The sequence below is a fragment of the Mobula birostris genome, chromosome 9 (assembly GCF_030028105.1).
Source record: "Mobula birostris isolate sMobBir1 chromosome 9, sMobBir1.hap1, whole genome shotgun sequence".
NCBI lineage: Eukaryota > Metazoa > Chordata > Chondrichthyes > Myliobatiformes > Myliobatidae > Mobula > Mobula birostris.
This window is the reverse complement of record NC_092378.1, coordinates 127,923,340-128,211,697: the sequence shown is the minus strand read 5'-3', so window position 1 is coordinate 128,211,697 and position 288,358 is coordinate 127,923,340. Positions and strand designations below refer to the sequence as shown.

Here is a 288,358-nt window from a genome sequence, read left to right as displayed (position 1 = left end):
GCCCTGCTCCCCCAGCAGAGCACACAGCTTTTCCATTCCAATTGACAAAATGCATTTCAATACTCAATTAAGTGGCATGATCTACTATGCTCAAGGCTATCCAGCTCTAGTCTAGTTTCAAGTCCTGAGGTGAAACACTACGCCCTGAGCTTCACATTAGATTTGGACCTCATCTCCCAGGATTTGGACTTTGCTCCAACCCACTTCCACCCCTACTATCGTCCTCACTTGAACATTTTGAGGAATGTGCCAGAGATTTTCAATAACTAATTGAAATACCATTAGATGAATGTGCAAGATTGATTGCAAGCTTCCCCCTCACTTTCTGATCATTATGTCACATTTTCTCAATTCTCTCTGAAATGATATTCAATACCATTTCCCCCAGATGAAGTTATGCTACGATTTCTAATATACTATACCTTCTGGGCAGTTGCCAATATTCCATCTCGTCCCTCCAGTTGTAACCAATAGCTCTTTCCATCAACAATGTGAATGTAAGGAGACTGGTGGGACACTCTGCACTCGACTGAATGAGGCCAGTTTGAATGACTCTCAAGAATCCTGATAGCGAACAGAACAAAGTTTGACTGGCATCCCATTCTTTGACCAAGGATAACTTTCATTCACTTCACCAGAGGCCATAATTTGTGCCGTCTTCAAAATACACTATGGTTAATTGCTCAGGCTACTCTGACAGCACCTGCCAAACCCTGAATATCCACCGCCAAGAAGGGCAGGGCAACAGGAGCATGGGGACACTACCACCTTCAGGTTCCTCTCCAGGTAACAAGTTATCCTGATCTGGAAATATTTCACTAGGCTTTCATTATCACTGTGTCCAAATTCTGGAACCTCAACTCAGCAGCACTGTGGGACTACCTTCCCTCTAGGAAATGAAGTGATTTCCACTATCACTTTAACACAGTGATGAGGAGGAATTCCTGTAGCCTGATAGCTGTGGAGGCCAAGTCATTGGATATATTTAAAGTGGAGGTTGGTAGGTTCTTGATTAGTAAAGGCTTCAAAAGTTATGGGGAGAAGGCAGGAGAATTGGGTTGAGAGGGTTAATAAATCAGCCATGATTGAATGGTGGAGTGGACTTGATGGGCCAAATGGCCTTATTCTGCTCCTATGTCTCATGGTTTTATGGTCTTATCGGTTTCGCAAAGGCAAATCAGGACAGGACTTGTCAGCAATGCCCAGACCCAAACATTTAATAAGTAATAAAAATACATTCTGTTTTGACCTTGTGCTTTAAAATCTCGAATTCAGTGAAAGCTCTAAGGGACAGCCGTGACCTGCAACTTAACAAAACAGAAAGTGTGTATAAGAAAATGATGAGACAGTGAAAAGCAAAGTCACTGAGGATCGGATGGGAATGAGAGAAATAAGATTCAGGGGAAAAAGAGCAAAAAAAAATAGAAAATGTTAAATCAAAGATAAAGTGACAAACACGTAAGAGGAATGACAGGTACAATAAACAATTACAGCAAAAAAAATTAAATTCTCTCAAATTCCTTGGGAGACCAACTAGATTTACATTAATGGCAGATGCTACAGTTATAATTCAATAGAAACTTCAATTTTACCATTGTTCTTATAAATCTGTTGAGCAATAAAAGGGTATTTTATGTTATCCTGCTGAATTGAATTGGTCGAACTGCAATGGTTGCCAAGTAACAAGAATTTGCATTTATATAACTCTGCTGATAGAGAAGCACCTCACAGCACTTCAGAAGGGAAGCTGAAGAAGTATAGGAGTTCACAGAAAGTGAGAACTGAGGAGCGGTTAATAGGGATTTTTAAGAGGTGTTCAAAGATTGGACAAGAGATAAAAATACAATGTTTACAAGATAACTTCTGAGAGGTTAATTGAATTTAGAACTTAATGTCATAAATGTATTTATATCTTCATTTCACTTTTTATGCTTTGAAGCTTTTGAGAAAATTGAAATGAAACTTTGATATATTTTGCTGCACTTTGGTATCTCACAGAGATGGCTTAATTAACAAGGTACAACAATAAACAAAAAGGTTCATCGCGGTGTCTTTTTCAGTACTATTTTACTCCCAATCCTGGTAACTATTCTCTATGGAAATCACTTTAGATTTCTGTATTCATCCACAATATTCCACTCTGTGCAGACACAGGCCCCATTTTCAAATCCTTTTTATTTGTCATGGCCAAGTGATGTATAGAGCACAAGTTCACAACTTTCAATACTAGAATCAGAATTACGTCGGAATACATTAACATATAATGGAAGTTAATGCTAATTTCAGAATCAGAATCACATTTAATATCACTGGCATGTGTCATGAAATTTGTTAACTTTACAGCAGCAGTACAATGAAATACAAGACAAATAAATATAGAGAAAAAACTGAGTTACATTAAGTATGTGTGCGTGTGTATATATGTATATATATATATACATTTAATGTAACTCAGTTTTATATATATATAAATTAGTTAAGTGCAAAATAACAGAAAGCAAGAAGTAGGGAATTAGTGTTCATGGGTTCAATGTCCATTTAGAAATTGTATGACAGAGGGGAAGAAGCTGTTCCTGAATCACCGAGTGTGTGCCTTCAGGCTTCTGTACCTCCTTCCTGACAGTAACAATGAGAAGAGGGCATGTCCTGGGTGGTGGGGTTCCTTAATGATGGATACCGCCTTCCTAAGGCACCACTCCTTGAAGATGTCTTGGATACTATGGAGGCTGGTACCCATGATGGAACTGACTAATTTTAGAAGTTTCTGCAACTTATTTCGATCTTGTGCAGTAGCCCCACCACCTGCCCCATACCAGACAGTGATGCAGCCTGTCAGGGTGCTCTCCACGGTACATTTGTAGAAGCGCTCAAGTGTTTTAGTTGACAAATCAAATCTGCTCAAACTCCCAATGAAATATATCAGCCAGCTTGCCTTTGCTATAGCTGCATCAATCTGTTGCAACCAGGTTAGGTCCTCAGAGGTATTGACACCCAGGAACCTGAAATTGCTCACATTCTCCACTTCTGATCCCTCTATGAAGATTGTTTTTTGCTCCCTCCTCTTTCCCTTCCTGAATTTAGTATATAGAATTAATATTCGGGTCAAAAGAACTTCAGATTCAGATTCATTTACTGATCACATGTACACCGAAATGCATCATTTGCATTAACAGCTGACACAACCTAAGCATGTGCTGGGGGCAGCCCACAAGTGTCATCACACATTCCAATACCAACTTCCTCAAAGTCTGAATTTTTTTATATTATAAATTAAGTGATGCAGGTTACAACATAAATGGAATGAAACTGCTGAAATATTATTTGTGGGTGAGAAGTTTAGTGAATCTTTGTGTGTCTTCAGAGGCAGATGTACAACCCCTCATTGACTCAAGCTATTTTCCTCACATTTATTATTACCCCTCAACCATCAGGCTCATGAACCAGAGAGGATAACTTCACTCAACTTCACTCATCCTATCTCTGAACTGTTCCCACTCAACTCGACTCACTTTCAAGGACGCTTCATCTCATGTTCTCTAAACTTATTGCTTATTCATTATTATTATTATTGTTTTTTTTCAACTCAAGCTGGTAAAACCTGAGGTATAGGCATAGACAAGCACACTCATTTTTCATTTGCTAGGGACTTCTGGATTATTCTAGTGGAGTTTTGTATTGTAGCTTTCTGGAGATTTATTAATATATTGTTGTGTAGGCTTAATTGTTTAAAGCTATTGCATATTAGTGACTTTACATATGACTGGTGTTTTTCACTTACTAATTTCTGTATCTTATGTGTGTTTGGAATGGTTATATAAGTTGTTCTTGCTTGTTTATCCTGTAACCTTATATCCGAACAATTATTCTTATTTGTCCTATCTGTAATAACGGGTCAGTCGTAGTATAATTTCTAGGACTCTGACTCTAAAACATGCTCAGGCTTATACTTATAGTAAGGTATGGTGTCTTTTACGAGTTGTTTTATTATTATTATTATTTCTTTTTTCTCTTTCTTTTTGTTTTTGCACAGTTTGTTGTTTCTTTTTACATTGGTTGCTGTCTGCCCTGTTGGGTATGGTCTTTCATAGATTCTATTGTCTTTCTTGTTTTTACTGTAATTATCTTTAAGAAAATTAATCTCAGGGTTGTATATAGTGGCATATATATACTTTGATAATATATAGAAACAAAGAAAACCTACAGCACAATACAGGCCCTTCAGCCCACAAAGCTGTGCCGAACATGTTCTTACCTTAGAAATTACCTAGGGTTACCCATAGCCCTCTATTTTTCTAAGCTCCATGTACCTATACAGGAGTCTCTTAAACAACCCTATCGCATCCGCCTCCACCACTGTCGCCAGCAGCCCATTCCATGTACTCACCACTCTCTGCATAAAAAACCTACCCCTGACATCTCCTCTGTACTTACTTCCAAGCACCTTAAAACTGTGCCCTCTCGTGCCAGCCATTTCAGCCCTGGGAAAAAGCTTCTGACTATCCATACATATATTTTGAACTTTTGAACATCCTGGCCAACATGAGATTGCAATTTAATTCCATTATGGTTTATCTTGCTGCGCATATATCACTCTTCTATATAATGAATACACAAGTTCACACAGTGATTATCATTCATAAGGAATTTATTAGTTATAAAGAATCTGCATATTGTGACTTTGTAAAAGGACTTACAGAATTTCAAGCTTCAAAAGAGGATGCTGTCCAAGTTGCATGCCATCTTGGACAATGTCTCCCATCCACTACATAATGGACTGGTTGGGCACAGGAGTACATTCAGCCAGAGACTCATTCCACCGAGATGCAACACAGAGCGTCATAGGAAGTCACTCCTGCCTGTGGCCACCAAACTTTACAACTCCTCCCTTGGAGGGTCAGACACCCTGAGCCAATAGGCTGGTCCTGGACTTATTTCCTGGCATAATTTACATATTACTATTTAATTATTTATGGTTTTATCACTATTTAATTATTTAAGATGCAACTGTAACGAAAACCAATTTCCCTCGGGATCAATAAAGTATGACTATGACTATGACTATGACTATTTTCCCTTCTCCTTTTATTCTCTAAACAAAGTATATAAACAAACTCTGCTCCAACATAGTGACATAGGGAAACATGTCCAAGCAAGCAGAGATTCAGTTTCCTTTGATTTGGCACTGCCAAATATCGTCTACAGCTCTATACGCTGCTTCTCACAGATGATTGGCTGTCAGGAGTTTGTACACTATTTCGAATGCATGTGCTAATCAACACACGGAGGCTGTATGAACAACAAGAAAAACATTTTCTACAAACACTCCAATCATTAAAATTATCTATATTGCAATTTATGGCACATTCCAGTAATTATGTAAACATCTATTTGATATTCAGAGCAAAGTTATTAAAGCTTGACATTCCAAATATGATCCCTCAAATTCAAAAGCCTGGTTTATTAGAAGGAGAAATATGATTTCTCCTTCCGGTAAATAAATTTCAACCCCCCTCCCCACACACACACACACACACCTCTATTCCCCACTCTGATCTTTTATCTCTTCTTATGTGCCTATTACTTCCCTCTGAATCCCCTTCTCTTTCCCTTTCTCCTGTGCTCCACTCTCTCTCCTATCAGATTCTTTCCTCTCGGCTGGTGGGTGACCTTTCTCACCCATGTGGCTTCACCAATCACCTTCCAGCTAGCTTCCTTCCCCTGCCCCCAACCCTTTTATTCTGGAATCTTATCCCTTCCTTCTCAATCCTGATGAAGAGTCTCGGCCCGAAACATCAACTATCTATTTATTTCCATAGCTGCTGCCTGACCTTCTAAGTTCCTCCAGCATTTTGTGTGTGTTGCTGATATTCCATATCCCTCTTTCTTTGCCCAGCGCAATGTGCTGTACTTGTCCAGAGTTTGGCAAAATGGTTCATTCATATGGTCTGGCTGAAATCTTGCCACCATATAGAGAACACAGACTTGAAATATCTGTAAGATTAGGTCAGAATGGAAACTTTGGTGCCTGTTAGTTTATCATGCTAAATAATTCCAAAATGAAGCAGAAGAAAATTTAGAGTATTTTCCAGGAAACTTTCCAAGGATTTAGATGGAAGTTCCAACAAGCAGGTACTTTTATCCATAAGATTTTATCCAGCAGGTTCTTGACGTTATAAAATCTAGATCTCACCTCATCAACAAGCTTCAAAACCTGGGACTCTTTACCTCCCTGTGCAATTGGATCTTTGACTTCCTCATCAACAGACCACAGTCACTGCAGATCAGAAGCAGCATCTCCTCCTCACTGACAATCAACACAGTTGCACCTCAAGGTTGCATGCTTAGCCTGCTGTTCTACTAGCTCTACACTCATAACTGGGTAGCTAGGCACAGCTCTAATGTAATTTATAAACCTGCCCATGACAACAGCTGTTGGCAGAATCTCAGATGATGATGAAGAGTTGTACAAGAGTGAGATAGATCAGCTGGTTGAGTGGTGTCACAATAACCTTGCACTCAGCATCACTAAGATCAAAGAATTGATTGTGGACTTCAGGAAGAGAAAGTCAGGAAAACACACACCAGTCCTCATCGAGGACTCAGCAGTGGAAAGGTTGAGCAGCTTCAAGTTCTGAAGCATCAACATCTCAGAAGATCTGTACTGAGCCCAACATATTGATGCACTTACAAAGAAGGCAGCTATATTTCATAAGGAGTTTGAGCAGATTTGTTATGAATATCAAAGACTCTAGCAAATTTCTACAGAGGCACCATGAAGAGCATTCTGACTGGTTGCATCACTGTCTGGTATGGAGGTACCAATTCATGAGATTAGAAAAAATTGCAGAGGGTCAGCCAGCCCCATCGTGGGCATGAGCTTCCCCACTTTTGAATACATCTTCAAAAGGCAATGCCTCAAGAAGGTGGCATCCATCATTAAGGATCTTCACCAGCCAGGACATATCCTCTTCATATTACTATCAGCAGGGAGGAGGGACAGGAGCCTGAAGACACACACTCATCATTTTAGGAACAGTTTCTTCCCCTTGCCATCATATTTCTGAACAGTCCACGAAACCACGAACACTATTTTGCTCCCTTTTTGCACTATTTTTTGTTTGATGTTTTATTATCTTTCAGCAATTTTGTATGTCTTGCACTGTACCGCTGTCGCAAAACAACCAATTTCAGAGTATAATAAAAACCATTCTGATTGATCCAGAGGCTAGTACACAATATGACTTAGCCAGTGACTCTGCTTCCTCTCAGCCAAAGACCCGAGTTTAATGCTGACCTCAGATGTTGTCAATATGGATTTTATATGTTCTCCATATCGATTTTTATACATTTTCCATATGGATTTTAAATGTTCTCCCTCTGACCGTTTGGGTTTTGCCCAGGTGCTCAAGTTTCCACCCACATCTCAAAGTGGCGCAGGTTGGTAGGTTAAATTCCAGGGGGGTAGTAATGAGAACGTGGGGTGAATAATATGATGGAATTAAGGAAGGAATAGTGTACAGGCGACCCCCATGTAGTAGGAGGATTGTGAGTAAGTCCAGACTGTGATTTTCTGTAATGCAAACTGCCTTTACCCATTGCATTCCATTTCTTAAGAAGTGCTTGCATGGCACTGGGATATTTTCCTCTCATATTAAGCCATTTTATTGACAATATCAAAGTGACCCATCATTGTTATATAATAACTGTGCCAATTGCTAGGGTCAGGGGATGGACACAGCTCCTGCAGAAAAAAACCCAATACATTTGTAAGCGTGACAAAGGGGAGTCTTGACTGTGATCAACATGGAGTGACTAAAAGTAAATATTGACAAAAATTGATTTTATTTTTGTACTTACTTCTTCCCCACGTAAACTCAATAAAAACAAATTTTACTCTGCATCTCAAAATTTTGTGTAGCAATTTGCAAACTCCGTAAGAGTGAATTCCCTGGAATGTGAGGGTCATCTTTAAATGGGTGCTTGCTGGTCAGTGTGGACTCAGACATGCTTCCATGCTATAGTGCTCTATCACCCTATGAAGTGACCAGGATATTCTGCTGGGGGAGCTGGAGCTCATGGATTACCCTTATCCTAGAATGAATGTGCTTCCTGAGATTATGGGGTGGATTCTTTTTGATCTTCTCCAAGGCAAAATGCAGTGGGATCTTCAATCGTGGGGTAAAAGCACAAACACTGTCTGTCAGTTTGCAAGTTTTCATAAACATGGTGTAGAGCAGCATCTAGTGGTGAATTCTGTCCTCTACACACTCTAACTATTGGGCTTGACATTTCTTCTGTTCAACTTTAAATGTTTAATTTTCTGCACTATCTGGTGATTTTAGACATCTGTTTATCTAAAATTGCTAAGAAATCTACACCACAAAATAACGGACAAAGTCTACTCTTCCTTTGACACAATGATATTAGGATTCATAAAATGAATTGAGCAACACACATGAAGTGAGAAGCTGGAAAGTGATGGGTCAAAGAACCAAAAGGCTGAAGAAATAATTTGACCAAACAGTGGACCATGGGAGAAAGAGAAAGAGGTGATGGAAGCACGTGCAGAATCTCTTGCATTTAGAGAATGACTTTTTCCCTTCCCCATTGTCCGAAATCTCTTCTTTGAGGGCATATTATGTTCATCCACCAGAAATCCTGCACAAATTTTACCAATAGAGCTTCCATCTCTCTAGTTACAAATAAGAGATCCCAGCAATTGCCTTGACTTATAAAGAAATGTTATACCAGAAATTAACCTTGGAATTGTCTGCTGTTCCTTCATAAAGTTATTTAAGGGGCAAGCTTCGTAACTTCAGGATACGCCAATGTGTTTTACAAAGTATTTTTCAAAACTGCTATTATAGCACAAGCAAACATTTTTCCGATCTCTCAGAAGCATTCGGTAGTAGATTTGTAGTGGAAATGAGGATGAAGAAGATGATATGACATATGTGGATAGAATGACTCTGGATAAAGTAGTAGTACAGATAATACATGAATCATGGAGCACTATAGCACAGAAACAGGCCCTTCAGCCCATCTAGTCCATGCTCCATGCCAAATTGCTATTCTCCCTAATCCCATCAACCCACACCTGGACCATAGCACTCCATATCCCTCCCATCCATACACTTATACAAATTTCTCTTAAGTATTGCATTCAATCTTGCATTTACCACTTCCGCTGTATGCTCATTCCACATTTGTATCACTGTCTGAGTGAAGTTCCCCCTCAGGTTCCTCTTAAATATTTCACTTTTCACCCTTCACCTGTGACCTCTAATTCCAGTCTCACCAAACCTCAGTGGAAAGAGCCTGTTTGTATTTGCCTTACCTTTAGCCCTCATAATTTTGTATACCTCTATCAAATCTCCCCTCATTCTCCCACCCCCAAGAAAATAAAGTCCTAGCATATTCAATCTTTCCTTATAACTCAGGTCCTCTAGTCCTGTCGACATCCTTGTAATTTTCTCTGTACTCTTTCAAACTTATTGATATCTTTCTTGTAAATAGGTAACCAGAACTGTACAAAATACTCCAAATTAGACCTACTAACATCACTAACTTCAACATAACCTCCCAACTCTTGTGCTCAATACTCTGATTTATGAAGGCCAATGTGTCATCAGCTTTCTTTAAGACTCTGTCTGCCTGTGACACCACATTCAAGGAATTATGGAAGTATTTCCAGATGCCCTTGTTCTCCCACACTCCTCAGTGCCCTACCGTTCTCTGTGTAATCCCTACCCTAGTTTGTCCTCCCAAAGTGCAACACCTCACTATTGCCTGAATTAAATTTCATCTGCCATTTTTCCAGATGGTCCAGAAATCACTGCAAGCTTCGGTAGCCTTCCTCACCTCCTCACTGTCACTATGCCCCAGTCTTGGTGTCATCTGCAATTCTTCTGACCATGTTTAGTGTATTGTCATGACAAACAATAACAGAGCCAGCACTGATCTCTTCAGCACAACACTAATCACAGGCTTCCAGTCAGAGTGACAATCATCTGCTACCACTCTGGTTTCTCCTGCTAAGCCAATGTGTATCCAATGTCCTACTTCAGCTTGAGTACAAGCTACTGGATCTTCTGGACCAGCCTCCTGCAAGAGGTTGTTCTCAAAATTGAAAAGATACTGGGTTTTTCTTGCATTCATGCTAGAAAGCTGATGAGATTCATTTGGGATATAGGAATGAATGTGAGAAGGAAGTTAGTCATAGTTTTATAGGACACCCTGCTCATCCAAATCATCAAGGACCAGTAATCCAGTAACCAACTGGCTCTGTAAATATTGGCATAATCGGCACTAATTCAGTGCACCCCACCTGAGATATTTGTCATCCATTTCCACCATCCACCCACTAAGCCATCCAAAACTTTTTTACTTTTGCAATTCTGATCAAAGTTTTTGACTTCAAATGTTAATTTGATTTCTCTTTCCAAAAACACAGACTGAATTTCAGCATTTTTCTTTTTATTTTAGATTTCCAGAAGCTTTGATTATGTTACTATAGAATGGATCAGTGCATATTTTATATGACTTTGGTTATTCAAGGAGTGCAACCTTGGATTTATAATAAGTTGCATCAGCTTTAACAGCACTTTGAGAAAGTAACAGTAGATTTGCGTCAGTGAACTGGGCCATGCTCGAGGACTTATTAGAGGATCTGAATAAGTATACCACACTTGTCAGGATTTTATAAAATCACTTGTGAACGAGTGTGTTCCTGCAAAATCATTTAGCGTCTTCACCAACCAGAAGCCCTGGATGAACCAAGAGATCCGCAATCTGCTGAGGGCCAGATCAGTGGCATTCAGGTCCAACGACCAAATAAGGTACAAGAGATCCAGGTATGGCCTCCAGAAAGCCACCTCACATGCAAAGTGGTAATTCCGGACCAAACTGGAATCACAGCAGGATGCTTGACAGCCGTGGCAGGGCTTAAATGCTATCACCTTTTACCAAGTAAAACCAAGCAACATTTATGATAACAAGGTTTCACTCCCAGATGAGCTCAAAGCCTTTTATGTTGGCTTTGACCGACAAAATATAGAGGCACTTTCACAACCTCCCACGTTTCCCAACAATCCTCTGATTTCAGTCTTATGAGGCCAACGTGAGACCATCCTTCAGGATAATGAACCCACGGAAAGCATATGGCTCAGACAGAGTGCCTAGGTGAATAAGGAAGGACTATGCTGTTCAACTGACTGAAGTGTTCACTGATGTCTTTAACCTCTCGCTTCAGCAGTCTGAGGTACCCACCTGCTTCCAGCAGGCCTCAATTATACTAGTGCCCACGAAGAACATGGTAACCTACCTCAATAACTATCATCCAGTGACACTTACATCCACTGTGATGAAGTGCTTTGAGAGGTTGGTGATGAAACATATTAACTCTGTCATGTGTGACGCCAAGCAGAGCTACCAGACGGATGATGCTAATCAGAGAGATAACAGAAGACAATGGAGAAACATTCAAAATGCTAATAAGAGGGAAGAGAGAGATTAATGAGAAAGAAACACAGTTCAGATATTGACAGACCGTTTGCTTTGAACCTGAACTGTTTGAAGTTTGATGGACAGGTGATACCTCAGCAGGGGGATAAAAAGAGCAGGTTTGCTAAGGCACGACATGCCATGAGACCCTCGAAAGAGCAGTGAGCCCTCACAAGTTGGTGGGAGTTTGGAGGACTGGTTTGCGGGAATCGGCCAGAGGCTCACAGGGTGTAAAGGTACGATCAGTGGGAACCTGGGGTGTGTGTCCGCCCTTGCCTGGGTGCCGGGTTCACCGCGAAAAAAAGATCGTATCCAGGACGGAGGGGTCACAGTCAGTGACCACAGCGGGATCAGAAGACATCAAAAGTTCTGCCTGAAACCAACTACATCTCTCACTCACTCTCTCTCTCTCTCTCTCTCTCTATCCAACGGTACAACAACAGCTGACCCTCTCCACCTCTAATCCTCTGATGAGGGCTGGTTCATGGCTCCTGAAGTCAATAATCAGCTCTTTGGTCTTGCTGACATCGCATAAAAAATCGATCTTCAGACGATCTGTCTTGGATCCAGCATGTAAGTGCCACTACAAAGAAAGCACAGCAGTGCCTTTCATGCAAAGTTTGTGACGATTCATCATATCATCTAAAACTTGGACAAATTTCTATAGATGCATGATGAAGAATATATTGACTAGTTGCATCAAGGCCTGGTATGGAAACACCAATGTCCTTGAACAGAAAAGCCCACAAAAATAGTGAATACAGCCCAGTCCATCATGGGTATTGCCCTCCCCACCAAACAACACATCTACAAGGTGTGGCGTCACAGGAAAGCAGCATCCATTATCAAGACCATGCTATCTCCTCACTGTTGCCATCAGCAAAGAGGTACAGGAGCCTCAGGACCCACATCACCAGGTTCAGGAACAACTATAGCCCTGCAACCATTAAGCTCTTTAACCAGAGGGGATAACTTCACTCACCCCAACTCTGATAGAAACATAGAAACATAGAAAATAGGTGCAGGAGTAGGCCATTCGGCCCTTCGAGCCTGCACCGCCATTTATTATGATCATGGTTGATCATCCAACTCAGAACCCCGCCCCAGCCTTCCCTCCATACCCCCTGACCCCCGTAGCCACAAGGGCCATATCTAACTCCCTCTTAAGTATAGCCAATGAACTGGCCTCAACTGTTTCCTGTGGCAGAGAATTCCACAGATTCACCACTCTCTGTGTGAAGAAGTTTTTCCTAATCTCGGTCCTAAAAGGCTTCCCCTCTATCCTCAAACTGTGGCCCCTCGTTCTGGACTTCCCCAACATCGGGAACAATCTTCCTGCATCTAGCCTGTCCAATCTCTTTAGGATCTTATACATTTCAATCAGATCCCCCCTCAATCTTCTAAATTCCAACGAGTACAAGCCCAGTTCATCCAGTCTTTCTTCATATGAAAGTCCTGCCATCCCAGGAATCAACCTGGTGAACCTTCTTTGTACTCCCTCTATGGCAAGGATGTCTTTCCTCAGATTAGGGGACCAAAACTGCACACAATACTCCAGGTGTGGTCTCACCAAGGCCTTGTACAACTGCAGTAGTACCTCCCTGCTCCTGTACTCGAATCCTCTCACTATAAATGCCAGCATACCATTCGCCTTTTTCATCGCCTGCTGTACCTGCATGCCCACTTTCAATGACTGGTGTATAATGACACCCAGGTCTCGTTGCACCTCCCCTTTTCCTAATCGGCCACCATTCAGATAATAATCTGTTTTCCTATTTTTGCCACCAAAGTGGATAACTTCACATTTATCCACATTAAATTGCATCTGCCATGAATTTGCCCACTCACCCAACCTATCCAAGTCACCCTGCATCCTCTTAGCATCCTCCTCACAGCTAACACTGCCACCTAGCTTCGTGTCATCCGCAAACTTGGAGATGCTGCATTTAATTCCCTCATCCAAGTCATTAATATATATTGTAAACAACTGGGGTCCCAGCACTGAGCCTTGCAGTACCCCACTAGTCACCGCCTGCGATTCTGAAAAGGTCCCGTTTATTCCCACTCTTTGCTTCCTGTCTGCTAACCAATTCTCCACCCACATCAATACCTTACCCCCAATACTGTGTGCTTTAAGTTTGCACACTAATCTCCTGTGTGGGACCTGGTCAAAAGCCTTTTGAAAATCCAAATATACCACATCCACTGGTTCTCCCCGATCCACCCTACTAGTGACATCCTCAAAAAATTCTATGAGATTCGTCAGACATGATTTTCCTTTCACAAATCCATGCTGACTTTGTCCGATCATTTCACCATTTTCCAAATGTGCTGTTATCACATCTTTGATAACTGACTCCAGCAGTTTCCCCACCACCGACGTTATGCTAACCGGTCTATAATTCCCCGGTTTCTCTCTCCCTCCTTTTTTAAAAAGTGGAGTTACATTAACCACCCTTCAATCCTCAGGAACTAGTCCAGAATCTAACGAGTTTTGAAAAATTATCACTAATGCATCCACTATTTCTTGGGCTACTTCCTTAAGCACTCTAGGATGCAGACCATCTGGCCCTGGGGATTTATCTGCCTTCAATCCCTTCAATTTACCTAACACCACTTCCCTACTAACATGTATTTCGCTCAGTTCCTCCATCTCACTGGACCCTCTGTCCCCTACTATTTCTGGAAGATTATTTATGTCCTCCTTAGTGAAGACAGAACCAAAGTAATTATTCAATTGGTCTGCCATGTCCTTGCTCCCCATAATCAATTCACCTGTTTCTGTCTGCAGGGGACCTACATTTGTCTTTACCAGTCTTTTCCTTTTTACATATCTATAAAAGCTTTTACAGTCCGTTTTTATGTTCCCTGCCAGTTTTCTCTCATAATCTTTTTTCCCCTTCCTAATTAAGCCCTTTGTCCTCCTCTGCTGAACTCTGAATTTCTCCCAGTCCTCAGGTGAGCCACTTTCTCTGGCTAATTTGTATGCTTCTTCTTTGGAATTGATACTATCCCTAATTTCTCTTGTCAGCCATGGGTGCACTACCTTCCTTGATTTATTCTTTTGCCAAATTGGAATGAACAATTGTTGTAGTTCATCCATGCAACCTTTAAATGCTTGCCATTGCATGTCCACCGTCAATCCTTTAAGTGTCATTTGCCAGTCTATCTTAGCTAATTCACGTCTCATGCCTTCAAAGTTACCCCTCTTTAAGTTCAGAACCTTTGTTTCTGAATTAACTATGTCACTCTCCATCTTAATGAAGAATTCCACCATATTATGGTCACTCTTACCCAAGGGGCCTCTCACAAGATTGCTAATTAACCTTTCCTCATTGCTCAAAACCCAGTCCAGAATAGCCTGCTCTCTAGTTGGTTCCTCGACATGTTGGTTCAAAAAACCATCCCACATACATTCCAAGAAATCCTCTTCCTCAGCACCTTTACCAATTTGGTTCACCCAATCTACATGTAGATTGAAGTCACCCATTATAACTGCTGTTCCTTTATTGCACACATTTCTAATTTCCTGTTTAATACCATCTCTGACCTCACTACTACTGTTAGGTGGCCTGTACACAACTCCCACCAGCGTCTTCTGCCCCTTAGTGTTACGCAGCTCTACCCATATCGATTCCACATCTTCCCGGCTTATGTCCTTCCTTTCTATTGCGTTAATCTCTTCTTTAACCAGCAACGCCACCCCACCTCCCCTTCCTTCATGTCTATCCCTCCTGAATATTGAATATCCCTGAACGTTGAGCTCCCATCCCTGGCCACCCTGGAGCCATGTCTCTGTGATCCCAACTATATCATAATCATTAATAACAATCTGCACTTTCAATTCATCCACCTTATTACGAATGCTCCTTGCATTGACACACAAAGCCTTCAGGCCCTCTTTTACAACTCTCTTAGCCCTTATACAATTATGCTGAAAATGATGTATTCCCATAACCTATGATTCCCATAACTTATGATGTATTCCCATAACCTATGGACTCACTTTCAAGGACTCTTCATCTCATATTCTCAATATTTATTGCTCATTTATTTATTATTATTTTGGGTTTTTTTCCTTGTTGTATTTGCACAGTTGTTGTCTTTTGCACATTAAGTTATTTGTCCATCTTTTGTGCGGCTTTTCAAAGATTCTGCGGTGTTTCTCTGTACTTACTGTGAATGCCTGCAAGGAAATGGATCTCGAGGTTGTATATGCTGACATATATGTACTCTGATAATAAATTTACTTGGAACTTTGATTGATAAAGGGAGGGAACAGTTTAAATGAATCTTCATATTGGATAATATCACAAGAGGCGAGGGTAGTAAGGACCCAAATGGTGGAATATCCGAGACTATAATCAAGGCATGATTTTGAGACTGAGACAAGAACAGGCTTCTTGATGAGATGCTAGATGAGAACTTGATGAGACAGAAATCCTAAACATAATTGCAGACTGAACTGAAGTTGAGCTGGTGATTCAGCCCCAAACCTGAGTTCAGGTGCTCTTTAATTATCTAAATCTTGGTGTCAAAACATGGCCACTAATTAGCAGAGTGGGCCAGAATCTTTATAGGGACCGCGCCAACTATCCATACTCCTACAATCAGAGCATCTAAACCATGGCTGGTGCAGTGTGCATACCACAACAGATAAGGAAAGCAATTGTCTTTTTTGTTCAGTACAATTCATCAGTTGTCTATCTAATCAGTTCAAAATCAATTATTTTCATGCAGAGGATAGATCAGAATTATGTATCTCTATGACCATTTATGCTAATCTTATGAAGATCATGTCAGCAACCAGCCCCACCAGAAAACTGACCCAGTTCAATAATTACCAAGGCAAGTTTGCACTGAAAGCCTTGAAGGGGGCTTTTAAACTAACCCAGCCCCATTGCGACATGTTTGGTCCATGGCCTCTTCTACTGTTATGATGTGACCACTTTCAGAATGGATGAGCAACACCTCATATTCCTCCTGGGGTAGCCTGTAACCTGACAGCATGAACATTGATTTCCTGTAATATCTCCCCTTTCCCATTCCTATTCCCCATTCTGACTCCCCTCTTACCCCTTTGCCTCTTTAAACCTGCCTATTGCCTCCCTCGGGTCCTTCTCCTCCTTCCCTTTCTCCCATGGTCCACTCCCTTTTTCTTAACCCTTTACCTTTCCCTCTTATCATCCCCCAGCTCCTCACTTCATTCCCCCTCCTACCTTCCTGCTCACCTGGTTTCACCTATTACCTATCATCTGCTAAGCTTCTAACCTTCCCCCCCCCCCATTCTGGCTTCCTCCTACACCACCCCCCCGCTTCCCTTCCAGTCCTGATGAAGGGTCTCAGCCCAAAATGAAATTCATAATGCAGTATTCAAGACAATATTTTTGGAAAGTTTACTTTCATTAAAGCATTCACTCTTAGGATGTAGACATTGATGGCAATTATCATCTCCTAACTGACACACTTAAAAGTCAACCACACTAATGAACCAGCTGGATTTTTACAACAATCACGACGCTTCACAGTGGCTTTTATTGCAAATATAACTAGTCTCTTTTAGTTGCAAGTTTATTTGCTGACAGTCCCATGGGAAGATAGCTTGGAAGAGGCCTTTGAAAGGAAGCTCTCCAAGTACGCAGGACTGGTCAGCAACTGTCAGCAGGCTGGATGGAGAGCGAGGTGTCTCCCAGTGGAGGTTGGTTGTAGGGGATTCATAGCCCATTCTTTAGTTAGAGCCTTCAGCATTTTGGGCATCGAGAGAGAGAGGAAGAGGAGAGCCGTCCGCAGTACCACCGATGAGGCAGAGAGGGCCTCAAGATGGCTGTGGCTCAAAAGAGGGGAGCCATAAATAGCTAGCCAACTGGACACAAGCTGGAGTCTGATCAGCCCCAGCTGGGTCACCTGGAGGAGGGTGTATGATGTTAAAAGACCTGAAACACCCGATGATTCCAGGAACATCACTGAAGATGTGTCCAGAAGCATCAATAGATGTATGTACACAGTAATTACTTGAATTTGACTGCCCTGGCTGCTATAGTGGACTGAACTTGCATGTCTTGTTTAATGGCCACGAACACTAGCTGTTAGCCCACTGCCTGTACCACAATGCCAGCACGTCAGAGAAGGGATGCCCATGAGTTGCAAGGAGAACCAATTATGACTTGAAAAAGAACAGAGAAAAAGAAATTAATTTCATTGGATTAAAATTAAGTGAAGCTCTGTAGTTAGATTTACAACCATGAGAGATTTCAAAAGATCAAATCAGGAAAAATGTTACTTTAACTAGTGAATGGGCAACAGCTGAACATATGTTTAAACTGCTATCAATGGCATAAAACAAGATTAACAGAACTTTAATACCTGATAAGAAACAACACTAGAAATAAAATCCATCACAAGTTTAAAATGAAAAAGGGTAGAAAGTATGCAGGTGAAGGACAAAGTTAGAACTTTACTAAGATACTCTGGTTTCTGAATCAGAACATCCTTGCTACAAGAACCATTCAGAAAATGAAGAAAAAACAAAATAGTCCAATAGTGCAGTGCACCGAAAATATTTCACTCTCAGAGGTGTCATCTTTCGAATGAGGCACGAACAAGAGGTTCTATCTGCCCTCTCATTAGTGGTGCAAGTTGTACAATGACAACTATTGTAATATTATATTCAGAGCTCTGACCAATATGTGATCAATTGCTAAAATAGATTATCAGGACATGATCGGTTGCTCTCTGTAAATTTACTGCCTCATTTTCCACATTACAATGGTGGTTGTTATAATGGCTACAGAAGAATCTACTTTTGCATTTCAGGGCAGCCTTAAGTCATGAAATGTGCTATATAATTCAACATTTTCTTTTTCCCCAAAATCACTAAAAAACTAATTATTGAAAGGAAGCAACAAATATTTTTCCTGATTTCCTCTTTAATAGTCACTTGTAGTTCTGAAAGTCTTCAGGACTCTACCTTCACATAAAGGGTCTATCAGTGAGTTTGTCAAGGCACTGTATATTAATATCTGCCATGGAGGTTTCCTAAATGACCATTTAACCTTTCAAAACCTGCTTTACTTAACAGTATATAAAATCAAACTTAGTCTAGATAAGGTCTTTTTAAAAGGTCTTTTCCCCAGGGTAGGGGAATCTATAACTAGAGAACATAGATTTAAGGCAAGAGGGGCAAGATTTAAAAGCAGCCAAAAGGAAAATTTTCTCTACACAAAGGCCGTTACACTGTTGGCATTTGGGGCAGCAATGAAGGTCCTCCATCTGTCTGTCCATCCCATCACACACATACAGTACATAGAGGGGTTCTTCATTGCTATTTTGGTAACAATTTTTTGACCAATCAAGGTTATTAGACCTGAAGTAAACCTCTGAACCTGGAGGACAGGTGGATCACTCTTAGTATGGCCTCAACCCTTTGACCTGTTTGACCCCAGCAAGAGCCAAAGCACAGGGCCCTGACTCCAGCCAACATAGCTCTCTGGGTCATTAAGGCACACAAGCCTCCAAACCCCACAACAGGTTGTGGTCCGCTTGGAGCACAGAGGATAGATCTAGCTTCCACTGGAGGCTATAGGTGGGCGGAATTATGTTGTTTAAAAGACATTTAGACATGTGTATGGATGGTAATGATTAAGAGGTATATGGGACAAACACAGACAAATGGGACTAGCATTGATATACTTACTTGTTAGCACAGACTAGTTGAGTTTAAGACCTCGTTTCCATTCTGTACAACTCCTTTACTCTAATTGGATAAAGGGTGACAACGATGGCATTAGAAACTCCTTAACAGAAGGATCAACGTTATATTGTATTTGTGAAATGGATAATCAAGTGGCAATGCAAAAGAAATGACATAACAGCTGCAAAATGGAGATAAGTGTCCTTTGCACAACTCCAAAAAAGACTGCTTAGTTGAAATCTTTTTTAACCCAAAATCCGGTAGCTTTGGACTGCCTTCATTTGACCTATTGAAAAATTCAACTTAGGTCATCAAGACTTCTATATAGTTATAGGAAGATACAGTGGAAACAGGAACTTCAGCCACCAAATCCGCAATGACCAACCACCCATTTTACACCAATCCTATATTAATCTCATTTTTGGTATTTGTTTGCCCTATTATGTTTCTTCTATCATTTCTATCATTGTATCATTTCTTAATGCATGTATGCATTTCTAAATGACAATAAAAGAGGACTGAGTGTTCTCATAATCTAATTGTAAAGCTTCCCCAAGAGGCAACAATAGTATAAAATCTCCAGTTGAGATCTTCACAAAAGGACACCACCATAACCATGAACATGCAAAGTCTTACCGGAATCTATGACCTTAAATACAATGCCATTTGCTTTGATAATGCAGGAAGCATGTTTACGTTAGGTTTTTAAAACTTATTTTTCAGGAGCTAGGCATCACATGCCAAGGCTGGCATTTACTACACATCCCCAAGTGCCTCAAACCTCCTCACTGAACACAGTCCTTCTGATGAGATACGTTCATAGTGCTGCTGGATTTAGCCAAATGAAGATGAAGGATCAATGAAATATTTCCACATCAGTAGCTACTTAAGGGGAAACCTGCATGATCCTTGTGCCCCTATCCTTCTTGTTGGTAGAGACGATGGACTTGAGAGATAGAGGGCGCATACTATAGCCATCACATACTGCCAGTAATAGAAGGAATAGATGTTTAAACAGGGCAATGGGAGTGCCAATGAAGCAGTCTTTGTCCGGAATGAATGGCATAAAGTTTCTTGGGTCATTGGGACTGCACTCATCCAGGCAAGTGGAGAGTTCTTAATTTGCACATTTGGGTTGGTGGACAAGTTTTGAGGCATAACAAAGTGTGTCATTCACAGCAGTATATCCTACATTAAACAGCTGTATCATTAGCAGTTATTAGCCACTCATCGGACTAAACTTGAGTGTTGTTTGGCTTTTGCTGCATGAAGTCAGGCAGGCACTGAGTGCTTCTTCTACTCAGGAGATGCAAGTAGAATTGAACATTGAGCTCAGCTAGGTCATTGATGAAGCAACTGACAATGGCTGGGACAAGCATACTGCCCAGAACATCCACGATGATGACATGGGATGATTTATCTACAATAACCACCTTCCTTTGACCAATGTCTGACTCTAGCCAGTTCAAGAGTATTTTCTTCAATGCTCGTTAAGTTCCAGTAGGCTTCCTTAAAGCAATAATCAAATGGCCACTTGGCTTCAAAGGCGGTGACATACCTCCAGAATTCAGCTCCTTTTTTTCATCTTGAGACCTTGGGACTGACGTTGCAATGAAGACTAAAGCAAAAAATCAAAGTGGACAGCTTCAAGCAGGTCACTGGTGAATAAGTACTGTTTCACAACACTATAGATGATATCTTCCATCACTTTGTAGATTATTTAAAATATTAAATAGGCAACAGATTGGTGGACTGGATTTGTCTTGTTTGGGAAAAGGACATACAAGAATAACGGTGGGGTGGGTGGTATTAAAATTAAAGTTAGGATAGCAAGGAGGAGCATTTAAGATCAAGAAAACATTTATAAATATTTATAAATATTTGAGATCAAGAGGGTAACCAGATAAAGAGCAGGTCACATCAAGGACCAGAATAACCATCTGTGCATAGAGCTAGAGGACATTGGCAAGGTCTTAAATTAATACTTCTCATCTGCATTCATGGAGAAGGCTACTGGGTAAATTGAAGAATTCACGAGAAGGTAGGTAGTGGGATACTAGAACTACATTATTAAAAAGATTTTCCAAGACTTATTGATGTATTCTGGACTGCCATGAGAGGCAAAGGAGGAGAATGCTAGGATACTGAGACAATTGCTGGCAAAAGACAGGAGGAATGTGATACATTCATTCAAGAACAATACGTCAAGTAATTTATAGGCTTGAGAGTTTAACATACAAACAAATAGATGAGTAGCAGCAGTGAGCTACTCAGCCCCTCAAACCCACTACATTTTAATGGTTTTGTCAAGTTCTCAAACCCTTGTTGTCAGATACCTATCTGTGCCTTGTATTCAAAGATTCTGATACCACATTTTGGGTTCCAAAGACCCTCAACTCTCTTAGGACATATTTCACATCTACATTAAATGGGAGATACCTCATTTGTAAATCTATGACAACTGGTTTCGGATTATCTTGCAAAAGGAAATGTATTTTCCACATCGCCATATTTCTTGTAAACTTAAATTAAGTCAACTCTTCTAAAATTGCAGATACTGGCCTAGTCTGATCAATTTTTTTCCTCATAACTACACCAGCTACTCAAAGTATAGCTTAGTAAACCTCCTAAACCACTTCCATTGAATTAACCTCCATCTGTTATGGGTTATGGGCTGACTGCATGGAGGGTTATGGGCTGAGTGCAGGTCGGTGGGACTAGGTGAGAGTAAGAGTTCGGCACGGACTAGAAGGGCTGAGATGGCCTGTTTCCGCGCTGTAACTGTTATATGGTTGTATCTATAAATAGGGAGACTGATATTGTATACAGTTCTCCAGCTGAGGTCTCATTAATGCCCTGTGTAATTAAGTGGGAATCTCCCTACTTTTGTATTCAATTCCTGTTGAAATAAATAACAATATTAGCTTAATCCTAGATTGCTCTGCACATACTCTGACAGTAGTTTGATTATGAACCAATGACTGACAGAAGGATAAGGAGATAAAAAGGTTTTTGCTCTCTTGAATGGAATAAAATCTGCCACATGATATTTATAAAAATACAAGTAATACCTAGAGGTGTTTTTATTAAAAAGTTTAAATTTGGAGGTCAAGCAATGTTTTGCTTTGAAAACACACACAATGCTGAAGGAACTCAGCAGATCATGCGTCTATGGAGAGGAATAAAGAGTCAATGTGTCAGGCTGATATCCTTCTTCAGGGATAGTTACCTTGTTCTCAGCTACCACCCTGTGAGCTTATGCAATCAACATATTCTCTGTAGCTTCTGCTACAGTCAATAGGATTCCACCACCAGGCACATTTTCCCCTCCCCACTTTCCTTTGCTTTCTGCAGGAATCACTCTCTCCATTACTCACTTGATCATTTTTTTTACAAAAGTATAAAAGTTTGTTTACAACACATATACTAAGGTACAGACAGTCAATATTTATAAGACGGTAAGTAGACTCAATGTAAAATATGGTTACTACCGTCTATAAAATATTCAATACCCCGGGGGGGGGGGGGGGGGGGCCACGGCTCAGGGAAATCCCCCAATGTGCCCATCGTGACGGCGTGCTCCCGCTCCAAGGACAGCCGGGCACGGACGTATCCTCGGAGAAGAGGCAGGTAGTCGGCCCAGGGAGCGCCCTCCACTTTCCGCCACCTAGACCTGTGAATGAATGTCCATCTTGGCCAAGCCCACCAGAACTGCCTCACTCCCCGCCCCCTTCCGTACTGGGTGCCTGTATATGAGAAGCGTGGGACGAAAGTGCAGCCAGAACCTCAACAGCAGCTCTCTGCGGAACTCAAAGAGCGGCTGCCACCTCTGTGACTGTGTAGAGACATTCACAGAATGGACAGGTGGTGTTAGGGTGTCGGTGAACCTGCTCAGGAACCTTTCGTACGGTACTGCCGATGCAACACCTTCCATCCCAGGTTCCCAATGTACAGGGGAGATACAGGCACCCCTGCGTAAAGATGCTTCCACTGGGGACCTCCTCGGCTGCCAAGGTGAGTCCGGTCGGCAGACGAAGGCAAGGAAGTGAAAGGTGTGCAAGAGCAGCCCGTGCAAGAAACGCTACGGAGCGTCACGGAAGGAATCCATTCCAGGCGGCTCACGTTGTGCGGGACCCTCTCCCGCATGGACTCCCGAGGCCTGGATTCGACAAGCACATCGGGTGGTGGTGCAGCCGGAACCCCTCCACTACCCCGCGCCCTCCCGACACCCACCGTAATAGGATCGTTACCGGACAGCATCGTCCGACGGCGCGGGAGCACCCTGCCCGGATGATGCCAGACCCCGTACCCTCCACAGTTCCCGGTAGGAGCCGGGTAGATCCCCTCAGAGCGGCGCAGCTGGCGCCGTCCGCCGGGACTCGTGTGCCCTCCTGCTGGCAGCGTCCCCGACGGAGAAAGCGCGTCGCCAGCGCATGCCATCCCGGAGGGTGGTCACTACAGGTATCTCCGCAGGTCCTGAAGAAGACCACCAGCCTCTTCTGGGTCCTGGATACGAACTCCGTGGGTGGGACCAATGCAGTCAACCGGTACCACACCATGGAGGCGACCAGCTGATTGATAACTAAAGCCCTTCCCTGGTACGAGATCGCACGAATGAGGCCCGGGCAGAGATCGTCGTCTCCAAATCCCGCCAGTTCGCGGGCCAGGCTTCCTCCGTCGAGCTCATGTAGACCCCTAAGCAGTCACTTGATTGCTCGTTCATTCTGCCCGCCAGCCTGCACTCCCAGGAGGCATTTATCCCTGCAATTATGTTATATGTACACCTACCCCTTGCCACCATCTAAGGCCCTAAATAGCTCTTCCAGATGTGGCAGTCCTTTACATGTCAATACATTGGTGTCATTTATTGCATCCAGTGCTGTCAGTGCAGTCTGTGATGAAACATGATGCTGATTGGCCCACAAAATATAAGAGCAGAAGCAGGCCATTCATCCCATCAAGTCCACTCCACCATTCAGTCAAGGCTGACCCACCTGGGAGATTGCTTTGTCAAGCACTTTTGCCCTATCTGCCATAAAAACAACACGATTTCTCATTTTAGCTCATTTCCTGTTCCACACTATCATGTCCAACCATGACTGCCTCTATACAGCCAATTTCAGGCTAGAGGCAAATTACAGAAATAGCAGATATTTCACCTTGGTAGTTTCCAACCTAATAACATGAACATCAAATTCTCGAACTTCTGGTAACCAATCCCCTCTTTTCCCTTCTTCCATCCATCTCTATCCTGGTTTTGTCAGGGGTGGAGGGAGGGAACCATACAGAAAACAGAAGATATGCAGGTGCGGGCTGTATCTATGGTAGTTTGGGGGGGGGGTAGGGAGCTCAGTTTTCTGAAAGGATATCTTGAGTGTTAAGTCTCAAGAGAACAAGTGTGCTGGAGAGAGAAACTGAGAAGAAGGAATTGCATCCTTACTATAGACACCGTGGGAATTGGTGGAGTTGAGTAAATGTTGAGTTAGTAAGTTTGTAGGTATCAATGGATAATTTGCAGTACTGTGCAAAAGTCTTAGGCACATATAAAAAATTCTGTAAAGCAAAGATGTTCTCAAAAATAACGAATTGAGAGGTATCTAAATATCAAAAATGTACTATAAAAAGCTGCACAGTAAAAAGAAATAAATTAAATCAATATTTGATTTGACCACTCTTTGCCTTTAAAACTGCATCAATTCTCATAGGTACACTGTTGTGCCATTTTGTAAGAAAATCAGCTGGTTTCAAGCATCTTGGAGAAGTTGCCACACTTCTTCTGCAGAATTGTCTCATTTGCTTCTGTCTCTCCAGGTAATCCCAGAGAGCCTCAATGATGTCAAGATCAGTGCTCTTTGGAGGCCATACCATTTGTTGTGAAACTCCTTGTTCTTTTCACTACCAGAACATGGAGGAACCAACGAACACTCCATATCTCCCAATCATCCTTTGGTCTCAGTATCTGAAGGTGACATGTGGGCTGCCTTCATGAAGGTGAATCCAAGGAAAGCATCCGGTCCGGACGGAGTACCCAGCTGAGTACTGAAGACCAGTGCTGACTAACTGGCTGGTGTGTGCATGGATATCTTCAACCTCTCACCTCAGCAGTGTGTGGTACTCACCTGCTTCAATCATATCAGTGCCCAAGTAGAGTGTGGTAACTTGCCTCAATGACTAGCGTTCAGTAGCACTTACATCCACAGTGATGAAGTGTTTTGAGAGGCGTGTGTTGAAACATATCAGGTCCTGTCTGAGTGATGACTTGCATCTGCTCCAATTTGCCTACTGGAGCAACAGGTCCACAGCAAATGCCATCTCATCGGCTCTTCACACAACCCTGGAACATCTGGACAGCAAAGATGCATACATCAGGATGCTCTTTATCAAATAACAGCTCAGTGTTTAATACCATCATCCTCTCAAAACTAATCAGTAAACTCCAAGACTTGGGCCAGAATACACCCTTGTGAAATTGGATCCTGGATTTCCTCACTTGCATATCCCAGTCAGTTCAGACTGACAAAAACATCTCCTCCACAATCTCCATCAGCAAAGGTTCACCACAGGGCAGTGTCCTCATCCCCCAGCCCTTCTCACTTTACACCTTTGAATGTGTGGCTCAGCACAGCTCCAACACCATATTCAAGTTTGCCGATGACATCACTATTGTGGGCCGTATCACAGGTGGTGATGAATCAGCATACAGGAGGTAAATTGAAAAATTGGCTTTTTTTTTTCTTTTCCAATATTTTTAATTGATTTCTATATAGAAGAATACAGAGTTCAAGAGAATACATATTATAAAACAAAGAAAAAATATAATAATACCAGATACAGTATATTGAATCACATTAACAAACTCCTTACTCTATAAATGAGATAACTTATCCTTTGTCATATAAGCCCTATGAACCACTTTAAATTGTAGGAGGGAATAACGAGCACATAACGATGAAGTATTAACCAATTTAAAAATCTCATTCCAAATTTCTTCAGAAATTGAGGTCTGTAAATCTTGTTCCCAAAGATTTTTAATTTTGTTTAAAGAATCATTTCTCATTCCCAACAACATATCATAAGTATCAGATATTAAACCATTATAGAATGATTTCATATTAAGAATTTCATCTAATATGTTCTTATCAGGACTATTAGGAAATGTATATAATTGAGATCGCAGAAATCTCTAATTTGTAAGTACCGAAAAAAATGGGTTTTTGGTAAACTATATTTAGTTAACAATTGTTCAAACGAAGAAAGACTTCCTCCCGGAAACATGTAATGCCCAATCTTTCCCATTGTTTAAAAACTACATCAATCATTGAAGGCTTTAAATTTTTTTTTGAATGGGACTAGAAGGAGAATCTCAATAAACTAAGGTGTTTTCTAAATTGTATCCAAATCCTCAAAGTATGTTTGACTACCACATTTTCAGTTATCTTACTTAAGGATAAAGGAAGTGAAGATCCCAAACGGGAGATAATAGAAAATTTATTAACCGAGTTAGCTTCTAAAGAAACCCACCCGGGACAGTCCTCGTGATTAATATAGTATAACCAAAACGTGAGATTCCATATATTAACTGCCCAGTAATAAAACCTAAAATTTGGTAAAGCTAAACCTCCATTCTTTTTAACTTTCTGGAACATTATCAAATCGGTCGCCCCTTTCGTTATCATTGATTGGCCAAATTAATTCTATTAAAATAAATGTTTTTCCTAAATTTACATACCTCTTTCAGGCATTCCCCGTTTTTATTCCTAAATCCTTTTTTGACTCTCTGGACTCTATCTTATCCTCCGACATATGGAAAAATAAATGTCCTCGATTGTAAAATTGGCTGGGTGGTATTTTAACAACAACCTCTGTCACTCAATGTCAGCAAGACCAAGTAACTGATTGTAGACTTCAGGAGAGGGAAACCAGAGGTCCATGAGCCAGTAATCATCAGAGGATCAGAGATGGAGAGGGTCAGTAACTTAAGTTCCTGAATGTCACTGTCTCGGAGGACCAGTCCTGAACCCATCATATAATTGTAATTACAAAGAAAGCACAACAGCATCTCTACTACTTTATGAGTCTGCAGAGATTCGGCATGACATCAAAAACCCCGACAAGCCTCAATAGATGTAGTGGAAAATGTATTAACTGGCTACATTACAGTCTGGTATGGGAACATCAATGCCTTTCAATGGAAAATCCTACAGAAGGTAGTGGATTTGGCCCAGTACATCACAGATAAAGCCCTCCCAACCAATGAACACATCTACGTGAAACACTGTTGTAGGAAACCAGTATCCATCATCAAAGATCCTCACAACCCAGGTCATGCTCTTTTCTCACTACAACCATCAAGTAGAAGGTACAAGTGCCTCAGGACTTGCACCACCAGGTTCAAGAGTAGCTACTACCCTTCAACCATCAGGCTCTTGAACAAAAGATGATTCTATTAAGATGTTCCCACAACCGATAATCTCACTTTAAAGGACTCTTTATCTTGTTTCATGCTTTCGCTATTTATTGTTATTTATTTGTAGTTGCATTTCAAGTTTGTTGTCTTCTATGTTCTTGCTCTTTCATTGATCCTGTTTACAGTTACTATTCTATAGATTTGCCCACTGGAAAAAGAATCTCAGGGTTGTAGCAGATGACATGTATGTACTTTGATGATAAATTTTATTTTGAACTTTGAAGATAGTTCTTTGTTCTTTTCACTGAAGATACTTCTTTATGACCTTGGCAGTTTGTTTGGGGTCATTGTCCTGCTGCAGAATGAATTTGGAGTCAATCAGATGCCCCCCTGATGGTATTGAGTAATAGATAAGATGGTTGAACTTCTCAGTATTGAGGATTCCCATTAATGCTGACTAGGTCACCAACTCTGTTAGCTCACCAGCCTCAAACCTGCAGGGAACCTCCACCATGCTTTACTGTTGGGCTGCACTCATGCATGCAGTGCTCTCCAGTTCTTCTCCTGTTTGATCCAAAAATTTCAAATTTTGACTCATCAGTCTAGAGCACATGCTGCCATTGTTCAGCACCCCATTCCTCATGTTTCTGTGCATAGGTGGCTTTGTTTCCAAATCGGAAGAACAACTTTTTAAGCAACTCTTCCATGAAGATCACTTCTGACATCTCCAGAATGTAGAGGAGTGTACTTGGGTTCTAGTGGTTTCTGAGAGTTCAGAGCTGATATCAATGCTGGGGACTTCTTCCAATTTAGAAGGGACACCAGTTTGATGTATCTCTCACCTGCTGCATTCAGTTTCCATGGCCGACCATTGTGTTTTTGGTCCTCAATCTTGCCTGTTGCCTTGTGCCTCTTCAAAGAGCTTGGACAGGACATCTTGAAACACCTGTCTGCTGCAAACTTTCTGCTTAAAGAGAGCTTGCTCATGTAGGATGACCACCTTGTGTCTTGTTGCTGTGCTCACTCTTGCCATGGTGTAAGAATTGATGATTTGAAGCTTAGCTGTCATATCTGCCAAACACTCACCTTTTAGTTGTTCTTCACCCAACTTGATTCCTGCTACACCCATTTCTGTTAGTTATCAGCCTAGTCCATTCAACATTATATCATTGATCATTTATACCTTTTATCTTTATTTATGTTTTATATACCTACAAGGTAATCAAGTTTTTATTTGAAAGTGGTCTATTATTAATGTTACTTTCTTCAACAAAAGAAATTTTTTTCTGTAATTTAATTTTTTGGAAAATGAATGTTTGGACATATGACACAAATGCAGAAGACAAAAATAAGTATCTGAAAAACAAATTTTTTTAAAAATCGAGGGTGCCTAAAACTATCTTCCAAAATGGAGATCATGGAAAGAGTGTTGTTAAGAGATGGACCACATGAATGTGGAAGTTTGCAGCAAAGTTGATGAAATTAACAAGCTCCACAGGGGTGTAGGAAGCAGCACCAATTTGGTCATTAACATGGCAGAGAATGAACTGGAAAACATTGTCAGTATAGGTTTGGAACATGGAATTTACTCCATGCAGTCCACATGGCTTTGAACGTTGGTGGTCATCTCCAATGAATCCTTGAGTTTTTCCAATTTGTACTAAAGGGATAGATGAAAGTAGGGCCGTGGATGGTATCTATATGGACTTTAGTAAGGCCTTAAGACAAGGTTCCATATGGCAGGCTGATCAGGAAGGCTGTCACAAGGGAGCTAGTGAGATTGACTCCAATAAATAGAAGCAGAGGGTAATGGTTGAAAGTCCATTCAACAACTGAAGATCCACGACTAAAGGGTTGCCCCAGGTGTCAGTGCTGGGACTTCAGTTATTCCTTATTTTTGCAAATAGCTATTACAGCCTGGGGTATCAGAGTTCAGACTTCAATTTCAGTGTCCTCTGTAGTTTATACATCCTTTCTGTTGAGTGTGTGGTTTTCGAAGTGTTCTGGTTTCCTCCCACAGTCCAAAGACATACTGATTAGTAGGTTAAATGGCCATTGCAAGTTGTCTTGTGATTAAGCTAGTGTTAAATAGGTGGGTTGCTGGGCGATGCAGCCATTGGGCCAGAAGGGCCTGTTCTGTGCTGTCTCAAGTAAATACACGTGGCATGATTAGCAAGTTTAAATTACTAAATTAGGGGATCTTGATGATAGTGAAGCAGGTTGCAATGAATTGCAGAGATCGTGATCATCTAGGTAAATAGGTTGAGGAACAGAAAGTGGATTTCAACTTAGATGTATGAGATGATGCATTTTTGACAAACTGGGATAGGATTTACAGTGAATGGCAGAGCACTGAAGAGTGTTGTTGCAGACGGCCCTGTGAGTACAAGTGCATGGTTCACCAAAAGAGGCCACCCAATTAGGCAGTATGGTAAAGACAGCATTTAGCATGTTGGCCTCCAGTTAGGGCATCAACTTTAAGAGTAAGGAGAATTTGATCACCCTGGATCTTTGTTCCTGAAGCTGATGAGAATAAGGTGACCTCTTAGGAGTTCATGAGTTAGTCTTTTCCACAGGGCTGAGGAGTCCAACACTAAAGGGCACAAATGCAAGTTAAGAGGCAAGAGATTTAAGAGGTCCAAGAGACAACTTTTGTTACAGCTGGAATGAGCTAGCAGGGTAAGTGGTTGGGGTAGGTACAACAGCAACACTGAAGGGGCATTTGAATTGATACATGGAGGGGAAGGGCTTGGAGCGTTATGGGCAGAACATAGCAACAAACAAGGAGGATGCTGTCGTTAGCATGGACTATTTGAGCTGAAAAACCTTTTTCCATGCTGTATTACTCTACATAGCCAACAAAAGGCATAACTCCAAGACTCATGGCTACATGTTTGGTTTGGAAAGCGCAAACAGCCAAAAGACCAGTTATGAGGCTGAGCATGAGTTCTTCCAGATTAAGTGCACAGGGATTGAATACCCATGGTGAAAATGAGGCTGATGGGACCAGTAAACTGGAAGTTTTTGTAGTGCAGAACATGCTAAACGTCAGTTATAGGTGGGGAACCGAACCAAGTGGTACAAGATGAGTTGAGATGTACACAATTTGCCCGCATTCCATCCACAAAAACACTTATTCTTACCTACCAACCCATGAGCTGACACATCCTAACATATTCTCAGCAACTTGAAGTCTTCTTCTACCACCACACCTCTCCCTCCCCTCAAGAATCACTCGTGTTTCTCTTGTCCATTCATCTCTCCCCAGTCGTCCATCCCTGCAACCACACTTGGCATTATACTTGTGCTTAACATTAAGCTAATGTTACTTATTTCACAGGGATTGAGTACAAAAGTAGACAAGATTATAACTCAGTTACATAACTGGAGAACTGTGTACAATATCAGTCTCCTACTTATGGATGAAAGCTAATTCAATTGAAGAGGTTTAGGTTTACTAAGCTACATAGAGTAGCTGGTGTAGTTGAGGAAACCTGTATCTGCAATCTTAGAAGCACTGATTAATTGAAGCCTACAAGACCCAGAGTGATGTGGAAAAGGTATTTCCGCTTGCAAGAGGATTTGAAACAAGTCTTGGAAAATTATCCATTAACCCATGAAGATGCTTTTTAATAATATACTCTAGTATCCCAGTAACAATCTTCCTGTCGATTCTTCAATGTGCCCAGTACTATTCTCTTTCAATGCAGATGAGAAGTATTCATTTAAGACCTTATCAAAGTCCTTTAGTATTTCTATTTTCTACTTGTGCCTCGGAAGCATTTTGGTATGTTATCTTTTTAATCTTCACTGTCCAACTTTCTGGCTGCTTTGCAGAGTAGGGTGATTGTTATATCACAGGGCAAAATGTAGTAATGGTTCTAGTGTGCTTAACAGGTGGAGATTACAAAAGCCCTCACCCACAATAATCCTAAATCCTAGATAGCTGTGGCAAATTCCCTGCTTGGATAGTTATTAAGTTTTTAAGAAATCTAGGTCAAAGGTTAATCTCTTGAAGGAATGCTCAAGTGGAGTGATTGGAAAAAGCGGGGAGGGGGTGCCCGACAGAATTGGAGCACTTTATGGTAAGGGGCTCATTTATTCACAAGATTATTGGTCTTCGAGAAGCAAGTTGATCACTACTGTCAACGGAATGTAAGCCCATAAACAGAAGAAACACAATATAAGCCCAGAACAGATGAAATTCACTCTAACTTCAGATTTGGTAAAACAGGCAAAGTCACAGCAATGTGTTCAAATTTATACACAAAATCTGCACGAGGAATTCACTTGTTTAAAAATTTTATTGCAGGCTGGTCTCACATTTTAGAAAAAGAATCCTAAAATTTTTCCTCCTGTGTGTTTTCGTTTGGCCTCTTCATGGTCCATGATGCCAGCTGAGGTTGTGAGAACGAGGTACCTATAATTAAAAAAAAGCTTTTATTTCCTGATGGCAAACTTCAGGCTTCAACTGATATTCCATAATGCAATAGAAAACAAACTTATGCCACTGTCCCTGGAGATAAGAATGTTAAGACTGGTCAGAGTTTATACATACCTAAGATTCTATGCAATAATGCTCAAGATAGTGGAATCAGCATTATAATCTTTACTCATTTGAAGGCTAGACGTTTGGCATTTTTATTGAAAAATTAGCCATGAATCCTTCTCCAAATAAATGAAAAAAGTGTCAGTGACAAAAAAGCAACTTCAACTCCAGAAAAACCAATTTCACAATTCAGAGACGCAAAAAAAACTGAGACATTACATAAGCATAGCAACCTTGTCTCTTAACTGCCTTACACTACTTTTCTGGTTCCAACTCATACTTGCAATCGATCTTTCAAGAGTCTCACAATGTTTTCAACAGAGGAGGCTGATATTTAGCACTTCAATTATATGCCAGCTCTGAACAAAAGCAATCCAGTTTATCCAAATCCCCCACAGCATTGCAATTTTTCCCCAAATACTCATGATTCTTTTAATCTCTACAATTACTCTCCACTATGCTAGCTTGAAGTATAGCCCAGATCCTAATCACCACCTACATCATAAAATAAGCCTCACTACTGACATTTGCAATATTCTCTGATCCATGAACCTAGGTTTGCCTCCAATCATAGTTTCAAATCTCAGGTCTCCTCCTTATCTTATGTTCCAGTAACAATTCTAACTACTCCATTCAACTACCTCTCACTCATCTCTGGAACAATTCTGGTAAACTTCTTCCTTCTTCCAACCGACCGTTCTTATTCTTCCACGCCTTTTTATACCTCCCAGAATACTGAAGGTATTCTTAAACCTCTAGCATCTCCTACCACATCCAACAATTTATGCACATATCCCCCAGACCAGTTTGCATGCACATTTAGAATCATGTCAAGTCATTTACTACATTTATCTCCAAATAATTGAAACGTTTTTCCTACACTTTTCAAATGTGCTAACCACCAACCTACCACTACTCTACTCCCATTTTCAGATAACTAGTCTCAAGTATTTTACTTGCTCTACAAGTTGCAATGATAAATAAATGATTTTCTTATTTAATACTAACCCATGCTTATTGTTCACCAGGAAAATTAAACTTTGCTTGTGTGTACAGAAATTTTGGTCCTTGATGGACTTCAGCGAGTCCAAATATTTAGAAAACTTAATAAAAAGCAGTACAAGAATAAACCAACTGTAGATACAGGTGCCCATCCCAAACCATAGCTGACATGGTGCAACAGGAAATTTCAAAACATAATTATTACACAAGACAAAAAAGTGCAGCTAGAAGAGAGTCAGGGTTTTTTAAAAAACGGAACAAGTGGATACAGAGGTTTTAACAGGAGGGTAGAGAAGCCAGCTAAACAAATCATACATTACTGAAAAATTTCTCAAATACTCATGATCAAAAACTGTGCATGTCATGCAATACAATTACGAAAAGAAATAAAGTTGGCTATTAAAGTAGTGAAATCTGCACTATCTGCAGGAACGTTAAGCAGTTCCCCACACAATGAACAGCCCTACCATTTACACAAACCAAACTCAAAATTAGCATATTAGCCCAAACACAGCAGTTCAAAAACCCTGAAAAACAGAAAACCCAACAATGCCAAAAGATACAGTACATCATCTGATGAATTATGCTATCCTTTTTACATCCACTGCTTATACCTCCGCATGCAATGTACATTCTCTTAGCAAGTCTTATAAAAGTTAGTTTCCTTCCTCATATAAAAGTTGAAAGGATTCTGGTTAATCGGACAATCACTTATTTAGGACAACTTCTAATGAACAAAAACTATTCAATAATAACTAGTGTCAATAACGTGCACTTGTGGGGTTGTTAGACACTATGCTGCACTTAGAGTGAAGTTTTCAAATAGTGTCAATTGTCTGTTTGTGTTCAGAGTAGTGACTTTTGTCACTGATAATTGGTGACAAATAACCAGCAAGACAAATCAGAACCGCTTCGTTCACTGCAGTTTCAAGCATTCAGGCAAACAGCCAGGAGTGAAATTGAAATTATTTCACTACTTCATCAAGTTAGGAATTTGAAAGTATTAACAATCATCTTGAGTTTTACAATGAAATTAGAGGATGCCATTGTCAATAGCATTGTACGAAGGCAGTCCATTATCTGCACTAAGTGTCTGCACTGATTTTGTACATTTTCAGACAAAAGAACATGGCAATGTACAATTCCTCCATTGATAACCATTTGGAAACAATATAGTTCTATTTAACTGTAGTATATTGGTAGCATTCTAATTTGTTCTCTAATTCATTTAAATACATTTGTTACTCAGTTAAAATTACTTTGTATGTTTTTATACCTTTTTACTACTTCCATGAAACTTGGGCTAATTGCGACAACTGCTGGAGTCAAAATGTATGTACTGGTCTCAATGTATCCTAATTATCCAGAATCTACTGTAGTTGGGTGCTGATAAGATTTTTTGCACTGCTATTTGCACATTAGTGTGGAGAAGGCTAATGCAAGACCTCATTCAAGATAGCAAATTAGCACATTCTTAGACCTGTAACATATCCCTCAGGTGTTTAGGCAATGGTTAGGATACAGAGGAATGAATAGGAAAAATGCATCAAGGGATAGAATTTCCTTCATAATATTAGAAAAAAATTTGTTGATACTGTGATAAACCCTCAGCTTTGTGACCCAAGTTCCCAATTTAAATTAAAATGTTACTATCGCAAAATTAACAAGTTTTAACATACACTTCCTGTGTCCAGCAAACTGATTTACAATAATTTCATTGACATTGGTGAATCCAGGTTTGGATTTTCATCTTCCATTTAGCAGTAGCATAGCAATCTATTCCCAAATTTGATCAACCAAGATCAAATTTTATAATGATGACACAAAGATTCCAAATATAGATGAGTGCAATTGTAGTCAACATACGCACTATATTTATGTCCCCAAATTTGAAGAAACGAAGAGCTCGAAATAATCAACAGGCCAAACTACCCCAAATACTTCCAATATTCTAGTTATACGTTGCAGGGAGGGGAGGGAACATTGACTCAGACCATGAGAGGCCTGTGCCGGGCATTTTCATGCCTTACGAGGCGCAGATTGGAAGTCTGTGTGGGGCGCTCCTCGCACAGACTAGAGCAATGTGTGATTAAGTGCCTTGCTCAAGGGCACAAACACGCTGCCACAGTTGAAGCTCGAACTAGTGACCTTGAGATTACTAGATGTAACGCCTTAACCACTTGGCCACATGCCCAACAACGATACGTTGCAAATACTCTTTAAATTAATAGAAAGATGTGTTTCATTCCAATATGCTTAAAACGCTGTAGCAAGGGTCAAGTTCTTCATTAAACAGTGCAAGTCTCGTAACTGAAGTAGTTAGTGGCTCCCTTCTTGAAGAGTGGCGTGACATTTACAATTTTCCATTCCTCACCGAGACAATGAAATGCATCAATGTTGCCTTCATTTCAGGCTATATTCTATGATGAGATCTATACAGCTAGGTTGCAGGCTGACAGTTCTCAATTTCACAATGACTCCAGGTGATCCCGTTCACTTCATTATTCAAGAGCAACTTAAGCATACTAGAACCATTACTACATTTTGCCCTGTGATATAACAATCACCATACTCTACAAAGCAGCCAAAAAGTTGGACAGTAAACATAATACAAAGCTGTCTCTTAAAAAGAAAACAGATAACAAAATGCTTCTGAGGCACTATTAGAAAACAGAGATACTAAAACTGGGTACCAAAACCTGTGAGGTTAAGATTGTTCTTGAAAATGAACAGTAAGAACCTCTTAAAGGGGAAACTACCGATGGCAGGAAAGATGCATCATCCAAAGGATGCAAAATACGGTGCCTTATAAAAGTATTCAGCCCTCAACCCTTTGTTCACATACGTATTACAATCAGGGATTTTGATCAACTGAGAATTTTTATTTGTGAATCACATGCTCCCTCCCCCCACAGTAGAACCCAAAAATAGGGAAAATTATAAAATATTATAAAATAAAAAATTCAAAACCTGAAATGTCAGCAGTTCAAAAGTATTCACCCCACCCCTTCCGCTCAGTACTTAGTTGAGCCACCTCTTGCTGCTATTACAGCCAGTAGACTTTTTGGATAAGTCTCTATGAGCTTTGTTCACAACGTGATGGAGCAAGATTTGCCCATTCCACCCTGTAAAATTGCTCAAGCTGTGCCAGGTTGGTCAGGGAGTGACAGTGGAGAGTGAGGTCTTACCAGAGATGTTTGATTGGGTTAAGGTCAGGGCTGACTGGGCCACTCAAGGACAACAATTTTCTTCATTTGAAATTTGCTTTGGGTCATTGCCCTGCTGAAGCTTCCTCCCTAGTTTAAGCTTTCTGGCAGAGGCTAGAAGGGTTTTATCGAGGATCTGCTGTATTTAGCAGCATTTATCTTCCCATGAATCCTGACCAGACTTCCAGTCTCTGCAGCTGAAAAGCATCCCCAAAGGATGTTTCTACCTCCAACCACATTTTACAGGAGGGATGGTGTGAATTGGCTGATGCACAATATTAAGATTTACGACACACATACCATTAAGTGTTGAGAACCACTTTAGTCTCATCTGACCACAAGACCTTCTTCCACATCTTTACGGTATCTTCTAAGTGACTCTTCACAGGCAAGGATATGCTTATTTTAAAGCCAGGGCTTCCTCCTTGCCATTCTTCCATAAATACCCCTTTTGTGCAAAGCCTTAGATTGCAGAAGCATGATCTCCAGATGCAGCCACTGACTTCTGCAGCTCACTCAGTCACGGTTGGTATCAAAGTAGCCATTCTTCTCTTGCGACTAAGTTTAGAGGGTTGGCCTGACCCAGGCAGTGTGGCTGTGATTTCATTTTTCACATGGACTGCACGGAGTTCCAAGGCACGTTCAGTGCCTTTGAGCTGGCTTTGTACCCCTCTGCGGATCCGTGCTTCTCTATCATTTCCCTGACTTGTCTTCATTTTAGTTTTGTCTGTTAAAAATCTACCATTCTGTTGTACCTTACAGAGGGGGTACTTACTTTATTGAATTCATCAAAAACTGGCAATTCTCCAGTTTTTTACATCAACAAATTCGGTGAATTGGTAAGATAATGGCATAATACACCTGAGGAAAGTTTGCACAATAATTACAAAGGGGATTAATACTTCTTCAGCTTCACAATTTTGGTTTTTAATTTTTAGTAACTCGTTGACAGGTTTTGGAATTTTCCTTCTGACTCAACACAATACACAATGTTTTGCAGATTAGCTCAAAAACCCTACTCCAGCGTATTTTACATTTAGAAAATAAGACAGTAAAATGTGAAAATAGTTGTGGAGGCTGAATACTTTTTCAAGGCACCATTGTTTGGCTCAATGACCAAAACAAGACTAGAGTAAAAAGCAAATACAAGTCATAAAGCACAAGGCAGTCACATTGAATAGGATTATAAACATATAAGCTCTTACCCAAACTGACGGGAAGGCAGAAGACTATTCTGCCACCTTTCCAGCTCCTTTACTTGAACATCAAATCTAGGGCTGATGACACCACACTATTTGAAACAAAGTAAGTCAAGATATGCATAACGTATTGGGTATTATTCACTAACCTACATAAAACAGTTAACACACAAACACAAAGTGCCACAAAACAACATGTCAGTGATAATAAACCTGACTCTGAAAACTCTTGCCAAAACATCTATCAGGTAAACTTACAAACTAATGACAGTGAAAAAATATATTGTTTATAAAATAAACGCACAAATTCAACATACAAAATATATACTTCAAAGACCACCAGTGAAAAGTGATAACATATTTGCAACAGTAACAATGAAATAACTGACACTCAGATGGCAAGAGCATTTTTATGAAAAAGACAATGCTAAAAATGTTTAAAACTATGACACTGCAAAAAATAAAACCTGAAGAAACATTTGAAAGAACCTAAAGTACTGATCTGTAAGATCAAAAAATTGTACTGTTCATAGGAGCCTATATCACACAAATCTGAGTTTTACCTTGTTCAGTCTCCCTGTGAGATTAACAACAATTTTTCCACCCCTGTGATCATCGATAATTTCAAATTCTCCAATGTAGCCTGCAAATATGAAGTCATAACGGATTAGAATAGCCACTTGTTGATTTATAAATGTTTCACATGAATTCCCATAGCAACAGATCTTAATTTTGATGGTCTTTGAGTCAGAAAACAACCAAATAGACGTACGCGCTTAGCAATAAACAAAAATGTTTTAGAAATCTTTGGCACAGGCAACACCCACGAAGAGAAAAATGTTTGTGTCTCAGGTGCAGAGTCAGAGATAAGAAACAAAACTCTTTAACCTACGAAGAGAGTCCACAATGAATGACACCAATACTTCCTTGCCCCACATATCCCATTCCAACCCAGATCCTACCACTGAACTTCACAACAGTGGCAAGTTAACCTGACAATCTGCATATTTTTGGATAGAAAATACACTTTCAGAAGGATTATGCAAACTCAAGACAGGTCAAGACTGACATCACTGACACAAAGACATCAAGCTCTACTAGTTGTGCCATTGCGCTTTTAAAAGCTCTCTCAAATTCAGGATGCCAAAGTTAACCTGCAAGGCACAAACAATGCAAGCTAGAAAACTGTTTTGCTAAATAACAGGTCTGCTTACGCCTTCCTTAAACTGTTGCAATAGTCATACAACATGGAAACAGGCCCTTTGGCCAACTCTGTTCCAGGTGCGTGAGCCCCATCTGCCTGCACTTAGCCCCATAGCCATCCACAGCCTGCCTACATATCCATCCATCCATCTACATATCTAAATAGCTTTTAAACATTGTTAACGTGCCTACACAAACACCGTTTACGGCAGCACGTTGCAAATATGCACCACCCTTTACATTAACAAGCTGCCCCAGTTACATAGGTATCTGTGAGATCTGGAGCACTGTACATGGTACTGGGTTCCTCAAGGGAAATGTTAATGAATCGGAAGCTGCTCAGGGTATGCTTACTAAATTATACCCAGAAAAGGTGAACATTCAGAGGAATGGTTGGACAGAACATAGACAGTACAGCACAGAAACAGACCCTTCAGCCTATGATGTTGTGCCAACTTGTTACATACATCTGTTAGGGTGCATTCTTCAGATACTTTATAAGATAACCGTAGTCTTCAGCCAGGAGCGGATATCATCAGGTGGTTCCCAACCTTCACAGAGTGTTTCAACCCTTAACCACAACTCTCTCCAGTTGGTGGGCCGGCAGTGGTGGCCAAATCACTGCCCATCTGCTCCTGGCTTCCAGCTCCCCTCCTCTCGCCTACTCCAAATCCAACAAGAGGCTCATTCTGCCTCTTCCCCCATCCTACAAACTGCTTGTTTTTCGCTCCTTTCGTCCAGGCCCAGATCTGACAACAACCGCCATGCTGGTTTGGCTGGGAAATGTCTGCAGCTGATCTCTACAGGGAACAACCATGCCTGCCATCCCTTGTCTTTACACTCCTGCACTAAGGGCTGGTACTTCAAGGCCTTTCTCTCATGGGCCTCCTCCCATGGAACAGTCAGCTCAACCAGAATTATTTTCTTGTCTTTGGTTGACCACAGTACAATGTCCAGGCGTAGGGTTGTGTGCACCACATCTGGGAACTGCAAGTAACTAAATGCCTAACTAACCACTACTGCTACTCAATGTTCATATCCCTCCATTCTCTGCATTCATGTCTATTTTATTTGTCTCATGTACATTGTAACAGTGAAATTAAAATATCTTTATTGTCATTGCATAGTACAATTTGTCATGCACCAATACAGTGAAAATGAGTTTGCAACTCATACTCAATGCTATAAAACAAATAAGATAAACAAACAATAAATTAAATCAAGTAACCAGCTAGTACAGCAATGTCCAGCAGTACAAAAGGGCAACTCAGATGCATGACAGCCATAAAACCAGTATTAAGGTGGCAATATAACAAACTTATGGATGCTGCTTGATCAGTTGGTTCAGAGCAATTATAGCTCTGGGGAAAAAGCTATTTTTCAGTCTGGAAGTGCGGGCATAGAAAATCTTATTAAGTCTGCCAGATGGAAGAAGTTCAAACAGATGATTGCATGAGTGTGTATTGTCCTTACAGATGCCCAAAGCTTTCCTTAGGCAGCGAGAGCTGTAGGTGTCCTCCATGGCTGGAAGCTGTCCCGATGATGTTCTGTGCGCTAGAGACGACCCGCTGAAGTGCTTTCCTATCAGCTGCTGTGCAATTGAGATACCACACAGAGATGCAGTATGTTAAGATGCTCTCTATGGTGCAGCGGTAAAAGGTCACCAGCATCTGTTCAGGTAGACCAGCTTTCTTCAGCGTCCTGAGGAAAAACAAGTGTTGCTGTGCTTTCTTAACTATTGTAGTGGTATTAGTGGACCATGTAAGGTCTCCTGAGATATGTATTCCCTGAAACTGGACACTCTCTCCACTATGTCTCCATTAACGTAGACTGGAGCATACTTGTCATCCCGTGACTTTCCAGAATTGATTAATTAGCTCCGTAGTCTTTTCTGTATTAAGAGACAGGTTGTTCTCTGAACACCAGCTCACTAAGTTCTGTACCTCCGTGCTGTATGCTGATTCATCTCTGTTGGAGATCAACCCCATCACTGTTGTGAAATGCATCATTTTGCCCCAACAACCAGAGTCCAAAATCTCACTACGTTATCCGTACCGACACAGCATGCTGATTACTCACTACCCTAAACCCGTATGTCTGGAATGCAGGGGAAACCGGAGCACCCGGGAGAAACCTGTACAATCACAGGGAGAATTGAACGCTTTGACCTTCCAACTGCTGGCACTGCAAAGCATACACTAACCACTACGTTACTGTACCACCCTATCAAAGAATCTGTTGAGCACTATTATATTTGGCTCCACCACTACCTCTGGCAGCACATTCTAGGTACCCACTACTCCCATGGGGCTATTTGGTTACAAATTCCAAGATCTGGGCCGAGTGATAAAGGACTAACAAGACACTTCCAATCAAGATGATTTGCAATTGGGAAGGGCATCTGAGGTGTCTAAAGATGTTCAGATAAGCGTAACATTGGGAAGGGCATCTGAGATATCTAAAGATGTTCAGATAAGCGTAACATTGCCCACGTCCTTGACAGCACAGGAAAGGTCACTAATGTGAGTATCGTTTCCCTCCAGACGGTGCTCGACTTGCTATGTACTCCTAACATTTAGTTTTGGTTTCAGATTTCCAACATTGTTTGCCATGAGTAAAACAATGCTAAACCTTTTCGAAGCAGGTGATCAAACCAATCTTGTGAGCAGCTCAGCTTTTCTTGCATCAAAAATGTACATGAACAGGCAAACTAAGTTTTTAATACAATAGTCCAAAGTAATCCTCACCATGCTTCATCATTACAGTCAGGAACCTCACAATCACTTTGGAGCATGGCCGGATGAGAACCTGGCGTTTTCCACGTTTCTCTGCATTGTTGATGCTTGTAAGGGCATCGGCAAGAACGTTCATGCGCACCATAATGCCTGGAAGAGAAAGTAATATAGCAATGATCTGTGTAAGCAGAGGCACTGAGCACAGTCTGATCCACCAGCCCACCAGATACAAGCTGACCATCAATACCACCCACCTACACCAATCCAATTTAACAACATTTAGTTCACAGCCATCAAAGATTGTGATTCCAGTTCTTGCCCAGTCAATTAAATATAATTAGAGTACCTGTTCCCACTATCCTTTAAGCAATCATTTCAGATAGCAATCACCCTCAGTAAAAAAGGTATTTTCCTCATCTCAACTCCAAACTTGTCCCTTAACGTCATCTTGTCTTCTAAATTTACATACCTCTGCTGTTAATAAACCTTTTATATTTTTACTTCATCTACACATCTCAATTTTGTAAACACTTATGAAAAACAGGCCCAGCCTACCCAATCAAAATGCTAATTCCCAGACCTTATCTTGGTGAACCCCCTGTACTACTCTGACTGGACCACACTTATGAATATGTGCATGATTCTGGTTACCACACAACAGGAGGGATTTAGTAGCAATAGAGAAAGTGCTGAAGAGTTTTAATAGGATGGAGCTTGAAATGGAGGAGTGCAGTTATAAGGAGAGATTGCAAAGACTGGGTTTAATCTCACTAAAATATAGGAGGCTAAGGGGTGAGCTTATAGAAGTTTACAAAGTTACGGGGGGCATGGATGATAGCCTACCAGAAAATCTATACCCCCTCCCTCCCCGGGCAGGGTATTCAAAAACAAGAGGGTACAAGATAAGGTGAGAGGGGAGAAAATTAAAGATCTGAGGACAATACTTGGAAAGAGCTGCTTCATATTCAATGCTACAGGTAATGGAAGCATTTACTCTACATGCACACTTCACCAGAACTGCAACCTTCAGAATTTGATTTGTTCTCCACAGTCTATATGCTCTGAACAATCTGACAATTCATGGGGGTAAAAGAGTTTAGGACATACAGCACATTACTTTGCACACATTAGAAATTCAATTCCGCTTGCCATTGCTCTGCCCATCTTACCACCTGATCAAAGTCCTCCTAGAACCCAAGGCAACCTACTCCACAAGCTTAATATCCACACTTCATACACATTCAAACCCAAACATAAACAAACAGCAAGGGCCACATCACAAGCGTTATTTTCCACTCAAAAATGACACTCCAGCATCACCTTCTTCCTGTTACCAAGTGAACCTCGGATGCAATTTGCCCCAGATCTCATAAAATGCAAAGTTTGAGACCAATTTCACATGCGGTCCTTTAGCAAACGTGGACTAAATCAACTACACCAAACGCATCAATGTGTTGCCTCTGGGGCAGATATTCCCAGTACATAAAACCAACAGTGGCGCGTAGAATTAGGGCGGGCAATGCTGACCAAGAAGTGGTTAAGAACCAAGGTGTACGAGGGACACCAACTGCAGCTAATGTGTCAATACTAACTTGCAACTCCCCAAAAAATACTAATGAGACCCAACGCCGCCACCAAGCTAGGGCCCAGGCGTTACCCCTCCTCTCCTTCCTCCCCACCCATCCACCACCACGTCATTCGATCACCGCGAAACCCAATTCCCACCCTACCCCTTCACTCTCTACAGCTGCGACTCTGAACACTTCTCTTTGCCGATTCCCAGGCGCTGCCCCTTTTCCCAATTAACCGCATGAGGACATTTCCAGACACCGGGGGGGGGGGTGCAATGGTCCAGCACAAATTAACAACGATGGCGTGCGTACCTCAGGCTAATGATCCTACAGAATGAAGCACTGCTTCACCTATTTGATCTCAGTTAAAAAAGTGAAACTCGATGCCTTAAAATCAGGCCGATATAAAACGGATTGCAAATAGCCCGCTACTTCAGGCATCTTACCGGTTCGTCAATATGGCGGAAAGAGGAGGAAGGGGGGGAAGCGTGGTGCATTATGGGACATTTCTAGCTTTCGCTCATTCCCCACGCGCCACGTGACCCAAACCATCCAGGCTGAGTAATCAACCCCTGCATCGACATTCCCAGTCTATCTTCTGCTATTAAACGTACCTGGTAACCTAGCAACAGCTTGCGGCTTGAGACTCGAAGATTCCTGGGCAGCCCTGCCTCATCTCTGGTTCGTGTTCAACCCATCTGTTAACGTTTTAAGGCACGGAAACAGGTAATGCAAACTTGGTCTCAATGCGTGTAGAATAAATGCGGAGACTCGTTGTTTGAATCTCTTCCGCAGGGCAAGTTGACAGATGGCATCTCGAATAATCATTTCGTTTGAAAAGTAGTTATTAAAATAAACGGGAATTGCGCTAGTTTTAATTTGTTTCAGTACTTTCCGACTAACATACCTCTCTAAGAGTGATGCACTGCACAAATTCTTTCCCAGGACCCTTTCAAGTTTCACAGACAAAATGCTGGAGGAACTAAGGAGGCCAGGAAGCATCTATGGGAAAGAGTAAACACTCGACGTTTCGAGTTGAAACCCTACATCGAGTCCTGATGAAGGGTCTCGGCCGGAAACGTCTAATGTACTCTTTTCCATAGATGCTGCCTGGCCTGCTGAGTTCCTCCAGCATGTTATGTGTGTTGCTTGGATTTCCAGCATCTGCACATTTTCTCTTGTTTATCATTGGTCCCTTTCAAGTCTGATTAATCCAATTTATATGCAGATTAAAATCACCACATAATTGCACATCGCTTCTTGTATGCCTTTGACATGTCCTCATTTATGCACTGTCCTATTGAGAGGTAATATTTGGGACCTTTAGACTACTCCCACCAGTGTCTTCATTCCCATGCTATTTTCTTACTTCCACACAAACCAATTCCACATCACTGTGGATACTAATCACATACTAATAACGCTCATCCACCTTCTTTACCTGTTTTCCTATTCTAATGGAATATTGAATAATCTGGAATATTAAATTCTCAGTCCCAGTTACCCTGTTACTCTTCAAGATCAAATTCATTTTGAGCTATTTCTACTTTTAGCTCAATTATCTTGTTACAAATATGACATGCATTCAATTAAAGAGCTTTAAGTTTGAGCTTTTAATTTTTTGTTTTCTATGCCACATTCTTATATTTTTGTCCCTTATATTTATGATTATGAAGACACGCAGTCCTCTTTTATTAACATTTGGTAATGCATGCATTAAGAAATGGTGCATTATTTTCTCCGGTGTGATATGACAAAACACAGGACAGACCGAAATTGAAAAAACTGACAAAACCACATAATTATAACATATAGTTACAACAGTGCAACAATACCATAACTTGATGAAGAAGTCCATGAGCACAGTAAAGTTCAAAGTTTCTCGAATGTCGACATCTCACGCAGATGGGAGAAGGAAGAAAAACTCTCCCTGCCCTGCCGACCACAATTCGACTCTGAGTCATCCGAAAACTTCGAGCTCTGATCAGCTCCCCGACACCGAGTACTGAGCGCCATCTCTGTCCGAACGATTCGACCTCCTTCTCGGTCGCCAAAAGCAGGCAAGGCCAGGAATTTTGAGGCCTATCCTCCGAAGGATTCCCGACCACACAGTAACGACAGCAGCGAACAGGCGTTTCAGAAATTTCTCCAGATGTTCCTCTGTGCTTTCACGTCCATTCTCCATCAAATCAGAATTGTCCATGGCCCCTATTTTTACAGATACGATATCATTTTTCACCGGAGGGCTGCGCACTCGCAGGCGCGCCGCCATCTTCTCCTCCCGCCTTTATTGTCCAGTCTGGTTACATTTTTGATTTTTGTCTTACCTGTACTATCCTGTGCCATTACCTTAAGTTTTTTTTCCTATTTATTAAATTTCCTATCACTAGTACATGCCCCTTGCCCCTTGCCCCCTGCCCCCATGACCCTTTTTATGCATTTTGCAAGGGCACTGTTCCTAGTACTGAATCGCTGGTACTGTGTCAAAAGATCACATACTTATGAACCATCAAAAGACCTGAGCACTCAGTCTAGACGGACAGTTTGGTTCAGTACTCAAGAAGGTGCTATGAATTAGTCTTAAAGGCAGAGGCTCATTCTTGCCCCTCAGGTCTCTGCACAAGACCACGTGATACTATTTGAAATAAAATCCAATATTCACCCAAAGATCAACAACTAAAACAAATGTCAATTACCTAGTCATCATCGCCTTACTGTTTGTCAGAATTTATTGTGCACACTTTGGCTGTCTCTTACCTGCTTTACCACAGTAACTGCATTTCTGAATGCTCATTAAGAAGTTCTTTGGGAAAATTCAAAGTTTGAAAGGTGCTATGCAATTGGAAATCTTGATGGCTGAGGTACAATTAAATTGCATGAATTGCAAAAAGAACAGACAATATGACAAACTAGATGCAACATTAATAAGTGTTAAGTTCCGTCCTCCGGTACTCTTGCCTTGCTTGGACAGGGAATTACATGCTATAATAATCAATAGGGGCTTTTGCTCCGAGGGATTCAACCGTGCTGCGTCCATTTGAAGAGGATAGACCAAGCTCTGATCCTCCTCACTGGGGTTAGGCATAGGATTAACACTCCTGTCTGGTAAAATACAGACTTATTGTGGAAACAATAGCAGACAAATGAACCGTTACTGAATGTGATGGCCCGGAATCAAAGGTCCGGATGAACTTCCTGTGTTGAAAACCTAAATAAGGCCACTGCATGAAGAATGATATGCTCAACACCAAGACAAATAACATAATTGATTTTTAGAATATATGGACAACATACAAAACAGAGGAGCTAGCTCAGGACACAAAAGTTTCTGCATCTTGGGTGACAGCAAAAACAGATGGATGGGGTCAGGAAAATTAACAACAGCCTTGGGAGCAACTGCTGAATACCTGATAACATGGTGGACAGCACCACAGGGTGTTTCCATCTTTTGAGGTAAGAAATAGACATTCCCTAAATGAATGGAAGCCCACCAGCAACAGCCTGAGTGAGAAACAGAGCACCATCATCCTGATTCAGAACAATGCTCTTACAAGTGATGATGGTGATGATGAAGCAAAGGAAAATTTCTACCTGGCAAAGTTGGAGGGAGTATCATGCTGCGACCTTAAAATTGTTACTGGATACCAGATACCCATCGCTAAGAAGGATAATTCAAATGACGAGAGTAGTAGAAGGACATTGTAATAGCACCATGAATGTAAATGAAGTATAAAATCTTTCACCCAAACATTATCTAAACATGGTGAAATTCACAATAGACAATAGGTGCAGGAGTAGGCCACTCGGCCCTTTGAGCCAGCACCGCCATTCACTGTGATCATGGCTGATCATCCACAATCAGTATCCAGTTCCTGCCTTATCCCCATAACCATTGATTCCGCTATCTTTAAGAGATCTATCCATCTCTTTCTTGAAAGCATCCAGAGACATGGCCTCCACAACCTTTGGGGCAGAGCATTCCATATATCCACCACTCTCTGGGTGAAAAAGATTTTCCTCAACTCCGTTCTAAATGGCCTACCGCTTATTCTTAAACTGTGGTCTCTGGTTCTGTACTCACCCATCAGCGAGAACGTGCTTCCTGCCTCCAGTGTATCCAATCCCTTAATAATCTTATATGTTTCAATAAGATCCCCTCTCAGCCTTCTAAGTTCCAGAGTATACAAGCCCAGTCGTTCCAATCTTTCAACATATGACCGTCCCGCCATCCCGGGAATTAACCTTGTGAACCTACACTGCACTCCCTCAATAGCAAGAATGTCCTTCCTCAAATTTGGAGACCAAAACTGCACACAGTACTCCAGGTGTGGTCTCACCAGGGCCCTGTACAACTGCAGAAGGACCTCTTTGCTCTTATACTCAATTCCCCTTGTTATGAAGGCCAGCATGCCATTAGTTTCTTCACTTCCTGCTGTGCTTGCATGCTTGCTTTCAGTGACTGATGTACAAGAACACCTAGATCTCATTGTACTTCCCTTTTTCCTAACGACTCCATTTAGATAATAATCTGCCTTCCTGTTCTTACCACCAAAGTGGATAACCTCACATTTATCCACATTAAACTGCATCTGCCATGCATCTGCCCACTCACCCAGCCTGTCCAAGACACCCTGCATTCTCATAACATCCTCTTCACATTTCACACTGCCACCCAGCTTTGTGTCATTGGCAAATTTGCTAATGTTACTTTTAATTCCCTCATCTAAATCATTAATATATATTGTAAACAGCTGCGGTCCCAGCACTGAACCCTGTGGTACCCCACTGCCATTCCGAAAGGGACCCGTTAATCGCTACTCTTTGTTTTCTGTCAGCCAGCCAATTTTCAATCCATGTCAGTTCTCTGCCCCCAATACCATGTGCCCTAATTTTGCCCACTAATCTCCTGTGTGGGACTTTATCAAAGGCTTTCTGAAAGTCCAGGTACACTACATCCACTGGCTCTCCCTTGTCCATTTTCATAGTTACATCCTCAATAAATTCCAGAAGATTAGTCAAGCACGATTTCCCCTTCGTAAGTCCATGCTGACTCGGACTGATCCTGTTACTGCTATCCAGATGTGTCGTAATTTCATCTTTTATAATTGACTCCAGCATTTTTCCCACCACCGACGTCAAGCTAACCGGTCTGTAATTCCCTGTTTTCTCTCTTCCTCCCTTCTTGAAGAGAGGGACAACATTAGCCACCCTCCAATCCACAGGAACTGATCCTGAATCTATAGAATATTGGAAAATGATTACCAATGCGTCCACGATTTCTAAAGCCACCTCCTTAAGTACCCTGGGATGCAGACCATCAGGTCCCGGGGACTTATCAGCCTTCAGACCCAACAGCCTGTCCAACACCATTTCCTGCCTAATGTAAATTTCCTTCAGTTCATCCATTCCCCTAGGTCCTTTTGGCCACTATTATATCTGGGAGATTGTTTGTGTCTTCCCTAGTGAAGACAGATCCAAAGTACCTGTTCAACTCGTCTGCCATTTCCTTGTTCCCCATAATAAATTCACCCGCTTCTGTCTTCAAGGGCCCAATTTTGGTCTTAACTATTTTTTTCCTTTTCACATACCTAAAGAAGCTTTTACTAGCCTCCTTTATATTCTTGGCTAGTTTACCTTCGTACCTCATTTTTTTCTCCACGTATTGCCTTTTTAGTTACCTTCTGTTGCTCTTTAAAAGTTTCCCAATCCTCCGGCTTCCCACTCGCCTTTGCTATGTTATACTTCTTCTCTTTTATTTTTATACTGTCCATTACTTCCCTTGTCAGCCACAGCCTCCCCTTACTCCCCTTAGGATCCTTCTTCCTCTTTGGAACGAACTGATCCTGCACCTTCCGCATTATTCCCAGAAACACTTGCCATTGCTGTTCCACTGTCATCCCTGCTAGGGTATTGTTCCATTGAACTTTGGCCAGCTCCTCCCTTATAGCACCATAGTTCCCTTTCCATAGTTCCAATCTGACATGGTGTTCTGCAGACAGCAGAGCTAAGAACCAGGTTGACCCTATAATACTCACAGGCAAAAATGACGGCTCACTAACACATGTAAAATAGAAGGGAAGCACATATTCCCAGTGCCAGCCACTAATAACTTCTTTTAAAGTGATATATACGCGGGGTGATTGATAAGTTCGTGGCCTAAGGTAGAAGGAGTCAATTTTAGAAAACCTAGCACATTTATTTTTCAGCATAGTCCCCTCCTACATTTACACACTTAGTCCAGCAGTCGTGGAGCATACGGATCCCTTTTTGAAGAAGCCAGTGTCTTGGACCTCCAAAAGTGGTCCACATCAGGGATGATTGATAAGTTCGTGGCCTAAGGTAGAAGGAGATGAGTTATTAACTTCAAGCTTTTTGCGTAATCACTCAAAGAGTTGAACTGAACATGCATGTAACAAGAGGTGTATAACTCATCTCCTTCTACCTTAGGCCACGAACTTAACAATCACACCTGCTGTGGACCACTTTCTGGAGGTCCAAGACACCGACTTCTACAAAGAGGGATCCGTATGCTCCACGACAGCTGGACTAAGTGTGTAAATGTAGGAGAGGACTATGTTGAAAAATAAATGTGCTAGGTTTTCTACAATTGACTCCTTCTACCTTAGGCCACGAACTTATCAATCATCCTCGTACATTATGAACTTAGCAAGATGTAGTAACAATGCATGCATTTACCAAAGAGAAGGAATTGGAGATCAGTGCTGACCATACTGATGTGATAGGGCATTTTGAGATAAAAGGGGAGATAATGTTAGGTCTCTTAATAAGCATTAAGGTGGATGAGTCCCCAGGGCCTGATGAGATATCCCACAGTTTATCGAGAGAGACAAGAGAAGAGATTGCTGGGGCATTGACCAATATCTTCTTTCTTTCCAAATATTTTTATTTTTATTATATTACTGTATTCGAAAATAACACTAGTACATCGAAGTAAGCAACGCTTACAATGTCTCAAGGAAAAAAAGCATTTTTAAAGATTGAAAAATTTTGTTGATAATAAAGAAAACCCTACTAAGCAGAAAAAGTGGGGGGGAAAAAACCCCATTGGGTGTGCAACCCCAGAGCCAAGCATCATACAAAAAACTTCTAAAGATAAACATCAAACTGCCAGCAAGGAAAAAAATACCAAAAATTTACAAGTAGATCGTGAAGGAAATCTATCAATTAGCTCAAATGATAATAACAAGCAAATGAATCCAATCTTTTCTCAAAATCAAATAAAGGTTCAAAGGTTCGACTTCTAATTTTCTCCAAACTAAGACATAGCATCACTTGATTGAGTCATTGTGACAAAGTGGGAGCTGATGTATCCTTCCACTTCAACAAAATGGCCCTCCTAGCTATCAATGTAACAAATGCAATAACATATTGGTCAGACACAGAGATACCACAGTTATTTTGAGGAATTATTCCAAAAAGCACAGTTAATTTGGTAGGTTGTAAATTAATTTTAAGTGCTTTAGAAATTGTCAAAAAAACTGATTTTCAGACCTGTTCCAGTATAGAACAAGACCAAAACATGTGTGTCAGTGTAGCTGTCTCAGTTTTACACCTATCACAACAACTATCAACATTAGGAAATATTTTAGACAGTCTCTCCTTCGTCAAATGGTAACGATGTACAGTTTTAAATTTAATCAGTGAATAACTAGCACAGATTGAAGAAGAGTTAACCAGCTTCAGAATCTGCGTCCAATCCTCCGTCATAAAAGTCAAATTGAGTTCCTTTTCCCAATCTTGCTTAATCTAAAATAAAGGACGCTTATCCCATTGTAATAGTAGATTATAAATTCTTCCAATAGAACCCTTCGTTGAAGGGTTCACACTCATAATAGTATCTAACAGGTCAGCCTCCAATATGTAAGGAAAATTACTTAAATATTTTTGTAAGACATGTCTAACTTGAAGGTATTGTAAAAAGTGTGAGTACGAAAGAGAATATTTATCAACTAATTGTTCAAAAGACATCAATCTATCTTCTTTAAATAAATCCAAAAAAGAATTAATACCTTTATTTTTCCAAAGTAAAAAAAATTGGATCACTCAAAGAAGACTTAAAAAAAGTAATTTCGATAAATTAAACTACTAAATTTAAATTTTTTAAGATTAAAAAAATTGCGGAACTGGAGCCAAATTTGTAAAGAATGCTTAATCACAGGGTATAGGTTTAAATTAGCAACTTTAGCTAATTGTATAGGTAAAACAACTCCCAGTAATGAGGTTAAATAACACTGTTTCACAGCTTTCAATTCCAGGGTTACCCAAAATGGCCGATCATTCTTATCAACCCAATATAACCAAAAGGACATGTATCACATATTAACAGCCCAGTAATACATTCTTAAATTAGGCAAAGCGAGACCTCTATCCTTTTTCAACTTTTGTAAGTGACATTTACTAATTCTGGGTCTTTTATTATTCCAAATAAAAGATAAAATAATAGAATCAATCAGATCAAAAAACTTCTTAGTCAAAAAAAAGGGATATTCTGAAATAAATATAAAAATGTTGGTAAAATCATCATTTTAACTATATGGATACGAACGACAAGTGAAAATGTAAGTGGACTCCATCTACTAAATAAATACTTCATAGAGTCTACCAAAGGAACGAAATTGGCTTTATAAAGATCCTTATATTTTTTAGTGAATATAACATCTAAATATCTAAAAGAATCTGTGACTTTGAAAGGAGTAGTATCATATATAGAGACAGATTCATTTAAAGAAAACAATTCTCTTTTACTAAAATTTATTTAATATCCTGAAAAATCTCCAAATTCAGTGAATAATTTTAGCAAGGCAGGAATAGATTCTTCGGGATTAGATATATAAACCAATAAATCGTCAGTGTAATGAGAAATCTTATGAATGGTCTCATTCACAAAAATCCCATGAATATTTTTAGCTTCACGAACGGCAATAGCAAGGGGTTCTAATATTAAATTAAATAACAAAGGACTTAATAGACAACCTTGTCTTGTCCCCCTTGGAAGCTGAAAAAAAAGGAGACCTACAGTTGTTAGTGACAATAGTAGCAATAGGAGCTTTATATATCATTCTAATCCAATTATTAAAATTAACACCACAGCCAAATTTCTCTAAAACATTAAATAAATATTTCCATTCGACTCAATCGAACGCTTTTTCAGCATCCAAAGAGACGACGCATTGTGGAGTTTTAAAAGAGGACAAACATATAATGTTAAATAGTCTCCGGACATTTGAAAAAGAATAACGACCCTTGATAAAGCCTGTTTGATCTTTAAAAAAAATTTTACCCAAAATATTCTCCAACCGATTGGCCATTATCTTTGACAGAATCTTAGCATCGACATTCAATAATGAAATAGGTCTATATGAGGCACAGTCAGTAGGATCTTTATCCTTTTTAAGAATTAAAGAAATAGAAGCCTCATAGAAAGTAGAGGGTAAATCACCTTTCACAAAAGAATCCTTAAACATTTCCAACATACATGGAGAAAGCAATTTTCCAAATTTTTTATAAAATTCTAAAGGATAGCCATCAAGTCCAGGGGCCTTACCAGATTGCATTGAAAAAATAGCTTTATGAATTTCGGCTTCAGTAATTTGAGCATCAAGAGTTTTTTGATCCTCAACAGAAATTTTAGGAAAAGCAATCTTTCGTAAGAAAGCATTCATTTAAGAAGAATCTACTGGACATTGAGATTTATAAGGTTCAGTATAAAAATCTTGAAATACCTTATTAATTTTTTCATATTCCCAAGCCAGGGTACCATCTTTCCTACGAATTTTCAAAATTTGCCTTTTGGCTCAAGCCATTTTTAATTGAGATGTGAGCAGTTTGTTAATTTTATCTCCAAACATATAAAATTGGCTCTTTAACTTAAGCAAAAAGCCTTCAATGGGATGAGTTAATACTAGGCTATATTGTGATTGAAGTTCCACCCTTTGTTTGAATAAATCAATATTAGAGGAAATTGCATAAATATTATCTAAGTCTTTAATTTGTTTTGAAATCTTATCTAATTCAGCTTTAGTCTGATTTTAGCTGAATAAGAAATGATCTGACCACATAAAAATGCTTTAAATGTATCCCATATAATTAATTTGGACGTACCCCCTATATCATTAAAAAGAAAAAATTCTTTTATCTGGGTTTCAATGAAACTGACAAAGTCAGACTTTGCAATAATGTCTGAGACATGCGCCATGGTGGGCGGGCAAGAACGACATCATCAAATTCAAAAGACAAACTCATAGGCGCATGATCAGATATAGCAATAGCGTCATATTCACAATCTCTAACACTAGGCAAGAAGCAGGGATCAATTATAATACCAATCCTCAAATATTTTTTAATCAACATGTGAAAAGAAAGAATATTCTCTGTTATCGGGGTGCAGATACTGTGGCGACCCACTTTCTAGCACACACGAACCAGCTCACAAAACAGCGCTCGCAGGCAGAGGGCCAGCCCCAAAAAGAACGCCAGGCCAACTTCACCAGCAGGGGGAAAATCCCACGCGCGGAAAGGGTCTGGGAATATGCATTCCCCACAGTAGTCCCACCCAGGGAGGGCGGGAACGGGAAGACTTTAAAGCAGGCCACGAAGTTTGAATAAACCTCTTTCCTCGCAACTCCAACTCACCGACTCCATGTCGTTATTCTAGCGCTGTGTGTAGCACACCGCTACACTTGGTGACCCCGACGGCCCAAACGATATTTGGGCCAGAGATGACCGACGCCGCATCTGTTCACACAGTTTCGTTACAACTGCCAAGCTTTTGGCCGCTGAGACCCCGTCTGTGGTTGGAACAGGTAGAAGCACAATTCCACATTCAGCAGATAACCTCGGAGTCCACTCGCTACTACTGTGTGCTGAGCTCTCTCAACCAAGAGACTGCTGCAAAAGTTGAGGCGTTTATACAGTCGCCCCCGGAGAACGGCAAATACACAGCATTCAAAGCCCTGCTCATAAGGACTTTTGGACTCTCACGGCGCGAACGAGCACGCCGCTTAATGCACGTGGATGGTTTGGGAGACAGGCCGCCGTCGGCATTAATGAATGAAATGCTGGTCCTGGCTGAAGGACACAAACCCTGCCTCATGTTTGAGCAGGCGTTCCTAGAGCAACTGCCCGAGGACATATGCCTGCTGCTGTCCGACACAGATTTCAGCGACCCCCGGGAGGTGGCGGCCCGAGCAGATGTGTTGTGGAATGCCAAGAAGGAGAGAGGGCCGTCCGTCGCACAGATCACCAAGCCGCGTGCCCAATGGCAGACCAGACCAGGCCCGGCAGCAGAGCCCAACGAACAATGGTGCTTCTACCACCAGCGGTGGGGCACAGAGGCCCGCCGCTGTAGACCACCCTGCAAATTCCTGGGAAACGCCAAGGCCTAGCTGCCGCCGATCGCTATGGCGGCTGGCCATCAGCACAGCCTCCTGTACGTCTGGGACAAGCAGTCGGGACGCCGATTTTTGGTCGACACCGGAGTGGAGATCAGCGTTTTACCTCCAACGAGTTACGACACCCGCAACAGAGAACCTGGACCCACCCTGAGGGCCGCAAATGGCAGCACAATACGAACCTACGGCACCCGCACGGTGCGGCTACAGTTCAGCTCCAGCCGGTTCACGTGGGACTTCACACTGGCCGCCGTGGCCCAACCACTCCTGGGGGCGGATTTTCTGCGAGCCCACAGCCTGCTGGTCGACCTGCAAGGGAAGCGATTAGTCCACGCCAAGACTTTTCAAACATTCTCCCTGGGTGAAGCAAAGTTGCCAGCCCCACACCTGGACTCCATCACGCTGTCCAATGATGAATTCACCAGGGTCCTGGCGGATTTCCCATCAGTACTGACACCGCAGTTCACAGCAGCCATGCCCAGACACGGAGTACAGCACCACATCCCCACCCAGGGACCACCCCTCCACGCCCGTGCTCGAAGGCTTCCCCCGGACAAGCTCCAACTGGCGAAGGAGGAGTTCAAGAAGATGGAGGAATTGGGGATCATACGACAGTTCGACAGCCCATGGGCCTCCCCCCTGCACATGGTGCCCAAGGCAACAGGGGGCTGGAGACCATGCGGTGATTACCGCAGACTGAACGAGGCTACAACGCCAGACCGCTACCCTGTGCCGCACATTCAAGACTTCCAGCAAACCTACATGGTGCAAGGATCTTTTCCAAGGTAGACCTCGTCCGGGGATACCATCAAATCCTGGTACATCCAGACGACATCCCCAAAACAGCACTCATCACCCCGTTTGGACTTTTCAATTCCTCCGAATGCCGTTCGGCCTGAAGAATGCCGCACAGACTTTCCAGCGGCTAATGGACGCAACCTGGACTTTGCTTTCATCTATTTGGACGACATCCTCATAGCCAGCAGTAGTCGGCAGGAGCATCTGTCCCACTTCCGCCAGCTCTACTCCCGCCTGAGCGAATTCGGCCTTACAATCAACCCAGCCAAATGCCAGTTCAGACTCGATACCATCGACTTCCTGGGCCACAGGATTACTAAAGACGGGGCAACCCCACTGCCCGCCAAGGTAGACGCGGTCCGCAACTTCCCCCAACCCAACACAATCAAAGGCCTGCAGGAATTTGTGGGTATGGTGAATTTCTACCACCGTTTCCTCCCCTCAGCAGCCCGAACCATGCGCCCCCTGTTCACTCTAATGTAGGGTAAGGGCAAGGACATTACCTGGGATGAAGAGGCCGCAACCGCTTTCATTAAAATCAAAGAAGCCTTGGCAAACACCGCGATGCTAGTGCACCCCAGAACGGACCTTCCTACTGCCCTCACTGTGGACGCTTCCAACACAGCAGTCGGTGGAGTGCTGGAACAACTCATCGAGGGTCGCTGGCAACCCCGGCGTTCTTCAGCAAAAACCTACGACCACCTGAACTCAAATACAGTGCTTTCGACCGGGAGCTATTGGCACTATACCTGGCAATCTGACATTTCAGGTACTTCTTAGAAGGTAGACCCTTCACCGCGTTCACAGACCACAAACCGCTTACCTTTGCATTCATGAAGGTGTCCAACCTCTGGTCGTCCCGCTAGCAGCGACATCTGTCCTACATCTCCGAGTACACGACGGACATCTGGCATGTCTCGGGAAAGGACAACGTCGTGGCGGACACACTATCCAGACCTACCATACAGGCCCTGTCCCAGGGGGTGGACTATGCAGCGCTGGCAGAGGCACAGCAGGCAGACGCTGAGATCTCCAGTTACAGGACTGCAGTCTCCGGTTTGCAGCTCCAAGACCTCCCCGTAGGCCCAGGTGAGAGAACCCTACTATGTGACGTAGCTACCGGCCAACCCCGCCCCGTCGTCCCAGCAGCCTGGCGCCGGCAGGTTTTCGAATCCATTCACAACTTAGCGCACCCCTCCATCAGGACAACCCGTCCGGCTGGTCGCCAACAGATTCATGTGGCATGGGCTTCGTAAACAGGTCAGTGAATGGACCAAAACGTGCATGCAGTGCCAAACGGCCAAGGTGCAGCGGCACACCAAGGCTCCGCTGCAGCAGTTCGAACCCACCCGCCGGAGGTTCGACCACATTCATGTGGATATTGTGGGGTCCCTGCCAGTGTCGCGAGGAGCGCGATACCTCCTAACTATGATAGACCAGTTCACCAGATGGCCAGAGGCAGTCCCGCTCACCGACACCACCTCTGAATCCTGCGCCCGACCACTGATCGCAACCTGGGTAGCCCGCTTCGGGGTACCGGCCCACATTACCTCTGACAGGGGAGCCCAGTTCACCTCCAGCCTGTGGTCGGCTATGGCCAGCCTTTTAGGATCACAGCTACACCACACAACTGCCTACCACCCACAGTCGAATGGACTAGTGGAGCGCTTCCACCGTCACCTGAAGTCGGCTCTCATGGCCCGCCTGGAGGGGCCTAACTGGGTGGACGAGCTTCCCTGGGTCCTGCTCGGAATCCACACGGCGCCCAAAGAGGATCTGCACACCTCGTCGGCCGAGTTGGTGTATGGCGCACCCCTGGTCATCCCAGGAGAGTTCATAACAGCCCCAAGGGAGCAAGAGGAAGAACCCGCAGCAGTCCTGGACAGACTACGTGAGAGGCTCGGTAACCTGGCCCCCATACCCACTTCACAGCACGGACAGAGCCCGACCTGCGTACCCAAAGACCTGCAGAACTGTAAGTTTCTTTTTGTACAACGGGGCGGACACCGGGCACCGCTACAGCGGCCCTACGAGGGGCCGTTTAAGGTGATCAGGAACAACGGGTCCATGTTCGTGCTGGACATTGGGGGCAGAGAGGAGGTTTTCACAGTGGACCGACTCAAACCGGCCCATGTGGACTTGGCGCAACCGGTCCAGGCTCAGGCACCGCGGCGCAGGGGCAAACCTCCCAAACAGAGGCCGATCCAGACTGTGGACATTGAGGGAGGTATCGCCGGTTCTGGCGGGGGGGTTATGTGGCGACCCACTTTCTGGCACACACGAACCGGCTCACAAAACAGCACTCGCAGGTAGAGGGCCGGCCCCAGAAAGGGCGCCAGGCCAACTTCACCAGCAGGGGGAAAATCCCGCGCGCGAAAAGGGTCTGGGAATATGCATTCCCCACAGTAGTCCCACCCAGGGAGGGCGGGAATGGGAAGGCTTTAAAGCAGGCTGCGAAGTTTGAATAAATCTCTTTCATCGCAACTCTAACTCACCGGCTCCGTGTGGTTATTCTAGCGCTGTGTGTAGCACACCGCTACAATACCTCCATAATTCGATCAATGCAAAATCAATCAAAAAGGAGTTAATAAGTGATGTGGAGTGATTTGGAAGTCGCTGATTGGTTGAGCTCTTGTCAATCATAGGATTTAAACAACAGTTAAAATCCCCGCCCATTATCAACATATATTCATTTAAATCAGGCAGTAAAGCAAATACCTTTTTAAAAAAAGAAGGATCATCTGAGTTAGGACCGTACAGATTGACCAAAACAACTTTTCTGTTACAGATCACTCCTTTAACAATTAAAAATCTACCATTAGAATCTGACTCAATATCTTTTTGAATAAATATATTGGATTTAATAAAGATGGACATGCCTTTAGTTTTACTCTGAGAAGTAGAGTGGAAATGCAAACCTCTCCACCATCCAAAAAATCTATTTAGATCTCCCGCCCTGATATGTGTCTCTTGAGCAAAAATTATATCAGGTTGGAATCGGTTAATAATTTTAAAAGTCTTTTCTCGTTTGTTAGGATGATTCCAACCACGTACATTCCAACTTATTACATTAATCCATTAAATACCATACTATAATTTTATTCTACTTTATACATGCACAGAGCACATACCAATACAGGATGATCAAAAATAGCAACGCTGAAGAATACAACCACATAGAAAACACGCATGTGCCGGAACCACACAATAGGAAAAATCTCTTAACTCTAACCCCACCCACTGCCCCGAAAGCCCGAAAAAAAGGCATTATGCCATCCTGTAAGTAATCTAAATGGGTCATTCCTACTGTTTATTTTCTGTTTTCATGAATCATTAATACTAATATATTGCTGAGGATTCCATGAGTCCTAAACTTGTGCGACAGTTTCTTATGTGGCATTAAAACACAAATAATTTTTGGAAATGTATGGTACAATATATTGTGGTTCTCTCTTATCTATGCTACTAATTTATACCTTCAGCATATTTGTGAAATTGATTTGGGCTGGTTTTTATATATTTCTGATGGCAAAGCCATTCAGAAGCAAACAAAGTTCTTGTCATCTTTGATGCAGGAAACATAAGCATTTTCAAGTCAGTTTTTCTTACTCCGTGTGTGGATGGAACTTGCTCTATTCTCCCACCCCGCAGAACAATACAGCAATATGCAATGCAAGGCTCCCAGTCAGGACCTCAGGCACAAATTGCAGCCAATAAGGTTGAGACACCAGTAGTAAGATGTGAAATGTGAAAAGAGTAAAGTGACACCAGGGAGAGGGTCTGAATGATGGCAGAGCTGTGAGCATGTGGACATCAGCAGCAAGAGGTTTGAAAGAACAAGGAGAGGCTAAGGACAGTGCACTAATAGAGGTGGAAATGTAAGGGATCAGACACTGGCAGCAGGAGATTTAAATGACGAAAGAGAGGCACAGCCTCGTACACACTTATGGGGTCAACATGGCAATTCCATGAAGGAGGGAGTTCCAAGACTGCCCGGAGAGGTAGCTGATTGGTGAGGCCAAGCAGATATTTATATCTTTCTTTGGAACTTTATTTCACCACAGTAAATGTAGGGCTTTACATTGCAGCAGATGGTGTTTGCAATGAAATAAGCTTCATAGCATGTTTCGTAGTCCAAATTAAAGCGAGTAACCAGAAAGCTTAATCTTTAATGGCAGAAAAGCTCAGACTATGGCATTAGACATTCCAGAACTATATGGAAAATCAGGAACACCTCTCGTGACGTTGGTGATCAGGTGCACGGGAAATGTATCCAATTCCAGCCAGCTACTGACTTTCAAAATTGCACATCTAGAGCTATGGATGGCTTCACTGTGGAGCACACATAATGCAAAGGACACCATGGATAGCACATTTAGCAAACTAGTCACACTACAAGTAATGGCCATGCAAGTAGAAAAATTATGGGTCACCATCAGGTAAAAAATAGTTAGTATGGGCAGTTGGTACCTGAGTCCCTTGTAGCCATCATCTTCTCAAACAACACACAAAATGCTGGAGGAACTCAGCAGGCCAGGCAGCATCTATGAAAACATGCCTGGTCTGCTGAGTTCCTCCAGCATTTTGTGTGTGTTGCTCAGATTTCCAGCATCTGCAGATTTTCTCTTGTTTGTGATCTTCTCAAACAGATATATTGCATTGGATGCCATTGGAATAGAAGGCTTCTTATGGGTAAACAGCAACAGCCAGGTTTGTGGCATCATGATGGCTCTACTGCACAAAAAGAGAGGGAAACAGCTGGGAAAGACATAGCAATAGGGATTCATCTTAAAGGGGTACAGGTGACGTTTCTGTAGCCACAGGTCAGCTCCCAGGATGTTATATGCTGTAAATACTCCTCATGCTTATCAAGGTTATCTCCCAGGGGCCAGTGGTTGTATATGTCAGTAACAATACATAGACTATAAAAGGGATAAAGTCCTGCAAAATAAGTTTAAAGGACTTAGTAGTTAAATTAGAAAACAGGACCAACAGTACTCACAGATGACAGCGGTGGTCTCAGATTACATCCTGTGCCATGTGCTAATAAATCAAGCACAGAAAGGACCAGAAGAATGCATGGCTAAACAGATGATTTAATAGCGAGAAATTGAAATTCATGGTTTGGTGGAACCAGAAAACATTGGTGGGGTTTGTATGTAGTGATGATGTAGGGGGTGATATTAAATAAGAAATTAGAAACAGCCAGTAGAGGAACAACTGGGTGACTTCAAGCTACATGTAGATTGGGTAAAACAAATATTGATAATTTGTTGCAGAGGAACTCCTGCTATGATTCTGTGATGGCTTTTTGAATCATAAGCAATCTTGTGTAGCAGTCTCCTTTAAGAAAGAATGATGATAGCCTAATAGAATTTTTCATTAAGATAGACAATGAGAGAGCTGATTCTGAGAACAGGATACTTAATCTAAATTTTAAAAATATGAAAATTTGAGGTATAAGTTGGTTATGATAGATCAGAAATATTGCTAAAAGAATTGATGGTAGATAGGCAATGACAACATTGAAAGAGTGCATGAATGAACTGCAATTGTTCATGCCTGACTGGCATAAAAAATAAAGGAGGAAATGTGGCTCGACTATGTCATACTATGGAAATTAGAGATGGTAGTAGAGGAGAAAAAGGTGAGTAAAATGTTAGTGCAAACAAATATGAGTCTCTTATAGTCAAAATTAGGGGAATTCATAATGGAGAACAAAAAAATGACAGATCAATTAAATACACACTTTGGTTCTAACTCACAGAAGAGCATACATAACCTCCCTGAAATTTTGGGGAACAGGGTCTTTTGAGAAGAAGGAACAGAACAATCTAAGCATTAGTAGAGACATTGAAGATTATAGACAGGGTTCGGAGTACTTAATAAAGTGCCCTAGAAGTAGTGGATGCATTAATGGCCATTTTCCAACATCCCTTAGACTTTGGAATATTTCCAACAGATAATAGTAGAGAATAGCAAATATATCTCCACTATTTGAATGTGACTAATGGAAATTACAAGGATCTATGTTATTCATTGTGTAAATATTCTAGATGAAGAAATTAAATGTAATTCTCCAAGCCTGCAGATGACATAAAGCTGGATGAGAGTATGAGTTATGAAGAGGATCCAGAGAAGCTCCAAAGTGATTTGTATAGTTTGAGGAAGTGGACAAAAACATGGCTGATGCAGTACAAGGTGATAATACAGTATGAGTTTATCCACTTTGGTAGCAGAAACAGATAACAGATTATTAATGGTGATAAATCAGGAAAGAACATATGCAGTGAGACCTTGGTGTTCTTGCACATATTAGCTGAAAGTAAGCATGCTGATTAAGAAGCCAAATGGTGTGTGGCCTTCATAATGACAGAATTAAAGTGCCAGAATAGGGTTTGTAAAATTACGTAGGACCTTAGTGAGGCCACTCCTGAAGTACTGTGTACAGTTTTGGTCTCTCATCCAAGGAATGGTGTACTGTTCTGGAGGGTGTGTACCTGAGATTCATGAAGCCAATCTATGGGGTGAAAGGGCTCATGGACCAATTAGATTTATATACAATATAACTGAGAAGGATTAGGGGGATTTTATAGATACCTACATATTTCTTACAGGCTGTCGGGAGCAAATTATGGCCTCTTATTATATTTGAGGTATTCCTTTGCCATGTTCTTAATAGTAGAATCTAATGCCTTTTTGCAAATCTTTGGTTTGTTGTGACTAATGTGTCACAGAATTATTCAGTTAGTTTGCTGCTTATTTATCACATTGATGTTTTCTTTATTTGTACAAATCTGTTTTAAATTTAAACCAGCTTGATTCAAAATATTCATTTTATTGCAATATGGAAAGGTCTATATTGTAACATCTTGGTCCTTTGATCTTTAGTTCAAATCTAATCTGAACTGATATCAATGAAGTCAGATAGAAAATGTGATTCAATGTCAATTGCAGAAAACAAGAAAAAAGATGGGATTCAGAGTGGAAACTATGTGACTGAAAGAAAAAGTTTTAAATAACTTTACCATTTATTTAAGTCTGCAGCAAGTGTTTATACTTGAGTCTCCACACTTATAAAACTCAGTATTTTAGTGCCAGTTACTAAAATGATCATACCTTTCATGGTATGTTTAATAGATATTTAGCATGTAAGTACTAAAATTCATGTCCTTGCATATTTCTGAATGCTGAATCTCTCAATACAACATAAATTAGCATTTTCTAGGCAGCACATAATAAATCAGAGATCAACTTTCTCAATTCTGGCTTTAACAGTTCTTGCTTACATAAGCTACCATTGTCAACAGTGATGATAACAGGAAAGTAAGATATTTAATAAGTTTTTAATTTCGTTTCTTGGAGTAACTTGAATGGGTATTTTGATAGACATAGACAAGTTGGGCCACAGGGCCTGTTTCCATGCAGTATAACTCTATGCTATTACATTTGTGTTACTCAAAAGGCTTTTTAAAAAAGATGTTGGTTGGGAAATATTAATCACACGTTGGAAATATATAATAGAAATATGCCTGATTTAAAATTAAGTTTCCTTTTCAGTGTTAATTCTACGACATGAAAAATCAAGGATGTGCTGAAATCTTGGTTGGCTTTGGCAAGGGCTGCAGCACTGACACCATTCTCACTGATCAAGGCAAAGATATCACTGTTCTCAGAAATCAGCCTTACAGGACAAATGTTGCAAAGAAGTTAGGGTGTAGGATCCCTCTTGGTGCCAGACCAATGCATAAAAGTACACTGATACTGGAAGGGCCAGAGGCTGCTATAGATTATACAAGCTCTTATAACCAAGTAAGTAGATTTTTAAAGAATATACAAAATAAATGTTACTTGCATTTAAGTCTTAAAAATGTACTGGCTAATTTAACTAATTTCTTTCTTGCTTTTAACCATATTTTCTTTTCAATTCAATCCCTCTTTTGTTCTTGTCACCACGCACTAAATCCTGCAGCTTTTTGTCAGTTTTCTGTCCACGTGCCAGAATTACAGGCAGAGCTTTTAATGAACGGCTTTGTTCAACCTATACTTGCAATGCTGATTATTTTGTTTGACCTAATAAAATTAAGATTTGTTTAAAAGAAGTATACCATAGTTGTCAGAAACAACAAGCAAACCTGCACCCACACTCACTGTATAAGTTGCTCTTCCAGTATAAATTCAGATCACTACTGCTCTTGATTTCTGCATGACATGACATGCACACCTGGCAATGTCTAATTGCTTAAGTCAAATATCTAGACACAAAAACATCATTTAAACCATTGGATGTAATGATTTCTTCAGATATTCCAATTATTTACTTTCTCATGGTTAACCTGCACATCATTTTGTCAGGATTCTACAAAGCCATAGAGTTAACGATGACAGAGTCTTAGAATCACAGGAAAGTACAGCACAGAAACAGGCCTTCAGCCTGTGCTGAACCATTTAAACTGCCATGCCCATCAATTTGCACCAGGACCATAGTCCACCATATCCCTACCATCCATGTACCTATCCAAACTTCTCTTAAATTTTGAAATCAAGCTCATATGCCCCACTTGTGCTGGCAGGTCATTCCACACTCTCGTGAGTGAAGAAGTTTCTCCTCATGTTCCCCTTAAACTTTTCACCTTTCACTCTTAACCCATGACCTCTGGTTGTAGTTCCACACAACCTCAGTGGAGAAAGCCTGCTTACCCCTCATAATTTTGTATATCCATATCAAATCTCTGTGCAATCTTCTACATTCAAAGGAATAAAGTCCTAACATTTTTAATCTCAGAACTCAGAATCCTAATTGCTTTCTCTATGTCAGTGAAGAAGAAAGGATACAATTTATGGCAATCAACTTTGCTGAACTGCCCTGACTGACCTAGATTTAGGGATTAATTTCTCAGATAACCTTTGCAGTATTTTAACTTTTTATCCAATATTATCCTGCTAAACCTACAATGAGCAATAGAGACACTTCCAAAAAACCATTGCAGTTCCAGTGTATGTGTGCTAGAAACAATAAAACTATGCTGGAGTAACTAGTTATTTGCACAAAATTGTGAGCATTATAAACTGAATTACCAAAAGAATTGACATGTTAGGAAGCCATTGGTGGGTGTGTGGAGTTAGAAGGTTACATGATGAAACTTAAACTCTCCATTAAGGGGTAATTTGTGATCTGCAACTTAAAATTATGCACGGTCACTTCTTTGAAATGTGCCACGGTCTTCATTTTTATTAATTCTATTGTGCCCCCACTCTTTATCAAGGTACTCCTTTGTTTGAGATAAAATCTAACCTTTGAGGTTATAGCTAATGATGTGGCTGTGTTTTCTGCAACTCCAGGTTAACATCTACGAAATGACTTAAAAGAATAGGCGTCCCTTCACCTACCAATATTGAAAATTAAGATCAATAATGAAGCTTGTGTCATGGAAACACAAGGCCTCTGCAGAGATACACTGATATTCCTAAACCTTGATCATGACAAATGGAGTGACCTTTATCTTTATACATTTCAATTCTGCCAGTAGAATTTCTGTAATATTACTTCAGTGACCCAGACTAATATTGTGCTGTGCTCTCTTTAGTCTCCATTAGCACTTTCTCCAAAACTCTTAAAAACAGGATGTTTCCAAACAGAAACTGGTCTTAAGTTTGGAGTAACATTTTGGATTTCACATAACTATTTTATTTCTTCCTGTAGTGTTTCACTAATCAGAAAATTCAACCTATTATCAAACATACCGGTTACCCTGATGAAATAAAACATCTGGGTATGAATATAGAAGGGAAAGGATACTCAACTACTCAGAAAGAAGCATTCTGTTTAAAAGAATTTATGCCTGTAAGTGCTGGAATTTGATAAGTGGCAGCCCTGTTCTATTTTTGGTTTCACTATTTAAGACCACGTGTTCTTTCAGTTCGATATTTACTTGTTAACTTGTGTTTCACATTATTTTTGATGTGTTGAGAAAGTTGTTGGATTTTAAGTATTTACTTTAGTAGATAGAGCCATGTTAGTGCTGTTCATTTGGATGCATTATCAGGACCGCCACACTGGTAGAAAACGTCAACAAGAGGAACCCAGAAATCAGACTTTGAGCAACACCTGGCTTCATTGCAATGCACCTGTGAGGCATATGGAGAACAAGCTTAAGCTTATAGATAAACAGTGTAGGAGATGTTCATTAGGCATACAAGGAGTTCTTGACTGATAGGACAGCAGTACCTAGTGCGTCGCACTTGTAATTTCTATTCACCTCTGACTAGATAAAGATTAGCTTTATTTGCCATATAAATATATATATCGAAACATAGAGTGAGTTGCATTGTCTGTGTCAGTGACTAACACATTCCAAGGATGTGCTGGGGGTAGCTCGCAATCATCGCCACACTTCTGGCAGCAATCTAGCATGCCCACAACTTAGCCTAACAGTGCTATTGTGTTGGAAGAAATGGAGCATCCAGAAGAAACCCAAGTGATGATGAGGAGAACGTAGAGACAGACTGCAGCGGAACTGAACCCCAACTGTTGGCGCTGTAATAGCATTACAGGTTCATGGACCATTCAGATATCTGATTGCAGAGGTGAAGAAGCTGTTTATGAATTGTTGATTGTGGGTCTTCAAGTTTACCCCCCCCCCACCGTACCTTCTCCCCAAAAGTAGTAACAATAAGAGGGCATGTGATCATTGGAGCATAGCCAGAACCAACCACGTGGTTTTGCAATTAACTCTGATTGTCTGGGTGGAATACAAGGGCAGGGCAGTTAAATTGACAGGCAGTCCTCCTGGTATGCCTATTGATCGCCTATACCCTGTTTACCTGTAAGGGCTTAAGCTCTGGTGTAATTAACACCTGAAGCTTGTTCTCCTTACAGACAGCAGCAGAAATTGAATCCTGATTGCTGATGCTGTAATAGCATTACACTAACCACTGTGCTACCATGCAACCATTGAATCAGAATCAGAATTTGATTTATAATCATTGACATACAAGTATATTATGTAAAATTTGTAGTTTTGCAGCAGCAGTATTGTGCAAATGCATAAAATAAATGTTAAAGGTTAACAAATAGTGCAAAAAAGAGGAATAACATTTGTACAATAACAAAGTGGCATTCATGAGTTCATGGATCTTTCAGAAATCTGATGGCAAAGGAGAAGAAGCTGTCTCTGAATTGTTGACTGTAGGTTTCAGACCCCCTGTACCTCCTCCCCGATGGTGGTAATGATAAGAGGTCATGTGTTCATTGGAGCATAGCCAAAACCAGCCCCAACCCCATGGTTTCACAATTAACTTCTGTTGTATGAAGTGGAATAAAAAGGGAGGAGAGTTAAAATGGCAGACACTGCAATTTCTAGGAGTAGATAAGGATTTTTATGGTCACAGATCTGATCGCAGGATGTCACATTACCCTATTCATTCTAGATTTAATCTTACTACTAAATAGTTGCAAAACATTATGTGGAAGCATTACTAATGATCTTTCAAGAATCACTAGATTCTGGAATGGTTTTGGAGGACTGAAAAATTATTTTAAGAAGGAAGGGAAACAGAAGACAGGAAATTATAAGCCAATTACCCTGATTTTATTGGTTGGCGAGATATTAAAGTCCATTATTAAGGATGAGGTTTTGGGGTACTGGAAGGCACATGAAGAAATAGGCCAAGGTCAGAATGGTTTCCTAAAGGGGAAATCTTGCTGACAAATCTATTGGAGTTCTTTGAGGAAATAACAGGCGGGATAGACATAAGTGAGTCAGAGAATGTTGTTTACTTGGATTTGCAGAAGGCCTTTGAGAATGTGCCGCACATGAGGCTGCTAAATAAGATAAAAGCTCATGGTATTACAGAAAAGATACTAGCATGGACAGAAGATTGGCTCACTGACCAAAGCCAGAGAGGAGACCTTTTCTGGTTGGCTGCCAGTTACTACTGGTGTTCTGCAGGGGTTGGTGTTGGTCTGCTACTTTTCAGATTATATCTTAATGATCTGAATGACAGAATTAATAGCCTTGTGGCTAAGTTAACAGACAATACAAAATTAGGTGGAGGCACAGGTAGTGTTGAGGAAGCAGAGAGTCTGCAGAACAGGGGTTCCTAACCTTTTTTATGCTATGGACCCCTACCATTAACTGGGGTGGTCCATGAATCCAAAGTTGTGAACCCCTGCTGCAGAAGGACTTGGACAGATTAGATGAATGGGCAAAAAAGTGGCAGATTGAATACAGTGTAGGGAAGTATATGATCATACACTATGGTAGAAGGAATAAATACTTGGGCTAAATGAGGAGCAAATTCAGAAATCGGAAGTGCACTGGGACTTGGGAGTCCTTGTGCAGAATTCCCTAAATATTAACTTGCTTGTTGAGTCGATAGTAAAGAAGGCAAATGCAGTTGCAGGAGAACTAGGAGGATGTAATGCTGAGGATTTATAAGGCAATGGACAGACCACATTTCTAGTATTGTGAGCAGTTTTAGGCCTTGTGTTTAAGAAGGAATGTGCTAGTGTAACCCAGGTTAATTAAACCCAAAGATGTCATGTTAGAAAGTTCTATCCACGGAGGGATGAAAACAAGGTTTACCAATTTTTAAAAAAAGAATTTGAAAAAAACACTATGCGAGGGAGGGAGGGGCGGGCTGGACACAGGACAGACAAGGAGAGAAACACAGCAATCACCAGAAGCTGAAGACGTGAACTGTTAAGAGTGGAATTAGTACCCTGTTTTACCCTACTAACTTGAAACCCCTGGAGGACAGACAATAGTGATAAAAGATTTATTGAAGCTACAGCTGTAACATGCAGCAGCTTTAATGAGACAATATCTGCAGAGACGAGTGTCCAAAATCCCTACTTTGTAGTCGGGAATTAGTTCTGTAAAATCATACCAACAGATTTGGTGAAGCTTTGTACAAGTTTGTGAACTGACTTACTGTGGATGATAAACTATTTAATTCTAATGAACCAAGAAGGAAGATGGCGAGCCACCCAAAATGAAGAACCAGCGCAGGAACAAAATGTCTAATGACGCAGAGGATTTAATACAGTTGGATATATAGGTTTATTTTCATTCGAAGAATCCAAATTTGATTCTCTCCAAGAACTGAGTATTTTTGCAAAGACTTTGATAAGTTAATGAATGAGATTTACTTTGCCTAAGAGTTGTGATGTTGGAGAATTGTCGTGAAAGGAGTTAAACTGCGTGTATATATATAATTTTTGAATTTGAATTTAAACTTGTAGATATACTGCCTGGAACTGAAACTGAAGTTAACTATAATACTTGAGAAATGGAATTGTATTTGGTTTTCTAACTAACTAGGGATAAGTGAAAAGGAAAGTTTAGTCTGTAAACTTTTAAATAGAGAATAACACTAGGTTTAATTAGTTAGATTACAGTAAAAAGGAATTTCACTGATTCTAATTATAAAGGAATTTGCTGTGGTTTGATATCTCAGATTTGGAACCTAAACAGAATGTTGGAATTTTGAATTGTTCTTCCTCATGTAAATATTTTGTACATATTTTTTCTTATAAAAAAAATTCCTTATCCCCAGAAGTGTGTGGTTTCTATTCACTGCCTCCTTCCGATACATTCTGATGGCCTACTAACACCTAGTGTAATTTGATTTTCTCAAAAGAGTCAGGCAACTAGTCACACACAATAAGACAGGTGTTACACTAGCATTGGAGAGGATTCATTGGAGGTTTACGAGAATTATCCTGGTAGTGAAAGGGTTAATGTATGAGATGTATCTGATGGCTCTAGGCCTGTACTCACTGGACTTTAGAAGAATGAGGGGGAACATCATTGAAAGCTACCCTACCATGTATTGAAAGGCCTAGATAGAGTGGATGTAGAGATGTTTCCTGTAGTAGGAACCAGAGGGAAAGGCTTCAGAATAAAAGGACGTACTTTAGCACAGGGGTCCCCAACCTTTTTTGCACCACGGACTGGCTGACCCCGGCGGGGGGTTAAAATAGGGTTAAACTCACCGCAACATGGCTCTTACAGTTAGGGTTGCCAACTTTCTCACTCCCAAATAAGGGCAAAAGTAGCAGTCAAATACGGGGCACTTGGGTTTACCCCAAGAAAGACTACCATGACCATGAAGCCTTGCGCGGGCACCTCTGTGTGCATGTGCATACGTGCTGATTTTTTTTCCCACAAATCGGTTTCAGCTTAATCTTCCCGACTATACGGTATATACATTATTTCTACTTTATATAGACTGTGTATTTATCATATCATTCCTGCTTTTACTCTATGTTGGTTTTATTTTAGGTTTTATGTGTTATTTGGTATGATTTGGTAGGTTATTTTTTGGGTCTAGGAACGCTCAAAAATTTTTCCCATATAAATGAATGGTAATTGCTTCTTCGCTTTACGCCATTTCGGCACGAACAGTTTCATAGGAACACTCTACCTTAGCGGGGGAAATATGGGACAAGGGCGGTCCTGTATGGGACAAACCAATTTAGCCCAATATACGGGATGGCCTGGCAAATACAGGACAGTTGGCAACCCTATGTTCAAGATCAACAATGCGTGACAGGGAATGAGGAAAGGTGCAGCTGACTCATATTGTTTCATGTTGCTGGTTGGGGACCGCTGCTTTAGAACGGCAATGAGGAGGAATTTCTTAAGCTGGATGGTGGTGAATCTGTGGAATTCATTCCCACAGGTGGCCAGGGAGGCCAAGTCATTGGGTATAATTAAAGTCAAGGTTTTTGATTAGTAAGGGTGTCAAAGGTTTCGGGACAAAGGCAGGAGAAGGGGGTTGAGAGCAAAAATAAATCAGCCGTGATTGAATGATGGAGCAGGCTTGATGTGCCAAGTGGCCTAATTCTGCTCTTCTTCTTATGGTCATAAGCTTCTTAAGGAACTAGTGTAGCCAGAAGTTGGTTTCCATTTCAGTGCACAGATAAAAAGAAAGATATGGTCCTGTGGATAAATTACAGAATTGTGAGAGTGTAAAAAATACCACAAAGGCAATTATCTTTGAAGTACCACTGTTGCCACATGAATATATAAATGAGAAAGTAGTGCAAATGAAGAAATGGTGCAGGATGAAAAGTTTAACTTCTAGAGATATTGGGACATGTTCTGGACTGTATCTCAGTGGGGATAGGACTAACACTGGCAAGATTCCACTTAGGGTGAGTTAATGTGTTCGGAAAGCAGAGGACAGTTTGGAGGATAGAGGCAACAAAGACCAGAAAGAGGAAATAAAATAGATTGGTAGTACTTAATTATGTATTTACTAATGCAAGGATTCTTAGAAAATGTGCTTCAGGATTTAGTTTGCTAACACTAGGGTAAAATGCAACTTTCAAATATACATCTTAAAAACTTGTTTTACATCTAAAAGCGCAGCATTCTAAATAAAGTGTCGATGGAAAATCGGACCAAAGGTGCTCAGGGCCTAGCAATGAAAGAATTAACCAACCCAACAGGATCAAGTCAAAATTATTCCACATCTTATTCTTCTACACATGATATCAGATGCATGGATCCATCATCCTGTGCTAATATTTCTGAATTTCAACCAAAGAGGCATACTCACAATATCATTACTGGTAAGTGTATGCTATCTTCTGATTTGTGTATTTACTCTTTTAAATTCACATACCACCTAACTACATGAAACAAATATTATTTCTACTTAAAGATGAATGCAGGAGACATTGTTTTGTGTTGTACATGATGTATGTTTTTAGCAGCAATATGATAATTTAATATAAATGGCAATATTCCACAAAGGTACTCATGGACCATTACCATATTATGCATTTATGAATTAACCTAGTAAAATATTTCAAACTTTTATTTGGGCAGTTAAATTTTTGTTAGTGACCTGGATTTTTCATTTATAAAAGTAGATGGAATACAGTGTAGAGAAGTGTCTGGTAGAAGAAATAAAGGCATTTATTATTTTCTAAACAGGAAGCAAATTTGGAAATTGCTTCCTGTTTAGAAAACAGGGACTTGGAATTCTTAGTTGTTAGCAAAACTAACTATCTTGATCAGACAAATAAACTCAGCCTCCAAGAAGACTAGGATCAAAACACAAGAAAATCTGCAGATGCTGGAAATTCAAGCAACACAGACAAAAAATGCTGGTCAACACAGCAGGCCAGGCATGATCTGGGCTCCCCTTCCCCCGTCTTTCTCCCTAGGCCTCCTGTCCCATGATCCTCTCCCTTCTCCAGCCTCGTATCCCTTTTGCCAATCAACTTTCATAGTCATAGTCATACTTTATTGATCCCAGGAGAAATTGGTTTTTGTTACAGTTGCACCATAAATAATTAAATAGTAATAAAACCATAAATAGTTAAATAGTAATATGTAAATTATGCCAAGAAATAAGTCCAGGACCAGCCTATTGGCTCAGGGTGTATGACCCTCCAAGGGAGGAGTTGTAAAGTTTGATGGTCACAGGCAGGAATGACTTCCTATGATGCTCTGTGTTGCATCTTGGTGGAGTGAGTCTCTGGCTGAATGTAATCCTGTGCCCAACAGTACATTATGTAGTGGATGGGAGACATTGTCCAAGATGGCATGCAACTTGGACAGCATCCTCTTTTCAGACACCACCGTCAGAGAGTCCAGTTCCATCCCCACAACATCGCTGGCCTTACAAATGAGTTTGTTGATTCTGTTGGTGTCTGCTGCTCTCAGCCTGCTGCCCCAGCACACAACAGCAAACATGATTGCACTGGCCACCACAGACTCATAGGACATCTTCAGCATCGTCTGACAGATGTTAAAGGACCTCAGTCTCCTCAGGAAATAGAGACGGCTCTGACCCTTCTTGTAGACAGCCTCAGTGTTCTTTGACCAGTCCAGTTTGTTGTCAATTCGTATCCCCAGGTATTTGTAATCCTCCACCATGTCCACACTGACCCCCTAGATGGAAACAGGGGTCACCGGTACCTTAGCTCTCCTCAGGTCTACCAGCAGCTCCTTAGTCTTTTTCACATTAAGCTGCAGATAATTCTGCTCACACCATGTGACAAAGTTTCCTACCGTAGCCCTGTACTCAGCCTCATCTCCCTTGCTGATGCATCCAACTATGGCAGAGTCATCCGAAAACTTCTGAAGATGACAATACTCTGTGCAGTAGTTGAAGTCCGAGGTGTAAATGGTGAATAGAAAGGGAAACAAGACAGTCCCCTGTGGAGGCCCAGTGCTGCTGGTGATGGTGTTGAACGCACTGGAGATGTCAAAAAACATGACCCTCACAGTGCTCGCTGGCTTGTCTAGCTCTTAGCTCCATCCCTCCCCCCTCCTGTCTTCTCCTATCATTTCGGATCTCCACCTCCCCCCCCCACTTTCAAATCTCTTACTATCTCTTCTTTCAGTTAGTCCTGACGAACAGTCTTGGCCCGAAACGTCAACTGTACCTCTTCCTATAGATGCTGCCTGGCCTGCTGCGTTCACCAACATTTTTTAGACTAGGATCAAACTCACTTTATTTACGAGATATATCACGGAGAGTCTGCCTTAAGATCAGGGCATCCTGGACTCCAAATAAGCAGTGGGAAGTTTCTTCAAATAGGTACATCCATAGCAGAAGAAATTTTTAGTCATAAAACGGACAGTAACTAAATCATATGTTCCTCTCTTTTCTGCACTTGGTACTGCATCCTGATTATGAGACTGTCTGCTGTAAGTCTAAGCTTAGGGCATTGATTTACAAAAGTTCATTAGGTTATAATGTTCAAATAGGAAAATGCAAGTTCACTATTTAGTTCATTAACCCTTTTGCTGACCCATTGACCTGCTAGTCTGGACGGATTTTATGGCTGACCATGTGCAAAATTTTAGTAACACCAGAAGAATAGGAAAGTTTCATATTTCTGTGTAAGGGGGTTTCGACTTTTATGTTACTGTGGAGGCTAATTAAAATGGTGTCTTTGTTATGTTAATCTGGGGAATGCGGCTTTGTTGTGTTAAACGCTGAGAAAGTTTGCGCTAGCAGCTTGTTTTTGCTTTAGAGTGTGATAAGAGAGTGCTATTAACTAAATGGGATAGTTGTTATGGTTTTGGTGTATTTGAAGATACTGTATGCGCGGGGTCTTGGGGCACAAGGCGGGAGGGCGAGATAGAGGATGGACGAGGTGCTGTGAGTCCACTAACGGGGTTGGACCCCGAGCGGGACGTTCGGCGAGGAGACGGAGATGGACTCGTGTGGAGCGTCTGGTCGACCACCGTTGTTGGTCCCAGGCGGCCGGTCGAGGTGGTCCGAGGGGTCACAGGGTGAAGAAGAAGGTCCTTGAGCTCCAACGGTTTTTGTGCACGAAGAGATTGAACTTTGATAAGTGTGGCGCCTTTTATTTTCCTTTTATATTTTATTCTCTATTAATTATATAGTTCCAGTAATATCTATAAACTGTATATCATTTAATTGCATCTGGCGTATTGTCTGTTATTTGGGTGGGGTGGGGTACCTCACACAGCATCCACACAAACGAATTACCCAGTTTGCCGGGGCCAAGGCTGTTTCCCTAGACGACAGCGAGCCGAGCGACTCTGAGGGTGGCCAGGGGGGGCTACATCTGTAACTTTAAGGATAATAATGGAAAAGAACTCGCAATTCTGGTGCTATCAGACAAATAATCCTTCATTCTTCCACATTAGTGCAGAATTTCCAAAAGGTTAACTTGCAGGTTGAATAGGTAGTAAGGAAAGCAAATGCATTCATTTCAAGAGGACTAGAATATAAAATGCAAGACACTCTGCAGATGCTGGAAATTCAAAGCAACATGTACAAAATGCTGGAGAAACTCAGCAGGTCAGGCAGCATCCATGGAAATGAAGAAACAGTCGACGTTTCTTGCCAAGACCCTTCTTCAGGACTGGAAAGAAAGAGGGAAGAAGCCAGAATAAAAAGGTGGGGAGAGGGGAAGGAGCATAGCTAGAAGGTGATAGGTGAAGCCAGGTGGGTGGGAAACGTAAAGGGCTGGAGATGAAGGAATTTGATAGGAGAGGACAGTAGACCATAGGAGAAAGGGGAGGAGGGGCACCAGAGGGAGGTGATATCTAATGCTGAGTCTTTACGAGGCATTGGTCAGACAACATCAGAGTATTGTGAGCAGCTTTGGGCCTTGTGTGCTGGCACTGGAGAGGACCTAGAGGAGGATTACAAGAATGATACCAGGAATGAAAGGGTTAATGTAAGAGGAATGTTTAATGGCTCTGGCCCTGTATTCATTGGAATTTATAAGAATTGGGCATGTGGAGGGGGCATAGAAACTTACTGAATACTGAAAGGTCTAGATAAAGTGGACATGCAATGGGTGTAAATCAGTGTTTCCAATTGTGGAAGCACCTAAGGCCAGAGCCACAGCCTCAGAATACAAGGATGTTTCTTTAGAATAGAGATTAGGAGAAATTTCTTTAGCCAGTGGGTGTTGACTCTGTGGAATCCATTGCCTCAGATGGCTGTGGAGTCATTGGATATATTTAAAGCTGAGATTGATAGGTTCTTGATTAGTAAGGGCATCAAAGGTTATGGGGAAAAGGCAGGAGAATGGGGCTGAGAGTGAAAATAAATTAACCATGATTGAATAGTGGAGTAGATGTGATGGGCCAAATGGCCAAAATCTGCTCCTATGTCTTTTGGTCTTATGGTCTAAAATTAAAATTTACTCCTTTCACAAAATTGTTAACATTGTCTTCAACAAACATTTGCTTTGCAGGCTTTATATTAAAATGTATATAATCAGCATAACCTGTGGGAAGACCATACTGAAATTTATGATGTACTGATGCTGCTTAAGAGCAAAGAAGTTTATATTGGAGATATTTGATAGTAATGTGTGGAGTGTTTATAGTATGAGGCCGGAGGTACATTTGTGGTACCTGATAACATGATACATCACTGTCCTTGCTAATTGATGAGAATCATTAAATGTACTTTTACACTGAAACCATTTCCTTGCAGTCTTCTCCCACTGGCCCTTGACTGTATGCCTAAAGGAACCTCTGTCCACCTGTGGATGGAAGTTGTCTCTTTGCCTCTCTAGCATGTTCTGAAAATCTGATGATTTACTTTTTGTTCTATTGTTTTCTGTTGCACTATTTGTTGTGAGTACCATTTTCAGCCACAACCATCACCCATTTAAGATGATTCAGCATGAATCTGATTATTGCTGGCTAGATCCATTCTCAAAATAATGACACATATCTGGGAAAAGGTGTTGGCTGGTAATAGTGATTGTGATTATGAGGTCAGAACTTGAATTTCTCAAGCACAGTCCACTCACTGCCTTAAATAGGCTAATCACATAATATGACTGCTTCATTCATTCTTTCGGACTGCTAATTCCCAGAGTGATTTACATGACAAGTCACACCCAAGGCACAAGTATATGGTGATATTTCTAATCCATTGGAACAGCTCATCAGGGAAGTGGCATGTACTGTCTCATATGCATTTGATCAGGGTGTAGAGCATTTTCCACCTGGTATTTGCAAACACTTCTGCCTTGATACTTAAACAATGAATTCCTTTATTCCATTTTCCTTTTCTTAGTCCATCTGACAGGAAAAGTAATTGTAATCTTGATTGCTTTGGTCTGCATCCTTTCACAAACAACTTCCCTATTCTTTCCTTTTCTATCCTCTCAACAATTAAACACACTTTTCCAATTCTAATGAATGGTTCGCAACCCAAAACTCCAACAACGTAACACCTCCCACTGATGTTCCTAAGCATTTCTCTGTATATGTTTTGTTTTAAAGTCATACTACAGTCAATACTGAAAAGCAGTCATTATGATGGACTTGCCTCCATAAACATCTGTATAGTAAATAAGGATTTCTACCTTTGCCATTATGAAAACTTAGTATTTGGTTGCAATTATATAAAAAAACTGAGTCACTGCCATAAGTTAAACATACCAAGAAACAAGTTTTACACATGGTAGTCTGACTCACCTACAGTAAATGATCATTCCTTGTTGGAAGCTTATGTCTGAAAATAGTGGGTTCTTCTGTTAGCAAAATGATAGGACTCTGGTGCATTATAGAATTTGACTATCAGCTGACAATAAAGTCATCTAAAGGAACAAAATGGAATCCAACTCATGGAGTCATATAGCATATGCCTGTCATCATACCTGTACCGAATCTGTAAGCACACTTCTATTAATCTTACTTTTCTGCTGTTTCCCCATAGCCCTTTCTTTGTACTTTCAAGTACAAAAGAAAGATTACATAGTTAGGGGGTCAGACAGGTGATTCTGTGGATGCAGGAAACAAATGCGGATGGTAGTTTGCCTCCCAGGAGCCAGGGTCTGGGATGTTTCTGATCGCGTCCATGACATCCTGAAGTGGGAAAGTGAACAGCCAGAGGTCGTGGTACACATTGGTACCAATGACATAGGTAGGAAAAGGGAGGAAGTCCTGAAAACAGACGACAGGGAGTTAGGAAGGAAGTTGAGAAGCAGGACCTCAAAGATAGTAATCTCGGGATTATTGCCTGTGCCACGCAACAGTGAGTATAGGAACAGAGTGAGGTGGAGGATAAATGCATGCCTGAGAGATTGGAGCAGGGGGCAGGGATTTACATTTCTGGATCATTGGAACCTCTTTTGGGACAGGAGTGACCTGTACAAAAAGGACGGGTTGCACTTGAATCCAAGGGGGACCAATATCCTGGCAGGGAGGTTTGCTAAGGCTATTGGGGAGAGTTTAAACTAGAATTGCTGAGGAGTGGGAACCGCACTGAAGAGACGGAGAAAGGGGCAGTTGGCTCACAAATCAAGGAAGCTTGTACACAGTGTGAGAGGCAGGATAGACAGGTGATAGAGAAGAGATGCGCTCAGACTGACGGTTTGAGATGTGTCTATTTTAATGCAAGGAGTATTGTGAACAAAGCAGATGAGCTTAGAGCGTGGATCAGTACTTGCAATTATGATGTTGTGGCCATTATAGAGACTTGGATGGCTCAGGAGCAGGAATAGCTACTTAGAGTGCCAGGATTTAGATGTTTCAGAAAGGGCAGGGAGGGAGGCAAAAAAGGTGGGGGCGTGGCATTGCTGATCAGAGATAGTGTCACAGCTACAGAAAAGAAGGAAGTCATGGAGGGATAGTCTATGGAGTCTCTGTGGGTAGAAGTTAGGAACAGGAAGGGGTCAATAACTCTAGTGCGTGATTTTATAGACCACCCAATAGTAACAGGGACATCGAGAAGCAGATAGGGAGACAGATTCTGGAAAGATGCAATAATAACAGCGTTGTCATGGTGGGAGTTTTTAATTTCCCCAACATTGATTGGCATCTCCCTAGAGGGGTTTAGATGGGGTGGAACTTGTTAGGTGTGTTCAGGAAGGTTTCTGGACGCAATATGTAGATAAGCCTACAAGAGGAGAGGCTGTACTTGATCTGGTATTGGGAAATGAACCGGTCAGGTGTCAGGTCTCTCAGTGGGAGAGCATTTTGGAGATAGTGATCACAATTCTATCTCCTTTACCATAACATTGGAGAGGGATAGGAACAGACAAATTAGGAAAGCGTTTAATTGGAGTAAGGGGAAATATGAAGCTATCAGGTAGGAACTTGGAAGCATAAATTGGGAACAGATATTCTCAGGAAATGTACCACAGAAATGTGGCAAATGTTCAGGGGCTATTTGTGTGGTGTTCTGCATAGGTACATTCCAATGAGACAGGGAAAGGATGGTAGGGTACAGGAACCATGGTGTACAAAGGCTGTTGAAAATCTAGTCAAGAAGAAAAGAAAAGCTTACGAAAGGTTCAAAAGAACTAGGTAATGACAGAGATCTAGAAAATTATAAGGTTAGCAGGAAGGAGCTTAAGAATGAAATTAGGAGAACCAGAAAGGACCATAAGAAGGCCTTGGTGAGCAGGATTAAGGAAAATCCCAAGGCATTCTACAAGTATGTGAAGAGCAAGAGGGTAAGATATGAGAGAATAGGACCAATCAAGTGTGACAATGGAAAATTGCGCATGGAACCGGAGGAGATAGTGGAGGTACTTAATGAATATTTTGCTTCAGTATTCACTACGGAGAAAGACCTTCACGATTGTAGGGATGATTTACAATGGACTGAAAAGCTTGAATATATACACATTAAGAAAGAGGATGTGCTGGAGCTTTTGGAAAGCATCAAGTTGGATAAATCACCAGGACCAGATGAGATATACCCCAAACCACTGTGGGAGACGAGGGAAGAGATTGCTAAGTCTCTGGCGATGATCTTCGCATCATCAATGGGGACAGGGGAGGTTCCGGAGGATTGGGGCGTTGCAGATGTTGTTCCCTTATTCAAGAAAGGGAGTAGAGGTAGCCCAGAAAATTATAGACCAGTGAGTCTTACTTCAATGGTTGGTAAGTTGATGGAGAAGATCCTGAGAGGCACGATTTATGAACATGTGGAGAGGCATAATATGATCAGGAATAGTCAGCATGGCTTTGTCAAAGGCAGGTCATGCCTTACGAGCCTGATTGAATTTTTTGAGGATGTGGCTAAACACATTGATGAAGGTAAAGCTGTAGGTGTAGTGTATATGGATTTCACCAAGGCATTTGATAAGGTACCCCATGCAAGGCTTATTGAGAAAGTAAGGAGGCATGGGATCCAAAGGGACCTTGCTTTGTGGATCCAGAACTGGCTTGCACAGAGAAGGCAAAGAGTGGTTATAGACGGGTCATATTCTGCATGGAGGTTGGTGACCAGTGATGTGACTCAGGGATCTGTTCTGGGACCCTTACTCTTCGTGATTTTTATAAATGACCTGGATGAAGAAGTAGAAGTGTGGATTAATAAATTTGCTGATGACACGGTTTGGGGTGTTGTGGATACTTTATACTTTATACTTTATTGTCACCAAACAATTGGTACTAGAACATACAATCATCACAGCGATATTTGATTCTGCGCTTCCCACTCCCTGGATTACAAATATTAAATATTTAAAAAATTAAAAATAGTAAAAATTAGTAAATGTTAAAAAAATAAATTATAAATCATAAATAGAAAACAGAAAAATGGAAAGTAAGGTAGTGCAATAAAACTGAGAGGCAGGTCCGGATATTTGGCGGGTACAGCCCAGATCCGGGTCAGGATCTGTTCAGCAGCCTTATCACAGTTGGAAAGAAGCTGTTCCCAAATCTGGTCGTACGAGTCTTCAAGCTCCTGAGCCTTCTCCCGGAGGGAAGAGGGACGAAAAGTGTGTTAGCTGGGTGGGTCGTGTCCTTGATTATCCTGGCAGCACTGCTCCGACAGCGCGCGGTGTAAGGTGAGTCCACGGACGGAAGATAGGTTTGTGTGATATGCTGGGCCGTGTTCACGACCTTCTGCAGATTCTTTCAGTCTTGGACAGGACAACTTCCATACCAGATTGTGATGCACCCTAGAAGAATGCTTTCCACGGTGCATCTATAAAAATTAGTGAGGGTTTTAGGGGACAGGCCAAACTTCTTTAGTTTTCTCAGGAAGTAAAGGCGCTGGTGGGCCTTCTTGGCAGTGAACTCTGCTTAGTTGGACCAAGTCAGATCATTTGTGATATTGACCCTGAGGAACATAAAGCTTTTGACCTGTTCCACTTGGGCACCACCGATGTAAGTTGGGTCGTGCGGTCCGCTACTCCTGAAGTCAACAACCAGTTCCTTCATCTTGCTGACGTTGAGGGATAGGTTATTGTCTTCGCACCATGCCACCAGGTTCTTAATTTCCTCTCTGTACTCAAACTCATCGTTACCCGAGATACGGCCTACAATTGTTGTGTCATCAGCAAACTTATATATTGAGTTTGATGGAAACTTTGCTACACAATCATGGGTGTACAGTGAGTACAGCAGGGGGCTGAGTACACAGCCTTGTGGGGCACCGGTGCTCAGAGTGATTGTAGAGGAGGTCTTGTCCCCTATTTTTACAGCCTGGGTCCTGTCTGTGAGGAAGTTGAAGATCCCGCTGCAGATCTGAGTGCTAAGGCCCAGGTTCCGGAGCTTAGGAATCAGTTTATTTGGAATGATGGTATTAAAGGCAGAGCTGTAGTCAATGAAAAGGAGCCTTACATATGCATCTTTATTCTCCAGGTGTTCTAAGGAGGAATGTAGGGCCAGAGAGATGGCATCTACCGTTGACCTGTTGCTCCAGTAGGCGAATTGCAAAGCGTCGAGGTTGACCGGTAGGCTGTGGTTGATGTGTGCCATAACCAATCTCTCGAAGAACTTCATAGCAATTGATGTCAGAGCCACAGGTCGATAGTCATTCAGGCATGCCACCTTGCTCTTCTTCGGCACTGGGATTATCGTTGCCTTCTTAAAACACGAGGGGATCTTAGACTGAAGCAAGGAGCAGTTGAAGATGTCAGCAAACACTCCAGCTAGCTTGCTTGCACAGGCCCGGAGAACCCGTCCTGGGACGCCATCTGGGCCCGTCGCCTTCCTTGGGTTTATCTTCAGGAAGGCCCTTCTAACGTCCTCCTCGGTGACGATGAATCTTGATGCCACCAGGTCCGGTTCATCCGGAGGGAGCAGGACGCTCCTCTTCTGTTTGAATCTTGCGTAGAATACATTAAGTTCGTCAGGAAAAGAAGCGCCACAGTTATTGATATTCCCAGCCTTTTCTTTGCACCCAGTGATCTTATTTAGACCCTGCCATAGTCTACTGGCATCTCTTTGGTTAGCCTGGGCTTCCAACTTGGTTCGATATTGCCTCTTGGCGCCCTTAATGGCTTTCCGGAGTTCACGCCTGGATTCCGTGTAGCGTCTGGTATCCCCAGACCTAAAAGCCGCAGCTCTAGCCTTTAAAAGGGACTCGACCTCAAAATTCATCCAAGGTTTCCGGTTAGAGAATACCCGGATCGTCTTGCGAGACACAGAGTCCTCTGTGTATTTCCAAATAAAGTCCGTGACAGCTGAGGCGTACTCATCGAGGTTAGCTGCCGAGTTCTTGAATACTAACCAGTCCACCGATTCAAAGCAGTCACGGACGACCTCATCCGTTTCCTCCATCCAACGCGGCACTACTTTTGACACCGTGACCTCCTGCTTCAGTTTCTGTTTGTAAGCCAGGAGGAGGAGTACGGCCTGATGGTCCGATTTTCCAAAGTGAGGTCGTGGGACGGAATGGTAGGCATCCTTGACTGCTGTGTAGCAGTGGTCAAGTATATTCGGACCGCTAGTGGGGCAGGAGACATGTTGGTATAACTTTGGCAGCACCTTTCTAAGGTTGGCCTGGTTAGAGTCCCTGGCTGTAATGAGCAAAGCCTCTGGATACCTGGTCTCAAGTTCACTGATGTTGGCATACAGTATGTTCAGAGCACACTCCACGTCTGCCTGGGGGGGATTGTAGACCGCTGTCAGTATGACTGAGGTGAATTTCCGTGGCAGATAGTAGGGACGACACTTCACCGACAGGTGTTCCAAGTCCGGGCTGCAAGAGCTTGTCAGTGCCACTGGGTCCGAGCACCACCTAGTGTTGATCAGTAGGCAGACACCACCTCCCCTCGTCTTGCCTGAAGACGCTGTGCGGTCCATCCGATGGATCGAAAATCCCTCCGGTCGGATGGCACATTCAGGGGCGGCAGGGAAGAGCCAGGTCTCGGTGAAACAGAATACACAGCAGTTCTGCATCTCCCTGCAGTAGGTGAGTCTCCCTTTAAGATCATCCACCTCGTTCTCTATGGCTTACACATTAGCTAGTAGGATAGTGTGGAGGGCTATCAGTGGGACATCGATAGGATGCAAAACTGGGCTGAGAAGTGGCAGATGGAGTTCAACCCAGATAAGTGTGAGCTGGTTCATTTTGGTAGGTCAAATATGATGACAGAATATAGTATTAATGTTAAGACTCTTGGCAGTGTGGAAGATCGGAGGGATCTTGGGGTCCGAGACTATAGGACAGGGGTCTCCAACTTTTTGCACCGCGGACTGGTTTATTATTGACAATATTCTTGCGGACCGGCCGCGGGTGGGGGTTAGGGTTGCAAACGGACAAGAGTAGGAGTCAAATACGTTGTGTTTACCCCGAGAAGACTACCATGACCATGAAGCCTTGCGCGGCACCAGTGTGCATGCGTAACTTGAGCACGCGTGTATGTGCCGATTTTTTTCTACAAATCATTTTTGGTGATTCTGTTTGGGGGGGGCGGGTGGGGGAGTTAATCACGACCGGAATATAGATGATAGGAGCTATAAGTCACTTATAAGTGGCTAATACACTCAATTTCATTTCTAAAAGGGTTTATCTAATGAATTTAATATTAGACACACAGTGCCTATTTTCCTCGCATGAATATAGTGATAAGTCACTTATAAGTCAATAGCATCATAACATTTTAAGTAACATTTGGATATTAAACAAACAGCGCATATTCTCACCATATGAATATATAAAATCATTGGAACACACCAATATCGCTGAATCAGTGGGAGCCCTGGGCTTGTTTCCCTGCAACAAGACGGTGCCATCGAGGGGTGATGGGAGACAGCGATACTCGAAGGGAGTTCCTTATGTCCAGTCTATTCCGCAGTTTAGTTTTCGTTGCATTCATTGCAGAGGTATGTTGAAAATGGAAGCAACGTTTTTAGTGCTTTCGTGGCTATCTCAGGATACTTAGCCTTGACTTTGATCCAGAATGCCGGCAGAGATGTTATGTCAAGCATACTTTTCAGCCCACTGTCATTTGCAAGCTCGAGGAGTTGATCTCCTTCTCGTGCTGACATGCATGACATGCGGGTAATGACTTCGTATGCGTTCAAGCTCAACAGTGGGCGTGACAAGGAATGAGGAAAGGTGCAGTTGACTCATATCGCCAAATCATATCATTTCCTCATTGCCCGGTAGCGCATGCCTTGCGGCCCGGTACCGGTCCGTGGCCTGGTGGTTGGGGGCCGCTGCTGTGCAGGTTGACTCTGCGGTTAAGAGGGCATATGGTGTATTGGCCTTCATCAACCAAGCGATTGAGTTCAAGAGCCGAGAGGTACATAATGTTACAGCTGTATAGGACCCTGGTCAGATACTTGGAGTTTTGTGCTCAGTTCTGGTCACCTCACTGCGGGAAGGCTGTGGAAACTAGAAAGGGTGCAGAGGAGATTTACAAGGATGTTCCCTGGATTGGGAAGCATGCCTTATGAGAATAGGTTGAGTGAACTCAGCCTTTTCTCCTTGGAGCGACGGAGGATAAGAGGTGACCTGATAGAGGTGTTTAAGATGATAAGAGGCATTGATCGTAACCCCAAGCAAAATGGTTCAATTTCTGAATTGTGAAAAGTCCGCAGAAGTGCAGAGCTCTTTGATTTTTACGGCATTATTAGAAGTGCCTTTAGAAGATGATCATGTTAGATTATTCTATTTACTATGTTGGCATAGGATCCTTTTGGAGGAAATCTGCAGACTTCTTGGTGTAAAGTTCAAAGTTCAATGTAAAAGTTATTATCAGAGTACATACAATTCTGAGATTCTTCTTCCTGCGGGCATACTTAGCAAATCTATAGAACAGTAACTGTAAACAGGATCAATGAACAACAAACTATGCAAGTACAAACATAAATAAATAGCAATAAATAAGGAGCATGAAATAACAAAATAAAAAGTCCTTAAAGTGAGATCATCAGTTGTAGGAACACCAGAAATAGATTGAGTGTAGTTATCCCCTTTTGTTCATGAGCCTGATGTTTGAAGGGTAGTAACTGTACTCGAACCTGGTGGTGTGAGTCCTGAGACACTTGTATCTTGTTACCTAATGGTAGCAGTGAGTAAAGAGAAAGACCTGGGTGGTGAGGATCTTTGATGGTGGATGCTGCTTTTCTACAGCAACATAGATGAGCTCAATGGTTGGGAGGGTTTGATCCATGAGGTACTGGGCCGAATCCACTACATTTTGTATGATTTTGCACTGAAAGACCTTGGTGCATACCAGGCCTTAATGCAGCCAGTCAGCACACTTTTCACCACACATCTATAGAAGGAATGTAAACAAAAATGCTGGAAAGACTCAACCGGTCAGCAGCACCTGTGGAATGATAATCAATTAACATTTCAGGTTCACAAACCTTCATCAAAGCTGGGAAAGATTTTCTTTTAATGTAGTTTTTGATTGCAGAGAAAGTGGAAGAGCAATGGTAGAACAAAAGAAAAATACCCATTAGAGTTGGACCAAATGGATTAATGGGTGCAATTATAGATAGATAGATAGATATACTTTATTGGTCCTGAGGGAAATTGGGTTTCATTACAGCCACACCAACCAAGAATAGAGCATAAATATAGCAATACAAAAACCACAAACAAACAACAATATGCAAACTATGCCAGATGGAAATAAGTCCAGGACCAGCCTACTGGCTCAGGGTGTCTGACCCTCCAAGGGAGGAGCTGCAAAGTTTGATGGCCACAGGTAGGAACAACCTCCTGTGACGCCCAGTGTTGTATCTCGGTGGAATATGGCCGGAGTCCAACAGCAAAAAGTTCAATATCCGGTCTACAAACACGTTCCTCGATCGTAATATGACCAGAATTGTATAAGTACTTGGATGGGATGCATATGGAGGACTACGGTACAAGTGCAGGTCAATGGGACTAAGCAAAGTAACAGTTTGGCATGGGCTAGGTGGCCTATAGGCCTAATTCTGTGCTGTAGTACTCTATGATTCTAGCCCTCAAGTGCTAGTTACTCTGTCTGCATTATAGCAAGAAAGACCTTGCATCCTTATACAGGTTAAGCACCCCTTATCTGAAATGCTTGGGGCAGAAGTAGTTCAGATTTTAGAATATTTGCACCTACATAATGAAAACCCTTGGTGATAGGGTCCAAGTCTAAACATAAAATCTATGTGCATTACGTATACAGCTTATACATATACCCTGAAGGAAATTTTATGTAATATTTTAATAGTTTTGTGCATGAAACAATAATGTGTATATTGAACCATCAGAAAGGTATGCTATCACGACTTCGGCCGCCTAGGTGAACAGTCAGCTTGGCACCGCCATCATTCCCGACTCTGAATTCATGTGCTACCGGTAAGCAGGTTTTGTCTTACACTTGTGCATCACAGACACGTACTGATACAGCTGTTCAGTATGTTAGATTTTCATCAGCAACAATCTTGGCAAAACCAAGAATTAATTCCTCTGCTGCTTCGTGATCAGCAAATAAAGGTCACCACAAATCTTTAAAAATTTCATGTCATGCCTTTTCTTAAATTTCTGCAGCCAAACTACTGAATCTTCACAATTGCTTTCAATTTTCAGTTCCTCATAATAGATTTTTACTTGCTTCATGATGAGCATACTGTTAAGCAGCATATGTTCACTCCGACGCTGACGAATCTTTCGATGCACAATTGAGATCTTTTCTCGCTTTATGCAATGTTTTTCTATTTTTCATTAACTTCTAGCCATTATGTATGTGAGGTCTTTCCCAGAATTGTCTTTGCTGCGAGGAGACCCTACGCATTGCCTGAGAACCTTCCCAGCACCTTACAGAATTTTCCATTTGTGACATCATGTTAGCAGTCAAAAAATTTCGGATTTCAGAGGTTTTCGGATAAGGCGTACTCAACTTGTAGTGGATGTTACTGTTTCAGGATGCTTCAAAGCTTCTGAGCCAATTGCTTACTTTTGAAACAGAACTACTTTGTTTTAGAAGCAAATATGATAACCACCTTGTGTACAGAACAACCATTTCCCTCTCCCCTCCCCCCTCAATAAATAAACAGTGTTAAGATAGGAAACTAGACACTCTGTTTTTGGTAGTAAAGTATTAATGTTAGCCAGATGATTCTTTTGGTGTCTCTTTGATTTGTCCAATGAGTAACTGTATATACCTGTGTATAGGCAACTGTGTTCCAAGTTATGAAAATGTTAGGGCATATTCTAGAGTTATGGTATATAGCAGTTGGTCTTCAGACCTGAACATGGTTTGTAGTTTGAATTTAAAATATAGTCCTGAACAATAGTAGTCCTGGAGCTGCAGACTGAAGTTGACTGTAAACCAGAAAATGCTGGTTTAACTGATTAACTTTCATTTTGGGTATCTGGAGTGTGGGTGCACAGAAGGAGGTGTTTGAAAAAGTTGCCTGTAAGGAGCTTGTACTTTCTCTCTGTGATCATGTGGGCTTCCTCCGGGTGCTCTGGTTTCTTCCTGCAATCAAAAGACATACCGGTTGGTAGGTTAATTTGTCATTGTAGATTGTCCCATGATTAGACTAGGATTAAAATTGGGTTCACTGGGCAGCCCGGTTTGAAGGACCTGAAGAGCATACTCTGCAATGTATGTCAATAAAATAAAAAATAAAATAAAACTACATGTAATACAAAGGAAGCATAGTAGATACTTGGCAACTATAGAATTATTCTGCTGTTAGATGGGGCTCGTCAGCCGTGGTTGGCAGCTCATCTAAGAGAAGGAAAACTCTGATCTCAAACCTCCACTGCCTTGCAGCTATTTCCACTGATGGGGAAGGCTTCAGGAGTAAACCCCGAGGGAAAAATCCAGAGCTGGAGTCCCTAAGGCAGTCCTACATTGTGTTCAGTGTAGACTGGCAACTCCTGCAATGCGGCTGGTACCAAACTGTATTGGTTTCTGCCGTTCCTATGGATTCATCAGAAGCATGGAGAGGAAGAGCTTGCTACATGGGCAACAGCTTACTATCCATACCATACTGCCCAGGCTTGCGTATCTGGATAGCTTGGACGCAGTATCCATGGTCAAGTCTGACCAACGGAGGCCCTCATTCACTCACTCACTCATCTTTGATCTTTAGCATATAAAATGTCATGTAATATTGGGTTGAGCAGGCCTCTTCTTCCAAGACTGTCTCAAATTATGATGCCTGCTGTTCGCTTTTGCTAGAATGGTCTATGTGTAGAAGTCTGCAGAATGAAGCTTTAACCAAATTCTTCTTACTGAGGTGCTGTCACAAAACCAAGGCTGATGCAGGAAACAGCAGTGGCATATTAACCTCAGGAGATACAGTCATCATTTGAGGCAATTCGTTGAGTAAAACATTATAGACAAGAACAAAGGGACTGTAACCTACAGAATAGAGACTTGTATCCTTAACTACATATCTATTGAGAACCAGATCATATGGTGTTGACATCTCATAGGATATTGCATTTTGATTATCATTCATTTCTGTGGTCATTAGAAGTTACACAGTGAGGGATAGTGTGAAATGGTCCATAAACAAATCTGTTCAGTTATGCATTCATGTGTACCAGAACTGCTTGGAGGACCTGATAATATTTTATTCATTTTCAGATTGGATGAGCCCCAGCAAATATTCAGGACCTGTTTATGTTACGCATTCTAAATGCCAACACAAAATTACATCTTGATGATTTCTCATATAGACAAATACCAGATTTCAGAGTGTCAGTGAAAAGATTGGCTTTTTGACAGGATGAAGCATTTTTCAGATTGTATTCATTGTTGGTCAGTATATCTCAAGAGGTGAGGCAATGCCCACCATCTAAGAGGAGGCACATCACAAGTTAGTATCACGTCTACTTAAATATGTCAACAACCGCAGTAACTAATGTGGTTGAAAGGTATTTTGTGTTTATATCACAAAGGAGCAGGACACTTAGCTCATACTCTGCAGTAATACACTTACTCCTGTGATTGTAGGCACATCAGGATAGGATTCTGAGATAACTTTCAGAATAGACGTGTTTCGACCCTGAAACTCTGCTGGGGTACAATGACTAAAATAGTATAGGACAATTTTCTCATGCAGACAATTCTAGGCTATGAAGTTTGGGTATGTAAGCAAATTAATTATCCATGACATTTTGTTTCAGCTGTCTCAAAAGAATTTTCTTGAACGTTAAAATTTAACTTTTTTAGCCAGCTTAAAAAGACATGTGAAATACCATCTTTTATGTCTTAAATTTCTATTACTCTACAAAAAAATAAGTTAAAATGAACTGTATGGTATACATGGAAAATAGAGTTGTTAATACATCGTGCAATTCAGCATTTAATAGTAAATTCAAAGTAATTACAATTATGTAAGATTGGTATTGCAGTCTTTGGGGATGTTTCATTAGGACTTTTGAGACTCCTTTTTTGGACTATATTTTAAGCTGCTATTGGAATGTTGTCAATCTTTGTTTGATCTATGACATAGCATTTTTGCTTGGCAGTTTGGAGTATATAATAATTCCAGAGACCATGCTGTCTTCTATCACAGAATTCAAGGATCTAAAATGTGGATTGAAGAGAACTTTAGTGCTTTAATTAATATTTACTCACTTGATTTCATAAAAACTGGAACAATGTCTAATTTTAACACCAACAAGTTATTTCGTTAAACTTACTTACAGATCAAAGTACTTTAAACATTGTTAGTGGACTTTTGATACAGATTGCGATAATTTACCTCATTAGATAATTTATTCAAATCATTGTCTTCTCCATAGGCGAAGAATTATCCAATGTTCATCTAATAAACTACAAGAGGAAGTCAGAAGAATGGCTACAACAATATTCAAGGAGACGTGTATGCTTTTATGACCGTTTGTTTTTTTACTGATTGGCAGTATACTGGATTAATCAATATGTTCTGTTTTGAACAGAAGTTAACAATATTAATTTTTGTTTCAGATTTCAGAAGTATATTACAAACTTTGTACTTTCTTATTGACCATTATAGTTGCACCTCCATTTATCTTCAGTAAGCCAACATTTCTTTTAATCACTTTTGTCTTCAATCATAATGAACATAATAGATCAACAGATACACTGTAGAACTACAATTCCTTAGGGACAATCTTACTGGTGCTTTCCGATCATGACTGTTTAAGAGATTCACCCCCCACCATAGATCCTTCCCTAAAAGATGTGGGCCCCACCAATGATGTCCAAGCAGAGTGGAAATTTACACATCTCACCTCACCAAAGTAGCTTCCTTTGAAAAGCCATTTTTAGAATTTGTAGATGTCCAGAATCTCCTGGAAAGAACAGGCAAGTGAATCTCCATATGATTAGCAGCAGAGGTGAAGCATACTGGATTATTCTCAGCACTTACTGTCGAAGCAGTGACTTTCACAATAGTGACAATCTTATTGCTGAAGCTAATGGAAATAGAAGTAATTCTTTTTGAATTCACAGTTCTTAAACCAACTGAGGAATGGCTATATTTACACAAATATTATTTTAGAATCTAATTACAATTTATACATACTTATTGGGACATGTTTTATACTGTAATTACCAATATACAGCATTTCAGTGACATTTATTTCCTAATGTATGGAATATATAATTATTAATCATGATCACTACTCAAGTGACAAGTTTAATACTTGATATTTGCATATAGTGTGCACTCAGCCCAGGCAAGAAAGGTCTTTCAAGATCAGCAGGGGACAGAAGCCATTTGGTACTCAGAGCCAAGATGAGGATGTAATTGAAGAGTGCAAGGCACACACAGCAACTAAGGAGCAATTACTTTAGTGGCTTTGAGTATCATCAGTTGTTAAATTGTAGTTTCTATTGACTTTTAAAATCTGTATTGTGAATGATGATTGCTTTTGCAAATAAGAAATTTGAATATACACAATGATACCAATTAATCAATATCTATAACTGCTAGTCAATTCTGTGTTTAAAAAAAATGTAATTTCTCTGTTCTGACTTCAGAACAGTGTGGTACAGGGTCCATATTGTTCTTATGCACAAGTAAATAAAGTGATTGAGGAACGAGTATGAGTTTTATGCATCTAGTTAATCAGCGAATACTCTAGGTTTCAGAAATAAAGAATGAATTCTGGTAAAAGCTCAATAAGCTTAATTGTTTTAAAAACTTACAGACAATATTTCTCCCCAGCTGATTGTATTATTATGTGGTTTGAAATCCATTTCATTTTATGAAATGGTAGAAAACAATACTGCATCTTGCTTTAAATGTTAATTCTCACATGCATTAAAATGGTATTTCAACACCAAAAGCAATGGAACGTTATTTTTAATACACAGAGCATGCAGCAGTTAGCACAGCTGTCTGACAACTCATGACTTAGGTTTAATCCTGACCTCTGGCACTGTCTGTTAGAGTTTGCATGGTCTCCTTATCCCCCTGTGAGGGTTCACATCCCAAAGGTATGCTGTAAGTTTAATTGTATACTATAAATTACCCCTTAAGAACAATGGTGGCAGGAGTAAATAGAATACCCTGTGTCAGCACTTGTCTTTATGAGCTAAATTTAAGTTGCAAGGAAATAAAATTAATTTTAGAATCTACAAAATAGAAAATAAATTAATAATTCTGCATTTAAATTTTAAAGCATGCTTTTTAAAACTCTCTCACTAACTTAAGTAGCTGAATTTGCATACTTGATGATTATACAGACGATTGCAGTCTTATGTATTAAAAGGGGCAGTGAAACTTACTCAAAAGAGACAAATTATCAAGTTCCACCAAAAGAAGAAATTGAACCAGTCATTACTTATTACTAAATTTAACTGATATAAGTATAAGCATCAAACTTGGGATCTTCTAGAAGACTTTTTTTTTGTATAATGCTTTTGTTTTTAAACATTCACAAGATGAGAAAGTTACTATCAATGTCCTCATTTGACTATTCCTAACTGCTTCCAGAAAACATGATCGTGACACACTTCATTGAAGAACCGCAAATCCGTGTAGTGTATTTAATATTTCTGTAATATTGTAAATACTGTATATTGTTTGATTAAGCCTTCTTTGTTTACATAAATCATTATGGATTATAATTAAAAAGTATGTGAGTGACATACAATATTACGCCTCATTATATGTGAGTGTCTCATTAAAAAAAGGGAAAAACTACGTAGATAAGTATCCCAGCTCTTACCTTCAGTTAGTTTCTGGAGTTACAAAACATAACAGTGGTGACGAGGAAGTTCTAAAATGAACCCAATTCTGTTACCTACCAGTTGAAGCACAGTATGTTTTTCTTCGCAAGAGAAAAAGATATTCGAGTTATAAAAAGGCAGAAAATGGATGAAATTAAGAAGCATCAAGTATAGCCACTGGTTCATAAACAGTGAGTACTGGGTGATAATAATAATAATAATAAATCAATCAATAAATAAAAGCAGAAGTGGCTGGCTACATCTGAAAGATGGACATGCACAACAAATAACTGGATGATGTATACTGAAAGAATGAGCAGTATTTTGAAGCAAATGAAATATCCGATGAAAAACAAGTGCCAGTATTGCTGAATGTAATGGGTTGAAGAGCATACAGTTTCTTAGGAGTTTAACTGCTCCTACCAAACAAGCTGAAATGAGCCATGCTGATATTGTGAGCATAATCCAGGAACGTTTAGAACCAAATCCATTGTTGATTGCAGAATGCTTTAGGTTGCATACGTTGAATCAAAAGAAAAGGGGAGTCCATTTCAGCTTACATGGCTGTATTGAAGAAATTGTCCGTGCATTATCAAATCAGTGATGGGCTTAATGATGCACTGAGAGATCATTTAGTTTGTAAATCTTACAAGAAAGCATTCAAAAACAACTCCTAACTGAAGCATAACTTTACAAGAGCAGTTGAAATCACTGTATCAATGGAAACAGCAGCCAGGGATGTAATTGACTTGCAATCACGAATGAAAGTGATCATGAACAAAATTGCAATGTTCAATCAGAAACCTACCTAGCTGAACATGTTTTGTTACTGTTGTGGCAGGGACTCAGGTACACCAGACCAACACAGGTTTAAAGGTAAAAATTGCAGAAAATGCAACAAAGAAAGACACATACAATGAGTTGTCATGCAGACAAAAATAAATGGACTGCACCAGGAAGAGAAAAAAATAAAAAGTCCATTTACATTTTCAAAAAGAGCACTAATCTGCATGCTGTTGATGAAAAATCTCATAATAATGAAAGTGTCACTGGACTTGGTAGCCATGAATGAAAACTACCAAGAGACAAGCAATATGGATTACATCAGAAATGAATGACAAATTACTTAAAATGAAATTGGACATTGGCTCGGCTGTTACAGCCATTCCACAAAATGAGTTTAAATAGCATTTTATTTTCAGCAGCTCAGGTGTGGCAAGTGCCAGTATCAGAGCCCTACTGAAGGCCAGGAGAAAGAGGGAGTAAAAAAGCAGCAGCTTCAGGTAAGGCCGGTTCTTTTCCAGCTGTGCAGTGCATTAAGTGTCAGCGTCAAGAGGTCTAAACTCAACAGCAAAAAAAGGAAGGTAGGATCAGGCGGAGCGGCCATTGTTGGAACGTGCCAGTGATAGAGGGGGAAAACTTTGGCTTAACAGAGTTTGATGGGAACAGGGGGAGGCAAACATAAGAAGAGGTAAGCCTTTGTTTTTAGCAGAATAGTCAGGATGGAATGCTCACCCTGTCAGATGTGGAAATTCAGGTAACTTGACGATTTTCCTGATGATTACATCTGCAAGAGGTGCACCCAACTTCAGCACCTGACTGACTGAGTCAAGGAGTTGGAGCTGGAGTTGGATGTAGTCAGGATCATTTGGGAGGCTGAAGATATTAGTGATGAGACTTTTGAAAAGGTGGTCACAACCAAAGTGCAGGCTTTAGACAGTAGATGGGTGACCACCAGGAGAGGTAAGGGGATTTAAAAGTCAATGCAGGGTTCCCCTGTGATCATTACCCTCAGCAACAAGTATACCCCTTTGGATACTGCTTGGGAGGGTGTGACCCATTAGGGCACAGCAGCAGCAGCCAGGCTAGTGGCACTGTGGTTGGCACTGAGGCTCAGCAAGGAAGGATAAAGAAAGGCAGTGCAGTAGTGATATGGGATTTGATAGTTAGGGGGACAAACAGGAGATTCTGTGGCTGCAAAAGAGACACCAAGATGGTATTTTGCCTTCCTGCAGCTAGGATCCAGGATGTATCAGAGCAGCTGCAGGATGTTCTCAAGGAGGAGTGTGATCAGAGGTCATGGTGCATATTAGCATCAATGACATAGGCAGAAAAAGGGAGAGGTCCTATGCAGTGAGTATATAGAGTTAGGAAAGGGGCTGGAGAAGGACCTCCAGGGTAGTAATCACTGGATTACTCCCAATGCCACGGGAGAGTGCAGGTGGGAATGGGATGATAGCACAGATGAATGAGTGGCTGAGGAGATGGTGCAGGGGGCAGGGTTTCAAGTTCTTGAATCATTGGAACCTTTTCTGGGAAAGGGATGACCTGTACAAGAGGAACGGATTGCACCTGAACTGGAGGGGAACCAATGTACCAGCCAGGAGGTTTGCTAATACTGTTCAAGAGGGTTTAAACTAGTTTTGCAAGGTCTGGGAACCAGAGCACCAGGTCAGTCAGGGAGGGATCAGACAGGAAGGTAGATGTCAGGGAAAGTACTGAGTGGCAAAATCGAAATAACAGGTATGTTGGGTCGGATAGTTTGAAATGTGTATATTTTAATGCTAGGAGTATTATGGGTAAAGGTGATGAACTTAGATCATGGATGTGTACATGGGACTACAATGTTGTGGCTTTTACAGAAACTTAGTTGAGACAGGGGCAGGAATGGGTGACTAATGTACCAGGTTTTCAAAGTTTTAGAAAAGATAGAGAAGGAGGTAGAACAGGGTGGGGGTGGAGTTGCACTACTAATCAGAGACAATATCACAGCTGCACTGAAAGGGGACATAATGGAGGGTTCAAATACTGGGACTATTTGGGTAGAACTCAGGAACAGGAAGGGTGCAATCACACTGATGGGATTGTACTACAGAACCCTCAAGAGCCACCAGGACATTGAGGAACAGATATGTAATCAAATTAAGGAAATATGTAAAAATAATAGGGTTGTTGTTATGGGAAGATTTCAATTTCCCTAATATAAAATGGAACCTTCTTTCTGCAAGGTGTTTAGATAGGGCAGAATTTGTTAACTGTATCCAGGAGGGTTTAATAAATCAAAATGTGGACGATCCAATGAGAGGAAGGACTGTACTGGACCTGGTGTTGGGTAATGAACCCGGCCAGGCGACTGACCTTTCAGTGGCTGAGCAGTTAGGGAACAGTGACCACAACTTCTTAACTTTCAGGATAGCTATAGATAAGGATAGGTATAGGTACGATCCTTGTGGGAGAGTTTCAAATTGGGGTAGGACAAATTATGAAGGCATTAGGCAGGAATAAAGAAGAGTTAATTGGGAAACCTTTTTCTGGCAAGTCCACATCAGACATGAGGAGGGTGTTTAAAGATCAATTGCACATAGTACAGGAAAGTTATGTTCCTGTTAGAAGTAAGTACAGGAATAGAAAGAGAAGAGAACCTTGAATGTAGAGAGAGAGGTGATGAACTTAGTCAAGAAGAAAAAGGAAAAGTATTCAAAGCTTCAGAGTTAAGATCAAATGGAGCACATGAGGATATAAAGAAGTCAGAAAAGAACTAAAGGAGGGAATTAGGAAAGCCAGAGGGGCCATGAAAAGTCCATGGCAAGTAGGATTAAAGAGAATCCCAAGGCATTCTATACATACATCATGAAGAATAGGATAACTAGGGAGATGGTAGAACCACTCAAGAATAAAGAGGAGAACATTTGCTTAGATGCAGAGAATGTGAGTGGGGTACTTAATGAGTATTTTGCTTCAGTATTCACCAAGGAAAAGATCAGTGTTGAGTATATAAAAATGATGGGGCTTTTAGAGGTCAAGGAGGAGGAAGTGTTGGGCATCCTAATGAGTATTAAGGTGGATGTCCCAGGGCCTGACTGGATTTACCCCAGGTTACTGAAAGAGGCAAGAGATGATATTGCTGTGGTCTTGACCAGTATCTTCATGCCCTCTCTAGGCATAGCCGGCGTCCCTGAAGACTGGCGAGTGCCTAATGTTGTACCTCTATTTAAAAGGGAACAAGGGAAATTCTTAGGGATAGGATATATGAGCATTTGGAAATCCATGGCATAATTAGGGAGAGCCAGCATGGCTTTGTACAGGACAGCTCATGTCTTACAAACTTGAAGTCCCTCATGAGAGACTAATCCATATTATTTAGATGCGTGGGGTCCACGACAAATTGGCTGTTTAGATTCAAGACTGGCTTGATGACAGGGGTTAGTGGTTGAAGGGACTTATTCAAACTGAAGGTCTGAAATTAGTGGTGATTTGCAGGGATCTGTGCTAGGATCTGTGTTTGAGATAAATATAAATGACCTGGATTGAAATGTAGATGGGTGGGTTAGTAAGTTTGCAGATGATGCCAAGATTGGTGGAGTTTTAATAGTGTAGAAGACTGGCAAAGAATATAGCATTATATAGATCAGTTGCAGATATGGGCAGAGAAATGACAAATGGAGTTTAACCCAGATACGTGTAAAGTGTTGCACCTTGGTAGGGCAAATGCTAGGAGACAGTACACTGTTAAGGGCAAGGCCCTTAACAATGTTGCTGAGCAGAGAGACCCTTGGTTTCAAAATCCATAGCTCCCTGAAAGTGGCTATTCCGGTCAATAGGGCGGTTAAGAGGGCTTTTATTAGTTGAGGCATTGAGTTCAAAAGTCAAGAGATTATGTGGCAACCTTATAAAGCTCTGGTTAGGCCACATCAGGAGTATTGTACATAGTTGAGGAAGAGGCTTACTAGGATGTGGCCTGGTTTAGAGGGCATGTGCTACAATGAGAGGCTGAACAAACTCGAGATGTTTTCTTTGGAGTGGTGGAGGCTGGGGGAGATCTGATGGGGGTTTATAAAATTATGAGAGGCATAGACAGAGTGGACAAGGAGTATTTTTTTCCCAGGGTAGAAATGTCTACTATCAGAAGGCATGCATTGAAGGTGGTGGGGGGGGGGGGGGGTGGAGTTTCAAAGGGGATGTGAGGGGTCGTTTTTTACTCAGAGTGGTGGATGCCTGTAATGCGCTGCCTGATATGATGGTAGAGGCAAACAGATTAGAGACTTTTAAGAGACATATAGATAGGCACATTAAAGTGAGGAAGATGGAGGGGTATGGACATTGTGCAGGTAGGAGGGATTAGTTTTTGGGGTTTTTGAATTTACTTTTTAGCTGGTTCGGCACAACATTGTGGGCTAAAGGGCCTGTTTCTGTGCTGTACTCTTCTATGTTCTATGTTCAAGGATACTGAACTGAAGTCTGAGGACATTCAGCTAAGAACTTACACTGAAGAAAAGATGATTCCTCTGGGAATGACATTCGTAACAGTGAAATACAACAACTAACAAGCTTCATTGGGCTTGTATGTGGTTAAAACAGGAGGGCCAGCGTAGTGGGGCCAAGATTGGCAAAGACAACTACAACTTGACTGGAGATTCATCCATCATTTACATGTCACATCCCCTGAAAAAGAGTCAACTGACAGGAAATTAAGAAAGGTACTGGATGATGCCATAACAGTGCTCAAGGATGGCTTTGGAAAACTCAAACATACCATGAATAAAATTGTGTCAAATGAAAATGCCACACAAACAGGTTTTATAATGCCCGTCTATTTTCTTATACCAACTGTGATAAAGTAACCAGTAAGCTAGATTGCATGAAGGCTGAAGGAATTCTTTCCAAGACTGAGTAGAGCTCATGGGCAATGCCAGTGTCCCAGTAGCCAAGAAGTATGGATCTGTCAGGATCTGTGGTGATTTTAAGGTCACCATCAATCCAGTATTGAAAATATATCAATTCCCTAGCCCAGGTTAGAAGACATCTTTGAAAATCTTTCTGGAGGGAAACACTTCAGCAAAGTGGACTTAGCTGAGGCCTACCTACAGGTGGAGTTGGGAGAACAGTACAGTCTTTCTCGCCATAAGCACTCACAAAGGGTTTTATTGCTATAATAGGCTTATTTCTGGAATAACATCTCCACCTGCACATTGGCAGAAAGCTATGGACCAGATGCTGCAAGGCGGTCCAGCCACTCGATGTTACCTGAATGACATCATTGTTTCCAGTGAGGATGAGAAGGAATATCACTAAAATCTCAAGACATTGTTAAAAACATTTGATGATTATGGGCTCACAGCACAACATGACAAGTGTGAATTCTTTAAATCAAGTATCACTTACTGTGGTCACACCATTGATGCACAAGGATAACACAAGTGTGCTGAGAAAATTCAAGCAATGATGGATGCCCCAAGGCCAAAGAATGTGCCAGAGTTGTAGTGTATTTTTGGATTTATCAATTACTAACAGTTTTCTGCCAAATCTGGCTACTGTGCTCCACTCCATGACTCATTAATACAGATTGGAAAGAAATGGCAATGGACAAAGCAGTGTAAGGTGGGTTTCGAAAAGTCGAAGGAAATGGTGGTTCAGGTACTGTACTCACACATTACAAGCCACATTGTCCAGTGAAGCTTGCTTGTGATACCTGGCTTTATGGTATAGGTGCAGTCGTCACATGTTATGAGTGACGGAAGTGAATGCTCCATTGTCTTTGTATCAAGTTACCATAAATTTTCGCTGCAGTGAAAATTTATGCACAGATTGACAGAGAGGCCTTGAGTCTGATTTGGGGTGTAAAATCTTTCATCCAGTACCTGTACAGGACAGTTTAACCTCATTATTGATCATCAACCACTGGTGTCCATTTTCAATCCACAGAAGGGTGTTCCACTAATGGCAGCAGCACGAATGCAGAAATGGGCTCTGTTTCTTGGAGGACACAGTTATGAGATCGAATTCAAGAGGAAATGCTGATGGAATGTCCCAATTACCTTGGAAAAGGACATACCTGAAAAATTTACAAAAGGCACTCCGCTTGACATATTCTCCCTAATACAAATTGAAAGTTCCCTATTACAGCTGAGATTACGAAAAGCAGGGGTCCCCAACCTGGGACCCATGGGTCCCTTGGTTAATGGTAGCGGTCCATGGCATAAAAAAGATTGGGAACTCCTGATGTAAAGGCATTAACATAAAAGTCCCCACTTTGTCTCAGGTCTACACAGCAACCCAAAGTGGCTGGAATGTTCATTAGAAATTCCAGTTTCCCTATTTTTACCAGCACCAGGATAAACTTGCCCTGATGGGGGCTGCGTTATGTGGGGATTGAGTTATTATACCATCCAAGCTGAGAGCTAAAGTGTTAGAAGAATTATGTGCTACACCTAGGCATAGTCAAAATGAAAGTGTTGTCTCAAAGCTTTGTCAGGTGTTCTGGGATAGATTAGCAGACCAAGCAGCTTGTCACACCCTGTTCCTGATGCTAACATGTCCAGAAGGTACCAAGAGCTGTGCCTCTCCATCCTTGGGAATGACCTGCATTACCCTGGCAGGGTTCATAGATTTTGCCAGACATTCATGGGCACAAATTTTTTGGGTAGCAGTGGATGCAGCTACAAAGTGGCCAGAAGTGTTCCTGATACCCTCCCTTAGAGCCTCGCACACCATTGAGAAGGCTTTTCTCAAGGTCTGGTGTTCCACAACACTTAGTCAGTGAAAATGGACCACAGTTTTTGCAGAACAGTTTCAGTCATTCCTGAAAATGAATGGAATAAGCCATATTACATCTGCGCCATACCACCCAGCTGACAGATGGCTTGGTGAAAAGGTTTGTCCAGAGTTTAAAGAATGCACTGTAAGCAATGTCGGCAGAACACACTACATAGTCTCAGAAACTCACCAACTTATTATGGACCTGTATTCTCAGATCCCTTTGGTCTAATCTACAGCATTCCTCAGTACCCTACCATACACTGTGTAAGACCTACCAGCTAAAACACTGTGTACTTGCCAGCATTAAATTCCATCTGCCATTTTTCAGCCCATTTTTCCAGCAGCTCCTGATCCCACTGCAAGCCATGATTGTCTTCTTCGTTGTCCACTACACCCCCACTCTGCAAATTTGCTGATCCAGTTAACCACATTATCATCCAGATAGTTGATATAGATGACAAACAACAATGGACCCAGCACCAAACCCTGCAGCACTCTACTGGTTACACTCCTCCAGTCAGAGAGTCTACAATCTACTACCACTCCCTGGCTTCTCCCACAAAGTCAATGTCTAATCCAATTTACTACCTCATCTTGAATGCCAAGTGACTGAACCTTCTTGATCAATCTCCCATGCAGGACCTTGTCAAATGCCTTGCTAAAGTCCACATAGACAACATCCACTGCCTTGTCTTCATCAATTTTCCGGGTAACTTCTTTGAAAACTCTATAGGATTGGTTGGACACGACCTACAATACACAAAGCCATGCTGACTATCCCTAATCAGTTCATCTCTATCCAAATGCTCTCATATCCAGTCCCTTAGAATATCTTCCAATAACTTTCCCACTACTGATGTCAGGATCACTGGCCTATAATTTCCTAGTTTATTTTTAGAATCTTTCTTAAACAACAGAACAATACTAGCTATCTTCCAATCCTCTGGTATCTCACCTGTCACCCAGCATGATTTAAATATTTCTGCTAGGGATCCAGCAATTTCTGCACTTGCCTCCTATAGGGAACACCTTGTCAGGCACTGGGGATTTATCCACCCTCAATATAGCAAACAACTCCTCCTCTGTAATCTGTATAGGGTCCATGAAGTTGATGACACTTCTATAGACTTTGTATCCATCTCCTGAGTAAATACAGATGCAAAAAAATTCATTTAAGTGTAGCCCCCTGGCCAGCCTCAGGGTCGCTTGGCTCACTGTCGTCTAGGGAAACAGCCCTCGGCCTCGCCAAACTGGGTAATTAGTTTGTGTGGATGTTGTATGATGTACCCACCCCTCCCAAATAACAGACAATACACCAGATATGATTAAATGATTTACAGTTTATAGATATTATGGGAACTATATAATTAATAGAGAATAAAATATAAAAGGAAAATAAAAGGCGCTACACTTATCAAAGTTCAATCTCTTTGTGCACAAACAGTTGGAGTTCAGGACCCTTCTTCTTCACCCTGCAACCCCTCAGACCACCTCGACTGGCCGCCTGGGACCAACAACGGTGGTGGACCAGACACTCCACACAAGTCCATCTCCGTCTCCTCTCCTCGCTGGACGCCCCACTCGGGGTCCGACTCCACTAGCGGACTCACAGCACCTCGTCCATCCTCTGTCTCTCTCTCCCACCTTGTGCCCCAAAACCCCGCACATACAATATCTTACAGACACACCAAAGCATAACAACTATCCCAATTGGTTCATAACATCATCTTATCAGTAACGTGATCCAAACAAACTGCTAGCGGGAGGACTTTCTCAGCAGTTAACATAACAAAGAAGCCCTTTCAATTATAATATAACAAAGAAGCCATTTTAATTAGACTACGCAGTGACATAAAAAAAGAAACCCCTTACATAAGATCTCCCCCATTTCTTTAGGCTCCATGCATGTATTACCATTCTGATCCTTCACAGGACCAATTTTATCTCTTGCATTCCTTTGGCTCTTAATATATCTGTAGAATATCTTAGGATTCTCCTTCACCTAGTCTGCTAGTGCAACTTTATGACTTCTTTTAGCCCTCTTGATTTCTATCTTAAGTGTTCTCTTTCATTTCTAATACTTCATAAGTACGTAATTTTTTCCGACCTGCCCATACTGCTGTGCACCTCCTTTTTTCTTAACCAGGGCCTCAAAATCTCTTGAAAAGCAAGGTTCCCTAAACCTGTTATTTTTACCTTTTATTCTGACAAGCACATACAAGCTCTGTACTCTCAAAATTTCAGTTTTGATGACCTCCCACTTACCAAGAACACCTTTGCCAGAAAACAGCCTATCCCAATCCACACTTGCCAGATCCTTTCTGATACCATCAAAATTCGCTTTTCTCCAATTTAGAATCTCAGCCTGTGGAACAGGCCTATCTTTTTGCACATTCACTTTGAAACATAATGGCATTATGATCACTAGATGCAAAGAGTTACCCTACACAAACTTCTGCCATGTGCCCTGCCTCATTCCCTAATAGCAGATCAAGTATCGCACACTCTGTCATTGGGATTTCTACGTACTCATTAAGGAAACTTTCCTGAACGCATTTGAAAAACCCTTATCCCATCTAGTCCTTTTACAGTGTGGGAGTCTGAGTCAATATGCAGAATGTTAGAATCACCTACTACAACAAACCTATAGCACACTCCTTTACTCCCTGTATACCACCCACAGCTCCAATCTGCTAATTAAATTTGCTGATGATACTACATTGATTGGCCTAATCTTAAATAATAATGAAGCAGCCTACAAAGAAGCCACCACCCTGACACAGTGGTGTCAAGAGAACAACCTCTCCCTCAATGTCGCAAAAACAAAGGAGCTGGTTGTGGACTATGAGGAATGGAGACAGGCTAACCCCTATTGACATCAATGGATCTGAGGTTGAGAGGGTGAACAGCTTTAAGTTCCTCGGCATAAACATCACTGAGGATCTCAAGTGGTCTGTACATACTGGCTGCGTGGTGAAAAAGGCATAACAGTGCCTCTTTCACCTCAGGTGGTTGAAGAAGTCTGGTATGGGCCCCCAAATCCTAAGAACTTTCTACAAGGGCACAATTGAGAGCATCCTGACTGACTGCTATAGGAACTGTACATCCCTCAATCGCAGGACCCTGCAGAGAGTGGTGCGGACAGCCCAGCGCATCTGTAGATGTGAACTTCCCACTACTCAGGATATTTACAAAGACCAGTGTGTAAAAAGGGCCTGAAGCATCATCGGGGACCTGAGTCACCCCAACCACAAACTGTTCCAGCTGCCTACCATCTGGGAAATGGTACCACAGCATAAAAACCAAAACTGGCTCCTGGACAGCTTCTTCCACCAGGCCATCAGACTGATTAATTCATGCTGACACAACTGTATTTCTATGTTATATTGTTGCACATACTATTTATTATAAATTACTAAATTACATTGCACATTTAGACAGAGATGTAACATAAAAGATTTTTACTCCTCATGTATATGAAGGATGTAAGTAATAAAGTCAATTCAATTCAATCTGCAATCTCTCTACAAATTTATTCCTCTAAATTGCTTGGATGGTTTATAATATAGCCCCATTAACGTGGCCATACCTTTCTTATTCCTCAGTTCCATCCATATGGCTTCACTAGATGTGTTTTCCAGTCTCTCCTGACTGAGCACTGCCACGACATTTTCCCTGGTTAGCAACACCCCCCCCCCCTTTAATCCGTCCTGCTCTGTCATTTCTAAAACCAAACCCCAGAATACTGAGCTGTCAGTCCTGCCCCTTCTGCAACCAAATCTCACTAATAGCCACAATATCCTAAGGACATGTGTTGATACATGCCCTGACTCATCCGCCTTTCCTACGATACTTCTTACTTTGAAATATACAGTATGTTGCGCAGGACATAAGTCGCACCAAGCTCAACCTTTTGATTCCTGACTTTACAACAGCTTAACAACCTCTGTCTCTACAGCCTCTCCACCATCAGTTCTGGCACTCTGGTTTTCATTATGTTATGAATTTTCTACACATTTACTATACGTTTCCTTATCAGGGAAATCATTGCCTTGTACTTGTGTGTCATAACCATTACTCATCATGTCAATCCAATTCAGCTGTGCAAGTCTTGCAACATGTCAACATAGATTGCTATTTCAGGAAATGAAACTGTAAATAATTGAGATATACACCTCCCTCCTAATTCACATGCTTATATTTAATCAAGCAACCCCCCCCCCCCCCATTAACCAAAGCTCAGGTTTCTACTTGCACTGACCCTCTACCAATTTAAAGAATAGGGGCAGCAACAACTTGGGAACACCTAAGAATTATTGACTTGAAAACATGTGGTCATACCCACACCCAAAGGACTGCAGCAGTTCAAGAAGGCAGCACACTATCACCTCAGAAAACTAGGAATGGGTAAGTAAACACTGGCTTAGCATTTATATCTCTTGAATTAATAAAAAGTTTCACAAATCATTAATATAATTTCTGACCTCACAATGCAGGCAAAGTTCATGTAGAAGGTGATGAATAAAGCAGGGAAAGATAACTGGATATAGGACAATTTATCAAAAGAAAATGACACTGATTGTCATTATCAGCCTTCAGGCTTTCTGTTAGATGTGATACATCCATTCTTAATTTCTAAAGACTTGGGTAAGTCTTCAATTTTACTCAACCACCTTGCTGCCATGCTCACCAAATACTGCCTGTCAGGGTCATTTATTCTCACCTCCAAATTCAGCTGTTTAGGCCTAATTTTGACCACAGTGAGGTTTTGGATCCACATGATTCTGGTGAAACTCATGTAGTGGTTGTCAATGATACTTTTATCACTTTGTAGATGGATTATGAGTAGTGATAGGCCAGGCTGAATTAGAGTTATGGACCTTTTTCACTTGGTCCATGTCAAGGTTACAGCTGTGCACAGACTCTTTTGCTTGTTCCAATGGAAGATCTTGCTCCCACATAAAGATGTATGATTTCACATACTTGAAGGCTGAAGATTTGCAGAAATACATTGATCAAGGGTTATAGAAAGCCTTTTGGACAAATACAATTTGTCACCTTTCTTCTTGCATCCCTCCCACACCCCCCCCCCCCGCCAAATACACGGAAATCCAAGCTGGTTCCACCTACTTCTTTTAGCCTATACACTTTTAAATCTTTCCTATCTATGTATCCATCTGCCTTTTGAAACTGTTATTGTATCTGCCTCAGTCACTTCCTCTGGCAGTTCATTCCATATATATGTATATACCACCTTAATAAGACTGGGCATTAACCCTAACTATGCCCTCAAATTTTATAGACCCCTCTAAGGAAGTTGTAGCTTGTTCAACCTCTCCCTGTAATGCAGACCTGAGTCCTGGCAATAGCATTGTAAGTCTTTTCTGCATGCTTTCTAGTTTAATGACATTTTTTCTATTGCAAGGTGATCAAAGGTGAACACAGTACACCAAGTGTTGCCTCTGTCCTGCACAACTGCAACATAACGTGTGTTACATACCTCTACATTCAAGGTCCTAACTGATAAAGGGTCTTCCATGTCTCCATTTGATGCCACTTTCAGGGAACCACGTAGTAGAACTCCAAGATCCCTCTGTTCCATAACACTCTAGGGAAAACCATTTATTGTGAAGTCCTACCTTCAGACTAGAACATATATAGTAACTGGATGATGAGGTATGAACAAATAGAGGATAAGAGCGAATTTTCCAAAATGCAACATTTGACATATGACCCAGTTACTCACCTAATTCAAGATCTCACTGTAGTTCTTAATAACCTTCACTATTTACCAAACTACCCATTTTAGGTGTCATCTACAAATTTAGTTACAGTACTGTGCAAAAGACTATGCACATATACATATAGCTGGGGTTCCCAAGACTTTTGCACAGTACTATAGTAATTTTAAATACTGCACTGTACTACTAACACCACAAAATAAATTCATGACATATGAGTGATAATAACACTCAAGATTCAGGGGAGAAGATTTAGGACGGAGATGAGGAGAAACTTTCCCAGAGAGTGGTGAATCTGTGGAATTCTCTGCCCAGGGAAGCAGTTGAGGCTTCTTCATTAAACACATTTAAGATACAGTTAGATAGATTTTTATATAGTAGGGAAATTAAGGGTTATGGGGAAAAGGCAGGTAGATGGAGCTGAGTTCATGGACAAATCAGCCATGATCTTATTGAATGGCAGGGCAGGCTCGATGGGCCGGATGGTCTACTCCTGCTCCTATTTCTTATATTCTTATAAACCTGGTACTGGTACAAATCTCTATGGTGGACTGAAGAGTGAAATCATGGTTGTGAAAAGAGGAAGGGAGCAGGAAGCACCGGAGAGACATTCTGTAATGATCAATAAACCAATATTATTGAATCAAATGATCTTGCCTGGTGCCTCAGCGCTGGGCGCGTCTGCACCTGTGCCAACCCCACTCCTTCTCTGCCACCTGTCCCACACCCCTCCCTCACCATTCCCAAGATCAGATTTACAAACTTGCTCTCCACTTCACATTGGCAAATACAATATTGTGTAAAGTCTGAGGCACACACACATGCCAACTATTATTAATATCAGTTAATCAGGCTGAGCTAGTAAACCTGTATTGAATTCCAAACTCAGAACCCTTTCTTTCATGTGGTCTTAGGTTCCTACCAGCTCAAGAACCATTTTTACATACCCTTTTAGGTTTTTATTTCAATTTTTTCTGCAGACATTGCTCTCATGTGGTTTTACTCAAAGAATGAAAAAGATAGAATAACCTTCAGCTTTTGCCAATTTCTTCAAACAATTCTTTCTTTGAATTATGAGACACTTACCTCCCTCCCAATTCATATGCTTATGATTAATCAAGCCTTTCTCTATCCAAAGCTTGTGTTTCTTATAATAATTCAAAATCCAAGATAGCACTGGCAATATACAATGATATTTTGCAAGCAGCACACCAAACTACTAGATATACTTCTGAACTACGATCACTGCAATCTGCCTTTAAGAAATATACTTTTAAACTAGTGAATTTTGCGTGCTTTTTATGGGTTCTATGATCCTTCTTTGTTTTCCTGTGGGTGCCTGTAAGAAAATAAATCTCTAGGTTGTACATAGTATACATAGTGTACTTTGATAATAAATTTACTTTGAACTTTAATTACATCGACTCAGGCCTAGGGGGCCGGCGTCAGGCATGATGACAGACTCTCCACTTCTCCCTCTCCCTCATCAGTGTTCAGTTCATCTACATTAGCCACGCCACTATCTTCTAGGAGCATGTTGACCATAGTCTTGGGAGGGTGCCCAGGGTTCATCCTCCCATGCTTGGGCTCCCATATGATGACTTGGTTAGCAGGTAGCTCGGGGTGGCGTAGAAGGTGCCCCCCTAGTTGCAGTCTTCTTGCCTCGATTTTAGTGATGAGCATCGGTAGGTCGTCATGGAACTCGACGTTCATCATGTGCTGTTGCCAACTCACGTCAAGAGCCATCCGGAGCATTCGTGTATATCAACCATCTAGAGACTTTCGCATAGTCTTAGTGAGTGTCCACGTCTTGCATCCATATGCCAGAATGGGCTCTATGACTGCTATGAAGATCCTCTTTTTAAGCCCTCTGGTCAGGTTCGACTTCCAGATTTCCTTCATGTCATTCATAGCCCTCCATGCCAGCGCCTTCCGTATCTGTATGTCCTTCTCCGAACTCATCATTCTTCACCCGAGGTACTTGAAGTCAAAAACTTTCTTAATGGTATCATTCTTTACGGTCTTGAGAGTACTTTCATCGCAGTTAAACGCCACGTCTTTTTAGCGTTTAGGTGAAGTCCAACTTTATTGCACTCAATTTCCACTTTTGTCAGTAGCTGCTGTGCTTCCTCCATCTGGTCAGAGAGCAGGACTATGTCATTTGCAAAATCGAGATCTGAGAGAGTAACTGGTCTGACCCTTTTGGTTCGTCCTGGTTTTAAGGTAAAACCAAGCTTGTCATGTAGCTTGACGTAGAGCGAATCAAGGACGAATCAAGGATGTAGGGTGCCAGAGTGTCCCCTTGCAGCACACCAGCTAGGAGCTCAAACGCTGCTGTTTCTCCGTCTGGTGATACAACTTTCGCCATGGTTTTGATATAGCTGGACTGTTGAACTTTAACCGTCTTACCCATCTCTTCTGCATCAGTTTTTTTACTCCTTAAGATAATTCCCAATGCCTTTTCTTGCATTGCATGTTAGATTGTAATAGTGGACACTCATTTCCCCTTTGTCCTCCGTTTGTTCATACCTCATCATCCAGCTATGTGGTACTGGCCTGACCTTGGCATTTGTAACAAAAGCTTGGGCTAATATGCATTCCAACCCAAATTGATTGACAGTTTATATACTGCTATTAAGATACATACTCATGGGGTCAGCAGAATTCCCAAAAGTTTCTATGCTGTAGGAGCTTCCAGACCTGTTAGGAGTATATCCTATTTATAGAAAAAAAATGCAATGAATAGCATTTTCAGTGGAGCAATGGAATTTTATCTAAAGATCTGAGCAGCAGTCACTCTTGCAAACAGATATGCAGTTGCAGAGATTAATGAAGGGGGTAACTAGCTTTTCACAGACTGAAGTGAGGAGAATCAGTCAGTGGTATCAGGTATTGGAAGCTGAAGTCAGCAGTAATATGTCCATACTACCTTGCATTTTACAATGCAATGCCTCTCAAAACAGATTTCTTAAATTCAGTTTCTTCTCTGAAACTGAGACACTTGAACAGAATAAAAGTGAGAAAGAAGATACCAGTAAACACCAGAAATGAAGGCCCTTCTCTGCACATTAAGTACACAGCTCAAAAGCGTACTCCTTTCAATTCTGCATTTACCAAATTCTCCTTATGTACGAGAACATCACAGGAATTATGTTGGAAGATTAATTAAATTCAAGAGTAAATCATCAGATTTTTTTTTTATTTAGTGCGAAGCTTCGAGAGTTTACATTTTTAAAATGACCTAATGTACTTTTGCCACAAATATACACAAAAACATTTATACATAGTGAAAGACAATCCTATTTACATGTGAATTAAAACACAGAATTAAAGTGGTCAGATCAGATATACTTTATGCTGACAAATGGTTTCCATTTACATGCAAGCACTAAAGAATCAGCAATGCAGACCATTGCACTGATATCAAACAATGCTATAGTTTCACATAAGTTTATTATTAAACTTCCAGTGCAATCATGGCTTTAAAAAAACTACAAAACCAGAACAATCAAGTCAGGACAGATTTCTGAAACTAAACAATTCTTGATTTGAAAAGTTAACTTACTTGAACAATGAGAAGCAAACCTAATTTGTATCATGCTCAATTACTATAGACATTTTCTTACTTCTCCTATTCAGACTACATAGCAGAACACACTCAGAACTTTATACTTTTTGATTTAGAAAGTCTGCAAGCTCCAACCTTCACCAGTACTTAAATCACATTTAACTTTGATAAGTTCACCCTCCATTATTCGTTTTTCTTCTCCTTTTGCTTCAACAGCTTGTTAATTTCCCGCTTAGCCATTCCTACATATTTTGTGATTAGTCGATGCCGATTCAGACCAGGCAGCAATAGAATGAAACTCACTGAAAGAAAGCAAAGAATGGCTTAATAATGAGATAATGAACAGCTTGGTTAAAAGGTTGGAGATTAAACAAGCAACAATTTTGCCACATTATGTAATGTACCTTGAGTACAAGATTAAATACAAGAAAGCCAAAGATCAAATCCTAAACCCAGAAAGATTAAATACCGCTTGTCAAAAAAATTTTTTTTTTCCCTCACTAATTCAGTTTACAAATCCATGCTGCTTACTTTACAGATCAAAAATGAACCTGCTACTATGATGAGAGGAAAATAGAAATGGTGAACAGCAAGAGACATCAGTGGAAAATAAAAAAGTATCTTAAGGGCAAAATACAAGTTCAATGAAACTCAAGCAAAACAAATGTGACCCTCTTTACTAATCCAACTTGCATCAAATAAAACAAACTCTGAATAGAAATCTGCCTTAAAAACAGATTCATATTTTCTTTTAATTCCTATAACACTGGAGGGCATTCTTGGCAAAATAGAACATGCAAACTCTTTGCAAAAGACTTCTGAAACCTGGTTTCTGCAGTGCTCTCAACATTGCAGTATTTTAAACACATTTTGTAAAAAAATCTCAACTCAGACACAAGATCCTTGGTAATGCTTAAATAATGGTGTTTCAGGCAGCAACAATTTGAGCACCATGCCCAATTCTGATATGAAACATTATACAATTCAACTTCATAGCAACTGGTTTTGATAGGGAGTGTGTAAAGGTTTACCAGCTTTCTCCTTATATTAATTATCTTTGCTTAACAATTCTAAAATAAATTAAAGTACAAACTCACAGGTAACTTACCAATCAAGTAGGTAAGGAAAAGGTTATGAACCTGTTGCCCAATCCAAGCCACGACAGACAGAACAGTAACCACGGTCATGAAATACTAGAATGAAGAGAATGAATACTATACTAATAATGACACTGGTGAAATGTCTTTACCAGAACTCCTAGGTCCTGCTTCCAAATGTTGGAATACAGGAAGAATACATTCATGGCAAATTAATGGCCCTGAACAACTGGAGATACTGGGAGACAAGCAAGTTAAGAAAATTAATGAACAGTGTGTCATTATAACTCATTAATTCAGGTTTTATTCAAATCCTGACAAATTCCTAATATAGGAAGACATCAAGCAAAGGCTAAATGTCTCTTACAGAGGGACTAGGAAATCAACTTTTAAAAAGTAACACATGCAAAGAACAAGCTTGCAATTAAGTAGAGGCAATTCCCAGTAGTTATTACAGAATGGGTTAAATCCTAACCTAACAACTGCCTATTCCAATGGAAAAAGGTTTGGTAATTATTTTAAATATTTACAGATCTCTATGATGTATAATGCAGTAAAGAACTACCATCTTCCTTTAAAGGAAAATAATCACATACTGTATTCTAAACAGAGTCAAGACAGATTTTCAAAATGTATACTAGGAAGAAAGCTTTTGTAAGATGAATGGCATACCATTTTTGGTTTTTCCTCTTTGAGAGCAAAAAGGCGCCGCCACCAGCCTGCAATCCTACGTTGAGTCTTAACTAGGTTGCTGCAAATTTCATGGAATCGTTGCTGCTGCTCTGTGGTCCTGTCAATAACAAACTTAAGTTCATCAAGAACTTAATGTTACAACTTCTATATTAACATGTCAGTTTTACAGCATATTTTAGTTCCCTTTCAAGAGCAGTTTATTACAAATGTCCTAATAGCACATTACATAATTGTCAGGCTTTACAAACAATCATTAATGGAGATTCCCCTTTCCACTTAAATAATTTAGGACTCAGACTCTGAAACATACTAGTTTCAGGCTTCAGGTGCATTTCCAAATACAGTTAAAAATACTCTGCTCGTGGATATATTCAAAAGAAAAGATGTTCAACCACGTCTAATATTAAATATTGTAAATAAATAAACCAATTCAGTTTGGTTAAGTCTAAACAAGCTTCTCACCATTTATTGGAACCAAACATTTTGAAAGCAATGGTGGGAACAAGGTAATCTGCCAAACAGATCATCATAATAGCACATGAAACACCAGTCAGCACAGAAGGATCCAGCCAGTAGATCAGTCTGTGAAGAAAAGAAGAGATCACATTCAAGAAATCAAAACATATTCAAAACCACTTTTGTTTTGGGGATGGAAGAAAGAAGAAACTGGTTGCTGTGTGGATATAATGGCTACTCAATAAATTAGTGGAATTCAGTGCTGTAGAATTTAAAGATGTACTTTAAGATTGAGCAGCACCCAAACTAAACAATTAATATTCAAGTAAAATGAAGGTCTCAGATGCCAAGCACTAGTATATTGTCACACATACCAAGATACAGTAAAAATAGTGCACTGAGCTAGAATAAAACAGTAACAATGAAAAATAAAGTTGAAAAGCTACCAAAAGAGTGCAGTGCAGGTAAATGATAAAGTGAAGATAATAACAAAGTAGATTGCAAGGCCAAGGGCCTCTTATACAAGAGGTCCATTCAGGAGTCTCATAACAAAAGCATAGAAGCTGTCCCCTAGCCAGGTGCTGCATGCTTTTGGGGTTTTGTATCTACTGTCTTGATAGGAGAGGGAAGAAAAGAGAATGCTCTACCAAGGGAGCGAGAAATAGAGACACAGTCCCATAATGAGGAGGCTGGTTCTTGTGAAGTGCTGTGAAACTGAGTAAATTATACACATTTTTATTCTTTTACACAATTAGTTGGATGGCAGGAAGTAAAATAATAATTTGCAGGTGATATTAAGATTTAAATGAGAAATTGACAAATTTAACAAGTTCCACTTCTGTGACTGTAACTCATGAATTTTCTTTAGAACCTTCCTTCAACCCCCGACCTTTCTCCTTGGACTTGCAATTTTTTTTTAACCATTTATCCAATTCAGTCTCAAATGCCACAACAGATCCTGACACCTTCACACCAGCAGTCGATGCATTCTAGACTCCAAGCAGAAATCTCATATTTTTACACTTCCTCTTGTCAACCTTGGTTCTCCCTTTATATTGTACTGGTGACCTCTAATCTTCAAACTCTCCAAAAGAGATTAGTCTCACTTTACTAATCCATCCACACTTCATTTTATATACTTCTCAAAATTTCCCCCCTGCCTTCTCAAAAGAAAGTAGCCCAAACCTCTCAACATACCCTTGCGACTAGCCTTTCAAACAAGTAACCATTCTTGTAAATCTTGGAAAACAAAAAGCTGCAGGTGCAAAAAGCTTGAAATACCACAAGTTGCAAAACTCAGTAGATCTGTGGAAAGAGATGGTGTTAACATTTCAGGTCAAATAACATTGGTCAATCAGAAAGCAGCCAGTTTCTTCTACTCATACACTGCTTTCAAATTGTATTTTGTTATCCATGTTGCCTCTCCCCATTCTTCCTACCCAAAAACAATTGTGTATTTCTCAGCATTATACTTCCCCTGCCATTTCCACCAACTAGTTTGTATCTTGATACAATTTATCACTATCCTCACTGTAATTCAATCTGACAAATTTTGCATCATTCACAAAATATGGAAATCATGGCTCAAATCCCTAACCCTAGGTAGTTATTAAAAAAAATGTAATGGGCCCAATGGAATCCCTGGGGGTCTGCCACTATCCCTTCCATATGAAAAATAATCATTTCTCACAGATTACATAACACCTTTTCAGAAACCATTAACACTTGGACTAGATCATCCTCATTAACACTTTTCAAGAATTAAAATTTTAGAATTCATGTGATATGGCACATAAACAGAAGAATTAATACAAAAATTAAAATGTTACAAGTGCTTACACTGCAGTGTTTTAGATGAACCATCGCAGTTTTTATCCCACGCTGCCTCCTCATTCAACCAATCACAAACCCTAGATATTCAGTACTGCTTGCCAGTAATTACTTGTAAAGCTAATATTGGCACTGCGTTAACAGTTAATACACGAGATGGCCACAAGATATTCTGGGTTTATGATGCAAAATTGGATAGCAACTGATGCTATCAAGACATCACAAACACAACCTTAATACTACAAAATGAACACAAAATTCACTATGTCTAATGTTAAACTGCAGGACTGAGCGTGGCAAGGGATGATGACAGATATACAGAATGATAATGTAGTACATTACCAATTTTGCTGACCAATGTAAGCAGGAAACAGGCCACTGCTAGTCAACACTTCCCTGTTTATACTGTTAAAGACAGCTTTGAGACAAAAAAACCTTGCAGCCAGCCCCCTTAAGCCTTGCAGAGCAGTGAGTTTTAGCATTTAACACCGTCAATTGTAAAGTTTTGTGTAATGTGAAAAATAAGAACAAAGCATGGAAATTTGCTTTAGACTCAAATTCTATTATCTGGTAACATCAATATTTAATAATGTTCCTTCCCTTTTCTTAACAACACAATTAAGTGTTGCTGCAAGAATTATACCAAAGCAAGTTTCAACAGGCTAGTGAGTATGTACATCAAAACTTGGTATGAAGGCTCAAACGTACAGGATCACAAGAGGATGCAGAAGCTTGTAGACTCAGCCAGTTCTAACATGGGCAAAACCCTCCCCACCATCAAGGTCATCTTGAGGCAGTGCCCCAAGAAGATAGCATCCATCATTAAAGACCTTTGCTATCCGATTCAGGTCCTCTATGTTACTACCACTGGGGAAGAGGTATAGAAGCCTGAAGACCCTAAGATTTGTAGGGATAGTTTTGGGAACAAAGGGAAGTTACGGGTCAGATTAGGATTTAGGGACAGGGATGTGGGGGAATTAGAGGGTAGACCAGAGTCTAAGTTTCTGCTCTGTGTCAGCGATGCAGCCGTGGGCCATCCATGGTCAGATGCCAGGCCAGCAGACCAGCCTGGATGACAGCTGATATCCCTCAGCTTCCCTCGATGGGTTCCACAGTCAAAATTTCCATGCCGGCAGGCAGAACAAAGTCCGATGACCCCCTAGGTATGCAAATCAGCAACACCTAACGTTTGGTGATCTACGGGCCCTGGGGTCAGTGCTGAATTCCAAGGGTCAGTTGAAAGTGCAGAAGTTGAGGCCCGTTGATCGGAGCTGAGTCTGCAGATCTCTGCAAGTCTGCTGGAGAAAATGAAAGGAGAAATGGGGCTTACTCCCCCCCCCCCAACTTGATGTGTTCTGTGCTGTTCTGCCAAGTATGTGTTTATAACGCTAAATAAGATCTTGGTCTTTGTATCTATTCAAACTCAAGTCTACAAAGGGTTAGGATTTCCCCCAACTTTACCTCAGCAGGGTGTACAAGAATTTCAAATTGCTCAGAGAACATTATTATAAATAGACAAAAAGATTAATCAACAACATCCAGTAATTGTGCCTGCAAAAACATCACTACAATAGTTTATTACAAACATTGGATGAGGCTATAAATACAGAACGTGTGCATCCATACATTAAATTTCTTGTTTAAATGCTATAAATGTCACATCAGAAGCTTTAGGTAGCTCTCACAAAAACAGATGTGACCACAGGTCCATTTCTGGCACAGAGAAATAAAATGCTAACCAAATGCTAAAAATCCATCCTCAAATGGCAAAGACCACTTCGTATTGCAATTTACATTTATACACCATCAAGGAAACAAAATTATGTCCAGATACATGTCATAATCAATTAAAAATAGATAAATCACCCTTATTACTTAAAAAAGCAGTTAAAAAAAATTGTTACCCTATTGCAAGAATTTTGTTTGGTCACAGCAAGGCTTTCAAATTGCAGTTTGTATTATAATAACGTGTTCATAACACTGACCCTAATTATAAAAAGTGGACTTAATTGAAATCTTTAACTTCGAGAACATCTTCAAAATCCTTTTCCACATGACTTACAGTTTTGCCCTTAAATATTTAGGTTTCAATTTTAGACTTGCTTTCAATTAAATATTTATTTTTGTCTGATTATGCAAAGGCCACAAGAAAAGCAGCAGAGTAGGCCATCCCCCTTCCTCAGTCCTGCCCAACAATCATGCAGATCACCTGATCTTTCTGCCTCAAGATCATTTTCTAGCACCACTCCTATAACCTCCCAATTCCCTTCAATATAAATAAATCTATCCATCTCATGCTGAACCTCAAGAACCTTTTGGGATACAAAATTCCAGTGTGAAATTTTTCTTTCTGCCAGGTGAAAAAACCTTTCCAGCATCTAGCCTCTCAAGAAGCCCTTGAAGAATTTGATGACCAAAGGATACAGTTAGTTGTATAGTCTGGAGAGAGACCCATCTCTAATCACCAAGAACCATCTGCACTAATCTTATATCAGCCTTATTTTATTCTTCATAAATGCCTATAACTCTCAAGATTCCACTTCAATTACACACAAGGGCAATTTACAGCAGCCAATTAACCTAAAAATCCACATGACTTTGGGAAATGGGAGGAAACCCACATCTCGTCAGGGAGAATTACCTCCCGGCAAGCACATGCTTTCTTAGGAAGACACCTTAAGAAAACTCCTCCTTCCAACACATTAAATACCTTTGGGCATTCTGTAGCCATATTTCTGTAATGACAATTAGGTTATACTATTTTACTTGTATTTGTGCCAATAATACATTTTACTGATGCAAGCAATCAGATATAGCACTATACAAGGGGTCCATTCTCAATAGACAATAGGTGCAGGAGTAGGCCATTCGGCCTTTCGAGTCCACACCACCATTCACTGTGATCATGGCTGATCATCCACAATCAGTACCCAGTTCCTGCCTTATCTCCATAACCTTTGATTCCGCTATCTTTAAGAGCTCTATCCATCTCTTTCTTGAAAACATCCACAGACGTGGCCTCCACTGCCTTCTGGGGCAGAGCATTCCACATATCCACCACTCTCTGGGTTAAACTGTGGCCTCTGGTTCTGGACTCACCCATCAGCAGGAACATGCTTCCTGCCTCCAGCGTGTCCAATCCCTTAATAATCTTATATGTTTCAATAAGATCCCCTTTCATCCTTCTAAATTCCAGTGTATACAAGCCCAGTCGCTCCAATCTTTCAACATATGACAGTCCTGCCATCCCGGGAATTAACTTTGTGAACCTATGCTGCACTCCCTCAATAGCAAGAATGTCCTTCCTCAAATTTGAAGACCAAAACTGCACACAATACTCCAGGTGTGGTGTCACCAGGGCCCTATACAGCTGCAGAAGGACCTCTTTGCTCTTATACTCAATTCCCCTTATTATGAAGGCCAGCATGTCATTAGCTTTCTCCACTGCCTGCTGTACCTGCATGCTTGTTTTCAGTGACTGATGTACAAGAACTCGTTGTACTTCCCCTTTTCCTAACTTGACTCCATTTAGATAATAATCTGCCTCCCTGTTCTTACCACCAAAGTGGATAACCTCACAGTTATCTACATTAAACTGCATCTGCCATGCATCCGCCCACTCACCCAGCCTGTCCAAGTCACCCTCCATTCTCATAACATCCTCCTCACATTTCACACTGCCACCCAGCTTTGTGTCATCTGCAAATTTGCTCACTTTTAAAGACACTTTACAAATGCAACTAGTACTACAAGGATGTAATGAAACTACGAAGATAATTGCAAGTTTTTCCAGCCTTTATAAAATCATTCTTAGGAGAGGCTGCCTAAGTTTTCAAAAGGAAAAAGCAAGATTTAATCATAGGATATAAACAATCAAGTCTCACCCGGACAGGATGAACAATCAGGTCTCATTTCCCTTAGAAAAAATGTCCATAACCAGGGGATACTATATTTAAGGTAATGGCAGGATTACATGAGATCTGAGGAAGTGTCTTCAGCCAGGCCATCAAGGACCTGGAACACTGGCTGAAAGGAAGGAAGAAGCAGACATCCTTACAGAATGTTCACAGCACGTTTTAAAAGCATACAAACTGCTACAACAGACAAAGCTACAGGTTGAATATGGTGGAAGGAAGTATTTGACCAGACATGACAAGTTAATAATCCTCATGTGTCATGAATAACTATGGATTATTCAATACTTACAAAAACACCACTGACACAGCTAACATCATAACAGCAGGAAACCAGGGTTTTTCCCAACGCAAGATACGATCTGCAGCAAGCATCACCTCTCCCCAGCCCTCCAAATGTTCTTCAAGCTGGGCAGTTTCTGCAGCCTGCAAAGTTGTGTAAAATAAAGTTACTTCCAGTTGTTTATTATTGGCTCACCTACTGATATAGTGAATTTTTTTTGCATGCCAACCATATAGATCATTTCAAACAGAAATACAGTGTTACAATTACAGAGTGAATGTAAGGTAGACAAAGAAGTCACACTAATATTCTTTGTCAAAATATCCACTCATCCTCAAAATATACTGGAAAGTGAAAAGCAAGGCTCAAGAAATGATTATATTGGAAACATGGCTACATGTTATACAAGTACTTCGGCTAGCTTTTAGATTACCTGATTACTTAATTTACACACCAAAACCCAAACATCATTATATAGACATGATTATGAATGACACTGGTCTCTTTTTATCATTCTCTGCATACAGCCAGCTTATATGAATTTAAGGAAATTAATTTTCAAATAATATTTTAATATGTTTGCAAGGGAATAATGTGGAAAACGTTTGCAAAAGTCTGGAAATTATGAAATATTATAGTGCACTGGATTCCAATTGTGTTCTTCCAGTGAGATGTCAAAATGCAATTTAAATTTGAATGCCAAAGAGAAAATCTTCTTCCAGCAATTCGGAAGTCTATCCAGTAGTGAGCCAAAAGTCTTCCATGTGCAATATATAATTATCTTAGCCACTGGTTAGGGCAATGACAATCGAAGTGAATAACTAACATTTTGACAGGGATAACAATATTGATTACTACTCAGCAAATCAACCAAATCTGCAGATATGTTAACTTTGCTATAATTAACCCAGAAAGCATCAACAATCAATATTAAAACTCCATTAATAAGGGCCACACATTCTGGAGGATGACTGTGGAACTGTGCCCAACGAGGTAACATCTTCCGAAGAAAAACTACAGGGAAGAAGCGTCCAAGACAAAATAAACATATCAAGTTCTGATTTTAGGACTGAAGTTACTTTTAATTATTGCAATAAATAGTCTTAGACAGAACAAAGATCAGTGAGGCAGACTGGAAGAACTGCTAGCTATGCAAGTCAGGAAAGAATGCAGCATTAATGCAGACATTAAACTTTGGGCAACTATCCACAGGTGTTGATAAAAAGCATTACAATATGTATAAACAACTGGGTACCTAGTGATCACATTACGTGTGTGTGTGTGTGTGTGTGTGTGTGTGTGTGTGTGTGTGTGTGTGTGTATTTTTTTTCAAAACATTGAAATGTAATTTTCCTTAACTCAATGTCAAATACATAGGTTTAACATGAGAGAAAAATTTTGAAGTAAAATGTTTAAAAACTGCAATGATAGGTGCCTGAAACAGGATCCCAGGGAAGACAGAAGAAGCAGAGATGATGATAATGGTTAAGAGGCATTCAGATAGATACACGAATAGAGACAAATCATAAACACAAGAAAGTCTGCAGATGCTGAAAATCCAAAGCAACAGACAGAAAGTGCTGGAGGAACTCAGCAGGCCAGGCAGTATCTATGGAAAAGAGAAAACAGCTGACATTTCAGGCCGAGACCTTTCTTCAGGACTGTAAAGGAAAGGGGAAGGCACCAGAATAAAAAGGTGGGGGAGGGAAAGTAGGACAGCTAGGTGATAGGTGAAGCCAGGTGGGTAGGAAAATTACAGGGCTGGAAAGAAAGGAATCTGATAGGAGAAGAGAGTGGACCACAGGGGAAAGGGAAGGAGGAGCAGACCCAGGAGAAGGTGATAGACAGATAAGAAATAGTAAGAGGACTGAGCGGGAGGGAATTTTTTGCTTAAAAACTGGAAGGAGAAATCGATATTCATGCCATCAAGTTGGAAGCTACCCAGATGGAATACAAGTTGTTGTTGCTCCTCCACCACCCTGATGGTGGCCCCAAGTTGGGATAAGGAGGCCATGGACTGTTATGTCTGAATGGGAATGGGAAAGACAAAGTTCTAAGTACATTATCAAAGCATATATACTCTATACAACCTTGAGATCTGTCTTACAGACAACCATGAAACAAAGAAGCCATTAAGAAAAAAAAATCAAACATCCAATGTGCAAAAATAATAAATCATGCAATCAATAAAAAGCAAGTAACATTCAGAAGTGAAGTAAAGTTCACAAAAATGAGTTCACAGCCACAAAGCCAGTCATCACTGCAGCCGGTTCAGGAGCCCGTTTGTTAGTTGCAGGCCACAGCCTCAGTTCAGCGCAGAGACGAGTGAACCCCCTGAGCAGCGAGACGAACACAGTCAGGAAATACAAGTTATTACAAGCTATGGCCAGTGAGAACAGCATTACTTAAAACCAATCTTGTCCCTTATGGGCATGCTTCCAACATATGGCAAAGCCCTCAGAATAGATTAATTAAAACAATTACTTATCTTCACCAGTCTTTAATTTTACGAATCCTCTATACACTAGAATATGCAAAACTATTCCAACCTGTAAAGTCTAATGATCCACTGAAAGTTACTGTTGTACACAGAACAATGTTATACATATCATTTTAGCTATGGCACAATATAAAAATTATTGTTGATCATATTATTCCTATTTATAGTACATGGCAAACTTTAAAATGACAGCAGGAATTTTGCACAACAGTAACACTTCCTTTATGACTATATCTGAGTTTTTTTTAAAAAACTGTTTATGACATCATATCCCTTTTTTTCAGAAAAGGGTTTTAAAACACCCGTGTGCACATTCATTACAATCTTTGAAAATTCAAATTAAAAATGCAATTCATTCTGATTCATTAGTATATAGTTAAGATGCTTAGCATCCAGTTAGAATAATGAAAGCCATGTAAATAGAAATAAAATTGAAAACAAATCAGTGATGTCTGGTATTATACACAAACAACAAAAACTGGCCATAAAAGGCTGTTTATCAACATTCCAGTTTTGTACAAATGCAGTCCTGTTGTTTTTATATTCCAGTTTAAACTCACTCCAACTTTACAAAAAAAAGATTTGTTCTGCATGGGTACCTTCATAAAAGGTCTCATTAGAGAGGCCACGGAGCAGATGGTGGGTGAGTCCAAGACCAGATGAAACAGCCTTTGAATAGAAGGGCATCCTTTAAGAATAGAGATGAGGAGGAATTTCTTTAGCCGAGGAATGGCAAATCCATGGAATTCATTGCCACAGGCAGCTGTGGAGGCGTAGTCATTGAGTATATTTAAAGGCAGAAGTTTGACAGATTCTTGATTAGTCATGGCATAAAGGGATATGGGAAAAATGGAGGAGATTGGGGCTGAGAGCGAAAATGGATCAGCCATGATGAAATGGAGGAGCAGACTCAACAGGCCAAATGGTCTAATTCTGCTCTTATATCTTATGCTCTTAATATAATCCCTGTTCCTCCACAGCTGGAAGTCATTACCAATTGTCATATTGGGCAAGTTAAATTATTGCAGCAACTTAATTTAATACTTGAGCTTATTTCAATAATCATATTTTCATCTCAATCAGATGACTATGGTTAAAGCTCACTGAAAGCCGCAGAACACAAGGTGATGCTTCAGTTGAGCAATGGGCAAATTCTAAATTATCAGATGTGTAGTTTAAAAAAAAATCAGATAAGCTGACAAACCATATCTATTCAATTGAACTTGCAGAAGCGAACTGCAACAAGCCGAATTCCACAAAAACCTGAACTTTTGTGCTTCAGTAAAGAACATTTGCATTTATGCAGAACTTTCAACATTTCGCTCTCAGGGCATTTACAATACTAACAAGATTCAATACCAAGTCATTTAAATTCAAATGGACACAGAAGAATAGTTGCTAAGACTAGCATTTAATAATTCCAGAGGGAAATAATCACATTACAGAGAAAGGATAAAGTGGGGCTATTTATCAGGTAATATTTATCAGGTATATTAAGAGTAAAAGGATTGTAAGGGATAAAATTGGTCCTCTCGAAGATCAGGGTGGTCGGCTGTGTGCGGAACCAAAAGAAATGGGGGAGATCTTAAATAGGTTTTTTGCGTCTGTATTTACTAAAGAAACTGGCATGAAGTCTATGGAATTAAGGGAAACAAGTAGTGAGATCATGGAAATTGTACAGATTGAAAAGGAGGAGGTGCTTGCTACCTTGAGGCAAATTAAAGTGGATAAATCCCTAGGACCTGACAGGGTATTCCCTCGGACCTTGAAGGAGACTAGTGTTGAAATTGCAGGGGCCCTGGCAGATATATTTAAAATGTCAGTGTCTACGGGTGAGGTGCTGGAGGATTGGAGAGTGGCTCATGTTGTTTCATTGTTTAAAAAAGGATCGAAAAGTAATCCAGGAAATTATAGGCTGGTAAATTTGACGTCGGTAGTGGGTAAATTATTGGAGGGAGTACTAAGAGACAGAATCTACAAGCATTTGGATAGACAGGGACTTATAAGGGAGAGTCAACATGGCTTTGTGTGTGGTAGGTCATGTTTGACCAATCTATTGGAGTTTTTCGAGGTTACCAGGAAAGCGGATGAAGGGAAGGCAGCGGATGTTGTCTACATGGACTTCAGTAAGGCCTCTGACAAAGTCCCGCATGGAAGGTTAGTTAGGAAAATTCAGTCGCTAGGTATACATGGAGAGGTGGTAAATTGGATTGGCTCAATGGGAGAAGCCCAAGAGTGGTAGTAGAGAATTGCTTCTCAGAGTGGAGACCTGTAGTTAGTGGTGTGCCACAGGGATCAGTGCTGGGTCCATTGTTATTTGTCATCTATATCAATGATCTGGATGATAATGTGGTAAATTGGATCAGCAAATTTACTGATGATACAAAGATTGGAGGTGTAGTGGACAGTGAGGAAGGCTTTCAGAGTCTGCAGAGGGACTTGGACCAGCTGGAAAAATGGGCTGAAAAATGGCAGATGGAGTTTAATAGAGACAAGTGTGAGGTATTGCACTTTGGAAGGACAAACCAATGTAGAACATACAGGGTAAATGGTAAGGCACTGAGGAGTGCAGTAGAACAGAGGGATCTGGGAATACAGATACAAAATTCCCTAAAAGTGGTATCACAGGTAGATAGAGTCGTAAAGAAAGCTTTTGGTACCTTGGCCTTTATTAATCAAAGTATTGAGTATAAGAGCTGAATGTTATGATGAGGTTGTATAAGGCATTGGTGAGGCCAAATCTGGAGTATTGTGTTCAGTTTTGGTCACCAAATTACAGGAAGGGTAAGGTTGAAAGAGTGCAAAGGTTTACAAGGATGTTGCCGGGACTTGAGAAACTCAGTTACAGAGAAAGGTTGAATAGGTTAGGACTTTATTCCCTGGAGCATAGAAGAATGAGGGGAGATTTGATAGAGGTATATAAAATTATGATGGATATAGACAGAGTGAATGCAAGCAGGCTTTTTCCACTGAGGCAAGGGGAGAAAAAAACCAGAGAACATGGGTTAAGGGTGAGGGGGGAAAAGTTTAGAGGGAACATTGGGGGGGGCTTCTTCACACAGAGAGTGGTGGGAGTATGGAATGAGCTGCCAGACAAGGTGGTAAATGTGGGATTTTTTTTTAACATTTAAGAATAAATTGGACAGATACATGGATGGGAGGTGTATGGAGGGATATGGTTCGTGTGCAGGTCAGTGGGACTAGGCAGAAAATAGTTTGGCACAGCCAAGAAGGGTCAAAAGGCCTGTTTCTGTGCTGTAGTTTTTCTATAGTTTTCTATGGTTTCTAATACAAGTGTGTGTGGGAGCACGATTCTGTGGAGTCAAACCACCTTTTTGGACAGAATTTCGATGCCAAAAGCAAATAAGATAATCATAGAGCCAAGAAACTACAGATACTAGAAAGACAAGCACATTAAACTGAGACAGTGGTATGGCAGGTTCTACCCAAATGACATAGCTCGATCACAAGCCCAGGGCTGTCCGTATGGAGTTTGATTGCTCTCCATGTGAATGCACGGATTCACCTGGATGCTCTGCCTTCCTCCCACTTTCCAGAGGAATGTTTGCAGATTAAGGACAGAGTAGAAAAATTACCTAATGTGGATGAAAACCGGGGAGATAAAGGGAATAGGATGCAGGGCTAGACACAAGTGGAGACTGATGACAGATTCAATGGCCTACTTCATCAAAAACACGAAAGGCTTTCTGGAGATTAAAACCTAGACAGCTGCAAATGGAAGGATAAAGAAAATCAGGAATGCATTGGGGGAGGACGGTCGGGAAAAAGGAACAAGAGAACCATTGAAGCATTCTGAACTACCGTCATTATGGTTATGTTGTTTGCAAACAATTTGCACACAGCAAATTCTCACAACGACTTATGATGCAGAGAAAAAAAACTCGTTTCAAAATTTCAGCCAAGTCACCCTTAATCTCAATTGCTGCAAATCGCTGGCTAGACTCCCACCGGTGACGCATGAAAGCCAACGTGATTCATGGACAGATGTAGTCGCCCCTGACCTTCCCGGCTTCCACACTAGATCAGTGACTCCGGCCAGAGGCCCTGCCCGGACAGGGGTACAGAGCTTGCTTTTCAGCCGTCCGCCGGCCGCCCGGTAACTGCGACCGGCTTGCGGAGCGCGGACTGAACCCCCCCGCGCGCTCGCGGGGAGCGGACTGAAGCCCCCGCGCGCTCGCGGGGCGCGGACTGAAGCCCCCGCGCGCTCGCGGGGCGCGGACTGAAGCCCCCGCGCGCTCGCGGGGCGCGGACTGAAGAGCTCGCGTGCTCCTGGAGCGCGGATTGAAGAGCTCGCGGGGAGCGGAAGCCACGCCTGGCCCCTTTAAAACGAGGAAGGCGCGGGATCCGCCGCAAAGTGGCCACAGTTCACGGGCCCGGCTTGTAACGGATTACAACAGCGTCAACGACCAGAAATCGGTAATAATCACAGTAAAAGTACAACAAAGAACCGACTCACCAACAAGTTGGCGCTTTTATTGTCCCCTTCGCCGCTCGCCATGGCGTTTTCCAAACAACCCGTCTGCCGCAGTCCTTCAGCGACAAATAACTCCCTGGTCCGTCACTTCGCCCTGCTCCTCGCTGCCCTACTGCGCCTGCGCAGCTTCTTGGGCCGATAGGTTTAGCTCCGCCCACACTATTACTATCAAGTTACGCATCTTGCGCTCCTACATCCTGATTGGCTGCGTTCTGTGCGTCAGCTCCTCGTCTCGTCGTCCTGTGTCGGTTCGAATCTTCAGTCAGGGTGCTCCTGATTGGCTATCACTTTCCATTAACAACATTAGCTCATGTGCTGTGCTGATTTATTTACAGCGCATGATGATAAATGTATGGAGCAGAGTTGCGGGGTTTTAGCATGACGGCGTCCCTTGCTTTTATTTTAGGTTTGTGTAGTAATATTTGTTACATTTAGCTTGGGCAAACTGTCAAATCGTCGGTTACTGCAAGTTCTTGGTTCTTGATCCTCCAAAGTATTACGCATGGAATTTAAACTGGAGGTGGTGGAGGGTAGGCTTAAGAAGGAGATTTTTGAAGAAGAAAAGCTGCCTTAAATTTAATTGGGTTTGGTTGTGTGACTGTATTAGGATTAAGATTATTCCATGCTTTAATTGTGCGGGAGAAAAATGAATTGCTGTACACAAACACGAGGAAATCTGCAGATGTTGGAATTTCAAGCAACACATGAAAGTTGCTGGTGTACGCAACAGGCCAGGCAGCATCTCTAGGAAGAGGTACAGTCGACGTTTCGGGCCGAGACCCTTCGTCAGGACTAACTGAAAGAAAAGCTAGCAAGAGATTTGAAAGTGGGAGGGGGAGGGGAAGATCCGAAATGATAGAAGACAGGAGGGGGAGGGAAGGAGCCAAGAGCTGGACAGTTGATTTGCAAAAGGGATATGAGAGGATCATGGGACAGGAGGCCCAGGGAGAAAGAAAAGGGGGATGGGGGGCTTCCCTTCCTCCACCATCAACTCTGCTCTCAAACGCATCTCCCCCATTTCATGCACATCTGCTCTCACTCCATCCTCCCATCACCCCACTAGGAATAGGGTTCCCCTGGTCCTCACCTACCACCCCACCAGCCTCCGGGTCCAACACATAATTCTTCGTAACTTCCGCCACCTCCAACAGGATCCCACCACTAAGCACATCTTTCCCTCCCCCCCCCCCCCCCGCTGCTTTCTGCAGGGATCGCTCCCTACGTGACTCCCTTGTCCATTCGTCCCCCCCATCCCTTCCCACCGATCTCCCTCCTGGCACTTATCCTTGTAAGCGGAACAAGTGCTACACATGCCCTTACATTTCCTCCCTCACCACCATTCAGGGCCCCAGACAGTCCTTCCAGGTGAGGCGACACTTCACCTGTGACTTGGCTGGTGTGATATACTGCGTCCGGTGCTCCCGATGTGGCCTTCTATACATTGGCAAGACTCGACGCAGACTGGGAGATCGTTTCGCTGAACACCTCCGCTCTGTCCACCAGAGAAAGCAGGATCTCCCAGTGGCTACACATTTTAATTTCACGTCCCATTCCGATTCTGATATGTCTCTCCACGGCCTCCTCTACTGTCAAGATGAAGCCACACACAGGTTGGAGGAACAACACCTTATATTCCACCTGGGTAGCCTCCAACCTGATGGCATGAACATTGACTTCTCAAACTTCCACTAATGCCCCACCTCCCCCTCGTACCCCATCCGTTATTTATATACACACATTCTTTTTTCTCTCTGTCCTTTTTCTCCCTCTGTCCCTCTCACTATACCCCTTTTCCATCCTCTGGGCTTCCCCCTTCCCCCTTTTCTTTCTCCCTGGGCCTCCTGTCCCATGATCCTCTCATATCCCTTTTGTCAATCAACTGTCCAGCTCTTGGCTCCGTCCCTCCCCCTTCTGTCTTCTATCATTATCTCCCCCTCCCCCTCCCACTTTCAAATCTCTTACTAACTCTTCTTTCAGTTCGTCCTGACGAAGGGTCTGGGCCGGAAACATCGACTGTACCTCTTCCTAGAGATGCTACCTGGCCTGCTGCGTTCACCAGCAACTCTTATGTGTGTTGCTGTACACATCTGACTTGGTAGTATTTCAAATTGAGTTGAGTGCCCTTGTCTGCTCCTAATAGGTTTGGGTTTGATGTGGGATTGGTAGTCTATGTCGAGTTGACCATTTAACATTTTGTGAAAACAGGTCAGGCGGTGTGCTTCACGTCTGTCTTGGAGAGAGTTCCACTTTAATGAATTTAAAAGTTGAGTAACGCTTGCTTCTTTTAAGGTTCTTTTAAGTCCAGTCCGCTGGAATATGGAACAAAAGGGGGGAAAGAAGATGATGGGTATCTTGAACAACAGGAATTCTGCAGATGCTGGAAATTCAAGCAACACACATCAAAGTTGCTGGTGAACGCAGCAGGCCAGGCAGCATCTCTAGGAAGAGGTGCAGTCTACGTTTCAGGCCAAGACCCAGGGTCTCGGCCTGAAACGTCAACTGCTCCTCTTCCTAGAGATGCTGCCTGGCCTGCTGCGTTCACCAGCAACTTTGATGTGTGTTGATGGGTATCTTGCTTCTTTTTGCTTCATATTGCTGCATCTGCAGGTACAATAGGCAAATGGGGATTTGAATATAAAATAAAATCTTAATAAATGATTTAAGTTACTTCACGTAGCACCATGGTCCTGGAAAACGTTGTCTCATTTTTACCGGAGCAGTTATGGTTGAAATGACAATAAAGAGTGACTTGACTTGAAATGATACATAGAATTTGGATACATCTTTCCTATGAAAGGAGTACAACCAAGAATCGTCGCACTGATTCCTGGAGAGGCCATGGAGGATTGAATAGACTAGACCTTTACTATTTTGAGATTAGGAGATTGAAAATTATTGTATGTTGAAACAAATTATTGGAGCTCAATGAACAGATGCAGATTGTTTAGAAGTGCTGAGTAATAAAGAATAAAGACATTTCTTCATAGTATTTATTTAATATTTCAATATTTGAGTGACCTTGTATATATATTGTTCAATTAAGCATTCTTGTTCGTTTAAATAATTACTTATGGGTTATACGTAAGAATACAATAATTGCATACGTCACCACGCTCTCACGTTGACGTGCGCGCCTCGCTTAAAGTATAGATCAGGGGTGGCCAATCTTTTACATTCCATGTGTCAATTTTTTCACGCACGAGTTCAGATGTACCATACGACTCTTGTACCCCCACAATTCTTGTAAAAATATGTTAATATAGAACTCGTGCATGAAAAAAATCGACACATGGAATGTAAAAGTTTGGCCACTCCGGTATAGATGAAGTTGCGCCTGTATTTCGGGTCTCATGTCTATCTTTGAATTAATTTAATGTTTTGAAGTTTTAAAACAAAACTTCACTCAGACACCGGTGAATATTTGAAGTTCTGTGCTCCAAAATCCTGCAAAGGATCAGTCATTGATTACATTGAAATCTAAGTTCTATAAATTTTTCGCTAGTAACGGAATTCACTGATGTGAAAATCAGGCAGAAAAATGGCATTGAGTTTGATCATTCATGATCTAATTAGCAGGCATGTAATGCTCTTAATACACTTGTTCCTAATCCTCGTTGCCATTTTGTAACGAAGAGCAGGTTTGAAGTTGAAAAAACAATTTGATGGCATTAATTATAATTCTGCGCAGTTCTGGAGAAGGGCAAAGATCAACAGAAGTGTAAATTTTTAATGGGCTTATTTTCTTAAATGTATGATAAGGCTTTCACAAGAAGTCCCTAGAAATAGTTACTTGAAGGTAAGGCTTGCCTGAGGAGTGAAAGATATTGAGGGATGAGTCTAGAAGGGGGGGGTCCCAAATCTGAACAACTCGAATTCAAACAAAAGGGAAACTTTTAGATCTTGAGAGCTCACTACTGCAAAAATCCAAGAGGACAGAAGTGCATGACATTATTAAAAAGGAAATTAAGGAAGCAGTGAAAAGGCAAGGGTGAACAAATAAAGGCCCAGCCTAACTGAGGCCAAAATCTCACCTGTGGGTGAAGATGAAAGTCATTGCTATGGTCTGAAAGTCATTTACATCGGTTGTCACAAAGGTGGCCCTTATACCTAATGCAATAATGCAAGTCTACATATAAAGGCAAAGTTATTGAACAATAAGGACATGAAACACTAGGAGTATAAATCAGAATATTTTCCCAAAAACCAGGAACTATGCTGCACCTTTCACTACACTTTTTTTAAAATATAGAAAAAGTGAAATTGGCAGGCTTCAAGCTTTAATGATGTTTTAAAGTAGGTGACTCTATTCTTGAACATGTTGAACTTTCCCCCCTTTTGTACCCATTCACAATATAGTAGAGCACTCCCAATACCCCGTTTGTCTACCTCTTAATTACCTTGGAATAGTTTAAGATTACAGTCACTTTGAATTCATTGAAGCTTTTGACGCAGTCTCAAGACTGATTTATCATGCAAACTCAAGTTGCCATGTTACAAAGTAGTCGTGAAGTGTGATGAATAGAGGAGTATAAAGCCAGTCAATGATTCCAAAATTCTTGACAATACGTGTGAGCCAGAGTAAGCATTTACAGAGAAGGTCAATTAATGTGGAATGCAGCAGTGAAAGAACACTGAGGCTGTCTACAAGAAGGGTCAGAGCCGTCTCTATTTCCTGAGGAGACTGAGGTCCTTTAACATCTGCCGGACGACGCTGAGGATGTTCTACGAGCCTGTGATGGCCAGTGCTATCATGTTTGCTGTTGTGTGCTGGGGCAGCAGGCTGAGGGTAGCAGACACCAACAGAATCAACAAACTCATCCGTAAGGCCAGTGATGTTGTGGGGATGGAACTGGACTCTCTGACGGTGGTGTCTGAAAAGAGGATGCTGTCTAAGTCGCATGCCATCTTGGACAATGTCTCCCATCCACTACATAATGTACTGGGTGGGCGCAGGAGTACATTCAGCCAGAGACTCATTCCACCAAGATGCAGCACAGAGAGTCATAGGAAGTCATTCCTGCCTGTGACCATCAAACTTTACAACTCCTCCCTTGGAGGCTCAGACACCCTGAGCCAATAGGCTGGTTCTGGACTTATTTCATAATTTACTGGCATAATTTACATATTACTATTTAACTATTTATGGTTTTATTACTATTTATTATTTATGGTGAAACTGTAACAAAAACCAATTTCCCCCAGGATCGATAAAGTATGACTATGAATATAACTATGAATGGAAGAATGAGCTAAACCATTTAATAGGTTTGACAATCACCCTCCTGTTCACACTGACCCAGGTGCTGAGGCACCAAATGCTCCCTCAGCATCAGTGCCTCCTCTCCTCCCTCCTCCCTCCTCCCCCACTCCAGTTCAACACTGATGGGCAGAGGGGATGGGGTGGCTCTGTTGGTGAGGAATGATATTCAGTCCCTTGCGAGGGGGGACATAGAACCCGGAGACGTAGATTCAGTATGGATCGAACTGAGAAATTCTAAGGGTATAAAGACCCCAATGGGAGTTACCTACAGGACCCCAAACAGTAGTCCGGATGTAGGGTGTAAGTTGAATCAAGAGTTAAAATTGGCATGTCGCAAAGGTAATGCTGCAGTTGTTATGGGGGACTTCAACATGCAGGTAGACTGGAGGAATCAGGTTGGTACTGGACCCCAAGAAAGGGAGATTGTGGAATCCCTCCGAGATGGATTCTTAGAACAGCTTGTACTGGAGCCTACCAGAGAGAATGCAATTCTAGATTTAGTGTTGTGCAATGAACCGGATTTGATCAGGGACCTCGAGGTAAAGGAGCCATTAGGAGGTAGTGACCATAATATGATAAGTTTTAATCTACAATTTGAGAGGCAGAAGGGAAACTCGGAAGTGTCAGTATTATAGTTGAACAAAGGGAACTGTGGTGCTATGAGGGAGGAGCTGACCAAAGTTCAGTGGAACAATACCCTAGCAGGGATGACAGTGGAACAGCAATGGCAAGTGTTTCTGGAAATAATGCGGAAGGTGCAGGATCAGTTCGTTCCAAAGAGGAAGAAAGGTCCTAAGGGGAGTAAGGGGGAGGCTGTGGCTGACAAGGGAAGTAATGGACAGCATGAAAATAAAAGAGAAAGAGTATAACATAGCAAAGACGAGTGGGAAGCCGGAGGATTGGGAAACTTTTAAAGAGCAACAGAAGGTAACTAAAAAGGCAATACGCGGAGAAAAAATGAGGCACGAAGGTAAACTAGCCAAGAATATAAAGGAGGACAGTAAAAGCTTCTTTAGTTATGTGAAAAGGAAAAAAATAGTTAAGACCAAAATTGGGCCCTTGAAGACAGAAGCGGGTGAATTTATTATGGGGAACAAGGAAATGGCAGACGAGTTGAACAGGTACTTTGGATCTGTCTTCACTAGGGAAGACACAAACAATCTCCCACATGTAATAGTGGCCAAAGGACCTAGGGTAATGGATGAATTGAAGGAAATTTATATTAGGCAGGAAATGGTGTTGGATAGGCTGTTGGGTCTGAAGGCTGATAAGTCCCCGGGACCTGATGGTCTGCATCCCAGGGTACTTAAGGAGGTGACTTTAGAAATCATGGATGCATTGGTAATCATTTTCCAATGTTATATAGATTCAGGATCAGTTCCTGTGGATTGGAGGGTGGCTAATGTTGTCCCTCTCTTCAAGAAGGGAGGAAGAGAGAAAACAGGGAATTATAGACCGGTTAGCCTGACTTCAGTGGTGGGAAAGATGCTGGAGTCAATTATAAAAGATGAAATTACAACACATCTGGATAGTAGTAACAGGATTGGTCCGAGTCAGCATGGATTTACGAAGGGGAAATTGTGCTTGACTAATCTTCTGGAATTTTTTGAGTATGTAACTATGAAAATGGACAAGGGAGAGCGAGTGGATGTAGTGTATCTGGACTTTAAGAAAGCCTTTGATAAAGTTCCACATAGGAGATTAGTGGGCAAAATTAGGGCACATGGTATTGGGGGCAGAGTACTGACATGGATTGAAAATTGGCTGACTGACAGAAAACAAAGAGTAGCGATTAACGGGTCCCTTTCGGAATGGCAGGCGGTGATCAGTGGGGTACCGCAGGATTCAGTGCTGGGACCACAGCTGTTTACAATATATATTAATGACTTAGATGAGGGAATTAAAAGTAACATTAGCAAATTTGCCAATGACACAAAGCTGGGTGGCAGTGTGAAATGTGAGGAGGACGTTATAAGAATGCAGGGTGACTTGGACAGGCTGGGTGAGTGGGCAGATGCATGGCAGATGCAGTTTAATGTGGATAAATATCTGGTTATCCACTTTGGTGGTAAGAACGGGAAGGCAGATTATTATCCAAATGGAGTCAAGTTAGGAAAAGGGGAAGAACAACGAGATCTAGGTGTTCTTGTACATCAGTCACTGGAAGCAAGCATGCAGGTACAGCAGGCAGTGAAGAAAGCTAATGGCAATGCTGGCCTTCATAACAAGGGGAATTGAGTATAAGAGCAAAGAGGTCCTTCTGCAGCTGTACAGGACCCTGATGAGACCACACCTGGAGTACTGTGAGCAGTTTTGGTCTCCAAATTTGAGGAAGGACATTCTTGCTATTGAGGGAGTGCAGCATAGGTTCACAAGGTTAATTCCCGGGATGGCGGGACTGTCATATGTCGAAAGATTGGAGCGACTGGGCTTGTATACTCTGGAATTTAGAAGGCTGAGAGGGGATCTTATTGAAACATATAAGGTTATTAAGGGATTGGATACGCTGGAGGCAGGAAGCATGTTCCCGCTGATGGGTGAGTCCAGAACCAGAGGCCACAGTTTAAGAATAAGGGGTAGGCCATTTAGAACGGAGTTGAGGAAAAACTTTTTCACCCAGAGAGTGGTAGATATATGGAATGCTCTGCCCCAGAAGGCTGTGGAGGCCAAGTCTCTGGATGCTTTCAAAAAAGAGATGGATAGAGCTCTTAAAGATAGCAGAATCAAAGGTTATGGGGAAAAGGCAGGAACTGGATACTGATTGTGGATGATCAGCCATGATCACAATGAATGGAGGTGCTGGCTCGAAGGGCTGAATGGCCTACTCCTGCACCGATTGTCTATTGTCTATAACGTGTGGATGAACAATACAGGCTACCGCTTCCTACATCCCCTCTTTGCCCCGCGCCTACCATCCACACCTCCACATACCAACTGGTATCGTCCCGATCTTCCCCCAGCCCCCAGCTTCCACCAACTCCCCAGTCATCATGGACTCACCTTCACTACTGAGCAGGTGAGAAGGGCCCTGGGCAAACTCAGACATGGCAAAGCACTGGGACCAGGTAGTGTGAGCCCCAAGGTCCTAAAGAAGTGTGCTGTGGAGTATCCAGCACATTTTCCATCTGAGTCTCAGCCTGCAAAGGGTCCTAACTGTGGAAGACATCATGTATGGTTCCAGTCAAGGCCAGATTAACCTAGTAGCAAAAGTAGCATATGCTACGGGCCCTGCCCACACTAAATGCTTGCAAATTGCAGTCTGGTGAAATCGGCATCTCACCGTATTCTCACAACTGTTCGAGTGAGTTTTGGGTAGACAATTCATTTACACTTTGTTTCGTAACCGGCAACAATGAATATCAATTGAGACAGGTTATATAAAAACAACCAAACATTTATTAAACATGGATAAACAATAAAAAAACAAATGAAAACCTTAACCGAAAGTTAACCGCTCTGCAGCCGTTCAACAAATCATCACTCGGCACTGGTTCTTAAAGCGTTAAATGCGAAAACAGTTCTTAAAGCAGTAAAGTCAAATGCAGTTCTTAAAATGGTAACTTCGAAAGTCCAACAGATTCATACATTCAATTGGGAGAGACTTCTCTGGAGAAGGATTTCTTCATAGACGCGACTTTCCTGTTGGTTCTGTCCAAAGGATTCACAATGCAGGAAATAAACGGCTTAAAACAACTGACCTTAGTTTCTAGAGAGCAAATCCCGCATGAACTTCCTTGCTCTCTTGGCAAGAGTTATCTGCAATGCAGGTCGCTACTTCTTCAACGAAGACTCAATAAGGTCGATCCTTTATTAAATTGCCGAACATTCCTGACTTCTCTCAATCCTTCATATCCTGTACTTCGATAAAGTCTTCACTCTCCCATACTACTGGAAAAAGGTACATCAACACATCTAGCATAAATTTGCCAGTCCAGCACTATTGTACCTTGCAACAGAACTTAACACTCCATTTTAAAAATGAAACTGCGTCATAAAAACAAATACACAATAGAAACGGAGACACAGACGCATGCTCTAGCTGGAAAACTAAAAACTATAAACTAACTGCGTCATCTGAGGTCTTCCCTTATATACCCGTGATGCACATGTCATCACGTGACCTCACATCGGCGGGAAAATTACATCAGGTGACCTCTAAAAGACCATTACATCATTCTCACAAGATCTCCCTGAGGTATGTAACAACTTAAATAAATTACTTCAGCCATCAGTCTTCTGTTCTTTGACAAAGAACTGTGGATTGAGTTCATAATGCATTTCCTAAAAGCTGTGAACCCAGTTTCATTTGTAACAATGCAACTCTGGCGTCTCTGAGACAAGAATGCTAAGTTTACAGGTAGTTGTGAAGACACCATATCTATGCTTTTTGAATATGAATTGTCCTCTATGTTAGCACGTAACATACCAAATAATGTATTATGGATTTTAACTTGCATTCCTAAAGGCCATGAATGCCAGTTTAGGCATACTGGCGCCAGTAGAATGAATTTAATCAAAAGATGCGAAAACTTCAAAGAATTGTCTACACTTGTAACTATAAACTTTCCTTTGTGTTTAGCAAATAAATATCGAGCCTCAATCACAAAGTGGTTAGACCTGTTCTGCCAGGGGTCTCTGCCTGCTGTAACCTTGTTTTGTCGAATAAAGAAACTGCCTTGTACCTAGCGGTAACACAATGCTCTGTGATTTCATCCACGCCACAACGACGACAATCTGGCAACGTTGTTGTTTTCATGTCGGGGGAGCTGCATGCTGCATGGTACAGTATGTGTGTGCAGGCGTGTGTTGGCTCCTTGCTGTGTCGTGGTATAAATGCTCATGCAAACCAAGGAAGGGGACATAAATCATACCTATCTAAAAAAACGTGTGAGGAATTCATCAATCTGATTGGATCCAGCATACTGGATCACATTATCGGTGAAGTGAAGAAATACAAGTATTATTCTGTTTCATTGGATTCTACTCCAGATATATCTAATGTGGACCAGCTGACTTTGACTGTGTGCTATGTTTTGCCGTCTGAACCGGTTGAAAGATTTGTGAAGTTTTTGGATATGGAAGGTCATAGTGCTGAACAGCTCGTTCAAAGTTTACTTGACTTTTTAAAGGAAAATGACATTGATATAAAAGGCTGCCATGGTCAAAGTTACGGCAATGCCAGCAACATGAGTGGCAAGTATAATGGCTTACTAGCACGAAGAGCTGAATGAGTTTGCGGATTACATTCCATGTTTCGGACATTCACTAAATTTGGTTGGAAAATGTGCTGCTGAATGTTGTCAAGAAGCATTAATTTTCTTTCAATTTGTAGAAAGCCTGTACACATTTTTTCTGCTTCTACTTATCAGTGGGATCTCCTTTCTGCTGCATTATCTGATAGTGGTGCTCATTTGCCCATAAGAATGTCAGATACCAGGTGGTCAGCTCGTGCAGATGCAACAAAAGCACTTTTACACAGCATTTCTGCAATAAAACATGTCTTGGATGACATTTCAAATAACAATGTTCAGAAGGCAGAGTGTTGACAACAGGCTCGTGGACTACTTTCAGCCATGATGAAGTTGGAAACAGGAATAATGGTCATATTGTGGCATCAAGTATTAAAGTGTTTTCAAATGACCAGTGCTTCTTTGCAATCTTCTGACCAAGACTTGAACACAGCTTCTGCACTCTATGAATCCTTCCATGGATATATTCAAGCTATGCGGTCTCCTTTTTCAGACATGGAGCAAAAAGCCAAGGATCTGACTAAGTGTGAAGATTATCAACAGCAAACTCGAAGAAAACACAAGCAAAATCGTGCATATGATGATTTCAGTGGGTTCCAGCATTCTTGATCCACTTGTTGAATCTCAAACACCTTCTCAGAAGTTTAAAAGCCGAACATTTCTTGCCGTTATTGACAGCTTGCTTTCTGCCCTGTCAAAAAGGCAGAAAGCTTATCTAAAGATGAATGGTGTTTTTGGATTCCTTCATCAGCTACAGTCGTTTACACCTGAAGAGATCGTAAAGAGCTCATCAAATCTTATCAAATCATATCCGGAAGGTCTGGAAGAAAGTCTTAATGAAGAATTTGTGCAGTTTACTGAACTGTTGAAAACTGATCTTGCTTCTCATATTGGTGCCAAACAAGACCTTGTAGAGTTACAGCTGTACCGTTTGATAACTGACAATTCTTTGGAGTCATGTTTTCCGAATGTAGGAAATGCCTTGCGCATCTATTTGTCACTCATGGTTACCAACTGCAGAGGAGAATGCTCATTTTCAAAACTGAAAAGGATTAAAAATGAACTAAGGAGCACCATGAGTCAAAACAGATTGAACAATCTCACTCTAATGAGCATTGAACATGAACTTCTGCATGAAATAGACATTTCCAGTATCATCAACAAATTTGCTTATGTTAAATCTAGAAAATCTAACTTCTAAATTGTAATTTTGTTACTTTTAATATTTGAAATTGATACCTACATGTAAGTAATACTATTACTGAAGTGTCAGACATCTGTCGTATTATCTGGCTGTATAGCAAATGAAAAAATTGAATTACTTTACTATGCAAGTAAATAATTTATGTTTTACTACTTATGTGTGTTTTTTAAATTTAGGGCCCCTTTATGACATACACTACAGGCCCCGCACTAGCTTAATCCGGCCCTGGTCCCAGTACCCAAGAAGGGCCAACTGAAAGTCTTGAATGACTGCCGTCCAGGGGCCCTAACCTTGCACATCATGAAGACCCTAAAGAGGCTGGTCCTGGCTCATCTCCAACGCCTGGTCAAATCAGCCTTTGAATCCCTGTAGCTTGCCTACCAGGAGCACATTGGAGTTGACAATGCTGTCATCTACCTGCTGAACATAACCTACTTCCATTTGGATAAGCAGGACAGCACTATGAGGATCATGTTTTTTGATTTCTCAGGTGTCTTCAATACCATACAGCCCTCATTGCTGGGGGAGAAGCTCTGTTCAATGCAGGTTGGTACTTCCATTATGTTCTGGATAATGGACTACCTGACTGGCAGACCACAGTTTGTGCGGCTTCAGAGCTGTGTGTCAGACATGGCTATAAGCAGCTCTAGGGCCCCACAGGAGACTGTATTGGCTCCGTTCCTGTTTACCCAGTATGCCTCGGACTGTAGATACAACACTGAGTCATGTCATCTGTAGAAATTCTCTGATGACTCAGCAATAGTTGGCTGTATAAGGGGAGGGCAGGAGGATGAATACAGGGCCCCAGTGGAGGACTTTGTCAAATGGTGCAAGCTGAATCATCTGCAGCTCAACATCAGTAAGACAAAGGAGTTGGTGACGGACTTCAGGAAAAGTACATATGGGTACCAATGACATAGGTAGAAAAAGGGAGGAGGTCCTGAAAACAGAATACAGGGAGTTAGGAAGGAAATTGAGAAGCTGGACTTCAAGGGTAGTAGTCCTAGGATTGCAGCCTGTGCCACCTGACAGTGAGGATAAGAAAAGAATGAGGTCACAGATAAATGTGTGATTGAAGAACTGGAGCAGGGGGCAGGGATTCAGATTTCTGGATAATCGGGACCTCTTCTGGGGCAGGTCTGATCTGTACAAAAGGGACAGGTTGCACTTGAATTGGAGGGGGACCACTATTCTTGCGGGCAGCTTTACTTGAGCTATTAGGAGTGGTTTAAACTAATATGCCGGCGGATGGGAACCAGTATGATAGAGCAGAGCATGAACCAGCAGGTTTATAAGTAGGTGATGGGTGTAACATGAACGTAAGGAAGGACAAGCCAATGATTGGGTACAAATGCAGTCAGAGCAAAGAGTTAGATTGTACCACAGAGGCAACATTCAAAAGGGTGAAGAATGTAGAACTGAAGGTGCTGTATTTAAATGCACGTAGCATTCGGATTAAGCTGGAAAAACATGCTGCAATTAGAGATTGGTTGGTATGACATTGTGGGCATCACCCAGTCGTGGCTGAAAGAAGGTCATAATTGGGAGTTTAATATCAGAATATTTTGTCTCGAAAGGACAGGCAGGAAGGCATAAGCGGAGGTGTGGCTCTGTTGGTAAGAGATAGAATTACATCTTTAGAAAGAGGTGACATAGGGTCAGAGAATTTTGAATCTTTGTGGGTGGAGTTAAGAAACTGCAAAGGTTAATAAAACGTTATGAGAATCATATGTAGTCCTCCAAATAGTAGCCTAGATATGGGGTTGAGATTGCAAAGGGAGCTGGAAAAAGGTAATGTGCCAATTGTACAAGGGGATTGGGAAAATCAGGTTGGTGTCAGATTGCAAGAGAGGGAATTTGTTGAATGCCTACGAGATGGCTTTTAGAACAGTTTGTGCTTGAGCCTACTAGGGGAAAGGCTATCTTAGATTGGGCGTTGTGTAATAACCCAGATCTTATTAGTCAGCTTAACATAAAGGAACCCTTAGGAGGCAGTGATCATTATATGATTGAATTCATACCGCAATTTGAGAGGGAGAAGTCTAAGTCACATGTATCAGTATCACAATGGAATAAAAGAAATTACAGAGACATGAGAAAGGAGCTTGCCCAGGTGGATTGGAGGAGGGTAGTGGCGGGGATGACGGCAGAGCAGAGGTGGCTGAAGTTTCTGAGACAAGGCACAGGATAGATATGTTCCACAGAAGAAGTTCTCAAATGGCAGGGGTAGGCAATGATAGTTGACAAGGGAAGTTAAGGACTGCATAAAAGCCAAGGAAAGGGCAGATAAGGTAGCGAAAGTGAGTGGGAAGTTGGATGACTGGGAAGCTTTTAAAATCCGACAAGGAGCAACTAAAAAAAGCTATAAGAAGGGAAAAAATGAAATATAAGGGCAAACTAGCCAATAATATAAAGCAGGATACCAAAAGTGTTTTCAGTTATCTAAAGAGTAAAAGGGAGGTGAGAGTTGATATTGGACCACTGGAAAAAATGATGCTGGTGAGCTAGTAATGGGAGACAAAGAAATAGCAGATGAACATTGCATCAGCCTTTACTGTGGAAGACACTAGCAGTGTGCTAGAGGTCCATGAGTGTCAGGGAGCAGGAGTGAGTGTCATTGCTTTTAAAAAGGAAAAATTGCTGGGCACACTCAAAGGTCTAAAGGTGGATAAGTCACCTGGACCAGATGGACTATTTTTCTGAGGGAGGTTGCTGAAGAGATAATGGAGGCATTGGTCATGATCTTTCAATTATCACTTGAATCTGGCATGGTGTGGGGTCTGAGAGCAAGGCAAAAGAAAGGAAAATACAGACCAGTTAGCCTAACCTCAGTGGTTGGGAAATTGTCAGAGTCTATTATTAAGGATGAGGTCTTGGGGTACTTGGAGACTAATAATACAATAAGTCAAAGTCAGCATGGTGGACAAAAGAGAGGTAATGGATAAATTCTCTTGGATATTCAAAAGGCATTTGATAAGGTGCCACACATGAGGCTGCTTAACAAGATATAATCCTATGGCGTTACAGGAAAGATACTGCATGGATAGAGGAATGGCTGGCAAACAGGAAGCAGCAAGGGGGCCTTTTCTGGCTGGCTGTCAGTGACTAGTGCTGTTCCTCAGGCATCAGTATTGGGACTGCTACTTTTCACATAGTTTGTCAATAATTTAGATAATGAAATTGATTGCTTTATGGCAAAGTTTGTGGATGAAATGAAGATAGGTGGAGAGGTAGATAGTGCTGAGGAAGCAATATGATTGCAGCGGAACTTAGACAAATTGGAAGAATAGGCGAAAAAGTGGCAGATGGAATACAGTGTTGAGAAGTGTATGATCTCACATTTAGGTAAAAGGAACAATAGTGCAGGCTATTATCTAAATGGGGAGAAAATTCAAACACCCTCGTTCAAGACTCCCAGAAGGCTTATTTACAGGTTGAGCCTGTAGTAAAGAAGGCAAATGCAATGTTGGGATTCATTTCAAGTGGAATAGAATATAAAAGCAAGGAGATAATGCCCAGACTTTATAAGACACTAATCAGGCCTCACTTGGAGTATTGTCAAAACAGTTTTGGGCCCCAAATCTCAGAAAGAATGTGTTGTCAATGGAGAGAGTCCAAAGGAGGTTCACCAGAATGATTCTGGGAATGAAGGGGTTAACACGTGAGGAGTATTTGGCAGCTTTGGGCCTGTACTCACTGGAATTTAGAAGAATGTGGCTGTTCTCATTGAAACCCACTGAATGTCGAAAGCACTGGATAGGTGGATGTGGAGAGGATGTTTTCTGTGGTGGGGTTATCAAGAACTTGAAGGTACAGCCACAAAATTGAGGGGCAACCTTTCAGAACAGAGGTAAGGAGGGATTATTTTTAGTCAGAGAGTGGTATATCTGTGAAATATTTAAAGTGGAAGTTGATTGTTTCCTGATCGGTCATGGTATCAAAGGATATGGTGAGAAGGCAGGCATATGGTAGGATCTGGGATCAGCTATGGGATCGGTCTTATGGTCTTCACATGTTCTACCAGTCTGTTGTCGCCTGTACAAACTTCTATGCGGGTGCGCTGGGGCAATGGCATCAACATGGGTGATGCCAACAGGCTCAATATATTGATTAAAAAGTCTGACTCTGTTACAGGAGTCAAAGTGGACACACTGGAGGCTGTGGTAGAACAAAGGACCCTACGGAATATCCTGACAATTCTGGACAATGTTTCTCACCCTCTGCATGCCACCTTGGCTGAACAGAGGAGCACTTTCAGTAATAGACCAAGACCTCTGCACTGCTCCAAAGAGTGCTATATGAGGTCATATAAGGCTCTATAATGAGTCAAACTATATCCAGGGAGGTGATGACCCTCTCCTGTTAGACTGTTTAAGGTAACTTATTGTTATTTATTCTTCTTACTTCTCATCATTTTGCATATCTGTGAACTTCTAATGCTACTGTGACACTGTAATTTCCTTTGGGATCAATAAAGTGTCTGTCTATCAATCTCATTTTGTCAATACGACAAGCCACAGATTTATAACTCAGGGGAGTTGATTTTAAAATACTGGTATCCATTTTGAGAACACTTCTGATACAGCAGGCATTATTCATCTTTCACCAATTGTTTAAGATTTTTCCATACTTTGCTATCATCTTGGAAACATTATAAGAAGCAATGAGACCATTATCAAGGTCACTTTTAGCTTTCCTGGCAAATAACTTGAGTGTGCAACACTTTTCAAGTGCTTCTTTCATCTTTTGGAACTGAGTAATACCATAAGTAGCCTTTGCAGTGTGTCTTTTACGGAAGTGTTCCTGCAATCTTGATGGTTTCATAGCTTCATTAGACAGTACAGTATTACAAATAAGACACATGGGGTGGAAATGGAATAAAACCGTACCCCAGGTATGTAACGTTGTATTGACATTGTATTTATGAATCCCCAATAATGTCTGTTTGCTTGGTATATTCGGACAAGACGGCCGAGCTTCAGATGCGTTGTGATGATGAGTGTTCACTGCCTGCAGAGCTGTGGTTCTTCCTGTGTTCCAGTGCCTCATCCTTTATTTTGGAATTGGCTGCTCTACTCGTGGTCAGTCAGGTGTTGTGCCTCAAGTTCGGGAGCCTCCCAAGAAACTTGAATGACCCCCCCTCCCCCCGTGACTTCTATTTCCCCAATGCCCTCTTATGACATGTAAATGTACATATTAGGAATCACTGATCTAACCTTATGAGACAGAATCTTTAATTATAGGGTTGGGTAGTAGTGTTATTTGGAATCAGTCTAAGTTTTACTGTATATTTTGATATGTCTTCTTCAATAAGAGGACAATTAAATATGAAAGCATTTCTTGTTAACTTTTGTTGATCCTGTTAATTTTTTAAAAATCCTGATAAAAACCATAATTACCAAAACAATTAAATGTAGCTCCCATCTTTATGGTAGGCAATAAAATAAGTGTACTTTGATTCAGATTCTGGAAACGGAATAAGTAAAATGGTTTCTTATATTTCATATGGAAAAGAGGATGCATTCAAGATATTTTACTTGTTTTCAGGGTATTTAGCCAGTTTTGAGTTACTTCAGAAACCCAAGCATCACTTTTGATTAGCATCATTAAAAAATAACCAATTATTTGATCAATTGCTGGTTCTCAGAAAATTTTATATGCCTTCAGTTAGCACTCTTCCAACTTGAGCAAATAATTGGTACTTTGGGATTTGCAAAATGCATCAAAGGTCACAAGCAATGAAATAAGATGTATATGGAGAATCCTATTCGTTCTGCTGCCTCCCACAATAGTTCCACTGAGATGAAGATCTATACACTAATAAGCCAATATACACTTAGTGGCCACTTTATTAGGTACACCTGCTTGATAATAAAAATATCTAATTCAGCCAATCATGTGGCAGCAACTCAATGCATAAGAGCATGCAGACATGGTCAAGAGGTTCAGTTGTTGTTGCGACCAAACATCAGAATAGGGAAGAAATATGGTCTAAGCGACTTTGACAGTGGCATGATTGCTGGTGTCATACAGGGTGGTTCGAGTATCTCAGAAACTGCTGATCTGGGATTTTCATGCACAACAGTCTCTAGAGTTTACAGAGAATGGTGCGGGAAAAAATCCAGGAGTGGCAGTTCTGTGGGCGAGAACACCTCATAATTGAGAGAAGTCCGAGGAGAATGACCAGACTGGTTCAAGCTGACAGGAAGGCAACAGTGACTCAAATAATCATGCATTACAACAGTGGCGTGCAGAAGAGCATCTCTGAATACACATGTCGAACCTTGAGGTGGATGGGCTACAGCAGCAGAAGATCACACCGAGTTCCACTCCTGTACCTACTGGGTGCTTAATCTGTTAAATCCTTAAGTTAGATTGCTGAATCAAAAGTAAGCCCCTTAGTCTAAGCTCCAGTAATGTTATTTCAACTATGTACCAAGTAATCCTGTATCCAAACTGTTGCAGAGCAATGCTCCCTTAGGACCTTGCCTGCAAAATTCCACCAAACTTCTCTAGGAGAACTGCGGATAAATCTTTATAAAATGTTAATTTTCTGGAATTGTTCACAGGAGGTAACTGAATGAATGCACCAATGAGCAAAAGAAAACTCCCAAGACTTTTCTTCCTTTTTTAATTTTCAATTATTCAGAAGTGCCATTTTATTGAATAAATATCCTCTATGTATTATGAATATTGATATCTGATTAAACATTTAGGCCAGGATACTGATGCAATGGCAAGTAGTAACATCAGGCAGGATCAATCTCTACTGCCCTCTCAAAGTAATCAGATATTATATTGTATATAGGACAATATTTATAATGTCAAACAGGCTTAATTAATGTATTTGTTCATTAAGTTATTTGGTGCCCAATACACTTGACTGAAATGGAAAATATTAAGTAATAGAGTGGGACATCAAAAAAATAAAAATCTGCAGCAGCTGCTTAAAATATAAGTTGGTCAATATTCAGGCAGGCGGCACTGGTTGGAGAATGCTTCAGGTCAAAGGCCCATCTTCATATATCATGTGAACATGAGACAGTTGAGAGATTTGAATTGATGCACAGTGGAACAGATACAGGCAGACAGAGGGACAGATACAGCCAAACATGTTGGGTTTCCAGGCAGGTTAACAATGCAGTGATTGCTGTACGTTCATATTGCGAAGGATTAATCTTTGTGCTTGTCAAATCTGTCGCCACCACTGTGGCTCTAAACTTAAAAAACTGCTCCAGTAGCTTTAATTTCCACTGGGAGAATACAATATGGTGACCATGGGAATGCAGGACTATGGGAGTACAACTGCAGGAAGATGGAAGTCGGGTTCTGGTTTGGTGGTTTGAGCTGGTGGGATGTATTGGTCCACTTACTGCAGCATTTCATATCAGTGGAGAGCGTATAAACATATAAATGTTGGGGGCTTGGAAATGTTGAATCAGCACAGCATGAACATGGCAGAGGCTGCCCGGATGGTGCAGACCTGGGCTGAGGAGATGGAAGCAAAGGATTTTGATATTGCCTGTCATCTGGCAATAGCAGTAGGGTCTAACGGTAAGAAGTGGCACGAAGGGCTAATAGGCAATCAGACCTAGTGAAGGTCCAGACTTTATTAATGGGACAATGACCCGGATACCTGGGATGGGAATATTTGATTTGATGGTGAGGATCAGGAGAGAGGATGGAAAATCACCTTCCTCTCTATGTCCCCCAGCCCATGAAAGCACGACCAACTAGGGTTACTACATCCACAGAAGTGTGGTCTGAACGATCTCCCTCTCCAAGCACCCCTCTGACTGTGGGGTCTCCCGGCAACCAGGGACAATGCCACAGCCCGGGACAATGTGTCATCCAGCTAGATAAAAAGCGTGAGTGGAGGCCTGAAACAGAGACCAACTCGTTGGTGAATAGGGATGACTCCTCCAAGGAATTAGTGGAAGTTGGGATTGATACAATCAGAAATCAGCGGAGCCATTAGTGCCATGGTTGTTAAGGATTTGGGACTGGGGGGAGAGGGGAGGAGCTGTGATCAACCGGGAAATGGGTGCCTTGGGAGGATTGTAATCAAAACACGGGGTAAACAGTGCCCTATGGGGGGTAGTAGGGAAGGAAAAGTCTTTGTGGGAGAGAGTAATGGCCACAATAAAAGTTAAACAGTCCTCACTGTTAGATTAGGATTTAAAATCTCAAGAGGAGTGGAACAGAGCAGAGGAGGGGACTAAGTGAGGATGCACCGCTAAGGAATCAAGAGTTCCCCTCAACCACGGTAGGGTTCTGTTACGCTTTGTAACTCCAAAACATAAAGTTAATTGAAAGGAAACATGGAGCAAGGATTGTGAGTCCTAGTTTTGTTTTTACTTTTAGGAAGACGCGCACAGGATGTGGTGCCATTCACATACTTTTACATAATTTACGTAATGAATTACTTAAACAAACAAGAATGTTTAATGAAACAATTTATTTACAATATTACTCAAATATTAAATATGCAACACACCTCAATTGCAACTCAATGGAGAACGAATCTCAACTGTATACACAGTATACTATATAATATGACTACTTTATAGACATCCACAGCATAATAAATTTTAAATTGTCCCATTCAGACCTAAAGATTTAATCACTGTGGAGGATTTTTACTCTTGTGGGATAATGTCTTTCCTGACAAGGGGGTTCACTCTGCTTGGCAGATGAGACTTGTGGCTGTGAAACAACCTTAGATTCTGGGAACCTTAGGAAGTAGTTCTGACAGCTCCACACACATCTCTTCTCCTTTCTCCAAGATGCTCCATCAGCATTTCCATGATGAGTTGTCCTCTTGAATTCGATCTTTTACTTGTGTCCGCTAAGAAGCAATCATCTCTGCATTTGTGTTGCTGCTGTTAACACTCTTTGTGGATTGAAGATGAACACCAGCGCTTGATGATCAGTAATGAGGATAAATTCTCTCCATACAGGTACTGGTTGAAAATTTTTATACCCCAAACAGACTCTCTGTGAATCTGTGTAAATTTTCTTTGCAGCAGTAAGGGATGCAAAGTCTATGGGGTGTTCACTCCCATCATTCATAACATGTGACATGACCTCACCCATACCATAAGGCGAGGCATCACAGGCAAGCTTCACTGGTTGATGTGGATCAAAATGTGTCACTATAGTGACTAACATCTCCATTTCCTTTACCTTCTTGAAAGCCACCTTATACTGCTTTGTCCATAGCCATTCCTTCCCGACCTGTAGTAATAAGTTCAAGGGGTGGAGCACGGTAGGTAGATTTGGCATGAACCTTTTATAGTAATTGACAAATCCTAAAAAGGACCACAATTGTAACACATCCTTTGGCCTTGGGGCACCCACCACTGCCTGAATTTTCTCAGCACGTTTGTGTTATCCTTGTGCGTCAATAGGGTGACCACAGTAAGTGACACTTGGTTTAAAGAATTCACACTTGTTGTGCTGTGCTCTGAGCCCATAATCTTCTTATCTTTTTAACACTGAATGAGATTTCGGAGATGTTCCCTGACATCCTTACTGGTAACAATGATATCATCCAGGTAACAATGAGTGCTTGGGCAGTCTTGCAACACCTGGTCCATAGCTTTTTACCAGAGTGCAGGTGCAGATGCTACTCAAAAAATAAAATAGCAATAAATCCCTTTGAGTGTTTATGGTGAGAACACTCTGGACTATTCTTCCATCTCCATCTGTAGGTAGGCCTCAGCTAAATCCACTTTACTCCAGAAAAAATTGCAAAGGTAGCCTCAATCCTGGGCAGAGAGTATTCATCTACTTTCAGAACTGGTTTGATGGTAATCTTAACATCAACACAGATTCTGATGGACCCATTCATCTTGGCTACTGAGAACACTGACATTACCCATGGTCTCCACTTAACCCTGAAACGAATTCCTTCAGCTTCCATGCAATCTAGCTCACTGGCTACTTTATCACAGATGGTATAAGGGATCAGATGTTTGTATGGCTTTTTCAATTAACAGTATTTTACTATTGATATGCTTGAGTTTTCCATTGCCATCCTTGAACACTGCTCTGGCTTCATCCAGTACCTTTCTTAATTTCCTTTCAGTTGATGCTATTGCAGGGGATGTGGCATGCAAATTGTGGATGGATCTCCAATCAAATTGTAGTTGTCTCAGCCATAATGCTGACCCCCCTGTTTTTACCATATAGAAGCTTAATATGGCTTGTTGGTTATTATATCTCACTGTTACAAATGTCAATCCCACAGGACTTACCTTTTCTCCAGTGTAACTTCTTAGTTGGATATCTGCATGCTTCATTTCAGTATCTTTGAAATGCTGTTCCAATTCATTTTGTGGAATGACTGAAAAAGCTGAGCCAGTGGCCAATTCCATTTTAATTAATTTGCTGTTCACTTCTGGTGTAACCCATATTCCTTGTCTCATGTTCGTTTTCACATTGTAAAACTCAAGGCTACTCAGTCCTATGTCACTCTCATCATTATCAGATTTTTCATCAATAGCATGCAGAGTAGTGCTCTTTTAAAAACTGCAACTTGACTTTTTATCTTTATCCCTTGTTTGGGCAGTTCATTTATTTTTATCTGCCTGACATGCTCTTCGCATGTGTCGTACTTTATTGCATCTTCTGCAAGTTCCGCCTTCATATCTGTTTTGGTCTTGTGTATGTGAGCCCCTGCCACAATTGTAACACAATTTGTTTGGCCAGGCTAGTTTCTGTTTAGATGTTTTAACTTTGTTCATGCTCACTTTCATTCTTGATTGCAATTCAACTGGGTCTCTGTCTGCTGTTTCCATTGATAGAGATTTCAATTGCTCTGTTAGTGAGTTGTGCTTCAGTTAGCTGCCATTTCTGAAGGCTTTCTTGTAATATTCCATAAACTAAATGATCTCTCAGTGCATCGTTAAGCTCATTACTGAACTGAAAATGCTCAAACAACTTCAATTCAGTCACGTACATTGAATTGGATTCCCATTCCTTTTGATTCTGCTTATGAAACCGAAAGCATTCTCCAATCAGCAATGGTTTCGGTTCGAAATGTTCCTGCAATACTTCCATGATATCAGCAAAGCTCATCTCAGCTGGTTTGGTTGGACAGTTAATCATCTAAGCAAATTGTATGCCTTTCAATCCAGTGCACTCAGGAAAACTGGCACTCAACTCTCATTGGCTATTCCATTTGTTTCAGAATACTGCTCAATTCCACATACAGCAGTCAGTTATCCTTCATGTAATTGAATGCATCTATCTTTCTGATATGGCCAGCCAATTCTGCTTTTTTAAATTTATGATTATTATCATCCAGTACTGTTTAGAAACCCATGAATCTGTTTTCTGCCTTTTTTATCTCTAACATCTCTGTCCCTTCCTGAAGAAGCACGTTCTATGCTGTTTATTTTTTTATTTGACCATATCTCACAGTGCTTTTTAAAAAGTGGAATGTTTCGCTTGTAGGTAGTCATCTCTGGCTCACTTAAAACTTCTTCATCACCATTTTGTAACTCAAAAATATAAAACTAATTGAAAGGAAACACAGAGCCAGGAATGCGAGTCTTAGTTTTATTTTTACTTCTAGCGAGTTGCGCACATATGATGTGGTGGCATGATGATGTATTCTGTTCATGTGCTTTTACATATAACCCATAATGAATTATTTAAATATGAATGCTTAATCAAACAATACTGTATAATTATATTACTGAAATATTAAATACGCAACAGGTACCTGGTAAAAACAGCAGCCACCCCCTCCCCCAAGTAGGAGGGAATAATTCTGCCCATTTTTAGGGTTGATAGAAGAGAGGACAGTAGAATTGGTTATCAGGCTTTAGGAGAAGTTGGAACATATAGGAGTGGCTTGTAGCTGGGTGAGGAAAATAGAGCAGAATGGAAGAAGGTCCCACCTGACCCCATAAGTGGAATTTCACAGTGGGCAACCATTTTAATCCCCATCATCATTCCCGTTCCAGCATGTTGCTCTATGGCCTCCTCTTTTGCTACAATAAGGTCACTCTAAGAGTGGAAGAGTAACACCTAATGTTCTGTCTAAGTAGCCTTCAATCTGATGGCATGAACATCAATTTCTCTTTCCAGTAATTTTTCCCCTCTTCTATTCTCCACTCTGGCCCCTTACCTCTTTTCATCACCTGTCTATTACCTCCCTCTGGTGCCCCTCCTTCTTCCCTTTCTCCCAAGGTCCACTCTCCTCTCCAATCAGCTTCCTTGTTCTCCAGCCCTTTACCTTTCCCACCTACCTGGCCACCTTCTAGCTAGTCCTTCTTCCCCCTTCCTTTCCAGTCCTGAAGAAGGGTCTCAGCCAGAAATATCGACTGCTTATTCATTTCCTTAAATGCTGCATTACCTGCTGACTTCCTTCAACGTTGCTCTGGACTTCGATCATCTGCAGAACCTCTTGTGCTTATGAGCCGTAAGGAGATGTTTTGCGCAGACGTCCCAGAGGAATGGGTGAACAGGATGCCCATTCTTTTCTTTCCTATTTTGAAGCATTGTAGAAATTCCCCAGAGACCTGCAGTAGCAGGATTCCAGCAGCAGATGGAGCCCTCCCTGAAAGATGGGTTCCTGTAGACGAATAGGGCCTGTTTTACTTTTGAGGTGGCTCCAGTGACAAGTGGGAGCCCCTCATCATCCCACCCAGGGCCATCAAGCTTTCTGGGAGACACCAAGATTGGGAAAACAATGGACAGATGTTGAAGGAGGGGATTATTTGGCTGGCTGGTGCAGAAGGGGGATGGAACATGGTGAATGACGATAGGATTTAGGGAATTGAATAAATATGCCCCGACCCTCACAGTGGCTGTCCTAAATATAGTGACTATTGTAGAGGACACAAGGAGGGGAGGATTTGGCTAAATCTTTCTTTTCCATTCCCCGAAGCCCTGAATCCCAAGACCAGTTTGCCGTTACGATGGAAGGCAGGTAGTTTACCTTTTTGTCGTCTTCACCAGGGATATGTACACAGCCACATTAGTGACAGTGATCTTGACAGATAACTTTCTGAGAATGTTGTATAAATATGCTTATCTTCTGAATATATTTAAGTGTTGGGTGTGGTCCCAGATTCCAATGCACTCAGGCACGAGAGCATTGACCCTACCCCTCTGAATGACACCGAATACTGGGCATAGAATGAATCCGTCATGAACTTGTAAGCTATGGGACTGTAAAAGGTGGTCCACTTAAGGGCTGATACGTACCAGCACATGAACAGAATAATTGTCATTGCCGTTATGATGAGCAGGTTTCACCGGGGAATAGTTCCTGGACCTCCATGCACCATAATGTTACAGAACAGGGCAGCACTACGTTACTGGGAATATACTACTTTGGGGCAAAATTGTTTCTCACGTTGACGAGCATGAACTAGGTGTGTGGGTCCCAAGTCTACAGTTGGCTTCCCATGGGCTGGTCCAGCTGCTGCTACTTGGGGTACATTGTGCCATATGTAAATCACAAAATGATCTGGCTGGCCACCCACACACAAGCTGAAACATCTGAAAAGGGGTATCACAGAGGCCAATCGGGTTTGGATAATAGCTTTTCCCCTGTATGATATTGCCATTAAAGGGAGATCATTTTAATGGCCTCAGCCAAGGAAGCATTAGCCAATGAGACCATGCTGGCTTTGGAGCAAACGAAGCAGGAGCTGACACGAGGACAGTGACCTTACAGAGTAGAATGCCATTGGATTATATCCAGTCAAGGAAAGGAGATGTCCGTGCTATAGTAGGTTAGGAGTGTACATACGTTCCTGATCAAATGGAAAATGCAACAGATTTGGCTGGTCATATCCTACAGTCGGTAGATAAGATATGCGAGGTGGGAGATCAATTCCATAGGACATCTGCAGGCATTCTGACCTCTGCAAGGACTGGCAGCTGTTGGTGGACCTCGAAGGGCAGCTGGAGTTCCCCAACCATATCGCAGCCACCACCCTGCAACCAGACATTGTCCTAGTGTCTGAGTCTACTAAGCAAGTGGTGCTGCTGGAGCTGACAGTCCCATGGGAAGATAGCTTGGAGGAGGCCTTTGAAAGGAAGCTCTCCAAGTACGCAGGACTGGTCAGCAACTGTCAGCAGGCTGGATGGAGAGCGAGGTGTCTCCCAGTGGAAGTTGGTTGTAGGGGATTCGTAGCCCGTTCTTTAGTTAGAGCCTTCAGCATTTTGGGCATCGAGGGAGAGAGGAAGAGGAGAGCCATCCGCAGTGCCACCGATGCAGCAGAGAGGGCCTCAAGATGGCTGTGGCTCAAAAGAGGGGAGCCATGGAGTCATAAGTAGCTAGCCATCTGGACACAAGCTGGGGTCTGATCAGCCCCGGCTGGGTCACCTGGAGGAGGGTGTATGATGTTGAAAGACCCGAAACACCCAATGATTCCAGGAACATCACTGAGGAGGAGTCCAGAAGCATCAATAGATGTATGTACACAGCATACCCAAAGAGGGAGTTGGTGTTCCTTTGGAGTGCTAGGAAGCTGGTGGGCTACCATAGTGCACTGGGGGGGAGGGGGTGGAGGGTTACTATAGCTACTTTGCTTTGATGCCAAGTAATTTTGTGATTTGCTTGAAATATGGTAGGGCATCCGTGGGAGTTGTTTTGAAACCTATCGGGGTTGTGATATTCGAGGGGTAGAATGCATTGTAAAGGTTAATCTTGCAAATGTATTCACCAGCACTGTGGCCTTGAATGTAAGAGAACTGACTGCAGCTTTGATTCCCACTCGTTAAAGAGTAGTGACAACTGATCATCGGTTCCTGCTTGATTTGAGCTTGTGCTATGTATTGGTCTACTAACTGCAGCATTTCACATCACTGGAAAGGGTATAAAAATTGAGTGGTCAGGGGCTTGGATGTAGTTTTTCAGGGCCTTGCTGATGGGTTGAGTGACAGACTGGGAGGTGGGCAGTGAGAGGGGCCTAGATAAGCATTTTAATACTTGCTCTGATCTGTCCTAATAAATGTAGCTTTACAGTTCTAAGTACATAATTAGTTTGTGCCTTTCTGCTCATCCATGCCAGAGAGAGAACCTTTTGATATAACAAATTATACATAGATCTGCCTATGGTTAATAAACCATAAAGGCATCTGTTCGTCTTGCGAGATCATGAATCCGTGCCTGGAAAGTCTTCACTCTCCAGGGCGCAGGCCTGGGCAAGGTTGTATAGAAGACCAGCAGTTGCCCATGCTGCAAGTCTCCCCTCTCCACGACACTGATGTTGTCCAAGGGAAGGGCATTAGGACCCGTACAGCTTGGCACCAGTGTCGTCGCAGAGCAATGTGTGATTAAGTGCTTTGCTCAAAGACACAACACGTTGCCTCGGCTGGGGCTCGAACTCACAACCGCCAGATTAGTCGAATGCCTTAACCATTTGGCAACGTGCCCACCATAAACCATAACAGAAGTATTATTGTATCATATACCACACCATAAAAGAATGCATTCCACGTATTGCAAATACTTCCAACAGTGGAACAGTTGCCCAGGATAAATGCTTTACTATCATCCAGGAACAGAGAAGAATCTTTTAATAGCTGCTGGACTGGGCCAAGATATTCTCAATACAATCCATGCACTCAGTGATAGGATTATTTGCTGATTCTGGGATTCTGCTCGATGCTGCAGATGCAACACGAGACAACTGTCAATTATGCAAAACTACAGAATCAAAGCTCGGCCAGAAGCGTTCAATGACGATGGAGACACAATGAAGCATTAGACAAAGACAACAAAAAGGAACAGCCAAGGTAGTTAGATGTTGCAAGTATTCTTGGAGGTGCAGCAATGGTTAAAGAACAGCCCTATATGTAACAAAGTGTGTGTAATGTAAAATCTTTCTACAAATTGGAAAATCATTTATATAAACTGGAATTCAAAGAGGTCATTAAATATCCATAAGCAAGTAGGAACAAATAATTCAGAGTACCAGTTGAACATAATGCCTTGTTATATCTTTAACATATTTAGACCAGGATATTGGTGCAATGGCAAACAGTAACATCAGGCATGATCAACCTGTTCTACCCTTCCAAAGCAAACTTTGCAGGAAAAACTAATGACTATACAGAAACCTATTCCTACCCATCTGTATGGTTTTTTTTTGGGAGATGCACAGAAGAGAAAATAGTTCTAATACCAGGAACAGTGTGAATGTAATAATTTTATTGGAAATAAGGTCCTGGATGTAAATTTGTAGCAGTACAATATTTTATTTTAATTTAATTGAGTTTTTATAAACAATGTGCGCATAATACAAACAAGATTCATACCCATGTACAGATACCGTAATGCACAATTTCCCACTGAACTTCTCGAAAAAGAACTTGCATTTGTATTGTTCCTCACCTCAGTATCCCAAAAAACTTTACAGTGAATTAAATACTTTTGTGTAGTTACTATTCCATGTCCCAAACAAATGCATTCTTTTTAAACTTCTTGGTAATTCAGACATTTATCAGGATGGAATTATACTGGAGGTTACAGATGGTTCATTAGCTTCAAAGGTCAGGGCTATTATTTCAGTCTGACATTTGAAATCTATTTGAAATTCTGTATACTTCATTTTTGCACACTGATAGCCATGCATGGCATGGGATTTCCTTAGTGGCAGAGCACTTTGTGGCATTACAACCAAAATTCCAAGACGTGAACATTTAGTCTATTCTGACCATTTACTGATAATACACAAGTAAAATAATATACCACAGAAATTAGAGGAAGACCTGGTCTGTTGCAGCTTTTCAGCTGGAGAGCAGTTTCATGATGGGGGCGGAAAATAACTAACAAAAAGTGGAAAGAGACATTCTCTCAAAAGTATTAAAAAAATACTGATGATATTCAATTTATCTCAAAGTAGCAAGAGCTGCAAGAATAAGTTGGAATCAAAATGAGATGATATGTATGAATCTATGCTATTCCATTTATCTGTACAGTGCTGAAAAATGGGCTTGTTCACAAAATGAAGCTAAACCATTGCGAAAATTTAAAAAGTTATCACACATCATATGCCTCCACCAAAGGACATTCTTTATTACTTGTGCCAGCTTAATGTAAAATACAGCTAAGAGTCTATATTGGTAAAAAAATAAAATTGGTACAATAATGGCGAGGGTGTACTGCACAAAAGGAACCTCATTATGTTTTGTATTATTGAAAGCAATTTCCCCTATGCGTAATGGAAATGATGCAGTCATATTCCCACTGAACACAACATTAGGGTAAAGGAGTATTGAGATGGAGCTGGGGATAAAGACTAAAGCACAGAGTGGATGGAAAGAAAGTTAAAGAAAGAGTTAAAGCTATTAGAAAGGACAGATGTTTGCAAACATCTCTGCAAGCAATGCTGGCCATGGATTGCTGGGAAAATTGCAACAAAAATGAAAGAAAGCAAAAGGAGAATAATGATCACTCAATTGAAAAAAAAAGCTTAACTGGTCATGGTACGTCACTTTCAAATACATTGGAGGGTTTATTCAGAGTTTTATTCATACAAATGTCAAAACCTGCATGATGAAGTTACACAAAAATATCCAAGACCTTTCGACTCCAAGTAACAAAAACAGGAAGGAAAAAAAACACTTTGAAATGTGTGCATGGAAACACCTAACCCTTCAGTTTACCATGAATCCATCAATGCTTGATGTAATGTTTCAGCTTGTGGACCTTGCAGGATGTTCACAATAAAATGATGACCTACTACTGAAGTTCAATCACAGTAAACAGATTTACAGGCATCTGAGAAGCACTTTGCTAAACTAGCATACACCTATAAGAGAAAGTTAACGAAAAGATCAGGGTGGTGTCATCTTCCTCACACAAGTTCCATGTAGTATATCCAATCTTTATTTAGGCCTTTTCTGGAGTCCATCATTTCTCCTAGCCTTGGTTTTCTTACTGGATGGCCATCTTCAAGGGCAAATTAGCCAGTGAAGTCGTTATCCAACTGGAATCACGTGTCTGGGGATTGCAGAAGTAGACTTCTTTCTGTGGGGCCCCAGTATTCTAAATTACCTTTCAGCAGGGTTTAGTACTTTGTGACTTGAAATGTTCACAGGACAGATGGACTTGGGGTTTTCAAATCACTCTGTACTCAGTAGGAAAGCAATCGTTTCAGCACCTACACCCTCGATGTTTCTGCAGTTCTTGGATGACAGAAAGACAATCGTGTAATTTAGACTGGGCGCCATGGCCCTTGACTTTGGGGTGCAGACCATTGTATTAAGCATATCCCTGAGTGCAGCCTTCTGACTAATCACTCTGAATGCACGGGGATTCCTAGATTTCCTCATATTAAGCCCCAGAATGCATCAACACCTGCCATGGCGCGGCTATAGATGCCTGTGGCCGAGTTGATTCTGGTGGATGCCTGACCTCTTTGAACCAGAGAGATCCACTGTATTTCAGCTCATACCCACGCCGTCCAACCTTCATACAGTTGTGCCAAGTTATCTAGATTAGTAGCTTCTTTAATCACGTAATCAACCTAGAAAATACAAACAATGGAGAAATTGCTTCTTTATATTTTAGCAGACTCTATGCATTATAGATTAATGCCCCAAATAATGAGAAAACAGTACTTTAAAGAAATCCAAACCAACAATAACACTTAGAGAAAAAGGATACACTTCATCTTGCATCAGAATAGCAAACATCCCTGTTGTGACACTGATTTCACCTAAATTTGATATTGTCATTTAACTTTTCTTCTTTCAAGGGTAGTAAATCAAAGTTGGAATGCTTCATTAGATTGGTGTAGACACATGCAAATTTCAAGCCAGCACAGGTTTTAAATTCACACAGTAGTCTCTATCTATCCTAACCAACAATGATTTTATTTCTTCCCATCACTGGTTAATGAATAATGAGCTGCAACAATGATTAGGTGGTAATTCTGCAACCTTTTGCAGTGTATGATTTAGTACCTCATTCGATCTTTGACCATTGACCACAGATGGTTATCACTAATTAGCATGAGAAGCAAATCAGACTTACTTTTTCATCCTTCTGACTTCTGATTGTCAAAAATAAAACATGCTTAAACTAATGTGACGTTATAACTGGGCACTTTGAACTGTTTGAAAATAGTGGATTCTGGTTAATTGGGACACACTAGGACCAGCATATTTTGGCCCAATAAAGTGGCTACCCCAATTAGTCAAAGTTTCATGGAAATAGTTAAAAAGGTATAAAAAAGAACTGAGTAACAATTTATATATTTAAATAAAATACAGAATAAATCAAACTACCAATGGTGCTACTGTACTACAAAACTGTATATTAGTTCCTAAAAGTTATCAATGGCAATATTTATCCAGTGTTCGCAATGAACAAAATCAGCACAGATACCTCGCGGACAGATAATGGACTGCCTTCATACAATGCTATCAACGATTGCATTGCTCAAATCTTCACTTTCACTGTAATATTCAGGATGATTGTCAATATCTTTAAATTCTTTGTAGTTCCTAACTTAAAGCAGTTAAGTTGTTTCATTTTCACTCCCAGCCATTTTTGGCATCTCCAAGCCTGAATACTTGAAACAGTTCTGAATTGTGTAACTACTTATTTCTTGCCAACTATCAGTGACAAAAATCACTGCTTTCTGAACATAAACACGCACAACAGTTGCTACTTAAAACCTGCTCCCTCTAAGCAGAGTGTAGTGTCTTTTGGCCATACAGTATATGCGACTGATACGAGCAAGAAACTGTTCGGCAACAGTTTCCTGTCCTAATTAAGCAATACAGTGTCCCAAATAAGCGAATGCCCTGATTAATCGATGGCCCAACTAACCAGAATCTACTGTTCTTCAGTAAAAATTAGAAATAATGAGGAAATAAGCAGGAAACAAATCAATAAGATTCTGGGAATGATGAATCTATCTAAAAAGGGATTGTCTGAACTTTTATATGCCACCAAACAAGCAATTATTTCATTGCTTGTGGAGAATGCGCAGTATAGATTTGCTGCTGTGGAGCACCTTTAATAATATTGGAAGCAAAGTTATGGCTACTTATGTGTACAATTGCAATATGTTAATTTAATTTGCTCCTCACCCCAACACCCAAGGCTAATTAGACAAAGGCAGGCTGCACTAGTGGGAAGACTTAAATCAATCAGCTTGAACTAGTTTATAGCCAGCCGCTGGTGTAGTGGCATTCACACCGGACTTCGAGGCTGGGTTGAGTGTCGAACTAGCAACTCGGCCTCATAAAAAAGATGAAAATGCTAAAGAAATGGCAAGGTTGCAGGCTGAAAGGAATGACAATTGGTTTAATGTCATGTGTACTGAGGTACAGTGAAAACACCCATCTTGCATATCATCCACATATCAATTCATTATAGTGGTGCATTAAGACACAAGGTAAAACAAGAGTTCAGAATGAAGTGTTACAGCACAAAGTGCAGCAGGTGGACAGGTACATGGTCATAACAAGGTAGGTTATGTGGTTAGCTGTCCCTATTGGACTAGGGGAACATTCAATAGTCAACTGTCCTTGAGCCTGGTGATATGAGTGTTCAGGCTTTTGTATCTTTTGCCTGATGGTGCTGGTGGGGCTGTATGGAGAGAAGAGAGGATGTCCAGGGTGGGTGTGATCGTTGATTATGCTGGTTGCTACACTGAGACAGTGAGGAGTGTAGGCAGAGTCCATGGAGGGCAGACTGGTTTCTGCATTGTGTTGAGCTATGTCCGCAACTCTCTGAAGTTTTTTGTGGTGATGAACAGAGCAGTTGCCATACCAAGTTGTGATGCATCAGGACAGGGTGCATTGTATGGTGCATCAATAAAGTAGATGAAGGTCATGGGGGCATGCCAAATTTCTTTAGTCTGCTGAGGAAGCAGTGGCACTGGTGAGTGTTCTTAGCCATGGAGTCATTGTGTTCAGTCCTGACAAGGTATTATTGATATTCATTCCCAGGAATTTGAAACTTACAATCGTTCAATGCTGAATGACTCATTTTAGCTTCAACTGTGGAAAGATTGCCCAACTCACCAGAAAAGGCAAGAATGCGTTCACTAAGGGGAAGAAACTAAAACATACCCTGACACCTTAGAAATGATCACACACAAGTTTACTTTCTGAAATAGCATGTTAATATTTTCATTTGTCCTATGAACTCTGGATAAACCATATTTCACTATTTTAGGTTGTTTATGATCTGCATTTTGTGTGGAGAAGGAAGTTCGGTGAGGAATTTAGTAAACAAAATAAGTCACAATGATATAAATTGAACATTTGTTTGTTGGTGAAAGTAGAGAGCATTACTTTTTAGGTTGAATGAGGTTACACAAAAAATATAATCAAATGTACAAGAGGTCTTTGTAGCCAATGTGATCTATTCAAATCCATAAATAATCTGGCCTAGTTGTAAGCTAGGCCAGATTTAAGACATTGATCTTCCTAAATGGTGGATCAATTAAATTCAGTTTTTAATTTATATTGATGAATATCATCAATACAAACAGGTATATAAAATATGGTGCATAATTTAGTTTCTCAATCACTAGCATATATGTCTTTTTCATATTTCTACATAATTAAAAAAATATACTTTTAAACTTTTTTTTAAAAAGATCTTTTGATTTCTCAGAGGTCCAATTTATGACTAAGATATCCCTACGCATCAATCTCCTTCCCCATGTCCCAACAAAACTAATTTCTATCCCACAGTCCACTCACCTCTCTCCTACATCACAGATGAAACTAAGAACTTATTTAATACAATTTCTAACTGGAATTTGTGTATTACAATTTTGCATAATTTGACTGAAGAATAATGTGGTCAGAACACCTTTTAAGACAGCAAGTCTGGCATTCATAATCTTCCAGTGAGTTTCAGTCATTTATTCACATTTTTTTTGTGCCCATTTTTTCCGTAATTATTCATTTTTCAGAATGTCCACCCCACCAAAATTGCTTGAGAATGTAATGATGAACTGCCGCTTTGAACCCCTGCATCTTCCTGGTGAAGGAACTCCCTCAGTGCTATTGGAGTGCCAGGATTCAGACTCAGCAATATACTATATACTTACAATTTAGGTTAGTGTGAAACTTGAAGGGCAATACACAATTGGCAACATTTCCATGCACCTGAAGCCATTTACCTTTGTGGTAGAGCTCACAGGTTCAGACAGTGTAGTCATTGTTAACCCAGCTGTGTAGCCGGAGTACATTTTTTTAAGATGATACTTACTGCAGCTACTGTGCATGTGATGAATGTCAAGAAGACTTAGTGTTGTGCTAAGGTAAAAACATGGGTTACTTTATCCTGGACAGAAGCTTCTAAAGATGTTGTTGCTGTACTCATCTAGACAAATGGAGAGTATTACATCACACTCCTAACTTACACCTTTGGGATGCCAAGAGGCGAAACACAGTACTTGTACTTACAACTAGTCCCACAGATTTTCCATTGAATGACAATAATTAATATTAATAGCGGGGTCTCAGCAATAGCAATGTCATTGAATGTTAAAGATCTATAGTTAGACTCTCTTGTTAAAGGTGGCCAGTGCCTGGTTTTTCTGTGACACAGATGTTTCTTATTACTGATCAGTCCATGCCTAAAAGTTTGTCTTTCTGTTCCTCATATCCTGTTGAACTGCTAAGTGGAATTGAAAACCGGACATGTTCATCAATCACTGCAGAATTGAGCTTATGGTGGGTAGAAAGTTATTAGTAAAGAAAAAGTGGTTGTTCATTGGATACTGCTCTCCTGTGGCTGGGATGACTTGACCACCATATCAACTCTACCATGACCAAGGTAGGGATCCAAATGTAGTATTTTTTTCTTCCATAGTAATGCTCTTATCTTCTCTCCTAATGAAGCTTGTGCATTTCCAGCAAGTACCACAAAGTTTTCTCAAAAGTACCTTGGAATCTCACTTCTGCTCCACTGAGGTGCTATTCATCAACACAAAATAAATTTCTACCCTCCATGCTTATCACATTGAGATTCACCCTTCCAACATCTGTTTGCTGAACTGCCTGACAAACATCAAGTTTTGGGCAAGTTGGACCTTTCTCTCACTGAACAAGGTAATGATGAAAGCCACATCCATTTATGGCAGGCAATTTCTTTACATGGATACTGGTCACGGTCCGTTTACTGGGACTCAACCAGGTTTTCCCAAAGCATCATCAAAAGCTTCGCCTCATGCATCACCACCTTCCACCCTTGTATAAGCCCATCACTTAAAGAATAATTTTAACAATTTTACATATGAATGTCCTTTTCTCCATCCTTCATATTTAGATTACTGTATGACCCTTCCTCTACACCACTCAAGGCAGAAACATCAGATGAAACAGTGTTGCTCTTTCTGGAGTGCTTTTTCCAACCATGACAGAACCTCAACTGATACCTTAAACCCACTTTTTGAGTCAGATTCTCAAGTTTTTCCCCACCATTCTTCAGACTTCAGCTACCTAAGATACTTTATAAAGTGAATAACGTTTGGGTAGTCTATAAAAATAGTTTGTTAGAATACAAGCATGCTACGATTTCATTGTACCTGTTCAGCAACTGTCATCCTCCTGTTGGGATCTACATCTCTGCCTTCCAGCTTGGCCTTCACCCTTTTCCACACACTAACAGCATAGGAATTCCGTTCCTGAACAGCTGAAAATGAAAAAAGGCAATTTTGTCCATCACTTTGCATACAATTAAATATTTTAATATGTTCAATAATCAGACGACTAGTCACAAATAGCACAAGTATTTGCTCTAATATGGTTAGAGTAGTGGAGTGGTTCCACATAAGTTATTTCATTTATGTAGACAAACAGCAGCCATTTTGGAGGAAAGACAATTTACCAGCAGAATCATTCCCAAAGTAAGGCTACTTTATATCCTTCAAATTTACATTGTCACATTAAAAAGAAACTATGGATTAAGTTAAGAAAACTCAAACAACCTCTTACTTAAAAAGACTGGTATTCCTGGTAATGATATGGTCTTCCATTGATTCTATTATGGTTATTATTCTATTATGGATTTATTGAGCATGCCCACAAGAAAATCTCACGGTTGTATATGGCGACATGTGTGTACTTTGATAATAAATTTACTTTGAATATTTTGAACTCCGATAAGCTTTCACCAATGACACCAGAAATGTCAATTTAGATTATGTGTTCATGTTTTGCCATGGACATGTACAGACTAGCATAGATCTACACACCAAACAGAACAGAGTGCATTTAAAAAGTGAGCAATAAAGTATAATAATGAACATACTGATTTACAACTAATGAATATACCATTAAAAATATTATTACCTTTCCCAGTCTTGGGATCTCTTGCTGCTTTCTTAGGACTTGGAGCAACATTCTTCCCCAATCCTGTGCTTGTGCCAGGTGGTGTGTTTGCTGAAGCGGCAAGATTTCTCTGAGCCATCTTTCGTGCATTCTGTGACATAACTTCTGGTTGGGTCTTTTGAGTTGTACTACTGCGAACAGCTGCAAGTAGTACATGAGACACAATCTAATTTCACACAGTGGCTTAAGCATGTTATTCTTTTATGCAAGATTTGAACATTAATTCAGATGAAACCAAAACTTGCAGATTTTAATTTGCTGGTTGAACCTCATTGAAACTATTTTAATTAGTGTTTGTGCACAGAATCTTTACATTCACTTGGATTGGAACTGTGAAACAAAATAACTCAATGCAACATATTGCCTAATTTGTAGTTGGTTTACTATTGTTAAAAGCATCAAGACAGAGTGAAACATTTAGCTTACAGACATTCCATACATAAGTACATCAAGATAGTACAAAGATTAACAGTGTAGAATATAGTGTTATAGCTACAAAGAAAATGCAGTCCGGTGGGCAAATAAGGCACAAGGGCCATGAAGAAGCAGGCTGCAAGATAAAGTTCATCTCATCATACAAGAGGTCCACTCAAGTCTTATACACGTTTTCAAGAGTCTTATACATGTTATACACTCAAGAGTCTTATACATGCTTTCAAGCTTTTGTATCTTCTGCCTGATTGGGGGGGAGGGGGTTAGAGAAGCGAGAATTTTTGATGTTAGAGGGGTTGTTGATCATGTTGACTGCTTTCCCAAGACGGGAAAGTGCAGAGGGAGTCAATGAAGCGAAGCGGTGGCTTTGCTAACATACTGGGCTGAATTCACAACTCATTGCAATTTCTTGCAGTCTTGGGTACAGCAGTTGCTATTCCAAGCAGTGATACATTTAGATAGGATGCTTCCCTTGGCCTATAACTGCCTACTAACAATGTTAAATGCTGAACCATACAGAACTGCACTGAAGACTTTAATGAATAGCTTGGTGATTATACACGGGCTAATAAAACTGGCCAAAGTTCAGAATACTCTGGTAGCTCACTCAGCAGTCTACATGCAACTCTGGAAAAAGGGTTTCAACATAATGCACTCACAGCTAAGCAGCAATGTAATATTTTCTCATTTATCATATAAGTACAAACAATAAACACAAGAGATTCATCAGATGCTGGAAATCCAGAGCAACACACAAAATGCTGGAGGAGCTCAGTATGTCAGGCAACACCCATAGAGAGGCATAAACAGTTAACATTACAGGCTGAGACCCTTCATCATATCAGAGATATGAACACAGCCTCAAAACTGGGTTGAAATGCAGAGAGAGAGGTTGAACTTGAACACTGATTAGGTTTATCTGGCAAACTGATGGCAGTCAGTACATTTTTATGATTTTTCTCTTGATTGCTTATTGCTATTTCAGTACAGGCATTTTCCACTGGAGTCTAGAACATTAAAACATACTAGTAAATGATACAAAGTTTTGAGAAACCATCTCTATAGTCCACAGGCTCATTTGACCATCATATTAAGTAAAATATATTATACCCAAAACGTATAAAACTGAAATTTGTAATCAATCAAGGAATGGTTAGTACAAGAATCAAGACTGCTTAAGAGAAGAAAAGTTGTGGTTGAGAATTGAGCCACAAGTTGAAAAGCAAAGATTACCTGCAGCAAAACTGGGCTGAAATGCAGAGACAGAGGTTGGACTTGAACACTCAATAGATTTATCTGTAACGAGTGGGGATGCAAAACTGACCAGATCATTGTAGATACTGAAAAACAAGAAAGTTATATTGAAAACAAAAAGAAAATTTAGTTTTTTGAGAAATTAGTTGAAATATATTTTAAAGTTACTTATTTTAAAGTTGCCTCAAAGGCAAGTGAACAGTACCAATTCCAGCCAAGGTAGAGATGGAGTCAGGTTAATAAAACAAATAGTTTTATCCTCATCTAGCTCTTTGTGCATACAATTCCATTTGTATATTTTAGCAAAGGGTTTTCTCCCAGCCCCTACAATTCTTTCCCCAAGGAGGATGTCAGTAGCTAACTAGCACAAATGTCTATTATTTAGAAATTAGGTTAAGTGTCAGTAACAGAAAGAAAAGATTATACCTGTGAGAGCTCTCACTTCATCTTTTTGGGTTACAGAAGAAAACCATTTATCTAACAGGCCCCCGCCCCCCACAATCGCCCAGAAAATAATCTCATTGGTGACATACTGCTGCCCCTTATTGCTTTTCACATTTGTAGCTTACCGTCACATGCCCATCAACTCTTCCTGATTATTTTGCCTTAATCTACACTATAGGGTATTTAACAACAGTTAATTAATCTCTCTGCACATTTCTGGGATGCAAGAGGAAACCAGAGAAGCAGAGTAAGTGTACAAACTACCGGTAGCATCTGAGATCAGGACTGAATTTGGGATCCTGGGATGTGATAGAGCAGCAATCACAGCTCCACCTTGATGCTCATTCAAGCACATATCTGACCTGGCAATAGAACTGACTACAACATTTAACCCTTTTAGCTTAAGGCAATTATCACTCCCTAGATCAGCGAGTAAATTTCTTACCTACCTAACTTACAAGGTTTAATGCCAAAATATAGTTCACTTATCAATTAAAAAATTCATACAACAAATGGATTAATACATTCTGTACTTTTCCTTTCACACGTTTGAAGGATCTACCCTTCACTAACATCTTTTTTGAAGGCTGGCAAAGATGACAAAAAGTCTTACCTGATACAAGTGTTTCATAAAATTCAGAATGTGCTCAACAAATTTCCTTGCATTGAAATTAATGGATAGGAAATTATGGATAGCAAGCCTAAAGGTACCTTTCATTCAGTCTGGTTTCCTTACCACCACGCTCAGTCATAGAATTAAGACTTGGATGACAAAAGAATCCGAGAGTGTGAAACATGCCCCAAAGATCAAAAACCCTAAAGCTTACCGTCAGAATGAAACACTGTGGCAACCAAAGTGAAGACTATGTTTACGAGAGGTAACAAGTTATTTTTTAAAAAGAGTAAATAAAAATGAAAAAAAATGCATGGGTTCCAATTATAAAGCAAGACTAATTATTGCTTAAAATATGATGGAATTTAACTCTGACAAGTACCAGCGGTTGCATTTTGGTCAGTTAAACAAGGGCAGGACATGCACTGTAAATGGTAGGGTTCTGTAGAAGTTTGCAGAACAGAGACTTAGCGGTTCCCTGAAACTTATTGTTCCCTAATAGCAGAACAGGTAGACAGGGTGGTGAAGGTGTTTGGCATGCCTCCCTTCAATTGTTAGTACACCGAATACCTTGAATTGGAATGCCATGTTACAACTGTACAAGATGTTGTGAGATCACACTTGGAGTACTGTGTGGAGTTCTGGTCACTCAGGTGTACAGGGATATCATTAAGTTGAAAAGGGTACAGAAAAGATTCACAAGGGAGTTATGAAGAGTCTCGATAGACTAATTTTTCTCCCTGAAGCATAGGAGGTTCAGGGATGACTTTAAACAATTGCATAAAAGGTGTTTAGCCAATCTTTTTTCCCAGGGTAGGGGAGTTTAAAACAGTGGATAAATATTTAAGGTGAGAGTACAAGAAAATTAAAAGGAATTTAAGTGGCGACATTTCTCATCCCCATCCCTCAGAGGGTAATGGGTATCTGGAATGAGCTGTTCAAGAAGCAGTAGAGATGGGTGCATTTACAAATGCTTAAAAGTCATTTGGACAAATACATTGATAGAAAAGACCTAGTGATATAAAGGTCAAATGGGACTAGCTCAGAAAGAGACATCTTGGTTGGCATGAATGAGTTGGGCCAAAGGCTTGCGTCATTGATTTATGACTACGAGTCTGTGACTATCACAATTATTGACAATATTCATGTTGTTGTCAAAATTTGCATGCTGAGTAAATTATGGATGCAAAATAGAAAATATTGTCCACAAATGTACTGCAACAACTTGAGTTGTGCTTTATGTCTTTGAAAGTTAAATAAATCATGCATCTCTACACCATAGTTGCTCAGTTTGACACATTATGTTGCACTCTCTCATGTAGGAATCAAATAAGACAATTTATTTTTCATTTTGGGCAAGTCTTAATTTTAATTTCATCCCAACAACACTGGCATATTACACTATGTAAATGAAAGACTGCACTGCAGAAGATATATGAAACCCATTTAGAAATTTATAGCTTGCCTAGGGTGTAGCTGAAATTTGTTAAACTAAAATATTAAGGAAATTGCTTTAACTTGAAATTCTATAAAACTTTATCATCTTACTTCAGGCTTTGCGATTTCATTTCCTTTAAAGTTGGTGTAATCTCCTGCAGCATTTCAACATGTTCCTGACTTCGGACCTGTCCCATAGCCTGCACTATTGTGAAAAGCACTGTTTGGATGTTATCCTGCCAAGACTTGTATTCAGCTAAAAATTGGCGCACACTGTCTTCATATGGAACATCTTCATTGTCCCCCATAGCTGCTTCTTCATCCTTTCAATAAGGTACAAAGACAAAAAAAATTAAAGGGCTTTTTAAGTACATCTTAAAACTACCTTTGACAACACAATTCCATCAAATATTCTTTGAACATTAATTTTCAATAAAACTACCAAGCTAATGCAGATTTAACAAGATTTGCATTTTAAAAAATGGTCCATTAGTTTGCACACAGTTCATTCGCCTCTTAATAACCATTTTGAAATTACAAGGCATTAAATTCTCACAAATCTGTAAGCCACATGAAATTAGCACAAGCATGTATGCCCAATTCATAGTGAGCAGAGGTACACAAGTACAAAACTGTCAACGCTTAATAAAGCTGCAGCAGGAATATATCACGTCAACAGTGAATTGATTATAGCCAAGGTTTGATTTCCCAGATTCCAACATTGATATATAGATCAATACCACTGATTACTCTAAATCAGTATATAGAGGGACCAACTAGAGGGGATGCAATATTGGATCTCCTGTTAGGAAACGAATTAGGGCAAGTGACAGAAGTCTGTGTAGGGGAGCACTTTGGTTCCAGTGATCGTAACACCATTAGTTTCAATTTGATCATGGACAAGGATAAATCTGGTCCTAGGGTTGAGGTTCTGAACTGGAAGGCGGCCAAATTTGAAGAAATGAGAAAGGATCTAAAAAGCGTGGATTGGGACAGGTTGTTCTCTGGCAAAGATGTGATTGGTAGGTGGGAAGCCTTCAAAGGGGAAATTTTGAGAGTGCAGAGTTTGTATGTTCCTGTCAGGATTAAAGGCAATTTGAATAGGAATAAGGAACCTTGGTTCTCAAGGGATATTGCAACTCTGATAAAGAAGAAGAGGGAGTTGTATGAAATGTATAGGAAACAGGGGGTAAATCAGGTGCTTGAGGAGTATAAGAAGTGCAAGAAAATACTTAAGAAAGAAATCAGGAGGGCTAAAAGAAGACATGAGGTTGCCTTGGCAGTCAAAGTGAAGGATAATCCAAAGAGCTTTTACAAGTATATTAAGAGCAAAAGGATTGTAAGGGATAAAATTGGTCCTCTTGAAGATCAGAGTGGTCGGCTTTGTGCGGAACCAAAGGAAATGGGGGAGATCTTAAATAGGTTTTTTGCGTCTGTATTTACTAAGGAAGCTGGCATGAGATCAATGGAATTGAGGGAATCGAGTAGTGAGACCATGGAAACAGTACAGATTGAAAAGGAGGAGGTGCTTGCTGTCTTGAGGAACAAAGTGGATAAATCCCCAGGACCTGACAGAGTGTTCCCTCGGACCCTGAAGGAGACTAGTGTTGAAATTGCGGGGCCCCTGGCAGAAATATTTAAAATGTCGCTGTCTACGGGTGAAGTGCCGGAGGATTGGAGAGTGGCTCATGTCGTTCCGTTGTTTAAAAAAGGATCGAAAAGTAATCCGGGAAATTATAGGCCGGTAAGTTTAACGTCAGTAGTAGGTAAGTTATTGGAGGGACTACTAAGAGACAGAATCTACAAGCATTTGGATAGACAGGGGCTTATTAGGGAGAGTCAACATGGCTTTGTGCGTGGTAGGTCATGTTTGACCAATCTGTTGGAGTTTTTCGAGGAGGTTACCAGGAAAGTGGATGAAGGGAAGGCAGTGGATATTGTCTACATGGACTTCAGTAAGGCCTTTGACAAGGTCCCGCATGGGAGGTTAGTTAGGAAAATTCATTCGCGAGGTATACATGGAGAGGTGGTAAATTGGATTAGACATCGGCTCGATGGAAGAAGCCAGAGAGTGGTGGTAGAGAATTGTTTCTCTGAGTGGAGGCCTGTGACTAGTGGTGTGCCACAGGGATCAGTGCTGGGTCCATTGTTATTTGTCATCTATATCAATGATCTGGATGATAATGTGGTAAATTGGATCAGCAAGTTTGCTGATGATACAAAGATTGGAGGTGTAGTAGACAGTGAGGAAGGTTTTCAGAGCCTGCAGAGGGACTTGGACCAGCTGGAAAAATGGGCTGAAAAATGGCAGATGGAGTTTAATACTGACAAGTGTGAGGTATTGCACGTTGGAAGGACAAACCAACGTAGAACATACAGGGTTAATGGTAAGGCACTGAGGAGTGCAGTGGAACAGAGAGATCTGGGAATACAGATACAAAATTCCCTAAAATTGTCATCACAGGTAGATAGGGTCATAAAGAGAGCTTTTGGTACATTGGCCTTTATTAATAGAAGTATTGAGTATAAGAGCTGGAATGTTATGATGAGGTTGTATAAGGCATTGGTGAGGCCGAATCTGGACTATTGTGTTCAGTTTTGGTCACCAAATTACAGGAAGGATATAAATGAGGTTGAAAGAGTGCAGAGAAGGTTTACAAGGATGTTGCTGGGACTTGAGAAGCTCAGTTACAGAGAAAGGTTGAATAGGTTAGGGCTTTATTCCCTGGAGCGTAGAAGAATGAGGGGAGATTTGATAGAGGTATATAAAATTATGATGGATATAGACAGAGTGAATGCAAGCAGGCTTTTTCCACTGAGGCAAGGGGAGAAAAAAACCAGAGGACATGCGTTAAGGGTGAGGGGGGAAAAGTTTAAAGGAAACATTGGCGGGGGGCTTCTTCACACAGAGAGTGGTGGGAGTATGGAATGAGCTGCCAGACGAGGTGGTAAATGCGGGTTCTTTTTTAACATTTAAGAATAAATTGGACAGATACATGGATGGGAGGTGTATGGAGGGATATGGTCTGTGTGCAGGTCAGTGGGACTAGGCAGAAAATGGTTCGGCACAGCCAAGAAGGGCCAAAGGGCCTGTTTCTGTGCTGTAGTTTCTATGGTTCTATGGTAACTGGTAATGCAATGTACGACTATAAATGTGAATGATGTATTCATGATCATTTGGGCTACTTTGCTGGGTGATGAAGTGATTGTTGTCACCCGAGCGACTGTATCAACTTCCATATAGTTTTGTAAATCAAAACAAAACCTTAAAAAAAAAACTCCATACACTCAGGGTGGTAGGTGTGTGGAATGCTTTGGCAGGGGTAGTGGCAGAGGCAGATACAGATACATTAGGGACATTTATGAGACTCTTAGAGAGAGGCACATTGATGAAAAAAAATAGAAGGCTATTTGGAAGAGAAGAGTTAGATTGATTTTGAAGCAGGTAAAGGACTGGCACAACATATTGAGCTGAAGACCTTGTACTGCGCTGTGCTTCTCTATATTCTATGCCCTAATGAATGGTAGTAAGGAATAGCTATATTTTCCTGGAAAAGCCCCACTAAATTTCAGAACTGCACTTGATACAAGTAGGAAAATCCCTTTTCTATACATCTAGCTCTTTGTTCTGGATTTGCATGGATTTATAAAATTTGGATTTAGACACATATAGGCAGGTGATGGAGGGACACCAACTATGTGCAAAGCAGATGGGATTAGTTAACACTGGCATGCTGTTGGTGCAAACACGGTGGCCTGTAGGGTCCATTCTTGTGATGTATGATTCTGTGGATGGGACTGGTAAAGAATTCATTCAATCTGTGTGTTTGCTACTGACCTTTCAGCAAAGTATAGAAACCTCAAGACTATTAACCACTAACTTTCAGACAAATTAATAAAGCCCTCATTGTATTAAATACAAACATATCAACACAAAGTAATCACAGTTTAAGTGAAAAATAAAAATTGCTGGTGAACGCAGCAGGCCAGGCAGCATCTATAGGAACAGGTACAGTCGACGTTTCGGGCCAAGACCCTTCGTCAGGACTAACTGAAAGAAGAGATAGTAAGAGATTTGAAAGTGGGAGGGGGAAGGGAGATCCGAAATGATAGGAGAAGACAGGAGGGGCAGGGATGGAGCTCAAAGCTGGGAAGCAGAAATTTAAGAAAAAGTAACATTAACATTTTGAAGATTTGTGGTGATAAAGCATCTGTTGATCATAAAGCAGCATAGAAATTTATTGATGAGTTTGTCAAGATTGTCGCTGATGAAAATGGCTGCAACAGTACATATGTGTCAGACAAAGACTGATTACCAGTAGCACATAAATTCAGAGTTTGGAATGACGGCGATGCCAAGCTGTCACTGACTGTCCATTTGGGCGGCTGAGGTAGTGTTAGCTTACCTTTCAGTTGGTTCAATTATTATTTCATGCACTGAATTATTAAAAATATTATATAAATTACCTTCATGGTATATGTATAAGCTGTATATGTAATGTAAATGGATTTTGTGTTTAGACTTGGGTTTCACCCCTAAAGTTTCTCTTATACAGATGCAAATTTTCCAAAAATTGGCCTGAAGCATTTCAGACAAGGGGTGCTCAAATTGTATAAATCAATTTCTTTTAACATTGTTCACATTATGTCACTATTTAAAAGCTTCTTTTCTGATGATTATTAAAAAATTTCAAATTAAGAGTAGTTCCTCATTCTCCCACAGTTTTTGCAACTACTCAAAGTGGTACTTGGTTTCACAAGGTTCACAGTCAGGCTATTCAAGCCATTATCCAGAACTCTTGAATGATAGCATGTCCATCTATCATTTGCTACTTGTTGTACTCTTACTTTGAAGAGCCAAGAGCTATCTCCCCATAAAACAAACTGGAAATATCTACAATTCTGTTTCAAGTGACCCAATATTTAAAGGAACTTGGAAGCTACAAGTTGACTAATAGTCCAAGAAAAGTTGAAGTAAAATTTTAAAGGCAAACTTACCAATTCCCCAAAATGGGAAAATAATGAATGCAGATGATTACCTTTGCCATTGCTTTAAGGAGGTGTTTAACATCAGCCAATAATTTGTTATGGCCAGTAAGCACAGTTTTAATATTATCCACCAGAGTCTGTATTGTTTCACAGACAGTTTCGATCTGCTGTTCCTTTTCAGTTTGTGCTGCCCTTTGTGTTGCCATATCTTGAGTCAGTTGTTTGTGTGCAGAAGAAAGCCATTCAGAACTTCCTATTGGATGGTCAAGGCTGGTAGCCTGGAATAAATAGGTGAACATCACAAGGCTGAAGCAATAACATCCATAACAATCAAAGCAAACACCACTTTCATAATAAGACAACCAAAGACTTGTTTAATGCAACAAAATATCTATGTGAAGAGACTTGGTCAAGAAACCCACATGCTCCCACAAATTCCTGTGTAGCTGATTGGCTAGGATATCACACAATTAATGAAATGATACTTTAGCAACCAATGGAATTATCTTAATAGAGGGTAAGAAAGGATTAGATAGGAAGGGTTCTGGACAATAACTAATCAAACTTGAAAACCTGACACCAATACTCAGAAAACTGAACCCCAAATCAGGAACTTGGGTATCACAAACCTAAGACTGATCACCTTTAGCCTTGACATGTAATGTGCAAGTTGTGAATGCCTACATTTTCCCTTTACAACTTCAATAAAGTATACTTCCATGAGTTGTCAGGGGTGTACCTTTTTAAATGCAAATTGATCAACAATCCTATTGAGTTCAGAGTTTAAAGATAAGATGGGCAGTTCAGTGTTGAGTTCTGAAGCAGTGAAGTAAGTAAATATTTCAACTTACCAATCGCTTAAGGAGTCGAAGCTCAAGGTCCGAAACTGAACTGCTAAATTGTGATGCAAATGAACACATTTGTTGACACTGCTTTATTAGGTCAAACAACGCAGCATCCAAACTCAAGGCCTCAGGTGTCCGTGTTCGTAAACTTTCAAAATGAAGTATTGTGCTACAGAGGAAAGTCACCTAGACAAAAGGAGAAACAATTTAATAAGTGATAAAAAGGAAACCCGAGCATTATTTCAAGTATTTTATTCCCTCTACACACGCCTGCTCCTGGTAAACTCCAATGACACAACTATTTCACATAGGTGAACAAATATGGCAGGTAGCTTGAATGGACCACTAACAATGGCATTGTCTAGCTGAGCCAAATCACTATTTTGGTGCTGTATTTCCTAAGTCTATTAGCAAAACCTTTCCATTCTTTTCTTTTAGCATTAATTTAAGCTAAGTATGCACAATTGAATGTGCAAGGTACAATCTACAAGCACAGGCTCATTTCCAAACATAAATGGCAGCTCCACATTAGATGATGCTCTCTTTAAATTCCTTCACCACCTCTTCACGGTCTTGGTACATGATTTTTTTGTTATGGAGATCTAAATGCCCTTTAGGGATTTTGCCCAGTTCCCTTAAAAGTGTTACAGAATAATCCCAGTTTCAGAACAAAGGTCCACGACAGATGAATTTTTTTCCTAAAAGTTGATGCAAGAGAAAGTTTAAAATGAAACTGAAAAATGTGAGTTCTTAAACAATTGAAATCAGTTGATATCAATGCAAGCCTTTTTTTTAAAAAAGAGAAGAACTGTCAGGAACTTATCTGTATTGTAAAGAACTGGTTAGATATGGATAACCTTATAGAAAGCAGTGTAGTGTGGATTCAAATAAAGAATTCAGAAAATAAACTGCGCCAATCCACTGGGGTACAACAAATTTCATGATATATTGTACATCAGTGATAATAAACCTGATTCTGGTTCTCTTTCTTTCAAAGATAGTATTAGCTTTCAATTGTATCAATAAATTGTCAATCCAAATCCAGTGGAAAGGGGAAGAATATATCCGCAGTTCTGAATGCTCAATTGAAAACCTGCTCTGATGTAAACACTCAAAATGTTTCAACAGTATTTTTGACACTGAGTCATATTAAATACCATATTTCAGTAAGGTTCCTTCAGGTTGTTGTCGGGGGTGGAAATGGGAACAAGTTCCCAGTACATATTAAATGCTCTCAATGGCATACGCCTCAAATAGCCTTTGACAACCAAGTCCAGCTGCTGGCCTTCACGTGTGACTTAGCCACTAAGTCTGGTAGAACAGTTTCTACTGACCGGAGAAGGGGCAAAGGCAGGCTGCTGGCACCTTAAAACCAGTTGTTTCGGGCAGATGGGGCTCATCAGCCATGTTGGCAGCTCATCTAGGAGAAGGAAAGCTCTGATCTCAAACCTCCACTGCCTTGTGGCTATAATCACTCACAGGGAGGACTTTGGGAGTAAACCCCGAGGAAAAAATCTAGGGCTGGAGTGCCTAAGGCAGTCCTACATTGAGTTCAATGCTGACTGGCAACTCCTGGTATACTGCTGGTACCAAACTGTATCTGTCTCTGCCATTCTTTTGTGTTCATCAGATGTATGGAGAGGGCGAGCTTGCTACATGGGCAACAGCTTGCTCTCCATATCACACTGCCTAGGCTTGCATATCTAGCCAGCTGGGATACAATATCCATATTGTCAAAGAACTGGTGATTGAAAGCTTTCAAATGCAATATCCATAGTCAATTCTGACCAACGGAAGCCTCATTTCAGTAAATTTGACTTTTTAAGTGAATCATACATTACAGCAAATTTAATCTTTTATTTATATCTTTAGTGTTTCCTGTCTGCCAAAGGAACATGAATGGAATGTGCAATGGACTTGTACTACATTTGAGTATCCGTACTGGGAAATGAAAAATGCTTTGGAGCATTGTTCTTGGAGCAAGTGTATACGTACTTGGTTTGCCCGCTGACTTTCCTTCACCACCAGATTTCTCCTTTCAGAGATGGTTGCCTCAAAATCTTGGAGTACAGGAGCCAAAGCAGGATTAGCTCCCCCTGCCCATTTCAAACGTTGTTCTATGCTGGCTTCCAAAGCTGCCAGTTTCTCCTGTATAGCAAAAAAATCATTCTGTGTTATATTTCTGGCATTGAGAAAATTACATTTGAAGGAGAAATTGAGATTTTTTCGTAGTTCAAACCATGATTAAACAAGTAGGGTTTTAAAAAAAAAAAGGGCATTCAACTTCAAAAACAGAATCTCCACTTAAAAATACTCGGTGGGAAATTTTTTGGAACCTATTGTAACTTGCCTGAATAATGAAGTGGCAATCACCACATTTTATGTTCAGTTTAATTATCAGTCAACTGTATTCATGTTTGGTTGAATGATAATTAAACTTAACTTTAATGAATCATGTATCTCAATTGAAGCACATTTGCAATCTCTGCTAGATTGCATTGTATTGAATATACCGTAGGGTGTGCACCCACGCTACATTAATGTCAATTTAAGTGCAAGAAACAAGTACCACAGAGCAGTGCAAAAGGTTCGTATTTGACCTATGAACACTGGTTTATTGAAGGTGAATACATTCGAGTGCAAAAATAAAACTGAAACAAAGAATTTACCTGTACTGTGGAAACAGAAACTTCCAGTTGGCTGAGAGCATGTAATTTCTTTTTCATGTTGGAAAGAATGCCCGTGCGAGGTGGAGGTGTAACTGTTGAAATAGGCTGAGTTCTATTCATAAGAATATCTTCATGCTGCCACTGTTAGAAGAAATGAATCATAGTTAAAACTAATTTTACATACTCACACTTATGAAAAATAAAACCTGTTAACTAGTTAGCAACTTTTTGCACTGCATTCAAGCAGGTAAAAAAATACCTCAAATGGCTAAAACATTCAAACAAAACCACAGAGACCAAAAACAACAGTAGGTGGAGTTGCTATTCACTGAGTTCAACTACATCAACTTCAGTTTTATTTATTAAATGAATAGCATTAATCTGGGTGCTGTCATTAGGAACTAGTTAACCAATTCTGATAGAACTAGAAGGAATTGCACAAACATCAGTTCCTAACATCAAACTGGATTTAAGGGATACTTTAGAATTGCTTGATATGTTAGATGTAGCAATAAAATGCACTACTGTACAATTTCATAAAATCTGGAGACACAAGTAATCAAATACTATTCAGGTGTGACAATAGTGGAACAGTTAAACCAAAAGCTGAATACACTTGGGGTCTAAATCTGCACCTTAATTGACACAAGTTTGCCTTAAAGGTACTCCCTTATACTTTTCTTTTTCCCTTAAACACACAATAAAAAAACACAAAAGTTTACCTGAAACATGGCAATCTGTATCTGTACCCTCTGAAAGCTGGTCTTACAAGATGCAATATTTGTCTCCAACCTGCGAACCAGATCATGCTTTTTCCAAGCAGTATCATATGAGCTGGCCAGTACAGTGGCTCTGTTCATAACTAATTGTGAAAATCTGCCAACCTGAATATTATGTTCCACTGCTTTCTTACAAAGATCATCCACGGAGACCTTACTTTCAGCACCAAAGTCTTTGGCTTCCACCTGTGCAATAATGTCCACACCAAGAGCACTAATATAACTGCAAAGGGTCAGTCCAAGTGCTTGAGTTGGAAGGCCAATCAAAAGCTGTCTCACAAAGTCTGCTGTAAATGCCTTTATTGGTTTAGCCATTTGATCTTCACTGAAGCAAGAACTCCTGTACATGGATTTTACATTAACCAATTGGACAGGACCATTCAATGAACTGGGATCATCCAGTGGAATAACCCCTGGGAAATGAAACAGAATAATACACATCATATTTTGAGCTGACAATAGTTATTAGTACAAGATATTTCAGAAAAATACGTACTTTTAAAAATAGGTTTGGTTAACAAGGATTTAGACACAAAGAATGAAAAGCATTAAATATGTTCCACCATGGGAAACATACAATGTATTATATACTACAGTAAAAGAATGCTCATTTGCAATGATCTCATGACTACCTTTGAATCAAGAACTACAAATGACAGTATGAGATGCACAGACAGTAGTCAGGTGATTTTTCCGGTTGTAGGCCAAAGCAATCTTTTCATTAGTGTGAACTATAAACATTTTATAAGTTAGATCAAAGATCGACGCCAACCTTTGGCCAGTTAAATCATATTAAATAAGCTAAAAGAGAATTAAATTAATGTTGCTTCATTCAGATTATGATAAATCACTTAATCGTCATTGATATTTTTTATTACTCAATTGTGAAGAGCCTTGAGATTTTCAGGAAAGGCAACAAGTTTTACCAAATCTGTCACATATTAAAGAACATAATCCTGCACATTTTCCTAGAATGAAATATCTCAATGGTGCTCCTTGTAGACCAAGATAAGATATAACATGCAATATTTCCTGTGACAATTATTCTTTTAATGATATTTATGAACTGTTAAACATAAAAAAAATACCTGATAATGTATGAGCAAAGGTTCCACAAAGTCTGAAGAATTCTTTTATAGTTTGCAGTCGTTTCAGAAAGAATATTTCTTCTAGCACAAGTCGGTGATTATCGTCATCAAAGAAGTTGACCTGTGTGCTACGGGCCTCTCTAATAATGTCAATTTTCCTCCACGCTAGTGGTACTTCCATCTTGTTCAGCTAAAAAGACCACCAGCACAACTTATTATATAAAAGTACAATATAGTTTGCACATTACTCAAACTAAAAAGTGAAGTTATGAGGGGTTTTAAAGTTAGAAAACTGGTTTAGTCACAACCCAATTCACATCCTTAAAAGTAACTTTACACTTGAGAAGCTAGACTCAAATCTACAAGACAGGATCATGATACACAGTGCAATTCAATATTTCCATTGTTAAACTGGGCAGTACACCAAATATCTGTGATACTAAAAATTTTAGATTATATAAAGAAAACATGGGTGTATTATACTACCTTCTCAATTAATAAACCAAATGCACTTTCAACTTGGGCAAACATTCCATCAAAAGCCACAAGTAACATCTGGCCAGCAGACATCTTTGGTGTCTCCTCTACTGAGCCATCCGCACTTCTGGGCTGGATTAATTCTGTATACTGAGCTCGCAGCATTCTGAAAATAATGGAAAAAAATAAACAACTTTCTGCAGACAAAATTTATACACCTTATTCAAAACTGAACTTCAAGTATATTAGCCAATTTTTATATTTTGTGCTCCTTGAGGAATTTGAGCAATTTGAAAACATTTTACAGACATCAGCAAGCATATTCTGTTTAAGCTTATCGCAGCCTTCACAGGTTTTTCCAGTGAAGAGAAGGGAAAGGATTAAAGTAAAAGCAAATCTTAGTTTGCCAATGATTAAATTCTGAAGGAGTCAGAATACAGTTGAAGACATCTCCAGCATCAGACAGTTTTTTTGGCTGTTATTAGGATTTAATCACACTATTAACATAACTATTAAACCTAATATTTCCTTGTGAGCTAAGTGGCCAGAACTTTAATGCAAACATGACCCAATTATGCAGAACTAAACTTCTAAAATAGCAGCCTGGTGGCAACTTTGCATTTCCATAGTCAACTTTCAAAACTGAATGCTCACCATTAAAAAGTCTTGACAACTGTCCTTTTAAGGAAATCTGCATATTTATAATACTATTTTGATAAACTGTACATCAATCCTTGTCCAATGCATTTTGGGCATGGAAGGCACAGAGCTTGATTAATATTATGTTATGCATAAATACAGAAATCTCAAACTTAAGTTTCTAACTTAGAGGAACAGTTTTCAGAGTTAGTACACAATATAAATAATTACTGATTTGCAAGGGTGTCGAAGTTTACAGGGAGAAGGCAACAATGGGGTTGAAAGGGATAAAAAAAAAAATAATTCAGCCATGATGCAATGGCAAAGCTGACTTGATCAGCCAAATGGCCTCATTCTGCTCCTGTGTCTTCCGACTGCACATTTTTCTTTCATGGACCAAAATTCTAGAAACAGCAAAAACTTCTCTTAAATTCATTTTTCAGGATATGGGTGTGATCAGAATTATCAAAATACACTATCCATCTCACACTGCCTTTGAAAAAGATGTGCTGTCATCTTGAACCACTGCAGACTTTCCGGTGAATTACTGGCAGGAAGACGCCATCTGATATAATGACCTGGGGGCGATTTTGCACATTGTTGGATAGATGCCAGTACTCTGTCTTGGAACAGCTTGATTAGATGTATGATTGGTTATGGAACATAGGTCTTCAATATTGCAGCCAAGATATTGTATGCTCCCATTAACTTTCCGAGCCTATTGCTTTCACGTCCTTCTTGGTTGGCATCATGTAGGATAAATGAAAACAGACTAGCTTCTGTGAGGGTGGATAAGCAACCCAGCATTTCTGGTTGGACAAAAGTATTTATGATTCAGCCTTAGCCTTTGATAGTCTTACCTTGGGCTCTATTATTGTTGAGGATGATCTTAGAACTTCAAGATTTTATACTCTGGGTCCTCCAGCACAATCTATGTATATGTCGGAGGACTACAGAAGTTTGATCTGAGACATTGATTGTGACATTATTTTGCTAAATCTATTACATGCTAATGAGGATGCACATAGTTGTGTGTTACCTCTTTACCAGAAGAAATCAAAGCAGCGTCCTTAAGAGGGCTTGGTCATTCCAATGTTAGTGCATGCAACGCTGCACAATAAACACGAGTTACAAATTACTCTCATTGCCAACCTACACATGTACTGAAATACAGTTGTGGGAGACAGTTATCTTTACAAAGACTTATTACAATCCTTTTCCAAGCTAAAAAACCTACCCAATGAAACTTCCATATAGTTTTAACTGGGAACACTAGCTGGCACTTCTACCACAATAGTGATTGCTTCATTGTTACATATAATTTACAATCCCTTCTGTCAAAACCAAAATACTTGCACTTACCTGGTGACATCAATATAATGAACATTGGTTTCTTCTTCCAATCCCATTGCAGCATTTCTAAGGTAAGCCTGCAGAGAATCTATGAGCATTTGCAAAGAAACACCATCGGTTGTCTGTTCAATGATATTGTCCAGCTCATTAAGCATATTCTGCAAAGTATTTTCGCCTTTCATCATACACCGAAGGGCTTCTGGAAAGATGATTTGCCTGAAGTTGGTGTTTAGCTCCTATTTAAAAAAAAAAGATTGAAACATTTTCAACTGTGTCAGAACACCCTCCAGAATCACAGAAAAATTATAGTGTGGAAGGAAGCCAGTTTGTTAAGTCTATACCTACTCTACTGAAGAGAATTCCAACTGATTCCACTATCTCAAAGGCATCCGTTAGTCTTGCGAGACCATGGATCTGCGCCTGGAAAGTCTTCACTCTCCAGGGCACAGGCCTGGGCAAGGTTGTACGGAAGACCAGCAGTTGCCCATGCTGCAAGTCTCCCCTCACCACAACACCAATGTTGTCCAAGGGAAGCGCAATAGGACCCATACAGCTTGGCACCAGTGTCAAGATCACCACAGAGCAATGTGTGATTAAGTGCCTTGCTCAAGGACACAACACATTCCCTCGGCTGGGGCTCAAACTCACGACCTTCAGGTAGCTAGTCCAATGCCTTAACCATTTGGCCACCACGTGCCCACATGGTGTGCAAATTGTTCTTAAATGCTGAAATTGAACTGATTCTGTTACAGTGCCAGTAGATTAGTTCAAAACCTAATCAAAAGCATCACTTTTGATTTTTCTGTCAAGAACTTTCATTCTATACCTCCTAGCTCTTTACATCTCAGCTAACAGAAACACATTTTCTCTCGCAACCCTTATTTTTTTTAAAAAATATTTCTATTGAATATCCCCAGAACCTCCTTAATCCAAGGACAATTAACAGTTTCCTCCCAAGCTACACAACCAGCGTCTCATCCCCAAAATTATTTACATAAGTCTCTTCTGCACCTTTTCCAAAGCTGCCTCATTTTTCTGTGAATGTGCCTATAACTGGATATGACACTCCAGTGTAAGTAATTTGGTGCTTCATTACTTCCTCACCTTTGCATGCTGTTTCAAACATTTTACCACCCTGTCACTTTCAATGTATAATGCTCATAAGCCACATCCCACAGATGTAGGAGTGCTGGTAGACTAATTGGCCACTGCACATGATCCTTGTGGAGATGAACGGTGGAATCTGGGACTCGATGGGATTGTGGGAAGAATAAAAAAAATTAGTGTAGGGTTAATGAAAAAGGGGTCTTGATGGTCAGCACATCTTTCTGACTCTGATACAATGTCTGCTCTTGTAATTTTTTTAAAAAAAAAATGGCGTTGACTACTTTATATCCCTTCTTCTCATTCTTCCCATCATAATGCTAACAATTCACATTTCACAGGATTAAATGTATTCTGCCAGCTATACATCCCAACACTAACCTGGAGGGAAGTGTACACTCCATTAGCCAAATGAACTGCTTCGGATGCTTCCACAGGGTTTGGGATGTCAAGATCCTGTGGAACCAGCTGGCACTGTTCAAGTAGTTGTACAAGACAGGTGACATTGCCACTCATACTACAGAGCTCCTCCAAAAACCAAGCACCATCTCTGGAAGTCAAATCAACCAGCTGTTCCCCAGCACTTGACGCAGCTCCCTCCATCATAAGGTTCCGCCTGAAACAAAACAGTAGACTGTACAGTAGCCAGATCTATCCTGCGTAAAAATCTTCATTTTACTCCAAGTAAAACATGCAATAAAAGTCAATAGGCCTAATTCTCTAGTCAACATCGGATTCTTGAGACAGATGCTTTAATAATGCCTGAAATCATTTTATATTTGGGGTAACTAAGTAGCATTTAACAAAAAACAGCCAATTTGGATGATGAATATTATTATTAAAGCTCAAACATTTGCACTTCCTAAATGCTGGCTGCAGAAAGAAGCTAACATCTATAGCAGGACAGACATTACCTTGTTAATGCACAAAGGGCAGAGATGATGACACTAGCCAGGCTTAAGGATCCTTCATCACCATTTTCATGAAGAAAAACTTTTATACAGCGTTCGATTTCCTTTAGCTGCTCTTCACAAACAGGGACTGTTACCGATTCCTGCTTCAGTCTCTCAACCTGCCTGATTAACCGACTGTTAACGTCTGCAGCAAAACGTTGAAGAGTCATTTCAGTTGCTGTTATGAACTGACAGATTGTTGTAGGCTGCTGGGGAGCATACTGAATCTCATACCTAGAAAACAGAGGTTGCATACATCAATAATTCCCAGTTACTTTAATAGCATATGGTAGCAGTTTTCAGCCTCATTGCCCACAATTATGCTGCAGGTCTACTTGTAAAGTTAAAACAAATTTATTCTGAAAGATTTTGTCAATCATTCCTTTTGGGTATTTGTTACCAGGTATCATTACACCTCTTGCAAAGATGCGCTTTCAAGATCATTTTCTCCCCACAAATTCATATTGTCACATCTAGAGACCTTCTAGAAAAGGTGGACATCATGGAGGGATTGTCTACTGAGTCTCTGTGGGTGGAGGTTAGGAACAGGAAGGGGTCAGTAACCTTACTGGGTGTTTTTTATAGGCCGCTCAATAGTAACAGGGATAGGGAGCGGATAGGGGAACAGATCCTGGAAAGGTGTAATAATAAGAGTTGTCATGATGGGAGATTTTAATTTCCCAAATATCGTTTGGCATCTCCCTGGAGATGGGGTGGAGTTTGTTAGGTGTGTTCAGGAAGGTTTCTTGATAGAATATGTAGATAAGCCTGCAAGAGGAGAAACTGTACTTGATTTGGTATTGGGAAATGAACCTGGTCCGGCATCAGATCTCTCAGTGGGAGAGCATTTTGAAGATAGTGATCATAATTCTATCTCCTTTACAATAGCATTGGAGAGAGATAGGAACAGACAAGTTAGAAAAGCGTTTAATTGGAGTAAGGGGAATTATGAGGCTATCAGGCAGGAAATTGGAAGCTTAAATTGGGAACAGATGTTCTCAGGGGAAAGTACAGAAGAAATGTGGCAAATGTTCAGGGGATATTTGTGTGGAGTTCTGCATAGGTACATTCCAATGAGACTGGGCAGTTACGGTAGGGTGCAGGAACCGTGGTGTACAAAGGCTGTAATAAATCTAGTCAAGAAGAAAAGAAAAGCTTGTGAGATTCAGAGAGCTAGGTAATGTTAGAGATCTATAAGATTATAAGGCTAACAGGAAGGAGCTTAAGAAGGAAATTAGAAGAGTCAGAAGGGGCCATGAGAAGGCCTTGGTGGGAAGGATTAAGGAAAACCCCAAGTATGTGAAGAGCAAGAGGATAAGATGTGAAAGAATAGGACCTATCAAGTGTGACAGTGGGAAAGTGTGTATGGAACCGGAGGAAATAGCAGAGGTACTTAGTGAATACTGAAGTAAAGTATTCATTACGGAAAAGCATCTTGATGATTGTAGTGATGACCTGCAGCGGACTGAAAAGCTTGAGCATGTAGATATTAAGAAAGAGGATGTGCTGGAGCTCTTGGAAAGCATCAAGTTGGATAAGTCGTTGGGACCGGATGAGATATACCCCAGGCTACTGTGGGAGGCAAGGGAGGAGATTGCTGAGCCTCTGGCGATGATCTTTGCATCATCAATGGGGACGGGAGAGGTTCCAGAGGATTGGAGGGTTGCGGATGCTGTCCTTTATTCAAAAAAGGGAGTAGAGATATCCCTGGAAATTACAGACCAGTGAGTCTTACTTCAGTGGTTGGTAAGTTGATGGAGAAGTTTCCGAGAGGCAGGATTTATGAATATTTGGAGAGGTATAATATGATTAGGAATAGTTAGCATGGCTTTGTCAAGGGCAGGTCATGCCTTACGAGCCTAATTGAATTTTTTGAGGATGTGACTAAACACATTGATGAAGGAAGAGCAGTAGATATAGTGTATATGGATTTCAACAAGGCATTTGATAAGGTAGCCCATGCAAGGCTTACTGAGAAAGTAAGGAGGCATGGGATCCAAGGGGACATTGCTTTGTGGATCCAGAACTGGCTTGCCCACAGAAGGCAAAGTGTGGTTGTAGACAGGTCATATTCTGTATGGAGGTCGGTCACCAGTGGTGGGCCTCAGGGATCTGTTCTGGGACCCTTACTCTTCATGATTTTTATAAATGACCTGGATGAGCAAGTGGAGGGATGGGTTAGTAAGTTTGCTGATGACACAAAGGTTGGAGGTGTTGTGGATAGTGTGGAGGGCTGTCAGAGATTACAGAGGGACATTGATAGGATGCAAAACTGAGCTGAGAAGTGGCAGATGGAGTTCAACCCAAGTAAATGTGAAGTGGTTCATTCTGGTAGGTCAAATATGATGGCAGAATATAGTATTAATGGTAAGATTCTTGGCAGTGTGGGGGATCTGAGGGATCTTGGGGTCCGAGTCTATAGGATGCTCAAAGCAGCTGCGCAGGTTGACTCTGTGGTTAAGAAGGCATATGGTGTATTGGCCTTCATCAATCGTGGAATTGAATTTAGGAGCAGAGAGGTAATGATGCAGCTATATAGGACCCTGGTCAGACCCCACTTGGAGTACTGTGCTCAGTTCTAGTCGCCTCACTACAGGAAGGATGTGGAAACCATAGAAAGGGTGCAGAGGAGACTTACAAGGATGTTGCCTGGATTGGGGAGCATGCCTTATGAAAACAGGTTGAGTGAACTCGGCCTTTTCTCCTTGGAGCGACGGAGGATGAGAGGTGACCTGATAGAGGTGTACAAGATGAGAGGCACTGATCGTGTCGATAGTCAGAGGCTTTTTTCCTGGGCTGAAATGGCTGCCACAAGAGGGCACAGGTTTAAGGTGCTGGGGAGCAGGCACAGAGGAGATGTCAGGGGTAAGTTTTTTTTACGCAGAGAGTGGTGAGTACCTGGAATGGGCTGCTGGCAACAGTGGTGGAGGCGGATATGATAGGGTCTTTTAAGAGACTTTTGGATAGGTACATGGAGTTTAGAAAAATAGAGGGCTATGGGTAAGCCTAGTAATTTCTAAGGTAGGGACATGTTCAGCACAACTTTGTGGGCCGAAGGGCCTGTGTTGTGCCGTAGGTTTTCTATGTTTCAACAAAACCAATGTATACAGAGTCTTAGGCCAGCCATGCATTTTCATTTTGGGGATTGCAAGGACTGGTAGCATGGATGATAGGCAGATAAGGTAAAGACATAATAATGGATCAACTGGGCAGATAAAACTGCTCACATGGTTTTCAGTGCAGTTATATGCAGTTGTTCATTAGAGTCTTAATAATATTTTGAAACAGAATAGCAAAGTCCAAAGGGATTTAGGAGTGCCCATACACAGATCACAAAACTGTAGTGGTCAAATACAAAAATATCCAGAAGTTTAGGGAATTTTACATTGAATTTCATAAATTACACTTGCATTCTCAGAACATTGAAAGTTGAGTGAGCTAATCAGTTTTGAATGTAACTGAAAGGCTGCAGAAAATACTTTCCCACTACTGGGAAAGCCTGAGGCAAGGGATGTGTCATGATGTTATAACTAGGACATTTGGACTCGTCTGGGAATTAAAACATGTTCATAAAGAATGATAGGCATTTGGGACGCCTGCAAAGAAACCAGTAAAGCCAGTTCAATAAACTCATTCTGAGACACAGATTGTTCTTAGCTAATTGTGTTAGGAATACGAAACAAAGCAGGCAAATGGAATTAAGATGCTGATGAAGCAGGGTCTCACTGAAGTGCTGAACAAACCTAATGAGCTGAATAAACTATGTGTTCCTAAGCAAAAACAATTTAAAGAGAACTATAGAATATAGTCTTTAAAATATTCCTTTCTAACAGCAGTTGGTGCTATCTCACAGCTCCTGAGACCCATGTCTTGCACCTTGTTTGTGTGTTGCATGTGCGCCTGCTCTCCCTGTGATTACATAGACATTCCCCCAATTGCTCTGTTTTCCTCCCATACCCCAAGAAGCCCTGGTTGGCTAGATGGTCTCTGTAACTTGCCCCCTTAGATGTGAGAATGGATGGGGGAAAATAGGTTATAGGGAGATAGGCGAGGGATTGAGATTGACCAGATTACTGATTTTGCCAAATGTCGAAATTAGAAGTATAATTACTACTACTACGTCGACTCAGGCCTAAGGGGCCGGCTTCGGGCATGATGATGGACTCTCCACTTCTCCCTCTCCCTCAGTGTGTTCAGTTCATCTACATTAGCCGCGCCGCTGTCTTCTAGGAACATGTTGACCATAGTTTTGGGAGGGCCCAGGGTTCATCCTCCCACGTTTGGGCTCCCATATGATGACTAGGCCGGCAGGTAGCTCGGGGTGGCCTAGTCAGTGCCCCGCTAGTTGCAGTCTTCTCGCTTCGATTTTAGTGGTGTGCATCGGTAGGTCGTCATACAGCTCGACGTTCATCATGGGCTGCTGCCAACTCACGTCAAGAGCCATCCAGAACATTATAAATTATGATTTAAAATCCAGAGTTTCAGAGCACCAGCTACCCCATGCCTTTCCATTCGTGATAAAATCTTGAAAGATCAGTTTAAGGGCATAGAATTTAATTACAACATGCCTCATCTTCATTTGATGTCCTTAAACGTATTAATGGAGCGCGATCAGAAATTACCACAACAACCTATTTATCCATTAGTGCAGAAAACAGCAGTAATGATTTGACTGAAGCTTAATTCTGCAGTGGTCAGTCCATTCAGAATTCAGTTGTATTTCTGTAAGAGTTTACTAAGCCAGCAAAGTATACTTAACTAGTATCACAATTCACATGGTACTCACTTTCTGTACAGTTCCTGGCAGTGTTCCACTGTCATTTCACATATCAGTTCCTCCATCCATGTTTTCCACTGTTCCATCCTATGCTTTTGGAAAACAGCTTTTGGGTACTGCAGAGCTACAGCAGCATAGCTATGAAGCTGTTCTAGACATCCACGCAAAATTGTACGACGTTGCTGTAGCAAAGCTCCAACCTCGCCTTCCAGCTGCTCACACTGGCTGATTAAGTGTGCCTGACCTGCATTCTGGAGGAATGTTGTTGCTGGAACATAGCTTGGAGCTCCTATATTAAGATGAGATTGGGGTGTGAGAAGGAGAGATTACAGATAAATAGTCAAATCAGAAAGAAGTTATTTAGCAGTAAGTAAATCTTAAAATGTACCTTCATTTGCCCAAGACCAATTCCTTGGACAATTTTTAAAATGGAAAACAATTCCCAGTTATCTCAATCTAATTTTATTCAATTTAAAGTAAACCTGCAGTTTGTTGCTGGGGATATCGAATCCGATTTGTAGATAGGTGCTAAAATACATCTGTAGGTGCTTTGTACATTTTATACAAAACATGACAAATTATTGGCAACAGAAGCAGAGTTACAATAGATTTCCAATAATTTACTATCCAATTATTCAGAAACACTGATGGTTCAGCATTTGGCACATCAGGTGGTATCTGCCATGCTCTTATTTCTGCTCACCGGGAGCCTGGTTCCTGCAATCTCTAAACTCACTGGATTCACAGGAGAATTTTTTATACTGTTTATCATCTCTGTGAACCAAAAGTATGTTAGGGGAATTAACAGCAATACATTCAATAATCAGGAAAATCTGCTGAACTGGCACTAAAAGCCTGAGCATGACAGACTGTCACTAATCCTGAACCTGATAAATACTTGTTGAACAGAAATACTGTCATTTGCTTAAATGGAAACAGAAGGTGTCATAAGAACGTATTTAAGTGCATTCAAATAGAACACGATCTTGCTCGACTATTCAAAGCTCAAGTATACTTCTTAACTACTTTTTGCTGTAAACTATGTCTAATTATTGAGGTTCGTTAATGAATAGCCATTACCCAAGTCCAGTGGTGTACTGATATCCTGAAGCAGACTTGCAAGCTGCGTAGCTTCTAAGCTTGAGAACGCAGCCTGATATTGTGTAATCCACTGTTCAAAGTCATTCAGTTTCACCTGAATAGCATCCTGTACAGCCAGCTGCTGAGACTGAAGCTGAGTATGTTCTGAATACCTGAATGGAAAACAAAGTAGCAAGGTGCATAGCATTGAGAAAATTATTCACTCGCACACTCCTTCTATGATTCTGCCACAAAAGGACAAGGAAAACCTATGTGCCTCTTAACAACAGCCTAATCTTTAAACATTAATATATTAACAAACATTTTCATAAAACTGCATTCCTTTGCTCTCTATTAGGTCACAGAATGAAACAATGCACAAACACAAGGTATAGTGCAGAATATCTGACTTGTCAGTCCATGGGTTCTCAGGTTGGAAAAGCAAAACATTATATTCCGTTTGGGTAGCCTCCAGCCTGATGGCAAGAACATAAATTTCTTGAACTTCCAGTAGTTCCCAAACCTTTCATCAATCCCATTTTCCTCTCTAACCCTATCACCTTACCTGCCCATCACCTCCCTTGGGTACTACTCTCCCTTCCCTTTCTTCCATGGTCTTCTACCATCTTCTATCAGACTCCCCTCCCCCATTTCTCCAGCCCTTTATCTCTTTCACCAATCAACTTCCCATCTCTTTACTCCACCCCTCCCCCTCTCCCAGTTTCATCTATCACCGACCACCTTGTACTTCTTCCTCCCCTCCTCCCACCTTCTTGCTTTGACTTCTCATCCCCCGCCTCCCCCCCACCCCCCAAAGTCCTGGTGCAGAATCTTGGTTCGAAATGTCAACTGTTTCCTCTTTTTCCATAGATGCTGCCTGGCTTGCCAAGTTCCTCCAGCATTTTATATGTGTTGCTTGGATTTCCAGCATCTGCAGATTTTGTGTTTCAGTTCAGAGGAAGGACGGTAATACAAAATGCTCAGCTTTAACAAGGACATGACCAAGTTGAACTGAACTGCAATACCTTCATGTCAGAATTGCAAGCAACAACCAGGTAGAGCATCTCAGCTGATGCCCATACACTGGTATCCAAGCAGAAGGCAGTGTTATGGAAAGGAGGAGGGCAGGAGAAAATAAAAACGAGAAAAAAGCACATTTAGTATTGGAGGCATCTGCCTCATGGGCCTCCCTCCCTCAGATTGAGAGTGGCTCTTCAGTTCTGTTTCATTAGTAAGTGGGATTTTTAACTGCAAAATACATTTTGGCTCATGCATACTGTAACAACAGGTTTGATTATTAAGTCACTCTATTGATAAGATCTCTTGACAAAAACATTGTCAATTCAAACATACGAATATTTGAAGCACTTTCAAATTGTTAAATATTTTCGCCATAGAAAAGAACAGAGAAAAGTAGAGCACATTAACAAGCTTTTCAGCCTACAATGTCTGAGCTGACCACTATATCAATTGAAACTAAACTAATCTGCTTGCACATGGTTTAACAGAACACAGAACAGCACAGGATTAGAAACAGACCCTTTGGCCGATAATGTTATTTAAAAACTTACACTTGTAGCTCCATTTGGTTGGCTATCAAACATACTTATACTAACTGAAATATAGGAAGATTTGAAATGTATGCAAAATTAAAAATTACCAAGAGGATTGAATTGATACCTTTGCTCCAATGTAAGAGCTGGATGGTCAGAAATATTTTCAGCTCCTTCCAGAAATTCGATTTCTTGTAGCAATTTACTCTGGAGTTTCTCTACTTTTGTCAAATGCTCTTGGAGATTCAGATAATCCTCCAAGCTTGCATCAAGTTTAGGAATAATTGCCAGCATATCATCTCTGTTCTTAAACCAGGTAACCTTGTGTGAAAGAGATAGAAGGAAAGAGCAATTTGTAAAAATCAGAGTTTAAGATATCTTCAAATTCAAACAAGTTAGCTTCTTTTTGTCTATTTTGTTTATAATTGTTTGTACTGCTGCTGCAAAACAAATTTCATGATATAGTGATAAACCTAATTCCAATTCCATTCAGGTTTAAGCTCCTACAAATATTCTGGCATGAAAATGAAAATTAGCTTGTCAACATCAGAGAGGGGGCGGGGGGAACACATTTTTGCCGATGATCTTTCACCAAATATCCTAACTGCAAGGACAGAAAAGGTCAAGAGACCTAAAATCTCTCGAACACAATGTCTGAGCAGCTGGAGATTTTCAAAAGTTTGTATTTCGATATTTGAATTTTTTTTCAATTTTTCAGATTCCCAATTTTAGACAATATATCCTTCAGATGCTGGAAATCTTGAGAAACACACACACAATGCTGGAGGAACTCACCAAGTCAGGCAGAATCTATGGAGGCAAATAAACAATCGACATTTCAGGCTGAGGCCCTTCATCAAGATGGGAAAAGAAGGGGGCAAAAGCCAGGATAAGGAGAGGGGAGTGGAAGTAGTACAAGCTGGCAGGTGATAGGTGAAAATAGGCGAGGGTGGGTGGGGGAAGGGGGAAATAAAGAAAGAAGCTGGAAGACAGTGGACCATGGAAGAAAGGCAAGGAGGGGAATCAAAGGGAGATTTTGGCTAAGTGAGGACAAGAAAGGGGTGAAAGAGTAACCAGAATGGGGATTAGAAAGACAGGACCGAGGGGATAGTGTTTGCTGGGAAATTGAATCAAGGTTCATGCCATCAGGTTGGAGGCTATCCAGACAGAATATGAGGTGTTGTGCCTCCAATTTGAGTTTGGCCTCATCATGGTAGCAGAGGAGGCCATAGACAGACATGTCAGAATGGGAATGCAAAATTGAATCAAAATGGTGGCCAATGAGAAATCTTGCCTTTTGCAGCTGACAGTAAACTTGATTAACAAAGTGGTCCCCCAATTTTCGTCAGGCCTCACTGATGTAGAGGAGGCGCATCAGGAGTGCCAGAAACAATAGATGATGCCAAAAGGCTTGCAGCTGAAATGTTGCTTCACATATTAAGAATTGTTTGGGGCCCTGAATGGTAGTGAGGGAGATGTAGGGGCCGATGTAGCACCTATCATACTTGCAGGGTTAAGTGCCAGGAAAGAGATCAGTGACAAATGGACAAAGGAGTCATAAAGGGTGATGCCTATGGAAAGCAGAGATGTGCTTCATGGTAGAATCCCACTGAAGATGGTGCAGGTTACAGAGAATGATGTGTTGGATACAGAGCCTCATGGGGTGCAAGGACAAGGCGAACTTTGTTAGGGCAGATGTGTAGGAAATGGAGCAGAAGCAGATGAGGGCAGCATTGATAGTGGTGGAAGGGAAACCTATTCTTTGAAAAACAAAAGCAGTCTCAGATGTTCTAGAATGGAAAATCTCATCCTGAGAACCAATGTGGCAGAGACTGAGGAATTGGGAGAAGGAAATAGCATTTTCACAAGTGATAGGGTGGGAAGAGATACAGTATGAATCAGCAGATTTGTAAAAGAGTGATTGAGAAAGAGAAAGAGGTGTCAGAGATGGACCAAATGATTTTAAAGGCAGGGTGAAAGTTGTAGAAAAAGTTGATAAAATTGGAAGCAGCACCAATGCAGTTGTCAATGTAGCAGAGGAAAAATTGGCAAGCATTACCATTGGGGGTTTGGAACAGGCCATGTAGTGACAAAAAGGCAGGCATAACTATGGCCCATGTGAGTGCCCTGGCCCTTTAGTTTGGAGAAAGTGGGGCAAGCCAAAAAAGGAAGTGTCATGGATAGGGAGCAGTTCTGCCAGACAGGGAAGGAGTACTGGTTAGAATGAAACGGAGAGCTTTAAGGTTTTCCTGATAGAGGATGGAAGTGTATAGGAACTAGGCACCACAGTGAAAATAAGGAATTGAAAGTCATTGAAGTGATGGAAAGCATGTGAAGCATCACAGATGTAGATAAAATGTGATTGAAGCAAAGGGGACAAAATGGAGTAAACTTATGCAGACACGGGTTCAGTGGGGCAGGAACAAGCCAGGTCAGGCAGAAACAATAGGCCTACCAAGAGTGTTAGGTTTGTGGATCTTTGGTAGGAAGTAGAAACAAGCAGTGCAGGGTATGGGAACTATGAGGTTGGTGGCAGTGGATGGCAGATCAGAGACTATGTGACTGATAATAGTGAGACAATCCTGGTGCTCCTTAGTGGGAGAGTAGAGGGTAGTGTTTTCAAAGGGGGTGAGGATAGAAAAGGTGGAGATGATTGTGGTGCTTGTTGCACACCCCGATTGTCTCAGAATTGAGGGAGCAGTTGCAATTCTGTCAAGGAAAGCAGATTTCTTTCTTTGAATAATGCTAGTTTTATAGCAATCTAAATGGTTAGTGTTACTCAGGCAGGGTCACGTGGAATCCAGATTAAATTACTGGAATTTAAATTCCTTGGCTGTAATGGTAGAATTTAAATCTAACTGAAAGAAAGCAGAATCATACAAAAATTATGGTACAGGAGGCCACTATTCAACTTATTTTGTCTGTACCAGTTGACCAAAGCTAAATCTGCTTTCCATCATGTTGTATGGAATTAATCTACTTGTGGATCAATGATCTAGAACCCTAGTTTATGTATCACCACACTGTATAGATGATGTTAATGGAGCCTTAAGCATTTAGACATGGAAATTCACTGGAATTAGTGTCATCATGGTAAAAGTTGACTGAACACTACCTAACTATTTTGCTGTCTGATTGCACTACTTTTTAAAAAAAATATTCCTTATTATAACCTGTAGAAATGTTATTTTGCATTGTACAGCTGTAGCAGTACAACACATTTCATGACATACAGTATGTCAGTGATAACAAACCTGATTCTGAACGTCAGGGTCTATCTTTTGCAGCAATAACTGCCATCATTTCATAAGACCATAAGATACATAAAATTAGGCCCAAGGAGTCTGCTTCGCCATTTCATCATGGCTGATCCAATTTTCCTCTCAGCCCCAGTCTTCTGCCTTCTCCCTGTATCCTTTCATGCTCTGACCAATCAAGAATCTATCAACGTCTGCCTTAAATATACATAAAGACTTGGCCTCTACTTTCAGTCCGAGTTTATTCTCAGCTGTTTGGAAAAAAATGGAACCAATTTCCCTGGCCCTACGCTTCCAAAGAACTGGACAAATGCAAAAAAAGGTTTGCATCTGTTCTGGCTAAGCGATGTTAGTTATTTCTATGCTTGAAAAGTAAATTTATAACGACTATTTTTGAGAAGCATAGAGGCTCTCAAGTAGAAATGGATATCATATTCTAATCAAGATCAGAATATTTAACCACCCTCTTTCTGGATAATCCTCCATAAAATCAATCAAATATAATTGATGTGAAGCTGGAAATATTTCCATCTCTTTATGATTGGTCCAAACCAACCTCTATGGCATGACGTATCCTCTTCCCCAAGCAAACTCCTAAAGCATAGTATCCACACTTTCCTTTCCCCAGGACTTCCTCCACAAAAAAAAACCCTGAAATTCTGTTACATCACAAGGAGCACAGCAATTCAAAATAGATCTGTCCTTTATATCATCTTGGAAGAAAATGTATTTCTACTGCAAAGAATAAGTGATTTGATCTGCATGTAATGAATCTTCTTTTACCAAAGTATAGCTTAATGTATTTTATTTAACTGATTACAAATTCAAGCATCCATTTATAGTTACAGGTTTCAGTTTTGAACTCTATATCAACATCTGATATTTTAAAAAATTATATATTTCAAAGTTGGGTACCTTAATTTCAGCAACTCTGGAAGAGAAGAGGCTACGGGTGATATCTCGCTCCATCTCCCTCTTGCTCTGTTTACTTTCAGCTTGCTGTCCCCCTCCACCATATACAGCACCAGCAAATCCAATTTCACCACCGGCAGTCCAATCCACCAATGGATCATATACAAAAGCTTCCAATAAGGTCAAGAGGGTCTCTCGACCTCGTCGCATTATTTGAACTACCTGACAGGGAAACATTTTTAACAGGTTAGCTGGATTATGAAAACAGAATCACAAAGTATCTATTAGCATTGCAATTAATGGTGATGTAATTGCACACATATTTTTATCCAATGTAAAACTAACCTGCTCACAAGAAAGTCTGAACAATCCTTCAACTCCGGTCACACCAAGTGCAGTCTCAATGTTCTGAGTCATTCTGAATGGAACTTTCTCAGGAACTCGTAGGCTTTTCCCTAAAGACAATTGACAATACTTGCTCTAAATATCACATAAAACCATGGTGATACTAAAGGCTTAAAGTTCAGTGTAAATGATAGTACCTTTTTCAAAGCAAACATTGTAGTCAATATGCACCACTTCTCCAGTTGTCATGTCTATAAGAACGTTATCCAAGTGTCTATCGCCAAGCCCAATGATATAGCCCACCATGGACATAACTGCAGTTGACCTTGCATACGACTGGAGTAAAACAGAACTCATTAAGTGACATCAATAAAATGTATAAGAATTCAAGCAACACGCCTTAAAAAGATCTGTATAATATTTTTAAGCTGCCTCAGAAGAATTATCAAATATAATACACTATAGCACATCAGAAAATGTGGTCAAGGAGGCAGATTTTAAGGTAGTAAAGAGTGAAGTAGTTTATGGAATTTCAAAGCTCAGATTGAGAAAAGTTTTAGACACCAATGGAGGAGCAAATCAGGAAAATAAGCCAGAATTGGAGGTTTGCAAAAAATCAGATTGTGGAAGGTTGCAGAGATATAAATGGATGTGACCATGAAGTGATCTGAAAACAAGGATGCAAATTCTAAAATCATGATGTAAAAATTCCTGCATTCACAATACAGCAGAGGCACAAAAACAGAAAACTATGATCTAAAACAGCAACCAATATGAATGTACCAAAAAGAACAGAAGGATTAGTTATTTTATGATAGAGAAAAGTATAGCTTAAGAATGGAAGCCTCCACATAGCATCTTATTAGGATATGATCTTTCCTCCTCCACCCCAAAATGTTCCAAGAAAATATTGAAGAAAGGATGACACTCAGTTTTAAAGTGCTTAGCAAACCACTAATTGAGTTAATTAAAAAGTTGTAATTTGAGATTGTGTGAAGTAATTGGAAGGCATATTTATTCCTCAGCCATTTGTATTGGTATCAAGAAAAAATTAAATCACCTAGCTCATGCAGCCCTGTACATCAGTGCCTATATGAGATGAAATAGCTATTACAAAGTAATTAATTTGCTCTAAAGTGAGCTGGGGTGCCCCCTAGGTCCAATAACTCCCACGTAAATGAAAGCATTTACACAGAGCAGTATCACCTATCTAAAAGAAACTGAGATTTCAGAGAGAGATTAAGGAGGGCTGGCCCCCTGACTTCATATTACAACATAGAAAAAAAATATTGAGAAAAACTTGGGTATTTCAAAATGGTGTCTTTTATTGCAACGATTCAGTTAATCATAAACCAGTTTTTAAGTGTTCTACAAAAGAGCATGATTATTACAACTCCAAAACTTTAGAAAACAAGATGAAGCAAAATCAAGTTCAATTTCTCATAACCAAATTATAAATCCATAAATGAAGACTTTTTAATGAATGCTTTTGGATAAAATAATTCCAGTACAGCACTTTAGCCTTGCCTTCACCAGGTCAATATCATGCGGCAAAGAAATCTTATTCTCTAGGAAGACATCTGACATTATTGATATTCTCTGGAAATCTGTAAATTTACCAGGCAGAAAGTGAAAAACACAATGCAATAATTATAGAGTACAGGGTTAACTAAAGTATCCCAGACTTAAACTTTCCTTTGGTATTACTTTGCTCCAGATTAGCAAAATGGCTGCAAAAAATTCAATAAATAAAATAAATGACTGACAATAACTATATTTGTTAAGCCACATACTGCTCTAAATCAATAAGAAAAATGATCAAAATATTGATCAAAATTTGGCAAAATTAATTAGAATATTTAAACAAAAATTACAAATGTGATTGATTGCCTAATCACATTTTGTTGCGATTACAAGACCCTATTGGACATAGGATTTGCAACGTAAAATACTGCAAGACTGATTCTTTGGTTAATTGGTGGGACTGACGGTGGGGTACCCCTCCTGTTGATGCTTCTCTCCTGTGCTTGCTTGGTGGAAGAAAAGCTAGATTGCATTAGTCTGGCTGCGCTTGTACAAGATGACGAACTGCTGCAGGCTGTTCTTGCAGAAGCGTGATTCCTAGACACCATCCATGCACCATCAATCTACAGACCATGACATTAAGGGACTTGGGCTATATTATTATTTTTTTGTAACTGTTTTTTTCTACTATCATTATTATATGTGCTCTGTGCTGTATGTGACCATTGGTACTGTGTTTGGCATCTTGGCCCCAGAGAAACATCGCTGTATGCATGTGTATGGGTGAATGACAAACTTGAACTGAATGATATATTTAAAAATACCCAGTTTAGTCATGCATTTATAGCAATTGTTTAAAAATGAAATAATACTTGTCCTCTCAAATACTTAACACTATTCATACCTGTGTTACACGCCACCACTCATCTGGTGTAGTACAGGAACACCACAGCTCCTTCGCAAGAAGATTTGGTGGTGTGGACTCCATTAGTTCTTCCAATACAGAGCTCATTACACTCAAAGGCCAATCACGCCGTGAGACATCAAGATTAAGACCTACTGATTTCAAAGCTGGCCCAATTTTACTGTAATACAGCTCACTGGGTCGGGGGACTAAAGCGGGATTTTGTGTAGTCTGGTAGGAATCTTGATTCTTGGAGAAAAAAGAAATACACTATAGTTATTCACTTTCTCAAATGGTACATCTACACAGTCTCAATGGAAAGCAAAAAAAAGCTATGGTGGCATAAACACACAGGTAGCCAACTGAGATGGGTGTATTAGAGGGTTTAATATTTTAAATTGTGGAGTTCAGTTCCAATCTGATATTCTTCCAGTCCAAATTTTGACTTCCAAAATCAGGCAGGCCAACAAAAGAGACTCAAACAAAAGTCTAGCTGGAGCAGGATTAATGTTCAAAGGTCAAATTACATTAACAATGGCTGCAGACAAGCCTACAGTGGGCTATTAGACCCATTCATGATCAAAGTGCAGAGCTACAACATAGAATTGACTGAGCATAGGGACAAGTTTTAAACTGCCACCTAGAGTTGCAAATGCAGAGTGGGTGACATGGGCTCGTCAGGTTTTGCATTATTTCCTGTGGGGAGGGCCAAAAGAATGCTCCCTTCTCATTACACAACCCTGGTTCATGACTGCCGCGGGGGCAGAGTAATGCTTCTCCCACCTTGAGTAGATAGTCTGGTGGGATGGGAGCCAGGAGCTACTAAGCAATGGTGCCACGAACATTCAGGGTCTATTACTTCCTTATTTTAATTCACTGCAAGGACCGAAATTAGGAACATTCACCTCTACCTTCTGTGCCTGTAAAGTAGCTTCTCTTTGTTGCCAACGCTTGTAAAGTCCAAAAAGAGGAGTGGCACCATCCACCCACTGAATGAGTCCTGATCTTGTACCCAGTGGAGTCACAGAATAATGTCTGGCATGGAAACGTGGAGTCTCCTGGTGGTTAATTTTTATGAACATTGTATTTACAATGGATAAAAACTGCATTATTCGTTCATCCAGATGCAAGTCTTCCAGCCCTGTGAACATAAATGATTCAGTCATTTACATCTACAAAAGCTTGTAACAGTTAAATTTTAAAAATCATGTGGCTTTGAAATAGATCATTTTAGGTTGTGATCAATTTTACCTTGAAGTGTGACTACATAAAATTTTAAATTAAATTTTACCTACATAGAACTCAAGATCTGTGGAAAGCCAAAATAATTAGAACATTATACTAAAGATTAAATGCAGGAACCATTTTGAAAATATTTTGGCCCTTTGACTACAATTGTCCTTTTTCTGACATATCTGGATTTTTCCTCTGTAAACCTCGAAGTGTCCTTGAGCCACAATTGAAAAATGGGCTGACTATAATTAACATATGAATATACATTGTGATATCATGTTTAACAGAATGGAAAAGATGGGGAAAAAAAAAGGCCAAGTAAATAAAACAAAGAAAATGCCAGAAAATAATTGAGCTTAAATAAAAGCAAAATGCTAGAAATACCTAGGAAAGGCAGTAATTCTGCAAAGAGAGACAACTGACATAGAATGAATGATCATCTCTGATCAATGATGTGTAAAGATAGAAAACAAACAAATTTGTTAGAGGAAGGAGAGGCAGGGCAGAAGAGACTTCGGAATACAGTTGAGAAAAGATTGGCAAATAGTTATGATGATGTTAGCTGATACAGATTGATAAAGGCATGCCTGGAGAAGAAGCACTATAAAGACAACAAATGAGTGATATACAATAGGTGACAGAAAAACTGAATAAGTAAACCCAAGAGGAAACAGGATTTGCCCATAATTGGAAATTGTTGAATTCAGTGTTGAGTCAAGTTGGAAAAAGGGGTACTATTTTTATATTTACTTTGTTTTTGCCCCTTGGATCCCAGAAAACTCAGATGGGCTGGGAAGCAGATTTAAAGTTGCAGTCAAATGGAAGTTTGGAACAATCCTTACAGATTGAATGGAAATGTTCTGAAAAGCAATCAGTCAATTTGTTTGGTTTCTCCAATGGTGAAGAAGCATCACGATTACCAAAAGCATAATGGAAAGTACTGGAAGCAATATATAAAAAAATGTCTGTCACCTGGTAGTGTTCTGGTCTCTGGACAACTGCAGGTGACATTTCCATTCTATGTATGGGAAAGGGCTGATTAAAGAGAATGAATATTTGTGGAGATGAAAGAGTTCACAGCCCTTCAGAATACTGAAATGCGTGGGCACGTGCATGCACGTATTAAGGTGGAAATGTTCTGAAGCTGTCTAATAGTATGGAGGATGACCTGTTAAATATGGATACTGGTAAGATACAAGCTGAGGACAAGCGTAACCCTTACACTTGTTCAGGGTGAAAGGACACAAGGCAAGAGAAGTGCAAATACAACAGAGATGGTTGAAAATCCGGTCAATTATCTAAGAGAATAAACCATCACTGAGGAAAGCTGGGCAAAAGGAAGCACTGCTGTGGTATCTAGCTATCACAATAGATGCAACCATGACTGAGAAACAGGGAGAATAAAATATAGTTCTTTCAGGATGCTGGATAGACAGAGGTGCAGGCAGAATAATCATGGAAGTCTGTCAACTTTGGTGGATAATGGTCATTGATCAATAAAATTAAAGCAGGAGTTGAAGAATAGAATAGCTACCTTGGTAAAAGCGAGCGCAGGGTGGAAATTGAGAGTAAGAAGTTATTTATGATAGCAGAAAACAATACAGACAGCAATATATTGGATACAAAGGTTATGAGGGGCTACTGAAATCTCAAAGAGAGATTTGGCTTGGATCACTTAATACAGCCTAAATCTCAATCTTGTTTCTCTCCACAGGTGCTACTTGTAAACTATTTCTAAAAATGAATTTTATTTCAGATTTCCAACAGTTTTAGGAGGAAAATCAGTATCTCTTACTATGGTTAAATAGAGTCTTCAGTTAAATAATACTTCCAAATAAAAATCAGGGTGTGCATTAAATAACGTTGATTATTATACACTATTTCAAATTGTAAAGTAGCCTAAAATAGCTAAGAAATGACTGGGCAGAATATCATACTTATTCTTTCTGGTTTCTGTTCTCCCTCTGGATTAAATTAGTGACTCAGACTGGCAATAATGAAGAATTTTTGAATGTGGTAATTGAAGAAAGTAGCACAGGTGCATTTGAGTGACAGGCATCAAAGGGGAATAGAAAAGAGTAACATGCTGACTGGGGAACATGAAGCAATGTAACCACTGCATCTACACTACTTTACCTGAATTATATTCATGTAACTTTTGAAAGAAAATAGAATAGCTCCAAAATAGGCTCAATGCATTTGTTAAAGCAGATGAAAATTAAATCTGTGCTTCTCCCACTTCTCATAGCCAGATAAAGTAAACAAGAGCACCACAAGCTAAGTGATCACATTAAGTGAATTGCTAAAGGAGAAAGTTTATAAATCAATGTCCACATTACCTTTAAATAAGTATGGATAATTTTTCCCATCAGAGCCCAAGAACATTAGTTTCTTTGGTTTTGTTTTGGTGGGTAGAATGGTGATGCTATTGCCAACACTCTGAATTGTGACTGCATCCCTTGCTGAGATTTCACCAGGCAGGGCAATTTCTGTGTTAGACATTGCAGCCATTCGTGGACTGATTTCTTCCAGATGCAATAGGTAGCTGGTGCGCTTCTGAGCTCGCTGTTGTAAATTAAGCATTATCTGCAATGAAGAGTACATTATTCTATATGCTCATTACTGAAGAACATTGGAAATGGATCTTTGTATTGCACAAAGTAATATTGTACAATTGAGTTCACTAATCTGTTTCTCAGTGCTCATCTTGGATCACAGTTTAATTTTATTTCTCTTCCATTGTGTATTTACAACATTCATGCTAAAATATGGTTAATACATTCTCTGTACAATATAATTAACAAAGGAAAAATTCCCAGCACAACAATCTCAAAACTGAACTCAATTTGATTGGACCCCAGATTGCTGTTTTAGGCTTAATTTCAGAACAAAATGATTTGGGGAATTTGGAAAAACTCATGCATTCTGCAATCTCAATAACAAACTCAAAAAGTATACAATAAACTCAGTGTATACAATTGAAATAGTTAACTGATTAACTATTGCAACCAGTTAATTATGCTCTTCTGTTAGAGAACTTTTACACTGCAGATATTACCTGTTTAAATGGCAACCAACTACTGCTGGGATTAGCCGGATTGGATGGGGTCTTCAGTTTTTCCAAAGCATTATTAATTGGTTCCCCGTAGGTGTCCTGAAACCACTTCTCATGAGGAGTTTCTGCTGGAGCTGAAGTAATGCTGCATACATGCTCCAAGGCAAATACAACTGGTTTCATCAAAGCTGTGTGCTTCTCCCTCATAATGGCCATCTTCTCATCCCTAACATGGAAGGTAGGACCAAAATACCTCACAGCAAACAAATTGTAATAGTAAAACAAATGACTAGCTTACTTAGGCTGTCTGTAAAGACAGACTAGAAGAATAGGGCTTTACAAACATTTTCTATGCAATAACCCCAATGCAGAGAAGTATCACTTGACTGAATGCAAACAGATATTTGCATCTTGGTTAACTGAAGGGAGAAAGGAAAACTATAAAGATGCAAAGCATTTTTAGACTTCCTAATGCTCATTATTAACATCTAATTTGATTAGTCTCTTGGAGAACAATTAAAAACTTTAATACAGTATTGTATAATTATACAGTTCAAGTCAAAGATTTCTTTTCTAACTGCTTTAATATATAAATGATCGAACAATTGTTTCAATATGACTTACACTACAGCTAGCTCCATTTATATTACAAATATTAACCAGTTTAGAATCACTTACTTGCGAAGTGTATTATTGTTCTGAACCCTCTTCACCTCATCCTCCAATTGCTGAATGCGTCTGAGTACATGCATGTGCTGTTGTTGAAGAACTCCGAGCCAGAGCTCATCCCACAGGACAGTAATTCTTCGTAATTCCCCAACTAACATCTGTACCTATTATCAGCACATTAACGGTTAAAATAATTTTTAACAATAATTCAAATATTGGATAGCTGAACACTACTAATCCACACGGTGCTATATATCTATTGTAATAATTCATCATTCAAATCATTTTCACTGATAAGATACAACTGAGGACAGATTGGCACAATTGCCACCCAGCTGGCCTCAGCAAACAAATAGCACCAAATATAAAACCAGCAAGACCACGGGAGTTTCTGGACCAGAAAATGCCATACCAGAGTTTAAACCTGCATTTCAAACATTCTTAGAAACGTATAGTAGGAGAAATTAAGTTTTTTCGCTAAAATTAACTGGCTGTTTCATTACCAGTTTGACAGGTGAAACCGAGATTAAGTGTTCCAAAATGTACCAATATATTTGACACAAAAGTCCAGGCTTTAAGATCATGCATTTTTCTCACTAATGTCTGTATACCAAAGAATTTAGTTTTCCAATTTAGGGCCTGGAATTAATTAAAAAGGGCAAATGTTTCTAACGGGACATCCCTTGTTGCTCTAGATTTTGGATTTTGAAAAATGACATCAGTGGCAGTATACAGCAGTCTCAAATTTCCAGTGACAAATCTAATTCAAACCTTGGGTGTCGTACAAATGGAGTTTCGGTACTCTCCCTATAACTAAGAGTGTTTCCAGGTGTTCACTTCCTCTCAAGCACTGAAGGTGTAATGACATTTTAATCAGCTACTGTAAGTTAAGCCTGCAGTTAAGTGGCAAAAGAATTAAAACTGCCAGATAAACTGATAAATAAAAGGGTGAGCAGATTGTTCTGTTATGGACTCAAAGTCGAATAGCCTCTTATAAAACTTTGCATGGCAATTCCTATCAGCAATTTAAAGATAAAGTTTAAAGTACCTGTAAAACCATTGTTGGATTTGCTGATGATAACTTGTCCACTATTGTACTATAGCAGTCCTGCATCATAGCTTGATCCTCATTAAAACATTTCTGTTCATCTTTAATGCTATCCTGTGACCCACGCGGACTATTTTCTTCACATTCACCTCCAGACAGAGCTTCAGCCTGGATATTGCTCAGCAGGGTCGGAATTGCAGATGACAATTTGGCTCCTGGAAAGGCCAACAATATTTCTTTAGATAGGAAAGAAACTTTCTATAACGAAGTTTAACTTGGAACGAAAATGGAACATGTATGGTACAGCATTTAGGCACTGCTGTCTCATAGTTCCTGCAACCCTCATTCAATCCTGTACTGTGAGAAGTTTGCACATTTTGCCTGAGATTACATGGGCTTCCCTGGGTGCTCCTGCTTCCTCCCATATCCTAAAGTTGATTGAAAGGTTAACTGTAAATTACCTTGACTGTGAGTGACAAGAGAATCGGGAGGGGAAATGAGGAGTCAATAGGTAAGTGAGAGAGATTAGATCACAGAAAATTAGAATGGAGGAATGAAGCTGATGGGAATGCTCTGACTACCTGCCTAGACTCTGAGACAAAAGGCAACAATGTTGTAAAAGCATAAGACCCAATCCAAATAGATGCTCATTTCTGAAATTATTCTAGCAAGGATGTGTTCACCTTGTAATTAAAAGTGTCAGATACTGAACTAGCTAGGCAGCAGGACTGTATTTTTATTAGAACATCCCATTCTTCAAGGATTAATATAAGAGAATGACAATGGGGGGCCATAAAATGTAGTTGAAATGAAGTGACTTTTGGTGTCCCAATCTTGAAAATAAAACAGATTTTAACATTTTTTTACCCAATTAGAGAAAGCAGTTACTGCATCTAAACACATTCAACAATACTTTTATCACTAGCGTCGGCAATGCAGATGAAGCCTTAGATAATCATTTAATTACCAGAGGACTGAGATTCACCACTGAGTGATATTGAGCCAACAATTGCAGGATATAGAATAAGATGAGGAGAATCTTGAGCCACACGACACAGTAGATTACAGATGCTCTGACGTACATATACTTCAGGGTGATTCAAACGTGAGAATAGCTGTGGAATAATGCCTGATATAAAAACACAAAAAAAGTGAATATATTTTTCCAAGTGGTAGGATTATTCTAAATTCAAACAACGTTTTGCGTACTTAACTGGCAGAAGATTACAGAGACCAATTACTATATCCTGCATCCAAGAAAACTGCAAGTGATCTCTTGATACATAAAAGCTAAGTGTGCTTCACTGTTATGCAAAACTTAAAAAGGGCGGTGGCTAACTGGCCCTTGAGCCAGTTCTACATTATCATGGCTGACCTACTTCAATTGCATTTTTCAGCACCATCACCTTTAATTCTTTTAGTACACAGAAATTTATTGATAGGTATTTTGAATTAACACAATGACCGAGCCTTGACAGCTACCTGGGGCTCAGAATTCAAAAGGTTAACAAGTCAGAATGAAGAAAATTGTCACTTCAGTCCTAAAAAGCATACCCATAATAATTATCAAACTGAACCCCTTGGCTCTAGACACTGGTCAAGAAAAGCATTTCCACATCAAGATGAAAACCTTTGCATACTTGTATGGGATCTCCCAACTGAAGAGGACACGTTCCCAATTTACCCAATTTCTTCCCAGACTTGCTATCCTTGGAATCAGCCAGTGAATCTTCACAGAAAGTATCAGGTAAGGCAACCTAAACTATGCTCAACATTCCAAGTGCAGTGTCACCAAGCCACTATACATCTGCAATTAAGTCTTTATTCCTCTGTTATCATCTTGTAATTAAATTTAATGTAGCATTTGCCTTCTTGATCACTTACTGCTAAGCCGGCTTTCAGCGACTTTGTTTCAGAAGTGCACTAGATCCTTTTGAAAATCAACACTACCTAATCCCTCACCATTTAATAAATGTGCCACTTTACAGTCATGTGTACTAAAGGGAAATACTTCACATTTTAGTATGCAGATGGCTGCTAAATATCTGCCATGCTCTTGCCTACTTGCTAACCATACACATATCTTCAAAGCCTTTTTACATCCTCCTTCATGTTCAATTCCAAAGTACTTTATCTTCAGCCAATTTGGAAATATATATTTTGCCCACTCAGCCAAATCATTGATGCAGATCAACTGTTAGCTTCAAGAACAGATTCTTGGTCTGCAGCAGAGGTCACAGTCTGCCAGCCTAGAATCCATTTATTCCCATTTTGCTCACTGTTCAATAATTCTCAATCCGTGTCAGTATTTTACCTTTTAATTCCATGTGTTCCAACCTTGTTGATCAACTTCCCATGTAGGACCATATCAAATACCTTCCAAAAATTCAAATACACATCTATTGGCTGCCCTTTACCTATTCCATCAAAGGTGGGTTCAAAGAACTCTGAATTTGTCACACATGCTTTTGCTTGCAAAGTGCATGTTGAACATGCTCAGTTCTATGATTCTTTTCAGATGTTATTACATTCTCCATTATATGCTCAAGCATGTTCCATCAAGTTCACGGATTTATCCAATTCTAATGCTTGGCTTGCACTTGTTTCGTTTAGTTCCTATTCGCTGATTCTTCAATAGATCTGGCAGGTGCTATGTGCCTCTTCCAGGAAAACAGCCACAAAATAATTGCTTATTTCCATATTTCCTTACTCCCCACTATATATTCTCCAGATTCTGCTTATAAAGGACCCACATATATCCTCTGTTTGTTTTGTTTCTTGCTTGTCAATTCATATTTTAATCAAGCTATTAATTGTGTGGCCCTCCTTTGAGTTTTAAAATGCTCCCAATGCTCTGCTATTTCTGGCAATTTAACACCATCTTTAATTTCTTGTCAGCCATGGATGAATCACAATTTATTCTGTGTGCCTTACAGAACCATTCTTTTTGCAGCTTGTGCATTACTACTTTTAAGGCTAACAAATGTAAATTATGCTAACAGACAAAAGCATATTCTTCCAAGCAACCACAGCCAACTCTCTCTTCAGGCCTTCTTAGTCTTTGGTAATTGCTAAACCTTAGTTTTACACTGAACTGTCTCAAGCTCAGGTTCACTCTTCCACAAAAAGTCCCTGAGCAATTAACCCTTTCTCATTGCACAAAACAAGATCCAATAGACACTTTCCTCTGGTTCTTTGATTCAGTAAGCATCGCATGTCATGAACTCATCTTATAATCTTCCAAATATTTTCTGTCAAGTCTCCCACGATTGCTGTATTTCGTAAGATTCGACTCAACTCCTAAATTATGCCACACCCAATATCTGTACTATTACCTTTCAGACTACAAAATAGCTTAATGATTTAAGCCCTTGCCACTTCTCAGCTCAGTACAAATTAATTCTAATCCTATATTGTGATTTTGCTTGACAAATGATTTCTCACCACTGCACAGATGACCTCACCACACCTTTTTGTCCATCCTTTCTGAATAGTGAATATTTTAGATATTAATTTAAGAGGATTGGAATAGTGGTGTGAAGACACTGCAATTATATGATGACTCTACCTCGAATATCCTGAATACTCTAGAGGTTAATTAAAACAAAATTCTTATTGGGCTTAACTAGGTAAATGCAGAGGGGGAAAGTTTGTTATATTTTGTAACTGTAGAAATTAATCTAAAGAAAAACATGGGAACCTGAGAAACATGTCTACTTTAGTGAGGTGTGTACATATGATGCGGTGGCGTAATGACATATGCTGTTCACGTACTTTGATGCATAACCCGTAGTGAATGATGTAAACGAAGAATGTTTAATCAAACCATACATTTACAATATTACTGAAATATTAAATACACAACAATGTTGCTTTGGCCAGAATGTCTGAAACCACAAGGATCAGTGGTTCTTAAAAACAGTTGCCGTCTAGTCAAGAAATTTCTTCACCCAGAGAGATTTTCTACCCAAAAACACTGCAGAGACTTAGTCAGTTTATTCAAAACCAAAAGACTTTTGGCTATTAAATGGAAATGAAAGGATATGGGGAAAGTGGCATTGAGGTAAAGATTATGACTTTGTATAATGGCACAACAGGCAAGAGGGAGGAATTGACAACTTTTTTTTTGTTACACTGGTTATTGCAGACTTGTTTCAGTCTATTTTTAAACTGGGGCACAAATGTGAAGTTTATCCCTGGCGGTGATTTGTAATGCAAGCTGTCTACTCTTTATCACTTACCTCTCCAAGGAGCTGTGGGAGTGGTGGCTAGTCCATGTTCCAAGCCCTCCCTTAGTTCACCGGCATGCTTCACTAGTAATCTCAGTAGTCTTAAAGTAGCCATAACAATTACATCGTCATTGCTTTGCTTGGTGGGTGTATGATTAAGAATTGCCTTCAGTTCTTCACCATCTACATGAACCTGAAATGTTAACAATATTTTAAAGCATTAAATTCAACTTGTATTACAAACATCATTTTGCAAACAGTAGATTAAATTATGCTGCTTGGATCTCGAGCATCCGCAGATTTTCTCATTTGTGATTAAATACATCTATTTCAGATTTATAACAGAAATCTTTTATTTGCAATGTATTTCAGGTATAAATGTTGGGGGTTGGAAGAGGAAAACAAAATATCCAAATAGGATTTTAAGAAAGGCAGACACAATGCTATATAATCAAAGCATAATTTTAAAAAGATAAAACTGTTCATTTTTAGGAGGATTAATTGTACCTGGAGCCCTCAAGTACTATGGAATGCTTATTTCAACAAAGCCTTATGCAGGAGCTCTCTGGGTTACGCAAGGCCTGATTTATGCAATTTCACCCATAAATTTAAATATTTCAAGCTAGTAATAGCATAATATTCTGTAGCATTCAATTAAAAGGATAAAGTACATGCTCTATTAGGTTAATTTTGCGAGAATCAGTGTGATTATTTAATAAAATGAAATTAGAGCAAGTGTATGTATAGTAATACAATGTGTAGCTAAAGAAAACTGATACTTTGGATTTATGGAGAAATCACCTTATGGGCAGCTCTCAGGAATATTAACTAGGGTCTGTCCATATTAAACTTCCCTGTCCTACTAAATTTCTATATCAGTTACAAGAAATTACATCGCAAGTTTGTCTCTGACACATTCTCAGAAAGGCGTACTATAAATGGTGATCACTGTCCATGGTGATTTTCCAGCCTATTTTCTTCTATCCCCAATAGATAACCATCAACAGAAGATGTACTAAGGAATGATAGCAATTACACCCATTCAGCACATATTGCAAGTTTTGAAATCATACAATTATTTTGTTCTTTTTTCCCCCTGGAGCTGGAGCTTTTACCCTCCAGACAGATACTGATTATCAGTACAGGAAAGCTCTTGCTGCATGCTCCAAAACCAGATGCCATCTTAAAATTTATGACTCTGAAATCACACAAGTAACTCCAGCCAAAGGGAGATTTCACCGCAGGAAATATGACTGAGGAACCTATTGAGCGGATGATGGCAATTTATCAGGACAAACATTAACTGGATGGATAGTTAATGGCTGCTGCTTTCTAATTCATTTCTCTTCCCCTTAGAAAATAAAATAGCAAGTTATTTGATTACTAACCTGACCAGCATTCAATTTGAGAAAAGTGAAGTATGCTTTGCAAGAAAGCTTATAAAGATTAAATATTCTGTCCACAACTTTCCGCCAAACTTCAATTAGACCTTCAACCACAGTCTCATCCTGATCACTAAGCCACGGGCAGTTAGTTATTAACTGCCTCCAAATAACCTCCACCATGTCATCCTCTTCATCATCATTTATCTGCAGGGTCAAGTCTTCATCCTGTGGATAAGTTTTAAAGAAAAGTTACATACTCCACTCATTCTGAAACAAAAAACAAAATCAAAAGATCTTACACAACCCAAAGAATGCAACTTTAACAATGCAATAATTTACATCTGTTTGACAGATATATAGGTTGGATTCACAAAGTTTAAGAAAAAATATTTGAAACATGAATAACAAAGAAATGACAAAGAAAAGTACACATTTTCCCAATGTTCACCTGAATTCCTGTTGGTCGACACAAAGCTTGCCCCAAAATTCCATAAATTGTTTCTCTGTCTTCTTCTGACGTGTTTTCTGGAAGTAGATTTTGAACTTCTGTCTTTTCTCTGGTCAAAAGTGGGACACCTTCACCCTGACTGTACCAAAGTATAACCAAAAACTGATCACAATTCATAGAATCGATATTGAATGTGTTATTTGTTATTTAAAAACTTATTTTTCTTTAGCAAAAATAATGCCGTAGCATAGGAAGACCATTTTATCCAACATGCCATGACTGGCTTTTTGAAAGGTATATTCAAAAGGTCTAATTCATTAGCTTCTCAATTGCCAAAATTATCTTCATACATTTATTATGCAGTGCTCTGAGGATCAGCGGTGGAGAGGATCAGTAACTTAAAATTCTGGGTGACACGATCTCAGAGGACCTGTTCTGTATCCATCATATAAATGTAATTGCAAAGAAACCACTACAACAAAAGATAGAAGTTTGTCATTAAAATTTTGGCAAACTTCTATAGATATGTAGAGCAGGAGGAGAAGATGGTGGCATGACGCAGAGCGCGTAGCCTCTCCAGTGAAATGATATATTTGTTAAATAGGGGCCGTGCACAATTCCTGATTTGATGAAGACAGCTGTGAGAGCATGGAGAAACATCTGGAGTAACTTCTGAAATACCCGGTTCACTGCCGCTGCTACTGTGCGATCAAGAATCTCTGGAGGGAAGGCCCCAAAATCCTCGGCTTTGCCTGCTGCTGGTGGCCGGGGCTGGGGTCGAAGCGTTTGGCAGAGATGGTGCTTGGTGTCGGAGCTTGAAGTTTTCGGATGACTCAGAGTCTGACTGTGGTCGGGCATGGCAGGGAGAGTCTTCTTCCTTCTCCCGTCTGCATGAGATGTGGGACTTTCGAGAGACTTTGAACTTTTTTACCGTGCTGATGGCCTGTTCTTCATCAAGTTACGGTATTGCTTGCACTGTTGTAACTAGATGTTATAATTATGTGGTTTTGTTAGTTTTTCAGTCTCGGTCTGTCCTGTGTTTCTGTGATCTCACACTGGAGGAATATTGTACCATTTCTTAATGCATGCATTACTAAATGACAATAAAAGAGGACTGCGTGTCCTTATAATCTAATATGCGGTGGAAAGTGTGCCGAATGGCTGCATTACTGCCTGGTATGGGAACACCACTGCCTTTGAGCAGAAAATCCTACAAAAGATAGTGGATTCGACCCAGTACATCATGGATAAAGCCCTCCCAATCATTGAGCACATCTACATGAAAAGTTGCTGCAGAAAAGCAGCATCCATCAAAGCTCAAACACGAGGAATTCTGCAGATGCTGGAAATTCAAGCAACACAAATCAAAGTTGCTGGTGAACACAGCAGGCCGGGCAGCATCTCTAGGAAGAGGTACAGTCGACGTTTCGGGCCTAGACCCTTCGTCCCTCAGGACTAACTGAAGGAAGAGCTAGTAAGAGATTTGAAAGTGGGAGGGGGAGGGGGAGATCCAAAATGATAGGAGAAGATAGGAGGGGGAGGGAGGGATATCCCTTTTGCCAATCACCTGTCCAGCTCTTGGCTCCATCCCTCCCCCTCGTCTTCTCCTATCATTTTGGATCTCCCCCTCCCCCTTTCAAATCTCTTACTAGCTCTTCCTTCAGTTAGTCCTGACGAAGGGCCTTGGCCCAAAATGTCGACTGTACCTCTTACTAGAGATGCTGCCTGGCCTGCTGTGTTCACCAGCAACTTTGATGTGTGTTGCTTGTTGATCCATCAAAGCTCCTCACCACCCAAGGTCATGCTCTTTTCTCACTGCTGCATCAGGTAGAAGGTACAAGTGCCTCAGGAATTATACCATCAGGTTCAAGAACAGTTACTACCCCTCAACCATCAGGCTTTAGAACCAAGGAGGATACCTACATTCGTTCTATTTCTGGTGTTCCCACAACCAACAGTCTCACTTTAAGGACCTTATCATGTTATCTTATGCTTTCGTTATTTATTGCTATTTATTTATATTTGCACTTGCATAGTTTGTTGCTCATTGATCCTGCTTAGTTATTGTTCTACAGATTTGCTAAGTATGTCCACAGGAAGAAAAAGAATCTCAGGGTTGTATGTGGTGACATGTATGTACTCTAAAACAGTTTACTTTAATTTACTTACTTTTTACTTTATTTAATTAACATAATTTAACGCTTTCACTAGTCACTTACACAGTACATTAGAATCTTAATTATGTTTAAAAAAAATCCTACCACATCTCTGGTTCCTTTATTTACCTGAGTTTAATTTGAATACTCTGGCTAGCAATTCCTTTGCCACTAAAATGCACTTGTTTTCTTTCACCATGACGCTAAGTAAACTGTAACACATCTCTATATTCACTGCCCTAGGAATAACAATTCAGGTTTCTTTGAAGAATGTGCTTCCATTCTAGTGAATCAATTCTGTATCTTCAAAATTATATATTCATTACGGGAAGCAATCCAGAAACTGGCACTTAAAGGCATAAAAATTGTAAATCATTTGCTATGATTATAATTTCTCCATCTTTCCCACCATTTACTCTAGAGTTTGGAACCCGAATTCCTCAGGTAAAACTGCCGACATATGGTCAATGAATTAAGAATAATCAAATCTGACATATGGAATTTACCTGCTCCCAACCCACTTGGATGTAACCGGGAGATTAAAAACTTTGAAAACATGTATACTTACCTAGCGTTATCAACGACCTTCCTGCCCCATCTATATGCCCAGCTAGCCAAAGCTGCCCAGGATTTGGCTATCTCAGGTGCTTGAACTGCTGAAAGATGATACAGCTGCCCTAAAATGAAGTCTGGTTCTCCAACCCCAATATTCACTGAAAATAGACCAAATTAATGTTAGTTTTAAGAGGGTACAAATCCATTGCCCATTGGCGTGAAATTAATTTCAGTGTACTCACCTGTTGATTCAACCACCATTCTTGGACAAACTGCTTCCTCTATTAAACCAGGAGGGGTCAAGTCAGCCAGAGTATGTATGTTTTTTGCCAGGGTTGGCAAACCAGAAACAGATTTTTGCTGCTGCGCTCTGAAGACTTGTTTCAGCTGAGTACACATCTCTTTCCACTCTGCCTGAATCCACTTAGTCAATGTGAGTATTGACTTGGCAACTGCAGACTCTGCTTTGGCAGATTTACAATATGCTATGGCACAAGAACTCAGCATTTCCATGGCATACGTGGAATGACCTAAGGAGATTGAGCAAACGTTTCAAATGTTCAGTAGTTTATCAAGAGTATAATGTACTTTCAAAATAATTAACTTCACTGAAGCTCAGAACAATTTAAACAGATAGCAAGGCAAAGACAATGATGGTCCCAGTCCATAATTACTGGTGCACCATTCCACAATCATAGTGCACAGAAAGCCTAGTACTTCTCTACAGAACTATTCCACCTCATTGGAGAATTTGGGACAGGGGAAAATAAATATATATTAACCTAGTTGTTGTAAAACAGTTCCTAACAGCCATTTAGGAAGGAGCTTGCAAAAAGTCAGATAGCACAATTTCTTGTGATATGCCAAATTTCTTTAGCCTCTGAGGAAGTGAAGACCGGTGAGCTTTCTCAGTTGTGACATCAACATGGTTGGATAAGACAGGCTGTTGGTGATGTTCACTCCTGAAAGCTCTCCCCCTCTTGACCTTAGGCAGGAACATGTGCATAGCTTCCTTTCCTGAAGTCAGTGACCAGCTCCTGTTTAGCTGACATTGAGGGAAAAGCTGGTGCCAAGACATTATGTCACTAGGCCATCTCCTTCCTGTACTCCTGACAGCATTACCTAAGAAATGGAACCCTGCGGTGACATCATCTACAAACTTGTATATGGACTCAGAGTAGAATCTGTGCATGGAGTTGTAAGTGTATAGGGAGTAAAGTAGGGGTACTTTTTATGGTTCTTTTGGACTATTCTTCAGAATAATGAACATAAACATTCAGAAATTTTCAAATATATCAAAATATTTTCTTCACTTACCTGCAGTGTACAACAGCTTTGATTTCTCAATGTCAAGCTCTGGTCCCCACTTTTCGTTAATTGTGCCATGCAATGACATCTGCTTGAACAGATGGACTAAATCTCGCATTGTGCTAGCATCGCTCAGTGAGGTCTTGCTGCACTGCTCAAGGAGTCTAGTGGCCAGAAGGACATTCCCTTGTTTACGAGCAAATTTAACTGCCGTGAGCCCGAGTTCCATGAGATGCCCATTAACTGAGGTACTGGAACCTGGACAAAGAATATTTTAATGCATTTTTATATTTCAGATACAAATATATTTTTAATGTTTAAATGGCAAATGTTTCAAATAGACTACTTTAAACATTCTAAAATAATTGGTTTAATATTTTACTTATTTTTAAAAGAATATTCTTCCTCAGATTTTCAAATAACTCAAAAACTTTGAAGTGAAGGATGTCACCTCATATAACAAATAATTTAATTGGGATTGCACCTGATCCAGCTGTGAGGAAAATAGACATTTACTCAACGAGAGGAAGAGAGAAAAGTGGAAGTAACAAGAACATATAGAAAAAATAGAAGCTGTTATTCATTATAAGTTATTTGATGAGTTTGAGTACAGACAGAAGAAATTAAGAACCTGGTGGCATGGTGCGAAGACAATAACCTATCCCTCAACGTCAGCAAGACGAAGGAATTGGTTGTTGACTTCAGAAGGAGTAGCAGACCACACGACCCCATTTACATCGGTGGTGCGCAAGTGGAACAGGTCAAAAGCTTTAAGTTCCTCGGGGTCAATATCACAAATGACCTGACTTGGTCCAACCAAGCAGAGTCCACTGCAAGAAGGCCCACCAGCACCTTTACTTTCTGAGAAAACTAAAGAAATTTGGCCTGTCCCCGAAAACCCTCACTAATTTTTATAGATGCACCATAGAAAGCATTCTTCTAGGGTGCATCACCACCTGGTATGGAACTTGTCCTGTCCAATTCCGGAAGAAGCTGCAGAAGATCGTGAACACGACCCAGCACATCACACAAACCAATCTTCTGTCCTTGGACTCACTTTACACCGCACGCTGTTGAAATACTGCTGCCAGGATAATCAAGGACACTGCCCACCCAGCCAACACACTTTTCGTCCCTCTTCCCTCTGGGAGAAGGCTCAGGAGCTTGAAGACTCGTAGGGCCAGATTTAGGAACAGCTTCTTTCCAACTGTGATAAGACTGCTGAACAGATCCTGACCCGGATCTGGGCCATACCTTCCAAATATCTGGACCTGCTTCTCCGTTTTTTGCACTACCTTACTTTCCCTTTTCTATTTATGATTTATAATTTAAATTTTTACTATTTACTATCGATTTGTACTCCAGGGAGCGCGAAGCGCAGAATCAAATATCGCTGTGATGATTGTACGCTCTAGTATAGATTGTTTGGCGACTATAAAGTATAATATGGTATTTTTTTTTTACCTTTCAATTTTTCAGCTACTCGAGCTTGGTACACGGTGTATCTTAAAGCCTGAAGCCATGGGCGAACATCGTACTGTTTACATGATTGTAAAGCTTCACTATAGAGTGGCAAAAGGCAGTCCTATACAAATAATTGTTATTAATATAAATCACAGTTCCACACATACAAAATTCACACAGTCATTTCCAGTTACAGGTGCATTCACATCATGGCTAAAACACTGATATGGCCTTTTCTTTATGCAGTGGTGCAGTTAAGAGTCAATGGACCTTCAAGTCAAAACCCATTTTGACATCAATGAGTGAACTCCAAGGAGTTTACTCCACACTGGCAACAAATCCCTACCTCAGTTTTCATTGCACTATATTCTGCATTTTAGTCAGGAATTGAAACATCTACCTGAGAAGTCCAATTTAACAATTAATATAAATTGATATTTTAAATTATAAGCAAAAAACACCCCAAAACAGTCTTTGCATGACATCTATGCCATGCAATCCCATCAGATAAGCCTTACAAGTTCTACCTCCTGGAACTTTAGAAAATCTTACCTCAGTGGACAGCTTGTTTGTTACTGTATTCTCAAGAGCAGTTGAACAGTACAGTTGCAGCGTGCTCATCATTGGCAGAGATCCTGCCATTGATAATGTCGATAGTCTCAGTGGCCCCACAGCGATCCGAGCCATCTGTTTTAGATACTTGACTGTATGCCTAATTTAAAAATATGCAATCAGAATTCAAATTAATTATAGATTTTACTTTCAGGAAAATAATTTCTATCAGATCTTAATTTAAATAGTTTCAGTTCCTAATTTATCCCAGCTTACAGAAGCTCCTAAACAGGGAAGAATAGCAGTGTTGTGTCAATCAGAAAAAGTCTGGAACTTAGAAGGATAACAGAGTTTTTAAAATGCATCAGCAGATATGATATTTAGCAAATTAATTTCTGCACTCCAAAAATCAGATCAGATTTTTGATTCTAGATTATGAAAACTAAGTCATAAAGTTTGTGGGCTCTGTTGCTATTTTAAATTAGGTGGGGCACACGTAACGTAAGCAACTAAGGCTGTATAGAGATGATTACCGAATCATTCAGACCTAAAGCACCTGAAAGAGTTCAGTTAAATGCAATTGAGTAATTTTCAGCTAAAGTTTTCCAGAATATCTGCAATGGCTCAAATTTGTCTTAAATATTCTCACTGCTACCATCAGGTACACAAACATGAACTACACTGAACGGTTTAGGAAAAGCTTCTTCCCCTTTGCTATCGGATTCTGAATGACAATAGACAATAGGTGCAGGAGTAGGCCATTTGGCCCTTTGAGCCAGCACCACCATTCACTGTGATCATGGCTGATCATCCACAATCAGTACCCCGTTCCTACCTTCTTCCCATATCCCTTGACTCCGCTATCATTAAGAGCTCTATCTAACTCTTTCTTAAAAGCATCCAGAGAATTGGCCTCCACTGCCTTCTGAGGCAGAGCATTCCACAGATCCACAACTCTCTGGGTGAAAAAGTTTTTCCTCAACTCCGTTCTAAAATGGCCTATCCCTTATTCTCAAGTTGTGGCCTCTGGTTCTGGACTCCTCCAACATCGGGAACATGTTTCCTGCCTCTAGTGTGTCCAATCCCTTAATAATCTTATATGTTTCAATCAGATCCCCTCTTATCCTTCTAAATTCCAGTGTATACAAGCCCAGTTGCTCCAATCTTTCAACATATGACAGTCCCACCATCCCGGGAATTAACCTCATGAACCTACGCTGCACTCCCTCAATAGCAAGAATGTCCTTCCTCAAATTTGGAGACCAAAACTGTACACAATACTCCAGGTGTGGTCTCACCAGGGCTCTGTACAACGGCAGAAGGACCTCTTTGCTCCTATACTTAACTCCCCTTGTTATGAAGGCCAATATGCCATTAGCTTTCTTCATTGCCTGCTGTACCTGCATGCTTACTTTCAGTGACTGATAACAAGGACACATAGATCTCGTTGTACTTCCCCTTTTCCTAACTTGACACCATTCAAATAGTAATCTGCCTTCCTGTTCTTGCCACCAAAGTAGATAACCTCACATTTATCCACATTAAACTGTATCTGCCATGCATCTGCCTACTCACCCAACCTGTCCAAGTCATCCTGCATTATCACAACATCCTCCACACATTTCACACTGCCACCCAGCTTTGTGTCATCTTTGTGACGCTTGAACACATGAACACTACTTTTATATTTTTTTGTATCATTTATTCTGCAATTTATAGCAGTTTTGTCTTTGTACTGTACTGCTGTTGTCAACCAAAAATTTCTGGTCATAAGACTGTGATAAGAAACCTGAGCCTGTGAAGTTTATAGAAAGTCAGAATTACAATTTGCCAACATTCTGAGAAATATTCTCTAAAAACCACATTTATGGCAGTTTCTAAATGTTGGCTGGAACTTGTTCCAGTTGATTTAAGTACTATTGTGTCAGATTCCTAAAAGCTTGATTCTCAAAATGCAATACAGAACTAAAAATGTACAGATCATCAAATGTGCTTACTCTGTGCTATTCTGGTTCTTCTTTTCCTGTTCTGTTTGCTCAATAGCTGAAGAAAAGCATGCTGCACTTCTCAGGAGTTGAACTTCAATGGCTTTTTGAAGTTCCCTTGGGTCAGGACTCATTACATTTGGAAGCAGCTTCTTCATGTCTTTAAATAAAAAAAAAGTATTAGAATAAGTGAAAAAAACAGCTCAATATGGAATGCATCCAGCCAGGATTTGACTAATATGGAAAATCAAAAAATAATTTTTTTCCTTTTTTTTTAAAGAGACAACTTTTAGATGTCCTCAATAAGTATAAATGGAAATGCAGTAAACTGTAATATAAAGTACAAGAATGTAAGGGGTGTGGAAAGTTATGGTCCAGGTACAGGTTAATAGAACTAGGCAGAATAACAGTTCGGTACCGACTAGATCGTCTGAAAAGCCTGTTTCTGTGACTCTTCTTAGATCGGTATAATTTATTATGAAAGAAAGAGATTTGAAGGAACCACAGCAGAGATTAAATGTGAAGTCTGAGGCATTCACATAGGATCAAAAACTTGAAAAAATATATATTTTTTGAAAACTTGGGACAAAAATAATTGAGGTGTCAAATACCTTGAGGCCTAATCAAGAATTGTGATGTTTTGAAATGCTGGATGATTATTCAGTTTAATTAATAAAAAGGAAACTATTATGGAATTTCTGTCACAAATCAGGTATGTCATACCTAACTGCATTAACTGTACAGAAAACAAAGCAATCACTTCAAATCTCAAAAATAAATTACTAAACTCATTTATTGTTAACCACTCAAGAGCAGATTTTGGTTTACTAAAGGCTAGTCACCAGGTAGAAAACAGAGTTATAATCATACACCACAAATGAGGCCACTCACATGCCTATATCACAAGTTATTTAAATACATTTCAAGAAAATGGAAGTTTTAGTTTTTAAAAATTCTTTGGTTAAACCCAGGAGTTTGGTCTTCAGCTTTAGTCAATGGATCTCAAAAACATTGCCCTTCAATTCAATATCGTGGTCAAAGATAAATTAAGGGAACATGTTGAATAAGACAAATGTAACCCCTTACATACAGCACTTTGAACTAGGTACAGCAATTAAAATCAAAGAAGCTTCATCAAATATTGATGCTGCATGCATGTAGGATTTCCAGAATGAAGTCAATAATTTGAAAGGCAAGATTAAACGATATGGAAAAAGTGGATAAACCACAATTGAAATTACAGAATATTTTCAAGAAGTTTATATGTTATGAATAATACTTTATCAAAATTCTACTAAGTGTCCCAAGTTATGGTTTAAAGGTTGTTATTCTGACATACCTAATTTCTCTTTAGCAGCTCCATTTATAAAATTGATATCCTCTCCAGGTAATAATTCCAGCTGCTCCCGACATGCAGAAAAATCACCACACTCAAAGCTACCGAGAGCTCTGTAAAGACAAGACAGTAGATTTTTTTCAGTTGATTGACTCTCAGCCTTGCTTTACTTCAAGGTACAAGTTCTTAAAATCAAAACTATCTGATATTTTTACAATAACACCTTAAAAACAAAACATCCTATCACTTCAAAGTTTGACCTCAAACTACAAAAATATATTTGGACTAATTTTTGGTCACCTCTCAAAATGATGTATATCAATAAGCTTCTCAAGAGGAGGAAAGATAGCCAAATGAGAAAGGATAAGGTGGGAATTTCAAAGGGATCTTGGTAACTGAAGGTGTTACCATTAATAGTATGGCATTCACATTCAGGTTAAATTATAAAATATTTACCCTGGAATTTCCTTACAAAAGTCAGAAATGTAATCCCAGCTTACCAACTGGATAAATAAATAATTCATTGTTTTAAAACCTAAAACTTTAAGAGCCGATTTTGGTTTAACAGGAATTAATCTTTCTCAGTCATATTTCTAGGAAGCTCCTCTTGAGGGCTATAATTCACAGAGGACTATGGTTTACTGAACAGCAGCTCAAGTTCCAAAATGAATTCTAGACTGCAAATAATTCAATTCGTGCTGCATGACATTTAATAATGTTTATAAATGCACATATTCTAAAAGCTTTAAAGCTTTAGTGCTTAGTATCTATGCTCAATCAACAACTCCATGAGCTATGATCCAGTACTGTACAGCTACAGCACTGACGTGTGCAAAACTGCCTTAGAATGTCCTATCTTTAATGTGCACTAAAATCATGCAATCAGCCTACCCCCTGCCCTACACCCAACCAAAGTGATGAAATGAATCATTCATTTGTGCTATCAAGTGGTTTCCACTCACTAGTTCCCCATTAATACATGCTTAATTTGGATTTTGCCATACATTCTTTATTCCAGAGACCAGTCCAAGCAGCAACTGAAAACCTGAATTTTAATGATGACAAGAAAGACTGCCAACAAATAAACATTTAATTTGAGCACTGCAAGAGGAAATCCATTAAAACAAATGCTTCAGATTTTTATTTTGGGGTTACACAAGGGCAGAAATACTGTAGTAGAAATATTTTGTAGCAACATACTTGACACAAAGAAACGTAATTGTGACTGAACACCAGGCATTCAGTTCTTGGAATTCCAACCTGTAGTGTAAAAAAAACAACTTGCCAATATACTAGCAGTGGCATTTCTAAATCCAAGAGCTCTAATAAGTTGAAAGGCAGGTGGTGCACATAAGCACCATTTTCAAAATTCTCCTTTATGTTGGGCAGAGTCTTGATGTAGTTATACATTGATTCTAAGTTATACATTGAATCATTGATTCACCTAGGATTCCTTTCCTTTAGGACTGTGAAAGTTCCTTTACCACATTGACTACTATAACGCAAAGGCTGATTACAATGGGTAAAATTAGGGCTGAGCTATTAAGAGGACCTTATCACTGATACCAGTAGGCCAAAAAATTGCAAATCTACAAGAGCAGAGGAGGAACAAATGGACAGCTTTATCAAGAAGGCAGAACATTTGCCGATTATGATTGGCCACTTCCTGTGTTATACAGTCCTAGTATTTAAACTTCAGCTGCACTCAAAGCTTTGAAACCAGATGATGCTCAATGGGATTGCAGTAATCAGTTCAGATAATGCAGGCAAACCCTGGTTAATGAGAGGTGGCAAATGATATTTCAAAGTACATTATCAAAACATGTACACCATATTCTTTACAGGCAGCAACAAATAAACCCAAAAGAACCCATTAAAAGAGACTGTCAAACACCCAATGTGCAGAAATAAAAACAAATTATGCTAACATTCAGAACTCAAGTTCATGAAAGTGAGCCCACAGCCACAAAGTCAGTCACAACTGATTCAGGAGTCTGTTAGCTGCAGGCCACAGTATCAGTTCAGTGCAGAGATAAGTAAACCTTGCGAGTTGAACACTGACCTCTCCCCCACCTCGAGCACTGACAACACGACCCTTTCAAAGTAGCCTGCACTTAAATTTGTTGTTCCTTGCTCTCAGGCCCCACTGGCTAAATCGACCAACAGCAGGTCATTCACCATTCTCAGGGGCAAGCCCTGCTACCTCAATTCAGCCCGTATCCGACCTTTCTAATCTGGCCTGACACTTTAATCAGTCAATCATCGCCTTGTTCCTTGCTCTCAGCTTTGCCTCGCCATGGATCTGTCGCTTCAACCCGGCTCCAAGTCCTCTCCAGCAATGGCCATACACTGGCTTGTTTGCAGCTCTTGGTCCCAGGCCCTGCTGCCTCGATTCAGCCTGTACACACCACACTGCAACTGTCCCGCACCTTAGAGACACCAGCTCACACCACAAAAATGCCATCAGGTCGTACAACTGGTTCAAAAGCTCAACTCTGAAAGGGAAGTTACAGGCTACCGAATATAGTGATTGTTTGCTGCTAGCAAATTGTCACTGTGCTTCACCAGTGCCATCTTAAACCAGAAATTTTCCAACAGACCATGACCATCCATGACATTCAATATCCCCGACCATCCCCCCCACCAAAAAAAAAGACAATCGAGTCTAAGGAAAGTGTAGGCATGGCAGCAGTTTTACGTTGTTTGGATTTAGGGGAGACTTGTTATGTCACCAAAGACCATTGCAAATTTATAAAAAGTGTATGATGGAGAGCACTCAAAGGTTGCATCCTAGCTTGGTATGAAGGCACTGACACACAGGATCACAAGAACCTGCAGAGGGTTGTAAATTCAGCTAGCTCCATCTCAGGCACAAACCTCCTCACTATCAAGGACATCTTCAAGAGTTGATGCCTCAAGGCAGCAGCATCCATCATTAAGAAGCTTCACCAGCTGGGACAAGTCCTTTTTTCATTTCTACCATCAGAAAGGAGATACAGGTGCCTCCAGATGCTCACTGAATGACGCAGATTTCTGAGCAGTCCATGAACCACTGAACATTACCTCATTATTCCTTTTTTTTTTGCACTGTTTATTTGTGTAATTTATACAGTACTGCTGTCACTAAACAACAAATTTCACTTTATACAAGACAATGATAATAAACTATTCTGATTTTGGAATGTCACCACTGATTGGAAACTCAACTACATATCTTCCACAAGTCTAAGATAGAGGGTCTGTATTCTCAGTCAAGCAGTACATTTATACAAATTCATAGGTGTTTAAAACTATACAATTTAAAAGTATGATCTAAAACACAGCAGTTGTATTCAGCCCTTCATACTCCACCATCGTAGTATGTCAGAATGCAGTAACTGCCATGTTTCTTTAGCAGCATCTGACAAATCCTTGACCTTCATTACCCAAATGCTTAAGAACCATCAAACTATCTAGGACACATGCTGCTAATCATCAACAATAGATTAAAATCTTAGAACTTAACAAAATTAAAATCCTTGAAGCATAGACATCCAATCGGTAGCAATCACCCAGCTTTGCAAAAGCAACAGGCAAACAATGATGATAGCCAAGTGAATGTACACAAAGCTCTCAAAGATAAAAAAAACATGTTCCGGAAGCCTGCAACTTTTTCTCAAAGTAGCAATGGGTCGGAAGGTAACCAGAATAGACAAGGAATTTATAATAGCAATGTCTAACAGACAGCAAATAACTGTAGTAATTTTCTAAAAGACAGCAGAAATATTCTTTAGAAATAAAAACTAGAGAGTCAGAGTAACACACCCAAAAGGAACTCAGCGTCAATGGAAAGGAATAAAAGGTTGACATTTTGGGCCAATACCCTTTATCATTTCTTGTGTTATTCTTTACAAAACGTGCCTGTCAAAATGTAGGTACATTTTATACAAATTAGATTTTACAGTATAATCTTTCTAACCTGATGTAGTTCAAATCAGCCTTCAGGTGAATCGATGATCCATTGGAACCCTTCTTCAAAGCTAATATACTGTTTTGCCATTCCTCCACAGCTGGCCAGTCAGCTAATGAAATGTAACACTCACAAGCTTTGTTTGCCAAATAATTCACAACTTCAGGGGAAGTATCACTTTGCTTTGTAAGAACAGTCTTCTTGCTTTCAGCTGTAAAAAAATAAGTTCTATATCAATGACTGCAAATTTGTAGCCAATTTTCAAGTGCAATGGATCATTTACACATTTCTCAACCACAAAAAAAAAGGTAACAGGGAATAAGATATACTTCTATCCCCCAGATCAAGTTAAGTGAGAGAAAAAGAAAACAGAATAAAAAACAGAATTCAGTGTCGACCAAGGGTCTGGTGTCGATCAAGGGTACACTCCAAGCCCTGACCCTTGGGATAGCAAGGCCAATAGAACACCTATGAGTTAAAGGAGATGGGAAACATAACTTAGTAGGTCTTTGTGTAGTCCAATCACAAACAAGAGAAAGCCTACAGATGTTGGAAATCAAAGTAGTACACACAAAACGCTGGAGGAACTCAGCAAGCCAGACAGCACCTATGGGAAAGAGTAAACAGTCGATGTTTTGCGCAAAGACATTTTGTGTGTATTACTAAAGTCTTTGTGTAGCATTGCTTCTTTAGATGAAAAGCAAAACAGAAATACAGGTTTCCCCCGCCATCCGAAGGTAGAGTGTTCCTATGAAACGGTTCGTAAGCCGGAATGTCGTAAAGCAAAGAAGCAACCACCATCTATTTATATGGGAAAAATTTGTGAGTGTTCGCAGACCCAGAAATAGCCTACCAAATAACGCCAAATAACACCAAATAACACATAAAACCTAAAATAACAGTAACATATAGTAAAAGCAGGAATGATGATGAATACACAGCCTATATAAAGTAGAAATACTTCTCTACAATCATTGCCGCACTGTTCTCCGTAGCAAAAATCTCACGCAAGCGCTCTCGGCAGAAACACTCCCTCCAATAACCTTTAAGCTATGAAGCTGCCAAATCATACCAAATAACACATAGAAATACACAGCCTATATAAAGTAAAAATAATGTATGTACAGTGTAGTATCACTTACCGGAATCGGGAAGACAGCACCAAGCACACTGATGATGGTGTGTTAGACTGAGTCGAAGGTTGGGGTGGTGCAGTGGTCGCCAACCTCCAAGCCGCCGACCGATACCGATCCGCGAAGAATGCAGGGGTCCAGCGGTGGCCAGGACACACCCAACTTATCTTTAAGAAAAAAGCTGAAATAAACAAGCTAATTAATTAGGTGCTGCCTGGCACATAAATGTCGGCCCAGATCAGAGGCGACGCAATTGGCAATTGCCTCTGATCTGGGCCGACAATTACGTGCTGGGCGGCACCTAATTAATTAGCTTGTTCATTTCGGCTTTTTTCCTTAACAATGTGCTGGGTGCGTCCTGGCTACCGCTGCATTTTCCGCAGCAATGTATCCATCCGCGGCCCAGGGGTTGGGGTGGTGGGACACTGGGGTGTCATCTCATCATCGTCTGTTTCCATCACGGCAAGCAGGTCATCTTCTTCTATGTCTGCCTGCCTCAATGTCAAAGGTCGAGGTTCGTCCTCTGCTGTGGCTGATGTGGAAGGCTTGAAAAACGACAGTATGCTTGTCTGCTTAGCCTTGTGCATTTTTCTATCATACGGTTCTTTGTAAGCACTCAAACCATCCTGTAAATTTGTCCTAAACCTCGGTACCCTTTCAAAAATAAAGTTGTACTTTTCTGCAATCATTGTTGTCAATTGCAGTGAAAATCTCATGCAGTGGCTTCATGTTCAGTTCCTGGACGACTTCACTTTCGGTCCGTTCGCTACTGCATTCCGTTTCGATTGTTATCCTTTCCTCTTCCAATTGCATCAGCTTTTCATCTATCGGTTCTTGGTCATGGGATGCCAAAACCTCTTCAACATCATCTTCATCAACATCATCTTCGTCAACTTCCATTAGCCAAACTCACTTTGTCCTTACTTTGTTCATCACGATCGAAACGCTTAATTATGTCTAGTTTTACACTGTGTAACACCCTTACGAGCTCTTTTAGGCTTTTCTGATACCTTAGAACTCATCTTCCTAACGACTGCTCACAGACACATCTTTAAGCAATGTCGGCTAGAATGCAGTTCCCGGGGAGGAGCTTGGCTGCTCGGAGCACACACTGCCTTTTCTCATAACAGTGAAAACACCTTCTGTTAGCGAAAACAGGTAACTAATGTAGGTCTTTTGTAACAGCAAGGTTTCGTAAAGCGAACGTTCGAAAAGCGGGGAACACCTGTAATCAAATTTAGATCTGAACTACTCAAGCAGGCGTTGACAGGAAAGGTGGGAGAGACAGAGGGCATGCAGGCACCCAACAAATTAAACAACACTTCCACATATATAATTATTGAAATTAAATCTAGATTCTGGAAATTAAATATATAAAGAAAATGTTGCAAACACACAGAACATCAGGCAATATCTGCCAAAACAGAAGCAGAGTTAATGTTACAGGTCAGACCCCTTGGCAGAACAAAAGTTTACGGCTGTGAAAGATTTGACATCTACAAGAACATTTTGCTCAGAAAAGCATCAACTTTCAAATAAGATGTCAAAAGATTAATTATCAGGATATCTACCAAAGGAAACAATAGTACTGGACACCCAGGCTGAAAGAAAACTATGAACTTACAGCAGTTTTTCACAAAACATCTGTAAGGGCCATTTATTGATTTAGGGGGTTTCCAAGATGGTATACATTACAAAGTATCTTTTGTGTTAATCATTTTCAGATTTATGATGCCATTTCAGCTCAGCACAAAAATATTTCACAAACACCTCCACTTATTAAAGTAAAGGCAACTAGTAAACAAATTATTCATACTCACCATTCCCTGCATGTTTAGGGCTGGCAAAATTACCACCACTACTGCTGCTGTTGGATACTTTCAGAAGAGATTTGTCAAGGCCTTTAATAGAGCAGTCTACTCCAGTCATAGCACACAGCTGTTCCTGATAGTCATTTGTTGCTTTTTCAAATCTGAAGCAATAAGTAGAATTAAGAAAGAAATTGCAGTTTCAAATATATGTTTTCAAACAGAATTCTGCAGAAAATAAAATACTGAGTTATCCTTGTCAGAACAATATCACAGGAAAATCATGGTAGTAAAGCCCGAATCCACATGACATTCCCTGTATCATATTTCTTTCAAATCAAAAGGAGACACGTCAACAGGGGAAATAAAATTATTATGCTAATCTTATTTTCTTTACTATAAATAGCCTTTAAATCTAAGTTAACACAAGTAACAAGTGAATTCTCAACATATTCTATGATTCTAACAAGTGATATTTCAGCCTGTTAAAAATAAGAATGGAAATGTATGAAATACACCAAATGTCTGACAAAAAAATATTGCAACTCAGGCTGAAGCCACAAATCCTTGGGTTTAAACACTGCAAGAAACTCACTGATTTTGTTTTGTGCCTTCATTATGCAAAAATAAAGCAGCAAGTTTCTGCACTCCAATCCTCCTTTCCTATCCTTCCCATTAAAATATCTACGGAATACACCAGAATATGACTTTCTACAATTTTAGTAATCTTTAAAACAGGTTACTTCACTTCACTCGGCTGGAAGTCCTCCCACTCCCGTGTAACTCACTCAACTTCGTAATTCTAAAACTTAATCCCAGTTTCCATATCTTGGCAGATATGTCCTCCAGACTTCAATTCTGCAGACTAGATTTTGTGAACTATTATTATTAGATGACCACAATAAGAAAATAAGATTTGTACAAGTTTAAACTATTGGTTTGCAAGTGATCTCCAGCTAAGGAGAAGCCCCCAGCTGTTTAAACTGAGGGCTAATGTTAGGAGGAATGAGTATTCCAACCAAACCAGACAAAATAATTAATCTACAAACTGCACAACTTATACCTTCCTTCAGCTTGCTGTGCCACAGAGTTTATCCACAGAAGATTCTTTGCCAGGATTGCAGAAGACCAGACAGCCATTCCTTGTATAGCTTCAGGACAATTCAGTTCACACAGTGCTTCAACGATCATCATAACAGTCACTTCAATTTCATTTCCCTTCAAATGAATCATAATAGTTATAAACTGCATGACATAGCCACTAAATACGGAAATTGAAAGAAAATAATGTTCATTCATCAAAAGCAGCTTGATATTCCATTAATTTTCTTAACTAATTTATCTTGAGAACAAAAATCATTTCACTTTTATTTTCTTTTCACGTTATGAAGTTATCAGCATCTTATATTAGACAGCTGTGGACCTGAAATTTTATTTCTAATCTTTAGGTTACATGAAGCCGCACTCCAAGAGCAATTTTACAGGAAGTAGAGCTCAATACTGATGCCCATGGCATACATGATATGCCAGTAATTTCCATCTTAAAAGGACAAGATAACGTTGGTTCATCTTCCATTTCATTAGATCAATCCTAGTGCGGTACCTGAATCGTCTATGGGCATGAATAGTTCAGGAACAGGCCTTCAGCAATGCAGAATGTCAGTTCCCAGGCTATTTCTTGATACCAAAGTGATTCCATCTGAAAACCAACACTTGAGATGGTAGCACTTGCAGGTGGCATGGCTGCATCAAGTGTACATTTCTTGTTGAAAATGGTGCAAACAGACTAGTCTTCCCTCATACTCATATACTGAATTTCGTTAACATGGAAAAAATGGGGAATGCTCATGAGAACGCTTCCACCTGATGATTTTTCAAATATCCTTAAACATTCCTAACTTTATGTGACAGAAGTCTTGAGCTTTAACCTGATTTATTGGCTATGGAGGTATTTCATTGCTTACATTGCTCCTTCCCCTGTTTGGCATGTTTTGGAGCATCACTCATCTAGGATCTTTTTAAGTACATCTGCTGCTGCTTTTGCTGTGCTACTGAACCATGATGGAATTGGTTAGTTTGTTAGGAATAGTAACAAGATAAGCCAGCTGTGAGCTTACTGACAGCAGTACAATACAAGTTTTGCTGCTGTTCCACACTGCCTCACAAATGCTCAATTTTCAGCTTCTAATTCTGCCTTAACCAGCACTAATGCAAAAAAAATGAAAGCTACACAGAGAAGACAGGAATAACAAAGATTACAGATAATCCTACCGTAACTATCACAAAGAGGCATCTGCATCAGACATAACTACTGAATAAAAGCAAAAATATTTCAGTACCTTATCTGAAAAGTACAATTCAGACCAGAACAATGAGGTGGTTGTTAAACTAGCTTTGAGGATAACTAAATTTTGATATGGATTGTGCAGTGTTATTTTTCTTACAGCATATGTGTCCTAGGTCTGTGCCTGATGGTTCACCACTTCTTTGTTTATCTGGAAATTCAGAATTTCATTGCAATTTGATACCACCAAATACCTTCCCAGCCCAGTTCAAAGTTAAATTTCAACTACACTGTGCGTAGATGTCACACAAGGAATAAAAACAAAATCCTACTTTTAGGTTTTTTTTTTAAATAGCCATCTGCAGGTTACCTGATCACTTCTACTTATAGCCTATCTTTAATTTTAAGACTCCCCCCCCACCGAAGTTTAATTTTTCTCAAAAAGATTAGCTCTATTTTCCACTATCTTTTGATGTACAGTACATGTGACATGCATTTATCTGTGACAAATCGAATCAGCAATGATTCTGCTTGGCAGTTCACAAATGAGTTGTGGCACGTTATGTTGGCACCAGAAGCATGGCGACATTTGCAGGCTGCCCAGCACAATTCTCACTGATTTGAATTTGAGAGCAAGTTGAAGCACCAGGAGGAAACCTACATGGTCACGGGGAGAACATACAAATTCCTTACAGAAGCAGTGGTTGCTGCCTCAAAAACCAGCGGCGTAACAGGTGTTTGATGATTGATGAGTACAGAGAGCAGCAGGAATCCAACTCCAATCTTACAGCTGGCACTGTAAAGTGATTGCACCTAATTGCTACACTACCAGGCTCTCAGGATGAGGCTTTTCATTCTAGGACGAGGGAGATGTCTTCCTTTTTTACAGAAAGGGGCTTCCCTTCCTCCACTATCAACTCTGCTCTTAAACGCATCTCCCCCATTTCACGTACATCTGCTCTCACTCCATCCTCTCGTCACCCCACTAGGAATAGGGTTCCCCTGGTCCTCACCTACCACCCCACCAGCCTCCGGGTCCAACATATTATTCTCCGTAACTTCCGCCACCTCCAACGAGATCCCACCACTAAGCACATCTTTCCCTCCCCCCCTCTCTCTGCATCCCACAGGGATCGCTCCCTACACAACTCCCTTGTCCATTCGTCCCCCTCCATCCCTCCCCACTGATCTCCCTCCTGGCACTTATCCATGTAAGCGGAACAAGTGCTACACATGCCCTTACACTTCCTCCCTTACCACCATTCAGGGCCCAAACAGTCCTTCCAGGTGAGGCAACACTTCACCTGAGAGTCGACTGGGGTGATATACTGCGTCTGGTGCTCCCGATGTGGCCTTTTATATATTGGCGAGACCCGACGCAGACTGGGAGACCGCTTTGCTGAACATCTACGCTCTGTCCGCCAGAGAAAGCAGGATCTCCCAGTGGCCACACATTTTAATTCCACATCCCATTCCCATTCTGACATGTCCATCCACGGCCTCCTCTACTGTAAAGATGAAGCCACACTCAGGTTGGAGGAACAACACCTTATATTCCGTCTGGGTAGCCTCCAACCTGATGGCATGAACATCGACTTCTCTAACTTCCGCTAAGGCCCCACCTCCCCCTCGTACCCCATCTGTTACTTATTTTTATGCACACATTCTTTCTCTCACTCTCCTTTTTCTCCCTCTGAATATACCTCTTGCCCATCCTCTGGGTCTCCCACCCCCCCCCCCGTCTTTCTTCCCGGACCTCCTGTCCCATGATCCTCTCGTATCCCCTTTTGCCTATCACCTGTCCAGCTCTTGGCTCCATCCCTCCCCCTCCTGTCTTCTCCTATCATTCTGGATCTCCCCCTCCCCCTCCAACTTTCAAATCCCTTACTCACTCTTCCTTCAGTTAGTCCTGACGAAGGGTCTCGGCCTGAAACGTCGACTGCACCTCTTCCTAGAGATGCTGCCTGGCCTGCTGCGTTCACCAGCAACTTTGATGTGTGTTGCTTGAATTTCCAGCATCTGCAGAATTCCTGTTGTTTGCGTTTAAATTCACTACCAGGCTTATGATAGGATTTCAACCCATTTCAAGGTCATAGGTCTACACAATGATTTGTAACTACAGTTCACTCGAAAGCACAGGGGATAGCAAGATGGAAACAAGAGAACACAGGTAATGGAATATGGAGCAACAAACAATCCATTGGAAAAGCTCGGGTCTCTACAATGCTGAATTGTATGGAGTTCAAGACAAAACTGCATCAGGACTCTATACTTGAGGTTAAAGAGTCAAAGAGTTTTAAAAATGTGACTGTTTTCATTATTAAAATAAAGCAGTGCTCAGACAGGTATTCTTACTCATCTGCTGCACTGAAGGACTTTGTAAATTTCCATTTAATAAGTAGGATATTGTACTCCACCCTAACGACTGCTTGGCATAACTGAAGTTTTGAAATAGATCTCTTCCAAAGCTAAATCATGCAGAACCTTTATTTGATAGTACAGTACATCACGTTTAGTGTGCAACTTCCGCCCGATATTAAGATTCTTTTCCACTAACCTGAGTTGCATTACTGTTTTTCATCTCCGTCAGCAAATCAAATCCATGCCTGACCGTCACAGCTGGTTGCCCAGCCAGTAAACCAACCCTCATTATTGCAACTCGAATTCGCGTTAACCAGTCTTGACATGTTTGCCGATTTGTGTAGAAAAAAGTCCTAATAACCTGCAATATGATAATGGTACAGATCTTAGATGACACAGCACCTTGGTAACACAAAAATACAGCAACTTAAAACATAAAAAATGATACTGACCTTTGGTGGTGCCATAAGTGCATTAGCACATCCTTCATAGGCATTGTACATCAACTTTTCAAGATTTTCCAAAAATTGAAGTAGGAGAACAAGTCTTAATTGGTTGCTAATATGGCCATCATCATTGTCAGCTGTTGTCCACTGACTGATGTCTTGATCAGGGTTCAGAGTATGTGCAGCAAGACTCCTAATAATACCTGGAATTTTAAAAGCCAAAATTATTATTAATGATATATATCTGGTAGATGGAGATGTGACTTCTATTTTCAATACTGCATTCAACAACTTCTGTGCTGTATATCCTTTTGTTTATAGCTGCAGTTCAGGATCAGACAAAGAGCAGATTCTTATTTAGTAATATCTTTAGGTCTTAGCTAGTAAACTACATGAAAGCAAGCTTTTTTTAAAATCGTTTAACTCTTAAACTACAGAGCTGCAGGTATGAGCAACCAACAAGCTACTTAAACAGTATTTAATCAGGTCTTATTAAATCTTACAGCTTTATAAAACTCAGTAAGACCAAATGTGAATTGCATTCAGTTCTGGTCACCCATTTTAGAAAGGATTTTGAAGCTTTGGAGAACGTATAGAAGAGGTTTACCAGGATGCTACATAGCTTTGAGAGCATGTGCTATAAAGAGACGGTAGAAAAACTTAGGTAGTTTTCTTTGGAACTGCAGAGGCAGAAGAGAGATTGGATACTGGATACTGAGAGACACAGAGAGAATCTTTTTCCCGAGTTGAAATAGCTAATATCAGAGGTCATGCACTTAAGGTGAGAGGGGGCAAGTTCAAAGTTGATGTGCGGGGTTTGAATTTATTTTACTTGTTTTAAAAACAGAATGGTGGGTGCCCAGAATGCACTGCCTGGGAATTGATGGAAACTAATAAGACAGGGGTCTCCTTCCACATGGATACTGACAGCATTGACTCTTCAGTTTCAAGTCTGATCGTTCCTGGGTATTCTGGACTAGTTTCAACCAGAAACCTTGCTTCGATGCTCTGAAGAAAGGTCCAAGTTCTTTGATCTGGGGAAGTGTGCTTACAATGAAAACACTGGTTCCTATATCTTCCGGTCTGACCATGTCAAGGAACAATACAACATAGAAACCCTCCAGGCTAAGTCCATGCCAACCATTTAACTACTCATTTTCTATTCCTTTTTTTATCCTCAATATATTCTCATCAACCCCTTTTCTGATTCTATCACTTACTTATAAGCTTGGAGAATTTAGCGGCCAATTAACCTCCTAATTTATGTGAACTTGAGGTACGGGAAACCAGGGCACCCTGAAAAATCCACATGGTCACAAAGAGAACATGCAAACTTCACACAGCACCAGAAGTTAGGGCTGAGCTTAGATCTCTGGGCAGTCAGTGAGTCTACTGTGCTAAATTATTCACTACTGTCCTATTCTCATTCTTTATTAAAAGTGATGACGTATCTCATTATCTACCCATCCTTCCAAAATGTCAAGGTCCCAACATGAAGTTCCCACCCTAGGATAACTTGCAATTAGATGCATTGCTTCTGTATTGACAGTCAGATCATACCAATTTTTACATCTTTAATTTAGACATCATCTATTCCTCATGTATTCATCTTTCCATCACTTTACGTTCTATTACCCATCCCCTCTCACCAGCATTTTAACCCCATATATGCCATACTTTAAATATTGTATATTTGCATACTTAAACCTGTACTTAATTGACCATATTGATTCATCCAAACCCATTAATAGCTTACAAACCAAGGAATATACAACAAGGTACAATATCTCCAGTTAATGAGGGATGCAGATATGGCAGAAAAACTGAATGCGCATTTTGCGTCTTCACAGCAGAAGACGTCTGCAGTATACTGGACATTCAAGCGTGTCAGGGAAGTGAAGTTTGTGCAGTGGAATTTATAACGGAGAAGGTGCTCAGGAAGCTTAATGGTCTGAGGGTGGATAAATCTCCTGGACCTGATGGAATGCACCCTTGGGTTCTGAAGGAAGGAGCTGGAGAGATTGTGGAGGCATTAATGATCTTTCAAGAATTGATAGATTTTAGCATTGTACCAGATGACTGGAAAATTGCAAATGTTACTCGCTATTTAAGAAGGGTGGGAGGCAGCAGAAAGGAAACTATAGACCTGTTAGCCTGACATCAGTGGTTGGGAAGTTGTTGGAATCGATTGTTAGGGATGAGATTATGGAATACCAGGAGGCACATGACAAGATAGGCCAAAGCCAGCATGGCTTCTTGAAAAATCCTGCCTGACAAACCTACTGTAATTCTTTGAGGAAATTACAAGCAGGGTAGACAAAAGAGACGCAGTAGGCGTGGTGTACTTTGATTTTCAGAAGGCCTTTGACAAGGTGCTGCACATGAGGCTGCTTAGCAAGATAAGAGACCATGGAATCACAGGGAAGTTACTAGCGTGGATGGAGCATTGGCTGGTTGGCAGAAAGCAGAGAGTGAGAATAAAGGGATTCTATTCTGGTTGGTTGCCAGTTACCAGTGGAGTTCCACAGGGGTTGGTGTTGGGACCGCTGCTTTTTACCATGTATGTCAATGATCTGGACTATGGTATCAATGGATTTGTGGCTAAATTTGCCAATGATACAAAGATAGGTGGAGGACTGGGTACTGTTGAGGAAACAGAGAGCCTGCAGAAAGACTTAGATAGCTTAGGGGAATGGGCAAATGAAATACAATGTTGGAAAGTGTATGGTTATGCACTTTGGTGGAAGAAATAAATGGGCAGATTATTATTTAGATAGGGAGAGAATTCAAAATGCAGAGATGCAAAGGGACTTGGGAGTCCTTGTACAAGATACCCTAAAGGTTAACCTCCAGGTTGAGTTGGTTGTGAAGAAAGCAAATGCAATGTTGGCATTCATTTCTAGAGGTACAGAATATAAGAGCAGCAATGAGATGTTGAGGCTCTATAAGGCACTCATGAGACCATACTTGGAGTACTGGGTGCAGTTTTGGGCTCCTTATTTTAGAAAGGATATACTGTCATTGGAGAAGGTTCAGAGAAGATTCACGAGAATGATTCCAGGAATGAAAGGGTTAACATATGAGCAATGTCTGGCAGCTCTTGGGCTGTATTCCCTGGAGTTCAGGAGAATGAGGGGGAATCTCACTAAAAACATTCTGTATGTTAAAAGGCCTGAACAGATTAGATATGGCAATGTTATTTCCCATAGTAGGAGATTCTAGGACAAGAGGGCACGACTTCAGGATTTAAGGACATCCTTTTAGAACTGAGATGCAGAGAAATTACTTTAGTCAGAGCATGGTAAATCTGTGGAATTTGTTGCCATGAGCAGCTGTGAAGGCCAAGTCATTGGATGGATTTAAGGCAGAGATAGATAGGTTCTTGATTAGCCAGGGCATCAAAGGGTATGGGGTGAAAGCAGGGGAGTGGGGATGACTGGAAGAATGGGTTCAGCCCATGACTGAATGGCGGAGCAGACTCAATGGGTCAAATGGCCGACTTCTGTTCTTATATCTTATGGATTTCCCCCTTCAAATAAGCTCATAACATTGCAAAATTTATCCACTACCTTCAATTGTCTGGAATGTATCCTGTGCTCTGCCCAATGGTGTCCGTAGTTTTGAAAGCACTGTAAATTGTGCTGCTTCCCATACAGCCCATTGCCATAACACAGCCTCAGTTTTCAAAAGGTTTCGAGGTATGGTCGATTGGTCACATTTGTCTAATCTCTGACAGCTGTGAAACAGTCTCTCAAGCCAATGATCTTTGCTGAAAGGAATACAAAAAATTTACCAGTTTCATAGTCTAATCCATTACACTGTACTTACAAATATTACTGATTCTTTCAAAGTATTATGCAAAGTAAAACATATAAAACAAATCTTACAAAACAAAAAGCATAAAGTTGGAACTGGAAAATAAAATTAAAACCTTACCCAATCCTGTGGCAACTTCCATACAAAATGAAACTAATTAGATCAGAGAAGTCCTGAGGGTGAAATGTGTTACTGGGAGCTTTGCTCATATGGCTACTTATGGCCAATGAGATCCCTTGCACCTCTGTGTGATTGTTGTTACTGTAAAAACAAAAAGCATACTATTTTTATAATCAGTAGTCAATTTCTTCATTATCCAAATACAATTTTCATTAAATTGCATGGAACAGATATTTACAGAGAAACCAGCTGTACTCACTCTTAACTGCATCTCAAAGCTTCTCTACACTTAAGAATTTTCATTTTAACAACTTTGAACATGAACTTTTTTTTTCTGCTGGAGGAACTCAGGTCAAGCAGCATCCGTGGGGAGTAAGGAAGAAATCGTCCATGTTTCCGGTCAAATCTTGCATCAGAGCATTTTAATTTTCCCTTCTGGAATTTCAGCTAATTATCTTACTTCACCTCAGAATGATCCAATTGAAGTATCAGTTTTGTTATTCAATTCTTCAAGATTTTCATCTCATTTATAGGCATCTGTTAGTCTTGTCAGACCATGGATTTGTGCCTTGGAAAGTTTCCAGGGCACAGGCCTGGGCAAATTTGTATGGAAAACTGGCAGTTGCCCATGCTGCAAGTCTCCCCTCTCCACGCCACCGATGTTGTCCAAGGGAAAGGCACTATGGCCGATACAGCCTGGCACCAGTGTCGTCGCAGGCCGATACAGCCTGGCACCAGTGTCGTCGCAGGGCAATGTGTGGTTAAGTGCCTTGCTCAAGGACACAACACGCTGCCTCAGCCAAGGCTCGAACTAGCGATCTTCAGATCACTAGATCGACGCCTTAACCACTTGGCCACGCGCCAACACTTTATCTCATTAGACCTTAGTATTTACTACATCCCTTCCTAAAGTTTGTCATCTCTCCAATTCTAATGAAAATTCAAGGCCAAAAGTTTTTATGTACACAGATACTGTAAAGCTGAGAACTTCCAGCATATTTTCATCTTAAATCCAGTAGGTTTCTTTGCCAATTTTCATTTCGTTGATTGGTTCAAACTCCCAGCAATCAATAAAAAACAGACATGTATCTATAATACTAAGGTGCAAAATCCTTAGTGTAAATGTTGGTGAAGTGAATAAATAGCAAGCAACTATAATTTAAAGAGAGAAGTTTCACTGATTTAGTTTGGAGTGCAAGATTACTCAGTTCAATTATGTATGCAATTTACAAATTTCTAGATTTGACTAGATATATTTGAAACAACCAGTAAAACTAATGTTAAAGCCATCATACCTTAAAGCAACATCCAGAGGAATGGTCTTCAAAAGTTTTCCAAAAGCCTGCCGCACACGAACTCCACAGTGAACTAACTGCACACGGCAAACATCAACACATCTATGAACAAAACCAGTATCAACTTTAGTCTGCAAACTTCATATGTAATCTAAATAATCATACATATGAATGTGCAAATAGCATAGGGAAAAATATCAGAATTATACCTTTGCAAAAGGTCATTTGGCAAGGAAGTGGAAACGATTTGTAAGCTGCTGCATGCTTGTAAGCAAATAGAAGCATCTTCATGAACAGCTGTATTTAAAAAGAAAACAGGATGAGAATTTCATCTTTTAACAATGTATAAATAGAATTCGTATATAGAATTAATAAGAATTCAATAGAATTCTTACCATTTGATAACAATCCTTTGCAGAATTTGTGAAAAGATGAGAGAGCAAATAAGGGAGCATACGTTTCTGATTTCTTCATTAAAACTGTTATTTCTAATGCCCATGTTAGCAGTAATTTCCTGGTGAGATAAAAACAGGTTTTGAAAGTGAAAACTAAAAATTCTTTTCACTGCCATCTACAACATACAATAACAAAATATTCTATTATGTATATATTTGTTCCACATAGGAAAACAAACCAGAAAAGGTGATTTACCTTGCATCACTATTCAAAATATCCTTACTGAGCAACGTTCCTAGAAGATTCAGTATGATGGCAAAGTGTTTCTTTGTTGCCATGGTGACAGTACTGATAACAGCACCATCAAACAGAGAGGGTGATGATGAACTCAGACTGCTAGATATGAAATGGTCATGCCTGCAAAGAACAGAATGAACTATTTTTATCTGAAGCTGAATGGGATTTTGAAAATGCATCAAACCTGGCAAATCAGTCCTTACCACAGGCACATATTCAATGAGCAAGGTTTATAACAAATTTTGTAAGATTTCAAAAACAGTAGTATAGCTGAATGCATTATTTATCAATACTTTAATGTAAATAATGTTAACTTTGTATGAAGCACAGTTTTGAGAATGCATGCCAAATGCCACATGAAGCTGGCAATTTTCTACTGTGTCCAAGAAAGTTGAACTAACAGTTTAGTTTAATCCTTGGTTCTAAATTTTCAATATTTCTAACGCCTTCATTTATTTTACAGACCAATGCCCCCTCCAATATTAATCTATTTACCAAACAATACACCAATTTCAGGGTACAATTAAGGTTCCTGTTGCCCACAGCATTTGGTGAATCTAATTTCCACAAAACACAATTTTTGGCAATAATCAATGATTAAAGGACTGCACATTAAAAATTCTGAACAAATTGCAAATTTAACATTTTAAAATTCAGCTAGAGGGAGAATATTTAAAGCAATTGTAAAGCAATGATCTGAAGAGGACAGGCCAAAATTGATCACACCTTGCAAATGTGCAATCAAAGCTTACCATACCTTGTACAATGGGAATATAAAGTGTACAGAACTCCATATTGGATGGCAGGATAATGAACAGCAAGGTTGGCGTGTACAACTGTAAGATTATCGCTGAGTAGGGCAAACATTGTGGGGGAAAGAGCCCACATCTGTTAAAAAAAAAAGGTCACAAAGTACTATTAAAAGTAATTCTAAGTGCAGCTCAAGTCTCAAGTTAAAAAAATTTATTTAACGGTACAATACAGTGACAAGACCTTCCCAATAAGCCAACACCACCCAATTACATCCATGTGACCAAGCTACTAATCCGTATATCTATAGAATGCAGGAGGAAACCAGAGCACCCAGAAAAAACCGATGTAGTCACTGGGAAAATGTACAAACTTCTTACAAACACCAGTAGAACTGAATCCAGGTCACTAGCGCTGAAATAGTGTTATGTAATCATAAAGCCCCCAAAAACTTTTGAAATTTCACATGTATATACTTACACCAATCAAGGAATTTTTTGCATTTCCAATTGTAGTAAGGGCACTTAAGTCAAATAGTACAATAAACTCTGCACTCTCTTCTTTGAATGTAATGTCCCTGAAAGCTTCATGATGTATCTCTGAACAGACTGGAGGAAGTGCTACGTCTTGAAGAAGACTATTCAGTGCACAAGTCATTTCCCCCAAAATCAGTTTGTAGGCAGTTTCTAGTACAGGAATATTCTTCAGACTTAACACAGCCTGATATACAAACTGTGCTGTTGATACAACCTGTATAGGATTAAATGAAAGAGCTTAACATATTATTGCATAATTGTTTTTAAAACAGCATTATATTTCTCTTAGGTAATATTTGGCAGGAAAGCATCTCACCAAATAAGAGTAAACATTCCAAGTAAAATGGGGTTTATATATTCTCATCAACAAATTTAAGATTTTATTATTAATCTCACATAGATCATTTTAAGTTTGTTGATCAGTCAATTTATGCAGATTTCTTCAGGACTCTCCCCCCCATTTACACCATAACTTGTACAGAAAGCAGAGGCACACAAAAAAAAAGCCTAGCTTTTCCTCAGTGATGGTGCATTACTAATACCTTAAATGATCACAAACTATATACTATTAGCAAGCACACATTTAAACAAGACAGGAAGCTGGTACTTCCTGTACTCCATCTTTCTGCATACTAACTCTGATCTTTCTGTGCAAGTTGCACTCATACTACGTTGAACGTAGCTTCACAAAATGTTAACTGGCTATATGATACACTGCTCTATCCCATTAGACTGTCAACAGAGTTATCAAAAACAATTATGGAATAATAAAAGCAGAATAATATGACATTCAGTCCATTTAAAATCATCCACATCCATCAAGCTCAAAAACCTTTGCACTGGTTCAAAACATAAGTTCTAATTATTCCTCCCAACAAATGACACTACACCTGACTATGGTCCCAACTTCACTGTTTTACTAGAGAAGATAATACCTAATTTTTCTGAACTACCAAATGTCCATGTGGCACTTTCTGTAATGCTGCAGCTGCCCACACTACTTGAGTGCATTCAATATGCAGTTCAGAGCAGATATTTTGCTCCAGGATAAGATTACTGAATACAGCAGACACACTAGTGGGACAGAAGTAGTGGGACTATTAGGATTGCTTCAAGGTGGAAGGTCCTCTTCCCCCTTTCTACTTACATTATCGATACTGGGAGATAACGTGGACTTGTTGGATCAGATGGCCTCCTGTGTGGAAGCAGTAACGTGATTGCAAGCATAGCAATCTCTTAAAGGAGTGGGAGAAATCAGCTGCAGGTGAAAGAAAATCTTCTGTTGCAATATTTTAAATTGACTTAGTATGTGAACACAATGCTTCAAATTATTTTGGTAAATATTTTAATCTTAACTTTGAACATCCTAAGTTTTTGCTGACTGTAAATGTCAATGATTAATTTAACAGCTGTGACCCAGGGCCTCCCCAGCTGTCAAAGCTACTCTGAAAGCAGCCAGCTGTCTGTGCCAAGCTAACATTTATACTGCACTGAGGCAAGCCAATCATGGGAGCCAGGCCACCAGACCTTACAGTTCATTCCAGTGCATTCCCAATGACAAAAGCTATGGGAAGCAGAACAGTCTGAAGGCAGCTAAGTCATCTGGGCTAAGTGCACTACACTCCAGCACTAAAACTGACTTCAAAACATCCATCACATTGTGCTTATTACCTTGCTCCTGCCTGACATGACATCTACCTTTTAATCTCTTCACGTTCTGACCTGGTGCTCTGGTGCCACCTCCCTACCACTCTAGCTTAAACTCTTCTGATTAGCATGAGTAAACCTCTCAACCAGGATATTGGTTCCCTTCCTATTAAGGTGCAACTTGTCCCTCTTGTACCAGTCAGCCCTGCACCAGAAGAGGTTCCAATGATCCAAGAACACGAAGCCCTGCTCTTTGTACCAATCCTCACCCACTCATTCACTATTTTCCTATTCCTGCCCTTAACAGCACATTGCACTAGGAGTCATCCAGAGATCACTACCTTCGAGGTCCTGCTTTTCAGTCCCTTTCTCAAATCCTATACTCACTGTGCAGGTCCTTTTCCCCCTTTCTACTTACATTATCGGTACCAATTTGTACCATAACCTCTGGATGTTTACCCTCCCCGTTCACTGCAACCTCTCTGGAACATCAGCGACCGTACCACCTAGGAGGCAACATACCATCTGGTGTCTTATCTATGATCACAGAATCTCCTGTCTGTCCCCACAACTACCAAGTCTCCTATCACTATTTCTCAGCTCGACTTTAATTTTTCTGCTGAGCCTGAGCCAGCCACAGTGCCACTGACTTGGTTGTTCCCTTGTATTATCCAAGGGGGTATGCTTGGTAATGAGGGAATAGCCACAGAGGTACCCTGCACTGACTACCTACTTCCCTCACTTCTGGTGGTCCCCAACTATCTGAAGGCTCTACCTCAGTAAAAGTCTCAACTGAGAAGCCCTTAGCTTCCCTAATGAAGACTAGGGTATAGTTGCTTGAAAAATTAAAGCCTTCAAAGAATAAAAGATTTTAAAAGACATCAGCACAATTTCATCCAGAATAAGTAGGTGCTCATGTAACTAGAAACATGCACTTTTCTTTATCCTCAACCTTACCTCTTTTTCCCTATGAAAACGGAGCTGAAGTAACTTGGAATCTGGTGAAAACAATTTTTCAACAAATGATGCTGGCAATTTTGTATTTATTTGTTCCACAATCTGAAAAAATGAAAATTGTATTATAAATGATCAAAATGCAAGAGAATAATTGTCTTAACAGATAAAACTTTGATCACGTGTTCCAGCCCTTTCTCACTCATGCCATTTTAAATCAGATGATTTTGGACTCAAATTCCACTTGAGATCTGACCAGAGACATACGAGGGGTGATTAATAAGTTCATCGCCTAAGGTAGAAGGAGTCAATTTTAGAAAACCTAGCACATTTATTTTTCAACATAGTCCTCTCCTACATTTACACACTTAGTCCAGCGGTCATGGAGCACACAGATCCTGGACCTCCAGAAAGTGTCCAGAGATGGGTGATTGGTAAGTTTGTGGCCTAAGGTACAAGGAGATGAGTTATACAGCTTTCGTTGCATGCACATGCAGGGCAACTCTGAGTGATTATGCAGAAAGTTCGAAGTTAATAACTCATCTCCTTCTACCTTAGGCCACGAGCTTATCAATCACCCGTGCTGTGGACACTTTCTAGGGGTCCAAGATCCGTATGCTCCATGACCTCTGGACTAAGTGTGTAAATGTAGGAGGGGACTATGTTGAAAAATAAATGTGCTAGGTTTTCTAAAATTGACTCCTTCTACCTTAGGCCACGAACTTATCAATCACCCCTCGTATTATACACTTTTTTAGGCCTGCAGCACCCATGCCAACTACCGATCAACATGACTCACTAACACTAATCCATTTTCCAGCACTTGGCCCTTGTCTTCTTTATGGTTGCAAATCAAATGCTCATCTAAATACTGCAATGTGGCAGAATACTATTATCCATGTTCTATGCCTAAGTATGTATACCTAAATCAGCCTCCTCAAAGAAAACAAAGTCCACCTATCTCCTCAGTATCACTTCATAGCCAAAACTATTGTCAGGCAACATCCTGGTGAATTTCCCCAGTACCTTCTCCAACACAAACACATCCTTCCTATAATGTGGCAACCAGATATACAGAGTAATCCAACTGGGGCCTAACTAATGTTTTATAGAACTGTATATTCACATTCTATACCCCATGACTTTTTATGTGCCTGTCCACACCATGTACTTCCTAGCAAAGTGATGCAAACATATGGCACATATGCCCAAGATGACATGTGCAAAAATTGTTGTCATGTGGCATGTAGTCAACCCCTCGATTCTTTAAACACCACCCACAATAAAGAGACACATAATGATTATCTTTACTGTCAAATGAAGCAGCAAACTGTTTTTCTACAACCTGGGAGCAATGAGGTGTTCTCACAGGAAATGTCTCACACTAGTTTGGTGCCACTGAGATGGCTGCAAGAACGTGACATCAGATAATATGTTTTGAAATAGTTGCAGACCTGCTATACATATCAGTATTTGGATAGTAAACGGTTACAATAACAATACTATTCAGAATTTTTTTTCCTTTAGTCTTTTTAAAAGATTATTAATTTTTGAACAGTTTTTTAAAAAATACTCCATTTATTTCAATCTGTCTCTTATACTTTTATTAATAGTAAAAGCAATGAACAGAAATAGGACATCAGTTTTCTTTAAAAAAGTTTACAATTATTGTTACTAATTTATTAATCAATGATAACATTTGCTCAAAATTAACCATAGCACATGAGAGAATTTTTGAAGATTATTGCCAAATTAGGTGCACGTGTTCTCAAGAAGGTTTGCCACCCCTGTACTATAGGCCTATCATTAATTGTGTATACTCTAGACTTAATCCTCCCAAAATGCACTGCCTCATTCTAGCAGCTATACAAACTAAAGGGAAATGCTGAATTGAGTCGCTGGTTCTGCTTTCAGAATCTTGCAATCTTTTCTCTTGAAATGTAGGAAACTTCTCCTGGTATTCTGGCAAAAATCAACAGCCCACCCTACACCACAGAAAAAAAGTACACAATCTTTTGCACTCTTTCCCAACCCCCAAGGACTTGGTTATCAACAAAATGATTCATCCAATTTTTACTCAACAGAAACACTTCCCAATATTTTACTTGCTGGACATAACTGAAGGTTAAGGCTAAAATAAATGTTTAAATGAATGTTAGTGTTACTTCTAGGATAATGTTCAAATAAAGCTGATCACATTAACCAGTTTTAAAAATGCAAGCTATCAGACTCACCAGAGTCAACAGGTTTAAGACAGAGATGATGTATTCAGCACCAAACATTTGACAACCTTCCAGCTGATCCAACCCATAATTAATGGTAATTTCACAATGTTTGGCTATGTCAGAGTCCATGCTTCCCAACAGAACACAGACACACTCATTTGCAGCTGTCAAAACTGCCTCAGAAAAGAAAACTTGTTTTGCTGTGGTAACACAATTCACAACTCTGAGCAGGATCTAGATTTAAAAGAAATACACACATTTAAATAAGCAGAATAATTTCGTAAATAAAAATTTTGTGAACAAATTTTTTTTAACTAGAAGCTTGACAAAATGTAAAAGCTTTAGATGAAAAATCTGGTTACTACTGATGCAATGACAACATACATGGTCTAAAATAAAATGTGAGGCTTTTTACATTTTAAACATACACATTTATTTAAAAAGTGAATTAGCTACAAATGACATTTCCCATGGTCAGAGACAATCCATGAAAAGCAACAGGAAATTAAAGTGAACACAATCTTACATCTGTCACATAAGCCTCAGTAATTGGAGGTCCTCTAATCGGGCTGAAACGCTCTCCAATACTTCTTACTACAGTACTGAACACTCTTAGTAGTGCTGCTAATTTTGGTAATGAGACTGAAGGTGGTGGAATATCCTCATCAACAGATTCACCAGAAGCCACGTGACTGAGGTCCTGTAAAGTTAAATATCAGACAGTTTGGTCATTTTGGAGCAGTGAAGGAAGTACAATCTATAGTCATCCAATGCACTCTGCTGGGGTACTATGACCATTGCTAATTGAAAACTGAAGCAGTGTGACTATTTTTCACCTCAAAATTCAATGCAAAAACTGAAAATAAATTTCATTATATAATCCTGGCAGTGATCCAAAGGTTTCATGTCACAGAGAAAGAGCTGGCATAGTTACTTTTCAACTAAGGCTACTGCTCACTGCTAATGAATTAAAAGCACAACAAATTGCATTTTTACAAGGCGTAACTAACAAATATGAACATGAATTAACATTAGGTCAATCTGTCCTTCCAGACTGCATTTAATTTTATTACAAGCAATTTGATTACAACTTCAATCCTGCATTACCTACCCAAGATAACTTTTCACAGCCCTACTAATCAAGAACATATCTGCCTAGTCCTAAAAAACTTCAAAGATTCTGCATTACTGCCCTTTGAGGAACAGTTCCAAAAAACAACTCTCAGAAAAGATTTCAGCTCATGATTATACAGGTGAACCCTTATTTTTAAAACTGTGGGCTCTGCTTCTAGGATTCTTCTACACCCAAAAACATGCTCTCCACATCTACAGCATCAACATCCATCAGTATCTTATAGATTTTAATGTATTTTACTCTTCTGAACCCAAGCAACAAGCCTATTCTCTCCAGCCTTGCAGATTTTAAATCTACTGTCTTCTTTGAACCCTTTCAATACCTATTGCCACCCACAGCATCCTCCCCGCTAGTCCCAGTTCCTTATAACCCTCTAAAACCCTCCCCTTTACATGCTTATCCAAATGCCTCTTAAATGTTGCAACTGTACCTATCTTAACCATTTTCCTCTGGCAGGTCATTCCATGCACTCTTTCTCAGGTCTCTTAACTCTCTCCCTTCTTATCTGGTATCTATGCCTCCTAGCTTTGGATTCCCCAACCCTAAGGACTATGATAGTCACATTATCAATGAGCCAGGGAATAAAGATCCAGCATAGCCAACCACTCCCTATAACTCAGGCTCTCAAGTCAAAGCATATCCCACATCAAACTCTTCTGCACCCTTTTCAGCTTGAGAATGTCTTTCCCATACCAGGGTGACCAAAACTATACACCATGCTCCAAATGCTGCCTCAACAACAACATTACATTCCTAAACTCGATGCTCTGACTGATGAAGGGCAGCTGGTGACTACTTAGGCAGCACTTTTTAAAAAAAAAAGTCAACTGTGCACTGATACTCCCAGGTTCTTCTGTTCACAACACTCATCTGTGTCTGCCACTTATCTGGTACCCATGTCCTCTAGCTTTGGATTCTCCAACCCTGAGAAAACTATGATAGTCACATTATCAATCAGCTACGAAATAAAGATCCAGATACTTCCAGGTTCTTCTGTTCGTAACACTCATCTGTGTTTTGCTATTTACTGTACAAATTCTAACCTGGTTTGACTCACCAAAATGCTTCGCCTTACACTTATCCAAGTTAAAAATCCATTTGCTATTCCTCAGCCCATCCCTTTCTGATCAAGATCTCTTTGCAATTCATTGTAACTTGCTTCACTATCAACAAGATTCCTTCGTTTAGGGATCATCAAACTTGCTAATTGTGACAGGCAAATTTGTATCCAAATCATTTACATAAATAATAAATAACAGATCCTTACAGGGAATCCCACTAGTCATGAGCCTCCAGTTGGAGAATTGACCTTCAACTGCCACTCTGCTTCCTATCAGAGCCAAATCTGAATCCACTTTGCTAGTTTCCCATGAATCTTAATGTTCCTGATTAGTCTCCATATGAAAACTTGGGAAACCATAGAAACCACAGCACAGAAACAGGCCCTTTGACCCTTCTTGGCTGTGCCGAACCATTTTCTGCCTAGTCCCACTGACCTGCACACGGACCATATCCCTCCATACACCTCCCATCCATGTATCTGTCCAATTTATTCTCAAATGTTAAAAAAGAACCCGCATTTACCACCTCGTCTGGCAGCTCATTCCATACTCCCACCACTCTCTGTGTGAAGAAGCCCCCCCCAAATGTTCCCTTTAAACTTTTCCCCCCTCACCCTTAACCCACGTCCTCTGGTTTTTTTTCCTCCCCTTGCCTCAGTGGAAAAAGCCTGCTTGCATTCACTCTATCTATACCCATCATAATTTTATATACCTCTATCAAATCTCCCCTCATTCTTCTACACTCCAGGGAATAAAGTCCTAACCTATTCAACCTTTCTCTGTAACCGAGCTTCTCAAGTCCCAGCAACATCCTTGTAAACCTTCTCTGCACTCTTTTAACCTTACTTATATCCTCCCTGTAATTTGGTGACCAAAACTGAACACAATACTCCAGATTCGGCCTCACCAATGCCTTATACAACCTCATCATAACATTCCAGTTCTTATACTCAATACTTCGATTAATAAAGGCCAATGTACCAAAAGCTCTCTTTATGACCCTATCTACCTGTGATGACACTGTTAGGGAATTTTGTATCTGTATTCCCAGATCCCTCTGTTCCACTGCACTCCTCAGTGCCTTACCATTAACCCTGTATGTTCTACCTTGGTTTGTCCTTCCAACGTGCAATACCTCACACTTGTCAGTATTAAACTCCATCTGCCATTTTTCAGCCCATTTTTCCAGCTGGTCCAAGTCCCTCTGCAGGCTCTGAAAGCCTTCCTCACTGTCTACTACACCTCCAATCTTTGTATCATCAGCAAACTTGCTGATCCAGTTTACCACATTATCATCCAGATCATTGATATAGATGACAAATAACAATGGACCCAGCACTGATCCCTGTGGCACACCACTAGTCACAGGCCTCCACTCAGAGAAGCAATTCTCTACCACCACTCTCTGGCTTCTTCCATTGAGCCAATGTCTAATCCAATTTACCACCTCTCCATGTATACCTCGCGAATGAATTTTCCTAACTAACCTCCCATGCGGGACCTTGTCAAAGGCCTTACTGAAGTCCATGTAGACAATATCCACTGCCTTCCCTTCATCCACTTTCCTGGTAACCTCCTCGAAAAACTCCAACAGATTGGTCAAACATGACCTACCACGCACAAAGCCATGTTGACTCTCCCTAATAAGCCCCTGTCTATCCAAATGCTTGTAGATTCTGTCTCTTAGTACTCCCTCCAATAACTTACCTACTACTGACGTTAAACTCACCGGCCTATAATTTCCCGGATTACTTTTCGATCCTTTTTTAAACAACGGAACAACATGAGCCACTCTCCAATCCTCCGGCACTTCACCCGTAGACAGCGACATTTTAAATATTTCTGCCAGGGCCCCTGCAATTTCAACACTAGTCTCCTTCAAGGTCCGAGGGAACACTCTGTCAGGTCCCGGGGATTTATCCACCTTAATTTTCCTCAAGACAGCAAGCACCTCCTCCTTTTCAATCTGTACAGTTTCCATGGTCTCACTACTTGATTCCCTCAAATCCATAGATTTCATGCCAGCTTCCTTAGTAAATACAGACACAAAAAACCTATTTAAGATCTCCCCCATTTCCTTTGGTTCCGCACAAAGCCGACCACTCTGATCTTCAAGAGGACCAATTTTATCCCTTACAATCCTTTTGCTCTTAATATACTTGTAAAAGCTCTTTGGCTTATCCTTCACTTTGACTGCCAAGAATCTCATGTCTTCTTTTAGCCCTCTTGATTTCTTCCTTAAGTATTTTCTTGCACTTCTTATACTCCTCAAGCACCTGATTTACCCCGTTTCCTATACATGTCATACAACTCCCTCTTCTTCTTTATCAGAGTTGCAATATCCCTTGAGAACCAAGGTTCCTTATTCCTATTCAATTTGCCTTTAATCCTGACAGGAACATACAAACTCTGCACTCTCAAAACTTCCCCTTTGAAGGCTTCCCACCTACCAATCACATCTTTACTTATTTATTAGTAAATAAAGCCCATAAGACAACATCCACTGCCAAATCTTCATATGTCCCATAAGTTACTTCTGAAAAAAAAACTCCCAAAGGTTCATAAGACATGACCTCCCACAAATCTCATTTTCACACTTTAAATTTATATATGTCCACTCTACCTCAGCATAAGCTTCCATATCTTCCAAAAACTGTCCAAGAAGGGTAGTAGAAAATCCAAGATCAGCGACCCAGAATTGTTCCAAGCACTGCAGCCAACCTTTGGGATGAATAAAACACCTTAAAATTTTCTCAACACTAACAATTCCAGTACATAACTGAAATGAAATACAATTGATTAACTTGAACTGAATGTTTTATTTTTCTTATTTTTTTAAAAAATACAGGTTACACAATTATGGACTTTATCTTATCAAAGCCATCTTGAAACTAGCATTTTTAGCAAAGTTATTCTCTTCATAAAAAAGTTGATAGGTAATAATCCAATAATGAACTACTTTAGTAAATAAAATTAACTTACCTGATACCTGCTGTGTAAGGGATTGCTTCTGAGTGTGATCTATATGCCAACCAACGAGTATATCTACTGTGTCCTTTTAAATTCAAAAGCATCATTATTAATTTGTAGCTAAACTTGCCAGAATATTTAAAAGTAATTTATTTCATTATCCTTACCCTAAAGTTGGTACTAAATATATGGGGATAACAACGTGCCACTAATAAAATACATTTCACACACTGGCACAGTAGCTCCGGTGTATCCACATTTTCCAGAACAGTCTGTAGGCTAATCATCACCAACTAGGGAGGAAAAAAAGCTTATTTAATTTCAACTGAAATAAATGCTATTTTATATCACAAGTACATTTGGAACTAAAGATGATACATTTCCACTTTCCATGCTTTTTGGAAATTCTAGTGTACAGTAAGTTTTCAGTGAACATGACACTCAATTCTTCGTAAAATTCAATTATTGCAATAACCCGTTACATCTCTGAACACACTTCCCCAATGCGAAACATCAAAAACAAAGATAGTACATGATTAGAAATTAGTTTTTACAATAAAGTGAACGTTTCAAAGAATTTAGCACTTTATACAAATTAAATTTTAAAATGAAAAGCTAACCTGCATTACAGATGAAAATGCCTTCTTTTCCCCTGCAGTTTCCAGTGCTTTGTAGGTAGCACACAAGTATAGAAGTTTTACCTCATCTTTGGTGGAAGAACTAAACTTGCTAAAAATCCACTTAAAGATCTTCTCAGCCTCATAACTTAAAGATACACACAGCAAGCCAAGGCAACAAGCTCCTTCTTGTCGTAGTTCATGGAGTAGCTTACTACTGTTAGTGACAAGTTAAAGAATATTAATACCCTATGTATAAATGAATTAATAAATCAGACATTGATACAGTATGCCAGTAGCAGCTATCTATAAACGATTGTTTTTAACCACTTAACATAAATTAACAAACTAGAATAATTTTCCCATTTGAGAGATGGGGAATTGACAATGTTCTTAATTATGACAGATTTGCACAACAGCAACTTAGCCTATGAATTCTTCTGCACTTTCCAAACAGGAAATAAACATTCAAACAATTCACAATTTAGTTTGTATCCTTTTTTTTCCCATGAAGAAAGTTTTAATCATTTATTGAGGGTCTACCCATTATACTCCACAAATTATACAAAGATAGAATTTTTTGTTGGATAAAAATATACAGCAATAAATGATATAGTTTAAGGTCCCAATTTCAGATGCTATGCTGTGAAGCAATGCAGAAATAAAAAAATAAGATCAAAACTTCAGAATCAGGTTTAATATCAATGGCATGTGTTGTAAAATTTGTTGTTTTGCAGAACATTGAAATATATGGTGAGGTGAGGGCCTCCATCGGTCAGAATTGACCATGGATTTTGCATCCTAATCATCTAGATACACAAGTTTGAGCAGTACGATATGGAGAGCAAGCTACTGTCCATGTGGCAAGCTTTCCCTTTCCACGCAACGGATGAACCCAAAGGAATGGCAGAGACCGATACAGCTTGAAACCAGCAGCATTGCAAGAATTGCCAGTCAGCATTGAACTCAATGTAGGACTGCCTTCGGGGTTTACTCCCCAAGCCCTCCCCATGAGTGTGTATAGCCACAAGGCAGCGGAGGTTTGAGATTGGAGTTTTCCTTCTCCTAGATGAGCTGCCAACTACAGCTAACAAGCCGCATCTGCCCAAAATATATAATAATAAAAACTATAAAATACAAGCAATATATACAATTAAATAGGTAGTGCAAAAAGAAAAAAAGTGAACTTATTCAGCACTCATCATTTAATTGATCAATTGAAGATACTTACCTGATTCAGAGCATCAAAATTTTACATAAAACTAATATTTGCATCACTTTCAGTTCAGTCTTCTCTCACATCAGCACACATATCCTGCACTAAACAAGTTATAGGAAACCAAAAATCCATCTGATAAATTCAAAGCAAACAATTTTAAGACTAACTCTGAGATAAACTTTAATACAAAGTAAAGGTGGCATATGGCATACTTCCTTTATAGGTCAGAGCAAATAACATAAAAGTTGGGCAACACGCTGGAGGAACTCAGCAGGTCGGGCTGCATCCGACCTGCTGAGTTCCTCCAGCGTGTTGCTTTGACCCCAGCATCTGCAGAGTATTTTGTGTTTATAAAAGTTGGGACATTATCTTACATATTTCAAAACACTGAGTTTTGAGTGCAAATGTGGTCACAACTCTGCAAGAACTATGTGATTGGACTGAAGAGAATGCTGAGGAGATTCACTAGAATGAGGACTTCAGTTATTGGGAAAGAATCAATACGCTGGTCTATTTCTCCTTTGAGCAAAAGGGACAGCAGGTTGAAATTAAGTGGGTACATTAATAGGATAAAGTCAGTCAAAATCTTTTCTCTCCCCCCCTACAGTAAGGGTATAAAAACATCGGTTTGAAGCAAGTGTGAGAAGTTTTAAGGGAATCTGGAAAAGTGCAATAAGACCAACCCTCAATAAGAGGTGGTGAGATACAATATTACCTTTAAGAGGCACTTGGACAAATATTCAATAGGGGAGGCAGAGAAGTATATAATCCTAATGTGCGCATACAGAATTAGTGTGGAAGGACTAGCATGGTCCACATGGTCATGGTAAGCAAAGGGTCATTTGATGCACCATGATTCTATGGCAAGAATCATCTATAAAATTATATTTGTTCGCCTAAAAATTTGCAATACAAACATTAAAATGCTTCAGAGTTTTGTATTTACGTACCTCTCATTGAGCACATCCTGTATTGCACTCAGGGCATTGTCTAACTGCTTAATAAGAACCTGCCAAAAGAAACTCCAATTACTCAAATATGAAGGGATATTTCAATTACCCATATTTGCAAACCTACCATCAACACATACCTGAGCTATTCAACAAAATAGAAAATGCTGTAAATGATTACAAGATCCTGTAGCAACTCTCAAAATGTTAGCATTCTGTGTTGGCCTTTCATTGTGAAAAAAAAACTTGATTTCTTTCAGGATGCCAAAAAATATTTTTCTCCTTTCCAACTCACCACTTTGTTTTCTGGCTGCTGAATAAACTCTCTCAATTGCTTTATTGTAGCCAGCCGACGCTCTCTGTCATCTTCACGGGAAATCCTCCGCAAAAGATTGGACAGTCGAGACTCATCAGAATAAGATAAAGATCGTTCTGAGAAAAAAAATATTTTAAGAAAAAATTGAATAAAACGAAATGAAGTGAAGATAACGGATTAGTCTCTATCCAATTCTACCATTTCGATCATGGCGGTTCTGTGCTTTCAACCCCAGTGTTTCCCCACCATCCCCAATTAAGGGTGCACTAAGGGTGCTTTACAGAATACCTTTCTAGGCAAAATTAACATTTATCTGGATATCCAGGTTCTTAAAATTGCTTACCCTGTGATTTCCTCATCTCCTTTGTGGCTAAAGCACGACTCCCATGCTGAATGCTGCTTACATCAGTGGTCACATTGTTAACCCTCAGCTCTTGCCCCAGCGACTTCCGACCATAAGCATTTTCACCAAGTCCTCCATTGACATCGTATCTGCCTGTAAAGAAAATCATATTGGCTCAGATAAGAAAAAAAATGCAGCAACCTTCTTTCTACTGATTTTTGCCATTAAAATTATAGTTGTGCCAAATTGAGATGTACAATACAGCACTCCAAGATTATTCAATTGAACATTAATGATACGGCTTGTAAATCAATCCCACTATATTCTGGGACAGAAAAGTATATCTGCACGCATAGGAATAATGTTTTTTCCCTATGAAACGAATACTCATTGCTGGCATCAGGAACTGTTAACCATCTGTAAAGTTGTTTTCTAAAAGAAACTATTCTTAACAAAGAAGATTCTGCTATAAACAATTTTTAAAAATACCAGATTTTTAATTCTTCTTTCAGGCTTTCAAGACAAATACTGTTATCTCTTGAATTGAAAGTATTGGAACATACAGTACAGCACAGTACAGGCTGCAATGTAATGCCATTATTTTAACCCAATCCAAGATCAATCTAACCCTTCTTTCCCACATTGCACTCCAGTTTTCTTTTATCCATGTGCCTATGCACATGAATGTCTTAAATGTCCCTAATGTATCAGCCTCTACTCTCTTCCTCAGAAGTGTGTTCTGTGCACTTAGCACTGTGTTAAATTTAAAAAGGCACTGGCTGTCCACTCTATCTATGCCCTTTATCTTACACACCTATCAAGTTGTCTCTCATCCTCCTTCACTCCATAAAGAAAACCCTTAGCTCACCCATCCTTTCCTCATTAGACATGTTCTAATCCAGGCAGCATCCTGGTAAATCTCCTCTGCATCCTCCCCTAAAGCTTCCACATCCTTCTAATAATGAGGTGACTGGTCTGAACACAATACTCCAAGTGAGGTCTAAATAGTTTTATAGAGCTGCAACGTTGTGGTTCTTGAACTCAATCACCCAACTAATGGAGGCCAATACACCATATGCCTTCTTAACAACCCTATCAACTTGTGTGGCAGCTTGAAGGGATCTGTGGATGCAGACCACAAGATCCTTCTTTCCTCCACACTGTCAAAAACCCTGGCAATACAAATTCAACTTTGTATCACTTCACACTTGGCAAGGTTGAATTCCAGCTTCAATTCCACCCACCATCTCTCAGCCCATCTGTACATCCCATCAATGCCCCATTGTACTGTATGACGAGCTTCTACACCATCAACATTATCAACCCTCGTTATCAAACTTACTGACCCACCCTTCAACTTCAACATCCAAATTATTTATAAAAATTACTAAGAGCAGGGGTCCCAGAATAGATCCCTGTGGAACCCCTCTAGTCACAGACCTCCAGGCAGAATACACTCCACATCCTCTGTCTTCCATGGGCAAGCTAATTCTACATACATACAAAGTTTCCCTGGATCCCATGCCTCCTGATTTTCTGACCTACCAATGGAAAGCTTGTTGAATGCCTTACTGAATTCCATATACACATTTACTGCCCTATCTTCAATTTGTCACCTCAAAGTAAATCAAGCTCATGATTTCCAATCTGCCTCACTCAAAACTATGCTATCGCTAATCAGCCTGTCCTCCTCCAAATGCTCACAAATCCTGTCTCTAAGAATCCCCTCCATTAGTTTGCCCACTACTGACACAAGGCTCACTCCTCTATAATTCCTTATTATCTTTCCTGAAGAAAGGGAAAACATTTGACACCCTCTAGTACATCTTCTAGTACTACGCCAGTGGCCGAGGATGCAAAGATCATTGCTGGTGATATAAATCTCCTCCTTCACTCCCATAGTAACTTCTATCCAGCCCCGGAGACTTACCTATCCTAACTTTTTTTTAAAAAAAGCTCCAAGACATCCTCTTTCTTAACCTTGATCTGTTCCAGCACATTAAACTATTCCTCACTGACCTCACATTTATCAAGATCCCCCTCACTGAAGCAAAACATTTAATGACCTCCCCAAACTCCTCTGACTCCAGGTATGTTTCTTCTTTCTTCCCTGATCAGTTCCGTCCTCACTCTAGCCATCCTCCTATTCAGACTGACGCAAAATACTCATTTATTTCATCTGCCATCTCCTTGTCCCCTGTTGTTATTTCTCTGGGCTCATTTTCTAGCGGTCCTGTATCCACTCTCATCTTTCTTATTTTTTAAAAACATACTTGAGAAAGCTTTTACTATCCACTTTAATTTTGTTTGCTAGCTTGCTTTCATATTTAATCTTTTCTCTCCTAATGATTCTTTTAGTTGCTCTCTGTTGGGTTTTGAAAGCTTCCCAATCCTCTGTCTTCCAGTAATATTTGCTTTGTTGTATGCCCTCTCTTTTGCTTTTATGCTAGCTTTGACTTCCTTTGTCAGCTACAGTTGTACTATTTTACCATTTGAAAATTTGTTTTTGGAATACATCTATTCTGCATCTTCCTCATTTTCCCCCCAGAAACTCTCACCATTGCTGCTCTGCTGTCAATCCCGCCAGCAGCTCCTCGAATTTACTTGGCCAACTCCTCTCTCATACCACTGCACTTTCTTTTACTCCATTGAAACACTGCTATGTCATTTTACTTTCTTCCTATCAAACTTCAAGTTGAACTCAATCATATTATGATCACTGTCTCCTAAGGGTCTTTTATCTTAAGCTCTCTAATCACTTCCAGTTCACTACATAATGTAAATGTAACTTTGTTGGATCAAATAATGACAGCACAAAAAGATCGTTACTTATCTTTTCACCCGTTTATTTCTTCGAGCTCAGCCGGCAAGTGAACTTGGACCCGACATCAGGGAGAGACCCTTTCTCATCTCCCCGGCGGTTCTACAAGTTCACTGCCTGATGTCAGAATTGTCAGAAGTTATAAGGCCACCGATACAAAAGAACAATCAGTTTGATAACCATTGTGGTCAAGTCAATGGACTATTGATACAAAAGTACAATCAATTTGTTAGACACTCCAGCCACCTTAATTAAAGAAAAGAATGTCCTACCTGGTTTGCTGGAGCCACAACTTAATTACAAAGATAAGAACATCCACCAAATTTATGCTTTAAGAAAGGAATGTTCTGTCTAATTTCCATCAGGTACTGCTTTTTGTCAAAATTAAAAGGTGTGAAAAACCCAGAGACATCTTATGTGGATCTTGGTGAACTTTAACTCTTATCTTGCTCCAAAGAAGGCAGCTGTGAGACGTTATTCAAACACACTGCAGTTACAGACATAGTCAGTACTTAATTCATTGTTTACAGGAATCTGAGAATCCCCCATTCCCTTAAATTTTATCAATAACACCCAATCCAGTATAGCTGATCCACTAGTAGGCGCAACAACAAACTGCTCTAAAAAGCCATCTTGTAGGCATTCAAACTCTCTCTTGAGATCCATTACCAACCTGATTTTCCCAATTGACCTGCACATTGAAATCTCCCATGACTAGCATAACATTGCCCTCTGGTTACATCTTTTCTATTTCTTGTTGTAATCTGTGGTCCCACATCCCAGCTACTGTTGGGAGGCCTGTATATAACCGCCATCAGGGTCCTTTTACCCTTGCAGTTTCTTCACTCAACCCACAAAGATTTAACATCTTCTGATCCTATGTTACATCTTTCTAATGATTTGATGCCATTCTTTACCAGCAGAGCCACTCCACCCTCTGTCTACCTTCCTATCCCTCTGATATAACATTTAACCTTGGACATTCAGCTCCAACTACAACCATCCTTCAGCCACGATTCAGTTATGGCCACAACGTCTAAAAATCTGTAATAGTGCAACAAGTTCATCCACCTTATTTCTTGTACTCCATGCACTGAGATACAACATTGAGTACTGTGTTTGCTACCCCTTTTGATTCTGCACCCCTAATGCACTGATTCTCACCCTGCTGGTTGCAATTTTGTCCTATCACATGCTTGCTCTTCCTGACAGTCTGACTGCATGCTATCTTTGCTTTCTTACTATCCGTCCCATCTCGAGTCCCTTCACTCCAGTTCCCACCCCCACCCCACCAAATTATTTTAAACCCTCTCCAACAGGTCTAACAAACCTTCCCACGAGAATATTGGTGCCCCTCGGGTTCAGGTGCAACCTGTCACTTTTCTACAGGTCATACCTCCCCCAGAATAGATCCCAATGATCCAACAACCTTAAGCCCTGACCCCTGCACCAGCTTCTCTACCATGCATTTATCTGCCAAATCATCCAGTTTCTATACCCTCACTGGCACATGGCACAGGCAGCAATTCAGAAATTACTACCCTAGAAGTCCTGCCTCTCCGCTTTTCACCTAGCTCTCTAAATTCTCTTTTCAGAACCGCTTTGCTTTTCCTTCCCATGTCATTGGTACCAATACGTACCAAGACATCTGGCTGCTCTCCCTCCCTTTCCAAATGTTGCAATCCGAGACATCCTTGACTCTGGCACCTGGGAGGCAACATACTATCCCGGTGTCCTGTTCACGTCCACAGAATCTCTTGCCTGTTCTCCTGACTATTGAGCCCCCATATCACTACCGCTCCTCTCTTCTCCCTCTTTCCTTTCTGCACCACAAATCTATGCTCAGTACTAGCAGTCTGGTTTCTGTGGCATTCCCCTTGAAGGTCATACCCCACAATAGTATCCAAAGTGTTATGCTCATTGAGAGGAATGGCCACAGGGGTGCTTGGTGTTAACTACCTATTCACTTTTCCATTTCTCCTGACAGTCACCCAGTTACTTGCTTTCTGCAACTTCAGCATGACTACTTCCCTACTACTCTGATCGATTATCTTCTCACTCTCCCATACAAGCAGGTCATCCAGCTGCTGCTCCAGACCCCTAGCATGGTCATCAAGGAGCTGCAGCTGGATGCACTTCACGCAGAAGTAGCTCCCTGGGAGACTGAGTCTCTCAGGACACAACACCTGACATGAACACACAACAGCCATTTACTACACTAGGTACAGTGGGAGAGAATAAAAAGGGAACTTTAACAGGTTTACCCAGAGCCAACGCCTCTCTCGAGCTGAAGTCTTTCCCTAATCCTAAGCCTTCAAGTCCTCTCCATGCACTGTTAAAATCCCTTAAGCTCCTTCTTAATTATCTTAGCTGATCTTGTTTCCTAAACTTAAGTATGCTTCCTTCTTCCTTGACTAAATGCTCCATTTCTCTTGTCAACCATGATTCTTTCATCCTACCATCCTTTCCCTGCCTCAAAGGACAAACCTATCTAGAACCCTATGGAAGTGCTCCCTAAAAATCCTTCAGATTTTCAATGTACATTTCCTTGAGAACATCTGTTCTCAATTTATGCTTTCAAGTATCTGCTTAATACCATTGTAATCAGCCCTCCCCCATGAAATACTTTCCCATACTGTCTGCTCCTATTCTTGTCCAAGGCCAGCTAAAGGTCATGGAGCTGTGATCACTCCTGAAATCCTCACCCATCAAGAGTTGTCACCTGACCAGGTTCATTGCCAGGTCTAGATCCAGTATGGCCTCTCCTCTAGTTGGCCCGTACACATATTATCACAACACTTTCCTTGGCATACCCAACAAATTCTGCCCCTTCTACTCCTCTTGCACTAGAGGTACCAATCAAAATGAGGGAAGGTGATTTCTCCTACGACTTCTCCCTGTTAATTTTGTATCTTTCTAAAATTTGCCTACCAACCTGCTCCTAAGCGTCTCTGTTACTATTGGGGGCCTATGAAACTTGCAAAAGCACGATTGCTCCATTGTTGGTTCTGTTACCTGCACAGTCTCAGTAGACCTGCACGACAGATCCCTCGAGTCGCTCTCCCTTTATGTAGCTGTGATATTTTCCCTCATTAGAAGTGTTCTCCCCTACTTCAATTCCCTCCCTCCCTGTCCCTTCTGACCCCAGAAAATCCAGCAGCCATTCCTGCCCTTGTAGCAGCCAAGTCTCTGTAAAGGCCATGCACTGATTTATTTTCAAAGTTCTTCACCTTTGTTCCTAACACTTCTTACATTAAACATTTTTCAACCTATGCAACTGATTACATTTATGCTCTATCCATTGCTTGTCCTTCCTCAGTCTCTTACATATTGCATCTACCTTTACACCAACTGAGAAGGCAAAAGATGGGGGTCTGTGTTTCATGATAAACGTCTTGTCTCACTCTTGCTCCCCTGACATGGAACATCTAATGATTAAGTGCTAACTGTTCTATTTACTAAGAGAGTTTCTCTTCATGATCCTGACTGCAGTGTGCATACTGCCAAAGGCCGATGTTAAGCAAGCACTCAAAATACTGTATGCTGCCATCAACAAACAAGAAACAGCTGATCTTGACAGTTTTCAAATCACTGTCGGGGATTTCAATCAGGCTTATTTGAAGAAGTCTCTCCCCCTTTATCATCAACATACCAACTGCAACACCAGTGGTCCCAACACACCAGAGTACTGTTACACAATCATAGGGGATGCATACCATTCAATCCCTAGACTGCACTTTGGGAAATCTGATCACTTGACTGTTCTCTTACCTGCATCCTGGCAGAGGCTAAAGAATTGCTTCGAGCTGGTGATACACCACAGTTGTCATGGACTTCATGTAGATATAAAAAAAAGCAGTCATAGATCAGTGCGTCCCCACAAAAATCACTCAGAAGCCCTGGATAAACTAAGGGATCTGCAATCTGCTGAGGGTCAGTTTAGTGACGTTCAGGTCTGGTGACCAAGTAAAATATAAGAGGTCCAGGTATGAAATCCGGAACGCCAACTCATCTGCAATTCCAGACTAAATTTGAATCACTGAAAGATGCTCAACAGCTGTGGCAGGGCTTGAGTGCTATCACTTCCTTCGAAGTGAAACCAAGTGACATAAGTAACCATAAGGTTTCACTCTCAGATGAGTTCAATGCCTTTCAAATCTCTTACTATCTCTTCTTTCAGTTAGTCCTGACGAAGTGTCTCAGCCCAAAACGTTGACTGTACTTCTTCCTATAGGTGCTGCCTGGCCTGCTGCATTCCACCAGCATTTTGTGTGTGTTGTCAATGCCTTTCATGCTTATTTTGACCATCAAAACACAGAAGTACCTTCAGGAATTCTCACAGCATTGATGACCCTGTGATACTTCAGAAGGGTGAACCCATGTAAAGCATCTAGTCCAGAAGGGATACCTGGACTAAAAACCTGTGATCAACTGGCAGAAGTTTTCACTGTATTTTTAAACGTCACGCCTTGGCAGCCTGAGGTGCCCATCTCCTTCAAGCAGGCTTCAATTACACCAGTGCCCAAGAAGAACATGGAAACCTCCCTCAAGATTATCATCCAGCAGTATTTATATCCACAGAAACGAAGAGTTCTGAGAGGTTGGTGACCAAACATATCAGTCGCTACCTGAGAAGCGACTTAGATCCACTCTAATTTGCCTTTCACCACCACAGGTTCACATCAGATGCAATCATTAACTCTTCACTTACTACAGTTCTGCATTCAATACTATTAACCCCTCAAAACAAATCAATTTGCTTCAAGACCTCGGCCTCAATGCCTACTTGTGCAACTGAATCCTCAATTTCCTCACTTGCAGACCCTAGTCAGTTCAGATTGGCAACATCCACAATCACCATTAACACTGGTGCACTTCAAGTTTGTATGATTAGTTCCCTGCTCTACTCGCTTTATACTTATGACTGTGAGGCCAAGCAAAACTTCAATGCCAGATTTAAGTTTGCTGACAACACCACTGTCATTGGCCAAAGCAGCATATAGGAGGTAGATAAGGTATCTGGCTGACTGATGACAACTCTCATCCAATGTCAGCAAGACAAGGGAGCTGCTTACTGACTTCAGGAAGAGAAAACTGATGTCCAAGAGCCAGTCCTCATTGGAGGATCAGATGTGAAGAGGGTCAGCAACTTTAAATTCCTTAGTGTTATCATTTCAGAGGACCCAGGTCCAGCATAGCATGCAAGTGCCATTACAAAGTACATGGCAACGCCTCTACTTCCTTAGAAGTTTGCGAAGATTCAATATGTCATCTAAAACTTTGACAAACTCTTATAGATGTGAGGTGAAGAGTATTGACTGGTTGCATCAAGGCCTAGTATGGAAACACCAAATGTACAGAAAAGCCTACAAAAAGTACTGGATACAGCCTAAGCCATCATGGATAAACCCCTCAACCAGCAGGTTCTTGAACCAGAGGGATAACTTCACTCACCCCATCACTGAACTGTTCCCACAAACTATGGACTCACTTTCAAGAACTATCTCATGTTCTCAGTATTTATTGCTTAGTTACTATTCTTTTTCTCTCTTTTCACATTTGCAGAATTTGTTGTCCTTTGCACATTGGTTGTTTGTCCTTCTTGGGTTGTTTCTATTGTGTTCCTTGTACTTTCTGTAAATGCCCACAAGAAAATGAATCTCAGATTGTATATGGGTGACATATACATACACTTTAATAAATTTATTTTGCACTTTGCTCCATCATCTGAACCACCACTGGTCGCCATCCTCCTACAAACTTATCTTAAACATCCCCTCGATCTGTATCTGCCATTGTTCCAAACAGAAACTTAATAGAAACATGTATTATCAATTCGGTCTACTTCCATAAAATGCCTTACTGCAAAAAAAAAAGCAAATGAGATTTATTTTCATGCGTGGAACTTAAAAAAGCCAAGGTAGAAGCAAGCTGTTATACTTCAGGAGGGATTCATATTTAAAAGCACAGCTTGTTCTGCTGGTGACAAACTATTAGAAAAGAGTATAAACTAGCCTGAATCCAGGTTCTGGTGAACAAAAGCAAGACAGCTGACATTACTAGAGGAAAAAAAAATAGTAGAACTGGGTCGGCAAGAAAACAGTTTTTCAGATGACATTGAGTTTGTATATTATTTACTCAGCATAAAAACTCACTGAGTTTTAAATGAATTCAGTCTGATCCATATTTCTAGTATGCATACATCGACTGCAAACATTCAGTCCTAATCCTAACAAATAGCTTAAATGTTGTGCTCTTCAGAGATGGAGGGTTTAGTTGACACAAGGTGGCAGGTTTAATCCAAGTTAGATTGTTTCATGCTGAATATGCAGCATGTGAAGTGTGGGATTCTCCAACAAATAAAATAAAACAGATCTAAAACAAAAATAACCTGGAGGGCACTTCATGTCATAAATAATAAAAATTAATCTCAAATTGCATCCTCTCAGCCAAATCAAACACAATTAATTCAATTTTAAATATTTCAATCATTTAAGAGTTTAAAGTGTAACTAACAGTGAAGCTGGGGAAAATCAATAAACAGAAAAGGTTAGAAATTTGATGGAGGGTCTTAAACTTGAAGCACAAACTTTCTCCTTCCACTGATGTTGCCTACCTAACCTGAGTACGCACAGCATCAACATTTGTGCAGAACATGACTCTACATCATGTCCCCTTCTACCAATGTTGTGATCTGGCTTGCCCACGTAAAGCAGTTATGTCTGCAGGGCTCTGTTTGCACTCAGGATCGAACCACTTAGGACCCACATGTACTGATCAATTTGCGAAGCATGCTGTTGTAATTCAGGTAAGAACATCATGCTTCATGGTGGGAGTTGGCACAACCTGCAGTCAGCAATATCCAAACCAGTGTGTTACTGAATAACAACGTTATGATTCTTTTTAATATCAGATCTTTGCCCGAGATCCGATGCAGACCCCTGGATTAGAATTTTATAAAATAGTAGTCCAGTTATGTCACAAACATAATGCAGCCAAAGCATCTTTTCCAGCATTATTTTATTGGAATCACTTAACCCGAAATTCTCTTTATAAGTACTATTCTACACATTTTTTTGAGCAGTATAGCTGGAATAGGCAGAAAAGTTGTAGGGAGTTCTTTAAATGGCAAGCTTTTACATGTTATGCAGAACTTCAAAACTGAGATTTGCAATCTGTGTCTGCCTGTGTGGCTATGTCACATCATTGCTTCCTTATACCAACTTGGCTTAAGCTGAAACAACAAGAATTCTGCAGATGCTGGAAATTCAAGCAACACACATAAAAGTTGCTGGTGAACGCAGCAGGCCAGGCAGCATCTCTAGGAAGAGGTGCAGTCGATGTTTCAGGCCGAGACCCTTCGTCAGGCTTAAGCTGAAGGTGGCATTCTGGTTATTCATCTCAACAGTTGGTTACTGTAAATATTCCAGCAATGGTTTCAGGCTTCATTTGAAATAGTCTGGGTATCTAATGGGATTAATAGTTCTCACCTTAAAAGAATTGCTGCTTCACCATATTTTCTATTACAACATAACAAAACAATTAAGCTTAATACTGCAATACCCAGTACATTGCATATTGTAACCCATACTAAAGAATGTGGGCACACAGGCAAGGTAATAATCAAATTTAAACTCTGCCTCTGAATGAAAGGACACATTTCTTTCACATTGGCAGGAGAGATCATTGTACAACTCTGTTGCTCATGTAGACATTGCCAAAGTAACAGTTAACTATAAAACCAGAGTAGCTATTTCATCAGTGGCCCTTCATTACTGAAGTGGGAAAAACATAGCTTCCACCCCAGATAGAAAATAATACAATAATCTGGCATTACATTTACAATGTTCTGAGTAAAGATGCACAAAACAAGTGATTTAATATCAGAGTCAATTTGCTTAAGTCTATAATCCTGGAAACATTCTGCAACAAAACTGATTCAATTCTGAGGAGGTAACCAAGCCTGGAGACTGTGGATAGCAGACATAGCCTCCATGGATGTTAAGGCCTTTGACATGGTAGGCTGGTCAAGAATTTGGAGACCATGGGATATAGGGCAAGCTAGCAAATTGGATTCCAAAAGTGGCTTGGTGATAGGAGGTACAGGATGGTGATGGACAGTTTCTTATCTGATTGGAAGTCTGAAATTACTGAAAGTACTAAAAAAAATTGGTTCCAGACCTTTATGTTTGTGGCATACATTAACAATTTAGTCAAGAATTAGGGGTATAAGTAAGCTTGCAGATGACAAAACTGCCATTGGGGATAGTGACTGAAGTTGTCCCAGACTATAGCAGGAAAAGATCAGATGGAAAATTGAGTAGAGTTTTGTCCCAGGTGCAAAGTGATACGTTTTGGGAAGGCAAATAACAGTTGAATACAATGACTGGTAGCACCCAAGGAAGTATTAATGTACAGAGTGACCATGGGGTAGAAGTCCATAAATCTATGGAAGTGACAACAGTGGCAACATAGGTGGTTAAGTTTGATTTTTTTTTAATGAGGTCAACACCGTTCATAGAAATATAAACAATTTCCCAATAAATTAAAAATTGAAACTGCAGTAGCTGACATATAACACTTGAGAGAGGTAGCCTCAAAGTCTTCACACCTAAATAAACTATTATTTGTGCACAAGAAACTACTTAGTATAGTAACTTGGGGGTGGGAGAAAGAGGGTTGGGTTTGTGATACCTCTGTATTCTGCAAACTATTTCTCTGCTTGAACAAAGTGTGAGAGAGGGAGAGTGTGAGTGTGTGCAAGAGACAATGATGTCAGTGTAGAAGACATTCTCTCAAATACATACAAAATTGGTCATGGCAATGCTGATGCCATAAATATTAAGGATTGGTATCTGTTTGTATCCATGATTTCTGGATAAATATTACTGTAAGCAAGTGGTGGAGGAATATACTACATCTATTGTAAATACAATGGATAACAACTCCGGAGTACAGTATAGCACAGGTGATGTGAACTCTAGTTAGTTCCGTTTGATTCATTCCAATTAATGTTAAGACTGCTGCTTCTGTCTATAAACTCTCATTATCTTTTGTGGTCTGAATGAAAACCTACAAATGAATGCTGTCTTCATTATTACCCATAGGTTTGCTTCTAAATAAATCATTGCCTACCCTGAGAGTGCTTTTTGTGAAAAGAAAGTTTAGAAGCTAGCACAAAGGCAATCATTTCAATGCAGATAATTCTCCACATTAACTTCACTTCAGCCACTTGACGTCAAGGGAACACCAAGTTTCAGAGCATAAATTATATGGAGAAAATATTGTTAGTTTATATCTACATGACATCTTTAATGTAAAATGAAGTCCAAAATATCTCTCAAATTATAAAAATCAAAAATCAGTACCTAAAAATTAAGGAGGATGATTGAATTAAAAAAAAGGTGGCAAGACAAGTGGGAGCATAGATTTGTAAGAATTAAAAGGAGCACGCCCTGGTTAATATTAATCTTAGGAAATCCCCCTCTCATCTCTGGAGACCATGAACTACAAGATACTTTTATTGCTTAATGTGTCAAAACCTCGTGGGTATCATGCTCTTTAGTAAAAAAAAAGCCTCAAGTATCAATTCCTATGAAAACACACGTTCCTTGATGCCAGTTGACATTGCATAATGAAAATATGTAAATTCCCACGGTCAAACTTGCTCATTTAAAACCTACAAATGCACACAAGGAAACAATCTACAATCCAAAATGATCCCTATTGCAAAAGGTAGGAAAGTTTTCTCTCCCAACTAACTCCTGCAGCCAATTCTCTGCTGCTTCAAATTAGGAGAAGCATTATTTCCTGTTACAAAAGTTTGAATTACTTTGTTCCTTTGTTCACATTTTCATTACACTATTCTCATTTCACAGTACGCCAATTTGAAAGTGCAGCAGATTATTTTTCTTTAAAGGTCAAGTTCCATGAAATTAATCTGTGCATTCACTAAATAACTTAAAAATGTACTTAATAGAAACATCACAATGTACTTGGAGAAAAAAAATCTTAACTTACACAAAAAATATTGTAAAACAAAATTCAATGGTGCAATATAGGCATAGAGTGGAAAACAGCTGAAGCTTTAAGCTGGCCTTACCCCCTTCTTCATTTTGAAATCCAGCAAGGATTCGAATGTCATCATGTCTATGTCGAGACACACTGGCAGAACTGGTAGAATGCAATCCGTATGAGGCAGAATTGCCCCGATCCCTGGCCAAAGGATACTTTAAATTGTCTTGATCGGCTGTAGCAATGTCAATCCTAAAGTGTCAAAAACAATAAAAATGTGGGAACAGGCACAGTAGTGGTTATAATACTGCCTTGCAATTAAGTTTTTTTACAACTAATTATGAACTTGGTCATTTTAAAGTAAAACCACTGTAAATATCCAATGGAGAAGTATATCCAAGGAGCGCAAGAAGCCATGCAACCTCTCATTTGGTTGCCAAATTGACTCATTTAATATATTCAGGAGAACTAGAATATAAAGCAAAGAAGTAATGCTATTTCAATATTTTTATTAATTTCCACATAGAAGAGTACATGATATATATTATAAATCAAAAAAGATAGAATAGTACCGAATACATTATACTTAAGTCACACTTACAATCACAGTACCCCATATTCATAAACAAACACATAAATTAAATTAAATTGTAACACTGAAATAAGGAAGTAATGCTGAGTCAATATGTAAGTAATACAAGTAAGGCAGTAGTCAGTCTACATATGGAGTATTTGTGAGCAATTTTGGACCCTTATCCAAGGAAGAGTGTGCTGGCATCGGATAGGCTCCAGAGAAGGTTCACTAGAGCGATCAAAGGAATGAACGGGTTAATGTATGATATGTGTTTGATGGCTCTGGGCCAGATTACGCTGGTGTTTAAAATAACGAGGTACGATCTAATTGAAATCAATTTAATATTGAAAGGCCTAGATCGAGCGGCCAGGGAGAAGATATTTCCTATAGTGGGGGAGTCTAGGACCAAGTTTAATTATCATTCAACTGTACATGAATATAGCCAGTGAGACAGTGTTCCTCTGGGGCCATGGTGCAAAGCGCACTACCAACAGCACACTGCGCATGGCACAAATGGTTATGATTTCAGGAAAAAAAAACAATATATGGCCCAAGCTCCTGTATAGTACGACTAGACTGATGGTAGAGGATACAGCTTCAGCATACAAGGACATCTGTTTAGAATAGTGATGAGGAGGAATTTGTTTAGCCAAAGGGCGGTGAATTCATTGCCACAGATGGCTCTAGAGACCAAGTCATAGGTTCTTGATTAGTAAGGGCATCAAAGGTAACAGGGAGAAGGCAGGAGGATGGGGTTGAGATGGATAATAAACCAGTCAGGATCAAATGGTGAACCAGACTTGAAGGATCGAATGGCCTAATCTTGCCTGTATGTCTTATCATCACAAATGATCTGATTGCAACCTCAACTCAATATTCAAAGACCATTTCCAATTTTTACAGATCAGCTAAATTTGATGATCCAAATTCTTTTTTTCTTGATAACCAACTTCCTCATTTGTGTCATCAGCAAGTTTAGCAGCCTAACATCAATTTTTATGCGAGTCACTTATACGCATGCAAAAAACCAGAGCCTCAGCAATGATCCCTTATTACACTGTGCCAACCAGAAAAAGATCCATTTATGCTTACTCAGTTTCTGTTAGCCTGCCCATCTTCTATCACTTCTTACACTATGACCTATTACTTTCTGCAATAAACACTTTCAAATGCTTTCTGGAAATCTAAGTACAGTATGTCCACCTATTCTCCGTTATTCACAGCAAATTACTTCTTCAAAGAACTAATAAATTAGTTAAACAATTTCCCTTTCACGAATTACAAATCTGCCTTAAAGTACACATCTATTAACATTTTAAATAATAGTTTCTATCAATGACTCAATGATGGATGCTGTTTAATGGCCTGTATTGTGTCGACTTTCCTTTTTGAATAAAGGAGTTACATTTACTATTTCCAACCTAATAGAACCTTCCTCAAATCTAGGTAATTTTGAAAAATTATACCACAATGCATTAACCACAGTATCTCAGTTACTTTAAAAAAAAGACCCAAATTACCAAACCTGCAATACTATTGATCCAACAATTGGCACAACACCTCTGCTGTAGCCATTACAATTTTCCTCAATAGCTCCTCGGTTCCAAATTTGAAATTACAGCTACTTTATGGGTATTCCTTGCATTCTCAAGTTAAAGATTGATGCAAAATATTCAATCCATCTGCCAGGTAATGAATGCAAAACTTTCAATAACCCCTACTTGGTCCACAGGTTTAAATGATCTTCAGAACCATCAAGCTGCCCAATATAGTAAGCATTTTGGGCATAACATTACAACAGGTAGTGCAGCTAACACGCAACTCCAACACACCATTTTCCTTCAGATCTCTGGTTTACTCCCCTGGAAATTAACTGACTACTCAAGTGGTCTGGGGTGTGTGCGTGTGTGCATAAATATTTAATAGACAAGTGCAAGAGGACAAATTACAGGGACAAAATGAAATGGATTGGCAGGATTGCTAAGAGTGGTATTTAATATATGAGCCTAATGACAACATTCCACAGTATTCACATTTGAAATCAGCCTGTTCATATATGGCCTTTAAAATCTACACCATATCACAACAATAAAAAAAAGTTTAGAGATTTGATCATACTGTCACCGCAATAGCGCTAAAAATGTTTACCAATTGACTTTCATCTGTAAATGCAATTGTTCTATTGGGGTTCATCTTTTAATGCTCAGGGGTAAAATTCAGTCATAATTTCCTATTTTTTTTTAAAGAAACATTATTTAGTTGCTATCCAGAAAGGTTCCATTTTTTGATGGAATTAAGTTATTACTTCTATTTAAAAAAAAGTTAGCTATAGCATGGCAAAATCAAAAGCCCAGAAAAATATGTAAGGTAATGATCGGCTAGGATCTGACTGAAAAGTTGAAGTAGGCACAAGCAGCTGAATTGTGTACTCCAGCTATTTCTGATAGGAGGGCACAGTTTCCAGCCAAATTTCTGGGAGATGGCCCAATGAAGAGAAAATAATCAAACAAAGTAAATTGTAGACCCACCAGTCACCCATGGGAAACACTAAAAATTTGTGAAAAGCCTTCTGAAAACCTTTGGGACTGTGATCACACTGATGAATAGGACAATTTCAAATATGAATGATATGGAAAGCAGTCATTTAATTCACAGCCTACCTTTTGCATTAAAAACTTCCCTATAACTTGCAGTATCCTGAGTCTTTGCTATATTTTATGCAACCAGAATTTGAAGTACTGTAAATTGTCAGTCAAGAAGAATAGCTTATTAAATGAATTATTGTACCCTGTAATGCAACACTCTTTATGCGACTTCTCTTCCAGCTTGCAGCTGATGTCAACCAAATGCAAGGAACTATTTTTGTGGCAAAGTGATAGATACTATAAGGGTGAAATTCCACAAAATCAGGTAATTAATTTATACAAGAGTTACAAAGAAATCCATCTGCTCCATTAAAGGATCTTCATCCTACTTGGACCCCAATTTATTACCTACATAAAAGCTACCAGGTTTTAGTGAAGTACGTACCTTTCACCTCCCCACTAACTTATGCAAATATCAATAAACACACTGATCACCCCCATATTTTAGCTATTCTGTTGCACTAACCAAATTAGCATACCTATAATCACCCAGATCCACTACAATATCCCATCTACCACTCCAGTTATACCAAACCTACACATGCAACTACATCCCTCTTGCAAACAATTCACTATCCACTTCTGGGAATCATTTTGTCAAGGTGTGGCTCACCTCTCCCTCTTCTCTGCAAAGTATAATCTTTATTCCCAACCATGCACATTAGCTACATAGGGCAGTGTCCTCATTACTACACCAAGTAACTTCTCTCAGCATCTTATCCTTCATTCCACTGAGTTCAATACTATCATGTTGAAGCACTATTCCATCAGTAACCCTGCACACATGGATTAAATAATCCTATGCACCCATAAAGTTTCGAGAGGTTTAAAGATACTGAGAAATTCACTACATAAAAGATACCAGGTTTTAGAGAATTGTGGACCTTTTCAAACTTGCTACATACAAGGCCACTGAAAATTCCTTACTATAAATGATTTGATAACATTAGCACATGTAACAGGCCATTTAAAGAGACAAAGATTCTTTATTTGTCACATGTACATCGAAACATACATAAAAATGCTTTGTTTGGGTCAAATCAAATGAGGGTCATGCTGGGCAGCCTACATGTGTTGCCCCATTTCCAGTGTCAACATAGCATGCCAACAACTCACTAACCCTAACCGTACGTTTCTAGAACGTGGGAGGTAACTGGAGAAACTACAAACACAGAGTAAACTTTATTAACTGATTATGTGGTAATAAAAGGTGGCAATGTCATCAAATCTGCTCGCAATTCAATCTGAAAATGAAGTTAAATCTGAAGAATTGTACATAGTGATTTTTACTACAGAATGAAATCTCAGTTTACCATAATGGACCTTTATACAGTGATTGAGCAATTAAACTCATTTAGTAACAACGGTTGGCTTCTTTTCCCACAAATTAAAGAACCTAATGATTTTTATTCCATTTGACAATCAGACAGCTTTACATTATGATTTATAGATTCCACTTTTGCTTTTCATATTTAATTCAAAGTATTTTGCTAAGAATTGAGCTTGTCTTATCTAGATTACTTCCACTAACAAATATATCCATGCCCTTGCTTCTGAAATACTTTTCACTTGCACCTTAAAGAAACCTCACTGAAACTGAATAAACATCTAAAAAACTGAACTCAATTCAGTAGCCCCCCACTTCAAAATATTATTATATTTCATCACAAATGGCTTCAAGGCTAATATGGACCTTGAGAGTCAGTTTTGAGAGTAGCAAGTTCCTGGGGGAGGTATGGGGCGAGAGGAGAAACAGAGGGAAAGGGAATTCGAGCTGGAGAAGTTAAGGATAAGGGCAGAACAGGGGCCTGTGCCAAACCAAGGTGGAGGGTTCCGGGCGACCCAGGAGGTTAGGCTGGTTCCCCCATTTGACGATACCGACGTGGATCGGTACTTTCTCCATTTCGAAAAAGTTGCTACAAGTCCGGACTGGCCGAGGGATAAGTGGGCTGTTTTGCTTCAGAGTGTACTGAAAGCCCAACAAGCTTACTCAGCTTTATCCGCGGAAGATGCCCAGAGGTATGAGGTGGTGAAAGAGGCCATCCTCAGGATTACGAGTTGGTCCCGGAAGCATACCGGCAGAGGTTCCGGAATGCGAGGAAGCAGTGGGACCACACGTATTTAGAGTTTGCCTGCGAGATGCAGACATATTGTGAGCGTTGGTGCGCCTCGAAAGGGGTAGATGGGGATTATGACAGACTGCTACAGCTGATCCTGATTGAGCAGTTTAAAGGTTGTGTCCCTGAGGGTATGAGACCCTACCTAGATGAGAAAGAGGCAGCCACGTTAGCCGCAACTGCTAAGTTAGCGGATGAGTACGCGTTGACACATAGAATGAAGTTTGTCCCGAGTAAAGGCCACCAGAAGGGTAGTCAGGACGGCGGAGAGAGTCTGCCAGAAAAGTCAGAAAATAAGCCGGGGACTAGTGAGAAGGATAAGGTAGACCCGGAGCAGTCTGGTAGGAAGTCTCCTGGGGTCATCTGTTATAATTGTGGGAAAGTCGGACACTTTGCGTCCAGCTGCTTTGCCCCAAAGAAGGAGACGGGAAAAGGAAAAACGGCGATTTTGACTGGCTGTATCAAGCTGGTAAACGAACTGCTAGGAGAGGAAAGGTCTGCCAAAGTTCAGGAAGGGCGCGAAAGGTTTATCTCGGCCGGATTGGAGTCGGTGAAGGAGGGGTTAAACCCAGTTCCAGTGCGGATCTGGAGAGACACGGGAGCGTGTCAGTCATTGATATTGAAGAGTGTATTAGAGTTTAGCTCAGAGACCCAGACTGGGGAGGTCAGGGTCAAAGGTATTGGGGAAGGGACAGAGGCAGTCCCTTTGCACCAGATACACCTACAAAGCAACTTGGTCTCTGGATTAGTCACGATCGGGGTGAGGTCCGAATTACCGATGAAAGGCGTGGAAGTCTTACTCGGTAATGACCTCGCGGGGTGAATTGTGTTCCCAGCCGTGAGATTGAGAAGTCAGCCTGCCAGCATTGAGGCCCCGCCCATGGACTCGCAGGTTTATCCCGTTTGCACAGTAACTCGGCAGATGTCGAGGAGGGCTGCAGAGGCTGATATAAAGTTAGCTGAGACGTTTCTGCCAGCCTTGTATGAGGAGGGGGTAGAAAGTGAAAAGAAGGAACGTAATGAATCAGGAGGAAGTGGGGAAATTAAGGTAGATTTATCATTAGAAAAGAAGGACTTTATACAGGCACAGGAGCAAGACGAGGAAACAGCTCGCTGTGAAACAGAGTTAGGAAGAGAGCCAGTAGGTTATGGTGTGAAGGGGGAGGTGCTAAGGAAGGAAGGGAGACCAAGTACCGCAGATGATGAATGGGGAATGGTGCCAAAAATCTCTGGGGATGAGATTTTTAACCTGGCCCACAAGGTACCCCTCGGTGGACATTTTGAGGTGCTGAAGGAAACAGTCGGCGGAATCATAAAAGAGGTTTACTAGCTGCACAGGAGGAAGAATGTTATTGATTATGGCAGACGCAAACTGAGACGGTCACAGGCTTTTGATATGCTAACGAACCTAGTTGGTGTTAGCGCGGAAATCAATGAAGCTAGGGTCCCCCGATAAGAAAAAAAAAACATTTTGAAAAGATGAGTATGGTATCGACCAGATGGGAGAAAGTTATTGTTTTGGCCAGCTCTGCTGATAAGGTCTCTCCCTTAATCCCCGAACAAAGCGACTCTATAGGAGAAGTAATTAAACGGCTTGCACACCTGTGTTTGATTGTCCCGAGGCGATGCAAAGAACTGGGACGTTGGGTGGTGTTTGTCACGTTAAGTCAGCCTAGTGAACAACACCCCTATAGAGTGAGTAATTCAGTGACGAAAGGGCTAACGAACACAGAAGTGTATATTGGCGATGTAATACGGCTGTCTGAAGCCAGCTTGATAGTGAACCTTGAAAAAAATGAGTTCGGCCACACGAAGGTCACTTATCTGGGAATTGTGGTAACACGGGCAGCTGGCAGCGATGCAAGCTAAGGTGCGGGCTATCTCTGACATCCCAACCCCGACAGACAAGCAGAAGGCTCTTGGAGATGGTGGGGTACTGTAGGAAGTTTTGCAATAACTCTGCGGTTACTACCCCTCCCCTCCTACTAAGCCCTTGCGAGAGAAAACTAAGTCGGGATGGGATGACCCTTGTTATCGTGGTCCGGGACGAAACCCGATGACAGGTTACACTGATCGCAATTCATCAGTGTTTTTGGCCACTATGAAGTTTGCTAAGTTGGAGCCTGGTTCAGGGGATTATTAATAACACATATTAAAGGAACAGAAAATGTGATTGCTGACTGTCTGTCAGGTGTTGACAACAAAATTCTCTGTATTAGCCAAATAGCTGATGAAGATGTATATTTGTGTGTATCTAATAATGTATTCATGTTTGTACTTTTTACCCCGGTAAAAATCCTTAAAGGCGAGGGGTGTGACGAAAGAGGGTTACAAGAAGTACACATAGACTAAGATGTTAACTGTCCTGTGCTGGCACCAGTGGGATCAGCAGTTGATCTGCCACCCGTCTTCAGGAGAAAGAGAGATAAGGAAGACAATGGAGCAGCATTTGGAAATGTTAATGAAGAGACGAGAGAGTTTAACGGAAGGAGACACCGGTCTGAGAACTGTCAAGATCGGCTCCTTTCTGAACCCTGAGCTGTTTGAAGTGTGATGGACAGGCGATACCCCAGCAGGGGGATAAAAAGGGACAGGTTCACTAAGGCAACACACACACACGACACCACGAGGTAACGAGACCCTGGAAGTGGTGCGCCTCCCACAACTCGGTGGGAGTTTTTGGAGGGCTGGTCGCGGGACCAAGCCATAGACGCACAGGGTGGAAAGGTACGATCGGCGGGAACCTGGTGTGCGTCTGCCCTTGCCTGGGTGCCAGGTTCATTGCAGAGGAACGATCGTATCTGAAATGGAGGGGTCACAGTCGGTGACCTCAGAAGACATTACAAAGGGCTCGCCCAAAAGCTGACTGCGAGGAATATCGAAGGTCTGTGTGGAAGTCGTTTTGAATATTCATTCGCTTTCGCCCTCTCTCTCCTTCCCCCCCCGTCCACCGGCATGGCAGTGATTACTGTGAACTGAACTGAACTCAATTGAACTGAACTTTGCGTCACTTTGAAACTGGTCATTTACCCCTAGACGACGATAGAGCTTGATTGATCCTATTATCCTAGTTCTGTGTACATGTGTGTTTATCGTTGCTGAACTGTTGTATTTATTATCCTTTTGATTAGAGTACTGTGTTGCTTATTTCTTTAATAAAACTTTCTTAGTTCCAGAGATCCAGACTCCAACTGAGTGATCCATTTCTGCTGGTTTGGCAACCCAGTTACGGGGTACGTAACATAATTATGTGGTTTTTGTCAGTTTTAGTCTTGGTCTGTCTTGTGTTTCTGTGATATTATACCGGAGGAACATTGTATACCAATTTCCCCCGGGATCAATAAAGTATGATTATGACTATGTATCATTTTTTAATGCATGCATTTCTAAATGACAATAAACGAGGACTGACTATCCTCATAATCTAAATTGAGGAAAATTAAAATCTGCACACAGAACTATTTTCTTCGGGTCAGAAAAGATGCAAAACAGCAATACTTTTTTAAACTCTATAAAACCATAAGTGGTAGGAGAATTAGGTGATTCAGCCCAAGTTTTACTCTGACATTTGATCACAGATGGTTTATTACAATCTCTCAACCCCACTCTCCTCGTAATTTCTGACACCCTCACTAATCAAAAAACTATCAAACTCCATTTTATATATACCTGATGAGTTGACTTCCACAGCCATCTGTGGCAATGAATTCCACAAATATCCCTGTCTGAAGAAATTCCTCAGTTCCAAAGGGATGGTCTTTTACTGAGACTGACTCCTCTGGTCTTAAACTCTCCCTCTTTTCCACGCACACTCTATCCAGGCCTTTCAATTTACAGCAGATTTTAATGTAACTGCCCCCCGCATTCCCCATCCTTTAAACTCCAGTGAGCACAGGTCCAGAGCCATCAAATGTTCCTCATACATTAACTCTCATCTCCAGGATCATTTGCCTGAACCTGCTGTGGACCCTCTCTAATGCCAACACATTCTTCCTTAGATTACGGGGCCCAAAATTGCTCACAACACTTCAAGTGTGGTCGATGCATTAAAAAGTCTCAGCATTATATCCTTGTCCTCTTGAAATGAATGCTAATATTGCATTTGCTTTCCTTCAACTCTTCAGGGAATTTTGCACTAGGACTCCCAAGTCCCTTTGCACCTACCATTTCTGAATTCTCTCACCATTTAGAAAATAACCTATGCCTTTATTCCTTCTATCAAAGTGCATGACCATAGAGTTCACTACTTTCTACTCTAATTCATTAAGTAGATTAGATTATGAGGACACTCTGTCCTCATTTATTGTCATTTAGAAATGCATGCATTAAGAAATGATACAATGTTCCTCCATTATGATATCACAGAAACACAGGACAGACCAAGACTAAAAACTGACAAAAAACACATAATTATAACATATAGTTGTAAGTGCAAAGCAATACCGTAATTTGATAAAGTGCAGACCATGGGCATGGTAAAAAAAAGTCTCAAAGTCTCGATAGCCCATCATCTCACGCAGATGGTAGAAGGGAAAAACTCTCCCTGCCATGAACCTCCAGTGCCGCAAACTTGCCAATGCAGCACCCTGGAAACACCCGACCACAGCCGACTCCGAGTCTGTCTGAAAACTTCCAGCCTCTGACCAGCCCTCTGACACCGAGCACCATCTCTGCCGAGCGCTTCGACCCCGCCCCAGCCGCCGAGCAACAAGCAAAGTCGAGGACTCGGGGCACTTCCCCTCCGGAGATTCTGGATCACACAGTAGCAGCAAAACAGGCATTTCAGAAGTTTCACCAGATGTTCCTCCGTGCTCTCACGACTGCTTTCATCAAATCAGGATTGTGCAAGGCAACCTACTTGACAGATAACAGATATTCATCACCGGAGTGGCCGCTGCACGCTGCGAAGAGCATAGAATATTCAGGATATTTTAGAGGTACTGAATACAGGTGTCGCAAAAATGCTCTTCTCTGAAGATTACACGAGAGAAAGCTGTGATATCACATCAAAAGGAGCAGAAAATCACCCGAATTTCTACAAATGATCATAATCTGATTTCACTTCTGTTTAACAATGGCAAACACCAGCAACTTGTCATCCTTGTTAATTGAAAACTGCAAATTGGAAATCAGCACTAAATACACAATGAATTGTCACTTCTCCATCTTGTTCCCATTGCCTTTCTCCAAATTAATTCTTAAAAACTGGTAGATAGCTGAAAGAATTTGCAGTATTAACAAAAAGAGTAAGGGAAAGTGCTTCTTTAATATAAAAAGGAAAGCTGAAATTTGCACTGAATAATCTGAAGCAAAAAATCAAGACTTTTTTGTATTGCTGGATGGTCATGTAATAGATTTTTTAGTCAGAATTGTACATCCTGTCAGAGATTCAACATGTTCCAATTGGCTTGAAATCACACATGATCCATGAAACTAGTGAAACCAAAACAATCAAGTAACAAACATAGAACAAAATTCCTCAAATAGCAAAATGGTAATCTGCTAAATTAAGCCAATGTCAGCTAATCAAATGTACACAAAAACAAACAAATCTTGGGTATTCTTCAATAGTCTTTTTGTACTTCATCCATGTGGGGAGACCAAGTATTGATTTAAAGATGGTGCCTCTCAGTAGTGCTTTGCCATTATATCCTTGAGAAACATTACAGAGTGGGATTTGACTGAATATACTTACTTTCTAGCTAAATAGTAAGAGAAATGAGGACACAAGCAACATTTGGATTTAGTCTTCACTAAACTACATGGGGAAAAATTGCAAATTTTCACATCACAATTGCCAATAACAGGCAACTCACCTGTCAAAAAGACAACCCTCAATAAAGGACCAGATATTGGTTTCATCATCACTTTCAGTCGATTGCTGCAAGAGTAGGTGTATAGGATTTTGCTCTACCTCTCCCACCCTCTTTCTCTTCAAAAGGGCTTCTTTGTAAATTGCAACAAGTTAGAAAGGTTAGAGGCAGGCACTGTTACTTACAGTGCTGGCCAGAGTGGATGGGAAGACTTCATTACAAAGCCTCCAAAATTATAACAAGGTGTTTCAGGCTAGAAAAGGCTGCCCAACATCAAGGGTTGTTTGATAGATTTTCTAAAGTAGGCCAGCAAGAGAGACAATTCAAAATAAGAATCAATGGGGCCCCTTGATCACAATCCCATCATCTAATTGTACGATCCATTTGAGATTATGATTAGCAGCATGGCAAGCCCAGCATTAACTGGATGAAACACTAAGATCAATAAAATAGTCCAAAAGCTCTTATAAAACACAGTTGCCAAAGACTGATATTGGAAGCTAATGTTTAAACAAGTCCCATGAAATAACTAAATGCAAGCATTTTTCCTTAGAATTGGTTGGAAAGATCAATAGTTTCCAGCCCAATTTACTAAATAGCTACGCTAAGCATTTATCAGATGTACTAAAAGACAATACAGTAGAATTAGGCTATTCAGCCCATTGAGAGAGAGTCATGGCTCATTTACTTTTCCCCTCACCCCATTCTCCTGCCTTCTTCCCGCAACCTTTGATACTTTTCCTACTCAAGAATTATCAACCTCCACTTTAAATACAGCCAACGATTTTGCATTCACAGCCTTTATAGTAATACTTGAAGATATGGGTATTTTTGAAAAGCAGAACATTACAGCTCTGATCCAAAGGTTATCACATGGTAAGATAACCAAGAAGCCCACAGTTTGAAGCTGCTACTTCGTGTGTCACCTATGGCTCAGTATTCTCAAACATATCAAAGATATTTTTCCCAGTATGGTACTTCAACCTCATTTCAAAATACATCCCAGTTAAGAGTTTTGCACACAGAAATGCCACCATTCCTATGAAATATTAAACAACACCCACCGAGCCTATCAATTTATTTGCAAGAAAATGAATGGAGCTCTTGAGGAGGAGAGGGAATTCTAGGCCAATATTTATCCATGGCATTTCCAAGGAAGAATATTTGGTCATTATTAAAAGCACAAAGAGATTCTACAGATGCTGGCGATCCAGAGCAACACACAAAGTACTGAAGGAACTCAACAGGTTAGGCAGCATCTATGGAAATAAATAAACAGTCAATGTTTCATGTTGAGACCCTTTATCAGGACTGGAAAGGAGGAAGATGCCAGAATAAAGTTGAGTGACAGGAAGGAGGACAAGCTAGAAAGTGATAGGTGCAGCCAGGTGGGTTGCGGAGCGGGCAAGTGAAATAAGAAGCTGGAAAATGGTATGTGGAAGTCGTAAGGGCTGGAGAAAGAAGAATCTGATAGGAGAGGAGAGTGGACCATGGGAGAAAGGGGGAGGGGGGTTACCATGGGGAGGTGATGATATGATGCAAAATGCCAGAGTAGAGAATTGAAGAGGGAAAGGGGAGGGTAAAAATTACAGGAAGTTGGAGAAATTGATGTTCATGGCATCATATTGGAGGCTACCTGGGCAGAATTTAACAAGTTGCTCCCCCAACCGGAGAGTGGCCTCATCATGGCACAAGAGGAGGTGGCTATGGACTGGCATGTCAGAATTGGAATAGGGATGGGGTTAGGAATTAAAATGGTTGGCAACCGGGAAGTTCCCGTTTTTTGCGGATGGAGCAGAGGTGCTGATTCTATACAGGTCTCCCCCGCCATCCGAAGGTACAGCGTTCCTATGAAACTGTTCGTAAGCTGGAATGTCGTAAAGCGAAGAAGCAATTACCATTTATTTTTATGGGAAAAATTCCCAGACCCAAAAATAACCTACCAAATCATGCCAAATAACACATAAAACCTAAAAGAACAGTAACATATAGTAAAAGCAGGAATGACATGATAAATACACAGCCTATATAAAGTAGAAATACTTCTCTACAACCATTGCCACACTGTTCTCCATAGCGAAAACTTCATGCAAGTGCTCTCGGCAAAAACACAACTCTCCAGTAACCTTTAAGCTATGAAGCTGCCAAATCATACCAAATAACACATAAAAATACACAGCCTATATAAAGTAGAAATAATGTATGTACAGTGTAGTATCACTTACCGAATCGGGAAGACAGCGCCGAGCACACTGATGATGGTGTATTAGGCTGAGTCGTTGGAGGTTGGGGTGGTGCAGTGGCCTCCGACCTCCAGGCTGCCGACCGATACCGATCCGCGAAGCATACTGGGGTACAGCGGTAGCTGGGACGCACCCAGCACATCTTTAAGAAAAAAGCCGAAACAAACAAGCTAATTAATTAGGTGCCGCCTGGCACGTAAATGTCGGCCCACATCAGAGGTGATGCAATTAGCATCGCCTCTGATCTGGGCAGACATTTACGTGCCGGGCGGCACCTAATTAATTAGCTTGTTTATTTCAGCTTTTTTCTTAAAGATGTGCTGGGTGCATCCCGGCTACCACTGCATGCTTCGCGGCCCGGTATCGGTCCGCGGCCCAGAGGTTGGGGACCTCTGGATAAATGACCAAAGGTGCTGTTAATGCCAGTGTTAGGATAGGAAGAACAACAAACCAGAGAAAGATCTAGATACAAGGCTATTAAAGACATACAAATGCAAGGGCTGATTTTTGACTTAAGTTTAAGAGATCCAGGAATACGCTAACCTGAATACATGCAATTAGTGGACAATTGGGTGTTTGGTATAGGATAAGGATGGAGTTTAAAAACGCAGCGAAAGTGATGGGGTTAGTGTGGCAGTGGACATAAGGGTTGTGCTTCTTCTTGTCTCTGAACGATGACAAAGAGCACGGCAGGTAGGTATGATATGTGTTTGGGGCGGGGGTGAAGGTGGAGACATAGTGGAATGAAAGGGCTGGGGGTGGGAGGGATGAAGAATTCTAGAGGTCTTATTGCAACTGCAGAAGAACAAGTCACCATTCTGCTTCACTTTGTTTGAGATATTTTGCATTCATTAATGAAAATAAGAGCTCTCTAGTATAAAGCATGCAGGAAAAATTATAAGCTAGATACGTGGAATTGTAGGAACATACTAATGCCTTCAGACTCCGTTGCACCTTCAAGTTCTGCCCTAAATCTCTCTTTCCAAGATATTGTTTATCATAAAGAGTAACATGAAGTGCAGTTTCTGAATACAAAAGATACTGCAGATGCTGGAGCCTAGCACAAAAATAAGACTGCTGAAACGAGTCTGGAAGCTGTTTCCACGAGTTGACATTTCGGGTTGTGACTGTATCAGGACATGGAGGAAGTAGTAAGAATGTCAGTATGTTGCTGGAACTGACAATCTAGAAAATCAACTCTGTTCCTCTCCACAAACATTGCCCCACTGCTTAATATTTTCAGCATTTATTTGTCATTCCTTCTACTTCCGCAATCACCAACTGGTTGAAGTCAGCACGAAAGAGTAAAATGTACACATTGATTTATCTCGCTTCCTCTCAATGTGATGTACTACCACTTCCACTCAGAGACGGGTGGCGCAGTCCATAACCCAGAAATTGAAGTTGCAACACACCTAGGTACAAATATACATGAACAGTGTAAAGTAATTAACCACAATAAGATAATGGATAGCAACAACAATATTCAGCATAAAATGGAAGATACAGGGGAAGTGCAACAATGATCACTGGCGACCTGGCAGATTGAGGCAGACATTGATTAGAAGACAAAAAATACACAAGTTTGGGGCCTAAAGAGATCTTGGCTGTACCATTACACAAGCACATGTGGTAGCATAGGTTAATAAGTTATTAAAACTTTAAATTGGGGTTTGTTTGTGGAATGGACAGAATTTGAAAATAGCCCTCATGCAAAATTTATATATAACCAGACATGCAGCAGGCATACAATCTGGTCACCGTAATTGAGAGAACAGAAAAGATTTACAAGAATGGCATTGTTAAGAGGAGGATGCATCTCTTCAAAAAGACTGAAGAGAGACTCAAATGATCTTTATAATACAAAATTATAGAAGAATATGTTTTAACATTTAGGCAACAGAAAAACTGAAGGCCATCAATGCAAGAATAAAACATAGGGAATTCAGAAGAAACAATCAATTACAGGGAGTGGATGAACCATTACATAAATGTGCTTAAGAAAAATTTAAAATGTTAAACAAAAAGAAAGAACTCTGGAAGAAATTTCAGCATAGACTGGCTAGGCCAAATGGTGTAATTTTATGACATTTTCTACACAGACAACAGAAAAAATAATTGCAAAGCTCAACTCCATGAAGTCAACAGGAAGAAATTATGAAAGAATGATGGTCTGTCTAAGGGTATAGAACACTTTCAGAGGACAAATACAAGCCTGCGAAAGTGCAAAATTAGGTCGAGTGTGAATTAGGAATTTGGATACAACTGAAAAGCTAGAACAATTTATTGGCATAAAAGGGAGATGAGTAGGAAATAAAAAAAGGACTAAAAGAGAAAATTAATGGTGAGGCACAGATCATAAACTGAAGACAAACGAGACAATAGAATGAAACTATATCAAAGAAATTAAATAACAAGAGTCAGTCGTACTGCATGGAAATAGGCCATTTTGACCAATTCATTCACAGCAACCAGTGTGCCCTGTTCCATGCACATGTTCTATGGCTGAGCAATTCAACTGCTCAGTTTGACACTGTCAGTGATCCAATTTCCACCACTCTCAGGTGGTACAGTCCAACTACTTCGCACCGTGTGAAACTGCACCTACTGCCTTTCTTAAAAATGTTTGCTATCCTACAGTCATCTGATACCTCACTTGTGGCCAGTAAAGATTTCGAAATCTAAGTTATAGCCCCAACAATCTCTTCCTTTGCCTCTCATATACTCTTCACTCATCCCTCTTTCCCCAAGTTTATGTCCTGTAGATTTGTCTACCTCTAATACAGAGAAGTATTTTTTGCAGTCAATGCTACCTATAACCACTGTCCCTTCACACTCTAGGGAGAATACATGTTGCTTCTCCAGTCTCTCATAATTGAAATATTCCATGCTGGGCAATATCTTGATTAATCTCCCCTGCACTATTACATTCTTGCTGTGGTCTGGTGACCAGAATTGCACAGTACTCCAGCTGAGGTCTGATTTTACCACAAAGATGTGAAGTTTTGGGAACTTGCCAATGTCTGGGAGCAGACAATGTTACAGTAGGAAAGGTGTTGCATGTGTTAACACATATTAAGGGAGACAAATCTTCAAGTCCTGACAAGACATTATGGGAAGATAAGAATAAACTGTATATTCCCTCACTGAGATACTTACTTCACTACCCTCTGGTGAGGTGCTGGAAGACTGGAGGATTGTAAATTTTGTGCCTTTAAGGGCTGCGAGGGTAGGTTTGGCCATTATAAGATACTTACATTTGGAAAGGTTAGAGGTTGATGAGGGGAAGCTAGCATAGCTTTCTGTGTGCCATTTCAGGCCCTGGGGACAACTTCTTCAGCCTACCACTCTTACTGGGCATAGGCTGTCAACAGCATCTCAGAGTTCTTGGTCCAGGGCCGATAGAAGGCTGATCAGCCCTGTGCGCATGCGCCGGTCGTGCATGCAGCCGGTTACAGTTGCTCCGTAATTTCTTACTTTTAAACTTTTTAACTAGTTATTCCACCATAATACAACACTTGGTGGCACGGGAGGTCGTTCCTGCCTGTGGCCATCGAACGTGCAGCTCCTCCCGTGGAGGGTCAGACACCCTGAGCTATAGACTGGTCCTGGACTTATTTTCCATCTGGCATAGTTTGCATTTTGGTGTTTGATTGTTGGGGATTTTTTGTATTACTATATTTACGCTCTATTCTTGGTTGGTGCGGCTGTAACAAAACCCAATATCCCCCAGGTTTAATAAAGTATATCTATCTATCTATTTCACCACACGGCTTCATATGCCTTCTAAGTGAAGATCCTCCAGCCAGGGTTGGGACAGTCCATTGTGGAAATCCCTGGGGACTTAGCCACTCTAATTTACCTCTAGGCAGAAGGCACCTCCTATTCTGAAATCTAGATACTGTCCTTTTTATTTTGCTTCAGTCCTATGGACCGTGATCATCTCCTGAGTAAATACAGATGTTAAAAAAAATCCAGTTAAGCTCCCCCAAATCTCTTTCAACTCCATGCATAGATGACCATGCTGATCTTCAAGTGGACCAATTTTGTATGTTGCTGTCCTCTTACTCTTAAACACATCTATAGAAGTCCTTGGAATTCTCCTTCATCTTGTCTGCCACAGCAACCTCATGTCTTCTCTCAGCCCTCATGATTTCTCTCAAGCGTTCTCTTGTATTTCTTATGCCAAAGTACTTCAATTGTTCTTTGCTGACTATATCTGCTATGCACCTCCTTCTTAACCAAGGCTTCAATGTTCCTCAAAAACCAAGGTTCCCTAAACCTGTACACCTTGCCTTTTATTCTAACAGAAACCCACACACACTATACTTTTACACTCTCCCATTTACCAAGCATCCCATTGCCAGAAAATAATCTATCCCATTCATACTTGCCAAATCCTTTCTGATGCCAAAGTAAATTTATTATTCAAACACATATATGCCACAATTTACTATATACAAAATCCTTAAACTAAATTCAAAACTCTGACGCCCTGAGCTGCAATAGTGTTGTGCTAACTGCTTTGCTACCATGGTACCTCAGGTGACAGGGCAGTGAAGATGGCTTTTGCCATGCTGGCCTTTCTCGGTCAGGGCATCAAATGCTGAATTTGGGAGTTTCTGCTGTGATTGGTGATTTCGCTTTTGGAGTAATGTGTCAAGCTTCAGTCACCCTGATGATTAAACAAGAGTTGAAACTTTACTCTTTAGTGAGCAGGAGACTAAAGGGTGATCGCAGAAATATAGTGGATTTCAGTTATTGTCGCACATTAGGATCAGCATAATTTAGCCCAACTGAGCATCTGTTTAATGGAAATACTTGAAAAAGTATATTAAAAAAAACAAACTACAGCTTAAAAGAGTAGCAAATTAAGTATTTAAATGAAATACAGACTAAATTAGAACACTACCAAAACTACTAGTGTTGTAGCTCCAGAACTGTATTAGTTCCCAAGTTATTGCCAGAGGAATTCATTCAGCATACGCTGACATGTTCTTTAGATTGACTGTAAATGAACAAAATCAGCAGACACCTAATGCTGATAGCAAACTGCGTTCAAACAGTGCTTTTGACAATTGCATCTTCATTTTAATTGTAACATTCATGATGATTGTTGATACCTTCAAATTCTTCATAGTTCTTAACATAAAGTAGAGAAATAGTTCCATTTTCACTCCCGGCCTTTTCTGGCATCTCCAATCCTGAATGCTTTAAACCACAGTGAGCAAAGCAGTTCTGAATTGTCATACTGCTTACTTCTTGCCAACTATCAGTGACAAAAAACACTGCTTCTTGAATGCAAATACACAAGTGATGCTATTTTAAAAACTGCTCACTCTAAGCATGGTGTAGTGTCTAATAGCTACACGACCTGCACATGATTGACACTAGTTAAAAACAGTTCGGCAACAGTCTCCTGTCCCAATAAAGCAGCATGTATCCCAAATAAACAAAGGGAATCCTGGATATTTTCTCAATTTGATTTTGTTCTTCGTATGCAAGTCTATTGACTCTTGAAGGTGCAACACATAAATAATGTGGTTACAAAGGCAAATAGGATACAAGCTTTAATTAGTCAGGGTATGGAACTGCCCCAAATAAGCAGCTGCCACGATTAACTGATGGTCCAACAGTGATTGGTAAATATGGAACCAGCTACTAAAGGGACTGAGGCAAGTACATTAGATAAATGTAAATTGTGTGTGGACAGGTATATGAATGACAAGAGCTTATAGGGACATGGGCCAACAGCTGGGAAATAGAATAGCTTGAATACACATCTTGGTCAGCATGCATACATTCATTAAAGGACTATTTTCTGTGTTGAAAGACTCTATAGCTAAGGTTTCACAAAGTTGGAGCATAACCTCCTTGTGGATCCCATACCCCGACTACTGAAAGCTTGTATCCTATTTGCCTTTGTAACCACATTATTTAACTGTGTTGCACTTGAGGATCAACAGACTAACATCCCAAAGCCTCTGCCGCTCAATACCACCACCCACCCCGACCTTATTATTCAAAATGTATGTTGAAGCCTCATTGTACATCTCAAAAGACCGCATATCCCCTCATATTTTATCTGGATTAAACTCTACATTCCATTTGTCAGCCTGTAACACTGGCACATCAACCTCCCTTTGCAACACAAGGCTCCTTTGAGCACGATCAACAAATCGCCAACGTTTGTGTCATCTGCAAATGTAATCATGCCTTGCACCTTCACATCCAAGCCATTCACGTACATTACAAACAACAAGAATCAACTAATTGCAAAAATCAACCCTTACCAGTCCCTGTCTTCTACTTTTCTGGAATTTCGGAATCAGTTTCCCAACTTGCTCGGAACCTAGTCTAAAAAGTTACACAAGTTCATGTAAACTATATTTGCCACCCTATCCTCATCTACACACCTTGTTATTGCTAACTAATTCAATCTAATTAGTCAGACAACATCCGTACTTGACAAGCCCTATTTGGCTGTCTCTAGATATTTCCAAATGATCAATCAACTTCCTTAAAAATTTTTGCCAGTAACTTCCCTACCACTGATATTAGGTTCACAGGTCTAAAGTGACCAGGCTTTGCCCTGCAGCCTTTCTTGAAAAGGTTTGCTGTCCTGCATCAAGGTTAGTAAGTTGTGGGTATACTATGTCAGCACTGAGAGGATGCAAACATATTTTATTGTATGTTTCAATGTATATATGACAAATAAAGCTTATCTTTATCAGTTATCTCACCTGTGGCCAGGGAAGATTTGAAAACCTAATCCAGAGCCCCAGCAATCTCTTCCTTTGCCTTCCATAGCAGGCTGGGATGAATCCTAGCCAGTTCTGGGGATTTATCTAATGTCATGTCTGCCAAGGCATTGAGCATGTCCTTCTTTATCAAGATTGCTTAATGTCATTTCCAGAATAGAAGTGTAAAGGAGAATGAAATAATTGTTACTCTGGATTCCATGTGGTACAAGAAAACATAAAGAACACAATAATAAAAAAAACAATAAACATAAATACACAAGATAGCTTATATAAATAGATTGATTGTATGTCCATAAAGTGACAGAAGATGTACAAGTGTCTGTAAATGAGGTGACTGACAGGAATGGTCATTGGGAGTGTAGAGGTGTAGGTTAACAGGTGGAGGTGTTGATCAGCCCTATACTTGGGCAAACTAACTGTTTTTGAATCCTGTGTTCGTGGCATGGATGCTATATAGCCTCCTCCCTCATCTGAGTGGGACAAACAGTCCATGTTATTGGTCCTTTTCTGGCACCTTTCTACATGTGTACCTGATGGTGGGTAGGTTGGTGATGTTTTGGGTGGCTTTGACTACCCACTTTAGAACCTTCCTGTCCGCTGCAGTGTAGTTTCCATTCATGCAGTGATGCAACTTTTGAGGGTGCTCTCTATAGAATGGCGTGAGTATAGTTCAGCTCTCTTCAGCTTCCTCAGAAGGCAGAGGTATTGGTGAGCTTTCCTGACTGTATAGAAAGGGTTCTGGGACCATGAGAGCTTGTGCGCGATTTGCACTCCCAAGAGTTTGAAACTGCTTGCAGCACCCATTGCTGAGCCACTGACGTAAAGAGAAGTGTGAGTTCTCCTGAAGCTGATAACCATTTCCTTTCTCATAGACATTAAGGAAGAAGTTATTTGTCTGGCACCAGGCCTCAAGTTCTTCCACTTCCTCTCTGTATCTCATTGCTGCTGGTGATGAGCCCCACTACTGTCATGTCATCAGTGAACTGGACAATGTGATTATCCGGGTGTTTGGTTGTGCAGTCATGTGTGGGAAGAGCGTACAGTAGAGGGCTCAGCACACTGCCCTGTGGTCATCCATGCTGAGGATGATGGGGAGGGAAGAGCAGTTGTGTATCCAGACTGGTTTTCCTTAAGAAGTCCAGCACCCAGTTGCATAGTGGTGTATTTAGACCAAGAAGTAGGAGTTTGTTCAACAGGGTCTATGGGACAATAGTGTTCAATGCCAAAATGAAATTCAGAAACAGCATTCTGATACAAATGTCTTGTTTTCCAGATGTCAGGGCCAGTTGTGTGACAGATGCTTTGGCATCAGTTGTAGAGCAGTTCTGTCACAAAGCAAACTGGTGAGTGCCCAATGTAACAGGAATGGAGTTTTTGATGTGTGCCATTACCAGCCATTCAAAGCACTAAATGACTGGCATCAGTGCCGCAAAAGCAGTAGTCATTTAGTTCTAGAAGTGTAGAGTTTTGCTGAAGCGATGAAGAAGGGATTTGAACCATGCAGAAACAGCAGCCAGAATGAAGAAGTGTTGAAGAATCCCATGAAGACGTCAATGAGCTGGTGTACACACTCCTTGAGTATTCGGTCCAGGATACTATCTGGCCTGGCTGCCTTATGGTGGTTGACTCTCTGCAGATGTATGGATATTTACAGAAGACTTTCAATGGATTCTACAACCACATAATTTGTTTCCTTTGTGAAAGCCAATGAAAAGAGTTCATTTTTCATTGGACATCACTTAATCCTAGCTGTGCATAGACCACCCATTGTTGTACCTAATAAACTTCAGTTTTCCTTATTTTTTACACTTAAAACTGATAGAACACTTTTATATTTACTTTAATCCTATTTGCAAATGATTTTGAGTGACTCCCCACCCTTCCATATTTCCTTTTCAAGCATCTCTTGATACCTTAAGATACTTCTGAAGAGTCTCTCATTTCATCCTCTGTCTCTCCAAGGACTTCACAGAGCTAATGACCACAGACACAGACAGTCATTGCTGAGCAGGTAAAGAGAAAGAGCTCAGCAGACTTTACCCAGCAAAGGCTGTGGGCCTGGACGGCATCAGCCCAAGGGTACTCAAGCTGTGCAGTCTTTAGTCTGAGCCTGAGTGTGGAGAGGGTCAATGTGATGTGGGTAACATCCTGTCTAGTTCCAGTACCCAAGAAGACATGTCCCACCACACCCAGTGGCTACAGACGAGTGGCACTAACCTCATGTGTTATGAAATCATTAGAAAGACTGGTCCTGACACATCTCCGGACCATCGTAAATCCATCACTGGACCAACTACATATTGGAGTCGAAGACTGCCACAGTATGTGAGATTGCAGAGCTGTGTATGAGATACTGTAGATAGCAACACAGAGGTCCACCAGGGGACTGTCCTGTCCACTGTCTACACCTCGGACTTCAGATACAACTTGGAGTCCTGCCACCTGTGGAAGTTTTCGGATGATTTGGCAGTTGTGGGCTGTATCAGACGAGGTCAAAAGGCTGAGTACAGAACAATGACGGACAACTTTGTTGAGCGGTGTGGGCCGAATCACCTGCAGCTCAACATCACTAAGACAAAGCAGTCTGCATTCCCATCTCCATCAAGGGAATGGATGTGGAAGTCGTTCGAGACTACAAAAACCTGGGACCACCTGGACAATAAATTGGACTGGACTAGAAATACAGGAGCTCCGTACAAGAAGGGAGAGCCAACTGTACTTCCTGAGGAGGCTTTGGTCATTCAACACCTGCAGTACTATGCTGATGTCTTACAACTCAGTGGTGGCCAGCATTTATTCTATGCTGTCGTCTGCTGGGGCAGCAGGGTGAAAGCAACTGACACCAAGAAGATCAATGAGCTCGGTAGGAAGGCTGGTCCTGTTTTGAGGATGGAACTGGATCCCCTGAAGGTTGTGCCTGAGAGGAGGAAGCTACAGAAACTACAGAGCATTATAGACAATCCCTCTTACCCCCTCCATGACATACTGAACAAGCAGAAGAGCACCTTTAGTAACAAACTGATTCCACCAAGGTGCATCACGGAACACCACAGGAGATCATTTCTCCCTGTGGCTGCAAGACTCTACAACTCCCTCCTTAAGTATACAAGTATATGGTTTCATTGCACATCTGAATTTTGCACTATTACTTTTTAATGCACATTTTATATATTTTTTCATATCTCAATGCTTACATTTTGTATTTTAAAGTGTGTATTTCTGACTGAGCAAGCTTGCAGCAATAATTTCCTTTGGGATAAATAAAGTTATCTTATCTTATGTGTGTTGCTTACGTCTTGTTACTAGTTGTAATTGCCTGTCATAGGCTTCCCTCCCCCCCCCAAAACCAATTCCAACCCTCAACATACTTCAACATCCAGAGTTGCCTATACTTGTACCCCTGTATTTCACTGACAGAACAGGATGCTCTTGAACTATTGCTCTTTCTCCTTTGAATTCCTGCCAGTGCAAATGGAAACATGCCTACCAGATGATCCCAATCAATCTTTGCCAGATCCTCCCTTATACTAAAGAAAATGGCATTCCTCCAATTTTAGACATTCACTGTTGGTCTATCTTGATCCTTATCCATAACCACTAAAATAAACAAACATCTCTAAAATGATTGCCCACTGACACTACACTCCCTCCAATGGACAACCTACATTTTCCAAGATCCAATAATATTCCTTCCCTCCTATCAACATACTGTGTCAAAAAGTTCTGGATGTCTCAAAAAAAATGTTGCCCCTGTGCTTATAACTAAGACAATTTAGTTCTTATATGGGAAATGCAAATTCCCCAGTGTGAATACGCTACTTTTACTGCATCTCTCTGATATATGCCTACATTTCTGTATTCCTATGTCTTGTTGATCACTGGAAAGGCTGTAATACCACCACCCCCAGCAAACTGACAATTCATTTTGGTATTCCTAATCTCTAGTTATAATGGCCTTACTTGAAGATCCTTCTAGGATAATGTAGAAAACATTCAGAAAAGACTTACAAGGATGTTGTAAATCATCCTCTAGTCCTAGGACTAGAGAGGCAGAGTTAGAGGTGAGATTGGTCAGGCTCGGTCTTTATTTCTCGGAATATAGCGGAATGAAGGGCAGCCTGATAGAAGTGTTTAAAATTATGTGGGCCATAGATAATGTCAACCGTAATAGTCTTTTCCCCTCCCCCTCCCCCCCCCCCCATAGTAGGGGAGTTCAAAATTGGGTACATGGGGTTAAGGCAAAAGGGAAAGATTTAAATGTGATCAATGGGGCAACATTTTACACACACAGAGTGGTGAGTACATGGGATGAACTGCCAGAAGTGGTTGAAGCAGTTTCATTAGTACCAACGAAGAAGCACATGAAGGAGCAAGGTTTAGAGGGACATTGGCTGAACTCAAGAAATTGAGACCATCTGCTTGGGCACCATGGTCAGCATGGGCTGATTAGATCAAATGGCCTGTATCTGTGTTGTACTGCGCTATGAATCTGTGATTCAGTATCTTCCCTCAATACCAGAAGTAATGCAATCTTTGACTAACACTGCAAAACCTCCACCCCCTTTACTCCCTATTTAAAATTCTATACCGTGAAGATAAAGTTGATACATACAAGGGCAAGTCAAGGTGAAGGACAGACCAATCAATGTCCTGGGATCAGAGATAGCAATGGTTTTGCCAGAAGTTCGCAAGGAGAAAAACAATGGTAGCCAAAAGGCTGAGACCGTCTAGCAGAAAAGAAGAGCTGTGTGGGAAATTGGCCATGCAGCTGATCTGGATTTCAGTGATCCATTTGCAGGCTATAACAGATCCAACATACTAGAACAGGGGCTCCTAAGCGCCTTTTTAAAAAAAAAAAATAATGCCATGGGCTCCAACTATTAACCGAGGGGTCCACTGACACCAGGTTGGGAACCCCTGAACTAGAAGAATAATTGAAACACGCCTCAACAAGTCAGAGTGGTCAACCACAAGAGCGGTGGAGGGTGATAAGTAAACGCTTTGAGAATCTGCAAGAGCAGGCATGCTAGAAGAATCATTTCAAATGTTGACATAGATACTCTGATTCTGCTCTGTCAGAATTCAAGGGAATAAGATTAAAAAAAACAGAATGCAGTTGAACAATCCAGACCAAAATGTAACAAAGCTAGTGCAGCATATAGAGTAAAATTTCAAGCAGGTGAACAAACATCCAGAAATGCAAAACAAAAGACCAGTGGTACACAATAGATCAGAAAGAAATTGCATTTTTAATTGTAGAGTGGGGCAGAAGACAGAGAAAGAAAAGCAAATATTTATGATTGGGCAGGGACCAAGTTTACCCATATGACATGTGTCCCCGCCCAAGAGAAGGTGATATGCACTCACACTCATAATGAATCCAAGTGTTTTAAATCCAAGAAAAATGCTAAACATAGCATAAAAATTAAAAATTGCAGTAAATACAAAGAAACAAGTGTGTTAGAAAGAAGGGTGTGGATATAGTTACAAAGAATATTAGCTGGATTCATCACTGCCAAGTTAAATCATCCTTAAATTCTTTTTGTAATACAAATTGTGATAAGATGCTGATGTCAGACTCTGTAGTGAGATAATGCACAAAGTTCACGAGGTTTCCAATACAACTTCACATTAGAATGATTTCTTTGGCTTCATTCTAAGCACATCCATACACATTTCTAGAAATAAATGTCCAAAATCCCCTCTAAAGACCCCATGCCATCAAAATGACTATTAATTTGCAACATTTAAAAAAGCTATGAAAAGCTGTGATTTGACCAAATCAAGACTCAAAGCTCAGCCCAAGTACATTTTTATATGATATAACACTGGAGTTCCAAGGAAGGTGTCTTTCTTTGGAACTCAGTGTTATCTTATTTGACTTGCTGAGTGTTTGTTTGCAGCATTTACTGCTTTCCTCTCCTTCATTTACTAATGAATAAATACACAGTCACTTCCGTAGCAGAAATAGTGACCTTGAGTTTTGCCTCTGCTCCCTAGCTCTCTTTTGATTTGTTCACCTCAAGTGATTTATTTCCCTTCCAGTGTTCAATAAGATTTTGACCAAAACTCACTTTCACTAGCACATCTCTTTGCTTATAAAATGCCTGGTTCTAATTCATCCCACATGGCTTTCAACTCAAATCCCATTTCACAATTTCAAATTCCACCCTCGTATCCAAGTGACCCTGAACAAGTAACCTCTGATGACCATAACCAGCATAAATTGTTAATTTTTTTCTTCTTTTCACACTGACTGTTTCTAGCATGTGATATATATACACACATACATATACATATATATATATACACACACACATTTTAAAACATAGATAGATAAATACACTATTAGACACATTTTCAATACTGGCAATTTTGAATTACATGTTATGGTAGCAGCTCAAATTGTGATGATCAAACTGGTATTCAAGGGGAGTTTGCTAAAACTATTTACTTCTGTATACTGCAGTCCCTCAGCCTCCAAATAGAAACACAAAATCAACTCAATTCAGTAGAAACTTCTCTAGGATTTTTTAGGAAAATCCAGATCTGGCTTGTCTTGCTTTGGTATTGCTTTTAATTTCAAAATATTCACCCAGTAAATAACATCTGACTCAGGGGCAGAAGTGGAACCACATACCCTGTCCACAATTTTGCAAGTTAAAATTAAACCTAAGCAGAATACTCATATTACAAAAAAGGTTAATTTTTAGATCACATACAAAGCAGACTGATTTTTGGAGAGGAATAACACAAAGTGCTGGAAGTACTCAGGTCAGGCAGTGTTCAATGAACTTATCAACTTGAAACATCACTTGTAACAAATGCTATCTGACTTCCTGACTATTTCAAGCAGTTTTTACCTTCACTTTCCATTCCCATCGTTTGCAGTGTTTTGCATTTGGATCTATTTCGAAAGTTCCACCTTTTACGTAATTATCTGGTCAAGTTAGAATGCAATTATTGATGTATCTGTGAATAATGATTAAACTCGAATGTGCCCAGGACTTTCCACTGTGTGTGGAATGCTCCCGTTAGTTGTCAAATAGAAAAGTATGGCAACAAAAGTCAAAATGCTAATAAGCTTTAGAGTAATACATTATGAACTTCACTAATCACACCTGAGTTAACATTAATTCTAAAATAATATATCCATATTTTGGTGAAATGTAAGTAAATAACATCGATTAAAATAGTGTACCCTCGCAATAATAACATGCGCTTTACCAAATTTACTGAATCGAAACCACACTCCATCATCTAGTTGCCACTTACGTTAAACATTAAAAAGCTTTTGTGTGATATTTACAACGTGATAACCACACGCTGAGACAAACCAACAGATTGCAGCCAGTGCATTGTGTTTGACAGCGTTAGGCCCTGAGCACAGCCTCAAACTCCAGAAGAGACGGCACCCGTGGTGTGGTTAACGCTGATGGAGCCATTGGGAGATTGCTCAGGACTTGTACATTCTTCCGGGATTGTCGAATTTCGGGCACGGGGTGTTCTCCGGCAGAGGGTGGGCGTCTGCCGACGACGGGTGGGTGGGGAAAGGGGAGCCCCACTGCTTTCTTTAGGCCGCGTTCCGCTCACTCACCTTGTGTCCCAGTCATTCCAGCGCTGCCGCTTGTTCAACCGAGTGCTCAGGGGTCTTTGGCTCATTACCTTCCCAACAACATGTCATCCGCCTTCGAAAGGTGCGCCTGCCACCCCCAGTCGGACCCGTTTGCAGTTGGAGACGAGATGAGGCGAGCCGAGGGGAGGGGAGGGGAGGCAGGCGGGCGGGCGGACCCGGGCTGACGGAGCGTCGGACAGAACGCCGTGGGACTGGAGCCTGAAACCCCTTCCCCCGGACAGCGGCTGAGCTACAGGCGCGACTTTCGGTTCCGCTCAAAAAGCAGGCGGTTAAAGTCGGGCGGCGACGGCGGCAGCGGCTCCGTCTCTGGAATGGAGCGGGGGATGCTGGGAGCAGCCACGTGACGGGAAGCCGCTGCTACGCCCTCCCCGCCGATAGGTGTCAACACGTGTGTCCGACTGGAGAGTCACCATGTAGGGTAACCTCTTCAAGGCAGAATTGGCAACGTTGCTGCGACTATTATAATATCACTGACAGTGATTCAACTAAGGGACATTGAAAGCCATTCGCCAGGCTTTTGCTTTGCCATGTCAACAAGAGGTACTCTGAAGTAGACTAGTGAGATCCAAATTAGGCCTGGACTTTACAGTGAAAATAATAGGGTAAATTGGACAACAAGCACAGATGAATCTAAATTGAACTCATTCACAAAGTGTGTATGTCACTGACAAGGCCAGTATTTATTGTTTGTTTTTGAATGTCGCCTACACCATCTCAGAGGGCAGTTAAGGGTCAGTCTTGGTGGGCCCAAAGTTATCCATAGTTCCAGACTTTGCCAGGGTGAGACATAATCTTTTGAGAAAGAAATTGCTAATTGAGTTGATTTACACAAAAAAACATGAAGAACTGTCTAATTGTACTTATGAGAAAAATACTAAATATTTTTTTATTCAGGAGAAACACAGTTACAGTGTCAAACAATTAATAAAGCACAAAGTAGGAAGTCTGATCAGTAGTTAATTAAAATGGGAGAACTTTAAAAAC

The 288,358-nt window shown here is 40.5% G+C and overlaps 4 protein-coding genes across 10 annotated transcripts; 1 reads left to right on the top strand and 3 right to left on the bottom strand.

Moving 5' to 3' along the window:
* Positions 1-31,884: 31,884 nt before the first annotated feature.
* rps15a (ribosomal protein S15a) lies at positions 31,885-43,593 on the bottom strand. Its single transcript, XM_072268809.1, has 5 exons — positions 43,511-43,593; positions 41,506-41,643; positions 38,119-38,198; positions 37,562-37,647; positions 31,885-32,019 (listed from the first exon to the last, which is right to left on the bottom strand). The coding sequence occupies exons 2-5, from the start codon at positions 41,636-41,638 to the stop codon at positions 31,926-31,928; spliced, it is 393 nt and encodes a 130-aa protein (XP_072124910.1). The 5' UTR covers positions 41,639-41,643; positions 43,511-43,593; the 3' UTR covers positions 31,885-31,925.
* Positions 43,594-43,631: 38 nt separating this feature from the next.
* On the top strand, positions 43,632-91,011 carry LOC140203465 (uncharacterized). Of its 5 annotated transcripts, XM_072269526.1 has the most exons (6): positions 43,632-43,790; positions 62,834-63,085; positions 64,977-65,117; positions 70,649-70,856; positions 88,688-88,767; positions 89,590-91,011. In XM_072269526.1, exons 2-6 carry the CDS (start codon positions 62,849-62,851, stop codon positions 89,674-89,676), a joined length of 753 nt encoding a protein of 250 aa, XP_072125627.1. In that variant the 5' UTR covers positions 43,632-43,790; positions 62,834-62,848; the 3' UTR covers positions 89,677-91,011. The 5 variants fall into 5 exon arrangements, 2 of the variants coding, with proteins under 2 accessions (XP_072125627.1, XP_072125628.1); XM_072269527.1 differs by lacking the exon at positions 64,977-65,117; XR_011887373.1 differs by lacking the exon at positions 70,649-70,856 and having other exon boundaries at positions 88,688-91,011.
* Positions 91,012-107,558: 16,547 nt separating this feature from the next.
* Positions 107,559-123,352, bottom strand: arl6ip1 (ARL6 interacting reticulophagy regulator 1). Of its 2 annotated transcripts, XM_072268807.1 has the most exons (6): positions 123,199-123,352; positions 116,231-116,364; positions 110,201-110,320; positions 109,718-109,835; positions 109,057-109,141; positions 107,559-108,250 (listed from the first exon to the last, which is right to left on the bottom strand). In XM_072268807.1, the coding sequence occupies exons 1-6, from the start codon at positions 123,238-123,240 to the stop codon at positions 108,132-108,134; spliced, it is 618 nt and encodes a 205-aa protein (XP_072124908.1). In that variant the 5' UTR covers positions 123,241-123,352; the 3' UTR covers positions 107,559-108,131. The 2 variants fall into 2 exon arrangements, with proteins under 2 accessions (XP_072124908.1, XP_072124909.1); XM_072268808.1 differs by lacking the exon at positions 110,201-110,320.
* A 27,784-nt stretch (positions 123,353-151,136) lies between these two features.
* On the bottom strand, positions 151,137-287,690 carry smg1 (SMG1 nonsense mediated mRNA decay associated PI3K related kinase). 2 transcript variants are annotated; one of them, XM_072268804.1, is made up of 63 exons: positions 287,336-287,690; positions 259,671-259,834; positions 246,748-246,900; positions 246,384-246,520; positions 246,089-246,147; positions 243,923-244,136; positions 243,470-243,595; positions 243,315-243,387; positions 242,956-243,053; positions 238,663-238,836; positions 238,146-238,370; positions 235,915-236,016; positions 233,255-233,524; positions 232,782-232,912; positions 231,983-232,144; positions 231,727-231,845; positions 231,541-231,628; positions 231,332-231,433; positions 230,037-230,177; positions 229,670-229,869; positions 226,107-226,303; positions 225,851-226,015; positions 222,073-222,227; positions 221,022-221,173; positions 218,078-218,279; positions 214,123-214,232; positions 212,796-212,943; positions 210,799-210,958; positions 210,247-210,367; positions 208,792-209,040; positions 207,717-208,004; positions 207,488-207,632; positions 204,764-204,902; positions 204,319-204,540; positions 202,943-203,123; positions 199,669-199,830; positions 198,702-198,916; positions 197,663-197,817; positions 196,988-197,210; positions 196,269-196,515; positions 193,602-193,837; positions 192,697-192,945; positions 190,466-190,604; positions 190,269-190,378; positions 189,927-190,145; positions 185,882-186,075; positions 184,202-184,374; positions 183,131-183,410; positions 178,306-178,578; positions 177,773-178,007; positions 176,297-176,523; positions 174,305-174,461; positions 173,819-174,008; positions 172,674-173,143; positions 171,952-172,092; positions 171,278-171,430; positions 169,289-169,468; positions 168,488-168,715; positions 163,560-163,771; positions 160,934-161,040; positions 159,230-159,409; positions 158,464-158,570; positions 151,137-153,429 (listed from the first exon to the last, which is right to left on the bottom strand). In XM_072268804.1, the coding sequence occupies exons 1-63, from the start codon at positions 287,398-287,400 to the stop codon at positions 153,352-153,354; spliced, it is 10,977 nt and encodes a 3,658-aa protein (XP_072124905.1). In that variant the 5' UTR covers positions 287,401-287,690; the 3' UTR covers positions 151,137-153,351. The 2 variants fall into 2 exon arrangements, with proteins under 2 accessions (XP_072124905.1, XP_072124906.1); XM_072268805.1 differs by having other exon boundaries at positions 193,608-193,837.
* Between the last annotated feature and the right edge of the window lie 668 nt (positions 287,691-288,358).

Coding starts and splice junctions, on each gene's coding strand:
- rps15a (XM_072268809.1), bottom strand. CDS start 41,638: ATGGTGCGCATGAACGTTCTTGCCGATGCCCTTACAAGCATCAACAAT. Junction 38,199..41,505: donor GACTGTAATGATGAAGCATG/GTGAGGATTACT, acceptor TCATATTTGCAG/GCTACATTGGAGAATTTGAA. Junction 32,020..37,561: donor CTGCCTTCCCGTCAGTTTGG/GTAAGAGCTTAT, acceptor TTTTAATTATAG/GTACCTCGTTCTCACAACCT.
- LOC140203465 (XM_072269526.1), top strand. CDS start 62,849: ATGAAAAATCAAGGATGTGCTGAAATCTTGGTTGGCTTTGGCAAGGGC. Junction 65,118..70,648: donor GTTTAAAAGAATTTATGCCT/GTAAGTGCTGGA, acceptor TACATCTAAAAG/CGCAGCATTCTAAATAAAGT. Junction 88,768..89,589: donor AACAATATTCAAGGAGACGT/GTATGCTTTTAT, acceptor ATTTGCATATAG/TGTGCACTCAGCCCAGGCAA.
- arl6ip1 (XM_072268807.1), bottom strand. CDS start 123,240: ATGGCGAGCGGCGAAGGGGACAATAAAAGCGCCAACTTGTTG. Junction 109,836..110,200: donor ATGTTTGGTTCCAATAAATG/GTGAGAAGCTTG, acceptor TGTTATTGACAG/GACCACAGAGCAGCAGCAAC. Junction 108,251..109,056: donor TTTCCTTACCTACTTGATTG/GTAAGTTACCTG, acceptor GCTTTCTTTCAG/TGAGTTTCATTCTATTGCTG.
- smg1 (XM_072268804.1), bottom strand. CDS start 287,400: ATGAGCCAAAGACCCCTGAGCACTCGGTTGAACAAGCGGCAGCGCTGG. Junction 226,304..229,669: donor TACATTCCAGACAATTGAAG/GTAGTGGATAAA, acceptor TTAAAATTCCAG/GTATTATTAGGAGTCTTGCT. Junction 184,375..185,881: donor GCTCTTACATTGGAGCAAAG/GTATCAATTCAA, acceptor TTTTCCATTCAG/GTATTCAGAACATACTCAGC.